General features: G+C 46.5%; 1 long non-coding RNA gene across 1 annotated transcript; it reads right to left on the bottom strand.

Moving 5' to 3' along the window:
• Window positions 1-61,811: 61,811 nt before the first annotated feature.
• On the bottom strand, window positions 61,812-282,829 carry LOC138286767 (uncharacterized). The gene is made up of 3 exons (XR_011202056.1): window positions 282,786-282,829; window positions 280,871-280,912; window positions 61,812-61,889 (listed from the first exon to the last, which is right to left on the bottom strand). It is a non-coding gene; the product is annotated as an uncharacterized lncRNA (long non-coding RNA).
• Window positions 282,830-288,358: the final 5,529 nt, after the last annotated feature.

Raw genomic sequence — 288,358 nt, 5'->3', positions numbered from 1 at the left:
TTTTAATTGCAGAGAAATGCTCACTTTCTAAAAGTTGCATTTCTAAAATAGTAATATTAAATCCAACCTCACCAGTCACCAGTATTTTTTACTACCATTCTGGCAAAACTGAATATGACCTGTTTACCCCTTTCTTATCAGTATCTACTACTCAAACAGTAGCCCTGATGTTAGCCTATGAGAGGAGCAGGCTTCACAGCAGTGGAAAACTAATTTAGGGATTTTCCACTACCAGGACATATAAAACACACAGATATATGTCCTGCCTTTTACCTAATCATCACCCTGTCCTGTGGGCTACCTAGGGCCTACCTTAGACTTGACCTATATGAACAAAAGGGGAGTTTAAGGCTTGGCAAGTACTTCTAAATGCCAAGACGAAGTGGCAGTAGAACTGCACACACAGGCCTTGAAGTGGCAGGCCTGAGACATGGTTGAGGGGCTAATAATGTGGGAGGCACAACCAGTGCTGCAGACCCAATAGTAGCATTCAATCTAATGGCCCTGGGCACATGTAGTGCACTTTTACTAGGGACTTACAAGTAGATCAAAAATGCCAATTGGGTGTGGACCAATGTTACCGTGTTTTAGGGAGAGAGCATGTGCACTTTGGCACTGATTAGCAGTGGTAAAGTGTGCAGAGTCCTAAAGCCAGCAAAAACAGTGTAAAAAAGTGGAGGGAGGCAGGTAAAAAGTTAGGGGTGACCACCCTAAGGCTGTCAGCTCTAACAGTCGGTAACAGCTGAAAAGAAAGACCTGTTATTTTAATTTGTCAAGGAAAATTTAACAACGTAAGCTTATTATATACAATCTGATGAAAGCGGAAAGAGCGAACTATGATTTATGCTGGCAAACGTGGCTCTTGCTGTTGACTGATGGGATATGATTCCATAAAATGAAGCTACTCCAGAAGTAGGCATTTTTGGGGCACATGTGTAAAAATGTACATTCATATCTTTGATTTAGCAAGTTACTCTTTGCATATGTTTGAGAGCACGTTCCCACCATGAGGGTCGCCATTCACGAATGTGATCTATTTGCAGGATGTGGGTTGGTTTGGCAGAGCAAATCATGTCATCCATAAGAAGTGCATTATTAACTATATTGCCAAAGCTAATTTAAGCAAAGGGTGCTTGAACCCGTGTTTCGAAGGGACCAGGGTTTGCTGACATCATCAAGGCACTAGAACACCTCTTATTGGGGACACACCCATTTCTGCTGATGGGCCATATAGAATTTACTACAAATTAGGGGGTTTGCTTTTGAAAAAAACATGACCAAGACGGGTTGGTCGATGAAGTGTGACATTTTTTTCCACCAAGCACACCTAAGGTGTACATGACACAGTCAGAAATAAAAATGGCTTACACTTTTGAAAGCTTTAGTATAACTCAGCCAACTGGAGTTTGTCCGCTCAGTTTCTCTTTGATATGCTGACCATTTATTATTTCCAGAGTTGTGATTTAGTGTTTTTTATATGTAGTTGAACTTATAGCCAGCAAAAATACAATGTGCAATTCTTTTGTCATAACATCTGCAATACATCCCCATGAATATACAAATAGAGGGCTGGAGGAACACTGGCTTCCCCGAACATTGATTGGTTGGGTTTCTTCCTCCATCCAACACTGTGTTCACACTCAACAGACTGACCTCTTTGAGCTTCATGCAAATAAATAAGTAGGTTGGCATCCCCCATTATGTTTCCCTGGATCTTGGTATATGCCTTGCCTTGGGTTCATATTAGATAAGTTAATGAAGTGTGACTGGCAATGATACCACATGTGGAGGGCAGTGCCTGTTTTGTTGAAGAATAAATGCTTGGGCACACATATTTGCTCAGAAGTCCACAACTGGAGTGCAAAGATCTGGCACAGAATACCAAGGCTTCATAGTCTTGATTCCACCTCATGCCTCTTTGCTCCACCACCAGACACTCATTTTCGGCTTCTGCAGGTTATTTTTCAGTCATGCTTTCTCCTTTATCATTTTTTTCTGTCTTTCTCTTACTCTTTTTCCCCCTTTTGTGTGTTACTCCCACTGGCTCTGGATCAAAGTCTGATGGTGTAAACATATCTACTGATCCCCTAAAATGAGTGCTGGTGGGACCCATCTGCAAAAACTGGTTAAAAGTCAGCACTTGTGCAGGGTGAGTTGCTCACAGAGAAAACCCCGCCCCCGGCCCAGGAGGAAGAAGGAGGAAGAGATTGGCAGACTAGCCTCTTGCTCTGACATGGACAAATATGGAAGTAGAGGCCCAACAGAGCAGTACACACACAACCACACAGACTGCTGATTCTCAGCATTTAGTGCCTCAGTGTATTATGCCTTGTGTGTGACTGTAAGGCCACACTGATGGTCTGAAATCACTGCCAAACGCACCAATATTTCCGAGGCCCATCTTTAGAAAGGCTCTTGCCCTCCAATTCTGATGGGAGGTGAACCTGATCTCGGTCCAGTGAGAGGTGAAGGTGGGGCATAGCTGAGGGAGGCTAGCCTGTGCAGACTGTGTCACTTCCTTCACTGACATCTCTTTCCTCCATTCCCCAACAGTCCCCAGTTGTCTCCTGCACCCAGGGCCAGTACTCTGTAATCTTCTACCTGTTCTATTTGCACATACATGCTAGGCCTCGCAGGGATCAGGAGGAGTCAGAAATATGAATCTCTCCATCCCAGGAGCCCTGGGAATGGCTTGCAGCACCTGACTTGGAGGCATGGCCCAGCAGATGCGCGCCTCCTGCTGCCACTTGGAAAAGAGTAAGAGGTGGTGCCAAGACTGGCCATCTACCTAGAGTGTACTTTAGAAGACTGATGAGTACAAAGCTACAAACTTCTAGATTGTGTGTGTGTGTGTGTGTGGGAGGAGGGGCATTGTTTTTTTATACATTTAAGGATAATTGATAAGTTTTGGTTATACCTGGCATAAATGTGGCCCATCTGTTACGTATTGGCCCTCATTACAAGTGACACAGTCAATTGCTATAAGCACACAAATCTCAAGTACACAAGTAAGGGTTTATGTTAACTACTGCTAATATTTATCAGGGGGAAATGGTTGGTATTGACAGGAACATATATATCTTTGTGCATTAATTCCCCAAAAACCTGTAATCTTGTAACTGGGTTATATTTATCACACCCGATAAATTACAGCTCGGTGCAGTCGGATGTCATTAGGTGCAGTAAGCATCACACTATTTACAGGGCCACTCATAAGCATGGCAATAGTGGGCATTGTTTTTGACATTTTCAATACCCCTGTCATAACACTAACCATCTTTGATGTACTGGGGGCTTTCTTCACAAAATGTGGATTATCTCTGACACAATATTAGTGAAATATTGTGGGCATTTCTGGTGGAAGCTGGGTAACCCTGGACTATTGGTGTTTGTCATTGACATGATTGAGGCCAATATCTCACCTTCAGGTGGCCCTGACATAATGCTGCTGATTCCTGATTAGCTGTACAATGGGACCCTGACAAAAGTCCTAACCAATACATAATTTAGGATGAATCTCTCTCATGTAATGGATATTCCTCGTATTTGGTGATGATAAATGAAGATGAACTTCATAACTTATCCAGGTGTAACATGAATCCATAAAATACTTCAAAATGACAAGAAGATATTTGCAGACCAACTATGTATTCACATAAAAAAATTAAATTCTGCTATTTCAAGGCAAATGGTATTATTTTCATGTAAATGACACGCTTTTGTTTCATGCCAAGCATGCATACTTTCAGAAACTTTCTGAGATTCGGGATTTTTCCCCAATATTACAAAGGAAAGGCTTGATAATTCATCCTGACTTCAGTTCACTGTTGATCTTGGTTCCTTGGAAATAGAGAGCATTTTCTCCTGTGGCAGGTATGTTTTTTGCTTGTGTATGCACATTCAATAGCTATATAAATAAACGTATTTTTTTATGCTGAAACAGTACTGCTTCCAGAGGTATGGTCACGTGGGAATTATATAATTTGTCTGCTTTCATGTGCTGTAAGGCCTTGGACAAATGAGCAGTAGAACTTTAGACTGTAAGATTTGTCTAGCGCTGTTGATATGTGAGGTGTATGTAATTGTTGATAGTTCAACCCTGCCCATTATAAGTAGATTTTCATTCATAAACATAGAAGCATGACTGTAAATCGACTTGGAAGGGGCAGGGTGGAAAATTGACTGCAAGTGGAATGCACTAGTCATTTGCATTTAGGAGAATTATACGCCATATGAAAATGCATTCCAGAATTTATTGATTTGATTATAATGGTTGTTTCTGTGTAAGTAGTTTTGGAGAAATTATACTGAACTATCAACTACCTTGAAATACCATAATTTAAAGACTTCTTGGTGAAAGTGAAGACAGCATTACTTCACAGAATAGGACTTTGTTCAGACACTGCAGACTTATTATGATATTTAATTATTGCCATTCTGGACACCTGAATTATTGTTGGCCGATCTATTTGGAGATTGTGTTACAATAAGCATCATTTCCCTCACCTACAGCCCCCTCTCGGGAGTTCTTATTGCTCTCTTCACTAGCGCTGTGCATTTTGGGATAAGTATTTAAGTATGATGTTTAAAGCTCTAGAGTTGCTACTGACCATGATATACTCTAAAGTTGAGATAGTGATGTGTTCTGTGAGTAATTCAGCAGGCTCCGTTACATTATGAATATGCTCTCCCTGTCCTCGTTATGTTAGCTTTGCTGCATAAAATACACAGGACGGATTCCTGTGGGAGATGCATGCCCTAATTTAGAGTTTGGCAGATGAGATATTCCATAAAAAATGTGGCAGATATCCTATCCACCAAACGTGTGATTCGCCGCACTATTTAGAATTGAGGGAAATGCTGTGTTTTCAACACAGAACCCAGGCAGGCTATGACAACAGAAGCCTTATTGGGCAGTTAGTCACAGTACCTCAGACTGCCTGTTCTACTTACGGTGGATGCTCCAATGTACTTTTTCTTCTTCAGCGCCGCCAGTGAAAGCCTAGTGGTTCTGAACAGAGGAGAAAAGAAATGAACACAGCACAGTGGAAGAAAACTTTCAGCTTTTCAGCATATATTTTCTTTCAATTCAAGAAGTTTGTTAGTGAATAAAAATAATGTTGCTTAGGAGCCACTTTCAACATATAGGTCACTCAGGAAACTCTCACAGTCTTCAACAGAACCTGTGTGACAGTTGTTCTGCTGAAGTTCTATAGATCTGTGCCTCTATGTCCGAGATCTCTAAATATGTTGGACTGAACAAAAATCATTGCCCTCTAAACCCGGAGGTAAACAACACCTATCTAAAGTGGTTTATTGACAGGGGGATACATTCCTGCAACAATAGAAGATGCTTATTTGCTTACTAGAAGATACAGCAAGTCATAGCAAGAACTTGGTGAAAAGAAACAAGTTTAAAATTGCATGACGAACCGATTTGGTTATTTACAAAAAAGAGACAAGACTTCGGGACTTATTTATTTATTGGAGGTAAGCTTAGTCTGTATCAACTGCAAAGGGGCGTCCTTACTGCCGGTGTAATGGTCCGCCCACCAAATTTAGATGCAGGTGGACCATAATGAGACTATTCCATCTCATTCGTGGACAAACATCTCTGATGTCGGCAAAGTAAGGGAGGTCGGATAAATGGCTATATGTCCACCCATCCAATTTAACTGGGTGGACATATAGGCATTTTTTACTGTGTGTCACCACCAGGAAAATCTTGCCACTAAGCAGTATTAATAAACTAAACGTGCACCCCTTGCCATGGAAGATGACTCCAGTGGCAAGGTGGGCAGTGTTTTTTGAATCGTAAAAAAGCATTCAAAATCATTTTTGAAAGTAAAAATATATATATGTTTGATGGACTGCTTCATCATGTTGATGGAGCAGTGTGCCAACCATAAAAAAATGCACTGACAGAAACTGCTGTGACGGTGGTTCCTGCTAATGCTTTAGAAATGATCACTGGCGTGGTGGTCATTTCTAAATATGGTGGAAGGGACTCCATCAGGGTGATGGAGTAATCTACTCCATCACCCTGCCGGATTTACCTCTACCTTTCAAATTATAAATCAGCCTAAAAGTTTCTGACCAATTTGTTAGAAAAATGCTTTTAATGCACCATTGAGCTATTTCGTTCAGTTATAAGATGCATTTATATGTGCAATGCCAAATGCACTGCAAAAGAGGTCTCTTGTCACTATTGACAAACAACAGATGCTTATTTTGCCACATTCGGTTTTCATAGTTTCAATTTCAGAAGGATTCAAGGCTACTGTATATTCGGGAGTTGAACTTGTGATTTGGGGTCAAACACAGATCCCTAAAGTGAAGCATTGAACCACCCCCTCCGACTTTGTCATCAGAATTCATTTTCAAAGTCTAATCTATACCATCTTTTAGAGAGTCTAGTTTCTGCTTTAGATCAGTTTGTTTAGTGCAATGTGCTAATGACATATTCCGCTACTAAAGTTATCTTACTTCACTGGGGTTGAGCTATTTTGCAATTCGTTTTCTGCTTTTTGCCTTAGTTCTTTTCAGCCATTTCTCCTCCCATCTCTTTCACCTCATTTTTTTCTTTTTGCTTGAGCTCTTTTACTCGATTTAATCTCTCTCTTTCACCCTGTTTTCTGCTCCGTGTTTTTCCTCTTTTCAAGTATTTTTCAGCTCATGTCTTTCACCCCTTTTTCAGCTTTTTGCTTTTTACACCCATTTTGCTCTTTCTCTAGTTTTCTGCCCATTTTCTACTTTTCTTAAGCTATTTTCTGCTCTCAACCATTTTTATTTTTACTTATCTTCCTTTTTGCGCTCTTGACCTTCCCCTGCCCTTGCACACCTTTTTCCTGCATACCCAGCTACTGACCTGATTCTTCTCTCCAGCGTCTTCAGCTGCACAGCTCTGGTGATTGCCCCCTTCCCCTCCCAGGACTTACTTGATGGTGACTACTGTGGGTCCACGCAGTAGATGCACTCCCTGCATGTCAAAGGCACATTAAAATCAACCGTGCCTGTGCCCGTCCAAGCCGGGGCCATAAATATGGTTCAACTGCCTCCCATCAATACACCACAGCACTCCTCCGATCACTCGACCCAGAATGCCTCTCCCCCGCTGCTACCATGCCACACCAGATACAACAGTGGGAGCTTTCATCTACATCCACTGCCATTTTACCTGCAGCAACCTTCCCACACCTCCCACCCATACACCAGCCACCACAATAACTCATCCACATAATATCTTACGCAATAGCAAACCAAGACCCCAAAACCAACTCACATGCATGCTACTCAAAACCTGCTTGCTAAGCCATTATGCTATTGAAATCTGGGACCTGCTGAGTAGCAAAGACCTGGACCTCCACTTGCTCAGAGAAACCTGGCTGAACCCAACATCAGCACCTGACATCGTCATGGCAATCCCAGCAGGATACAAGATTGCACAACAGGATGGCCATCAGAAGCTAGGAGGGGGCCTCACAATCATCTACAAAGATGCCATCCTCTTCTCAATGACCACAGAGAATGCCATTCCATTCATGGAACATTCGTATTTCAAGCTTCAAATCTCCAAAAACGTCACCCTAGACGGAACCCTTGTCTACCAACCACAGAGCCCATGAGCTACCTTCACCAACCTCATCACAGAGTTCATCCCCATCTTCACCATCAACTCCAAAGCACTCTTAGGAAGCCTAAACAACATTGGACAGAACCCACAGACATTTCTGGACGCTCGCTGGATCCCATCTTCACCACCTTTAACAACATCAAGTTCAAGTCAATCTCACTCCTCACATGGACCGACCACTCCTTAATCCACTCCTAGATCAATATGTCTCAGATGAAGTCACCCACCAATGTCATCTTTCCAAAGGGCAGCTGGAGCTAAATCGCAGACCTCAGCAAAAACAGAAGCTCTAACAAGCAAGCTAGTTGGTACACAAAAGACCTCTGTGACACCAAAATGCACTACAGACAGCTACAAAAGAGTGTAGAGACTTAGGGCCTCATTCTGAGGCTGGCGGGCGGCAGTAGCCGCCCGCCTGGCAGGAACCGCCATATGGCCGTCCGCCAGCCCAGCGGGAAACCCCCTTCCCACGAGGAAGCCGGCTCCGAATGGAGCCAGCGGAGTGGGAAGGTGCGACGGGTGCAGTTGCACCCGTCGCGAATTTCAGTGTCTGCTAAGCAGACACTGAAATTCTTTGTGGGGACCTCTTATGGGGGCCCCTGCAGTGCCTATGCCATTGGCATGGGCACTGCAGGGGCCCCCAGGGGCCCCACAACACCCCATACCGCCATCCTGTTCCTGGCGGGCGAACCACTAGGAACAGGATGGCGGTATGGGGTGTTGGAATCCCCATGGCGGCGCAGCAAGCTGCGCCGCCATGGAGGATTCATGAGGGCAGCGGAAAACCGGCGGGAGACCGCCGGTTTTCCTGTTCTGACCGCAGCCAAACCGCTGCGGTCAGAATGCCCTGCGGGGCACCGCCAGCCTGTTGGCGGTGCTCCCGCCGGCCCCCGGCGGTCGGAATGACCCCCTTAGTCACAGAAACATCAACAGAACCATCTTCAAAACTGCTCTCAGACAATACCACCAGCAACTAAGAGAAACCAAAATAAAGCCATAGCAAAACACATCGACGTCTAAAAGCAGGAATTAAATCCTCTTGATCATTAAAGATTTCATCACACCCACAGCCTCTGCCAACAGCATCATCTCCTTACAAGAGTTCTGTGATGACCCATCCAACTTCTTCAACAGCAAAATCACAAACATCTACAGCAACGTTGCATACCAACCTGATGCCAGTGAACTCATCACCAACCTGCCAAATCAAGACAACCACCTGACCAAATGGATAAGTCTCACCAACGAAGAAACTGCCTCAATCATGCAGACCATCCACTTTGAAGCCTCATCGGACCCTTGCCCCAAACACATCTTCACCCTTTGCACATCACCAATCAGCACAGTAATCACTCTTTTCCTGAACACCTCCACCAGCTCCACCATCTTTGTAGAAACCAGAAACCATTCAGCAGTCAATGCACTCCTCACGAAACCTTCAGCTGACCTAAGCCAACTGGCTAAATTCTAGCCTATCTCCCTGTTTTCCTACCTAGTGAATGTAATCCGAAGTCTCAAGAAACAGCTCAGTAGCAACCTCGAAATCCACCAACTACTGGACAACACACAATCATAATTCAGAAAGAACCACAGCACAGAAACCAGGCTCATCTCAGCAACCAATGGTATCAGGAACAACCCTGACAGGGGAGAAAAAAGTGCCCACATTCTGCTTGACCTCTCCAAAGGATTTGACACAACACACAAATCAAAAGACTCTATGGGGCATATTTACAAGGAACTGGCACATCGGCTTCGATGTTCCAGCTTCTTTGTGTCACTGTGAGCCCCCTAACAACACCATGGTAGAGCTGTATTTATAATACAGTACACGGTGGCACACATAGCGCTTTGCTGGACGAGCGCCAACAATTTTGACACTAGTCCAGCAAAGCCCAGGGAGGCCCCCTTGGCAGGCATTAAAAAATTATGCTAGAATGGTGCAATGAAATCTTGTAAATTTCACTGTGCCATTTGTTTGGGCCTCCCTATGGGAGAATCCCCCTTGCATACATTATACCTGGTGCAGGTATAATGTGGTGCAAGGGTTTACAAAGTGGTGCTTTGTAGATATGGCTCAGGGTGAGGGCCTGTTTAGCACTGCCGTAGCATAAAAAAACTGATGCTACGACAGCGCTAAGGGGAGCCAGGGGCTTGCAAATATGCCCCTAAGTGTGTAGTATTCAAGGACCACCACTCAACTAGATCTGCTTCATCCTCACAGGGAGAACCCAAAGAGTGAGACTGCCACCTTTTACATTCAAGGCCAAGAAACCAGTATGCAGCGTCTTCTAGGTTTCTTCCCTCAGCCCAACCCTGTTCAACATCTACACAGTTCCAATCTCTAACCTCCTCAAACCTCAAGGCATCACCATCATCTTCTATGGAGATGACACTTAACTCATCCTCTTCCTGATGGACAAGACACCCCTCACCAGAACCAACTTCACCAACTACATGACCCTTGGGGAAGAATAAATGCCAACCGACTGTTTGAAACTGAACTGTGACAAGAATGGGTACGGGTCTTTGGAAACAAGAACTCCCCTTGGCATAACACCTGGTGACAAACAGAACCCATACCAACACCCACCGACCACTCCAGAAATCGAGGGATCATCCTATCAAGAAAAGAAAAATGAGTATCCCCTGCCTTAAGCAGCGGTTTACCTTTGAAAAAACATCCTGCACATATCTAAAAAAGAAAGAATATTTTTTTCTTTTGTTAGACACTCACCCACTCTAGTAGTGACATGGTTCATCATGCCCTAAAAATAAGGATGTGCTTGACCATATTTACAGGAGCACTTTGAATATATTAACAGCCAAGGAACCTAAGTAGATAAAAGTACATCAAACAACCTCGTTTTCCCTTTATTAACAGTTGTTTGGGTATGATTAAAGAGAATTCTAAATTGTGGGTAAGGATATTATGGTCCTGTTACCCTAACAACTTATTGACGTATTTCATCCGTTCACCTATGGCCTCATGTCCCCAGGGCTTTCATCAGGGCATAACATGCACCCTGCCCCAGACTCGCATTAACCCCAAATAAAACATGCAGCACTTTATTGCATGTATTCCAGCTCTTTTTAGGAAAAGGGTATCTTTGGAAAAACAATAATCATGTATACCCATGATAATGATCAACATTTAAGTGTCACTCTGTGTCAGATACTTCAAGAAAACTGATGTACATGCAGTCATGTAAGCATACAATATTAACGCATATGTTGTTCCATTCATACTGCATCTGCTGTGCACTGTGCGTGTTCTTGTTCCATAGCTAAAATTTAAATCAACAAACCATTTTTATTGATAATAGTATTGCACTGCAAAGTCTGCATGATATCACTCATACTTTGGGACTTACCTTACTGAGGAATCCTAAATAGCCACATGGAAGGAGGGGGAGCATGCCCCTATAGTCACACACTAGACAGAGTTTTGCATCATCCAAGAAGGCAGTGGGCAAAAAAATGTACTGGAGACCCCATATATTTAAAAGTAAGAGTTAGAGGAAAACAAGGCAAACATTAGGACAGCAATTGCTTGGTTCAGGTATCAGAATGCCCCAAAACGCGGGGAGTTCTAGACTTACTTACAGTCAAGGGTGACATGTTGCTCTTTCACTTATTTGGAAGACCCGCTCTCCACCCTGTTCACCATATCAGTGGTGTGACCCGGTATTTCTGTCTCTCCGACTTCATTTGAATGGTCTGGCATACCCTGTGTGGTGACGTAAAAGCGTCCCTGATGTGGTATGAATTATGAAAAATATAGGGACCCAATCTATGACCGATTTGCGACTTGCAAATTGGTCGCAGTCGGGTTTGTGAATGCAAAACTGGTCCTATGTGATGTACAACAAGCAGTCGCAAACCCAAAATTGCTATGCAACTGGCTTGCAAATCCCCAAAAAATTGCGGTCAGAAAAAGGGACTCACATTTAACGAGTTGGTAAATGTGACTCGCAAAAATGCATGTACAAACGAGTCGTAGTTTGCGAGTAGTCGCAAAAAGGGACGTCTGCACATGCAGTTTAACACCATTCCTAAATAGGTGTTAACTGAAACCAACTTATAAAAACAGGGCCCAGAATGCATCAGTGACCACCCACAATGGCTGCCCTGTATCTGATGGCAAGGAGGAGATGGTTAATGGCTGACTAGCAAAGGAGGTGGAGATCGGCTTGCCCTGTGTCACAAGGCAGTGGAGGAGATATTTGAACAGTACAGGCTGGGTAGAGAAGTGATCCTTGAGCTTATTGCCACCCTAAAGTCACACTTCGAGAGCCCAACACTGCGCAGCAATGCTAACCCCACCCATGTCCAAGCCCTGTGCTCCCTCCAACTATTGGCCAGTGGTAGCTACCAGCATGTCATGGCATTGTCTGGAGGGGTATTGCAAAGTGTCCTGTCGCGATTATTCAACAACTTCCTAGAAGTCATGCTCCTGCACATATGCCACCACATTTACATGCCTAGGGACAACCAGGAAATGCAGCACACCAAAACACAGTTTTACCAGATTGCGGTATTCCCACAAGACATTGGCTGCATAGACGGTACCCATGTGTCCATATGTCCGTCATCCCATATTGACTACATATTTTGGAACCTTAATAGCACACATTCCATGAACATAGAAGTTGTTTGCAATGGTCAGAACATAATTACAGACCTTGTAGCAAAGTACCCAGAAGTACGCATGACTCATATATATTCAAGCATAGTGGCGAACACCAGCGTCTAGAAAGAGATGACTTTAGTGAAGGACTCCTATTAGATGATTGAATGCATGAACACAGAAATGTTTCCTTGTAAATACTTTGAACTACATGTTTTATTAACCTACATATATGTCTCTACAGGTAACAGTGCATATGCCCTGCATCCATGGATTGTGACACCCTACTTGACTCCCAATAATACCCAGGAAAGGGACTACTACATTGCAAATAGGTGCACCAGGACAATGATTGAACGTACGTTTTGCCTCCTGAAGTCACATTTCAGCTGTCTACACAAGAGTGGGGAAGCCCTGAAGGAGCTCCCTGAAACAGTGTGCAAGATAGAGTGCACCTGTGCAATATTGCACAACATAGACAGCAGGCATGACCTCCACGTAGAGGTGTCCAGATCTGAATCTGAGGACGATGACCTACCTCCACCTGCACAGCAGCTAGTTGAAGGGATCAGAGCAGAAGAGGAGAGAAGGCACAGGGACCATATAACAACACATTATTTTGGACGGTAAGAAATACACATGTACCCAATAACCTTCAATAATGACATAGGTTACTGTTGTTTCGAAATGCCAAAGGGTAACACTTTAATTTCTGTGTTGGCAACAAGAGGGCTGGACACCCAGTCCATCATAAGTGCAAAGTAAATAGTACCTGCACATGTTGAGCGATTACGTCACAGCATGGGGAACCATCCAGAATGTGGTTAGACAGGCACAATGTCAGTCCGCAGTAATTTTCTGCCACTTTCTCCAGCATGTGGGGTGCCAGATGTATTTTGGTGCAGTTAGGCAGCTGCTGCTCCATCTTGGGACACGTGGGTCAGCAGTAGACACACTGCTCAAGCTAGACACCAAGGCAAGGGTATGTCTGCTATGTTGTGTAGTGGCCTGGGCCAGCCTGCCAATTGCCATGGTGAGGGCATCCATCCTTGTAGCACGACTGTACTCACTGCGCCTTAACTGGTGTCTATCCTCTGCTATCTTCCTTAAGAGTTGGTCAAGGGAACCTTTGATGCCATCCAATTTTGTGCTGAGCATGCCTGGTTAGCAGACATGTGCTGTGATAGATTGTCAAAGCCCAAGGCGATATTTTACCCAATAATGTGCATCTGTTGATTTTGCAGGTGCTGAATCCTCAACATGGCCAGCTCAACATTTCCTGGATCGGACTGCTCCCTGATTCCTGCGTGTCCTTGTGCAGCCTGCAGTGTCTGCTGGCTCCTTCTGACCTTTTGTGTTAGGCCAGAACTTTGTATGCTCATAACAGGGAGGCCTTGAGGGGTGGATTGTTGTGGATCAGTTTTAACCCCATTTCCAGCTGCATGATATGGTGTGTCTGCTGCACCTGAATGACCCAGTGATGTACCGGGTGGACTAATGGAGACGTCACCCTGCCTTTCCACCAGATGAGAATAGGACTGGTTGTCTCCCTCTACACATACCTCTCCATATGGTTCACCAGGTGTATCTATTTGGGAAATGGGAAACAAATTCAAAAATATGTGTGAGACACTGCCTCATTTGTTTTGATGTGGGTACACAAACTACATTAGAGTGACATTTATTTTTCTGTGCAAGACTAAATGTACCATAATGCACCAGTTGTGCTGATTCCCTCCTTTACATGGACTTTACAGGTAGAAAATTGTGTGTGGGTGTGTTGCATGCTTGTTGTCAGCATGGGTGCTGATGCCAGGTGGTGATATCAGAGAATGTACACTTACCAGAAGTTGTTGGGAGTCAAGATGTGTCCAGGGACCCAAATCCAAAGACTGTTTCTGGCTCCATAGTTGTTGCAACCATCGCCTCAGCAGCTGTTGTGGTGGCCACATTGAAAGGTCCTCTTCCTGTCCCCTGCATGTCACGGAGCCCAGCTGCGACCCTTTCCAGAGCCCTGGAGAGCAGGTCATGCCATCTTTTCGATTTCTTCCACTGATTGGTTGCAATTTGCGATCGCCATTCACTTTTTGGGAGCAGTTACCTATTTGCAGATTGCGTTATCGGTAACTACAATGCGAGTCACAATTTGGGACCCGAGTTTTTCTGTACATCTGACATAGCGACTTGCAATTTGCAAGTCACACTTTGGTGTAAAGTGTGAGTTGCTATTTCAGAAAGTTGCACATCTGGCTCATAGTCCCTGATCATCCTATTAATCCTGGGTTACGAAAAATCTTCAAGCGGATTCCGCAGAGCACGAGATGAACCATCACGCATGCACTCATCACAAGCCAACTTGACAACAGGAATGCACTGTATAAGGAAGTTTCCAAACAACTCTTGAACATGCTTCAGACCATCCAAAACACAGCTGCAAGACTCACCTCTCTCACCACTTCACATCTCCCCTCACCTTCGGAAGCTCCACTGGCTTCCCATTCACAAACACACACAATTCAAATGCCTCACACCCATCTACAAAGCCCTACACAACATAGGTCCTGCATTCCTCAATAACTGCATACACTTTGAAAAACCATCAAGACACACTTCCAGAACAGGTGGTCTCTTCTGTTACGTAGCACCCAAAACATGGAACGACCTCCCACAATACATCAAAGCCTCTTCCTTGCTACTTGAGTTTCACAAGAAGCTGAAGACTTGACTCTTTGAATAATGCAACGTGGACACAGGGGCAGCTCCTTCATTATGGCGGAGGAGCATCGCCCCCCTGCCAGCAGCATCAGCTGCAAACCTTTTACCTTTAACTGTGTTTATTATGGTTTTTGGTAAAAGAGATGGGGCCACAGGCTGTGGTGAGAACTGAGGGGGAGTGCACAGCACTCCCCACCAGATTGCATGTATGTTTGACCAAGCACACATGCACAGTAGTAGTCTCAATGCATGGTGAAATGATAGGTTAAAGCCAGAACCATGTGACCATTATCACTTTCTGAAGAATCCTGCAAGACCTCATGTTCTTACCTGATATCCTCAGATACTGAAGACTCTCATTCATTTCAATACTAAGGCATGCTCTTTAGGGCCATATAGGTGAGTGTTTAGGGAACGGAGTCATCCACCATCCTGGCTGCTTTTGTGACAGTAGTATTCCAAGGAGATCAAACGTGCAGCTTCAAAAGCAGGTATCTGCCCATGCTCTTGCCAGCCACCAGATAAGTGACTGATGTTGCAGCAGGGATCCACGTGTCTGTGTGGAACACATTCCTTTTTGTAGTGCTTTTCAAAAGCAGACAATGCACTGCTTCACGCCCCCCAACAGGCCAGTTGTATGATCAAGAGAAGTGCACACTCTTCAATCACTTCCATCTAGGATTAGCTGTCATCAGCACTGAAAAGCAATAGAGCAAGTGACAAGACCCACACCGTGCATGTTTCTGCCTAATTGTTTTCATTTTAACTCGTATTTATAGATTTACTGTTTTTTTCAATTCCACCCACTATCACGTGACCAGGCTTTGATGCAAAATAAAAGAGATAAAGCAATGAACACAGCTGCACGTTCTTAAGTGACTTCTACTGTTCATAGGAGTTACTCTTATGGAGCCTTGAATTAAAAATGTGTGTAAATGTGCATGCATCTGCCGAGAGAGAGAGAATTATAAATCTATAGATGTCAGTGCCTCGTGGGTTGTCCTAGTTAATATGAAAACGTGAATTATTGGTTACGAACAGGTTATTTGTAAATCCAAAGATTGCTGATCAAACGTTCAGTCATCATCTTCTTGGGAAAGGGTGAAGGTGATAAATACATGGATACGACAAAATGAGAAGGCTTGGGGTGCTGTTTTCTCTAAACGCCCTTATCTTTAGATGTTACAGTGGTGGTCCCTATAGTTGCATGAGCAGTTTGATGAAATTGACAATTCTTTGAGTGTTATTGCTGTGTACCAACAAGCAGGGTTAATAGCCCTCATCATCACCCCTAATTAGGCCTGGAAATGCTCTGCTTCACTTCCTTGAGAGAGCAAAGTGTTTTAATGGTGCATTTGGGTCCCAGTAAAAGACAATTGCAGACTTGTTAGTTGTGAAAGACTCACATCCTTTGCAAATAGTAACCCAACTAATTATATGCCCCTGTAAATGAATGTCCCAAATCCTCCTTCTAATACCCGTTCCAGCCCCTCCTGGAAGCCACTATTTTACTGGGTCTGCCCCATGTTTTAGACCATCATGTGCCTCACTACATTCTGGTACCGTTACTTTAGGGAGACTGTAGCAGCTCCTAACCAAATCATATTCATGCTTCCACAACCACTCTCAACCAAACCATATTGGGAATTTCCTCAACCTTCCCCAACTAGGCTTTTTCTTGGATGTACATGCCCTCCCCAAAATATGGGGAATGTATTGTGTATGACTTCATTTGTTACTAGAAAGGCATTGATATGTGACTCTTCAAATAGCTCTTTGTGATAGCAATGTTCCAGGGGTATTGTTAATGAGGTTGTTGGAAAATGGGTTATTGGTAGGGCAGGTAGGTACCTACACCTAGCAACAAGCCACTAACCTCCACCTAGGTACAGTTAGGTCTCAGTAAATTAATCTCAGCTCAACCCTTGGTAGCTTGGCAACGAGCGTCAAGGCTTAACTTAGGAGACAAAGTGTAAAGCATTCAAATATCACAAAACAGTAATTAAATAAAACACAGGAAACAGTTTAAAAATCCAAAACCAATTTATAGAAATAGTTTATATTTTTATCTTTAAAATGACACAAAAACGATTAAAATCGGTTCAAGGGAACCGGAGATATGAATTTTTAAAGAATTATTACTTTTCTAGCGCTTAGAAACAAAAAGCGCCAATCGGGTCATCTGGTTGCACCAGGACCGGGGCAAAGTCAAAGTTTCAGGCCGACCGCGATGGAGCCCTGCTCGGCTACAAGTCGCGGGAGGCCTCGGTTAAAAAGTTACCTTCTGACTTAGTCTCTTTTTTTGAAGTTTTTCTTCACCGGGACGAACCTGCCAGTTGAATCCGACCTCCTGGAGCCCTTGTCCGGATACACGAAGTCGGTTTCCTCGGTGGTGATTTTTACCTTCGGACTTAGTCGTTTTTTCGAGATGAAAATCCTTCGACCGGGGTAAACCTGGATCTTGATCCGACGTCCGTGGAGCCCTTCTCGGATACGATGGCTGGGAGGTCCCGGTCAACTTTTTACCTTCGGACTTAGTCTCTTTTTCGGATGTTTTTCTTTACCGGGACGAACCACGAAGTCAGGCCGGGTCGCGGTTGAGGCAAGCCGGCTAGAATTTCCGCGGCGGGTCGGTCACTTTATGGAGCTTTTTTTCAAAAATTCTCAAATCCTTTCCAAACTTCTGGGGCTTCACCCAGATGTTCTTTTAAGGTTCTTTTGGGGTCCACAGCTCACCCCAAGGGTCCAGAAGTTCTGTGATGGTCCTTGGGGGGTGCGGACTTCAACTCCCAGAATGCACCTGGCGCAAACTCCTTTTTGGCCACTGGGCAGTGGTCAACTGGTCTCTTTTTCCAGGAGTTGGTGCAGGGGACTCTGGTTTAGCAATTTTTCACCTGTAGCAAACAGGGAGTCCCTCCTTGAACCAGTTGAAGCCAGGCAAAGTCCTTCTTGTGGTGAAGCCCAAGTGTGCAGCTGGTGCAGTCCTTCTGAGTGCAGGGTCCAGGTGCAGGCCAGGGGTCCAGCAGGGCAGTCCTTCTTCTCCTTAAGTTCTTTTCTTGTTGAAATCTGGTAGGGATCTGAGGTGTGGGTGCAGGTCTGCCAGTTTTATCCTTGCTCCTGGGTGAAAAGCAGGGGGGCCCTGGTTCTCCAATCAGGGACAGGGTCGTCCCCCTGTGATGACCACTTCCTGGGAAGTGTGGCAAAAATCCATCCCAGAAGGCAACAGTCTCTAAAAATCCAACATGGATGAATCTGATTTTTGGAGGTTACATCTGGCTGAGCCCACCCACTGGTGTGGCTAAAAATCATAAACACACCCCTCTCCTGCCCTCTCCTAATCTAATCAAGGGGGCACCTAATTGTCTGGGGTTGCAGGATGTGGGGGTGTTGCTGGGTGCTCCAAATGTCCTTCTCTGCCTTTGAAGACCAGTTTGGCCGCCCTCCCCCTTCCTGCCTCACCATCTGCTAAGGGGAGATTTCTCTCCCCCAAGCACATTCCTTTGTGTGAAGTCAGGCCACTTCACACCTCATCAAGGTAGCCTGGCAGAAGCTGCTGCAGGCTGGCCAATCAGAGCACAGAATCAAAAACAATGCAGAGCTGAAATTGGCAACTTTTTAGGTAAAGTCTAAACTTTTTACATGAACAAGTTATATTAAATCCAACAACTGGAAGTTGTGGGATTTATTACAACAATTAATTTGATACCAAATTCTTGGTATGCAACATTTAAGGAGACTTTAAAATTTAAAATAAAGTCTCCCCATTCTAGCCTATGAAGGCCATTTACTTCAATGAGGGAAAAACGAATTTGGCTGTTTTTACCTCACCAGGGCTTATAAATCGATTTTTATTAAGTCCCTGCTTATAGTTACATGGCACCCAGCCCTAGGGGCACATAGGGCACACCTTAGGGGTGACTTATATGTAAAAATAAGGTAGTTTAAGACTTTGGAAGTACTTTTAATTCCAAAGTCGAATTTGCATATAACTTTAATTTAAAAGCAGCCAGCAAGGCAGGCTTGCTTTTAAAATGACACTGGGCACCTCAGCAGTGCACCTAGGTGTGCACCACCTATGCTGTGGTCCCTAAACCTACATGCCCTACCATATACTAGGGACTTATACGCAGGTTAACTTAGCCAATTATAATTAGACTAATTTGCATATCCATTTTACACAGAGCACAGGCCCTGGGACTGGTTAGCAGTACCCAGGGCACCATCAGAGTCAGGAAAACACCAGCAAAAAGTGGAAAATGGGGTCAAAAAGTTATGGGGCCTCTGCAATCAGCCCTGTTTTCTCACAGAGGTCCTGGAAGTTGTCTCTTTATGACCAAGCTAAGACCTCTCCATGTAATCAGGGCAGTCCTTCCTTCAATGTAAACTCCACTCTAGTTGTGTAAATGATTGAGTCGTAAAAGTGACACCTCTATTTCGATCAGAATGTTAGAAAAAATATTCCTACACCTCATGTAGAAATGCAATTAGGCAGAAATGTCCCCTGCCAGATGTTGGCTTGTTCGACATAGTGAGAAAGAATTAGCTCAAACTTCTGCCATCTTTTATGGTGCTGCACCCAGGCTGTTCAAGTTGTTCTGATAAATAGGTAAATATGTTCTAAGCTCTCAGAACCATATAGAAGTACTATCCACTACCAGGAACGTAGCGCAGCCCTCTGCAGCCCCTGCAACATGGGGAAGAGGAGTAAACCTTCCAGTGGGCCCCCAACCCTTCAAGGTGGCCCCATTCATCCTAGTGTCAGTGAATATTTTTGAGCTATGGAAGACTCAAGGGGCCCTTCATCACATTCTGCCGAGGGTCCATCATTTTTCTTTCCACCACTTTCCACCACCACTTAGGCAGTAGAAGTAGCTGGCTATACAGCATCTGTCTTGTGAGATGCACATCAAAATATTAACACAAATATTGTCTGACTTAAATATCATGTCCTGAATATCGTTGACCAAAATGTCACTCTGTTGTGTGTGGATTTTGTGGAGCCCTTTTTCATATTTGACCAGTTCACACTTTAGCCTTCATAACGTTTTCCCCATAAGGTATTCAGACCAAATTTGTGTTCTTCTTTTCCCACATGTTGGAGGTTCTAAACATAGAGAACATTTGTGGATTGCTTTGGAGGGAACTGCGAAAATTGCCAAAATATAATATATTTTGTTTTTTTAACAAAACAGGAAAAAATAGCTGTGCCGGATAGTGTTTTCTTCTCAAATGACATCACCAAAAGGTTTACTATACTAAGACCATACTCTTCCTAACTTTCAGGTACAGGCAGAGTTGTTTTTCACCACATTGTTTTCAAATTTCTAAGTGGTAGTCAATTATTTCTATTTTTCCAGTTTCTACAAACTTGTAGTTTGTGAGGCAAAGGGGTATGAAACCCATGGGCGACCCTGGAAAGCTGTACATTGCTGAAAAGTAGATACAATTTGAAATTCAACATAGAATACAACATAGAATAGTGGTGTAGCTCGCCCATTGTAATTTCGAAGAAACAAATCAATTAAATAAAAAACTATTGAAAGTAAGTTGGGAAAAAAGAAATAGACAACAATGTTTTCATCTGTATGTTTTGCCCCAGTGGCAAAACTACAAACCCATTATATCATTATGTGCATCTGTCTCTTCATGTCACAGAGTATAGATTATTTGTTGGTTGCTCAAAAACAAGCAATACTGAGTCATCAGCTGAAGTGCAGTTTGTAAAGATTTTTCATTGTGCACTGACCATTCATCCTCTTAAAGTAAATTCTTACAAATGAAAAAATAGATACAGAAGAAAGCTATCCATGTTTTAAATGTGCCCAAATATTCGAGTTTATGAATAGTGGTTAATCACATGATGCTAAATTTGGAATTACCTATAATAGCATGTGTACTATCATAATATGTGATTCAGCTAGCGTTTTTCAAATTACGTTTTTTCTTGCACATTGACCAACATTTAGAAGCCAAAAGTGGAAGAAAATCTTCTACTTTTCTATGTCCTCATATATACATCGTCCATGACAGGAAATCTCCCAAAATGCAACATGCAACAATTAAGATTTCATATTTAACCATTTAGGGGATGTCAGCGGCTGCAGTCTTTGGGCCTGGCCAAGAACACCACCAGGGTAACCCTACAAAACTCTGATATTTCTAACATTTAAACACCCCAGGGAGTCCAGGGTGGTGTAATCTGCTTTGATCCCATTGATGTCTTACCCTAGAAAGCTCTGCAAACATTAAACTGTTGCAAACAGAGCAGTATTTTCCAACATTTTGGTAAAGGAAAGCTCCAGAATCTGTCAGGTTGGCAAAAAACCTACCATCCAGTGTCCCCATGCTTCTCAATAAAAGCAGTACACCACTTATAGGGCCTATCCCTCGGAACAGGAAAGGCCCAAAATTGCAATTTGAAAATATCACAATTCTTCTTTACAATTTCAATGTTTCTGGGGATGTGAGTAGCTGCAGTATTTAGGTCTAGGGTTGTCTGGCACCCTGGTGAACCCTACCAACTCCAGATAATTTTGAAAACTAGCCACCCAGGGAGTCCAGGGTGGTGTAGCTTGTATTGATCCCACTACTGTTTCTTTCTGTCTGGCCAATGTCAATCTCTGGCTAAAATCTGATGTTTCTTGAATTTCTGCCAGAGGACATTCTGAAAACTGAGAGAATTGACACAAGTCCTACTGCTACCTAGCATTCCTATCCTTCTTCCAATAAAAACTGTACCCCACATGGGTTGGTCCGTCTACTACTTTGGACAAGAACCAGTGAATACCTGGACCAGATGAAGTTAATGTAGTTTCAATATGATCTTCACATGGTTAGAGTTTAGGCCTATTCCTATAAAGTGCATTAGATCCACCCACACATGAGGGGACAGTATGAGGTCATCATTAGAAGTGTGGAAATGCATGGTATAAAGACTCTGGACACTGGCTGGTAGTAATTTTGATTTCTATGACAAATTAGGGGAAAATATTGTTTCGACCCAGGCTTTGAAGTTTGCAGGATATGCTGGGTAAGAAAATGTCCTGAGATCCACACAAGCCACACACCTCCTAAATGCCCAGGGTTGACAGGATTTCTAGGATGTCCCTTGAAATGTTGCTTAATTAGGTGTACCTGGTGCAGACTAGAACTGGTCTCCTTATTACAAAAATGCATTCCACAGTGCTAGCTAAAACTCTCATAGATTGTGCCTCTTCTGAGGAAGGCATATTAGTGAAAGACTGTCGATTGAATCTGCACTTCTGTCTTTTACTAGAGGAGGACCGGTCTCTCCTTGGAGAGTACAAAAGGAATCTTGCTGTGGATGAGCACATTTTGTTACTGCACCCACGGGCAGAGGAATACCTGCTGAGTTGATAGGACTCATGTCAGCTGCTGTCTGAAAACTTTCGGGGTGATCCGTCAGGGAAGGTAAAAAAAAGGAGTGTTTCACATGTTAATTCATTTAGGGATTTTGAACTGTGATAGCGCCCGAACCACTGGAAAGAATTCCACCAAATTTAGGAAAACGGTAGCTCTTGGTCCAGAAAGAGCCCTTTTTGTTATTTGGTGTAAAACTGCTCAGTAGCTTTTGAGATCTTAAAGGAAATCCATATCTGAATATATAGGAACGTGAAGGCTCTGCAAACCCTACTATCTCATGCTGAGATCTGATTGGCTGACAGCACTTCAACAAGGAAGTATTGGCAGCCATGTTGGGACTCGGCTTCAGCTAGGTCCCAGAAAAAAAAGTAACCAAATAAGAGAAGGGGCCAGGGTAGCGACATCTTGACCCCTCAGCTCTGGTGCTGGGATCCCAGAGAGACCCCCCAGGACATAATAAGCATTTTTTTTTAAAAGTCTGTGCAGATCTGCTGAACATTTTTTTTAAAAACTGTGCTGCCTCCCGTGATTGCTTTATAAACCATCCACGGATGAGATAGTTAAATTTTGCATGGGGGCCACCCGCCCCCCCTGCAGCCCCAGGGACCGCCACCTCCCAGAGGCTTTTATGAAAATGGATGCAAGAGGGCTACCTGTCCCCCCTGCAGCCCTGAGGACCACCATCTTCCTGAGGCTTTTATCTAAATAGATGCCGGGGGGCCTCCTCCGCAGCCACAGGGACCCTCACCTCGCCAGAGCGTTAAACATATATAAGGTGGGCCGCTCAGCCCCCCAGAGCCCTGGGGACCACCACCTCTCCAGGGCTTTAAACTAATACAATGTGGGGGGGCTACGTGGCTCCCACAGCCCGAGGGACCACCACTTCCAAGGGGCTACAACAAAAGAGTGATGGGGTCGGTTGTGGACCCACGAGCCTTAGGGACCACCACCTCCTTGTTGCAATGCTCATTGGCGGGGGCTGTGCGACCCCCCTCATGAAGCCAATAATGGTCCTGGGGACCGCCACCCCCCAGGGCCAGCTCATGCTACGTGCTAGGGTCCCCACCCACAGGACATAGCTGTTTGCTTTTGCTTGGTGGGAACTTTGACAGATCCCACCAAAGAAAAGCAAACAAAGTCTACTTTATAACAGTGGGAGATGTCAATTAGCCCCCGCTGTAAGAAATCAGAGCTTTCATCTGTTTCCCTGCAAGCAAATATGCAGGGAAACAGATGAAAACATTGCTCTCATAAGCAGGGAGCTGCTATTTAAAGTAGCTCCCTGCTTGTGGGAGTAATGCCGGCTCCATAGGACTTGGGAACCTTGAGGCTCCCCTCGCAGCCCTGTCACTCTCTTTCTCTCTCTATTCCATCCCGTAATGGGATAGAAGAGAGAGAGAGATTGTCATTGTAATGGTCTTTCCCCATGCAATGACTTCAGAGAGTCAAACTAGCAAGATGCTTGGTACAAATGTTATAGTTAAATTTGTATGCAGAGCAGAACAGAGTCACTTCTGGCCTAATGGTCAATGTCTTGGTCCGTCACTCAGTAGGCTGAATGTTCAAATCCTAGTATTGCTTGACAGTGTTTTTGTTTATTTACTAATGTTTTGACTGTTAAACCTTTGCAGTGATGAAACATTCAAGTTTCTTTCCAATCACATGCGTGAGTTGGCTGTAATAGGCATGTCTTCAAGCATCACAGTAAGGCATCACCTATGGCCTAAAGGTTAAGGTCAGAAACCCTTGCACTGAAAGTTGAGGGTTCTACTCAAGGTGTGTCTGTGGTCATTTTACTTCTTTAATTTCATACTGTAAGGTGATCTCACTCTTTTTAATTGACAAATATGTTTTTCTTTTCAATTAGGTCCAGAAATATCTCATTCTAAGTATATCATTTATTAAAACTAAAAAACTCTATCTCTCTCCCTCTCATTCTCTTTCTCTCTCTCTCAATTTCTCTTTTTCAATCTCTTTCTCCACTCACACACCCACTCAGACCGCTACGCACCACTCACAGACCCACTCAGGCACTCACCCACCCACTCACAGATCAACTCAGACCTTTGTGCACCCACTCAATCATGCACCCACTCACAGACCCACTCAGACACTCATGCACCCACGCACCCACTTACCGACCCACTGAAACTCCCACGCACCCACTCACAGACCCACACAGACACTGACGCACCCACTAGGACACTGATGCACCCAATCTCACACCCAAACAGACACTCTCACAGCCACTCTCACCCATATATATATATATCCCAGGGCTGGCTCCTGATAGGCCCCGAGTGTACGAGTTATAGTTACCACAGGGTATGAATTATAGTTACTTTGAGATAACTCTAACTTTGACTGGTGAATTTCTATGGTTTTGTATGTTTAAAATGGAAGGCTAACTATCACGTCCCAGTAGCCTTTTGTTTTTTAAGTGAATATATATATATTTTTAAGTGAATATATTTATATATATATAAATATTCACTTAAAAACTAAAGGTTACAAGGACGTAATTACTGATTCGGAATTCACTTGCAGAAGACCATAGAAATTCAGCAGTTATAGTTAGAGTTATTTGGCCTCGTGCAGCAGGCACTGACTTCAGGGCCTGAAGCCAAGCCCACTATAACCACCCAACCCGGCCGTGCACGGTAGAGGTTGGCCACAGGGCCTGACCTCTGCCCAGGTCCTGCGGCCAACCCCTATAACTATCCAACCGAGCCGCGCACAGCATTTGGCCGTGGGGGTTGGACACAGAGCCTGGCACCGCCAGCCCAACACAATTCTACCCCCCACGTTACGAGTCAGAAATAACCACAGCAGTTCTTTCATGGCGGAAAACCATTGGCGATGCGAACCGACTACTGTCAGAACACAACACCACATTGGACAGTTTGAATAACCCACACCTGACACACATACACACACCAGACACAACTACTCACTGCACTATATAACACACCCTCACACAATCCACAATCCTTTGCTACAAAATAAATTTTCACATACACCAAGAGCAGGAAAATACATTTATATAGCACCATTACATCATAGGCACATACACACATCTCACTCAGCACCCTCCACACAACTGCACTGCCAACACAAAATACACATGACAACCACACACAGACCCCACAAGTGTCCATCACTCACCAAACACCACCCACATCCCATCAATCACCCTACACTGCACCCTTACACACACAACACCCCCCACCCTCAACACAATCATTACCATGTCCCTACAAAAGCACCCATGCTTCACAGACGACAAGTTGAGGGTCATAGTGGATGAAATCGTCAGGGTAGAGCCACAACTGTTTAGAATACATGTCCAGCAAACCTCGATAGCCAGAAAACTGGAGTTGTGGCAGAGAATAGTTGACAGGGTCAACTCAGTAGGCAACCATCCACGCACAAGGGAGGACATCAGAAAGAGGTGGAACCTTAGGGGGAAGGTGCTTTCCATGGCATCCCCAGGACACGTCAAGCAGCAGTGTGTCCAGCACTACAGGGAACCCAGGCAAATCCACCAACCCAAGAAAATCAGGGACCTGGGGGCAGTGGCAGTGGGGACACGGTTCAGGGGACAGAGGAACAGGAAAACAGGGGAACTGGGAGGACTGCTGTGCAACAGGGGGAGGACAGACCCAGGGAACCCACTCTCCCCAGGCCCTCTCCAACATCATGGGAGCGTACCATCATTCCCAGGAGAAGATGGCAACGGTACTGGCCAACTTTCAGGAGACCCAGTGGCGGCAGGAGGAACACTATCTGGGGTCAGGGAGGAACTAAAGTCCATTAACACGACCCTGGTCACCATTGTAGGGGTGCTGCAGGACCTTGTCAACACCAGGAGGGACACTGTGGCACAACAAGGGGCCCCTGACACTAGCCAGGATGATGAACAGCCCTCCACCTCCACCGGCGCTAGTGGACAGGAGCACCGCTACAGGACCACAACAACACTACCCCACCCCCTGCAGATGGAGAGACACCCTCCAAACGGTCCCTGAGATCCAGGAACAAGACAGAGAACATTGCCAAGACCCCCGCCAGGAAATGAGACCCCCATGAATGTCACCCTTCTGTCCCACTTTGTCACCCTGTCCATCCTTCAACTGCCCTTGCTCCACTTCCTATGCCGCTTTGGACAATGCACCTGTGAAACAAATAGACTGGACTCTGCCATGGACATTCCTCTTCCATCACCCCTGCCCATTTTACAACCTCCTCCACTTATTTGCACAGAAATAAACACATATCAATCACAGAACATTCTGGATTCAGTCTGTGCTTTTACAAATGTGTAATTGCAATAACTATGGAATATAGCAATGTAAATTTAATTGTCCATATACCGATGAAACACAGCTGTAGGGCTGGAGGAAATATAGCAGAGGTCACAAAGTGGGACCCACATCTGTGAAATGGAAAGGCAAAGTGACAAGTCAGGGTCCATACACTGAGTGAAAATGACAGACTTATGATAGTTCAAACAATAGTATGAGATGTGTGAGGTAGTGACATCTTCTTACCTGTGTCTCACTGGAAGTATTGCTGGATAGCGTTGTTTCTGTTGTCGATATCCTCTTCTTCTGCCTCCTCTTCTTCACTGTCCACAGGCTCCACAGCTGCTACAAGACCTCCAGCTGGACCATCCTCCTGGAGAAAAGGCACCTGTCATCGCAAAGCCAAGTTGTGCAGCATACAGCAGGCCACGATGATTTGGCACACCTTCTTTGTTGAGTAGTAGAGAGAACCACCTGTCATGTGGAGGCACCGGAACCTGGCCTTCAGGAGGCCGAAGCTCCGTTCGATCACCCTCCTAGTTTGCCCATGTGCCTCATTGTAGTGTTCCTCTGCCCTTCTCCTGGGATTTCTCACTGGGGTCGGTAGCCATGACAGGTTGGGGTACCCAGAGTCACCTGCAAATTTCGAGGGACAAATGTTAGACACACACTAACCCGTAGGGACAACCCCATACCCAGACAACTATTCACACTGTATAGGGTCCTTGTTCTCACCTAGTAGCCACACACAGTGCCTCTGGAGTTGCCCCATCACATAAGGGATGCTGCTATTCCTCAGAATGTAAGCGTCATGCACTGAGCCAGGAAATTTGGCATTCACATGGGAGATGTACTGGTAGGCCAAACACACCATCTGCACATTCATCGAATGGTAGCTCTTCCGGTTTCTGTACACCTGTTCACTCCTGCGTGGGGGTACCAAGGCCACATGTGTCCCATCAATGACACCTATGATGTTGGGGATATGTCCCAGGGCATAGAAGTCACCTTTCACTGTAGGCAAATCCTCCACCTGAGGGAAAACGATGTAGCTGCGCATGTGTTTCAGCAGGGTAGACAACACTCTGGACAGCACGTTAGAGAACATTGGCTGGGACATCCCTGATGCAATGGTCACTGTTGTTTGAAAAGACCTACTTACCAGGAAATGGAGTTCTGACAGGACCAGGAAATGGAGTTCTGACAGGACCTGCACTAGAGTGGGTATCCCTGTGGGATGGCGGATAGCTGACTTCAGGTCTGGCTCCAACTGGGCACACAGTTCCCCCCCCCCCAGAACCAGTGGAGACTGTTATCCACTTGAGAGACTGTGGCTTTGCACTCCCCAGGATAAAGCAGTGGGCAAACTACCCACTGTAAAGACTTGAGAGACTGTGGCTTTGCACTCCCCAGGATGCAGCAGTGGGCAAACCATCCACTGGAAAGACTTGAGAGACTATGGCTTTGCACTCCCCAGGATAAAGCAGTGGGCAAACCACCCACTGGAGATACATCAGTGGGCATGGAGCCCCCTCGTGGAGCAGTGGCGTCGTGCGTTCATCAGGCTGAGGTGCCCCCCCCCCCCCTGAGGTGCCTGTATATTTTCTATGTTATGCCCCTCCAGTGTTCTCTCCGTTTGGAGTCAGGTATCAAGTGTGGGCCTCACCCATGCATTTTGGACCCAGTGGTCCATGGACAATGATTGGTGCACTATCTGAACTTGTGTAGTTGGTGTACATAATTGTATATACTGGATTTTGAGTTTTGACTGATGGATTGTTTATATTACAATTGTTCAAATCATTTCCTTTTGTCCTTGCGTTATTCAAGAGAGGGGTGGGGGGATGAATATGTAATGTTGCAGCATGTATTTGTGTGTATGTTGTTGTGGGTGAGGGTGGGGGTGGGGGTGTTGCGTGTTGCATGATTGTGTCACTCTCTTTTCCCTACCTCCTCCCCTGTGTTGTAGGTGAAGTACTCACTGTGGTCGTCACCGCCATTGTTGGAGCTCCTCATAGAGGAGCAGGAAGACCATCGGCGGAAGGATCTGCAGTTCTGGTTCCATGGCGTCCTGGTTCCTCGTGGGATGTGGAGAGGTGAGTGTTTTCCCTTCTGCGTACTGTTTCCGCCGTGTTTTTATTCGCGTTGATTCCGCCCCGGAAAAGGTGGCGGATAGCCGTGTTGTGATAGGGTTGGAGGTACATTGTCTTCCGCCTGTCTGTTGGCGGTGTCCGCCGCGCTGTTTGTTTGTACCCCCGTGGTGGTCAGAGTGTTAAAGTGGCTGTCTATGTTGGCGGTTTCCGCCATGGTCGTAATCCCATTTTTTTTTGCCGGCCTGTTTGCAGTATTACCGCCTCTTTAACACCGACCGCCAGGGTTGTAATGTGGGCCATAGTGAGTACATTTGTAAGAGTTGAGATACTTGTACTGTGCACCTTACATTCAATCAGTCAGCTCCCCCAACAAACACATAGGGATAGGACCACATTAAACCCCCACTGATGAGTAAACTCAGGAGGACTATTGTCTGCAATTCATGTGGATATACAACGCTTTGCAAACCCACAATCACCATACCTGTATGTCACCGGAAGTACTGATTGATGAGCTCATGATGAGTCATCTGCACCTTCGTCCTCTGCCTCCTCATCCCTTGCCATGTCAGCATTACCAGCCACTGGTCCAGCTGCCTCACCCTCATCAGCTAGCAAAGGGAACTGACGTCTCAGGGCTACACTGTGGAGCATGCAGCAAGCTACTATTATCTGGCATATCTTTTGGGGCGAGTAGAGGAGGTCACCTCCACGTAGTTCCAGGCACCTGAATCTGGCCTTCAGGAGGCCAAGTGTTCTTTCGATTACATGCCTCGTCCTCCCATGGGCCTCATTGAAACGGAGTTCTGCATCCGTGGCAGGGTACCTCACTATTGCCAACAACCAGGGAAGGTTAGGATAGCCAGAGTCACCTGTGTGAAAAAATGTAGGATCAGTGAAAATAGAGGTACAGTGACAGAGAAGAATGTGAAGACAGGTTCCATAACAGTGAAACACCTTCATATGCATACATACCAAGGAGCCATGCCCTCTCTGTGTGCAGCCGTGCTATAATGGTTGGGACATTGCTGTGCCTCAAAGTGTAGGAGTCATGCACAGATCCAGGAAACTTGGCTGTGACCCGTGAGATGTACTGGTCTGCCAGAATACCACCTGAACATTTATGGAGTGGTAGTTCTTCCTGTTCCTATATGCCTGTTCCTTGGCACTGGGAGGGACCAGGGCCATATGTGTGCCATCAATGGCCCCTATTGCATGAGGGATGTGTCCCATATCATAAAAATCTGCCTTCTCATAGGCCAAATGTGCACATTGGGGGAACCTGATTTAGCTGTCCAGGTGTTTCAACAATGCACGCAGTACATCCTTCAACACAAAACTGAACATGGGCTGTGACATCCCTGCTGTCAAGCCCACTGTATTCTGAAAGGAGCCTGTGGCAAGAAAGTGTAGCACTGACAGGACTTGTACTGTGGGAGGGATGCAATAGGAAATGTGTATGGCTGGTAAGAGATCAGGCTCCAACTGTGTACATAGATCCATGATGGTCTGACGATTCAGACAATAGGTCTGGATGATATGCCAGTCCTCCAGGATCTGCATGGTCAACTAATGAACGGAACACTGGTGGTTGTCTCAATCTCCTCATGGCAGGATATTTAGTTAGAGAGGAGAGAATGAATATTGACAAATGCACTTGACACATGTAAGCAGAACATGCAAAAACCACACATACCTAAGGCTGTAGGACATGCGTAGCACTACTGACACATACTATTATGGGCATGTGTTGTGATTCACTCACCTTTATCTGCTTCTTGTATTGTGTGTAATAAACTACCACCGGGTTGTTAGCTTGATCATGTTCAGTTGGGGTAGTTATTATAAAATCTAATTTTTACAGTTATTTGGCCAAAGGTTGTTGCCTTTGTAGATTGAAAAGTATGTACACCATGTTTTTACCAACGCTTGTTTACCCAGTGTTGCTTGATTTTATCAAGGCTTGTTTACTCAACCTGTACAAGGTTCTTTGGAGCATATACGGGGTTAATTAGAAACACCTGAGCCACTGCAAGTTGTTGGACAGCGGCCTTCTCTGATTGTTAGGCAGCAATAGTGTTTTCAAGAGCCGTGTGTTAATCATGACTCATCACTGATGACCCTGTCCCCCCTAATGGCCCTCATTTTGGCAGTGCCCTACCCTGAGGTGGATGGGCATTTGAGGGCAGCACAGCAGACACAAGGGGATGAGTACGGACTGCATCTTGGAACTTGGTTCTCGTTGTATGGAATTAGCTGCCTCACTGTAGCTTACGTGACAATTTAGTCAATGCAACATGTAAGTAGACTAGTGGAAATGTGTACTAACCACCCGGGATGAGTATAAGTTGTAGATGTGTTTTGATGGTTTACTGTTAGTGGATGTACATCTCCCATATCAAGACATCTCCATGTCTGAATTGTGGATTTGGTCTAAGGACATTGGCACATGTATGACTCCATCCTTCCTATACAATGGATGTGAGCTTGTGTATCACCCTAACCATTGAGTATGACCTGCTCTCTCTCCATCTGCATTTGTGGCTCTAAGGTGTCCGTCCACTCTCATCTGTATAGCATACCTGTACTTGCAACTCTGTGACTCTTGTTTCATCACAGGGACTATATATATCAAGTAATGATAATGGTATTGACTGAATGTGAGGCAGCCATTACATTTCCACCACAGATATGGCCTGTAGAGGACTGGGCTAATGTTTTGATAGTTGTATACCTATATATTGGTCATCTGCTAACTATAGGTATGTGAAGGTTGCTAAAGGAAGATACTTTTACATGTACATTTGATTAACTCTGAGTGCTAGACTTGTGGGGATGAAACCTTGATGCCAATGGGATAGTACTAGAGGTGGTAAGGTAAGTACCTAGGAAGACCTGGTCATTGTCAATAACTTATGGATATGCCATGTATGCCAATGCCCTAGCAATTCCAGTGCAACATACCTTAGTTTCTGCCTACATCATGTCTCAATCATTAGTTGGGGGCACATCTGATGGAGTGGGACAATATCTGCTACCCGTGGCCTGCCCCATGTAGTAGTGGGCTTTGTTGTCAGTGCAAAGGAAGTGGTGTTGGCCCATATTTGCATAATGCTTACATGTATTTAACGTCTGAGATGTGTGTTGTCTGGACTTAGGTACAGGTATTCACAAATCTGGAATGGTTTGTGCGAAGGTGGTGTTATCATGTTGTGAAGGCCTACTGGTGAAACTGCATGTGTGGTAGTATTGTATGTGGACCATGTTGTCATATGTGTGTTCCTATAGTTCATCAGTTGTGATACTGCACTCAGTGATTTAGTATGTATGTGTAGTATGTGCAATATGGGCCATTGTAGATGCACCTACATATGTGATTACTTGTGATATATGTGTTTGGTGTCTGCAGATCTTCCTCTGTGATTGGGTCAGACTAATCACATGGCTATACCCCAGACTTGTATTGTATGCATCAGATGTTGATAACCTAGCCAGGATATGTATTCTCACAGATGTGCATGTTTAAATGTGTGTATGTGAGGTATATGTTAACTCTCTCTCTCGCACTATCTCTCTCCCTCCTTCTCTCCCTTTATTTGTTTGCATCAGCATCAGTAGGCAAAAGGGGCGCAGGGGAGTGGGGATGCTGCAGGCCACGGAACCCAGGGCGCTATTACCAGCGACAACGAGGGACCCAGTGCCACGGAGGGCAAGGGGAGTGCCACAAGGGAGACCGGATCTTCCACGTCACCTTTGTAATCCTCCACCAGTGGACACTCCCCAGCGGTGGCGGACCCATCTGGGACCACTCCAGCACCATATGTGTCCGCCACCCCCCTTACTACCACCGCCCTCTCAGTAGCTCCCCACCCAGTTGTCCGCGTGCACTCACCAAAGAGGGTGGGTGTCTCCTTCACCGCAGGCACCTCTGCATCTGCCCCAGTCAGCCCTGATGCCCTCAGTGAGGAGACTATTGACCTCCTGAGGACCATTTCTGTGGGTCAGTCGACCATTGTGAATGCCATCCAGGGACTGGCAGCTCAAGTCCAGCAGAGCAATGCGTTCCTGAAGGGCATTCACAGTGTACTGGCTGACCTACAGAGATTCTTTCAGGCTCTGGCCACCTCACTGATGGCAACCTGTCACCCTTTATCTACTGTCCCCCCTCCACCTACCTCTTCCCAATCCAAAAACCTCTTCCTAAATCCAGCCAAAGCACACAGACATACAAGCATGCATCCACATCCAAGGGTAACACAAGCACCACAAGACCCACCACCGGCATGCACACAAACTACACCCACCTGCAGAAACACCAGTACACACTTTGTGCACAGACTCCTCTACTACCCCCACCTTGAGAGACACTACACCAAACACTCCTGCAGCCCACACACCAACATTCACTGATCCAGCCACAACTCCTATCTTACCCATAGTCAGCACAATATCAGACCCACAGACATCCACCCCAGACACCACAGCCACTGACACACCCACATGCAGCACATCTTCTATACATGCAGACACCACCCCAACAGACAGTCACCCATCCAGCATGGCATCTACCAGCACCTCCTTACCCCCTCCTCCCAAGACACATAAATGCCCGCACTCCCCTACCCAACAGACACCCAGCACCCACAAGCATTCCTCGCACGTACATGCACCCAAGACATCCACCAAGACACCTCCCACAACCACTCGTTCTACCTCTACCTTTTTGTCATAACAGCTCCCAGTTGTCTAAGTAGGTGTTCCTCTCAGAGTGTTCCCTGCTCCCTAATCCTCTCCCACCCACTGATACCCCCAAACAGTGTTTGTCCCTCCCCAAATCCAGCCCTTCCACTTCCAAGTCCTCCCCTCCTCCCTGCTAGTACCCATGCACGTCCCCCTGCCAAGAAGTCGACCACTTCCAAGCCCAAGCCCAAAGACAGCTTCCCAAGCCCAGAGACCCCTTCGAACCCAAAACCACCCTCTAACCCCTGAGATGCCTGCCTGCCCCCTTGATGCCCTTACCCTGTGGAGGTCATTTAGCAGTCAGGAGTCATGTAAGGGCGCACAGAAGGGCCATTTGTGCCTTGTGCACTTTGGACTGGCCAATGGCCTTCTCTTTGTACATAGTAATTTATTTATTGCCATATATTTATATTTATTATATCTGGGCCAACCAGTTGTTGGTTTGATGATAACATACTTGTCCTGCCTTTCTTTCCACATGGCTGTTTTGGTCTTGCCTGCTTTGGTTTATGTGTGAGTGACGTGTGTGTGTGTTGGTTGTGCTAGTTGTGTCTGGGCTGCATGTGTGGGTGATGCCCTGCCATGTGTCCTGCTGTGATGGCTGTGTGTTGTGTGAAGGATATGTTTGTGTTTGGAACATGCATGTATGTTGATAATGTTGTATTGTTCCTGTTGGCATGTGTAATGGTGGTATTGTGTGCCCTTGTTTGGTTGCTGCGTGTGCCTGTATGTGGTGATGGGTATGTCAGAGGCGTTGTTTGTTGTGTTAGCGTGGTATGACGTATGCCTCGTTGTATGGCTGTGTGATTGTGTATATTGTTGTCAGGTGTTGTTATGTGTTGTATGTATGTAGAGTCATGTTGAGTTGTGTAATGTGTTAGCTTGATGTAGCGTTTGTGCTGTTGCAGTTGTGATGTAGTTGTGGAAATCAGTGGTGTTGTGTATTGTTGTGTTGGACTGTGACAGTGCTGTGTGTGTGCTGGTTGGTGTGTGTATTGTCCATGTGTGTTGGCCGTGGTGTGTATAGTATGGGTTTGCATGTGTGTATGTGGGTGTGTGTGTATGGGTGTGTGTGTCATCGTTGTCTGCCGTCCTGGATGTGTATGTTGTGTGTGCGTGTGTACATTGGGTTTTCCCTACAGTGTCAGGTAGGTGTGTGTACTCACGGTTGTTGCTGTCGTTGCTGGTTCCGGAGTCGTTGTACGAGCAGGAGTAGTGGGATGATGTACAGTTCAGGTTCCATGGCGCCTCCAGACAGGAATGTGTTCCAGAAGGTGAGTATCTAGCGTTGGTTTCCACCAGGGTTTTTGTGGTGGTGCAACTGTGGCAGAAGCCTTGGCGGTGTGCAGCCTCGTTACATGTCTGGCAGAAACATGGTGTCAGCTGGCCGGAAGGTGGCTACCGCCGTCCATGGCGGCATGACCGCACTGCGGTACAGGTGGTGGTTTGGCTATCTTCGGTTGGGAAGACCGCCATGGTCATAATTTGGTGGTCTTCTCCGCTGGCCTGTCGACAATGAGGTGGCTGCCACCAACATGGCTGTCCTGGTACCGCCAAACTCGTAATGACCCTGTAAGACTGGAGCCCTCAAACTTCAGTGTGAGGGTCAGACACCTTAAACAGTACTCCATAAATAACTTCTTAGTGTACGGCATCCAGACATAACTTTCACATTCAAGCCAAAGATTCTGTTGGTGAAAAAGATTCACATGGGAAAAATACTGCGTCATCACTAGGCATGTTTAACAGTCAAAACACTAGAAAATAAACAGACACACTGACATGAGATTCAAGGATTTGAACCTTCAACCTACTGACAGTCCAGGAGCTTTACCATTAGGGCAGAAGCGACCTTGGTCTGCTGTCCATCACAATGTAACTATAACATTAGCACCAAACATCTTGCTAGTTTGAAGCTTTGTAGTCATTGTATGGCGTGAAATAATATTCTCTTGCTCTCTCTTCCATCCCATTTTGAGAGAGAAAACAAAAGATTGAGAGACAGGGACTGATTTAGAGACAAAGGTGGTCATTTTGAACTTGGCAGTGTGGCCCGCCATGCCACCATGAACACCATCGGTGGCCCTCACTCAGGGCGAGGCTGCCTCTGTCAGGCAGCCTGGCGGCGGTCGGAATCATTATCCAACAGGGCAGTGGTGCTGCCCCTCGGATAATGATTCCTCAGCCTCCAGCCTTTCCCTGGGGCCAGCCTTTCCCCGCTAGGGAAAGGCTGGTGGAAGGGGTGCACCAGGGCACTCCTCGGGGCCCCTGCACTGCCCATGCACTTGGCATGGGCAGTGCAGGGGCCCCTGTGCAGTGCCCCATCGCGCAGGTCACTGCCCAATCTGCAGCCGCACAGTGGCATTGGTGGCGGCTCCATGTGGAGCTGCCGTCAATGTCCCGGCCAGGCATTCCTGTGGGCCGGCAGGCGGAAACAATGTTTCCACCTTCCGGCCCACAGGAATGTAAATTATACAGCCGGCGGGGATCCGGGGATGCTGTCGGTCAGTGGTTTGACCGCCAGCATGAACACAGCGGTTTTGATCACCGTGTTCATAATGAGGGCCAAAGTTTGACAGAGAGAAACTGAGAGAGAGAGGGAGAGTGAGAGGGAAAGAGAGATAGAGAGTTGTTTTAGGCCTTGATGTATGATATACTTAGAATGAGATATTTCCAGACAAATTAAAAACAAAAATGCTTTTGTCAAGAAAATATAGTGAGATCACCTTTAAGTATGTACCTATTGGAAGATGAAAGGAAACTAGAGCAGGGAAATGACCAGAGACACACATACACTTGAACCCCCAACCTCCAGTGCACAGGTCTGAGACCTTAACCACAAGGCCAAAAGTGACTCCTTATAAAGTGGTGTCCAGACTTAGCTATAACATTGAAACCAACAATTTTGGGTGAAAAAGACTTCAATGTTACATCACGAGGAATGTTTAACGGTCAAAACACTGGAAAATAAAAAGACTGCCATGAGGTGCAATGATTTGAACCTTCAGCCTATGTAGTGCAGTCCAAGAGCTTTACCATTAGACCGGAAGGGACTATGATTTTCTGTACATTAAAACATAACTATAACATTCTTACCAAAAATCTTGTTAGTCTGACTGTTTCAAGTCATTGTATGGAGAGACATTGCAATAACGATCTCTCTCTCTCTTCTATCCCACTATGGGATGGAAAAGAGAAAGAGTGACAGGACTGCAGGGGGAGCCAGAAGTCCCCCAGGGTGTTAGCTGGCTCCCCATGTCATGTGGGAGCCGGCATTGGTCCAACAAGCAGAGCTTGCTGGAGCAATGTTTTCATCTGTTTCCATGCAGAACTATGCATGCAGGGAAACAAATGAATACTCCACTTGCTGCAAGCAGGAGCTGTTTGACAGCTCCCACTTGCAGAAAGTGGAGTTATGTTTGCTTTTGCTTGGTGGGAGCTGCGGGAGCTGTCTGGACCTATCTACATCAAACACATTCCTGAAAGGTGTGGAGTGGGTGAGTAAATCTGACCCCCCCTCCAAAGTCCAGCGGTTTTCTAAATGTGGTTATCTGAAGGCCTCAAAGAACAAACGTTTCCTCAATGCAGTTACGTTTGCAATATTAAAAAAAAAATATATATCTCTTTTATAATTTTTTTCTGTACATTATTTTTCAGTAATTACTACAGGTTTTTAAGGGTTATTTTTATTTCCAGGAAAAAATAATAATTCAGCATACATCTAATTATGTATATAAAATTGCAGTGATATACATACATTTTATTTATAGTTATACAATTTTTATAAAAATCTTGCCCAATATTTTTTTAACAAATAGATCATTCCTTACAATATTTGTATTTTTCAAACAGCAGTATATTTAAAAAAATACAGAACAATGGTTATATATTTTTATCAGTCTTTTGTAACATATGTGTTTACATAAAGCTTTTTATAATTGATTTAAACAGTGAACATTTAAGAACATTTTTATATGTTATTTGCTATTTTTTAAACATTAATAAAAGAAATACCTTTTTAATGTTGATTTCGATGGAATGGAAATGTTTTTATTTTATTTTCATCTTTCTGCTTTTTTCTAGTATGTTTGATTCTTAGTCATTTTGGGTTGCTCCTTCAGCTTGTGAATGCAATATACTGTTGCTGGTCTCCAGTTCAGGTAAAACTATTTTAAATGTATTATACACGGAGATAGTGGTGGGGTAGGCGTCGGTTAGCCTAGCTAGGCTCATAGATATAATTGGACGTTGTTTAATGCATTTTTGTGTAGCATGTGTTAGCTTACATTATTGTGGTACGGCTCATTGTGAAATGTAAGGTATCATAATATTTTGTATATTTTTTATGTATGTTCTATGGACCATAAATATAGGGAATTAGTGTAAGCCAGAGATGGAGATCATCTTGCTGTGCTGCCTTACGCCAATGTGAAAGGGTGGGAATGCACTGTATTTATGAAATAAGGTGCATTTTTGTCATTTCCCCCTGTGCTGGTGCACAATTAGCTACCTAGCGCTAATGAAGGCACCTTGGTGTAAGGGAGCCTGAGTTGCATGCAGGATTGTGTCTGTGCAGGAAGCAATACCTTCCTGCACAAAAACAACGTTTGATGTCTAATCCAGATGTTTACTTGTAATTCATATAAGGTCCTACACACAAAGTATGCTGACAACCATCTGCCACTGAGATACACCCCACTGCAGACCAATCAAGCGTTCAGTGAGAACTCCACTCCTGCACGTCCAGATTTGTACTTTGCCACTGCAGCATATAACTTCATATGTCACAACTTTGAAATGTCCAAATGAAGATGACGTGCTGAAGGATCCTAAAACAGAATAATAAGAAAAAAATAAGGATTTTATATGACAAAGTATACACATTACAAATGACAAATTATTAGGACAGATTTATCTAATACAATCAAAGATAAACAATGTAAATGAACACAGTAGTCAATGTGTCCAAACTTTAATCAAGACATATTTTTGCCCTGGAATTTCCTTAACTATCCATTTAACAAAAAATGCCCAGCACCTACTGATATGTTCATTATATTACAAGTTGTTTTACATTGAATGTATCACTATGTAAAGATATACTTACACTCATGTGAAGAAGTTCTCAACAACATCTTGACGTACTTTGATTCCTTTCTTTCTATCATCTTCATTCAGCATATCAACATCCTCATATAGACCATTATTGTCTCCATCCTCTGCAACGTATGTGATATTCCATTGCAGTGGTATGTTATGCAACATGCAGCATTCCATTGTGATTTTGCTCACTTTATCGGGTGAGAAGAGGAATGCTCCACCAGTCTTACCCAGACAGAGAAATCTGGCCTTTAGGTGCCAAAAACCTGCTCCACTGGCCTCTGTGTTTTTCCAGGGGCCTCATCAAAGTGGACTTCCACGGGTATTGTTGGATTCCGCAGCGGTGCTAACAACTATGGTTGGTTAGGATAAGCTGAGTCTCCTACGGGAAATAAAAAATACTTTGAGCAAATATATCTAATCCCATTGTAAATTCTTAAACTAGAAAGTATCAAAATAATGATAACAACAGATTATACTTATCAACAGGCCAGGCCTTCTCAGGTCCAGGATGTGACATTTGCAAGGGTATGATGCTGTTCTGTAATACAAAGGAATCGTGTTGATCTTGGGAAATCTGCACACACACTTGAGGTGTACAAATCAGGTAAGCAGACAACTTGTACACTGATTGGAAGTTCTTTCGATTGAGGTAGACCTGTTCTCTTTCATGTGGTAACACTAGGGCAATATGTGTGCCATCAGTTGTTCCAACAACATGACTTATGCCACCCAAACCATGAAAATCTCCCTTCACATTGGCAAAATCCTCATTTTGTGAAAACTGGATGAAGAGTCTCATCTTTAAAGAAAAAACTTCTTGTAGCACACCACTGAAAGTTTGGTTGTGACGTACTACCAGATACAGCCACGGTTTATTGGAAAGACCCTGTGACCACAGAATGGAGTACTGCCATGATTGTCACTATTGGTGTTATTGCTGTGGGATTCTAAATGTGAGGCAGAACATCTGGCTCCAGCTGATTACATAAACCAAAAATAGTTTGCCTATTCAATCTGAATATTTTGATAATATCCTGATCTCCTATGGTGGCAAGGTCTGGAAATGGTATAAACACTTGTGGCTATTGCTTTCTACCTCTTCCTAGGTTCAAATGTCTGTATTTAAGAAAAAAGAGAAATATCCCTTTAAATGTGCAAATATTATTTAGCTAATCGACACACTTCTCATGTCTTTGTAAAATTCCATATGTTTTTGTGACATATATGTACACAACAATTTTTGTGATGTTGTAAATTAGAATATTTTTTTTTTACATGTCTGATTATTTTTTAAAATGTGTAAATAATACATTTTAAAATGTATTATTTGCACATTTTTTAAACATTTTCATTCTAAAAATCCATCAACAGAAGTACAAAATAAATAACGCCACTATTGCATTTCAACACAGTAACACAATACATTATACTGTTGTAAAAAAAATTTCAAACTGTAATGATCACATTTTGTATATGTAAACAAACTAGCCATCATTTTGAGTGGTAGTGACTAAGTTTACACTTAGAAATACACTGGTTCACATTATAAAATGGTGGCCGCCTGAACTTGCCACCAAGACATTTTCAAAATGATAGCTGTCGGGGAAATAGACCGCGTAGTGGGTGTAAAACTCCAGACAGACACAGCCAAAGGCTAAAAGGTGTGACAGCAACGTTTGAAAGCCAATCGATGTGTCTGTCTTCATTGACGATCGCATATGTCCTGTACATGTACACGTACACGTTATTACGAAAGAAGCTAATTTGCTTCCTAACACTGCAGCAAACCACACCCCCTTCACTTTTGCTGCCTCTGGGAGGCACGATGCATGACAAAGCAGGGGACAGGGCACCTAACTTCCCAGCAGAGGAGTTGGAATTGCTGACCACAGAGGTCCAGTCACAGACAGCCAGCTGAATAGAACACCATAGGAACAGGTACATGTTTGAAAGGAAAATGTATTTCTAACTAATTTGTTCCTTTTTTTGAACAAAGGCTAAATTGTGTCTTATAGATCCTGAGGGAAGTGTTGTGGTTAGGGGGAAGTCAACTCAATAATGTGACTGTGAACAAAATTAAATTTAAATGAAAAGTTATCTTGATGATTAAGGTAACTTTTCATTTTCATTTACTGACATTTTAAAGTTTTCCATTTACAAACTGCACCCCACTTACCTCTAATGGTCTGTAGACATTGTGCCACAAGTATAAGTGAAAAATACAGCTGTATGTCAAAATAAGAGAAAAGTAAAGTGCTGAAAAAATACAAGTCATGAACTTGTCTGAATAAATATTTTTTGCAGTTTAAATTTATCCCATTTTCAAGATAATGAGTGTCTGTTTGTCTTATACATGTAAGGATGCAACATATGGGCAAAGCTATGTCCTGTGCAGGAAGTACATACGACACAAGCTCTCAGTCACCCATGCATATATATTTGATTACTACACACATTTCTTAATCACAAAAAACACACTCTCACTGATGCACACGGCAGCCCTTCCATACTACCCTTAGTCATAGTATATGGTTCTAAACACAGTATCTGGCTTTTTGGATATTAGGCATTAAGCCAATGCAGCTGGGAATGGTGAGCAAGTTGTTTAGCCTTCAGTACCTCAAAATAATTTGCAAAGACCAGGAGAAGTTCTCACAACAGGAAATGTTTCATAACCCTGGCCTAGATCATGTTAGTGGCCTGGATTTGTAAAGTCAGGACATGATAAGTGATGAGAGTAGTCAACAAATCACTACAAACTTGGAGCTTCAAGCAAGTAATACATTAAAAAAAATGTGCTGCACTAACTTTGTATAAATGCTTTTGAGAGAGTTATCAAAACTGTGTCATATCAATACAAACAAACAAAACCTCACCAAAAATGTTTACTCTTTCTTTTGTATCCATACAGGTCAACGCCTGACAGAAGAAGACTGTATGGAAGGCTACAGCCAAGTAGGTGCGGACCCTGGGGACCTACAAGTGGAGTAGCATTCGCTGTTGAACAAGGTTTGAAGATGCACAATTCTGCACTAGGAATTCATCAGAAGTCGAGCTCAGCCAGTCCTCCCAATGTGGGAAGTGCGTGTGCTGCATCCTGACACCTGTAATGGCCCTCACACTTGCTGTGGTCTATCCCAAGCTTGATGGGCAGTTGAAATCCAAACAGCAGCATCAAGGGGGTAAGATTTGTTTGTCCCTTTTGTTACATAACTATTCTTTTGGTTGCAACATAAAGATTGACACGTCCAACACACAAAAAGAGTTCTAGAAGGTGCAAATTTGACACAAAGTTTATGAGGATGTGTTTTGTTTTGTGTAGTGATTTGTGAAAAATGCTACCACTAACTTTCTGATCACTACTAAAGGACTGTTTTGAGCAGACACATGCCTGCCTAAAAGAAAAGATGTACATGATTTTTGTCTATGTTATGAGGGACAGTTGTACAAAACATGCCACAGTTCATGATTGTGTCAGGTCTGATGCTCCATCACAATTGTGAGCAGCGAAGCTCCTGCTGCGTCTCCCACCATAACACGGAGATCAGCAGTCGCCACGTGCAAGAGCCCCGCAGCAACGACAGAGCGGTGAGGAGAAGGTGGTGGGGACTTGGGAGGTGTCCTGCAATAGCCGCATTACTGGGCATGGGCGCTGCTGATGCTGAAGCCCGAGCCCGACGGCCCACGTGCCTCGGAGGCCCTGAGCTGACAGGGGCCTCAGGTGAGCCTGAGCCGCGGGGCCTGCAGGAGGAAAAGTGTCCCCTTAGGCGATTGTCGCTGGTCACTCTCTTCCCCACCCTCCAGGACCTGACTGTGACCAGGGAGAGCACTGTGAGCCCCCCGGGCCTGTGCATTTGTGGCTGTTGGATGGCGCGGCCTGGAGTGATTGTCGCTTCTGGTGTTGTGGTGCTTGTGGGAGGCGACCGGTGGTGCCCTCCGCTGCTGTGGGGCCCTGGCCTGGTTGCTATCGCAAGGGCATATAGTGGCATCAAGAGTGGTTGCTGTCGCCTCCTACCATGCTGCTGAACTGCTTAGGTGGCGGTGCGCATGCTGTGGCTTTGGCCAGCTCAAGAACCAGTTCCGATGCTGCATTTCTCATTTGGACATTCATGATTCAGGTCTGATCTGTCCCCATTATGCGCACCAAACACATTTTGCTTTTGAGATGAACCCCATTTGAGCGGGGGGTGTTTGTGCCTGACCAGCTGGCCAGCCGTGGTCTGTGGCTTGGCAGCCTGAGTGACAGTTATCTTCCCCGGCTTCCCCGTCCCTCTGCCATGGGAGTGAGTGACCTGCTGGAGCTTGGAGCCACTGTGGGCTGTCTGGTGAGACTGTGTTGAGGCCCCGTGAGGCTCTGGGCCGTGATGACCCTAAACAGCGTAAGCTCCCCTTCAAAAAGAGACAGTAGGTAGACGTGGCTACCGCCCCAGTGGGGGATGACGGAGCAGTGTTCTGGTGCAAGACCTGGCAATTGGAGCAGAGGATATTCTGCTGGAGCTGCGGGCTGGGTTCCTCACCATTGACACCAGGTTTGATCTACTCACCTCCTGATTAGATGATATGGGAAGCAGGTTGGATAAACAGCAGTCACGCCTGGAGGGTGTGGAAGGTCACATTTCTGCTCTTGAGGATGACACAGCAACGTTGAAAAAGTGCCTTGAGAAAGTGTAGGGGAGGTTGAAAACTTAAAAACAAGGATTTGGAGTCACAGGGTGCCGTAATAACTTGCTCATAGCTGGAATTGTGGAATCCACCAACACTGGCCAGCTGGACATCCATCTTTGTGGTGGAAAGGGCACACCGCACCTTAGGCCCTCAGCCCCCCCCACAGGGAGCCTCCCGCCTGATTGTCGCTCGCCTCCTGAATTATAGGGACCACAACACTGCCCTCCACTTGGCCAGAGAGAGGGTCCCGTTGCAATACCAGGGTGCAGTGGTCTCCCTCTTTCCTGACTTCACGGCCACAGTGCAGGAGACTAGGCAGAAATTTTCTGAGGTTAAGGTAGTGCTCCCCTCTGTTGGTGTACGATATGGCATGCTCTACACTGCTATGTTGAGTGTTGAAGTGAACGGTAAACAAAGATTTTCCGACAGCCCTATTGATGCCATGGCTTTTTGCAAGCAACACCCTGGGCTCGGTGGTTCCCCTCGTGGGTCTCCCCTGACTGCAACAACCCAGATGCTAGTCCTGCCTCAAGCATGGAACTGTTTCCCCCTTACTAGATTGTGCTGGTTGATCCAAGGTCTCTATCTTGTGTCCTTAACAGTAAATCTCCTGAGGTTACTTTTGACCAATGCCACATTTCCGCTCTGTAGCCTCACCACAGATTTCATAAATAGACTGTCCATTCCTATTCCACTTTGACATTCTTGCTACTGAACTTGGAGTTCTCTGTGTCTGTGTTGTCATGCTCCCATGGTTCTATACCACAATATCTGCTCTTTGTTGTAATGGTTTTTGGTTCGGGCTTTGTGGGTTTCACTTGGCATTTTTAGGCCGGGTGTTGGAGGGGCGTTTTACCTCTATGAGATGGGTGTTGTTATGCTTTTTTGTTATACAGTGCAGTGTAATGCTACTCCTAACCGCTTTGTGTATGACCACGCCTATCCAACACGTAAGGGCTGACACCTCAGTGGTGAGAAATTCATTAGACGTCCGACTCATGTCCTGGAACATCCGTGGCCTTAATAACCCCGGCTAGGGCAAATTGGTGCTGCAATACCTTTGCAGACATGCAGTGCAGATTGCTTTCTTACAGGAGACCCATCTCCCCAATGGCACTGTGCCCTCCTTCGCATCCACGTGGGGCCCACACCGCTATTTTGTTAGTTACAGCACTTACTCTCGGGGGTGTGTATCATGGTTCATAAAACTGTACTGCTGTCAACGTTGTCGGTTAGTGAGGGTAGATATGTGATGGTAGTGGGGCTATTAGATAACTGTAAGATTTTGCTTGTAAATGTCTATGCACCCAACACAGACGCTCCAGAATTATTTCAAGATCTCTACACACGCGTTGTTCGCTTTGACGTATAACATGTCCTGATGGGTGGGGATTTTAACATAGCAATGGACCCCACACTTGACACCACTTCCCACGCCCCAACCTCTAATCCCCAGTCACTTCGGGCACTTGGAGACCTTTACAGCACTCGAGCTTTTCACGATCCATGGCCATTGCGTGGCAGTGGCAACCTGGTTTATACCTTCCATTCAGCATCTTACGGCACCTTGTCCCGTATTGACTACTGGTTGCTCTCTCAATCTATTGCACACTGGGTCTGTTAAACATTTGCCCTGTACATTGTCCAATCACTCCCCGGTACTTATTACATTTACTGTCCCAAAGCCAGCGGTGCTAGGAAATTCTGTAGGTTTCTGGATATGGCACTACAGGACGCTCCATTTTGTGCAGCATTGAGGAAGGCAATCGTTGATTTTTTCAAGTTAAATGAGGGCTCTGTGGGCACTTGGGTGGTGCTATGGGACGACTTTAAGGCATATGCCAGAGGTGTTTGCATATCCACCCACCCGTGTCCAAAGAGATATACACTGAGAGCTGGCAGAGGTGGAGGCACTTCTCTCTGATATTGACCGTGAGACAGAGCCCACTGAGATTCCCCCTCAACTGCACAGTCATAAGCTTCTGCTCCATGAGTTTGATAAACTGGCAGACAGGGAGACGCAATACATGTACAGATACGCTACAGCCTATACATATAGTGAGTGGGACAGACCCAGGAGGTTGCTGGCCAGGCTAATCAGGTCATACTACCCAGCGTCCCATATATTAGAAATAAAAAGGCCCGATGGCAGTCCATACACCTAGGAACAGGCAGAACTCTACGTATTCTATTCCAATCTGCATACAGCGCAGCCCACACCGCCAGGTCCCACATTGCAGGAGTATCTTGATGAAATCACTATGATCTGGTTGACTACTGCTCAGCAACGATTCCTAAGTGAGCCCTTTTCTGTCGAGGAGGTGGTACATGCTATTGACCTCACTTGTGGGGATGCACTCTCCAGGGCTGGGTGGGTTTACTGGGGCATTTTATAAGAAATACAAAGATATACTTAGTCCACACCACATATCAGTCTATGCTGAGGCGATGGAATCCGGGGTTCACCCTGAAACCATGCAAGAGGCAATAATTACACTTTTACCCAAGCCCGGTAAGGACCCCTTACATTGCGGATCATACCGACCTCTTTCTCTATTAAACTTTGACAATAAAATTCTGGCCAAGATGGTCGCCACCCGCCTCTCCCTCTTACTGGATGAGATCACCTCCCCAGCTCTGTCTGGTTTTGTGCCACACCGCTTCACCTGCATCAATCTTTGCACTGTTTTTTTGGTCTAAATAGAAAATCACCAGAGGTTCCGGTGATGATTGCTCTGTTGGATGCCAAAAAGGCTTTCAATTCCCTTGAATGGCCCTTTTTACAATTGTACTTGGCAAGCTTGGGTTTCCCAGCGGGTATACCAAGTTGATTACCTTGCTATACTTTCAACCCACTGAGGCTATGTGGCTCAATGGTGTCCTTTCCCCCTTTTTCCCTATCACTCGTGGTACATGGCAGGGCTGCCCATTGTCCCAACTGCTTTTCATTCTGGCAATGGATCCCCTAGTGCAATAGTTGAGGTGAGGACACATACACAGAGGGCTGCAATTTACTATCGGGCCTCTTCTGGTGTCGCTGTAAACCAATGATGTATTACTCTTCATTTGCTATCCAGACATTAATCTTACTCCAATACTGGATGAAGTAAATCGTTTTGGCAAATAAACTGGAACATGTCTGAGCTTTTCCTGTTAACTGGCATCACTCGCTCACCTGTGGCAGTGTTTCCCCTGCGCTGGTGTTCTGACGCTGCGAAGTACTTAGGTATCCACATCCATAGAGATAAGGAGCAGGTGATATAATTAAACTATGGGCCTGCAATTGAGAGATTTACTGCCCAAGGGGACAGGTGGGTGAAGCTGCTGCTATCTATGGAGGGCTGAATAGCACTCATTAAAATAGTGGTTCTTCTGCAATTCTTCTATCTTTTCAAGAACATTCCGATCCTGCATAATGATTCATTCTTTGCGACACTCCGTGGCCTGGTTACTCAGTTGGTGTGGGCGAATAGACGCCCACAAATTCGTTAGTAAGTCCTCACTCTTCCTTATGAACGTGGAGGCCTCGGGGTTCCCCACTTTCAACTTTATTATTTGGTGGCACAATGCCAGTATCATTGTTTTCACCCTGATGCTCGCCTTTCATACTCCATCCCAGAGTGTGATCTGCTGTCCCCTGTTCCACTGAACACCCTGCTGCTCAATGGTGTTCCATTGCTTTGTAGAGATATCAAGACCCTTGCTACAACCAGGTGGACTTGGTGCAAACTTGCTTGCCTACTTCACTGTGATTCACTGTATTCCCCTGCACTGAAACTGATCAATAATCCTTTTATACCCATTACACAGGAGGCGCTGGTTCAGCGCACACTGCAAACCTTTCACCTTCATACCTTTGGAGACATCTTTCCGGACTAACACATATTTTCCTGCACTACAGATGCCTGCTTTACTGATGCAACACAATTGCATCATTTCATGCTATGCCGACTGCAGACTGTCTGTGCACACATTATCCCACATATGCGCTAGTTCCGGCTGAGTTTACTCCGCTCTCCTTGGTGGCTTCTGTGGACTCAGGAGCTAGATGGTTTCTACACTATATTCAATGTGTTTTAAGGCCTTTCCAGTTCCAGATGCTGGGTGAAGGGAATCCTAGGAGAGGGATCTGGGATGCCTCTTGTCCCCAAACGTCTGGGAGGCATGCTGTGCATAAAGTTGATTTGTTTTGCCCAACCAGCGCCACAAACGTATCTACTTTAAATTCTTTAGAAGAGCCTACATTACCCCCGGTGATAAGGACCGTATCGACCCAGCTTGATCATCAGCCTGCCCCAAATGCCGAGCACCAACTGCAGATTTCTTACACATGTCATGGACTTGCTGTCAGCGAGACCGGATCCTCGGGGTTTGTGCCTGTTCCCAATATGTCCACCTCCTGGCAGCTCCAAACTCTACTAGCCATTATAGCACAGAGTTAAAGAATCGCCAAGTGGGGGATGGGGAACAGTGGAGAAGGAGACCTGTGGAAGCAAGAATTAAGAACACAATATCAAGGTCATTCACATTAATCTTCATGAACTTTGATATAACTCTTTATGCTCTAATAACATGAGAGATCAAGAACTTTTCAATAACGTGACCTTTTTATAATCATATACTCTGAACATTGAACTTTCTCAAGTTAATCCTTAGAATAGTAATTTCATAACAACAAGAGTCAATGAGTACATTCGTTCCCAAAGAATTAACTGCTATAGGATTCATGAATTATACTGTAGAATAGGCAAACTGACTAAACTTGTTTTGTCTAGAAAGATCACACTCTGTTTGATCTAAGTTTCAAGATTCAATTGCCCAGAAATTATTGTGCACCTTATTGCCAGACTGCGCATCAAGACTCAAATACCTGGAAAGTTTGCGCGCTCTGCCGATCTGACCTGCAAGGGTTAATTGCCAAGAATGAATTGCACACACTGTTGCCGATTCAACCATCAAGATTCAAATGCCTTGAAATGATCACGCACTCTGCCGATCTGAACTGCAAGGGTTAATTGCCAAGAATGAATCGCGCACACTGTTGCCGATTCAACCATCAAGATTCAAATGCCTTGAAATGATCGCGTACTCTGCAAGGGTTAATTGCCAAGAATGAATCGCGCTCACTGTTGCCGATTCAAACATCAAGAGTTAAATCCCCCAAAATGATCGTGCACCATGCCGATCCGAACTGCAAGGTTTAAGTGCCAAGAATGAATCGCGCTCACTGTTGCCGATTCAACCATCAAGATTTAAATGCCCCAAAATTATTGCGCACCACGCTGATCCGAACTGCAAGGGTTAAGTGCCAAGAATAAATCGCACACACTGTAAATCACAAAGCCAAAACTCAAATGTTTCTAGAAAACGGAGTCGAGGAAATTTCCTCGAACTCCGCCTTACCGCCCTGCTTGAAGATCAGCAAAATAATGAGGATAGGGCCAGGAAATGTCCAAGTAGGCCTCTGGAACCGGAGCCCAGGAAAATGCTGCTGCTCTGCACCAGGACCTCTGAATAGTGAGCACGTGGAGCTGGGCTGGGTTCCTTAAAGAGACCCAAGCCCCGTCCACATGCCACACCCAGCCAGGTTGCAGGAAAGGCTTGAAAATGAACAGGCTTGAAAATGAACAGTACATTACACACAGCATTAATGACAGTTCAAAAGAAATACCTGCAATGCAAAAAGTTAATATGCAATATCAGCACACAGTGCATGAATTATTACAATGCATAAGGTTTGTCATTTTGCATTATGTTGCCCGTAGAGGGCGCACTGTCCTGGTGTTGACACTTGCTCCAATATTAGTCGCTTCTGGTGCGAGGTGCTTGATTGATTATCGGTCATTGTGGGATGGCCTCTCAGGCCTGATCCTCTTACCGCCCTGATCGGATATACTGGTGCACTGCCAAAGTCAATTAGGCGCCTCACTGCAATATCGCTTCTGTTGTCTAGGCGGGCGATAGCGCTCTGTTGGGGATCTAAGAATGCGCCTAGCGCTGCCTCCTGGTTGGCCAGTCTCACATACTGTGACACCAATAGCGAGCTGTAGCCTTGCTCCAGCTAGTTTTATATAGACCTAGGGATATCTGGCAACCACTGAGGGACAATTTAAATACAATTGCTGCTTCCTCGCTAGCCTCGCAGACTTTGACTGGTGCAAGCTCATGCTGATACCCACTTTATCCATCATATTATCTATGCCTTGTCGCTTTTGGGCGTTGTATGGCCCACTGCCCAACCAAAGCTTATAGTTATCAATACCATTGTATATACAGTATCTTGCAATGATGGACTGTTGATCACATACAATGTTGTTCTAGCAAATTGCACTGCACTGCAATGTATTTGTTCTATGTTAAGATTGAAAATGATAAATACAAATTTTAAAAAAACAATTTGATGAGGTTATATTGGCCCAATTAGAAGTGACACAGCATGCAAAGCTCATTTGATACAGTGTATGTTTTTAAATGCATATTCATGAGTTATCATAAACAAACAATAATAAGCATGTGATCCAAAATGACTAGGCCACATTTTTAACAAAGAACACATGAAAAATATGTTTTCACTTCAAATTCAAGTCAGTTCATGTTCACAGTTGCTGATTAGCATGAAGTCCTACTTTTTCACAAATGTGCATGTAAGTCAGTCTGCTTTTACAAATATGAATTTGGTAGGCAAGCATTATTAAATGAAACAGACAGGAATGTGCACACATTAGCGACAGAGTAACACAAACCCAAAAAACTATATTTTTATATCCAGATGATAAATCTACATTGATAAAAAAGAGTTACTGAAGAGGACGTTTGCAGACGGACATTGCACATGCTACAAAGGTTTATTGTGTTTTATTTATTTTTGTGACATTACTTCATTATCAGCATCTTACGGAGCAGGCGGAGGGGCCAATGGCCACAAAGGCGGGAAAGCAGCTGGTCACTGTCTGTCAGGTGGTGAGACCTCAGATACCGATGGACACACCTGCTGCAAGATGTTGGAAAAGAGAAAGTTAGTGGGGTAATTTAACTTATTATTTAACATAGTAGAGACAGGTGTTTTCTGGCTTTGACAATCATGAAAATTGGTCATATATGGATTATTTGAAATATAGTAAGGATGTATTTGTATTTTGAAAGCTTTCTCTATGGTCCTTATCCAATGCAAATAGTGTCAAGATGTTTCTCAATCCTGACCACACTATCATTTCTTTAATGCAAAACACTGCATCTTTTGACTTATACATCACTTACCTTTGAACCACATTTATGACTGGAAATTGAAACCAAACAAGTGAGATGTTTAATAAGCACTCTAAGGCCCTGATTTATACTTTTTTTTGCACCGCATTTGCGTCATTTTTTTACGCAAAATCAGCGTCAACTTACAAAATACAATTGTATTTTGTAAGTTTGGGCTGCTTTTGCATAAAAAATGATGCAAATGCGTCACAAAAAAGTATAAATCAAGGCCTAAGTTGCTTCAATGGCTTTGATTCAGTTGTATATCCAAGAAGATGATCCCAAATTGTCCTACACTGGAGTGAGTTTTACATAACAGGATGTTCAGCTCAAGGTTTTACTTGGAGGTTCTGTTTCTTGGGTCCTCCCAAAGGTGTTGCCTGTTCAACCATCATCAGTGTTTTCGTGCAACCTGCAGCAATAATGGTATCAATTCCCTAGTCGAACAGCAGCCATCTGATTGGAAACTAGACTAGATATTATGGATACCAATGAGGCAAGAGTAACATCCTTTATGTCCTTCAGCCCCTGCTCTAAGTTCTCTTCACTTTCATGCCTGCATCTCCAAATTTCCATAGACTGTTCTTTATTTCTGTGTTATCCGTGTTATCAATAGTGGAGTATTGTCTTTCCACTTTAAACGTTTCCTGATATAAAAGATGAAATTGAAGCCTTTCATGACCTGGAACTCTATGACCTTCTTCTCTTGTTAATCCAGCACATACTGGATCTCCCCTAACTCATCCCAACATATGGAGAAACAATGGTTTCTTCTTTCCTTGCCATAAGAAAGTTATCCTTTTCGCCCTGTTCACCCCCATTTTTTGACTGATATCGGTGGTTACAGACTCCGACTGTGCCCTGGGCTCTGCTAACCATGCCCAGGGCCAGTGCTCTCTTTAAACGATATATGCTAATTAGGTGTAGATATAATTGGCTTGTAATTTGGGTTATATAGCTGGATGTCGCTGGCCTGGGAATGTTTATGATTTATGACCTCATGATGTTTGCATTAATTCTGTAATATGTGTGCTTGAGTCTTGAATTTACTGGTTTACAGCTCTTTCATCACCCTCTTGGGCATCAGCTATGTAATATACCTCAGCCCCCACGCAGCCCTCCTAGCATAGGGCATCTATGGCTACCAATTAGGGGATCAGTCCCTGCCTCCATAATGCTTACAGGTTGTTTCCTGTTCTGTTTTGCCTTACTTTCCTACTTTAGTGTGTGACTATAAGGGGACACACCCCCTCCTTTTGACCTGGGGCCAGTAGTCCTTCAGGTTTATGGTAAGAAAACTATTTTTTTTCCCTTGGACACGTGTTACTCACATTTACATTGCATGACTTTTTGCTTGCTGTGTCACTTCTTCGTGTGCTGTGCAGTGTTGTGTGTCACGGATATGTATAAAGTATTTCCCTTTTTGTTTCCTTTAGGCCTCCATAGAGCATCTCCCCACAGGTAGGCCCCTTATCTTTAAAATATCTGCACTCCTCGTAGCGGAGTAGTCCATCATTTGTAATGCATGATAATGAGGGATCCTAGGCCCTGGAGAATGCCCCCAGACCTCCTTTGGCTGTTAGTAGCGGGCAAAAACATGTTGGCCAGTAATTTTGAGATAGGTGACCCAGTGAGTCTTTGTTCTCACATAGGTGTCCCATCCTCTGTTCTTAACCTCACCAGCAGTCACCAGGAATAAAGGTGTACTATTACACAGGTGACTGACTAGGGGTTTTTACATTTTCCATAGCATAGCTGGATCCCATATACTTCCAGACAAACTGAATTTCCGTACTCCCTCCTGTTCTTTTAACGGTGAGGTTGAGTCTGCCCAGGTGGCACTGTCCTACCTGGGTGGGGCTAGGTGGTCATATGATGAAGCAAGACACTATATAGTGTGTGAGACCACCTAGTCCATAAAGGAAACTTCCCTCACCACATAATCCTCCACAGCACCCGACACAGAACTCATAGTGTGAGTCTGAGGAGCCCTAGGCTAATCCCTTGCCAGCGGTTCCATCTTATAAGTGAAACCCATATTCTTTGTGTTTATGGTTCTAGTTTTAGGGAGACAGTATGGGGTGGTTCTCCTTCTCTCCCTGACTCTCTTTGTGTGCTTAGATATAATTGGCTCTGACAAACTACCTGTAAGCCCTTGGTATAGGGTAGAGCATGTGGGTTTAGGGACCCCAGTGGAGTTAGGGCACCCTTGGATGCACTGCTGTGGTGGTGCCATTTTAAAGGCTGTTCCCCTTGCTAGCTGCCTTTAAACATAGAATAGAGCCCAAATTTGACTTTGGAATCAAAAGTAATTCCAAAGTCTTATATGACCTCATTTCACATATACTTCACCCCTAAAGTCTGCCCTAGGTGCCCCAAATATAGGGTGCAGTGCTGTGTAAATATAAGTAGGAACATTATAAAAGTTGTTTTATAGGCCCTTTGAGGGACAAACTGCCAATTTAATGTATCCTCATTTTGGTGCATTAGCACCATAGCCCAATATGGAAAGGCTTTAATTTTATAATAAAGTATTACTTTTGATAGGAATGAGCTAAAAATGCCATTCGAGCTACCAAATAATACAATAAATCCAACCGCTTGCCAATGTTAGATTCATTGTAGGGAAATAGGTTTAGAACTCTTTCTAAGAGTTATCTAAAATCAGCCCTCTAGTAACCTTTCCTGATTGGTCAGCCTCTGGCAAACTGAGCCAAGCTTCCTTGATAAGGTGTGAAGTGGCCCGGGCGGAGACAAAGGAAGCATCTGGTGGGTGGAGATCTGAAACAGCAGATGGCAGTGCAGGATTGGGTCTGGGTGTCCAAACTGTCTTCAGAGGATGGAAAGACAGATGGGAACCCTAGTAATTAGATTAGGAGAGATGCTAGAGGGGAGTGTTAAGGAAAGTTAGCCACACCAGAGAGTGGGCTTAGCCAGACCTGCACCTCCAGTAGAGAATTTCCCCATTTAAAAAAACAGTGCTTTCTGGGATAGAAATATGCAACACTTCGCAGGAAGTGGTCATCACAGAAGGGGGCACCCTGCAATCCATTGGGCAGGGATGCCCTTCTGTTTGCCATATTATGCAGGCTTCCTGGAGGAACCTGCATAAATATGGAAGGGCTGACCAGCAGCTCAGATCCCTGCTGGAAGAAAATCAGAAGAAGGGCTGCCTTGCTGAACCCCTGTTCTGCACTGAAGAATTGCACCCACAAGGACTGCACCAGTTGTACACTGTGGACTTCACCACAAAGGGACTTTGCCTTGTTTTAAAAGATCCACGAGTGAACTCCCTGTAGGCAACAGGTAAAAGGAGCTACCAACAGTCTCCTATATCAAGTCCTAAAAGATGATCCCGGCTGACCAGTGTCCAGTGGACTTTTAAGGCTTTTACCAGTTGAATTGTAGGAATTGTTGTCCCAACCCCCAAGGAGCAACTCAGAGCTTCTGGAAAAGTTGGATCAAGTTTGTGGACACTGCAGACCCCAAAATGGACTTCTGAAAGAAGATTCATAAGTTTGGACAAGTTTGGAGCAATTTTGCAAAAAATAAACTCCATATGGTGACTGACTTGTTGACGAGAGTAAAGCCGGCGATGTTGAACCATGACCAGACCCGAATTTCAGGTTAGTCCCACTGAAGCTCCAGAGGTTTTTCTGGTCGAGGAGACTTCCAGGAGTTGACCGGGGCCTCACACTGAGCCAAGCCGCTGATGTCTCATTGAAAGCTGGCCTGAAGAAGAGTGAAAAAGAAAAAGCTCCAGAAAAAAGACTAAGGGGGTTATTACAACTTTGGAGGAGGTGTTGATCCGTCCCAAAAGTGAAGGTAAAGTGACGGATATACCACCAGCCGTATTACAAGTTCCATAGGATAAAATGGACTCGTAATACGGCTGGTGGTATATCTGTCACTTTACCTTCACTTTTGGGACTTTTGGGAAGTCCAAAGGCCCTAAGACCGTGGTTGTCACTTTTTGCTTTTAGGCAATAGAAAGCCCATTTTTACATTTAATTTTTACACATTCATATGTCAGATTCTCTACACTGGATTTTAATCATTAACAGGCCCATATTAGGTGCACAGTGGTGGGATCCAGTACTTGTGTTTAAGATCACCATACACTATTTAAGTGAAGGCAATTAAAACTTCTCTAAATTGTCCTAGTGCAAAATTGTTCTTTGATTTTCAATTTGGACTAATTTCAATTCATTTATTTCTTTGATTTTTCTAAATTACTGACTCAATTTTTGCAAAGTATTTTGTGTGACCCAAAACATAGGGATAGCATGGACCTTGATCTGGCTAGTTCCATTTAAGGAGTTTTATAAGGACAGGGGATTACCAACAGCTGCCACCCTTAGAAGGTCTGAACTGGTTAAGTCCCTCAGAGCCTGGGCAGAGGCCCAGCAAGTAGGCACAGAAGAAGCTCCAGGGATAGGAGGGGGGTTACCCTTCTGACTGCCAGCGGGAGGAAGACAACTTAGACCTCAGAGATGAGGAGAGAGAAAGGGGACCCATTAACACAGTGACAAGGGCCCTGCCTAGAGCTAGTGAGGGAGAGGATCCCCCACAGGAGGAGTAGATCTGTTGTTCAGGGAAAGAGAGCTTGAGGCCCAGTTAGCCTACATAGCTTGAGAGACAGCAAAATTGGCCCTGGAGAAAAAGAAGTTGGCAAGAGAAGGTGGCAGCAAATTAGAGGTTTAGTCCCAGACTACCTAAGGGGATTTTCTAAATACCAGAAGGGTGATGACACAGATAAGTGGCTGAAGGCCTTTGAGTAGTCTCTCAGGATGCAAAGGATTAGCCCTCAGTATTGGGGTTAACTTCTGTTGGAACTGATCCCATTATCTGTCAGGCTCAGTAGCCTATCCCTAGACCCTAAAGGAAAATAAGGCAGAATCCTAACCATACATTTAATAATGTCTTATCAGGAATTTTGGTCTCACCCCAGAGCAGTATAGGATGACATTCAGGGGTACCCAGCCTGTCAGTACCCTGTCCTGGGTTGACTTTGTTGACACCTCAGTTAAAGCACTAGATACAGGGTAACAAGGTAAGTACTTATGAGGGGCTATACAACAAAGGAGCACTTTTTTTGTAATTGTACCTCAGAAAAGTTATGCCAGTATCTAGTGGTCTCTAAGATGTCTAGTCCCAGGGACCCGGGGGAGACAGTTGATGAGTGGTTGAGAACCAGGGTTTCCAACAAACAGCGGGGTGATCAGAAGAAGGAAGGACAGTCCCCATCAGGAGAAAGCTGAAGGAAAAGATGATTAAAAAAAATCAAAGGAGGCCCCAGAAGACACACAAAAACCTGTAAACGGAGGGGGGCCCGAGCCATTCCACTTCCAATGGGAGGGGTATCAAGGCAAGCACTTTGACCCTTCAAAGGCAGGGAAGTGTTTTGACTGCTCTAAGAAGCCCCTCCACTGGTGGACAGTCCCAGGGGATTGCTAGTGTAGGAGTGGAGGTGGAAGTTGCCCCAGAGTTGAGGACAGGATATACAGAGGTAACTCTACTGTCTGTGGGTGGGATGGAAGTTACAGCCCTGTCAGTTTTACGTCCAAGAATGGAGAACTTCAGGCAGAGCCCTAAAATCAATGAGACTGGGTTTTAGACTCTGAGAGATACATGTGCCAGTCTGACTATGGTCATGGACAAACTGGTTTCTCCAGAGCAGATCCTACCTAGTGTTTTCCAGAAGGTGCCTTATGCAGACAGCACAGCAAAGCTCCATCCCATGGCAATGGTGATCTTAGAATGGTGAGGTGTGATAGGCCCTAAGTGGGTAGTTATGTCTCCTGCCTTCTTAGTAGAATGTCTACTAGGAAATGATCTTGAAGCATCTGAATGGTCAGAGGTGGAAAGAAAGGTCCATGCACATGCTGGACCTACCTGAGTGTGTATGTACTGTAACCAGACCACAGGCTGCACAGCAAGGAAGTGCTGGGCACTTCGACCCTGGAACAATGGGCCAAGCCTGCAGAAGCAAGAGAAAGGGCACAGGGTTATGAGCCAGACCAAAGAACTCCAGAAGTACAGGAGGAATACAACCCTGAGGGGGAGGATCTGCCTCTGAGGTAGGGACTCCACCCCTGCAAGATCTATCTGACTTGGCAGAGTTGCAAGGAGCCAGTGGTCCCAGCAGGGAAAAGTTATGTCAGGGACAAAGAGAGTGTTCCACTCTTGAGGGCCTGAGGCAGACTGCTTCCAGGTAAAAGCAGTGTGATGTCTGATAGTCCACAGGATCCACTGGGAGGAAGGAGTCCTCTATACTGAGACCAGGGACCCCAAATCAGGGGCGACCAGGAGACTGATGGTCCCCAAGAAGTATAGGGAATTCCTCCTAAATTGGAGCCATGACATCCCCTTGGCGGAACGTTTGGGGCAGACCAAGACCTGGAATAGGCAGGTCAACCAGTTCTATTGGCCCAACATGTCTGCCAAATTGAAGGAGTTCTGTAACTTCTGTGTCACCTGTCAGGCAGTGGCAAGACAGGGGGCAGGCCTAAGGCTCCCTTGCTACCACTGCCAGTGATTGGGACTCCCTTTGAGGGGGTAGGTATTGATATAATTGGTACCCTAGACCCACCTACTGCCTAGACAACAGATATATCTTGGTGGTAGTGGACCATGCCAATAGATATCCAGAGGCAGTACCCCTCAGGACAGTCACTCCTCTGACAGTGGCTAGGGTCATACTTGGTGTGTTCACTAGAGTGGGTTTCCCAAAGAAGGTGGTCTCAGAAAGGGACACACTGAAGGTGATCTGGGATAAATGTGGTGTTACTTATAAGTTCATCACCACATATCATTCCCAGAAGGTGGTCTCCGAAAGGGACACACTGAAGGTGATTTGGGATAAATGTGGTGTTACTTATAGGTTCATCACCACATATCATCCCCAGACCATGTCCCCAGGGGCATGAATATGGGTTTGTCTGACACACTCAGGAGGAGATGGGATGTCCTCCTGCAATGCCTGCTGTTTGCATACAGGGAGGAGCAACAAAAGGGGGCTAGCTTCAGCCCCTTTGAGTTGCTGTTAGGGCACCCCCTAAGAGGGCCATGGTATGTGGTGAGAGAGTCATGGGAGAACTCGCTCAAAGAGTCAAATTTGCTTGATTATGTACTCCATCTTTAGAAAGTGGGGTAACCCATGACCCTCAGACCTGGGTATATAATAAATTTAAAACACAAGTGGTCCCCATGGTGCCTCCAGATAGGAGGAATTTCAAATAGCACTGAGGGCCTGGGCAGAAGCCCAATTAGAGGAGGAGATTGAGGAAGAGGGTCCAGAGGATGGTGTCAAAATCAGGACAGTGCACGCTCTACGGGCTACTTAATGCAAAAAGCCAATCCTTCTGTAATGTAATAATTCATGCATTATGTGTTAATGCAGTATGTTAACCTTTTGCATTGCAGAGATTCATATTGAAACGTCATTAATGCTGTTTGCAATGTATTGCTCATTTTCAAGACTTTGCTGCAGGATTACAGGGTGTGGTCCCTATTCTAAGCCTTTCTAGAAATGTTTCCTGCAGACTGGCTGGGTGTGGCACATGGGTGGGGCCTGGCTCTATTTAAGGGAGCCAGCCCAGCTCCACGTGCTCACTATTCAGAGGTCCCGGTGCAGAGCAGCAGCATTTTCCTGAAGCCTACCTAGGATTTCCAGGCCCTGTCTTCATTTCCTTGGTGATCTTCAAGCAGGGCAGTAAGGCGGAGGTCGGGTTAGGCCCCCTACTCCGTTTTCAGAAATACTCGAGTTTTGGGCCTTTAGGTTAAATCGCGTGTGCGATGGTTTTCTTGGCATTTAACTCTTGCAGTTCGGATCGTCAGTGTGCGCGATTGTAGCTTGGTATTTAAACCTTGATGGTTGAATCCGCAACAGAGTGCACAATTCATTCTTGGCATTTAGGGGTTCATTCCGACCCTGGCGGTCCATGACCGCCAGGGCGGAGGGCAGCGGAAGCACCGCCAACAGGCTGGCGATGCTTCCTGGGCTATTCTGACCGCGGCGGTAAAGCCGTGGTCAGAAAAGGGGAACCGGCGGTTTCCCACCGGTTTTCCCCTGGCCCAGGGAATCCTCCATGGCGGCGCTGCTTGCAGCACCGCCACGGGGATTCCGACCCCCTTCCCGCCAGCCTGTTTCTGGCGGTTGTCACTGCCAGAACCAGGATGGCGGGAACGTGGTGTCGTGGGGCCCCTCACAGGGCCCCGCACAGATTTTCACTGTCTGCTTAGCAGACAGTGAAAATCGCGACGGGTGCCACTGCACCCGTCGCACCCCTGCAACTCCGCCGGCTCCATTCGGAGCCGGCTTCCTCGTTGCAGGGGCTTTCCCGCTGGGCCGGCGGGCGGCCTTTTGGCGGTCGCCCGCCGGCCCAGCGGGAAAGTTGGAATGGCCGCCGCGGTCTTTTGACCGCGGGGCGGTCATTCGGCGGTAACCGCATGGCGGGCGGCAACTGCCGCCCGCCGCTGTCAGAATGACTGCCTTAATTCTTACAGTTCGGATCGGCAGTGTGCGTGATCGTATCTTGGCATTTAAACCTTGATGGTTAAATCGGCAGCAGAGTGTACAATTCATTCTTGGCCTATAACTCTTACAGTTCGGGGGCGGCAGTGTGCGCGATCGTATCTTGGCATTTAAACCTTGATAGTTGAATCGGCAGCAGTGTGCACGATTCATTCTTGGCATTTAACTCTTGTAGTTCGGATCGGCAGTGTGCGCGATCATATCCTGGCATTTAAACCTTGATAGTTGAATCGACAGCAGTGTGCACGATTCATTCTTGGCATTTAACTAATGTAGTTCAGATCGGCAGTGTGTGCGATCATGTTTTGACATTTGAACCTTGATGGTCGAATCGGCATTAGTGTTCGCGATTCATTCTTGGCAATTAAAACTTGCAACTCAGATCGGCAGAGAGCACGATCGTATTTTGACATTTAAATCCTGATGGTTGAATCAATGGCAGAGTGCGTGAGTCATTCTTGGCATTAAACCCTTGTGTTTCAGATCGTCAGATTGCTCAATCATTTCTAGACATTGAAATCTTGGTACACAGTTTGATATTCAAAGTGTATAATAATTCCTAAGCAATTGAATCTTGAAAGTCTAGACAGAGTGTGTCCTTGCAGTATCATTCATGAGCTTATCTCAGTCTATTCCTGAAAACCAATGTGTTCATTCATGAGCTTATCACAGTTTATTCCTGAAAACCAATGTGTTCATTGATTACTGTTATAGTGTGTTCTTGCAGTATCATTCATGAGTCTAATGCAGTTTATTCCTGAAAACTAACGTGTTTATTGATTACTGTTATTAAGTAGTTTCTATTCAGAGAAATAACTTGAGTCAGTTCAAGGTTCAGAGCATAAGATTGTATTCTACAAAACTCTCATATGAAAGCTTGCATAATCCTTATTTATTTTCCAGGTACTCAGAGCTAATAAGGTCATGATTTAGGAAAGCTCTTGATCATTCATGTTATCAGTATATAGATATAATGAACAAAGCTTATGAAAGTCAATGTGAATAATCTGGCTATTGTGTTCTTAACTTTTACACAGGTCTCCTTCCCCGCTGTTCCCAACCTAAAACCCCATCCCACACTTGGCCATTCTTTAACTCTGTGCTATAATGGCTAGTGGAGTTTGGAGCTGCCAAGAGGAGCACATAATGGGAACAGGCGCAAACCCCGAGGATCCAGACTCCCTGACAGATGGCCCCTCTGAGGATTTTTTGCCATCAGTGGAGGATGTTACCACTGTAATTGTGCCCCCTGCCAAACCAGGGAGCAGTGTCTCTGACTGTGACCTGACTGCAGAGGAAAGGAGGGAGGAAAGAGAATTTCAGTTGCAATTGGGGAAGTTAAACATAGAAACAGAGCAATAGTTTTTTTAGGAAGCCTTCTTTCAATGATTACTGATACATTCAATGTATTTTATTATACTTTCAACGGATCAATTTAAAATAATGCAAAGTGGTTGCTCCTATAAGGTGACGGCACAGTGCAAAGTGACAAGGTGAGTAAAAGGTGCACTGGTGCTATATACATTTATATATACAGGTGACTATGAGGAATAGTATGATGTTTATAGAGATACTCGCACCTCAAGTATCACAATTCACAGTCAAATTAAAAAAAAACAGTCCACATTCAAGATTTCATGTTGAGGTTTCAACTCCAATTGTCAAGTTAATCGGAACAGAGTCATCATCAGGACAGCAGATTTAAAGGGTACATGAAACAACCTCCTAAAAGTCATTGCATACTCCTCATGGATAATTAAGGATTACTTGCAACTTCAATCAATACCTCCGTGCAGTCAGAGGAATACAAGACTGCTATTAAATATGCAGAGTGCTTGTCCGTTCTGGAGTCAAACCAGGTGTCCGCCAAAATTGGAATCAAACCAAGGCCCAGATTTATACTCTGTTTGCGCTGAATTAGAATCACTTTTTTCACGCTAATCCAGCACAAACCTAACTCCATATTTATATTTTGGCGCTAGTCTAGTCTAATATAGTATAATATTAGAGTTGAAGTCATTTTTTGGATGCCTGATCCAACCTTGCGTCAATGAGATGCAAGGAAGGTGTTCCCGTTCAAAAAATGTCTCTAAGGCCCTAGCGCCTTATTTATCCTCCCACGCAAAAATGGTGCACGGGAGGGAGGCAGGCCTAAATAATGGTGCTAAGCCTGCTTAGTGCAATTATTTAACGCCTGAGACAGGGAAGGCATTAGGGGACCTGTGGACCCATTTTCATGGTCTAACACCATGGAAAGAGCTCACAGGTGCACTCCCCAAACCCCAGGAACACCCCCACCACAGCAGAGGGACACAACAGGATGGGGGACCCCATCCCAGGTAAGGATAGGTATTAGAGGTAAGTATTTTTTTTTAAAAATTAAAGTGCCAATGGGGGTCCTGAAATGGCCCCCCCTACATGACACTGGGTGCAATGGCCATGCCCAGAGGACCCTTGTCCCCTGTGCTGGCCATTGGGGTGGTGGGCATGACTCCTGCCTTTTATAAGACAGGAGTCATGTGATATGGATAGTTTTGCGTCAAGAAATGACGCTAGGCTGGTTAGAGTCATCTTCTTTCACTCTAGCCAGCCTAACGTAATTTTTTTGGTGCAAAACACCACTCTCCCATACCGCCACCCCCACCCGGCTAACATCATTTTCCATGACGTTAACCCACCCTATGCACCGGCTTGCACGATTCCATAAATTTTGTCCCCCACCCCCAGTCCCAAAAATAAGAAGGTCTGAGGATAAGACCCTTACTTTTATTTTCTCCTCCTTGTCTTCTTTCCGGGGAAATCGCCGTCAGCGCCACACTGCTCGGGGAAACCAAAACCATACCTGAAAAATAAGAAAAAGCAAAGAACTAAGGAAGAGACTCCGAAAAGACAAAGAAAGACTCAAGAAGAGCAGAGACTAAAAACATAGAAAAAGTAAACATCAAAAATAAGAAGACATACTTAAATAAAACAAACACATTTTCTGTTTAAAAGCGTCATCCATCTTTATGGTAAAAAAGGAACCCACTACAGTGTACTATAGAGGTTTGAATGCAGGACCAAGACAGACGCTCACCCCATGCCTAGAGATGATAAGCTCATTGATAGTTTAGGGGCTGCCAAGTACCTTAGCACATTTGACCTGACCTCGGGGTACTAGCAGATCATCTTAAGTCCAGAAGCAAAGGAGAGTTCAGGATTTTCCACTCCAGAAGGCCATATTCAATTCAAGGTGATACATTTTGGGTTGAAGAATACCCCTGCCACCTTCCAAGGCTCGGTGAACAGAGTCCTGTCTGGGTTGCAATCCTTTAGTGCAGCTAATCTTGATAATATAGCTACATTCAGTTCCACCTGGCAGGATTACCTGGTCCACCTGAGGGAAGAGCTTCAGATCAGGCAACAAACAGGCCTCCTTATCAAGGCAAGCACATGCCAGATAGGGCAGAATTCAGTGGTGTACATGGGCCAACTTGTCGACGGATGCTATGTACAGCCTCTCCTGCCCAAAATCCAGACCATTATGGATTGGGAGCCTCTTAAAACCCAGAGTCAGGTCAGGGCCTTTCTTAGCCTTAAGGGTATTACAGAAGATTTGTCAAGAATTATGGGACCATTGTGGTTCCCCTAACAGAAGTCACTTCCATAATACAGCCCAAAAAGTCATTTGGATCCCAGAGTATCAGAAAGCCTTTGACACTCTGGAGAAGGCTATGTGTTAGGCACCTGTGCTAAAGGCCCCTGAATACAATTTATTGTGCAAACAGATGTTTCAGAATAAGGGATTTGGGCAGTATTGGAGCAAGTAAATGCTGAGGGCCAGGATCAGCCAGTTGCCTTCATTAACACCTAACTACTCCCTAGAGAACAGAGATGGAGTGCCATTGAGAGGGAAGCCTTTGCTGTGATCTGGTCCCTGAAGAAGTTGAGACCATACTTGTTTAGTACTCATTTTGTGTTCAAACTGACTACAGACCTCTCAGATGGTCCATGCAGATGAAGGGGAGAATCCAAAGCTATTGAGGTGGTCCAATTACCTATAGGGGTGGACTTTACAGTAGAATACAGACCTGGGAGTTCCCATGCCAAAGCAGATGGACTTTCCAGGTTTTTCCACTTAGCTAATGAGGACTACCAGGGTGTAGGTTAGTTACCCATCACCTTTCGCCTGGGGTGGCATGAGATAAAGCCATCCTTTTAGCCCTGATCACCCCCATTTGTTGACTGATACTGGTGGTTACTGACTCTGATTGTTCCCTGGGCTCAGCTAACCAGGTCCAGTGCCAGTGCTCTGTTTAAAAGGTACATGGCAATTAGGGGTAATTACAATTGACTCTGACAACCTACTTGTAAGTCCCAAGTTTATGGTAGAGAATGTAGGTTTAGAGGCCTAGTAGATTTAATTCAGTTAAGTGTGCACTGCCGTGTTGCCTGAAGCCAGCCTTGCCTTGCAGGCTACTTTAAAAATAAAACTATGTCCAAATTTGACTTTGTAATTAAAGTCTTTGAACTACATTATTTTACATATGTCACCCCTAAGGTCTTCCCGAGGTGTCCCAGGGGTGGGGCGAAATGTAATAATAAGCAGGTACATCATAAAAGATCTTTTACATGCCCTGATGAGGGGAAAAAAAAACACATTCATTTTTCCCCATTGTAGCACTGCAAGCTCTATCGGCTAAAGTGGGAGGGTGTTATTAAACTTTAATAAAGTCTAACTTTTGACAGGAGTGACCTAGAGTGGTCATTCAAAGTGTCACAATAACAGTTACAATAAATCCAACAACTTGTCAAGGTTAGAGTTATTATAACTATTGCAGGAAAGCAGTTTTAGAACTACTTTCCTTCATTTACCTATTGTCAGCCATGTAGCAGCCTGAACTGATTGGTCAGTCTTTGACTGGCTGAGCCAAGCTGCTTTGATGAGGTGTGAAGTAGTCTGGGCTAAGACAATGGGACCATCTGGTTGGAGGAGATCTGCTGCTGCAGATTTCAAGACAGGAAAGTAGCTGGGTAGCCAAACTGGTCTTCAAAAGGAGAAAGACAGATAGTGCAGGACCCTGTTCTATCCCCACTTCATCTACCCTCAGCTAGATGGGAGCCTCTCTAAACAGATTAGGATAGATTTTCTCTGTTTTGGATTTTTGTGAAACAGCACTTTCTGGGACAAAAATATGCCATACTTCTAAGGAAGTTGTCATCATAGAGCGGTGCGCCCTGTACCCCACTGATCACTGTTGCCCCACTGCTTGTCAGCACAGAAACCTGGATAAATATGGGAGAGCTGCCCAGCAACTCAGATCCCTGCCTGGAAATATGAAGAGAAGAAAGCGTGCTTTACTGAACCCCTGGTCTGCACCCCAAGAGGACGACACTTAGAAGGACTAAAACTGCTGCACACTTTGGGCTTCAGAAAAGAGGACTTTGTCTGGCTTCAAAAGGATTAAAGAATGGACTCCCTGAAAGCAACAGGTAGAAAAGAACTGCCAAGAGTCACCTCCATCAACTCCTCCAAGAACAAGCCCCGCTGATCAGCTCAACTTGTCTGTTAAGGTGCATTGGGGTATTGTAGTCTGAACTTTATAAGGAGAAAATCAGGGCTTCTGAACCCGTGGCTTGTGCTGTGGACCCTTCAAGGAACCAAAAGGACCTTCTGGGGGAAGCTCCAGAGAGTTTGGAACCATTTAGAGAAATCTTGGTAAAACACTCAATAACTTGACTGACCTGTCTTCAAAAGTGAAGCCGGCAAATTCGAACCCTGACCTGGCTTCAAATTCCCGTTGTCCCTGCTGAAGCTCCGGAGCTCTTCTCCATCAACAATGAGAATCCAAACCTCCAGGATTTCAACGAGGCCTAGTGCTGAAGCATGTTGCCATTGTCAAACAACTAGCTGGCCTGCTGAGGAGACTCATTCGACCTCAAGAGAAAAAGTGACTAAGTTGAAAGTTAAAATTTTGACCAAGGTTTACCACTCAATGTAGCTGACCTGTGCTCCATCGCAGTCGACCTTAAACTTTTACCATACCCTGGTCAGGTGCGACCAGATAACTGCGTTTGAAGCTTTTCACATATTTGTGCTAGGAAGCACATTTTTACATTTAATTTTTAAAAATTCATTTCTCGGGTTCCCTACATTGTATTTTTGTTGTTCTGATGTAATTTTAACCCCTTCACTGCCAGGCCTTTTTCCCCTCCTGTCCCATGCCTTTTTGTTGGCTATTTGGGGCAGTTTGCGCTTAGGCCTTCATAACGTTTTGTCCACGTAAGCTACCCACACCAAATTTGCGTCCTTTTTTCCCAACATCCTAGGAATTCTAGAGGTACCCAGAGTTTGTGGGTTCCCTTGAAGGAGACCAAGAAATTAGCCAAAATACAGCTAAAATTTTGTTTTAAGAAAATGGGAAAAAAGGGCTGCAGAAGAAAGCTTGTGTTTTTTTCCCTGAAAATGGCATCACCAAAGGGTTTGCAGTGCTAAAATCACCATCTTCCCAAATTTCAGAAACAGGTGGACTTGAATTAGAAAACCACATTCTTCAACACAATTTTGGCATTTTACTGGGACATACCCCGTTTTCACTTTTTTTGTGCTTTCAGCCTCCGTCCAGTTACTGCCAGAAATAGGTATGAAACCAATGTTGGATCCCAGACAGCTAAACACTTATGAAAAGTAGATACAATTCTGAATTCAGCAAGGGGTAATTTGTGTAGATCCTTCAAGGTTTTCCTACAGAAATGAACAGCTAAAACTAAAAAAAATTAAATTGAGGTGAAACAAAGAGCAATTTCTGTCCACATTTTCTTCTATAACTTTTCCTAGCTATGGCAGATTTTTAAAAGCAATATACCATTATGTGTGCTGGACTCTTCTGGTTGCGGGGATAGGGCTTGTAGGTTCATCAAGAACCCTAGGTACCCATATCCAATAAAAAAGCAGCACCTTGCAATGGGTTTTCATTGTATACCGGGAATACATTAATTCATTTGGTGAAATATAAAGAGTGAAAAATAGGCATAAAGGAAACCTTTTAATTTACAAAATGGGCACAAAATAAGGTATTGAGAAGCAGTGGTTACTTGCACATCTCTGAATTTCAGGGTCCCCATACAACCATGTGAATTACAGGGCATTTCTCAAATAGGCATCTTTTTTTTACACACTGTCTTCCATTTGGAAGGAAAAAATGTAGAGAAAGACAAGGGGCAATAACACTTGTTTTCCTATTCTGTGTTCCCTCAAGTCTCCCAATAAAAACGGTACCTCACTTTTGTGGGTAGGCCTAACACTCATGACAGGAAACGTAACATGGACACAGCACATTTTTACATTGAAATCTGTTACCCATAATCTTTTGCAAAACTCAACGTTTGGCAAAAGAAACACTTTTTCCTCACATTTTGGTGACAAAAAGGCAGCCTCACCATAAAGGCGCAACCCGGGCCATCCGGAACAGCCAGTTCCAGCATAACTGGAGAGTGATCTGACAGAGTGCAACCCAGATGCGCAACAGAGCGCACCCAAAGCGTCACATCCCTAGTGCCAATCCAGCGGTCTAATCCCGACCAACTACCATGCACATAGTTAACTCAAGCAAACAGTACCATGTTTGTCTCTCCATAAATCCACCAGGGCCCCATCTAGCATGACCCGGGACAGTGCACAGGCAGCCGCCACATGCTGCCGGTGGGCCAGGCTCTCGCGATCCGCCTCATAATCCAGCACCACGTTCAAATCGCCCCCCCACAGCAGGGACCCAGGGCCCAGTGAATCAATTAACCTCGCCACTTCAGTAAAAAATTCAGGATCATCAGAATTTGGGCCATAGAGCGATACCAGTCTGCAAGGCCTTTCCTCAAATGTTCCACGCAGCATGACATAGCGACCATTTGGATCTTCACCTTCTCAGAGCACCACTGTACCCCCTCCAGATCAAAATCACCACACCACACGCATACCGCGAGTACATCGCAGCATGCCATTCCGCAATCCAACCAGCCTTCAGCCGATGCTTCGTGGCATTCACCAGATGAGTTTCGTGCAGCATGCAAACATCCACCGCATGACGCTGAACATATGCAGATATTAACTGCATCTTACGCCCATCATTCAACCCGCGGACATTCCAAGTAAGGTAGCGCAACTGCATCACTCTATCTGGCACCATAGCAGCGTCCCATCAACTATGCAGCTCCCCCTTATATCACAGCAAGAGCATCCAAGGGCTGCAAAGAAGAGGACAGGAGCAAAGGAAAGAGAAAAGAGAGTGCAACCCAAACACAGAACCATGCCACCCCCAAACCGGGTCAATACTGAAAAACCCACCCATCCCCAAATCCAAGACACACAACTTGTTGAAGAACATTTGAGGTGGACTCATCTGACGGGGCATCAACGAGGCCAATCAAACATCAATCCCAAACAGGACAGAGGGCTGAGGGACCAACAGTAAAAGGAAACAGTGCAAGCAGCCCACCCCACAGACAAATCAGTCACTAAGGCTCAGACTGTGTTCCCGATCAGAGTCCCATAAGACCTGTCTGAAGGGGCCAGCTAGTCATTAGCACTCATAGAGCCTCCATCATCATCAGCGGAACACAGGTCGTCCAGCTACTTCCTGCTGGGGACAGATTTAGCATACTTCGCTGCCAATTTCGGGTCCGTAAAAAAGTGCAACTTGCCCTTATGTTGAACAAGCAGCTTAGCCGGGTAGATAAGGAGGTATTTTGAGTCTGTCTGACTTAAAACGTGTTTAAGTGCAGGAAGGCCCTACGGGCAGCCTGCAACCCAGGAGTGTAATCAGGGGAAAAATTCAGCTCTGCACTGGCCTGCGCTCCCTAGATAAGCGCAATATAGTGTCTCTGTCTCTGTAGTTAAGTAACTGTACAATAATAGGGCGCGCAGGAGCTGCAGGCGGTGGGCGCGGCCCCAGAGATCTGTGGCCCTCTCCACCGCCAACATCCAAGAGAGCTCTCCTGGAAACAGCTCAGATAACATAGTCTCAACAAAGTCCTCCATGCGCCCCATGTCTGTCGACTTCGGGAGACCTAGAATGCGGACATTGTTGCAGCGAGACTGAGCTTCCAATTCCTCATTTTTATTCCTGATGGTTTCCAACACACGCTCCATTTGCAGCAGCTTTTCCCCATCTCCACGATGTTCATCTTCCTGATCCGAGGCGCGAGATTCCAGCTGCTCAAAGCACGTATCATGACCATGCACCCTTTCCTTTAAACGATCCATCTGTTCAGTGAGATGGTCTAGCTTGGTATCAATGCTCGCCAGGCTATGCTTAAGATCGACAAACATAGCCTTCACAGATGCCGTGGGCGGCTCCTCAACATGCGGCAAGTTGTCAGCCATCCGGCTAGATGAGTCACTTTTCTTCCGCCCACTCTCAAAAGTCAACTTGGTCTGCTTCTGATCAGCCTTCCCCATGCCTCCCCCAGACAGCCAGGTCAGCGAGAACCGCCAACCACGTAACACACCTGCAACCGTCCAGCCTGGTGCAGGCCTCACCGAGGCAAGCCCCACTCAGAGACCACCACCCAGTCGGCACAGCACAAGCCAGGATGTGGCATGGGGGAAGCAAGCACCAAGGCCTAACCCTCCGCAGTTTTGCGTCAAAAAGTATAGCGCTGGCTTGCTGCATTCCAGAGTGCTACCCGGGCGCCCAATTTATGGAATGCCTCAAGCCAGCGGAAAGAGTGGACTACCTTAAAAAAAAGTGATGCTAGCCGGGTAGGGGTGGCGGTATGGGAGAAGGGGGTTTTGCACCAAAAAGTTACCTTAGACTGGTTTGAGGCAAAAAAATGCCTCTAACCAGCCTTGCATCATTTTCTAACGCAAAACCATCCATACCACATGACTTCTGTCTTAGAAAGAACAGGAGTTATGCCCACCACCCCAATAGCCAGCACAGGGGACAAGGGTCCCCTGGGCTTGGCCATTGCACCCTGTGCCATTCAGGGGGTCCCACGTTGGGCCCCCTATGGCACCTTAATTTTTTATTCAAAATACTTTCCTATACTGACCCTTCTGACCTGGGATGGGGTACCCCATCCTCCAGTGTCCCTCTGGTGTTGGTGGGGTTGTTGCTGGGGCTTCAGGAGGGTACCTGTGGTCCCATTCCATGGTGTTCAACCACATAAATGGGTCCACAGGTCCCTAACGCCTGGTCTGACCCAAGCGTTAAGTAATGGTGCAAAGCTTGCCCCTCCTCGCACCTGTGTGTCATTTTAACACAATGGATAAATATGGGGCTATGGGGTTAGCACCATTTTTTAGATGGGAATGCCTATCCTGCATCTCATTGACGCAAGGTAATTTCACGCATCTGAAAAATGGTGCAAACTCCAATATTTTGACGTTAGACAGGTCTCACTTCAAAATATAAATATGGAGTTAGTTTTTTGCAGAATTTGCATTAAAAAATGACACAAATTTGGCGCAACTGGAGTATAAATATGCCCCTAAATGCTTTACGCACCTGTCTCCTAAGTTAAGAGTTAAGACTGACTGTTCCTCAGCCAAGCTTCTAAGGGTTGAGCATGGATTCATTTATTGAGGCTTTGACTGGACCTTATTTGTGATTATGGTGTTATCACTAGCTTCAGGTTCCTACCTGCACTGCTCATAAACCACTTTATAAACACTCATGCAGTGCCCCTTTGAGGTGGTATCGGTAAGACTTGGTCCCTCTCCCTCAATAGCCATCAATATCTGATGTCCCTTGTTCCCCTGATGACTTTTCATGTGGCCGTAGTGTGTCTACCTCTGTTTGTTTCTTTACCCAGAGTACCCACCAGCTGTCCAACACTTCAAACGCTGTGCAGATTTTTTTCAGATATCAAGTCGTCTCCTCCTTCTCCATCCTGAAGAAGGAATTATTGTTCTACTTCTCAATAACTGTGTCACCCTATTCCTATTTTGGCTGTTAACTGCATCAACAGAGTTTACCGTCAACAGTTCACTTGCACGCAAGCCCTGCAGTCCACCCCATTGCTGCTCCATAGCTACTGCCACAGTCACTTCGATCAGGACTCACAAGTATAGGCTTTTCACCATTCTCTATAGAGCCAGTGGTTGCGGGTTGTACACACCAGAACTCATCTTCGGGGTCAGTCACCTGTTCTAATGCAAGAGAGAGAAAAACTCTCAAGGGGAAAAAGAAGAAACAGAAAGACGAAAAAACAGCGACCGAGAAAGCAGGAATAAAAAAAAGAACCCGAACCAGTGAGATAAGGGGCAGGGAATGTCTGATGGTGAAATAAAGTTAGATGAAGTGGAATAAAGACTACAAATCGTTGGTGTTTAGCACTGGACCTTCAATAGAGTCGGCTGCAGGCTTCTCAACAAAACCAAGGCCCCCCTTGGACTTTTAGAGGTTAAGCACTGATATCCAGGAGGTGACTGAGCACTACATTTGAGTTGGAATATGAATCGTTTACTCACTTCAGGAAAAACATTTTTCATATTTCTCTCCGGGTAAGGATTTCTCTTAAGAAAAGGGAGAATCTCCGCAAATCGGTAAAAGAGATAAAATCATCGCACTTCAAAAACATGCCCATCCCAATCTCATAGTCAAAAACCAAACGGGACATTAAAATGTATAATGTAGTGTAGGCCGGCATATTAACCATGACATCAAGGATCATTCCATCGCTCACGCAAATACATCTGGGTGGCATTTGCCCACCTCGGATATACCGATATCATGGGGTGACTTGGTAACCCAGTGCACAATTGGTGCATGCACCATCCGACAACTTGAGTCAGTTAATAATCTGGGTAAATTCTGAGTGCAAACACCCACGGGGCTCTCCATTAGCCCAAGTTATGATCCCAGTTTGGGTGGAAACAGGCATTTGCCGTGAATCAGGATGTGCTTGGAGGCCTGTCAAAAGATGTTGCGGGGCTCAGATGATAAACGTAGTGCTGGTAAAGGCAACTTGTCTTATAGATAATATTACAGGAAAACAGAATAAATTTACATAAATACATATTCAGCAGTGGCCTTGCAGAGCCTGTCACAAAGGCCCTGCAGCCACTGCGGTGTGAGTTCCAGGGCTTCCCCTCAGCACATCTCCTGGCCTGAGTGAGTCTGGAGGGGGGGCCTCCAGCTCTTTGCAAGAGGGGGGAGCTCCAGTTTCCTTATGCCACTGATAAGCCCCTGCTGCTCTCCCTTGAGACGACCTTTCCAGGAACAGAGGGAATGCGCCTCCCTAACTTTGGGATCTAACTGCACCTGGAACCCACAGCGCCGCCCTGGAGCAGGGCTGACGGGCCGCCATTTTGAAAGCCAATAAAGCGTTTGGTTATCCCATTTCAATCAATCAATCAGTACATTTGTAAGGCGTGCTACTCACCAACGAGGGTCTCAAGGCGCCGGGGGTGGGGTGGGGGTGGGGGGAGCTGCTACTGCTCGAAAGCCAGGTCTTGAGGTGTTGCCTGAAGATCAGCAGGTCCTAAGTCTGCCGTAAGTGGATGGGGAGGGTTTTCCAGGTCTTGGCGGCGAGGTAGGAGAATGATCTGCCGCTGGTTGTTGTCCTCTGGATGTGTGGAACAGTGGTGAGGGCAAGGTTGGTGGAGCGGAGCTGTCAGTTCGGGGTGTAGAAGGTGAGTCCTTCATTGAGGTATTCTGCTCCGGCGTTGTGGAGAGCTTCGGGGGCTTGGGTGAAGAGCTTGAAGGTGATCCTCTTGTTAACGGGGAGCCAGTGTAGCACGTAAAATGTAAACTTCACACTTGTATAGCGCACTACTCACCCATTAGGGTCTCAAGCCACTGTACGCATAGCGCTGTGGAACCCCTCCTGGCTTTTTCCCTGTGAGGCACCCACTCCTGGGCAACCCCCAGGGTGAAGCCAGGCATCCAAGTGCTGTCAGGGCCGTTGTGGAGATTAAGCAAGCTATTGCCCAGAGTGGGACCCATTAATTAGATTAGGCACTGAGGCAAGAATTATCAGGTCCAAGGGAATTGAGCCCAAGACCCGCCGAGATAGGAATTGAACCCTGGTCCTGGGCCAGATCTCTGCATCAGGGTCTGCTGCTCTAACCATTGTGTCACACTTCTCCACTTAGGTCTCTCAGGTGGGCTGTGATGGCTACGGCGGGGTATGTCAAGGATGAAGCGTGCGGAGGCGTTCTGTATGTGTTGCAGTCTTTTCTGGAGATTGGCTGTGGTTCCCGCGTAGAGCGTTGCTGTAGTCCAGTCTGCTGCTGACGAGGGTCTGGGTGACCGTCCTTCTGGTTTTGGTGGGGATCCACCTGTAGATCTTGCGGAGCATGTGGAGGGTGTTGAAGCAGGAGGGTGAGATGGCATTGACTTGCTTGGTCATGGCGAGCGATGAGCCCAGGATGAACCCCAGGTTGCGTGCGTGGTTGGTGGGCGTTGGTGTGGCTCCCAGTGAGGCCGGCCACCAGGAGTAATCCCAGGCGGAGGGGGTGGAGCTGAGGATGAGGACCTCAATCTTGTCCGAGTTCAGTTTCAGGCGACTGTTGTCCATCCAGTTGGCGATGGCCTTCATTCCTTCGTGGAGGTTGGTTATGGCGGTGGCGGGGTCCTTGGTGAGGGAGAGGATCAGCTGGGTGTCGTCGGCATATGAGACGATATTGATGTTGAGAGATCGGAGGATGTTGGTGAGCAGTGCCATGTAGACGTTGAAGAGGGTCGGGCTGAGGGAAGATCCTTGGGGGGGACGCCGCAGATGATCTTGGTGGCTTCAGATCGGAAAGGACGGAGGCGGGCTCGCTGGGTTTTGCTTTGCCGCGGATACTTGCGTCGTGGAGGCATGTGAGTAGGGTGTGGTGGCAGACGGTGTGAAAGGCGGCCAAGAGGTCCAGGGGGATGAGGGCTGTGGTTTAGCCTTTGTCCAGCAGAGTCCTGATGTCGTCTGTGGCAGCGATGAGGGCAGTCTCGGTGCTGTGGTTGCTGCGGAAACAGGATTGGGAGGGGTCCAGAGTGTTGTTTTTCTCAAGGAAGTGGGTCAGTTGTCCGTTGGCGATCTTCCCGATGACCTTCACCGGGAACGGGAGCAGGGAGATGGGCCAGTAGTTTTTGAGTTCCATTGGGTCTGTCTTGGGTTTCTTGAGTAAGGCGTTGATCTTGGCGTGCTTCCAGCTTTCTGGGAAGGTGGCAGTCTCGAAGGAGCTGTTGATGATTATCCGGAGTTGGGGGGCGATGATGGAGCTCGCTTTGTTGAAGATGTGGTGCGGGCAGGGGTCGGATGGTGAGCCGGAGTGAATGGTGTTCATGACTTTGGTGGTAACATCGTCGTTGATGTAGGTCCAGGAAAGCTGGAAGTTGGTGTGGCTGGGGGGTGGTGAGTCTGAGGTGTTGGCGACTGCCAGTGGGGTCTTGGTGTTGAAGCTGTCGTGGATGTCTGCGATCTTGCAGTGAAAGAAGGTGGCTAGGGAGTTAAATAGGTCTTGCGAAGGTGGGATGCCGGTGGGGCTGGAGCTGGGGTTGGAGAGTTCCTTCACAATGTTGAAGAGCTCTTTGCTGTTGTGCGTGTTGGTGTCAATGCGTTCCTTGAAGGAGGATCTCTTGGTGGCCTGGATGAGCTGGTGGTGTCTGCGGATGGTGTTCTTGAGGGCCGTGTGGGTGACCGCTGTCTGTTCGTGACGTCACTTCTTCTCGAGTTTTCGGCACGAAAGTTTGGAAGTCTGGAGGTCGACGGTGAACCAGGTGGCCTTTCTGACAGTGTGGTTGTTGGAGGGTTTCTTGATCGGGGTGAGAGCGTTGGCGCAGTCGTCGATCCATTGCCTGAACTTGCAGGCAGCTGTGTCGGTGTCGGAGGTGTCGGCTGGTGGGGCTCGGGCGAGGGCAGAGATAAGCTGGTCGTTGGTGACCTTGTTCCAGCTGCGGCGGGGTATCCATTGCGGGTGGTGGTGTGTGGTGGGTTGCACGAAGATGAAGTGGATGCAGCAGTGGTCGTTCCAGTGGAGTTTGGTGGTGTGGCTGAAGGTGATGTGGCTGCTGGAGGACAAGATGGGGTCCACAATTATTATCCTAGAGTTTAACAGACATTCTGAAAACTCTTTCAAATTACTAGTGGGTACAAATAGCAGGTTAAATTGCACTTAAAAATAAACTGCTCTGACAGCTACAAATACTCTTAGCAAGATCCACGGTAATAGATAAAGTCATGAACAGCTGGCTAACATCAGCACCGGTCCCGCCACGCATCAACAGGAAGGCAGCTAAATAAAACGTACCAGGTGACTAAGCTGCTATTTATAAAATGTGTTTGTGAAATTGTCACTATAAATTAGCACAGCCGAAAACATCAGCCGCCTAAATCAATTAAACGTGCCTTCTTCGTGCAATTCAACAGAGTTTATGAAAGACCTCGCAGCGATTGGACAAATGAGGCTCTGACTTTAGCATTATTAGGAACGTTTCTCATTCTCCCCTGGCCCGTGCTCTGTCACCGCAGGAGGAGGCGAGCAGCGAACCTCATCACGTGGAAGAGGTTTATTGCATTTGTTTTGTTGATGGAAAATTTCTTAGCCATGTCATGCTGAGCACAGGTCTCTTTAGAGTGCCAATTAAATTATCCCTACCATAGAAGGTTTTCCTAAAGGCACATTTCCTGATCACAGAAAGCACTACACATCCCTCTCCCTGCAGCACAACAAGCCTGTGTTATAAATATTCACTATTTATTTGATTAATATTTATTAGATGAGCCGAGGCGCTGCTCAGGGCAGAGGCTAGCATCGTTCTCACAATACAGTGTAGAGGCTATTGAACCCTGACCACTGCGTCACTAAAGTCCTTTAAAATTATGCGTAATTAAATGCAATGCAACCCCATCATTTCTCGCCATATTTTAGTGTGAAATGTGTTCCTATGTGTTTTGACAGAAGGTGCATTTCGCTAAAAAAAAAAAAAAGAAAAATTAGCTGATCACTTTCTGTTGTTCTCATGCGCTCGCTGTAAATTTTACTTTGAATGGCACAGGAGCAGTAGATATTTACGACCTACGGCATGGTGGGTGATTATGCGAAGTGGCGTAATTTCAGGAATTTCACGTAATATGTGTAACATGAAATTTCCGAAAATACATGGATTACACCAGCGTAATTTAAATTTGCCCAGGCCTGCTTCCCACACAGCCTGTTCCCTGCATTGGCAATCCTGGGTTGGCAACATGGACTTTTCCCAGTGGGCTGTAAGAAGGATGATAGTTGTGAGGCTGGGTTGACCACTAGGACGTAGCTTTACAAAACATTCAGCCAAGGTGTTTGAAAAATGTACCTATACTTTTTGCTACTTCATTATTTTTTCAAATAATGTAATTTTGGAGTTGACTAATCATACCCAAGCCCACTGGAGAGGCGGATTCGCTATGCTCACTTACACATTGCAATGTGAGTATCATTTGAAATGTTTTCCCATAGCTGGCTTTTTTCAAGCCCTATTGGCTAACACGCCTTTATTCTCCCAGACGCATAACTTAACTACTGACAGAACGTACTAGGTCTGGACTACAAATACTTTTAGCTGCCAGCTGACCAGAGCTGCTGTTCGCAATACACCTATAATGGAGTTTGGGTCAGCTTCCAGCCCCTGATTTGATTTGATAGCTTTATTGTCTATGCCAATTATGTTTTCTTGATTCAATGGATTCCTTTTCTGTGCTTGTGCTCAATGAGGAGCATTTCGGCCACGATGTGTTTTCATTGGTTGAATTGTATGCTTCCATTGCTGATGTCCTTGCATTCAGGAAACTATAGTTCTCTGTTAATTTAAGCACTCCAGGAGAGTAAGTAGGCTTTTTTTGCTCTCTCCTCATGTACCTTGTTTCCATTCTTTTTCTCCCACACCCTTACTCTCTGTGTTGCATCTCTCCAATACATCTCTCTTACTCCCACACCCCTCCCTCCGTGATGCCCTTTCCACTACCCCTTCCTTCTTAATTGTTCATTTTGACTCAAAATGTTATTTCACCCTTTACAAGATGTCTACCTCTCAGTGTGCTTAGAAATGGATTTGTGTTCTTTTAATCAACCCATTCAAATATGGCTCCTGCGGATGAGCATGCAGCGAAACGTATTGCATGTGCCAATGTTTTTTGGGGGATAAGGTAGCTGCTGCAAAATCATACACAATCCACCTGATCGGTTTTTCTAATGGACTTGTGAAATATCATCCATAGCAACAATACATTTGTAATGTATTAAGAAGCCCATTCAAAGATATCTTCTGTAGGTTCTGGACACATTTGCAGCAGCTACCTAACCGAAACAGGTATTTGCAAAGCCAATAGGTTTCACTGCAAAGACCAATTGGCTTGGCTAGTGCTTGTTCTTCTTGTAGCCTTTTTTTTCCGATCTTTAGGCAGGGATATTTCAAGACTACCAAAAAATGTTGCATGACTTTCAACATTTTAGGCGTGGAAATGTGTGATTTACTGTCTCCAGGGCGGCCCTTCTGTATTGTCTTCCAATGCATCATATATAATTAGGGGTGGACATAACTGGCATAATTCTCGCTAGTGTAGTTCCTGCAAAATTACTTGTAATTGCGTGAGAAGAGAAATTTACTATTTAATGCTATTTCATTTAGTGCAAAAGGTACCCCTATGTCCAAAATTGGCCAGATGATGCAATTTTTCAAACAGCTCTAAATTCTACAGGACTCACACAGTAGCCAGCAGCTTCTACCCTTTTCTAGTTTATTGTTTCTGTTCTCCTGTGAATTGTGCCTCAAATTACTCTTAATTACTCAGGTTGGAGTAATCATGTAATTTCAGGTAATTGTTGAAATTACTCTAATTACTCTGGTCTAATAAAAATTTCTCCCAGGCCCAATTAAAATCCTATCCATATTCATGTCGAGAAAAAATAGAGAACAAATCTACAAAAAATATGAAATGAGAAATCAGATGTTCTTCTATATGCTTTCATTTTAAGTGCTCCTTAACAATTTCATTCCCAATTCCTTTAGAGAAGCCTCACTGCACTCACTAGAATATTTTCACTATACATTGTCCTCTAATTTCCTTTCTTTTTTATTTAATTGGTTTTATCATTTTATGTTTTTGTTAGCAAAAGGCAAAAAGACTGAATACTAGCTTAAAAAGTAAAGTGAAAATGAACTCTGAAAACAAAAACATTCACCAACGTAAACACAAGGCAACATGCTAGCTTCATTTAAACACTTAAAAGTTATACTGCATTTAAGGTAATAATTGCCGAGTTCAAGCATCAAAACTCTTCTTAAAAATATCAGAGTAGCAAAAATAGTTTATCTTTAACATAAAATGAAGAGGTGTTACACGTGGTAATGCAATGCTCCACAGGGGTCTTGCACCAGGCAACCCACCACACAGGCATAAAGCCGTTTGGAGTTTAGAGGTTAACAGATGGTAACCATCACTGCCAAGTCCAAAAGTTATTGGAGGCTGCAGTGCACATTTGCAAAAAGAGTTGCAATGTGGCACACACACCTGTATGTGATGGGAAGTACTTGTACTAAATTAACATTGGGAATTATGTTGCTGTTTTCAGAGATCACTGATTGTTATTGTAGAATTAAGGGGCATATTTATACTTTGTCTGTGCCGCATTTCTTTGATGCGAATGCAGCGCAAACTTAACTCCATATTTATATTTTGATCTAGCGTCTAGCATCAAAATATTGGAGTAGGTGCCATTTTTTGGATGCACCAACCCACCTTGCATCAATGAGATGCAAGGCAGGCGTTCCCATCCAAAAAATGACTCTATCCCCTTAGCGCCATATTTATCCCCCCATGCTGAAATGGCGCACGGGTGGAAGGTAGACCCAAATAATGGCGCTAAGCTTGCTTAGCGCCATTATTTAACACCTGGGTCACCCCAGGCATTAGGGGACCTGTGGACCCATTTCCATGGACAAACACCATGGAATGGACCCACAGTTGCCCACCCTAAGCCCCAGGAACACCCCCACCGACACCAGAGGGACACCAGACGATGGGGACCCTATCCTAGGTAAGTAGGGTAAGTATAGGTAAGTATTATACAATTTCTTTTAAGTGCCATTGGGGGCCCTAACATGGGACCCTATGCATGGCACTAGGTGCAATGGCCATACACAGGGGACATAGGTCCCCTGTGCTGGCCATTGGGGTGGTGGGCATGACTCTTGTCTTTGCTAAGACAGGAGTCATGTTTTTGGATGATTGTGCACCTGAAAATGATGCAAGGCTGGTTAACAGCATTTTTTTTGCCTCTAACCAGCCTAGCGTCATTTTTTGACGCGAACCCCCTTCACCAGTACCACCACCCCCACCGGGCAAGCGTATTTTCTTTTTTTTTTACTCTAGCTCAAGCTTAACACTGGCTTGCGGCATTCCATAAATTTGGCACTCGGCTGGCACCTCGGAATAACCAACCAAGCAGTAAACTTTTTACCGGAAAACTGTGTTAGCGCAGTTTTGCTCCAAAAAGTATAAATATGAGCCTAAGTATATACATTTGCTTGTCTCCATTTAGATGTGACATGAAAAACTCTTTGGCCCATATTTATGAGTTTTGTGGTGCAGGCTAGCTCAGCACGGCTCCTTGCTGCACTGCTGTGCTTCACAGGGAAAGGGCAGGGATGCACGTGTAATTATCCAATATGGCACATTCCTGCCATTTCCCCCTGCGCTGATGCCCTTATGGCAGCTTAGCGCCAATGCTGGCACCCTTGCACCATGATGCAAGGGTGCCTGTGTTTCATGCAGGATTGCTTTTGTGCAGGAAGGGGCACCTTCCTGCAAAAAAACAATCCTGAGAGGCTTTTTCCCCTCTTTCTATGTGTGCTGCAGAGTGCATTTCAATGCACACATAAAAAGAGGGAAAAATTAACAGAAATAAAGATAGTTCTCCTCGTTACGCCTCTCCTTTGGGGAGGAGTATCTTTTTGGTGCTTTCTTGTGCTTACCTGGTTTGTTGAATCTGGAAATGCATCAAAAACCCTGGGAGTTGTATGGGAACACCCACACAACCTCCCATGGACTGCCTCCCTTGTGCAAAGTAAGGTAACACAGCAATTTGCAATGCCTTACTCTATATTTTTGAAGCCATTTAAAGTCACACAAAGTGGCTTTGCGTGGCTAAAAACAAATGACTTAGGGCCTGATTCTAACTTTGGAGGACGGTGTTAAACCGTCCCAAAAGTGGCGGATATACCACCTACCGTATTACGAGTCCATTATATCCTATGGAACTCGTAATACGGTAGGTGGTATATCCGCCACTTTTGGGACGGTTTAACACCGTCCTCCAAAGTTAGAATCAGGCCCTTAGTGGTTTGAGCCAATCATGTACCAGGTTGCTTTGTGCAAGCGTGGTGCAAACAGCACAGAAATATGCCCCTTGGCTTTTTGTTAGTGCTAACTTAGTGCAAATGCTTAATATCACATCACATACAAGTGTGTGTGCCACACTGCAAACCTGTGAATGAGGCATTATTGATACCTCATTCACCATACAAATCCATTCATACACCATCAAAATAGATCCACCACTTCGTGCAATACTGTGTTCCATCCACGGATCTGAGTACATATTAATTGTTGCCTAATGCCATTTAAAAATGGAAGTCACAGATTAACAAATTAAAACGGGCCTAGTCATAAACTTGCGTTGTACAATAGTTCTACACATTTGGTACAAAATGCTATACACAAACTTATGTGCTGAGGTTACACCTCAGCCTCTCATACCTTTTTTCTGTGAGAATATTTCCACCCCAAGTGCAGTCTCTGTACACCTAAGTATACATTTTAGCTGAAAATGTGGAAGCAACAGAGAGGAGTGGCTGGAAAATATTACAAATAAAGGGGAAGGGAAAGGGGCATTAAGTGATTGTTTGAGAGGGTTTAGGGATGTACATGCACACTCCCACAAATATGTAAACCCATTGCTAGTCACAAGCAGCTCCAGTTCAGAGCTGAAATAAGTCCAGCATCATACATGACCAACCACTGGTACCACAACATCCTCCCATAAAAATAATGGAGGTAGTGACTTACAATAAAACCCTTAGGAAATAATGTTAAATAAAATAAATGTGGTTAAAATAGTTAAAAATATAAATAAATAAAAGGTAGACTGGCATGCTCAGAGTGACCACAACCCTCTCTTGACTACCTTCAAGTGTCACAGACTTTGAATGGGCCAGATGTCTTATTTTTGGAAAGCACAGGGGAGAAGCCTCAAATGGGCAAAGGTGGTTCAGGCTGATTTAATTTGCTCCCTCTCATCCTCTTGTTACTCAGAGTGTTGTATTTGTTTGGACGAAGGGACCACTGCATCTAATATCATGAAGGTTTTCACCAATAGTGTGGAGAGCATTAAGAGTGATCTCACTATCCCCAATGTCACTCCTGTGATAGCGCCCTGTAGGTAGTTTGACAAGGCAGGTTCTCAGGCCCATGGAGCAATCATGACCTCTTTACATAGGCAATCAGAAGAAGTGAGGAGGGCCAAAGCCCACTATCGTGGGGCATGCCCCACAAATGTTGAAGAGGGGGTAATGGGTAAAGCTGTTGGTGGCTTGCACTCTAAATGACAGAGCAAAGTTTTGGAGGGTAGTAAATCACCCCCTTTTCTCCTCAGACCAAGTGAGTGTTGAGGCCCTGTTTACCCCCCCCCCCCCCCCCCACCCCCAGGTTAGATCACTTCAGGCCATTTATGATTTAGAATCTAGTGAAGTCCTGGTGCCTGATGAGTTGGAGGCAACTGGTCTTTGTTTCCAGTGGGTGAAAGTTAGGAAAACTATCATGCCCCTCCAACAAGACAAGGCCCAGATAGTATTCTGAGGGACTTGCTGAAGTCTGAGGTTGACTTCTGGGCCCCTATGTTGACTCAAACTTTTAATGCGGCCAATACTGATCTGCTCTCTCCTAGATGGAAGCAATTGATCATTGTTCTGATCTTGAAGAAGGGGAATAGGGCTGACCCCACCTGTTACTGTCCCATTTCCCTGGTGGCCATTGAGACTAAGATGCTGGGGAAGGTCTTGTGTGAACGCCTTACTACCTAGGCTGGAGAAAAGTACGTTTTGTCAGAACCACAATATGGGTTCAGTGCAGGGCGGGGCATTGTGGACCAGACACTGAACTTGTATAGGTCGATTCTGAAGTATACAAGGGCAACAGAGGGGCTGTTCACTTGGCCTTTATGGACCTAAGCTTGACCTTTGACAGAGTTAATAGATCTGAGCTCTGGGCCGTGCTCAGGACCATGAGGGTTGAGCTGGTCCTGATATAACTGCTTCTGTAAGATATGGAGTGAATGGGGAATGGACCTTTAATTTGAAGGGTGGGGATGTTAGGGGTGTATCCTTGCCCCCTTTCTCTTCACTCTTTATAGCAATGGTCTGGAACAGGCTTTATTGGACCAAGGGGTGGATGTACCAAGCATGGTCGGTTGTCGCCTGCCTGTTCTCTTATCCGCGGATGATGCTGTCATGCTCGGCTATGGATCTAGAGCACGTTCTATGCCTTTTCATACTTTTTGTGGATGGGTTGGATCTCACCACAAATTATGGCAAGTTCCATGTTATCTTGGTGGGCCCCAGAAACGCCAGTTCTAGAAGCATTTCAATAAAGGGTCACCCCATCTCTGGGGTCCATCAGTTTTCATATCTAGGGATCCTTTTGGAATCAATGGAGTCAGTGCCTTGTCTAGGCACATAGGCCACACACATGTGGTGACCATGCTTGACGTTTTCAGGGCTAAGGGCCAGATGTAGCAATTTCAGATTTTGCGAATTGGAAATTGCGAGTCGGTGCGACTCGCAATTTCCGATTCGCAAAATCGGATGCAGTACAGTGTCTCAGACACCGACTGCGAGTCGCTATGGGGTCGCAAAGACCCACCACATTAATATTAATGAGGTGGGTCGCATTTTGCGACCCCATAGCGAGTCCCTGCACTCACAGGGATGGTGGCCTGCTGAAGTCAGCAGACCTCCATGTCTGTGACTGCTTTTTAAATAAAGCAGTTTTTATTTTTTTATTTTGCAGCCCGTTTTCCTTAAAGAAAAACGAGTTGCAAAATAAAAAAAATAACAAAACCTTTTGGTTTTTCAGAGCAGGCAGTGGTCCATTGGACCACTGCCTGCTCTGAAAAACCCTTATTGGCAACATTCACAAAGGGGAAGGGGTCCCATGGGGACCCCTTCCCTTTTGCGAATGGGTTACCACCAGTGTGACACTGGTGGTAACTGCGAATTGCTTTGCGACGGCATTCGCGGTCACAAAGCAATTTAGCATAACGATGCGAGTCGCAAATAGGAAGGGGACACCCCTTCCTATTTGCGAGTCGCATTCACAATTTGCGAGTCGGTACCGACTCGCAAATTGTGAATGTGCATCGCAAAAGGCATTTTGCATGGCGCAAACTGCGATTTTCGCATTTTGCAACATGCAAAATGCTTTCTACATCTGGCCCTAAGTGTATTACGCAGCTTGCAACATATGCAACATCTGGGGTTTTGTGTCATTTATCCAACTGCAGTGGATTGAAAACTCTTTACTGAAAGAGCATACTTTCTGAGATGTCATGAGGAAGCTGGGCTGGGGTATATTTCTTACCTTATTGGGCTAGACTCCTTGGTCCTTAGGCTTCAATTTGATTAAAGGAGGACAGGAACCTTAACAGATTTATCATAAGTGAAGGTCTGGCTTTGGATTGTATGTTGTGCATTCCATGGCTCTCATATATCAGACGAACCTTAACCTCGCTGGGCCCCCCTGAGCTCTTTACTGAACTGGAGCATATTGCGAGGAGGGACATTTCTTGGAAAAGACAGGCTTTTCTCACCAGGGTGGCAGCCGACCAAGAGTCTGCAGCACTTCATAAGCGCTCTACACACCATTTTACTATGGTTAAATTTATGCCTGGGATGAAATCTTATGTGACGCTGGGGATGTCCAATATCTATCGCAGGCTGTTAACCTATTTTAGATTTAGTTTGTTTTACCAACTGCTATTGCCTGAAGGGGCTTGGCCTAAAGTATCAGAGGTACCAGCATGTTCTTGCGGTGATGTTTCCACTCCTGACACCTTTCACACTGTCATGACATCCCAAGATTTAACAGCCTCCGTCACAAGTATATCCAGGCCGCTTATTTTGCCTTTGAACTTTAGCCAAGTGAGACATGTTTTTTTGTTTTTGCAATTGTTAAATTCCCCCACTATTTGATTTTTTGTAACTTATTTCTTATCTGGGATCCTGCACGTGCATTGAATTTTTTATATTGTGCTTAAAGTTGGCACTGTTCTGCCTTTTTTACAGTGTTCAAGTTTTTTTGGTTCATGTGCTTTTGACTCGGCTTTTGCAATTATAGATCATGAGTGACAGTTGACATGGACAAAGGCCAAGTCCACACGTTAAGAAGGCATGCATGCATTGGTCGAGATCCACTAAACACTACACAGGTGACACCTTTCTGGGGCTGACGTAAACAATATCTTACCACAGTTCACAAAATACACATTTACCATCCTTTGACCAGCAGTGCAAGCAGGCTCTAAGGCAGTGATACTCAAAGTATGGCCCGGGTGCTGCATGCAGCCCTCCTGACATTTACATGCGACCCACAGGCCAACAGCAGCACTGTGCTGCTGTTTATGTGACTCAGCACTGGCACTAAAAATTGTTAAATAAACGGGCAAGTATTTACTTGGAGTCTAATTGAAGTTAAAGAAAATAAGTAACTAAGGTGGTCTGGAACTCTTAACTTTAGAAAAACCTTCATTATTAAAGACATCTTGCAGCAAAAATATAAAAGTGCGATCTGTGTGAAATTCAAACAGTGCATTTCATTAACCTGCAGAACTATTTCACCTTAGTAAACAACATTATATCAGTGCATTGAGAAGTATTTTTTAAAGTGATAGTTTTCAAAAATTAAATTAGAAACTTTCATCCCCTTCCATCCCACACACCCTGACAACAATGTGAACTGTGAACTAAAAGGCAAGTCAGTTGTTATGTGAACCCTTTGGGAGGGCTGGCTTTCTATAAAACATTAACAACATTATAGTTTATTAAATAAGAGACACAAAATGTTTTATACAGCATACATCATGAAGACATATTTTAAGGTTCTTATATGTGATGATGAAGAAAAAGGAAAAAAGGAGGTAAAGTGAAATAAAACATTTGCCTAGGATCACACAATATGGTTAAGTAGAGAAGCCGGGATTTATACCCAAGTTTCTGGTTTCACATTGGGCAATTCAGACCCTAGATCTATATGCTTCACTTCCCCTACATACAATTAACCACTACCCCACCCCGCCCTACCCCCTGCCCTACGACCGCCACCATGCTGGCAGCAATGCTTCCCCCGGACACATCAAAGACCAAACAGTGCGGCCCCTGGGAAAATCTTTGTGAGTACCTATGCTCTAAGGTGTCTAACCAAACACAATAACCTGATGAATTAATAATGTGTGGCACTACCTTGAGAAATAAGTCAAGGGAGATGTTTGCCAAACATCACATCACCTTGGGAATACAGAGATGCTAACTATGTGAAACGTCCATGTCAAAAGTCAAGCACAAATGTATGTGTACATACACATACGTACTGAATACGTTGCAGTGGAGATGTATGACATGACATTACCCCTGCATGTTAAGAGTACTGTACCCCTGCCCTGCAGTAAGAACTGCATAGTTGTGTGGGTCACCAATTCTGGTTCATGCCCAAAAGTGAACGGTGAATATGCATGTGTGCCATGACATAGGCCTGTTTGAAGGATTGCAGTCTGTTTGGACCATGATGGCCTCAAAAACACCTGCCCTCATAATAGATGTACGCTACTGCCTTTGGCAGGATTAAGACGGGGCTTAAAGTGGGGATGGCAGCATGTTGTGTAGTGAACAGTAGAAGTGTAAATTAGCATTCACTGCTGGTTCACTTCACAGAGCTCTATTGGAACACATACCTCTTCAATAACTCTGTTGCTGTGTGTTCCACTCATTCCTGCACAACAGCAGGTTGTTCAAGAAATGTGAGTATGAATGCATGTTATGCATATTATTCTATGCTTAACATGTGTATTGGTCACTGCATAGTTTTCATATGTTATTTGAATAGATGCTTATGGGTCTCTGTTTTATTTATCTATCACAGTAGGTAAATAATATTATAACTGTATTTTCTACAAATTATGCACTATTTAGGTCTTAAAGAAAATATGAAAGAATAAATATTAGTTATACAAATTCACAAATAGCTCAAAGTATAGCAACACTTCAAAGTCTGAATTTATAAAATACTACTTTAAATCTCAATATGGGGGTCATTTTGACCCTGGCGGTACATGACCGCCAGGGCTAAAATGACGGAAGCACCGTCAACAGGCTGGCGGTGCTTCCTGGGTCATTACGACTGCGGCGGAAGCGCCGTGGTCGCACCGCCGGGGCCAGCGGTTTTCCGCCACAATGGCCCCAGCGCGAGTCCCCGACCGCCAGCCTTTTCCTGGCAGTTTGAACCACCAGGAAAAGGCTGGCGGTACGGGGAGTCGCAGGGCCTCTGGCAGTGCAGGGGCCCCCTGACAGGGCCCCATGCAGCTTTTCAGTGAAAAGCGCGATGGGTGCAACTGCACCTGTCGCACGGCCGCAACACCGCCGGCTCCATTTGGAGCCGGCTCCCATGTTGCGGCCCAGCGCGGATGTCGAAATGGGCACCGCGGGAGTGCGGCAGCATTGGCGGCCGCACAGCGGTTACAACTTGGCGGGCGGCGCTTGCCGCCCGCCAATGTTGTAATGAGGCCCATAGTCTCTTCCTTATACATGTGTACCCTCTCTATGTACCTATGCATCTATACATTTATTATTTTACTCCTACTGAATAAGAAAACAATAATGTAAAAACACTTTGACTCTATCCAATGCACTACTCTATGTCTCGCCATATACCACTCTCAAAATATCCTCTGCCTCCACTCTCTGACTCATATCAAACCTCATTCTGCTACCATGGTCCTTGAAATAACCCTTTCTCGACTCTTCCCTCCTCAATTCCTCCTTGGATCGCCTCTAAACCTCATTTTAGTATGATGATCTCCCAAACAACCCTTTCCAAATTCGTCCCTCATGTATCCTTCCTTTGACTCATCCCAAACATCATTACATTAGTTTGAGCTCCCTAATCCTTTTCTAGAGATTTTTAACTTCTCTATCTCTCCTTTTACTTATCCCAAACCTCATTTCATTACTATAATCTCCCAAATACCACTTTCCAGACTCTTGCCTCTTCTGTCTCTCTATTATCATATTCAATCCAACTAACAGACACTGCTCAAATCAACTCATAATTCTCTATACCAAATCCACCACTAATCCTTTTTGGGTTCTGGAGTAGCATGCTACTCACTGAAAAATGCTTTGGCACCTCATCAAGAGTAGTAAGCTCTATATAAATGCAATTACAATGTGCCTGTGCAAGACATACACAACATACAGTATATTTTGAGCTGTTAAACAGTGTGCACATGGGTAAAGTCTGTCTGCTGGTACTATGTGTTATACTTGGCACACTCCATTACAGGTCAAAGGTGTAGCCAAGCTGAAAAGTGGTTTTGAATAATAGGATTCTCACGCAGTGCTGCATGTCACTTTGCTGCCCTGCATTGCGTGATACGGAAATGGAAGGAATGCACTGTGTCTAAAATATAATTGTGCATACCTTGTTTTTCCCCTGCGCTGGTGCCGTTATGGCTGCTTAACTCTAACTAAAAACACCCTTGAACCATGGTACAAAGTAAATTTTTTTGCATGCAGAAATGCTTTTGGTGCATGAAGGGAAACCTTTAAGAACATCTAAAATACTGATAGATATATTCCTTGAGCTACGTGTGCGGCTGAATGCAGCACATGTTGAAAGAGAAAGAAATAAGTATATTTAAATTTATTACTCATTGTTGCGCCTCTCCTGGAAAGGCTTACGTTACCTGCTCATTCCGAGGTCTTCCAGTTCTGGGAAATCTGGGATTCAGTCTAAAACATTGGAAACACACAAGCAACACCCATGGAATGCCTTCCCAGGGCAGAGTGAGACAGTACCATGATCTGTGCTGCATTGCTTCACTCCTGAATAATGTCGCCATCAGGGCCATGAAAAATGGCATGTGTGCCTTATTTAAACTCTCTTAGGACTTGTGTTGCTATTGCACCACCTTGCTGATGCAAGAGCAATGCTAAGCTGCTTATAAATATGCTCCTACATGTCATGGGCATGAAAGACTACAAACAACATTGGTTCAGTACCTGGACACTGCCATCTGTCACTGTGACCTGCCAAATAGGACCACCCCAGTCCAGAAACTATGGAAAGGGTCCTAAGATGTATGATCAAGCACAAACCATGCTTCTATTGTAGATCCAGCACATTATCCCTGCTGTGCGGCTCTGAAACCAGCACATCGCCTATGTAGATTGGGTCAGAGCCCCCGAATTGCGCCTGTTGTGCAGCTCCAAAACCTGCATCGTCCATGTTGCACAGGTCTGATCTGTGCATCACTGATATAGTGCGTAAATAACTGTACTGCAGAAGTGCCACTGAGCAGTGTATCCATCACGCAATGTCCATTTGCATAGCAAAGCAGCTGAAAAATATATGCAATTTTCGGAAATGTGCAGGACATACCCAGGAAATGAAGCAATGGGTGTGGCAGGCTCCATACTAGGAAGTGTGCAGGTTAGCTCCACTTTTACAGTCTGTTGTTTTGCGCTGAGCGTCTGAGGTGTTTTAGTCAGTGTCTGTTGTTTTAAGTGAATTTTGGTTTTATAGGTGTTGGATCTGTCCCTGTATTGTGTGATTTGTATACCTTTTGTGTCTTTTTTTATATTGTATTGTATAAATATTTGCCTTTTTATTGTTGGATGTACATATTTGTAGGGGTTTTATGATTATGGGTAGATATTGTTTTAAGGGGTGTTTCTCTGGGGTTTTGCATGTCAGGGAGGGATAGGGACATGTCTTGAAGTGGTAGGGGTAAACATTTTTCTAAGGGAGAGTTGGATGGCCTCCAATGGCTCATTGTCCATTACTACCCAGGACGCTGGCCTCTGGAGGTAGGGCCAGCCAGGGGTGCCCACTCAAGAACAGGAAGGACCGGAGCTAGCATCTCATCAAGTACTTTGGACTGGATCGGACCATCATCCAAATAAAACATCGTTGGGTGGACATAGTGGCATGAGAGACTAATCTTGTGGACTTGCTTGGACTGGAGATTGGAGACCCAGTAGGTTTGCACGTATGCACCATTTGCATGTAGTAATGTAGCTATACCAGTCTTGAAAAACGTAAATATTTAAGGGACATAATTTGAATTGTTGTAGTATCACTTTGCATCCTCCAACATGCACCACGTGCATTGCAGTGAAATAATTTAAAGAAATTAAGCTAAGGGAACTTTGTGTGCCCTAGAGTGACTACATTAAGCCAGTGTAAAGCAATAAAGAGACAATATCTGCATTGCAATACCCTCGCACAAGTGGCTGATCAATGGGTTGTGGGTGGCTGTATACAAAGAAAATACACAGAATTATGACCATTCCCTTATTTAACATACATGGAGGACCAGGGAGTGCTCCCAAAACAGCAGAGCTCCACAGTTGATGGCTAAGCAGACAATATATGTTTGATCTCCAATTATGTTAAATGTCCCATGCATGCTGCATTGTGCTGCACACATACGCAGGTTAATATGCCTCAGACAAATGTGAATGTGCAAGAATGTGAGTCTTACAGGACAAAACAAAACAAACCTGCTTACAAGGATTGCATCCTTGCATCAAGTTGTAAGGTAGCATGAATTGCTGCTAAGTAGCACCAGTCAGCACCAGTGCCATTAAAACTCTGATATGGCTTTTACTTTGTCACTGTGTCACATACGTGTATACCTATCCATTCCCATCACAGCACTACTTTGTAATATTAATATAGTTTATACATATGTGTGTCAAGATTGTTGGATATATCTGAAAAACTGGAACAACATAGAATTTAATATAGAGCTTTGACTGTGTGTAACTGCACTATTTACAACGCAATGTAAAAATATTTGTCTTTTAGGTGGACATCTCCCATGCAACCATGGTGAGGTGGACAGCTTCTGGAACCCCAATGCTATCAGTAAGAGCAAAAAGTACATGTATTCAGCTTTTTGACATCTGTGTGTGATCTATGTGATTTGTAACATTTTTATGTATTTTGGGAGGTATCAGTCACCTACAAACAATTCACCACCAGTGTGACACCAAAAGAGAACTTGCCACAGATTCATTTGGAATGAACAAAGAGGAATGCCATTGTGAATGCAAGGTCAGTGTAAGCAGGCCCACAGGATATAAGCATGTTTACGTCTGTGGTGCTGTTAACATGTCTATAGTCTTGAGGTTTTTGGCACAGGCACTATCATCTGGTGCATAACCCCTTCTGTGCCCAAGACGTAATGGTTACGTCCGGAGGCACAGTGCTCCTGTGCCCAGGACGTAACCATTACGTCCTGGGCACAGAGCCCAGAGGGAGTGCTAGCGCTCTCTCTGTGGGGTTCCCCCCCACCCCCCAAGGCAGGGATGGAAGGGGAAGCCCTTCCCCTTCCACCCCTGATCCCCCCTCACCCTCCTGTGACGTCAGCGCGCGATCGTGCACTGATTGTCACAGGGCCTCCTCTGAGCTTCCAGCGCGATCGGAAGACAAATGCAAAGCATTTGTCTTCCGATCACGTGGGGGAGGCCCAGAGAGGCTTCAAAGGGAAGGAAAGGAATTTCCTTCCCTTTGAAGTCTCTCTGAGCGTTTCAAAAGCCGGATTGCAAAGCAATCTGGCTTTTGAAACGCCCACTAGACACCAGGGATTTATTTGTAAAAATGAAACTGGCATGAGGGAGCGACCCCTTGGGCAAGGGTCGCTCCCAGGGGGGTCATTTTTTCTGAAGGCCTCAGGGGGGGCAGAAACCTCTAGGCACTAGGGATAATTTTTTTTGTTTTTGTTTGGTTTTTTATTTTAGAGGTGGGGAGCGACCCCTTAGGCAAGAGTCGCTCCCATAGGGGTCAAATTATATTTAGGCCATTTCTGCCCCCCGTGGGAGCAGATTAGCCTATTTTTATGAGGCCAATCTGCCCCCCAGGGGGACAGAAACCACTAGACACGAGGGATTTTTTTTTTCTCGTGAATTTCAGGTAAGGGGAGCGACCCCTTAGGCAAGGGTCGTTCCCCTGGGGGGTAAATTTATTTTAGGCCATTTCTGCCCCCAAGGGGGGCAGATCAGCCTATTTTAATTAGGCCGATCTGCCCCAAGGGGGGCAGAAACCATTAGGCACCAGGGATTTTTTGTTGTTGTTGTTGTTTTACAGATGGGGAGCGACCCCTTAGGCAAGGGTCGCTCCCCGTGGAGGGGCAAATTGTATTTAGGCCATTTCTGCCCGCTTTGGGGGCAGATCGGACGATTTTAGGTCACTCTGCCCCCAAGGGGGGGCAGAAACCACTAGGCACCAGGGATCTTTTTTTTTGCGCCGTCACGCAAGGGGAGCGACCCCGTAGGCAAGGGTTGCTCCCCGGGGTGGGTGGGGGTGCGAATTTATTTTAGGCCATTTCTGCTCCCCCGGGGGCAGATCGGCCTATTGTTATTAGGCCGAACTGCCCCTGGGGGGCAGGAACCTCTAGGCACCAGAGCAAAAAAATATTTTGTGTTTTTCTTTTTTTTTTTTTTTTTTTTTTTTTTTTAGAGATGGGGAGCGACCCATTAGGCAAGGGTCGCTCCCCTATGAGGCAAATTGTATTTAGACCATTTCTGCCCGCTTTGGGGGCAGATCGGCAGATTTTAGGTCAATCTGCCCCCAAGGGGGGTAGAAACAACTAGGCACCGGGGATTTTTTTTTTTGTGTCAATGTCATGCAAGGGGAGCGACCCCGTAGGCAAGGGTCGCTCCCCAGGGGGGCGGGGGGGGCAAATTTATTTTAGGCCATTTCTGCTCCCCCGGGGGCAGATCGGCCTATTGTTATTAGGCCGATCTGCCCCCAGGGGGGACAGAAACCACTAGGCGCCAGGGCTAATTTGTTTTTGTGTTTTTTTGTTTGTTTGTTTGTTTGTTTTTTTAGAGATGGGGAGCGACCAATTAGGCACGGGTCGCTCCCCTGGGGGAAAATTGTATTTAGACTATTTCTGCCCCCTTGGGGGCAAATCGAACGATTTTAGGTCAATCTTCCCCCAAGGGGGGCACAAACAACTAGGCACCGGGGATCTTATTTTTGCGCCAATGTCATGCAGGGGCGACCCCGTAGGCAAGGGTCGCTCCCCAGGGGGGATGAGGGGGCCACATTTATTTTAGGCCCTTTCTGCCCCCCCCTGGGGCCGGCTGAGCTAGAGGCCAAAATCCACAGGTAAGCACTTTGCAAAAAACACCTCTGTTTTCTGTGAAAAAATTTGATGTGTCCACGTTGTGTTTTGGGCCATTTCCTTTCGTGGGCGCTAGGCCTACCCACACAAGTGAGGTACCATTTTTATCGGGAGACTTGGGGCAACGCTGGGTGGAAGGACATTTGTGGATCCTCTCAGATTCCAGAACTTTCTGTCACCGTAATGAGAGAAAAAAGTGTTTTTGTGGCCAAATTCTGAGGTTTGCAAAGGATTCTGGGTAACAGAACCTGGTCAGAGCCCCACAAGTTACCCCATCTTGGATTCCCCTAGGTGCCTTGTTTTAAAAAATGCTCTGGTTTGCTAGGTTTCCCCCGGTGCCGGCTGAGCTAGAGGCCAAAATCCACAGGTAGGCACTGTTTTTGGTGAAAAAATGTGATGTGTCCACTTTGTGTTTTGGGCCATTTCCTTTCGTGGGCGCTAGGCCTACCCACACAAGTGAGGTACCATTTGTATCGGGAGACTTCGAGGAATGCTGGGTGGAAGGAAATTTGTGGCTCCTCTCAGATTCCAGAACTTTCTATCACCGAAATGTGAGGAAATTGTATTTGTTTAGCCAAAGTTTGAGGTTTGCAAAGGATTCTGGGTAACAGAACCTGGTCAGAGCCCCACAAGTCACCCCATCTTGGATTCCCCTAGGTCTCTAGTTTTAAAAAATGCACAGGTTTGGTGGGTTTCCCTAAGTGCCAGCTGAGCTACAGGCCAAAATCTACAGGTAGGCACTTAGCAAAAAACACCTCTGTTTTCTGTCAAAAAATGGGATGTGTCCACGTTGTGTTTTGGGGCATTTCCTGTCGCAGGCGCTAGGCCTACCCACACAAGTGAGGTATCATTTTTATCGGGAGACTTGGGGAACGCTGGGTGGAAGGAAATCTGTGGCTCCTCTCAGATTCCAGAACTTTCTGTCACCGAAATGTGAGGAAAATGTGTTTTTTTTGCCAAATTTTGAGGTTTGCAAAGGATTCTGGGTAACAGAACCTGGTCAGAGCCCCACAAGTCACCCCATCTTGGATTCCCCTAGGTCTCTAGTTTTCAAAAATGCAAAGGTGTGGTAGGTTTCCCTAGGTGCCGGCTGAGCTACAGGCCAAAATCTACAGGTAGGCCCTTTGCAAAAAACACCTCTGTTTTCTGTCAAAAAATGGGATGTGTCCACGTTGTGTTTTGGGGCATTTCCTGTCGCGGGCGCTAGGCCTACCCACACAAGTGAGGTATCATTTTTATCGGGAGACTTGGGGGAACATAGAATAGCAAAACAAGTGTTATTGACCCTTGTCTTTCTCTACATTTTGTCCTTCCAAATATAAGAGTGTGTAAAAAAGACGTCTATTTGAGAAATGCCCTGTAATTCACATGCTAGTATTGGCACCCCGGAATTCAGAGATGTGCAAATAACCACTGCTCCTCAACACATTATCTTGTGCCCATTTTGGAAATACAAAGGTTTGCTTGATAGCTATTTTTTACTCTTTATATTTCAGCAAATGAGTTGCTGTATACCCAGTATAGAATGAAAACCCACTGCAGGGTGAAGTTCATTTATTGGCTCTGGGTACCTAGAGTTCTTGATGAACCTACAAGCCCTATATATCCCTGCAACCAGAAGAGTCCAGCAGACATAACAATGTATTGCTTTCAAAAATCTGACATTGCAGGAAAAAGTTACAGAGTGAAACGTAGAGAAAAATTGCAGTTTTTTTCACCTCAATTTCAATATTTTCTTTTCAGTTGTTATTTTCTGTAGGAAACCCTTGTAGGATCTACACAAATTACCCCTTGCTGAATTCAGAATTTTGTCGACTTTTCAGAAATGTTTCAGCATTGGTTTCACGCCCATTTCTGTCACTGACTGGAAGGAGGCTGAAAGCACAAAAAATCGTAAAAATGGGGTATGTCCCAGTAAAATGACAAAATTGTGTTGAAAAATTGGGTTTTCTGATTCAAGTCTGCCTGTTCCTGAAAGCTGGGAAGCTGGTGATTTTAGCACCGCAAACCACTTGTTGATGCCATTTTCTGGGAAAAAACCACAAGCCATCTTCTGCAGCCCCTTTTTCCCATTTAAAAAAAAAAAAAAAACATTTCACTGTATTTTGGCTAATTTCTTGGCCTCCTTCTGGGGAACCCACAAGGTCTGGGTACCTCTAGAATCCCTAGGATGTCGGAAAAAAAGGACGCAAATTTGGCGTGGGTAGCTTATGTGAACAAAAAGTTATGAGGGCCTAAGCACGAACTGCCCCAAATAGCCAGAAAAAGGCTCGGCACAGGAGGGGGAAAAGGCCTGGCAGCGATGGGGTTAACCTGCAAGTAATCAACACAAACAAATTTGGTTGTACCACAAATAGCAAAAACATAATAAATCATGTTTCAACAGATGAAGTAGCAAATTCAATTGAACATTGGTAAGCTTGTCTGGGCAGGTTTATGTAGCATATATTTAAATTTGTGTACGACACAGGTGCTAATTATGTGTGTAGGAAGCTAGCCTGGTGTGTGATGAGAACCTATGGTGTTATCACCTTATACCAGGTCCATGTATACCCTATTAGTGAAGTGTAGGCAGTGTCTTGGAAGCCAGGGCTCTCTAAAGGTAGCTGTGGATGAGCAGCCAAGATTTATCTAGGAGACATGCACGGCTTATGGAATATCACACAGTACTTACACACATGACAGAACCACACAGTGTTACAAAAATAAAGGTACTTTATTAACACAATTACTAAAATACTGTACAGACAATACCCCAACTGGAGGTAAGTAAACACACTATTATATACACATTAGCAATCAGGAAATAGCATAGAAAGCAATAGGCATTGGTAAAAGCAATAGCAAATAGTGAGGGCCCCAGGGGAGGGCGAAACCACATACTAAAAAAGTGGAATACGAAAAGCAGTCCCCCACCCAAGAAAGTGGAATCAGTAGAGGGGAGCTGGAGGAACTAGGAACCCCAAGTGGTAAGTACCAGGGTGCCCCCCAGTAACCAGGAGAGAAGAGGTAAGCACCTGGTCTTTCCCAAAACCAACAGGAGGACTTTGGAAAAGGACTATGCAAGACCCAGACAAGACTGGGAGAAACCAAAGGTGGATCCTGACAGAAGAGGACCTGCAGAGGAAGGGGACCAAGCCCAGTTCAAGTTGCAGTGTCTGGTGGTGGCAGGAGCCACTACCCACCCTTCTGTGGATGCAGGACCAGGTCGGCAGTGGATGAAGAAAGTCAGCAGTGCAGAACATGAGCAGAAGAAGATTTCCAGAAGTAATGCAAGTGATATCCCACATCAGCAGTCGTGATTCAGTCAGTGGTGCTGGGAAACCATCAACAAGCCTTGACAAATAGAAGAGTTGGAGGAGAAGGTTTTTGTGAGGCTGAAGAGGACCAGCAAGGTCCAGGGGACTAGACCCAAGGAAGGGAGTGTGAGGTGACCCTCAGCAGCTAGGAGAGTCACAAGAAGAGGAAGCAGCCCCCACAGGCAACCCACGGGCAGCAGGCCCAGAAGTTGCAGTGAGGCCCACTTAGCACACCTGTAGAGGAGTCCCAGGAGAGACAAGGGCTTACTGTCTCACAAGTTGGGCAGCTAGTATAGAGGACCAAGGGAAACATTCCAGAGCACCACCTGTGATGCACGATCCATGCAGCTATGGAGTAGAGAAGAGACATGACGCAGATCGTCATTGCAGCTGGTGCCTGTGGATGCACGGGAGTGACTCCTTCACTCCAAGGGAGATGCCTTTTTACTTCTTGGGCAAGCTGGAGACTCGTTGCCCTCAGAGGATGCACAGCCAGGGAAATGTTGCAGTTGCTGGAAGGAGCCGGCGAAACAATGTTGCAAAGCAGAGTTGTCACTGGAGTTGCAGATTGTCGGTTCCTGGAGGGTCCAGTTGCAGTCCCAGTGGCCAGAAGATAAAGTAAACAATGCAGAGGAGTCCTGCTGGAATCTTGCATGTTGAATCTGAGGTCCCACCCAAGAGGGAGACTCTAAATAGCCCAGGAAGGGTGATTGGTCACCCAGCAAAGTGACCACCTATCAGGAGGGAGCTATGACATCACCTGCCTGACCTGGCCACTGGGATGCTCCCAGGGGCCTCTGGCCACTGGGATGCTCCCAGGGGCCTCTGGCCACTATTGGTTTCAAGATGGCAGAATCAAGTGGCCACCTGGAGAAGCTCTGGGCACCACTCCTGGGGTGGTGATGGACAAAGGATTGGTCACTCCCCTTTCCATTGTCCAGTTTCATGCCAGAACAGAGACCAGGGGTAGCTGGACTGATGCAAACCAGTTTATGCAAGGAGCATACCGGTGGCTTGGGGAGGCTACCCTTCCCAAGCCATGTTACACCTATTTACCTCTCTCTCACACAAAAAATCCTTTGTTCTACCTTCCTCTGCCTGAGCTGGTCAAGCAACAGGAGGACAGAAACCTATCTGAGGGGTGGCAGCAGCACAGGCTGCCTTGAAAACCCCAGAAGACTAGTAGGAACAATGCTGGGGGTCCTCTAAGGAGCCCCCAGACTGCATGAAATCTTACAACCAATACTGGCAACAGTTTTAGGTTATGATTCTGACATGTTTGATACCAAACATGCCCAGGTTTGGACTTACCAATATGTAGCAGGACGCAGGTGGTGACCTGTGTCCGGTACACCCGTAAAATGGCTTCCTGTACTTAAAAAGTCCAGTATAAAGGAGCTGGAGTTCGTAGGGGCACCTCTGCTCATGCAGGGGTGCCAGCACACACAGGTACCTGCACTCTGCCCTCTGGGCTAGGATGGCCAACCATAAGGGTGACTTACAGAGACCTGGTGCAGTGAACTGTAGTGAAAGGGTGCATGCACCATTTCAAGCAGGCTATAATGGCAGGCCTGCAGACACATTTAGCATGGGCTCCCCTGGGTGGCACAATACATGTTGCAGCCTATAGGGAACCAATTATGGGGTGTGTTAAGTCCTAAGCAACCAAATTTAGAGGGAGAGAGCACAGTCACTGGGGTCCTTGTTAGCAGGATCCCAGTGAACACAGTCAAAACACTCTGACAGCAGGCAAACAGTGGGGGTAACCATGCCAAAAAGAGAGTACTTTTCTACAATGTGCAGTAATGATACATAGACACTGTTACCAAGAGTGAACAGGAAAGTATCACAATATCAGAGTAATATCAAATTTGTGTTTATATGCCACATATATTTCTTCATCATGCAGCATACTATACTCATACATGGTGCATTTATTTTACCTCTACTGCAACATAATTCCAGTGTGACTAACCATAGGTGTGGTTACAAATACGTGGTGTGGAACACTGGAAATGTTTGTAGACTCATACCCGGCCCTGTAGTTGTGTCAAATCAAAAGCATAATTGTAAAATCATATAGGACAGTGCCAGCTGGGTAGGCCTTACAAGCTAACCATTTCGACTATGATAGATGCTGTGAATGTTGTGATGGGGCTAAGTTATTCTAAATCAAGGATTTTACCTGTGACAGAAAATAATACATGGCAACATGTGTTTCTGTAACGGTGTTAGTACACTATCCTACAGACTTAAAAAAAAAAAAAAAAATCTCAAATAAACCCAAGGTATACAAAACAAAATAAAACAAACCTGCTTACAAGGCATGCCTCCAAATTGCAAGGAAGCATGATTTTGCCGCTAGTCAGCACCAGTGCCATTAAAACTCTGATATGGCTTGTACAATGGTACATACTGTGAATACCTGACATTTCCCATCACAGCACTCCTTCATTCTGCTTAGGGCATCCATGTGTCATGGTACATGGGGGTCTGACATGATGCTAACCAGCAATACTAAAAAATCACATGCCTGAGGCATGCTACAGACATGTGATGATAGTGATGGTTGACACCTCGAAACTTCAACATCCAGCCAGCTAAGCCCTGCAAGCTGACTAGCTGCATTCCATATTAATAGAAGCTACACATATGTGTGTCAAGAGTGTTGGGTATATCTGAAGTACTGGAATGACATAGTATTTAATATAGAATTATGACCGTTTATAACTGCACTGAAACTGCACTATTTACGATGCAATGTCAAAAGCCTCAGGGTTACTTGGGTCTCCCTCATAGTAAGTCATATTATCACTATGTAAATGTTGTGACAAAGGAACATTTACACAGGCTGTAAAATTGTAGGCCTGCTACACTAGGTAACCATGGCGTTGTCCAAATCATTACCAGAATGACTGACTGATGCACATTGTGAGTGTGGATGTACACCTGGCAGGGTTTTGGACATGTTGTTTTGCAGGTCTTAACTGTATGTCAGCCTTCAGATCTCTGTGTAATGTGCATTTCTTAAGCACATTGTGCTATTGCAATTGCTGTAAAACCTATGGCGTGTCAGTAGACCTCAATACAGTGACTCAGTTTAATTGACATTGGGTAGTCAGCTGGACAAACACACCATTCGAATTTGGTCTGGACAGACACATATGATCGTATTACAATGTCAGCCTATTTTCACACACATCATGTACATTTACAGATTGGGCTAAAAAACTTTAAGATTACCTCCCTAGATAACATGAGAGCTAATCAAGCAAAAATATTTGAATTGCGTAAGGGTCATTACTGGCCGCATTACGCACATTTCCAAGACCTTCAGGAAGATGGGTAAGCTTTCCAAGAGGGCCATGGTGGGGGGACCTGGAAGTACCACAGCTAAGCCAGAAAAAGCAACATCTTGTGTTTCCCACCCTACCACAAGTTTGCAACAACAGCAGCAGCCAGCCCAATACCTGGCCACACCAGGGACATCTGCTGCCTTCCAACTACCAACCACATGGGCGAGGATACCAAGAAGACCCAGGGGATCTGTCTTAAAATATTTCATCCTCAATGAAGTACACAAAATACATATGAGGATGGATGAATTATAACAGGAGAAGGCCACCCTGTGAGAATATATGATAAACATTCAAGATGCAATGATGTAGGTTTCAGAACTTGTCTGATCTGTCCCTTCCCTTTTTTTTTTTTTTTTTTTTTTTGGACTGTGTATGTGTGAGTGTGTTTACCATAGGCCACCATTTGAGTCATGTTTGGGTCATTTGAGTCAAGTATGGACCCTTTACCATTCTTTAGGTACTGGAAGTGGGCCACTTTTGGTGATTTTACACACATCAGAACACGCCTCCCACTGTGGAATTCTATGTGAAAGTGATAGGGCAGGTATAGTAACAATAGTTTTGTCACAAAATATTACAGATTGTTAGCTGTGCCTGAACACACACTGGTGCCTGCCACTACTGCATACACCCTTGCACCAATGTGTCAGTGGGTCATAGTTGTTGGCTAGTGAACAATTATGAATGTATCCACACTAGGTCCAGGCAGTAACATTTGCTCTGCTTGTGTAGTTTGTGGAATTTGGCCACTCCATGCTATATGGAGTAATGCTGAGTTCCCAAAGTTCCACCATCCGAAGTATAGTGGATTTCTTTCTTCCATTATCACTGGTGCAAGCTCTACGATAGTCTCAGGCTGCTTGTGAGCACATGCAAGAATTTGTGTCTGCTCACGTGGATTCCTCCCTTGATGGCGCCATTATAATGCCGCTCATGAGCAACTGCGATTGTGCCTAGAGCAGGTTATCTACTCAAGAACCAGCTAAATTGACTCAAAAAAACATTTATGTGTGATTTTTCTACTCCAGTGGACTCTTAAAGTTGCTTTTTAGTGTGAAAAGCTGTTTTTTTTACAGGAAGGAAGTGCCATAGAGACTCCAACTTCCTGTTACTGTCCAGCGGGCTACACCCAGTGCTTTGTTCATCTCCTGGTCACTTTTCACTTGGATATCAAGGTGGAAGGATCATTTCATTGTCTGCTGAATATATACCTTTGGATTTAAGGACGTTGTTTTTGTGCTATCACGCAAGTAAGTTAAAAAACTATTGTATAAGGCTTTTTGTCTGTTTGATAAGGCATGCACCAGTATTTCTTTGTACTTTTATTTGATTTTCAATTTTAAAATGTATTTTGGTCGGTGGCTTGGAGTTTAAGTATAGGCCTTTTTATTTTTTTGCATTTCATTGTTCACCTTTTGTAAAGGAAAAATGTTGTACAGTTCAGTACCTTTTCTCCATGTTCGTTACATTTGTTACATTTGCAATATTCATTTATTTTACTATGTGGCCCAGTGGGTCAATGGACCATCCAGCCATTAAGCTCAGCACAAGTCACCAGTGCACGACAGAAATGTTTCTGTGGTATATGTTTTTTAAAACATCATTCAGGGCAGGGATGGCATTGGATCAAATAAAAAATGTTGGCCACGGTTTGTTTTTTTTCTGCAAAAAGTGCATCTGTGGGGTAATATTTGATGCCATAGGAGGATGTGTATTGTTGTAATTTTTTATAGCTCAGTTTCTTTTCATGTTTGACATTGCTAAATTAATGGTAGTGTTTTCTTCAGTGTTACCATGGGGGTCATTATGAGCTTGGCGGGCGGCGCCGTGCGGCCGCCAATGCGGGCGCACTTCCGCGGACCCTATTACGACATCCCCGCTGGGCCGGCGGGCGCAAACCAAGTTTACGCCCGCCGGCCCAGCGGGGATGAGGCCACAACATAGGAGCCGGCTCCTAATGGAGCCGGCGGTGTTGCGGCCGTGCGACGGGTGCAGTTGCACTCGTCGCGCTTTTCACTGTCTGCTATGCAGACAGTGAAAAGCTGTGCGGGGCCCTGTTAGGGGGCCCCTGCACTGCCCATGCCAGTGGCATGGGCAGTGCAGGGGCCCCCAGAGGCCCCAGGACACCCCTTGCCGCCAGCCTCTTCCTGGCGGTGCAAACCGCCAGAAACAGGCTGGCGGTAGGGGGGTCATAATCCCCAGGGCAGCGCTGCTTGCAGCGCTGCCCTGGCGGATTATCACCGCCGGGGCTAAAACCGCGCAGTCGTAATGAGGGTCTCCGTACCGCCAGCCTGTTGGCGGTACGGACGCAACATTACCCCTTGCGGTCGTAATGACCCCCCATGTCTCCTTTTTCTGGCCAGTGTGTGTGAGTGTGTTTTTCCAGAGGCCTCCATTTGACTGTCTTCTTTGGCTTGTGTGGCCAGGGGCCATTTTCTGTAGTATGTGTCTATAATCCTGAATGTTTTCTTTGTTCTCCATGCCTCCTTGCTCATTGTTGTTGTTTGACCATGTGGCTGGTGACCATTTTGTGCAGCCAGCCAGTGTGCTTTGCCATAGGCCTGCATGTGTTCTCTGTTCTCCATGTCTCCTTGCTTGCTGTTGTTATTTGACCATGTGGCTTGAAGCCATTTTGTGCATCCAGCCAGTGTGCTTTTGCCATAGGCTTGCATGTGTTCTTTGTTCTCTATGCCTACTTGCTTGCTGTTGTTGTTTGACCATGTGGCTGGTGGACATTTTGTGTACTCAGCCAGTGTGCTTTTGCCATAGGCCTGCATGTGTTCTTTGTTCTCCATGCCTCCTTCCTCATATCTGCTGTTTGACCATGTGGTTGTCAGTCATTTTGTGCAGCCAGCCAGTGTGCTTTTGCCATAGGCTTACATGTGATATCAGCTTAATAATATGCTTGTGAATCATTGTAGGATATATATATTATGAATATGATTGTGATGAACAGTGCTTTATGAGATATATAAATGCATTTTTTTGCATTTTTCATCTACACCTCCTTGCCTCCCATAGGTTTCTCATACTTCACAGTACAAACACCAGCAATTCATTTTAATTTTTTATTTTTATTTTTAATTATATTTCGCTGTTTTTTATTTTTGTTTTTTATTTTGTTGTGTTTTATTTCATTTTACTATTCAAAATTTGTTCTTATTTTTGTATTTTTCCTCAAATCGATCGATCTACTCCTCGACGGCCATAGGCACACCGCTACATAACGGCATTAATCTTTCTATTTCTATCCATTTCCCCTGGATTCCCTACCTGCCACAGATTAGATGCATTGCACACACACCAGCATCACTAATGCTTTAATGATTCTTCTGTTTCTCCCGGGCCACCTTGTTTGCCATAGGAGGACACTAGCCTTCATTTTTAAAGGATTACTCAATTTACCAAATCACCTGCCTGACAGCCACAGGGGTCTCCCTTAGAATAGATGTACATAAAGTAAAAAGCTATATTTGTATTTTGTGTTATCCTGTTTGGAAATCAGATTTTATGTTAAGGCTGTGTGGTTTGACTTGAAGATGGTTGGATATTTTTTTATTATCTAGTACCTAAGTTACCAACCACACTAAATTACATTGACTTTGTCAGTACTAATTCAAATTGCAACAACGCCACGTTTCACTAAATGTTTTTCCTGCTTGATGGCTTTTAGGTACACAAGAGAAGAAAAGACGCTGTCCACAGCACTGCCAAAGAGAAGGCCTGTACAAAAACATGCTACATCAGTCCTCCAATCTTTTCCGCTTGTGCATCTTAGAATCACTGCCAACTGCCAGCTTAAAGATGGCTTTCTGCCACTGGCACTCTGACCACAATTTTTTTCAGGAGACGTGTACCTGCCACACCGGCCTCTGAGGAGGAACCTGTGAGCAGCACTCCTGCATCAATGGCACCACTCCACCGTAACCACAAGCCCATGTCTATCAGCAAGGCATCCGTTGCAATCATAGAGACACTGATGAGCAGTGACATTGTATTGGATTTTATTTTTTCATAAAGTAGCATCCAATCGTTTCAGGGAACAGAACAAAGTTGACAGTAGCTGCAGCCACTGCTCCAGATTTATAAACTGATGCATTGGACCCATTGTGTCAGTTTGTAAAGCCTTGCTTAATATTATACCTGCATCAGGTATAATGTATGCAAAGAAGGCGTTCCTGGGTAAAAAAACACATAGAACTGACACAGTGAAATTTACAAATTTTCACTGCATTGATCTGCAACTTCACTGCATCAATTTTTTAATGCCTACTCAGTGCAGGTGTTAAACTGACACAGGACTTTTTTATATGGGAGCATTCCTCGCATTCCTGGAATAGTATCATTTTTTGACACAAGCCCAGCAAAGCGTCAGTTTAGCACCACAGCTGTGTAGGAATGGAGTTCTGTATAGTAAATACAGCTCATCTATGGCATCATTAGGGAATTCTTTGGCAGCACAAAAAATCTGACGCATTGGGGTTGATGCACCAGATTCTTGTAAATGAGGCCTGGATCTCTTTTGCTGGGGTAAGCTAACAACTATTTAAAGGTCTTGACCCTGAATATAGCTTTAAGAGCATTAGGCAGCATGCAACAGTAGCCATGTTCGCAATGGAGAAATCCCATACAGCTGCAAACATCTTAGATGAATTTACCAGCAAGGGGTGTGAATGGCTGAGACCCAGAGGTCTCAGAATTGGATTTGCTGTCAAGGACAATGGGAGTAATATAGTCAAGACCATGGCAGTTGGTGGCTATTTCATGGTCCTGTGTTTTGGGCATTGCATCGACCTGGTTATGCAGGAATTTCTCAAAAAAGAAAACATAGGGCCTGATTTAGTCCTTGATGGTAATACTGCCCTCCCACTATGGCGGGGGTCCTGAGTACTCTGTCAACTTGACGGTGTTCCGATCGCCGTATTTGGATCTATGGCTGTTCAACCACTGTCCACTTTGATAGAGTGTACTCCATTGCACTAGCTATATCACCCAGTCAACGCTGTAGACTGGATGGATGGATATTAGCAGATATTACCTGATATATATTGGACAATTGTGAACACCTGCAAAACATACTATAAACCAAATCACAGTTTAATTCTGGCCATGACCCTTTGCTATTCCACTGCTGACCACCAATCTGAAGACGACCTTGCCACTGAACAAGCAGGTTATTTTTTTCATTTTTTTCTCTTATTTTCAGTTTTTAATTTTTTCATTATTTTTCTAATCACTTTAGAGGCACTATATATATATATATTTTCTATCACTATGGCAGGGATCAGGAACTCACTTTTTACAGAGGGAGAATTTACACTCATGATGGATGAAGTTCTTAGAGTAGAGACACAATTGTTTGGAGCACATGTATAAAATGCTACCATACCTCAGAAAAAGCATATGTAGGACAGAATAGTCAATAGAGTGAATGCTGTAGCTAACACTCTGAACACATAGGAGCAAATTAGAAAGTATTGGAATGACCTGCGGGGTCCATTTCCTGGCCTCCAAGCTTCAGGACTGTTGGTGGTTCTCCCAGCCTCCTATTACAACTCTTTGCCTGAGAGAAGAAGGCCTTGCAGATCCTACATCCTGAAGGCTTGACCGGAATCCCTTGTGGAGTGGATACTGGTAAGTTACACCTATGTATGTCTCGCTAATCACAAATTAAGTCCTTGCCCTTAACTTAGCTGATCAGAATGTTTCCAGACACCTCTCAAAACATATATATTTAAACTTCAGTTTCAAAAATATCTTGTGTTATCCAAGTAAATAGCATCATGATTGTGTCTTCCTATTTAACAACGAACAATATGTATTGTCAGATTGTGTGTTGATCTCCATGGATCACCCCTTGCCTTTCTTAGCCTCTTGCTTTATCTCAGTGTAGTTTGTTGTACTTCACAACACATGCACATTAAGGTATAGTGCTTGTAAGTGATATCTTAAGCTATTCACATTACACACATATGTATATACATATCATAAATGTGTATTCATTTTCACTGTAATAATTTATATAGGTATGTGTTACTCACCTTTTCACAGGTATTGTCAATAGTACCTACAAATGATTACAACTACCATGATGCCCTGATTTTGTTTCTGCAAACCAATGGTTCACTGTGATTTAGCTCAACCTCACTTTCTTTCCTTCCACATATGCACAAAAGTCAAATCTTTATGTAGTTGTTATTCACCATTTCATTGTATGTATTGAAATTTAATCTGCTGTGTTGATCCAGTATGTTGTCACCTTCTTGTCACTACATCGAATTGATCTACTTGCTTGCATAAATTATAGTTTGTGGATTCAAAGGTTTCCAATCATGTTCTGGGGCATTTGATTATAAGTAGCATTGATACATAATTGACATTGCAGTGTTCATATGATGACCATTAACGTTAAATCCAATAAATTGTACCATAGTTTGTTTTTGAGGCTGCTAGGCCTCGAATGGCGCAATTCTCAAACCTTCTCTCTACTGTGTTGAGTTGCATGCCTGGTACATGTAATGTACACTTTCTAATTTACATTTTACATTTCAGGACATCTCCCCATCATTGTTACTGAAGTTTGCATCTGTGTAAATTAACTCACATAAGTAAAATGTTACAAATCACACAAAGGCTTTCCACTAATCAAAAAACATATTTGTTTATAGGTTCCTTCATTTGAAGCTGAAGACACATTTGAAGTACAATACAGACCTTTAATGTCATTTTGTATGTAATTCACATCAGGTCCAACAACAAGGGCCAGTGGACCATCGTCTGCAACAGAAGACACCTACACTTAAGGCCAGTATCAAGCCTTCAGTGAGGACACCACTCCTGTAAGTACAAATGATGAGGAGCTGTCTGGTCCATCTGGTCTGTCTGGGCAGACAGCCCCAGTGGGTCACACTCAACCCACAACTACACCTCCCACCCCAGCTGCAACAACTCAGTCTATGGTTACCGCCACTTCCTGTGTCTAGAGGAACACAACTTTCATCTTGTGTCCCCCATTCCTGGCTACTGTTGATCAACAACCACCTCCAGTTGTGCCAGGACTCAGTGGGATGGGCCATACCTCCTCAAGGAAACAGGATAGTGGGGGTAGAGGTCATGGGAGTGACTCCGTGGGCCAGCAAAGTGAGGCCACTGGCATCATTGTGACCCAGACCACAAGTGACCATGTAACATTACAACAGTCGCAAGACGTGATGGGCCTGGTCCTAACAGAGATCCAGGACATTAAGCAGGTGCAGAGGTAGCACATTGTTGAGCTGCAGAATAACTACTCCAATTTGTGCTACTTGACTTTGGTTGATGTTTGATATTAATCATCATATGTGAAGGGATATTCCTGTACCATCAATCCATGTCTGTGGTTCTACAACATCAGGACAAAATGCACCTTCCTCAGCTCAGACATGGAGGCCCTGCCACAACTGGAAACTGCTCCACCCACCCCAACCCCTGCACCTGTGCCTCCCTCCCGGAAGGGATGTTCATCAGGACCCGTAGGAGAGGATGGAAAGACATCTTTCCCCACCTCCAAAAGACGCCAAACCTAATTTCCTTCAGTGTGTGTCTACCATTCACTTTGTGGACTATTTAATTGACACGTTTACCTTTTTTGGGGAAAGTTGTACTCTGTAAATTCACAAAGTATTGGTGTCATACATTTCTAGAAAACAAGTCTTTGACAAAATAAAAGAAAGAGAATATTTCATAAAACCAAATTAAATCGGCAAATTGTTATTGATTCATGACCTCAGCTGAAGCCATACACCCTGCCCTCATAATAGGAATCCTACACCAATAACACCAATAGTCTACATCATAGCAGTAACAAAATTAAATTGCGGCCACATGACCATTTCTGTTCACTGTGGTAGTATCTGGTGGAATGTCAGGCCACCATTCAGTGATGTGCCACAAAAAGTTCTTTCAGCTCTGAGGAGACACATTAACAGCTTCATACACTGAACACTGAATACAAATTGAAGATTTAGCCATTGTGAAGGGATATCCGTATGCTGTAGCTTGACACATACATGTGGTTAGAGCAAGTTAGCAAGTTAAGCAGCACATATTGCCTTAGTGGCAACATCTAATGGAAAACAGGTCTGACACAATCTCAAAAACTTTCATTCAATCACAGTGCAAGTTGTCTCTGTACAAGATCTCTCCATCCAAAGTGAGTGTCTGTCCCAGGATCAACCCATGTTCCCTTGGTACTTTCCAACAACAACATACCACTGTAAATGTCACAACTTTGAAATGTCTAAATGAAGATGACATGGTAAAAGATCTTAAAACAGACTAACAAGGGAAAAGTAATGGTTTCACATCTGAAATTTGACTCAAATGATAAGTTAGGATGACACATATACTTAGCAGAAGCAAAGATAATCTATGTTGATAAGCAAAGTAGTCAATGTAGAGAAACTTTGATCTACAAACATCTTTGTCTTGGACTTTCCTGAACTGACCATTCATACTAAATTACCACCTGATTTGTTCAGTATATTACAAGTTGTTCTGACATTGGATGTTACAGTATGTAAAAGGAAACTTACACTTAGGTGAAACAATGGATAGTAACATCTTGACGTACGTTAATTCTTTACTCTTCACCACTGTCATCTTCGTTGGCCATTTCAACATCCTCATCTGGCAAGTCTTCACATTCTCCTTCCTCTGCAATGATTGGGATATTCCATCTCAGGGCATTGTTGTGCAGCATGCAGCAGGCAACCATGATTTGCCACCCCTTATCGGGTAAGTAGAGAAGGGCTCCACTGGTCTTATCCAGACACCAAAATCTGGCCTTTAGGAGCCCAAAAACCCTCTCTACTGGCCTCTATGTTATTCCATAGGCCTCATTGAAGTGGATTTACCCTGGCATTGTTGAATTCCTCAGCTGTGCCAACAACCATGGTCAGTTGGGAAATGCTGAGTCTCCTATATGGAAGCAATAAATTGATGGATTAAAATCATGATAAGCCATTGAACATTCATAAACTAGGATTAAAGCAAATAATTCCTAAATCATATTGTATTTACCAACAAGCCAGGCCCTCTCAGGTTTAAGTTGTGACATTTGCATGGGTATGGTGCTGTTCCGTAGTAGAAAGGAACCATGTGTTGACCCTGGATAACTGGCACACACACTAAAGATATACAGACCCGGTGAGCAGACAAATTGCACCTTGATGGAATTGAAGTTCTTCCAATTGCAGTAGACCTGTTTACTGGTGTGTGGTGGCACCAAGGAAATATGTGTGCCATCAATTGCTCCAACTACATGTGGTAGGATACCCAAAGCATAAAAATCTCCTTTCACATTGGCCAAATCCTGATGTTTTGGAAACTGTATCATTGAAGCAAGGACTTCTTATAGCACACAACTGAAAGTTGACAGTGACAAGCATTCAGATACTGCCACGGTTTAGTGAAAAGTTCCAGTGGTCACAAAATGCCATGATTTTCACTATTAGTGTTATTGCTGTTATATTCCTATTATGAGGCAGGAGATCAGGCTCCAGCTGGACATAAACCCAGTATAGTTTGCCTATTTAATCTGAATCAAAGACTTGAGGCTGTCTTCTCCTACCCATCCCTGGGTTTATATGTCTGCATGTAAGGAAAACAAGCTATCCCTTTAAATGGCCACACAATACTTTTATAATCAAGACATATCTCATGTCTTGGCAAGATTAGTAATCTTATTGTGTCATATGAACACATAATTGTTTCAAAAGTTTTAACTTCAAGTCTTAAATATTTACATTTCAGATTTTATTTTTAATAATGTACAAATAATAGATTTGAAATGTATTATTTGCACCTTATTTTGTTATTGTATTTTTTTACAATTACTGTCAACTGAAGAATAACATACATTGCAGCACTATTGATTTACTAAGTAATGATTTTTACTAAGTAATTGATTATTAAGTAATGATTTACTTCCTATTGTGTCATATTGGAAGAAACAGTGTTGTACATATCTGACATTGGTATATACAGTAGACTAGCCACCATTTTGGGGGCTGGTGAAACACAAACAATTTAAAAATACACAGCTTCATGTCCTAAAATGGCGGGTGCCTGATCTAGCCTTTAGGATATTGGCTATCCAATGGCCATCGGTGGAAGTTCACCACGTAGTAGACAGGCACTGCCATCGGCTAACGTGTGATGGACACACATGATAGCCAGTGGCTGTGTCTCTGTCTGTCACAGAGCATGTACGCCATGTATTTGTACGCAGTGTCTGGAAAAAAGCTCACTTGACTGTCAGCACTGCAGCCAATAACACCTCTTAGACTTTTGCTGCTGTTACCAACCTCTAGGAGCTAGAACTTGTTCCTCCTTTGTACACAGGCTAACATGTCCCTTTTTGTCCATGAGTGAAGAGTTGTGATTGGAGTGAAGTGAACTGAATGATTTAGCTTGGTATAAAATGTTGTTTGACAATGTTCGACTTATCTGTATACTTAAATTAAAATTCACCTAAAAGAATAATAATAACATTTTCAGGTTCTGTTACTCATAATTCCAGATTCCATTAGACAAACTGCAGGCCCCTTACTTCCAGTGATCAGTGGACACTACCACAAGTATAAGTTTCAGAAATACAGCCCATGTCAAAATGATTGAAATGTAAAGTGCAAAAAGAATCTTTAAAGTTATGGGGGTGGCTGACGCTGTTTTGGTAAGTGAAATTACAGCCCATATTTTGAAATAAGAGTATCTGTATGTTTTAAACATGTCATGGTGCCACATATGGGGAAAGATATTTCCTGTGCCACAAGTCTAAATGACATATGCTCTCAATCATCCGTACAAGTATGTCCCTTTGCTGCACACATTTGTTCATACATTACCCCAAACCGTACTCTCACTGACACATGGTTCCCTTCCTTACTGTCCCTAGGCACTGTGGGGCATATTTATACTCCGTTTGCGCCGAATTTGCGTCGTTTTTTTCGACGCAAATTCGACGCAAAACTAACTCCATATTTATACTTTGGCGTTAGACGCGTCTAGCGCCAAAGTTCATGGAGTTAGCGTCATTTTTTTGCGTGAACACCTTCCTTGCGTTAATGAGATGCAAGGTAGGCGTTCCCATCTTAAAAAATGACTCCCAGGCATGTGCGTGGTATTTATACTCCCGGGCAAAAATCACGCCCGGGAGTGGGCGGGGCAAAAAAACCCGCATTTGCGCCTCTTTTTAACGCCTGGGTCAGGGCAGGCGTTAAGGGACCTGTGGGCTCAGAATGAGCCCAGAGGTGCCCTCCCCTGCCTCCAGGGACACCCCCTGCCACCCTTGCCCACCCCAGGAGGACACCCAAGGATGGAGGGACCCATCCCAGGGAAGAAAAGGTAAGTTGTGGTAAGTATTTTTCTTTTTTTTTGTGGCATAGGGGGGCCTGATTTGTGCCCCCCTACATGCCACTATGCCCAATGACCATGCCCAGGGGACACAAGTCCAATGGGCATGGCCATTGGGCAAGGGGGCATGACTCCTGTCTTTGCTAAGACAGGATTCATGTTAATGGCGTCTGGGCGCCCAAAAAAAATGGCGCAAATCAGGTTAAGACGATTTTTTTGACTCAGCCTGACTTGCCCCATTTTGGGACGCCCAAACGCCATTTTTCCCTACGCCGGCGCTGCCTGGTGTACGTCGTTTTTTTTCACGCACACCTGGCAGCGCCGGTCGGCTAACGCCATTCAATAAATACGGCGCCCGCATGGCGCTTCAGAATGGCGTTAGCCGGCGCTAATTTTTTTGGCGCAAAACTGCGTTAGCGCAGTTTTGCGTCAAAAAGTATAAATATGGCCTTGTATGTGGTGCATACCATAGTATTTTACTCTTGGAAGGTTAGGCATGAAGCCAATGCAGCTGTGAATGTGGTTATGTGCCAATGCTGAATCTGCTACCAAACGAAATCAGTCAGCACTTTTTCAGGATTTTTCCTATTTTTCCTTTCCTTTATTGTGAGGCAGAAAAAACACAAACACATTTTGGTCAGTTCCTTCCTCGGTATCTTACAGTGCTTATTGGCAGCCATAATCATTATAAATGAATGCATTAGAAAACAGAATTTTGGTGAGGCTACCATCTTTAAGTGAATACATTATTTTCCATTCTAAAAGAGACACTTAAGTTACTTATCACTTATATTCAAATACAATCTAATCAGCAAAATGGTCATCATTTCCTAAAATATATACTTATCATGCTCAGAAAAATTATTACTATGAAAGAAATACATACATTCTAATCATTGTCAGAAAAAATCAAATCAGACTTTTAGTGTGACCTCCATCTTTAAGTGGCCAAAGCATTAGTTATTCTGAAGGTGGTATATTATCCAAGCTTCATATTGTAATTGAAATCAGAATCAAAATTATACATGTTATTGTGATAAATATTAAATGTACATATTCAATATATTTACATATATATTTCTCATTTTGTCATCAACTTGCTCTCATCTTCAGTTAACTAAAGGGGTATACTGTGTGAATTATGGCGTTTCAAATTGAGGCCCTGGGTAGACATGACCCTCTAATCAGAAGAAAAGTCTTAATGGTTCACCTATACTTCAAATATATCACCACCTAAAGCCCTGCATGGGTTAGTTATACAATATTAGTCATCCAATTATCCCAGATGCACCGCTAGTTCCTCATCCTTATTAAGACCCTTAGGCACTTTTGTTTGGAAATCAATTATGTAGGGTGACTTTAATCTTCTCAATTTCAAAATCCTATAACCACCTCTTTCACTTTGTAGTACATGATCTATACAAAAAAACCATAGCTGTTATGCTACAGCTCATAATGTCTTGCAACAGAATATGACTCGTCAAGATTAGTAATGGCCCGCATATGTTTATGAACTCATTTTTTTGTTGGTTGTACTGTACTTCCTATATCTCAGTCTACATGAGCAGACCAAACAATATACAGCAATGGTCATAGTAAATGTCATAAATTGCCTAATTTACCTACACCCTGGTAATTGGTATGGAAAAACTTTCTAACTATTTTTGCATGCTTTGCATCAGATGGAATCCTGCCACTTCCTTGAATGTTGTAGTTCTTTGCTTCTGGGAGAGGTGACTTTCAACAACTTTCTGTTTAATAGACCTTGCTTTTCTAAAAGTGAGTAGGGGATTTGCTGGTAAATCCAAACCAATTGTATTATCTACTTTCAGAATGTGTCAGTTATTTTTAAGGATTTTTCTGAATCTGCGCATCACTTGAGAAACCTGTTACATATCTAAATTCTACCTCCTGTTCTTTTTTCCTTTCCTTGTCGCTAAGAATATCCTCTCTAGTTACCTTATCCACTTTCCCCACTGCTCTCCTTAATACTGTCTTAGGATATCCTCTCTCACTTCCAATCTATTGATAGATTCCTTAACTGCTACCTGAGAAACCTGGCACCAGCAGCTGGAGTGCTCTGCTTTTCAGACCATTTTGCTGTGGGATTTAATATAGCGGCAACACCCGGTATTGGTGAAATCATTGTAAAATCACATGTTCCCTGAGGAGGCAAGGGGATACTATGCCCCTGCATTCTGTACTGTACAATGGAAGACTGATAACTGAAGAATCTGAACTTCTAATGTACAGAGCGCCACCTTGCTACTGGCAGGATATTCTCACCAAGAAATCGGGTGAGTATGTGTCCTTTGAGTCTTTCACAATGCTGATGCAGCCCTTTTAATTAAACAAGGGTCCGGAGACACAGTGTGATGCTTTATTGGATTCAACTACTGAGACTAAGCAGTGTGTGTGAAATTAGATGGTAACTGTGAAAATATTATTTATTTAAAGTATACAAGCACATCTTGTGGATAACCAACACTGTGAAATTATCCCAATATCGAAATAAGAACTGAAATCAAAATAGTACTTAACAAAAATATATCGCATTTAAAATGATCCATCAGAGGTTTATTGGCAAACAGAGAAAAAGAGCCATGTTGGTTATTGTTAGACCTGAAAGCCTTAGGGTGGTCACCCCCTAACTTTTTGCCTACCTCCCTCCACTTTTTGGATACTGTTTTTGCTGGTTTTTAGACTCTGCGCACTTTACCACCGCTAACCAGTGCTAAAGTGCATATGCTCTCTCCCTTTAAACATGGTAACATTGGATCATACCTAATTGGACTATTTAATTTACTTATAAGTCCCTAGTACTGTGCACTGTATGTGCCTAGGGCCTGTAGATTAAATGCTACTAGTGGGCTTGCAGCACTGGTTGTGCCACCAACTTAAGTAGCCCCTTAACCTTGTCTCAGACCTGACATTGCAAGGCATGTGTGTGCAGTTTCACTGCCACTTCGACTTGGCATTTAAAAGTACTTGCCAACCCCAAAACATCCCTTTTTCTACTTATAAGTCACCCCTAAGGTGTGCCCTAGGTAACCCCTAGGGCAGGGTGCTGTGTGGGTAAAAGGCAGGGCATGTACCTGTGTAGTTTACATGTCCTGGTAGTGTAAAACTCCTAAATTCGTTTTTACACTACTGTGAGGCCTGCTCCCTTCATAGGCTAACATTGGGGCTGCCCTCAAACATTGTTGGAGTGGTAGCTGCTGATCTGAAAGGAGTAGGAAGGTCATATTCAGTATGGCCAGAATGGTAATACAAAATCTTGCTTACTGGTGAAGTGGAATTTAATATTACTATTTTAGAAATGCCACTTTTAGAAAGTGAGAATTTCTCTGCACTTAAATCTTTCTGTGCCTTACAATCCACATCTGGCTGGGGTTAGTTGACAGTTCCTTGTGCATTCACTCAGACACACCCCAAACACAGGATACTCAGCCTCACTTGCATACATCTGCATTTTGAATGGGTCTTCCTGGGCTCGGAGGGTGGAGGGCCTGCTCTCACACAATGGACTGCCACACACCCTACTGGGACCCTGGCAGACAGGATTGAATTGAAAGGGGACCCGGTGCACCTCTAAGCCACTCTTTGAAGTCTCCCCCACTTCAAAGGCACATTTGGGTATAAAAACAGGGCCTCTGCCCTACCACCTCAGACACTTCCTGGAGAAGAAACTGTAACCAGAACCTGCATCCTGCCAAGAAGAACTGCCTGGCTGCCCAGAGGACTCACCTGACTGCTTTCTGTGAAGGACTGCTGCCTTGCTGTTGCCCTGCTGCTTTGCTGCTCCCTGGCTGTGGTGAAGAAGTGCTCTCCAAGGGCTTGGATAGAGCTTGCCTCCTGTTCCCTGAAGTCTCAGGACCAAAAAGACTTCTCTCTTGCAACTGGACTCCTTGTGCAGCGAAAATTAGATGCACAGCTTGCTAAAAATGACGCACAGCCTGTCCTGCGGTGAAAAATTCGCTGCGCGCTGAACCGGGATGACATCGCTCGACTTCGCAAGGAAAAGATCGATGCGGCGCCTGCAGCGCAACCGGAACATCGACGCACGGCCCACCAGATTGACGCACAGCGGACCTGGGACGACGCAGAGCTGGTCACAAGCCCAGGATTCCCCGCAACACAAAGAGAATCCGCCAGAAATCGATGCACAGCCATCCCTGCGTGGAAACTAAACGACAGAACGACCATGTGCGGCCCGAGAAATCTACGCACACCCCTTTGTTGTTGCGCCGCGGCCTCGAGCACGAGCCGCTGCGCAACCTGGGGAGACCGCGGCAGCCCGCGGGCGTGCCGCAGGGGAAGCCGCAGCTCGGGTCAAGGGTCGAGGCACCCGCCACGGCCCTTTTCTCCGGCCGCGAGCTGCTTTTCGATCGCGGCAGGGCCGGAGACCCAGAATCGGGTCGCGGTTCTCGCCGCGCTCATCGCACAGGATAATGAACACTTTAGGATGCCCGGGGCCTCCCTCAATAAATCCACTTACCTGTCACACGCATGAGATCTGCCTGCCTACACATGACTAGCTTATAAAGCATGCCTTTCTCCTTCCCAGCATGCTGTGCACTTCCTCTCTTCCCTGCATGCATTGTTTCTCTTTACTCAGGAGCATGTTCTCTATTTTCAGTTATGGCCTTTTCCCAAACCAAGATGGTGGTATTACTACTTCCTGTTTCGCACTTCCTGTCTAGGGGTATGTAAGGGGAATCTATCTTTCTTCTCATTGCGTTGCAACACTCCTACGGTGGAAGTCACGCTCCGGCTGGTTTCCTTTTGTGACGCCAGTCGTTCTTGATCTGTCTTCAGTCTCCAGAATTCCAGGATCTTAAATTCTAATTTCTTGTGTCCTCCATCTGTTTCAGGGAGTTCCTGTCGGAGGTTTATTACCCTTTTGGGGTTTTTCCTCTGGGACTCCTTCTGGAGGGCACGGACTGTAGTGGCTTACTATTGTCAAACAGCACCGTGGCTACCGGAAGGGGTCGCCCCTACCTCGGCCAGAGCAGGACTTGCAGGAACCGGGGCCGCTCACCACCTCTCTCCAACATTGACGGTAAGCTCAGGGTGAATCGTGACAGATTGCAACGCCCAAAACTCCAGTCGCCGTCCGGAACCATGGAGAATCCTGTGATGAGTACAGAACCAACAAGCTAAACCCTGCTCCTGACTATACAACAACAGGCTCATGAACTCCAGCAGCTACGTACCGAAAACACAGCCTTCCAACAAGCCTTCGCCTCTAGAACCACCGATGTTCCTACAGTCTCCGCAACTACGCCTCGCTTATCCGGGGATCCTAAGAAATTACGAGAGTTCCTGGATGCCTTGACGGTCTGCTTCGCATTCCGTCCTTCACAGTTCATGCAAGACAAGACCAAGGTTGGGTATTTGATCAGCGCCCTATCTGGACCAGCCTTGGCATGGGCAACCCCTTTGGTGACAAGCAACGACCCTAGCCTGTCTAATTATTCCAGCTTTGTCACTGCCTTTAAGCAGATGTTTGAGCGTCCTGGACTGGAGTCTTCAGCAGAGGAAGCTCTCTGCGATATTCAACAAGGAAATCGGGACGTCTTACAATACATCACTCGTTTCAGACAGTTGGCAGCTGAGACTTCCTGGGTGGAGCGTACTTTGGTGACCCTGTTTCGCAGGGGTCTCAGAGAGGACATTAAGGACGAACTAGTGCACTCTGCCAGAGTAGAGAATCTTAAGGGTTTAATGGATCAGACCTTGGCAATAGAATATCGGTTAAATGAGCGAAGGATGGAGAAAAAGAAGAGTCGTATACCATCACACTTAATGACGTCCCACACCCTTCCTCATCGTTCCGAGGAGACTCGTTCTGAAGGGTGCTACCGATGAAGAGCCTATGCAAATCGATATGGCACGAGGGCCATTATCATCTAGTGAGCAGGAAAACAGAAGAAGGAAAGGACTTTGCCTTTATTGTGGTGCTGCTGGTCATCTAATCCGCACATGTCCCGTCCGTCCAGCCAAGCCCTTGGGAAACGCTAATTTCCGTCCTCAGTGAGAAGGGTGAGGACGGGATATTTCAAAATACCTTCCATTTGTTCCTCAAGGGAGGAAGGAACTGCTCTTTTCCTCTTACCTGTTATCCTCCACTTAACAGATGGGCGTGAAGAAAGGGCACTGGCCTTGCTGGACTGTGGAGCCAGTGGTATCTACCTAGACGAAACCTGGGCCAGGGAAAGACAGATTTTGCAAATACCTAAGGAAGTACCAGAACAAGTTCACACGGTGGATGGTTCACTCTTGGCCTCGGGACCTGAACAGTATACTACTCCTACCCTATGTCTACAATTCGGGAAACATCAAGAAAACATTTCTTTTGATTTGATCTCCTCGCCACATTATGGTATGATCCTGGGGATTCCATGGCTAACTCGGCATAACCCTTACATTAATTGGGAAACAAGAACCATTTCTCTATCCTCTCACTTCTGCCAACACCACTGTTACTTAGCAGGAAACTATTGGTCCTCAAAGAGTCTCTTACTGGCACCCCCTAAGGTGGGATGTTCTATTAACGTTCTACAAGGAGTACCCAGACATTATCTAGAATATGCCGATGTATTCCATAAACCGGAAAGACCTGAACTGCCACCCCATAGAGAATACGATTGCGCCACTCCTTTGGAACCAGATGCCGTGGTTCCTTTTGGGTGAATGTACTCTCTAACAGAACCTGAGAAGAAGATCCTCAAGGAATACCTAGAGGAGAACATACAGAGTGGTTTGATTGCCCCTTCCTCCTCACCTGCAGGGGCTCCTCTCTTCTTTGTACCAAAGAAGACAAAAGACTTGCGTCCCTGTATAGACTTTAGAGGATTAAATAAGATTACTACTAAGGATCGATACCCTGTACCTCTTATTAAGGACATCTTAGAAGCCGTCAGAGGGGCAAAGAGATTCACCAAGTTAGATCTTAGAGTAGCATACCATCTTTTAAGGATAAAGGAAGGTGATGAATGGAGGACCGCCTTCAGAACACCTTTCAGTCATTATGAATACCGAGTAATGCCTTTTGGACTAACCAATGCCCCCTCCATCTTTCAAAGATTCATGGACGCTATTTTTTCTGATCTTCTACATCAAACGGTGGTTGTTTATCTGGACGACATTTTAATATTCTCTGTCCACCCAGAACAACACACTAAATATGTACTCCAAGTCTTAGATAGACTCAGACAACATCATCTATTCTGCAAGCCAGAAAAATGCGAATTTGACCAAACTGAGGTGAAATACCTGGGATATTGCATTAACCAAGTAGGTGTTGCCATGGATTCAGATAAGATTCAAGCTATTCTGGATTGGCCGTCCCCCTCTTCCATCAAAGAAACTCAGTGTTTTTTGGAACTGGCCAATTTCTATCGACAATTTATAGCGGACTTTGCCCAGAGAACCAGTTATATTACACAAACCCTTAAGAAAGACAATCTAAGGAAAGGTTTTTGTTGGACACAAGACGCTGAGTTGGCTTTTCAAGAATTAAAAAAGGCCTTCATTGAAGCTCCCATTCTACGGCACCCAGACACCACCAAACAGTTCATCGTTGTTGCAGATGCCTCAGAAAGAGCCATAGGGGCTGCCTGGCTACAGAAACAAGATGATGATGGGTTAGAGCATCCTGTATTCTAGCTTTCAAACATATTATCCGATTCCGAACGGAACTATTCGGTGTTAGAACGAGAATTACTCGCCTTGAAGACAGCGAGCACAGAATGGAGACACTTCCTGATTGGCTCGAAAGAACCCTTTGAGGCACGGACAGATCACCGAAATTTACAATGCTTGAGAAACTTTCAGTGCCAAAATAGCCGGCAAGCTCGATGGGCTTTCTTTTTTAGTCAATATGATTTTTACATTACATACATCCCTGGTTCTCAGAATATCTTGGCCGATGCCTTGTCCCGGCGTTACCCTGAGTGTAGCGATTCTCCTGTACAAAACCTATTTGAAAACAATAAGATCATTGGTTTAGTACAGATATTCCTAGACAAGGTCAAATCCGAATATTCCAACCTGGAAACTACAGAGATGAACAATCTACACCCGCAGCTTCATATAGATCAAGAATACTGTTACCACAACAAAGCCCTGTTCCTATCTACTAAGATAGTCCAGACAGAAGCCCTACATATGTGCCACGACTCCCCCATCGCAGGTCATCGCGGAATGAAAGCTACCCAAGAGCTCCTGCTTCGCTCTTTCTGGTGGTCCACTATCAAGGCTGATACTGAGGACTATGTGTCGTCCTGTCCCATATGTGCACAAGCCAAGACACCTCGTACTAAACCAGTAGGATTACTTTGTCCATTATCTGTTCCCCCAGGTCCATGGCACACTATCTCCACTGATTTCATGTGCTCTTTGCCCTCTTCGGTTGGAAATCGAGTGATAATGGTAACCATTGATTCCTTCACAAAGATGGCACATTTCACGGCATTAAGAAAACTACCTACGGCTAAGGAACTAAGCCAAATCTTTATTCAGGAGATCTTTCGGCTTCATGGGCTACCACAGGTCATTATCTCAGATCGGGGTCCTCAATACATCTCCCAGTTTTGGAAACAATTCTGTAAGACCCTAGGAATAGAGGTGGCCTTATCTTCAGGGTTCCATCCTCAAACTAATGGACAGACAGAACGGCTGAATCAAGGCCTCGAACAATATTTACGCAGCTTCTGCAATGCTACGCAGAGTAATTGGTCTACGTATTTACCACTTGCAGAATTCTCCTACAACAACTCAGTACACAGTGCCTCGAAAGTCTCCCCTTTCTATGGTTCTTATGGTTTCCATCCAAGGGCCTTTCCTACTCCTCTGAAAGATACTTCCAATCTTCCTGCCATTTACTTATATGTCCGGCAACTACGGGGTATCCAACGTATCATCCATTCAAATCTTGTAGCCACGAAGACACGCATGAAAAGAATGGCTGATAAGAAGCGTTGTGAGGCCCCACGTTATCAGGTCCACGATAAAGTCTGGCTTTCCTCTAAATTCTTGCCTCTCTGACTTACCCAGAATAAATGTAAACCTCATTATTATGGTCCATTCCTGATTCTCCAGAAGATCAACCCTGTGTCTGTGCGCCTTCGCCTGCCTCAGACTTGAAAAATACATCCTGTGTTCCATGTCTCACAACTCAAACCGTACATTCCTGACCCTTTTCACAGACAATTCACCTATCCTCCTCCTCTGTTGATTGATAATATGCCCGAATACGAGGTCCAGGAGATCTGTGACTCTCAGGTTTTCCATGATCGTCTCCAATACCTTATTCATTGGAAGGGCTACCCTATGAGTGAGTGCTCCTGGGAAGATGCACTTTCGGTTCATGCCCCTCTTTTGGTCTGTTGTTTCTTCCGTCTTTTTCCTCAAAAGCCTGGGGCCTCACGGGGGACCTACTGTTGTGCCGCGGCCTCGAGCACGGGCCGCTGCGGCGCAACCTGGGGAGACCGCGGCGGCCCGCGGGCGGGCCGCGGGGGAAGCCGTGGCTCGGGTCAAGGGTTGCGGCACCCGCGGCGGCCCTTTTCTCCGGCCGCGAGCTGCTTTTCAAGCGCGGCAGGGCCAAAGACCCAGAATCGGGTCGCAGTCCTCGCCGCGCTCAGCGCACAGGATAATAAACACTTTAGGATGCCCGGGGCCTCCCTCCATAAATCCACTTACCTGTCACACGCACGAGATCTGCCTGCCTACACATGACTAACTTATAAAGCATGCCTTTCTCCTTCCCAGCATGCTGTGCACTTCCTCTCTTCCCTGCATGCATTGTTTCTCTTTACTCAGGAGCATGTTTTCTATTTTCAGTTATAGCCTTTTCCCAAACCAAGATGGTGGTATTACTACTTCCTGTTTCGCACTTCCTGTTCAGGGGTATATAAGGGGAATCTATCTTTCTTCTCATTGCGTTGCAACACTCCTACGGTGGTAGTCACGCTCCGGCTGGTTTCCTTTTGTGATGCCAGTCGTTCTTGATCTGTCTTCAGTCTCCAGAATTCCAGGATCTTAAATTCTAATTCCTTGTGTCCTCCATCTGTTTCAGGGAGTTCCTGTTGGAGGTTTTTTACCCTTTTGGGGTTTTTCCTCTGGGACTCCTTCTGGAGGGCACGGACTGTAGTGGCTTACTATTGTCAAACAGCACCGTGGTTACCGGAAGGGGTCGCCCCTACCTCGGCCAGAGCAGGACTTGCAGGAACCGGGGCCGCTCACCACCTCTCTCCAACATCGATGGTAAGCTCAGGGTGAATCGTGACATTTGTTTCCACGCTTCTCCTCCTCTGCACCCCTTTGTGGAGATTTTCCACGTGAACCAGGTACTTTGTGCTTGAAAGAGACTTTGGTGGTCATTACAAACCTGACGGTCGGAGTTAAAGTGGCGGTAAGACCGCCAACAGGCCGGAGGTAAAACAATTGGAATTTCAACCGTGGCGGAAACCGGCAACATAGACAGCCACTTTAGAACTCCGACCGCCACGGTGGTAGAAACAAATAGCTTGCCGGTCAGCGCCAACAGAGAGGCGGAGGACAATGTACCGCCCACAGAATTACAACCTACCAATCCGCCACCTTTTCTGGGGCAGATTCACCGCAAACAAAAACACGGCGGAAACAGGACTTCGAAGGGAAAACGCTCACCTCTGCAAACCCCACGAGGAACCAGGACGCCATGGAACCAGAGCTCCACATTTTTCCAGCCTTTATCTTCTTGCTCCTCTACCAGGAGCACGAACACCGGCGGCGAAGACCACAGTGAGTACTGCACCTACGACACAGGGGAGGGGGGACGGAAAAAACAGTGACACACACACGCAACACCCCCACCTCCACCCTCAGCCATGACAACACACACACTAATACAGCATGATACATTACAGTTACACCCCCAACCCCCCCAGAAGAATGCAAAGACAAAAGGAAATGAGGTGAATGATTGTAATATATTAAAATTCAGTATTAAAAAAATATACATACACTATTTACAAATATATACACCAATAATATTAGTCCAAGGTATTCCACCATTAAAGTCCGTGTACCACTGGGCCCAAAATGCATGGGCGAGGCCCACACAAGATACCCGAACAAGATGGAGAGAACACTGCAGGGGCATCAGATAGAAATAAAACAGGCACCTCAGGGGGAAGGGAAAGGGTGGGCACCTCTGCCGGTTGAGTGCACAACGCCAAATCCATGAGGAGGCCCCATGCCTACTGTTCAATCCTGGGGAGTGCAAAACCACAGTCTCTGAAGTCTCTACAGTGGGTGGTTTGCCCACTGCTTCATCCTGGGGGGTGCATAGCCACAGTCTCTCAAGTGGATAACAGTCTCCACTGGTTCTGGAGGGGGCCTTGTGCCCAGAGTGCTTCATCCTGCCAAGGACAGAGGTAGTGGATGTCTTTCTCCATTGGTTCTGGAGGGGGCCTTGTGCCCAGAGTGCTTCATCCTGCCAAGGACTGAGGTAGTGGATGTCTTCCTCCACTGGTTCTGGGGGGGCTTTGTGCCCAGAGTGTTTCATCCTGCCAAGGACTGAGGTAGTGGATGTCTTTCTCCACTGGTTCTGGAGGGGGCATGGTGCCCAGAGTGCTTCATCCTGCTCGTGGCGTCCTCAGCAGTGTCAGAGCTTTTGGCGCTCATGGGCCTGCGGTGCTTGTGGCAGTGGTGTCTTTGGCAGCGGTGCTTGTGGCGGCGGTGTCCTTTGCAGCCTTGCTTGTGGCGAGGGTGTCTTTGATAGCAGTTCAGCTGCTGGCGGTCCTGTCTTGGGAAGCGGTTCAGCTGCTGGCGGTCCTGTCTTGGGCAGCAGTTCAGCTGCTGCCGGTCCTGTCTTGGGCAGTGGGGCTGCTGCTGCCGGTCCTGTCTTGGGCAGCGGGGCTGCTGCTGGCCGGCTCCTTGGCAGCGGGGCTGCTGCTTTCGGTCCTATCTTGGGCAGCGGGGCTGCTGTTGGCGGGCCTGTCTTGGCCAGCGGGGCTGCTGCTGGCGGTCGGCTCCTTGGCAGTGGGACTGCTGGCGGTCGGCTCCTTGGTAGCGGGGCTGATGGCAGTTCTGTCTGGGGCAGCGGGGCTGCTGCTAGCGGTCCTGTCTTGGCCAGCGGGGCTGCTGCTGGTGGTCGGCTCCTTGGCAGCAGAGCTGCTGGCGGTCCGCTCCTTGGCAGCGGGGCTGCTGCTGGCGGTCCTGACTTTGGCAGTGGGGCTGCTGCTGGCGGTCCTGTCTTGGCCAGCAGGGCTGCTGCTGGCGGTCGGCTCCTTGGCAGCAGGGCTGATGGCGGTCCTGTCTGGGGCAGTGGGGCTGCTGGTGGTCGGCTCCTTGGCAGCGGGGCTGCTGGCGGTCCTGTCTGGGGCAGCAGGGTTGCTGGCGGTCGGCTCCTTGGCAGCGGGTCTGATGGCGGTCCTGTCTGGGGCAGTGGGGCTGCTGGTGGTCGGCTCCTTGGCAGCTGATGGCGGTCCTGTCTGGGGCAGTGGGGCTGATGGCGGTCGGCTCCTTGGCAGCGGGGCTGCTGCTGGCGGTCCTTTCTTGGGCAGCGGGGCTGCTGCTGGCAATCCTGTCTTGGCCAGCGGGGCTGCTGGTGGCGGTCGGCTCCTTGGCAGTGGGGCGGATAGCGGTCCTGTCTGGGGCAGCAGGGCTGCTGGCGGTCCTGTCTGGGGTAGCGGGGCTGCTGGTGGTCAGCTCCTTGGCAGCGGGGCTGATGGCGGTCCTGTCTGGGGCAGTGTGGTTGATGGCGGTCGGCTCCTTGGCAGCGGGGCTGATGGCGGTCCTGTCTGGGGCAGTGGGGCTGTTGGCGGTCTTCTCCGCTGTGCTGATCTTCCCAGACTTGCCGCTTTTCTTGTGCCCCTTCCCCACCTTGGAAGGTGTCGCAGCTGACTCCACACTCCGACCTGTACCCCTGGGAGCGGCTTTGGTGGCTGGAGTCTTCCCCCTCTCCCGCCAGGCACAGGCCAACTTTTGATGCTTAACAGGTGGGGGAATGTCCGTGCTGTGGCTCCTTGCCACACTGGCTGCCCCGCTGCCTGGTGCACTCCATAATCCGGGGACTACTGGCACCACTGGTCCCGCCGATGTTGTGGCTGAGGTGCTAGGTTGGGACCTGGAGAGTCGGGCCCTAGGAGACTGACAGGTTGGGGTAGGTGAGGGAAAGAGGTCAAGGCTGGCCAGGAAAAGTTTCTTAGGAACACTGGGACGGGTAGCTGGAGGGGGTTTGGGAGTGGAGGAAGAGGTAGTGGTCGTAGGAGGTGTACGTTTGGTGACTTTGGGTGAAGGTTCATGGGCTTGAGGCTGTCGTGAGGTGGATGACTGTTGGGTGGGTGTGTGGCTGAATTTGTGTACCTTGGGAGGTGGGCTCACAGACACACTGGGAGAGGACACAGGGGATGTGTGAATGGTAGTGGGGGTGGTGACTGCACGTGAGCGGGGTGTGGTGGTGGGTGTGCTGGTGATGGACGTGGTGGCTGAAGATGTAGTGCATGCAGGTGTGAGTGGAGACAAGACTGGGAGGGATGAGGGAGACGAGGAGGAGGGGGACACAGTGGAAGCAGTGGATGTTGGTATGTCTGCATGTGTGTGATGCTTGCGTGAGTGCCTGTGGTATATGTGGTGCTTATGTTTGCCAGAGCTTCCTTTGTGTGTTGCGGTGTGTGCATGCGGGTCTGATGGTATGCTTGGGATAGGCTGAGGTACAGGGGTGTGGGTCTGGGTGGAGGAAGTTGGAGGGGGAGGCTAGAGACCGGGACAATGGCTGCCATCAGTGCTGAGGCCAGAGTCTGAAAAGCTCTCTGAAGGGCTGCCTGACCAGAATGAGTGCCCTCCAGGAATGCATTGGTTTGTTGCAACTGCCTCTTTACACCCTGGATGGCATTCAGAATGGTAGACTGCCCAACAGTGAGGGTTCTGAGGAGGTCAATGGCCTCCTCACTGAGGGCAGCAGGGGTGACAGGGGCAGGGCCTGAGGTGCCTGGGGCGAAGGTAATGCCCACCATCCAGGGTGAGCGGGCACGGGGCAAAGGCTGAGGGGCTGCTGGGAGGGCGGTGCTGGAGGGGGTGGTGGCGGCTGTACCTGTAGATGCGGGGGGCACAGATGGGCCCACCACCGCAAGGGAGCTCCCATCAGAGGACGAGTCTGTATCACCGGTGTCAGCTCCTGTCCCCACCGTGGAGCTCCCCTCGCCCTCCGTCTCACTGGTGAAATCGGAGTCCGGAGTCTCGCCCTCCAGGGCCATGTGGGATGCAGCTCCCTCCTGCTCCGGTACCACTGCTCCTCCGCCTGATGATGCTAATGCACACAAGTACAGGGAGACCACAAAAAGGGGGGATACAGAAGAAAGACATGTTGAGTGCATGCATTACCGCTACTGTTGGCGGACACGACAGACACATAAGCCCCCTGCACTACACCGCGCACTTGGGGTCCACTATTCAATCCCTGGGACATGGCCTACAAGGCTATGGCCGATATCTGCACACATGGATGTCACAGGAGCCTGACTAGGTGTAGTTGGCACTGTACCCAGGTGGGGTGGGGTGCCACAGGGTCTGCCTGAAAAAGGAGACTTAACTAGCACACTTGCCCTGTCCTAGGGGAACCCACAGCCCACGTCCCCCATGCAGACACCTCCACTACGCGCTGAATCAGCAGAATGAGAGCAAACTCACCCCCTTTTTGCTGCTGTGATGCCCTCAAGTGCCCATCCAACTCCGGATACGCCACCACCAGGATCCTGAACATCAGGGGGGGTCATGGTGCGACGGGCACTCCTCCCACGTTGGGAGGCCATCCCCAGCTGGGCCTCTGCTGTCTTCTTGCTCCAGTGGCGAATGTCCTCCCATCTTTTACAGCAGTGGGTGATCCGTCTGTGGTAGACCCCCAGGGTCTGGACATCCTTGACAATGGCACACCAAACATCCTTCTTCTGGTGGGCGCTGACCTACAGGAATTGTACAGGGGAAAAAAAAAGTTATTACCAACTGCACCGTCACAGTCATTGGCCCGCATCCCTACCCTTGCCATGTGGCACATGCACTCACCGTCGTTTCATGCACGCCTCATTCTCCCCCCCCCCTATCTTTCACCCACCCCACTCCACACAGGCATTGCCCATACAGCATGCTCCCAGTGTACTTACCTGTTTGTCTGGAGGACAGTAGAGTAGCGTGTACTGGGGAGGACCCCATCCACGAGTTTCTCCAACTCCTCTGTGCTGAAGGAAGAGGCCCTTTCCCCAGACGCACAAGCCATTGTCTCTTCCAGACTGAGGTCACAGCAGCACTTGCAGTGTAGGTCTTCTCTTGTCGAAGATCAGGTATCGAGTGATTGAACTGATAGAAAATGGCGGTCACGTCCGCGGCGGTGCGTACCGTCATCACTGGCGTACATCGTCATTGGCTCCTGGGACCCATAGGGTCCAATGTCAACCAATGCAGAATTGCTCCGCAGTCTTCGACCGCCTACCACGACGGTGTACAACGCCAGCGCAGTTACCTCATATCCCATTGTCCCACTTTACAGGTCAGGCAGCCGCCATTTCAGGGGCCCACATGGCTTTATAGTTAACTGCGTCACACATACCTAGGCTTTGGCTCAACAGTCATACAGGCAAATTTTGGGTTATGAATAGTTTTCTGAGTAAGCTGTGTTTACGTACCTCTGAGTTGGTTGGCTCTGTGCTCGCTGTTGTCCTCCATAGGCACCACCAGCTGGGACATGTGAGGAGATGGCGGCATACTCCGGTGTACAGACCGCTGGTGGACCTGTCGACAATGGAGGAAAGACATGTAATCATCATCTACAGGCTTGATAGTACCACAATCCTGGAACTGTGTGCCCAGTTGCAGCCAGACCTGATGTCAGCTATCCGCCATCCCACAGGGATTCCCCCCCTCAAGTGCATGTGCTGTCAGTACTCCATTTCCTTGCAAGTGGGTCATTTCAAACAACAGTGGCCATAGCATCAGGGATGTCCCATCCTATGTTTTCCAACGTGTTGTCCAGAGTGTTGTCTGCCCTGCTGAAACACATGTGGAGCTACATCGTTTTCCCTCAGGTGGAGGATTTGCCAACAGTGAAAGGTGACTTCTATGCCCTGGGACATATCCCCAACATCATAGGTGCCATTGATGGGACACATGTGGCCTTGGTCCCCCCTGCAGGAGTGAACAGGTGTGCAGAAACCGGAAGAGTTACCATTCGATGAATGTGCAGATGGTGTGTTTGGAAAACCAGTACATCTCCCATGTTAATGTCAAATTCCCTGGCTCAGTGCATGATGCTTACATCCTGCGGAATAGCAGCATCCCTTATGTGATGGGGCAACTACAGAGGCACCGTGTGTGGCTACTAGGTGAGCACCTGGAAACAAATCAGTGGGAATAGTTGTCTGGGTCTGGGGATATCCCTAAGAGTTTGTGTGTGTCTGACAGTTGTCCCTCACCATTTGCAGGTGACTCTGGTTATCCCAACCTGTCATAGCTACTGACCCCAGTGAGAAATCCCAGGACAAGGGCAGAGGAACGCTACAATGAGGACCATGGGTGAACTAGGAGGATTATAGAGCGGACCTTCGGCCTCCTGAAGGCCATGTTCCGGTGCCTCCATATGACAGGTGGTTCCCTATTCTACTCACCAAAGAAGGTGTGCCAGATCATCGTGGCCTGCTGTATGCTTCACAACTTGGCTTTGCGATGACAGGTGCCCTTTCTGCAGGAGGATGGTCCAGATGGAGGTGTTGTGGCCGCTGTGGAGCTTGTGGACAGTGAAGACGAGAAAGCAGAAGAAGAGGACATCAACAACAGGAAATCTGTGATCCTGCAATACTTCCAGTGAGACACAGGTAAGAAGACAAACCTGCCTACTACATGTACTTTAACACTACTACCTCTCGACTGTCTGTCCTTTTCACCCAGTGTATGGTCACTGAGTTTTCACTTTCTCTTACGATTTCACAGATGTAGGTCCCACTGTGTGACATCTGCTTTGTTTCCTCATGGACTAGAGTTGTGTGACATAGGTATGTTGACATTACCATTGAAAGAGCATTTTGTCACTGTAATTGCTAATACACTAATTCGAAATCACAGACAGACTCCAGATTGTTTTGTGCTTTAAGGGTGTTTATTTAAGTGCTCATTATTGGAGGGGGTTGTTAAATGGTGAGGGGTGATGGTGGAGGAATGTCCATGGCAGAGTCCAAGCTATGAGTCTCACAGGTGCATTGTCCAAAAGGGCATTGGAAGTGGAGCTGGGGCAGTTTGAGGATGGACAGGGTGACAAGGTGGGACAAAAGGATGACAATCAAGGTGGTCTCATTTCTTGGCGGGGGTCTTGGCATCGTTCTCTGTCTTTGTCCTGGATCTCAGGGACCGTTTGCGGGTGGTTCTCCATCTGCAGGGGGTGGGGTGCTGGTGTGGTGGTCCTGTGGTGGTGCCTCCTGTCCACTAGCGCTGGCGGAGGTGGTGGGCAGTTCATCTTCCAGGCTAGTGTCAGGGGCCCCTTGTTGTGCCACAGTGTCCCTCCTGGTGTTGAGGACTTCCTTCAGCACCCCTACGACAGTGCCCAGGGTGGAATTGATGGATCTGAGTTCCTCCCTGAAGCCCAAATACTGTTCCTCCTGCAGCCGCTGGGTCTCCTGAAACTTGGCCACAACCGTTGCCATCGTCTCCTGGGAATGATGGTAGGCTCCCATGACGTTGGAGAGGGCCTCGTGGAGAGTGGGTTCCCTGGGCCTGTCCTCCCCCTGTTGCACAGCAGCCCTCCCAGTTCATCTGTTTCCCTGGGCCTCTGTCCCCTGAACCGTGTGCCCACTGCCACTGCCCCCAGGTCCCTGTTGTTTTTGGGGTGGTGGGTTAGCCTGGGTTCCCTGTAGTGGTGGACACACTGCGGATTGACGTGTCCTGGGGACAGAGGTATGGACCCGCTGGGTGGGTGCTGTGCTGGTGTTTCCAGAGGGGGGAAGCTCTGTAGTGGTCTGTTACTGTGTGAGGGGAACAGACTGTCCCGAGATCCCAGATGGGCCGGGCTGGTCGTCTAGATCAGAGGTCTTCAATCTGGGGGTCGGGACCCCCAGGGGGGCGGCGGAGACCTGGAAAGGGGGTCGCACATTCCCCCAGCTGATCCTTAAAATACCTCAGCTGAACTTTGAGTCTCCTGTGCTGTGAAAGCCGCACAGACAGCTAAGGAGATTTTCAGCCCAGGGCTTCTGCTTCCTGAATGAAAAGCAAATGTGCTCTACGAGCTGATCTGCAAATGTAAAGGGTGCATGGGAGCAGCTTTAAATGATCAAAGCTTTGTGAGGACAAACATTTTTTTTTTTTTTGAGGGGTAGTGCGAAGAGTTAACAACTGAGCTGTGAAGTGCATGCTTTTAATTGTAATTGTATTTCAACAGTGCTCACTTCACCTGGAGGTGTTGAAGGGACAGCTATTAAAAAAAGAGGTATTGCATATGCTCTGATATTACTTAAATCCACATTTTGGAAGCACCGTTTTATAATAAACATTTTTGTAGTGGCCTATATTATACTGTGTGCAATGCAAGTATAAAATAATGCCTTTTTATATATTCACAGTGCTTTCTGTCACAGGTTGTGACCTCATGGCACTAAAAATACACATGTCACTATTCTCAACTGTACTAACAAAGATTTAGTTCTGTTGCTCTCCGGTTAAACACAGACCTCTGCAGTGCATTAACTAATAGAGGTTTCATAATGCACTACAGTGCATTTCCCAATGAGTAACAACTTTATTTTATTTATTTTTCATTTCAGCTGGCTATTATTTTATATGTAGCTACCTGGGGGTGAAAGACTTTAAAAAATGTAGAGAATATTTTGGGTTTATTTATGAGAGGCTTGCGCTGCTGGAGCATCACAAGCCTCTCAATCGTACCTATGAGCTGACTCAAACCCACCCTGAGCGGATTGAATGGCCTTGTTGATATGGAGTAAGGCAAGGCAGTGCAAGTCGCTGCATTGCCTTACTTTGCGTCAAGGAGGTGTTCCACGGGCGTAGTGGTGGGTGTTCCTATGCAACACAGATGGATTTTGACACTGCCCCAGATTTACAAAATCACGTGAACTTGGGCAGTGCCAAAACCTTACGCCCCCCCCAGAGCAGGCATAATGAGGAGAAATGTTTTAATTTCTCCTTGTTTTTTACTCTTTCCATGTGTGCTGCTATCTGCCACACATGTAGAAAGAGGTACAATGCCTTTCTGGATTGTGTTTGTGCAGGAAGGTGCCCCTTCCTGCACAAATACAATCCTGCCTATGTTGGCACTAGGCAGCAATTGTGCGCCAGTGCAGGGGGAAAGGACAGAAATGTACTGTATTTCATAAATACGGTCCATTCCTGCCCTTTTGTATTGAGAGTGTGGAAGTGTAGCAAGAAGACTTGCAGCTCTGCCCCATGTCAATTCCTAATAAACATGGGGCATGTGCAGTGGGTCATGATGACCATGGCAGAAATCCGCTGCTGCAGTGGTGTGTTGGCGGTCTTCTGCACGGCGGTAAGCGGCTTTTACCGCCAATGTTGTAATGACCCCCTTTGTTTGCTTTTAAAAGACTTAAGGCACTCTATATTACTTTACATTTACTCATTTCATCTTTGATCGTTTTGACCTGCAAATATCCAGATAAATATTATATATTTTTCTAAACACTGTGTGGTATATTTTTGTGGTGCTATATTGTGTTATTGTATGATTTATTGCACAAATACTTCACACATTGCCTTCTAAGTTAAGCTTGACTGCTCAGTGCCAAGCTACCAGAGGGTGGGCACAGGATAATTTGGATTGTGTGTGACTTACCCTGACTAGACTGAGGGTCCTTGCTTGGACAGGGGGTAACCTGACTGCCAACCAAAGACCCCATTTCTAACAATTATGCAATTAATTATGTCACAGTGCAGCAAGAAGCCCCAGGTGGGTCACATTGACAACTATGAATCCCACAATACCTCTGCGCAAATAAAAGTCCTGTTCGAGGAAACAACGTGAGAACACAGATCAAATCACTAAGTGAAGACAGAGAGTCGAAACGCGTCTGGTTTGATGCTGTTTAATAAGTTAACAAAACAGCAAGAAGAAGCCTCCAGGAGTGCAGGAATTTTGTTTGGTGGACAATCAACAAGGAATTGCGGTCTTATCCCTACGCTGGCACCAGCAGCTAGAGTGCTCCACTTTTCAGACCATTTTGTTGTGGGATTTAATATGGCGGCAGCACCCGGTATTGGTGAAATCATTGTAACATCACAAGTTCCATAAGAAGGCAAGGGGATACTATGCCCCTGCATTTGTACTGTACAATGGAAGACTGATGACTGAAGAGTCTGAACTTCTAATGTACCGAGTGCCACCTTGCTACTGGCAGGACATTCTCACCAAGTAATCGGGTGAGCATGTGTCCTTTGAATGTTTCACAATGTGGCCCTTTTAATTAAACAAGGGTCCGGAGATGCAGTGTGATGCTTCAATGGATTCAAGCGGACTGAAACTAAGCAGTATGTGTGGAATTACATGGCTGCTGTGAAAATGTTATTGATTTAAAGTATACAAGCACAGCTTGTGGATAACCAACACTGTGAAAGTATCATAATATTGAAATAAGAACTGAAAAGAAAATCGTACTTAACAAAACGATATACCACATTCAAAATGATCCATCGGAGATTTATTGGCAAACAGAGAAACAGAGCCGTGTTTGTTTTGCAATTAATTATGTCACAGTGCAGCAAGGAGCTCCAGGTGGGTCACATTGAGAACTACGAATCCACCAATACCTCTAGGGCAAACAAAAGTCAAGTTCGAGGAAACAATGTGAGAACACAAACGCGTCTGGTTTGATGCTGTTTAATAAGTTAATAAACGTGCAAGGAGAAGCCTCCAGGAGTGCAGCGTTTTTCTGTGGTGGACAATTAATGAGGGATTGCAGTGCATCCCTACGCTGGCACCAGCAGCTAGAGTGCTCTGCTTTTGGAGCCGTTTTGTTATGGGATATATACATATATATATTTATATATACTTATATATATGATGTAAACCATGAAAACACATCTCAGAGCCTTGGAGGCAGTGCGGTCCAACTACGGCTCCTCTATCTGGAGATGGAACCAGCCTCAAATGAACTCATTCCATGTTCACATAGTCGCCTATACTTTACAATGGCTGCCTGTTTTGGTGGTTGATGTCTCACAGAGGACACCTTTTGTACAACACCTTTCGCACAACCTGCCTGTAACTATAAGGAGTGTATGCCAATGTCAGAGTCTGCTTCAATTCCATGCAGTTTTGATTCATGTGTTTGTTCAAATGTAATTGACCTATCAATCTTTCATCACAACCTTATAGTGAAATTAATTGTTGGGCCTTTCCAACTCTCCCTGCAAAAGAACATGTAAATTCTAATTTGTTTTGACCATTATTGCAGCCCAAAAATGTTTAAAACGCAATGTTCGCCCATAGTTTACCAAAATGTTCTTGATGAAATTCCCCAAACTCTCTAGAAAGTTATTTCAAATTGGTGGTGAGTTAAATTAAAATTTCACTTATGAAGCTGGGCAGAGTTAGGAAACTTCACACTTTATGAAGCAGATAACTTTCTTAATTCTGCAAGAGGTAAGGCCTGTACTTTTGGGCCTTCCAAGTTGTCGTAGGACTCTCACCACTTCTGGTTTTGGGCTGCAGCACCACCGCGTGTGGGGGACTGAGTCAAACCCACACCAGTTGGCAGTTGCCGGTCTCACCCTTTTGGCTAGCTACATAATCTCACCCAAACCTAGAAAGAAAAGATGATTTGTGGCAGACTAACACATGACACTCTGACTTCTCAGGGAAGTTGTAGAACAGATCTTAACCCTTTCTATCATCCGTACATGGTCTCATACATGCAAGACAGACAAGGAAATGCAGGTCTGGTTTCAGGTCTGGTTTCAATATATTTTATTGAAGCGACTGCATGTTAAGTAATATAGTATGAGCTGGGACTACTACTTGAAACAAATCAAAAGTCCCAGCATCCTGTCACACTAGTGAATCTAAATCCCTACCCATAATTCTTGCTTCTAAAGAAGAGCATAGCAGGGTTATCCCTTGTCTGCCCGTACTAGTCTCTGAAAGGAAGTCACAGCCGCATACCTGAATAATAAGCAGGGGTTGTTTGCCTGTGGTCTGCTGGCAGCCCTCCTACGTGACTGGAGCAATGACATGATACAGCATAAGATGGTGACTGGAATGACCCCTCTACCCTTATTTCTGCCATGATGGTGTTTTTTATAAGAAAACATGTTCTTTTCTAAGAACAGGCTTGGTGTGGTATTATGTCTTCTCTGTATAAGGTGGACTACGTACTCTTGGACAGACCATACTTTGTAGATTATCATATACAGCCTTGAGCAGTGCACAAGATGAGAACATTGTACAGAAGGAACTAATTACCACCCTGCATTAAAAGAAACTTATAAAAATGCTTAAATATCACAGCTAAAATGAAGCCATGCTAAAATGTATAATAAGGAATACATGAAAATGAAATGATTTCCTGATGCAGAATGTCCCAGGTAGGACATCCTTCTGGAAAAAAAAATTTAAGTGGGGAGGCTCGACTTCTACTGCCTCAGTTAAGAGGTAAGGGGTGTAGGATGGAGCCCTCTGAGCTGAGGTAAGATTATTTTTTTTTTTAAAAGAACTTAATAATATCTGCATTCCACAAAGCTTGAAGAGTTTACAAAACACACAGTTGCGAGTCAGCCTAATTTTCAACTTTACACCCCTTTAAGAGTTCTTTATTATGTATGTTAAAAAATATCCACGTATTCTTTTACATAGAATGACATAGTGTGCACCCTTATTATCGAAAGCAGACTATCAATGGCCTGGATTCTTGAGGACAGATTGTTGAATTTAACATTCTGATAGGTAGGTGTAGATTTTCTATACCTTACTCAACATATATGTACCCACACTATATACATCTTCAAGGTAGGTATATGTGGAGAAGGAATAATAAATCTATACTTCTGTACATACAATTACTTTTCAATACTCTGCCCTTGATATTCTTGTACAATGATATTCTTGGAGTCGATATTTAGTTATACAAACAGGTGTATTTGGGAAAGAACTCACCTAAAGAGCACAGCTTTAATGCTTGGTCACAGCAGAGGGCCATGTCCCACTAAAAATACATTTCAGGCTATGGGCCTGTTTCACATGACAATACCTTAACATTGTTCACACTACCTCAGTACGAACATTGGGGACTATTTGTTTAATTACACACAATGCAATGCAGCTCGGCAGCTTTCTGGCCTGCCCTGCATAAAAGAGTGACTGCAGGTAAGGGGCCCGTTTACATTTGAAATTGTTTCTCTGGTTTGTGCCTACACTAATGTTACATTTGCTTCCATACACCACTACTGAGGCCATTGCACCATGTCACCAGAGTGCCAGCATTCCCTCTAACCATCAATTGACATCACAGGAGTGTCTAAGTAATATAAACCGTTTTGATTTTTACATATTAAAACACAGTAAAACACACCAAGCTGACTTACTGTACTGCCTTGCATGTACTTAATCAAAATAAGTGGCCTAGGGGTCATATTAGTAACACATCCATGTAACATCGACACAATAAACAGCGTTGCTACACTGTAAGAATGGGTAAGGAGGACATGCATATACAATACTTACATTTCTTTGTCAATTCCATTAGTTTCCTAGCATACACATTAGTCTCTAGAGTCCAAAAAAGTAGACACTGACAGCTATCTCGGAAGGGGATAGCCACAATCACAACTGAAATATGTAACATCTCGAGCTCACTCCATTTCCTATGCACCCACGTTACTCATCTGCATATTTCTGCTATTATCTGCACTCAGCCACACTCAGTTGTACTTGTACATGACTCCTCAGGCAATCATAATTCAGACAGATCAAACATTGACTCTCAGAAGACACAAACACCACCAACATTTATTACCGTATGCTATTGTCCAGCATGCCTACCTGTTTGTGATAGTAACGGGTCATCCTGAATCTTACTAGATATTAGTGACAATATTCAGCAGCACGTACCTACCCTGATTCACCACAAAGTTAGGCCCAAATCCCTCACCTTCCAACCATACCAGAAAGCTGACCATCATCCAGGACATCTATCTCACTCTGACACTTAACAAATCCCTGTTTATCCTTCCCCTTCATTCACATATGGTGCCTATTAAGACTCCTCTTCTGGCTCCCTCCTGCCACCTGTGACACCTTCCCCAGGCCCTAATCACATGTGGATTGTAGTACACCTATGCCCTTTACCCCAGTATCTATGTACAGCTGTTATACAAGTGTTAAACTATTATACACAGCAGTGCCTTACTATTACTCAGCCTGCAATGCAGTACACCCATCACCTCTCTCATCCTTGAGATACAGGGTCTCCCCATTTAGAAACACAGCCTGTTAAATCTATTCCATCATACTACACTACCTGGGACCCAACTACCTCACGCAGCATCTATGTTTCCAAAAGAACAATCATGGACCTCTGCTGTGCATTGCTTGCTTTGATTCGCACCCCAATGTTCATATGTGCAAACCAGGGGGTAGGTGGTCTCTTACATGGCAGCCAATATCTGGAAACCCTCACCCAGCACATCAGGACGGCTGTGTGCAAATGTTTTACTTTTAATGACTGTACGCCTGGCTCTTCAGGTTACCCTTCTTGGAGAGCCAGCACAATCTTAGCACCTGGATACCCTCTTGGATGAGACGTTAGCTCTCTGGCAAAGCACATTACTTTACAGTACATTACATTCCACTTTTGCCTGCGCAGCCCCAAGACAAGCAGTCTTGCTTCATGGTGCAAGGGATCTTGCAATAGCCCTGACATTTGCACAGTTTCCAAAATCCAGTGATGCTCCAGTCGCTTTTCTTGCTTTTTATTGTGGGACATGTAGTCCAAGTCCATTATGTTGTAGATTACTACAAGTTCCACAATTTATTACAACCTGGACTGGTCCAACATATCACACATAGATCAGTGAAACTTGGCAGGGCTGGAAATATATGCGACTGGGCAATTAATTCACGGCTATGTGACTCATGAGTTAATATGTGAGACAATCCTGCCCTTTCATATTCACACAGCACAGGTCAGCCCAGCAAAGAGTCTTGCTGCACTGCACTGCATTACAGTTTCAAACATATGGGCCCTCATTTTGACCTCGGTGGTCTTTTTTAAAGACCGCTGAGGTACCACCGTGCTGAAGACCACCCGCGCAGGCGGTTTTCCGCGCAGCGTATTATGACTGTTGGCAGCCCTCCATCCTTTTTCGGATGGAGAGCCACCCGTAGCCATACTGGCGGTCGGCGGGGAAGTGGAGGCTGCTCCATCTCCACTGCCCCGTCATCAGAACACCATCCACCGAATCACGTCCCATGATTCGGTGTGGCGGTGTTCTGGTGACGTGGAGCTGGCGGCAGAGCAGCCCCCATGGATCCCGTCCCCTCCCGGAGGATCAACGGACAAAGTAAGTTGATCGTCCGTTAGGGGAGGGTGGTGGGGGGGTGTTGTGTGTTGTTTGTGTGCATGGGAGTGTGCGTGTGAGTATATATAGAGGGTGTGTTGTGTGTATGGGAAATGTGTGTGTATATGTCAGTGTGCATATGTGCGGGATGTGTTGTTGTAGTGTATGTGTGCGTGTAGGGGTGTGTGTATGTGCATGTTGGGCTGGGGGGTAACCGCCATGGTCATGATTCCATTTTTTTTTCGCCGGCCTGTCGCCGGCCTGTTGGCGGTTTTATTTCCACTTCTCCCCCGTCCGCCACGGTCATAATGAGGGCCATGGTCCTTTGTTTTCGCTTCCCCCAAAGTTGATCCTGATCTTTAAACACAACACTGTCCTCTACAGCAACTGCAGCCACCAACTCATTTGGGATTAGAGACATCTCTTGCTCCTCCAATGGGTCCAACTCTTCCTGGAATTCAGATCCTCCTTCAATCCTCTTGGCTGCCCTAAAGTCATTGGTCAGTTTCTCTTTGGTTCTATGCTTATAGTCATTCCACCTCTTCTTCAACTCCAGCAATGTCCTTTTTGTTAGCCCTACACTGTTGACTTTATCCAGTATGGATTTCCAAATGGCTTCCTTCTTCCCGAATGGTAATTTGGAGGTGACAAAGAGAAGGTGTTCATTTTTGTCATCTCAGCTATTAATGTATGGTTCTCCTCCTCACTGAAATTGGTCTTCCTCTTCTTCCTCCCCTGGCCTACTGTCCGTTCATCTTGGCTGGGTTGGGGTGGTTGTCCTCCTGACTGAAGGATGGCGCTCCCTTGATTCTTTAAAGTTATTTTTAGTCTGCTGCTCTGTCTGCTGTTCTACAGTTTGATATGTGTTGATTCTTCTTCTTTACTCTTTCCACCACACAATGCACTCCTATGGTGTGCAATGCTGATTTGTGGCATTTATAAGTGCTTTATGACACACAAATCAGCCTAGCGTAATATAGAGGCCAGTTGCCTTACGCCATGTACATTTTTGCGTCAACATTTTTGATGCACCTTCGAAGCTTCATGGTGTGCCATTGCATAAATCCGGTGCATCCATGTCATAAGTAAATGGTGCGAAACAGAGCAAGTTTTTTTTACACAAAGCAGCGTTGCATCAGTTCTCATAAATATGGCCCTGGGTTATTAGTTGTGCAGGATGTGAGCCCTGTCCAAGTAAAAGTGCCACAATTTCGCCTTACTGGGAGACATGCACCCCATTTTAGCACTTGATTCTCTCAGTGTAACAAAGCAGAGCAGTCAAAGGCCTACACAGGGGAGGTGGTGTGGACTAGTAATCGCCATTTGCGGGCATGCTCCAATAACACTAAAAAAACAATGGTCCAGCCAGTGCTTTTTCTGTGAAAAAGGAAAAGTATACTTACTACACACACACTACCTAATACTATGCATTACTTTACAAATATATACATCAAGCAGATTGAAATACCTTTGATAATATTCTGTAAACACATTTGACCCCTACTGGATCATGACCTCCAAAATCATACCAGATAGAACATCACAATATAAGGTGTATCACTTTAAATAATGTAGACCTAGTGCCTTCTTTAAAGAGGTTGCCACAATAAAACGAACAATAACCACATGTCAAAAATGTCACAATCAATAACCATGTTTAAATGAACTCACCATAGTCACGTAAGCTTTGCAATGATCATCAAAAATTACTGTCAACAATATAATGTAAATAAGGCATTAACCTTTTAAGTGCGGGCGTCGGCCACAGGCCGACGCCCACACTCCCTCCCTGGTGCGGGTCAGGACCAGTGGGCGACACCAGGGAGGGGGTTAAAAATCCTCCGGTGCGTTGCACGGGAGGATTTCTTATTTATTTTTTTTCGTAGGAGACGCGGAACAACTTCTGCGTCTCCATCCCGCCCCCCTCCCACCCCTTTGTGACGTCAGCGCACCGCGAATCAGGTAAGCGTTCTCTTCTTCTCCGGTGGGGAAAAAAAGGCCAAAACGGCCTCCCCAGATGCCAGGGAGGCATCGATGGAAAGGGGGCTTTCCCCTTTCCATCGATGCCTCCCTGGCACCGTTTCTGAAACGCCCCTAGGCACCAGGGATTTTCTTTGGGGGGTCAGCCCCCTTGTAAAAGGGCCGCTCCCCCCCCATGGGCATTATTTATTAATCTCAACTGTTTTGGGGGGCAAACGCGCCCCCCACATTTAAAATAAAAATAAAAATGAAAAACAAAATGGCGGGGTCCGCCCTCAGAACGTGGGCCGACCCCTGGGGGTAAAAAAAAAATCTAGTTTTCCCTGGGGGGGGCCGATGGCCCCCCCAGGGGCAAAATTGTGAGAAAAAAAAATTGTTGGTGGTCAGCCCTTAGGGTGACCATCTATGAGGCCATTTTTTTTTTTTATACATGAGTGCTTTGCCAAGGGCAAGCACACATGTATGAAAAAAAAAGTTATGTAAAATGAGTGTTTTGTTTTCTCTCTCTCTCTCTCTCTCTATATATATATATATGTATATATAGATATATATTTTTTTTTCTTTTTTTTTTCAGGTCGAACATTGCAGTGCCCATGCGCTGCTTTTCTGACTTGGTGTGTATCTGGGCTTCTAACAACACCCATCACTACCACTCGTTCGTGGGCTTGCCCTTCAAAAATCTTTTGATTACATTGGTAAATGGTTTACCTTTGTCCCTCCTTGGGGAGGTTTTGTTACCGCCTTGGCCATCGCCCCTGGTACATGGCTAATTGCACTTTTGCAGTTACGTTTAACTGCGAGCAAACTTCTTTTCCTTTTGTGTATCTCTTCACCTGATGCTCATGGTGGCCGTGGCACTGTGAATCGGCTCTCTTATGTGAAAGTGTTTAATTTTCAATTTATGTGGCAAGAAAAGTTGGGTTAGGAGTTTATAACGCTAATAGCTCTAACTCGAGCAGATGCGAGACCCATTGCATTGTAAATGCTTGTTTTTCTTTTGTGTGTTGTTTTCTGGGAGCCACAATTGCCCCCCCAGGGAAACCACACATATACATAAAAGTTATATATATATAATGGCGAACAATTTCACCGCACTCCACGAGGACCGTGATCAAGACTCCTTGGTGAGTCGAAACGCGTTGGTGGTTATTGACTGCAATAAAATACACGTTTATTTGTACCTCGTGGAGTGCAGTGACATTTTTCGGCATTACATAATTTCGAGATTGGTCTTCTCTGTCACTGGGCACCAGCAGTGGAGTGCGCCGCCCAGCAACCCTTCAACCACTTTGTTTCTAAACATATATATATTATTATATATATATGCAACACAAATTGGTTCAAAGATTGTTGCGCAGCGCACTCCACTGCCGGTGCTCAGTGATGGAGGAGAGCAACCTCGAAAATATTTTGTGAACAAGAATCTCACCGCACTCCACGAGGTTCAAATTGACATGTTTTATTGGAAGTATAAAAAATGAAAGAAAAGAGGGACTCATTTACTGTGATCAAGACTCCTTGAGAGTCGAAACGCGTACATGGCTGTTGCTTGCAAAAAAGATGCCAATTTGAACCTCGTGGAGTGCGGTGAGATTCTTGTTCACAAAATATACATATATGCATGCATGCATGTCTTTTCTGTAGTGGCAGTTGCCATAAAGTAGCGCAGATGGTTTATTGTCCTGCTGCAAAGGAGATACATTTATATGTATTTAGATGAGTGGATTAGTAAAGGCAAGCGTTACCTGCTCTTTAAAACAAATGTTATGCCAGGGGGACTATGGAGATATGAGTGGCACTTTTGCTGGGTAGTACTGAGGGAATTAGAAGAGGAGGTAATGGGAGGCAGAGCACCAAAAATGACTGTTGCACTGGGTGTGTGGTAAGGTGAAGTAATACATTATTTTCTTGTTTTTTTCAGTGTTTTCAGAGAATCTGCAGAATTGCAGAAGAAGCGAAGGTAAGGTGACGACATTTCCTATTGTACACAACAAACATACCCACAAGCAATTTTGTGACTATCTGCCTTTTACGTAGGCTAGTAATTTAGAGGGACAGTTTAGCCAGTAGCAGAGATGGCGTCTCGTTGGATGACTGCTGATCAAGCCCTAACTCGGGTTGTGGAGGACAGTTCTGATGTAGGCTCAGAGACTGAGACAGCAGACACTGAGACAGCATCTGAGGGAGAGGACAATGGGGCAGATTCTGGGAGTGATTTTTCAATCGGCGGAGTCCCATCTGACGACACCTCTTCCAGTGAGTCTGAAGGAGACAGTGACGACATCCGTGCTGTCCCTTCACAAGCACATTCTGGGTAGCGGGACCACATTGGGTTAGCCGAACCCAGAGAGCACGTGCTTGCGGCCGCAAGCACAGAGAGAGTGCTCTCTTGGCAGCCCCCCTGTTTAGTTCAGCCCCAAATTCCACCTTTTACTGGTGACGCTGGATGTAAAGTCGATACAGCTAACTTTTTGCCAGTCGACTACATCTATCTATTTTTGGATGTTGACTTCCTTCAGAAAATTGTGCAGCAAACAAATTTGCGTGCAGACCAATTTCTGAGGGAGCACGGAGGCACTCTAGGGCCCTGTTCTAGGGCACGCCAGTGGACTCCCACTTCGCTGGCGGAGTTGAAGATATTTTTGGGCCTTACACTCAAAATGGGGTTAGGTCAGAAACCCACCTTGCAGTCCTACTGGACGACTCACACGGTTTGGGTAACTCCCATCTTTCGCACCATACATGAGCAGAGATCGTTTTTTGCTACTGCAACGCATGCTGCATTCCAATGACAATTCTGCTGCATTGCCCCGGGACCATCCAGATCATGACAGGTTGTTCAAAATTCGGCCTGTCATGGAACATTTGTCTGCCAGGTTTCCAGAGATCTATACTCCTGGAAAGAATATAGCAGTCGATGAGTCCTTGATCCTGTACAAAGGACGGCTGCTTTTCAGACAGTACATTGCGAACAAAAGAGCTCGCTATGGCATAAAGCTGTACATGCTGTGTGAGAGCTCTTCTGGCTATGTGTACAGCTTGAGAGTGTATACAGGGAAGGATTCTACCCTAAACCCTGTAGGTTGCCCTCCCGCATTAAGGGTCACAGGTAAGATTGTATGAGAACTTGTCCAGCCACTTCTTCACAAAGGTTATAACCTTTATGTGGACAATTTCTATACAGGAGTAGAGCTGTTCAGTGAGCTCTACAAAGCTGGCACTGTGGCCTGCGGTACAGTTCATTGTAACCGCAAAGGATTCCCGCAGGAGCTTGTTTGCAAGAAGCTCCAGAAATCCCAGAGTACTGCATTGCGTTCTAACGAACTGCTCGCAGTCATGTTCCTAGATAGGTGTGATGTATACGTGCTCACTACAATTCATGATGAGAGCACTTCTCCCATGACGGTTTGGGGTCAGATGGCCAAAGTCCACAAGCCCATCTGTATACTTGATTACAATAAGTACATGGGCGGAGTGGACAAGAACGACCAGGTTCTTCAACCATACAATACGTGTCGTAAAACTCGCACTTGTTACAAGAAACTGTTTACCCACCTGATTCAGATGGCAACATATCATGCGTATGTTGTTTACCGTCAGACAACCACAGGAAGACTCATGACTTTCCTTGACTTCCAGTTGTCTGTAATTGAAAGCCTCACTACTGTTACAGAAGAAGCAGCAGCCTCCACCTCATATGTTCTGGAGGATGTGGCAAGGCTGCAGGAGCGACGCATTGCTGATCGCATTCCTAAAACACCCAAAAAGGATCGTCCATGTTGTCGCTGTAAAGTGTGCTTGAAGCATGGAAAGCGGCAGGAGAGTCGGTATTACTGTTCCCAGTGTCCATCACAACCAGGCCTCTGTATTCCTACTTTCTTTACGTTGTATCATACTAAAGCAAAGTTCTGGGAAATCGACTGAGGTTGAGCTGCCGTTGGGTAATCCTTTCAGTGGCAGTGCATGGATACCGAACGTCCATGGGCCACTGCTTCGTTAGGCAAGGAGCCACAGAATTTTACTTCATCATGGACCTCCTTTTGGACTGCTTGAGAGCTAAATCCACCGTCAGAACGTGGTCGTTGTTCTGTTCAATTAACAAGCATTATATTCCCCCTACTGCATATACTAGTGGACAGAACATATGCCACATTGCCACGGAGTACCCTTTCTTCACCAGCATGTCTACCTTACTTTCAACGGTAGATATGCTCTCTCAGTTCGAGGAATCACTTTGTACGGAATACTTGGAAACCCCCAACTTGCATCCACAAACTAGTATAGGTTCACTTGGCAATTATACAGGATTAGCCAGGACTCTAATCAGAACAGAGACATGAATGGGTAAGGAAAGCTTATGGTAGGAGTGCCTTCACAGGGTTATTGCACAGGTAGAAGGCACATAGTAAAGGTAAACCAGATGTACATCACCTACACCTATGGATTCAAACCCATTGGTGCCATCCCAGCACTGAAGGAGAATGACTTGTATAGGTCAGTGTTTGACCTGCTTTTCATGTTCATCCTCCATCAGAACTTAGTAGATGTTCAGTTTGCTTTATAAGTGCATTATAGTCACATCACTGCACATAATGTTGGCCGGGACATATGCTACGTTCTCATGGACTCCCCTATGTACCAAACACTACCCTTTTTCATAGCCTATGACCTTCTCTTTAGGGAACATCATGAGAAATCCCCAGCATGTCTCCCTTAGTTTCAAAGGTAGTTATGCTCTCCCAGTTCGAGGAATCGCTTTGTTCGGCATACTCGGAAACCCCCAACTTGCATCCACAAACTGGAAGGAGTTGGATTTTGCATAGAGAGTGCGTTAAAGGTGCATGAAAAACATGTCTTCCTGAGCCTCAGGTGGCTGTCACAGGAGTCATTAGTAAAGGTTTGTTACGCATGCATTTGGTAATGTTAAGGAAGAAGGAGGCAGTTAGCCTATGACCTTCTCTTTAGGTAACATCATGAGAAATCCCCAGCATGTCTCCCTTAGTTTCAAAGGTAGATATGCTCACTCAGTTCGAGGAATCGCTTTGTACGGCATACTCTGACACCCCCAACTTGCATCCACAAACTGGAAGGAGTAGGATTTAGCACAGAGAGTGCGTTAAAGGCGCATGAAAAACATGTCTTCCTGAGCCTCAGGTGGCTGTCACAGGAGTCATTAGTAAAGGTTTGTTACGCATGCATTTGGTAATGTTAAGGAAGAAGGAGGCAGTTACTTGACAGGTGGTAAAATGTAGTCAAACTTATTCCGTTCTGTGGCGTGTGAATGTGATGGGCTCTTGTCTGGCAGCGGTAAGTTAATGTGAGTGCAGTGATTGGTTGGATTGGGCCGTGGCTAGTGATATGAAAGGGTTGTTTGTTGTGCGTGAATGGCATGTGAATGGACCATAAAGAGGTTGGTGCCTGGAAGCGGCTTTATGGCCCACCTTCAGAAGGCTTGGTTTCAATATTCAGATACTTTGATAAGTAATCATGCTTTGAAACCATAATTTCTGGAGGTGCTAAAACCAACCAGTGTGAGTGGTGGGTTAACTTTAACAAACTAGTACCAGGGGAGTCCAAGGGTGCAGGACTTGCGTGGCTCTCACCAGTTTTCCTTCACCCAGAATCCCCTTGAAATCACAAAATGTGCTTAAAAAACACATTTTCCTTGCATTCCAATGAGCAGAAGTCCAGGGATCTGCAGGGAGCCATTAAAATTACCTACCACAAAACAGCCTTGTTTTTTAAGACAGTCACCTAACTAAGTAATTGGTATTGGGCTCGGCAGCCATGTGGGGAAACCTACCAAACGCAGACATTTCTGAAAACTAGACACCCAAGGCAGCCCACGTAAATGTGGTGTGTTTGGATTTAAAAAAGTTTTCTTACCCAGAATACCCTGCAAATGTGAAATGTTGATTAAAACCACTATTTTTCCTTTCTTTTTTATCACAGAAACTACAGGAATGTGCAGGGATCCTCAAATTTCCTACCACCCAGTGTTTCCCCACTTGTCCTGATAAAAACACAACCCCGCTTGTGTGCCTGCGCCTAGTGCCTGCTTCAGGAATGAATCACTCCAGGGTTCACAGTAGCCCTCATGCAAGGACTACCATTGACCCTTGTGTGATCCATTCCTGTCGTGGGTGCTAGGCCTACCCACACAAGTGAGGTATCATTTTTATCGAGAGACTTGGGGGAACGCTGGGTGGAAGGAAATTTGTGGCTCCTCTCAGATTCCAGAACTTTCTGTCACCGAAATGTGAGGAAAACTTGTTTTTTTAGCCACATTTTTAGGTTTGCAAAGGATTCTGGGTAACAGAACCTGGTCAGAGCCCCACAAGTCACCCCATCTTGGATTCCCCTAGGTCTCTAGTTTTCAAAAATGCACAGGTTTGGTAGGTTTACCTAGGTGCCGGCTGAGCTAGAGGCCAAAATCTACAGGTAGGCACTTTGCAAAAAACAGCTCTGTTTTCTGTAAAAAAATGGGATGTGTCCACGTTGTGTTTTGGGGCATTTCCTGTCGCGGGCGCTAGGCCTACCCACACAAGTGAGGTATCATTTTTATCGGGAGACTTGGGGGGAACGCTGGGTGGAAGGAAATTTGTGGCTCCTCTCAGATTCCAGAACTTTCTGTCACCAAAATGTGAAGAAAATGTGTTTTTTTCGTCACATTTTGAGGTTTGCAAAGGATTCTGGGTAACAGAACCTGGTCAGATCCCCACAAGTCACCCCATCTTGGATTCCCCTAGGTCTCTAGTTTTCAGAAATGCACAGGTTTGGTAGGTTTCCCTAGGTGCCGGCTAAGCTAGAGGCCAAAATCTACAGACAGGCACTTTGCAAAAAACAGCTCTGTTTTCTGTCAAAAAATGTGATGTGGCCGCGTTGTGTTTTGGGGCATTTCCTGTCGCTGGCGCTAGGCCTACCCACACAAGTGAGGTATCATTTTTATTGGGAGACTTGGGGGAATGTTGGGTGGAAGGAAATTCGTGGCTCCTCTCAGATTCCAGAACTTTCTGTCATCGAAATGTGAGGAAAACGTGTTTTTTTAACCACTTTATGAGGTTTGCAAAGGATTCTTGGTAACGGAACCTGGTCAGAGCCCCACAAGTCACCCCGTCTTGGATTCCCCTAGGTCTCTAGTTTTAAAAAATGCACAGGTTTGGTAGGTTTCCCTAGGTGCCGGCTGAGCTAGAGGCCAAAATCTACAGGTAGGCACTTTGCAAAAAACTGCTCTGTTTTCTGTAAAAAAATGGGATGTGCCCACGTTGTGTTTTGGGGCATTTCCTGTTGCGGGCGCTAGGCCTACCCACACAAGTGAGGTATCATTTTTATCGGGAGACTTGGGGGAACTCTGGGTGGAAATACATTTGTGGCTCCTCTCAGATTCCAGAACTTTCTGTCACCGAAATGTGAGGAAAAAGTGTTTTTTTAACCACATTTTGAGGTTTGCAAAGGATTCTGGGTAACAGAACCTGGTCAGAGCCCCACAAGTCACCCCATCTTGGATTCCCCTAGGTCTCTAGTTTTAAAAAATGCACAGGTTTGGTAGGTTTCTCTAGGTGCCGGCTGAGCTAGAGGCCAAAATCTACAGGTAGGCACTTTGCAAAAAACAGCTCTGTTTTCTGTAAAAAATTGGGATGTGTCCACGTTGTGTTTTGGGGCATATCCTGTCGTGGGCACTAGGCCTACCCACACAAGTGAGGTATCATTTTTATCGGGAGACTTGGGGGAACACTGGGTGGAAGGAAATTTGTGGCTCCTCTCAGATTCCAGAACTTTCTGTCACCGAAATGTGAGGAAAAGGTGTTTTTTTAGCCACATTTTGAGGTTTGCAAAGGATTCTGGGTAACAGAACCTGGTTAGAGCCCCACTAGTCACCCCATCTTGGATTCCCCTAGGTCTCTAGTTTTAAAAAATGCACAGGTTTGGTAGGTTTCCCTAGGTGCCGGCTGAGCTAGAGGCCAAAATCTACAGGCAGACACTTTGCAAAAAACAGCTCTGTTTTCTGTCAAAAAATTTGATGTGTCCACGTTATGTTTTGAGGCATTTCCTGTCGCGGGTGCTAGGCCTACCCACACAAGTGAGGTATAATTTTTATCGTGAGACTTGGGGGAACGCTGGGTGGAAGGAAATTTGTGGCTCCTCTCAGATTCCAGAACTTTCTGTCACCGAAATGCGACGGAAGCTTGTTCTTTTTAGCCACATTTTGAGGTTTGCAAAGGATTCTGGGTAACAGAACCTGGTCAGAGCCCCACAAGTCACCCCATCTTGGATTCCCCTACATCTCTAGTTTAAAAAAATGCACTGGTTTAGTAGGTTTCCCTAGGTGCCGGCTGAGCTAGAGGCCAAAATCTACAGACATGCACTTTGCAAAAAACAGCTTTTTTCTGTAAAAAAATATGATGTGTCCACATTGTGTTTTGGGGCATTTCCTGTCGCTGGCGCTAAGCCTACCCACACAAGTGAGGTATCATTTTTATCGGAAGACTTGGGGGAATGCTGGGTGGAAAGAAATTTGTGGCTCCTCTCAGATTCCAGAACTTTCTGTCACCAAAATGCAAGGAAAAGGTGTTTTTTTAGCCACATTTTGAGGTTTGCAAAGGATTCTGGGTAACAGAAGCTGGTCAGAGCCCCACAAGTCACCCCATCTTGGATTCCCCTATGTCTCTGGTTTTCAACAATGCACAGGTTTGGTAGGTTTCCCTAGGTGCTCGCTGAGCTAGAGGCCAAAATCTACAGGTAGGCACTTTGCAAAAAACAGCTCTGTTTTCTGTCAAAAAATGGGATGTGTCCACGTTGTGTTTTGGGGCATTTCATGTCGCGGGCGCTAGGCCTACCCACCCAAGTGAGGTATCATTTTTATTGGGAGACTTGGGGGAATGCTGGGTGGAAAGAAATTTGTGGCTCCTCTCAGATTCCAGAACTTTCTGTCCACAAAATGCGAGGAAAACGTGTTTTTTTAGCCACATTTTGAGGTTTGCAAAGGATTGTGGGTAACAGAAGCTGGTCAGAGCCCCACAAGTCACCCCATCTTGGATTCCCCTATGTCTCTAGTTTTCAACAATGCACAGGTTTGGTAGGTTTCCCTAGGTGCCTGCTGAGCTAGAGGCCAAAATCTATAGGTAGGCACTTTGCAAAAAACAGCTCTGTTTTCTGTAAAAAAAAAATGGGATGTGTCAACGTTGTGTTTTGGGTCATTTCCTGTCGCGGGCGCTAGGCCTACCCACACAAGTGAGGTATCATTTTTATTGGGAGACTTGGGGGAACGCTGGGTGGAAGGAAATTTGTGGCTCCTCTCAGATTCCAGAACTTTCTGTCACCGAAATGTGAGGAAAATGTGTTTTTTTAGCCACATTTTGAGGTTTGCAAAGGATTCTGGGTAACAGAACCTGGTCAGAGCCCCACTAGTCACCCCATCTTGGATTCCCCTATGTCTCTAGTTTTAAAAAATGCAAAGGTTTGGTAGGTTTCCCTAGGTGCCGGCTGAGCTAGAGGCAAAAATCTACAGGCAGGAACTTTGCAAAAAACAGCTCTGTTTTCTGTCAAAAAATGTGATGTGTCCACGTTGTGTTTTGGGTCATTTCCTGTTGCGGGCGCTAGGCCTACCCACACAAGTGAGGTATCATTTTTATCGGGAGACTTGGGGGAACACTGGGTGGAAGGAAATTTGTGGCTCCTCTCAGATTCCAGAACTTTCTGTCACCGAAATGTGAGGAAAACGTGTTTTTTTATCCACATTTTGAGGTTTACAAAGGATTCTGGGTAACAGAAGCTGGTCAGAGCCCCACAAGTCACCCCGTCCTGGATTCTCCTAGGTCTCAAGTTTTAAAAAATGCACAGGTTTCGTAGGTTTCCCTAGGTGCCGGCTGAGCTAGAGGCCAAAATCTACAGACATGCACTTTGCAAAAAACAGCTCTGTTTTCTGTCAAAAAATGTGATGTGTCCACGTTGTGTTTTGGGGCATTTCCTGTCGCGGGTGCTAGGCCTACCCACACAAGTGAGGTATCATTTTTATCGGGAGACTTGGAGGAACGCTGGGTGGAAGGAAATTTGTGGCTCCTCTCAGATTCCAGAACTTTCTGTCACCCAAATGTGAGGAAAACGTGTTTTTTTAACCACTTTATGAGGTTTGCAAAGGATTCTTGGTAACGGAACCTGGTCAGAGCCCCACAAGTCACCCCGTCTTGGATTCCCCTAGGTCTCTAGTTTTAAAAAATGCACAGGTTTGGTAGGTTTCCCTAGGTGCCGGCTGAGCTAGAGGCCAAAATCTACAGGTAGGCACTTTGCAAAAAACTGCTCTGTTTTCTGTAAAAAAATGGGATGTGCCCACGTTGTGTTTTGGGGCATTTCCTGTTGCGGGCGCTAGGCCTACCCACACAAGTGAGGTATCATTTTTATCGGGAGACTTGGGGGAACTCTGGGTGGAAATACATTTGTGGCTCCTCTCAGATTCCAGAACTTTCTGTCACCGAAATGTGAGGAAAAAGTGTTTTTTTAACCACATTTTGAGGTTTGCAAAGGATTCTGGGTAACAGAACCTGGTCAGAGCCCCACAAGTCACCCCATCTTGGATTCCCCTAGGTCTCTAGTTTTAAAAAATGCACAGGTTTGGTAGGTTTCTCTAGGTGCCGGCTGAGCTAGAGGCCAAAATCTACAGGCAGGCACTTTGCAAAAAACAGCTCTGTTTTCTGTAAAAAAATGGGATGTGTCCACGTTGTGTTTTGGGGCATTTCCTGTCGCGGGCGCTAGGCCTACCCACACAAGTGAGGTATCATTTTTATCGGGAGACTTGGGGGGAACGCTGGGTGGAAGGAAATTTGTGGCTCCTCTCAGATTCCAGAACTTTCTGTCACCAAAATGTGAAGAAAATGTGTTTTTTTCGTCACATTTTGAGGTTTGCAAAGGATTCTGGGTAACAGAACCTGGTCAGATCCCCACAAGTCACCCCATCTTGGATTCCCCTAGGTCTCTAGTTTTCAGAAATGCACAGGTTTGGTAGATTTCCCTAGGTGCCGGCTAAGCTAGAGGCCAAAATCTACAGACAGGCACTTTGCAAAAAACAGCTCTGTTTTCTGTCAAAAAATGTGATGTGGCCGCGTTGTGTTTTGGGGCATTTCCTGTCGCTGGCGCTAGGCCTACCCACACAAGTGAGGTATCATTTTTATTGGGAGACTTGGGGGAATGTTGGGTGGAAGGAAATTCGTGGCTCCTCTCAGATTCCAGAACTTTCTGTCACCGAAATGTGAGGAAAACGTGTTTTTTTAACCACTTTATGAGGTTTGCAAAGGATTCTTGGTAACGGAACCTGGTCAGAGCCCCACAAGTCACCCCGTCTTGGATTCCCCTAGGTCTCTAGTTTTAAAAAATGCACAGGTTTGGTAGGTTTCCCTAGGTGCCGGCTGAGCTAGAGGCCAAAATCTACAGGTAGGCACTTTGCAAAAAACTGCTCTGTTTTCTGTAAAAAAATGGGATGTGCCCACGTTGTGTTTTGGGGCATTTCCTGTTGCAGGCGCTAGGCCTACCCACACAAGTGAGGTATCATTTTTATCGGGAGACTTGGGGGAACTCTGGGTGGAAATACATTTGTGGCTCCTCTCAGATTCCAGAACTTTCTGTCACCGAAATGTGAGGAAAAAGTGTTTTTTTAACCACATTTTGAGGTTTGCAAAGGATTCTGGGTAACAGAACCTGGTCAGAGCCCCACAAGTCACCCCATCTTGGATTCCCCTAGGTCTCTAGTTTTAAAAAATGCACAGGTTTGGTAGGTTTCTCTAGGTGCCGGCTGAGCTAGAGGCCAAAATCTACAGGTAGGCACTTTGCAAAAAACAGCTCTGTTTTCTGTAAAAAATTGGGATGTGTCCACGTTGTGTTTTGGGGCATATCCTGTCGTGGGCACTAGGCCTACCCACACAAGTGAGGTATCATTTTTATCGGGAGACTTGGGGGAACACTGGGTGGAAGGAAATTTGTGGCTCCTCTCAGATTCCAGAACTTTCTGTAACCGAAATGTGAGGAAAAGGTGTTTTTTTAGCCACATTTTGAGGTTTGCAAAGGATTCTGGGTAACAGAGCCTGGTTAGAGCCCCACTAGTCACCCCATCTTGGATTCCCCTAGGTCTCTAGTTTTAAAAAATGCACAGGTTTGGTAGGTTTCCCTAGGTGCCGGCTGAGCTAGAGGCCAAAATCTACAGGCAGACACTTTGCAAAAAACAGCTCTGTTTTCTGTCAAAAAATTTGATGTGTCCACGTTATGTTTTGAGGCATTTCCTGTCGCGGGTGCTAGGCCTACCCACACAAGTGAGGTATAATTTTTATCGTGAGACTTGGGGGAACGCTGGGTGGAAGGAAATTTGTGGCTCCTCTCAGATTCCAGAACTTTCTGTCACCGAAATGCGACGGAAGCTTGTTCTTTTTAGCCACATTTTGAGGTTTGCAAAGGATTCTGGGTAACAGAACCTGGTCAGAGCCCCACAAGTCACCCCATCTTGGATTCCCCTACGTCTCTAGTTTAAAGCCATGCACTGGTTTAGTAGGTTTCCCTAGGTGCCGGCTGAGCTAGAGGCCAAAATCTACAGACATGCACTTTGCAAAAAACAGCTTTTTTCTGTAAAAAAATATGATGTGTCCACATTGTGTTTTGGGGCATTTCCTGTCGCTGGCGCTAAGCCTACCCACACAAGTGAGGTATCATTTTTATCGGAAGACTTGGGGGAATGCTGGGTGGAAAGAAATTTGTGGCTCCTCTCAGATTCCAGAACTTTCTGTCACCAAAATGCAAGGAAAAGGTGTTTTTTTAGCCACATTTTGAGGTTTGCAAAGGATTCTGGGTAACAGAAGCTGGTCAGAGCCCCACAAGTCACCCCATCTTGGATTCCCCTATGTCTCTGGTTTTCAACAATGCACAGGTTTGGTAGGTTTCCCTAGGTGCTCGCTGAGCTAGAGGCCAAAATCTACAGGTAGGCACTTTGCAAAAAACAGCTCTGTTTTCTGTCAAAAAATGGGATGTGTCCACGTTGTGTTTTGGGGCATTTCATGTTGCGGGCGCTAGGCCTACCCACACAAGTGAGGTATCATTTTTATCGGGAGACTTGGGGGAACTCTGGGTGGAAATACATTTGTGGCTCCTCTCAGATTCCAGAACTTTCTGTCACCGAAATGTGAGGAAAAAGTGTTTTTTTAACCACATTTTGAGGTTTGCAAAGGATTCTGGGTAACAGAACCTGGTCAGAGCCCCAGAAGTCACCCCATCTTGGATTCCCCTAGGTCTCTAGTTTTAAAAAATGCACAGGTTTGGTAGGTTTCTCTAGGTGCCGGCTGAGCTAGAGGCCAAAATCTACAGGTAGGCACTTTGCAAAAAACAGCTCTGTTTTCTGTAAAAAAATGGGATGTGTCCACGTTGTGTTTTGGGGCATTTCCTGTCGCGGGCGCTAGGCCTACCCACACAAGTGAGGTATCATTTTTATCGGGAGACTTGGGGGGAACGCTGGGTGGAAGGAAATTTGTGGCTCCTCTCAGATTCCAGAACTTTCTGTCACCAAAATGTGAAGAAAATGTGTTTTTTTCGTCACATTTTGAGGTTTGCAAAGGATTCTGGGTAACAGAACCTGGTCAGATCCCCACAAGTCACCCCATCTTGGATTCCCCTAGGTCTCTAGTTTTCAGAAATGCACAGGTTTGGTAGGTTTCCCTAGGTGCCGGCTAAGCTAGAGGCCAAAATCTACAGACAGGCACTTTGCAAAAAACAGCTCTGTTTTCTGTCAAAAAATGTGATGTGGCCGCGTTGTGTTTTGGGGCATTTCCTGTCGCTGGCGCTAGGCCTACCCACACAAGTGAGGTATCATTTTTATTGGGAGACTTGGGGGAATGTTGGGTGGAAGGAAATTCGTGGCTCCTCTCAGATTCCAGAACTTTCTGTCACCGAAATGTGAGGAAAACGTGTTTTTTTAACCACTTTATGAGGTTTGCAAAGGATTCTTGGTAACGGAACCTGGTCAGAGCCCCACAAGTCACCCCGTCTTGGATTCCCCTAGGTCTCTAGTTTTAAAAAATGCACAGGTTTGGTAGGTTTCCCTAGGTGCCGGCTGAGCTAGAGGCCAAAATCTACAGGTAGGCACTTTGCAAAAAACTGCTCTGTTTTCTGTAAAAAAATGGGATGTGCCCACGTTGTGTTTTGGGGCATTTCCTGTTGCAGGCGCTAGGCCTACCCACACAAGTGAGGTATCATTTTTATCGGGAGACTTGGGGGAACTCTGGGTGGAAATACATTTGTGGCTCCTCTCAGATTCCAGAACTTTCTGTCACCGAAATGTGAGGAAAAAGTGTTTTTTTAACCACATTTTGAGGTTTGCAAAGGATTCTGGGTAACAGAACCTGGTCAGAGCCCCACAAGTCACCCCATCTTGGATTCCCCTAGGTCTCTAGTTTTAAAAAATGCACAGGTTTGGTAGGTTTCTCTAGGTGCCGGCTGAGCTAGAGGCCAAAATCTACAGGTAGGCACTTTGCAAAAAACAGCTCTGTTTTCTGTAAAAAATTGGGATGTGTCCACGTTGTGTTTTGGGGCATATCCTGTCGTGGGCACTAGGCCTACCCACACAAGTGAGGTATCATTTTTATCGGGAGACTTGGGGGAACACTGGGTGGAAGGAAATTTGTGGCTCCTCTCAGATTCCAGAACTTTCTGTCACCGAAATGTGAGGAAAAGGTGTTTTTTTAGCCACATTTTGAGGTTTGCAAAGGATTGTGGGTAACAGAGCCTGGTTAGAGCCCCACTAGTCACCCCATCTTGGATTCCCCTAGGTCTCTAGTTTTAAAAAATGCACAGGTTTGGTAGGTTTCCCTAGGTGCCGGCTGAGCTAGAGGCCAAAATCTACAGGCAGACACTTTGCAAAAAACAGCTCTGTTTTCTGTCAAAAAATTTGATGTGTCCACGTTATGTTTTGAGGCATTTCCTGTCGCGGGTGCTAGGCCTACCCACACAAGTGACGTATAATTTTTATCGTGAGACTTGGGGGAACGCTGGGTGGAAGGAAATTTGTGGCTCCTCTCAGATTGCAGAACTTTCTGTCACCGAAATGCGACGGAAGCTTGTTCTTTTTAGCCACATTTTGAGGTTTGCAAAGGATTCTGGGTAACAGAACCTGGTCAGAGCCCCACAAGTCACCCCATCTTGGATTCCCCTACGTCTCTAGTTTAAAAAAATGCACTGGTTTAGTAGGTTTCCCTAGGTGCCGGCTGAGCTAGAGGCCAAAATCTACAGACATGCACTTTGCAAAAAACAGCTTTTTTCTGTAAAAAAATATGATGTGTCCACATTGTGTTTTGGGGCATTTCCTGTCGCTGGCGCTAAGCCTACCCACACAAGTGAGGTATCATTTTTATCGGAAGACTTGGGGGAATGCTGGGTGGAAAGAAATTTGTGGCTCCTCTCAGATTCCAGAACTTTCTGTCACCAAAATGCAAGGAAAAGGTGTTTTTTTAGCCACATTTTGAGGTTTGCAAAGGATTCTGGGTAACAGAAGCTGGTCAGAGCCCCACAAGTCACCCCATCTTGGATTCCCCTATGTCTCTGGTTTTCAACAATGCACAGGTTTGGTAGGTTTCCCTAGGTGCTCGCTGAGCTAGAGGCCAAAATCTACAGGTAGGCACTTTGCAAAAAACAGCTCTGTTTTCTGTCAAAAAATGGGATGTGTCCACGTTGTGTTTTGGGGCATTTCATGTCGCGGGCGCTAGGCCTACCCACCCAAGTGAGGTATCATTTTTATTGGGAGACTTGGGGGAATGCTGGGTGGAAAGAAATTTGTGGCTCCTCTCAGATTCCAGAACTTTCTGTCCACAAAATGCGAGGAAAACGTGTTTTTTTAGCCACATTTTGAGGTTTGCAAAGGATTGTGGGTAACAGAAGCTGGTCAGAGCCCCACAAGTCACCCCATCTTGGATTCCCCTATGTCTCTAGTTTTCAACAATGCACAGGTTTGGTAGGTTTCCCTAGGTGCCTGCTGAGCTAGAGGCCAAAATCTATAGGTAGGCACTTTGCAAAAAACAGCTCTGTTTTCTGTAAAAAAAAAATGGGATGTGTCAACGTTGTGTTTTGGGTCATTTCCTGTCGCGGGCGCTAGGCCTACCCACACAAGTGAGGTATCATTTTTATTGGGAGACTTGGGGGAACGCTGGGTGGAAGGAAATTTGTGGCTCCTCTCAGATTCCAGAACTTTCTGTCACCGAAATGTGAGGAAAATGTGTTTTTTTAGCCACATTTTGAGGTTTGCAAAGGATTCTGGGTAACAGAACCTGGTCAGAGCCCCACTAGTCACCCCATCTTGGATTCCCCTATGTCTCTAGTTTTAAAAAATGCACAGGTTTGGTAGGTTTCCCTAGGTGCCGGCTGAGCTAGAGGCCAAAATCTACAGGCAGGCACTTTGCAAAAAACAGCTCTGTTTTCTGTCCAAAAATGTGATGTGTCCACGTTGTGTTTTGGGTCATTTCCTGTTGCGGGCGCTAGGCCTACCCACACAAGTGAGGTATCATTTTTATCGGGAGACTTGGGGGAACACTGGGTGGAAGGAAATTTGTGGCTCCTCTCAGATTCCAGAACTTTCTGTCACCGAAATGTGAGGAAAACGTGTTTTTTTATCCACATTTTGAGGTTTACAAAGGATTCTGGGTAACAGAAGCTGGTCAGAGCCCCACAAGTCACCCCGTCCTGGATTCTCCTAGGTCTCAAGTTTTAAAAAATGCACAGGTTTCGTAGGTTTCCCTAGGTGCCGGCTGAGCTAGAGGCCAAAATCTACAGACATGCACTTTGCAAAAAACAGCTGTTTTCTGTCAAAAAATGTGATGTGTCCACGTTGTGTTTTGGGGCATTTCCTGTCGCGGGTGCTAGGCCTACCCACACAAGTGAGGTATCATTTTTATCGGGAGACTTGGAGGAACGCTGGGTGGAAGGAAATTTGTGGCTCCTCTCAGATTCCAGAACTTTCTGTCACCCAAATGTGAGGAAAACGTGTTTTTTTAACCACTTTATGAGGTTTGCAAAGGATTCTTGGTAACGGAACCTGGTCAGAGCCCCACAAGTCACCCCGTCTTGGATTCCCCTAGGTCTCTAGTTTTAAAAAATGCACAGGTTTGGTAGGTTTCCCTAGGTGCCGGCTGAGCTAGAGGCCAAAATCTACAGGTAGGCACTTTGCAAAAAACTGCTCTGTTTTCTGTAAAAAAATGGGATGTGCCCACGTTGTGTTTTGGGGCATTTCCTGTTGCGGGCGCTAGGCCTACCCACACAAGTGAGGTATCATTTTTATCGGGAGACTTGGGGGAACTCTGGGTGGAAATACATTTGTGGCTCCTCTCAGATTCCAGAACTTTCTGTCACCGAAATGTGAGGAAAAAGTGTTTTTTTAACCACATTTTGAGGTTTGCAAAGGATTCTGGGTAACAGAACCTGGTCAGAGCCCCACAAGTCACCCCATCTTGGATTCCCCTAGGTCTCTAGTTTTAAAAAATGCACAGGTTTGGTAGGTTTCTCTAGGTGCCGGCTGAGCTAGAGGCCAAAATCTACAGGTAGGCACTTTGCAAAAAACAGCTCTGTTTTCTGTAAAAAATTGGGATGTGTCCACGTTGTGTTTTGGGGCATATCCTGTCGTGGGCACTAGGCCTACCCACACAAGTGAGGTATCATTTTTATCGGGAGACTTGGGGGAACACTGGGTGGAAGGAAATTTGTGGCTCCTCTCAGATTCCAGAACTTTCTGTCACCGAAATGTGAGGAAAAGGTGTTTTTTTAGCCACATTTTGAGGTTTGCAAAGGATTCTGGGTAACAGAACCTGGTTAGAGCCCCACTAGTCACCCCATCTTGGATTCCCCTAGGTCTCTAGTTTTAAAAAATGCACAGGTTTGGTAGGTTTCCCTAGGTGCCGGCTGAGCTAGAGGCCAAAATCTACAGGCAGACACTTTGCAAAAAACAGCTCTGTTTTCTGTCAAAAAATTTGATGTGTCCACGTTATGTTTTGAGGCATTTCCTGTCGCGGGTGCTAGGCCTACCCACACAAGTGAGGTATAATTTTTATCGTGAGACTTGGGGGAACGCTGGGTGGAAGGAAATTTGTGGCTCCTCTCAGATTCCAGAACTTTCTGTCACCGAAATGCGACGGAAGCTTGTTCTTTTTAGCCACATTTTGAGGTTTGCAAAGGATTCTGGGTAACAGAACCTGGTCAGAGCCCCACAAGTCACCCCATCTTGGATTCCCCTACGTCTCTAGTTTAAAAAAATGCACTGGTTTAGTAGGTTTCCCTAGGTGCCGGCTGAGCTAGAGGCCAAAATCTACAGACATGCACTTTGCAAAAAACAGCTTTTTTCTGTAAAAAAATATGATGTGTCCACATTGTGTTTTGGGGCATTTCCTGTCGCTGGCGCTAAGCCTACCCACACAAGTGAGGTATCATTTTTATCGGAAGACTTGGGGGAATGCTGGGTGGAAAGAAATTTGTGGCTCCTCTCAGATTCCAGAACTTTCTGTCACCAAAATGCAAGGAAAAGGTGTTTTTTTAGCCACATTTTGAGGTTTGCAAAGGATTCTGGGTAACAGAAGCTGGTCAGAGCCCCACAAGTCACCCCATCTTGGATTCCCCTATGTCTCTGGTTTTCAACAATGCACAGGTTTGGTAGGTTTCCCTAGGTGCTCGCTGAGCTAGAGGCCAAAATCTACAGGTAGGCACTTTGCAAAAAACAGCTCTGTTTTCTGTCAAAAAATGGGACGTGTCCACGTTGTGTTTTGGGGCATTTCATGTCGCGGGCGCTAGGCCTACCCACCCAAGTGAGGTATCATTTTTATTGGGAGACTTGGGGGAATGCTGGGTGGAAAGAAATTTGTGGCTCCTCTCAGATTCCAGAACTTTCTGTCCACAAAATGCGAGGAAAACGTGTTTTTTTAGCCACATTTTGAGGTTTGCAAAGGATTGTGGGTAACAGAAGCTGGTCAGAGCCCCACAAGTCACCCCATCTTGGATTCCCCTATGTCTCTAGTTTTCAACAATGCACAGGTTTGGTAGGTTTCCCTAGGTGCCTGCTGAGCTAGAGGCCAAAATCTATAGGTAGGCACTTTGCAAAAAACAGCTCTGTTTTCTGTAAAAAAAAAATGGGATGTGTCAACGTTGTGTTTTGGGTCATTTCCTGTCGCGGGCGCTAGGCCTACCCACACAAGTGAGGTATCATTTTTATTGGGAGACTTGGGGGAACGCTGGGTGGAAGGAAATTTGTGGCTCCTCTCAGATTCCAGAACTTTCTGTCACCGAAATGTGAGGAAAATGTGTTTTTTTAGCCACATTTTGAGGTTTGCAAAGGATTCTGGGTAACAGAACCTGGTCAGAGCCCCACTAGTCACCCCATCTTGGATTCCCCTATGTCTCTAGTTTTAAAAAATGCACAGGTTTGGTAGGTTTCCCTAGGTGCCGGCTGAGCTAGAGGCCAAAATCTACAGGCAGGCACTTTGCAAAAAACAGCTCTGTTTTCTGTCAAAAAATGTGATGTGTCCACGTTGTGTTTTGGGGCATTTCCTGTCGCGGGTGCTAGGCCTACCCACACAAGTGAGGTATCATTTTTATCGGGAGACTTGGAGGAACGCTGGGTGGAAGGAAATTTGTGGCTCCTCTCAGATTCCAGAACTTTCTGTCACCCAAATGTGAGGAAAACGTGTTTTTTTAACCACTTTATGAGGTTTGCAAAGGATTCTTGGTAACGGAACCTGGTCAGAGCCCCACAAGTCACCCCGTCTTGGATTCCCCTAGGTCTCTAGTTTTAAAAAATGCACAGGTTTGGTAGGTTTCCCTAGGTGCCGGCTGAGCTAGAGGCCAAAATCTACAGGTAGGCACTTTGCAAAAAACTGCTCTGTTTTCTGTAAAAAAATGGGATGTGCCCACGTTGTGTTTTGGGGCATTTCCTGTTGCGGGCGCTAGGCCTACCCACACAAGTGAGGTATAATTTTTATCGGGAGACTTGGGGGAACTCTGGGTGGAAATACATTTGTGGCTCCTCTCAGATTCCAGAACTTTCTGTCACCGAAATGTGAGGAAAAAGTGTTTTTTTAACCACATTTTGAGGTTTGCAAAGGATTCTGGGTAACAGAACCTGGTCAGAGCCCCACAAGTCACCCCATCTTGGATTCCCCTAGGTCTCTAGTTTTAAAAAATGCACAGGTTTGGTAGGTTTCTCTAGGTGCCGGCTGAGCTAGAGGCCAAAACCTACAGGTAGGCACTTTGCAAAAAACAGCTCTGTTTTCTGTAAAAAATTGGGATGTGTCCACGTTGTGTTTTGGGGCATATCCTGTCGTGGGCACTAGGCCTACCCACACAAGTGAGGTATCATTTTTATCGGGAGACTTGGGGGAACACTGGGTGGAAGGAAATTTGTGGCTCCTCTCAGATTCCAGAACTTTCTGTCACCGAAATGTGAGGAAAAGGTGTTTTTTTAGCCACATTTTGAGGTTTGCAAAGGATTCTGGGTAACAGAACCTGGTTAGAGCCCCACTAGTCACCCCATCTTGGATTCCCCTAGGTCTCTAGTTTTAAAAAATGCACAGGTTTGGTAGGTTTCCCTAGGTGCCGGCTGAGCTAGAGGCCAAAATCTACAGGCAGACACTTTGCAAAAAACAGCTCTGTTTTCTGTCAAAAAATTTGATGTGTCCACGTTATGTTTTGAGGCATTTCCTGTCGCGGGTGCTAGGCCTACCCACACAAGTGAGGTATAATTTTTATCGTGAGACTTGGGGGAACGCTGGGTGGAAGGAAATTTGTGGCTCCTCTCAGATTCCAGAACTTTCTGTCACCGAAATGCGACGGAAGCTTGTTCTTTTTAGCCACATTTTGAGGTTTGCAAAGGATTCTGGGTAACAGAACCTGGTCAGAGCCCCACAAGTCACCCCATCTTGGATTCCCCTACGTCTCTAGTTTAAAGCCATGCACTGGTTTAGTAGGTTTCCCTAGGTGCCGGCTGAGCTAGAGGCCAAAATCTACAGACATGCACTTTGCAAAAAACAGCTTTTTTCTGTAAAAAAATATGATGTGTCCACATTGTGTTTTGGGGCATTTCCTGTCGCTGGCGCTAAGCCTACCCACACAAGTGAGGTATAATTTTTATCGGAAGACTTGGGGGAATGCTGGGTGGAAAGAAATTTGTGGCTCCTCTCAGATTCCAGAACTTTCTGTCACCAAAATGCAAGGAAAAGGTGTTTTTTTAGCCACATTTTGAGGTTTGCAAAGGATTCTGGGTAACAGAAGCTGGTCAGAGCCCCCCAAGTCACCCCATCTTGGATTCCCCTATGTCTCTGGTTTTCAACAATGCACAGGTTTGGTAGGTTTCCCTAGGTGCTCGCTGAGCTAGAGGCCAAAATCTACAGGTAGGCACTTTGCAAAAAACAGCTCTGTTTTCTGTCAAAAAATGGGATGTGTCCACGTTGTGTTTTGGGGCATTTCATGTCGCGGGCGCTAGGCCTACCCACCCAAGTGAGGTATCATTTTTATTGGGAGACTTGGGGGAATGCTGGGTGGAAAGAAATTTGTGGCTCCTCTCAGATTCCAGAACTTTCTGTCCACAAAATGCGAGGAAAACGTGTTTTTTTAGCCACATTTTGAGGTTTGCAAAGGATTGTGGGTAACAGAAGCTGGTCAGAGCCCCACAAGTCACCCCATCTTGGATTCCCCTATGTCTCTAGTTTTCAACAATGCACAGGTTTGGTAGGTTTCCCTAGGTGCCTGCTGAGCTAGAGGCCAAAATCTATAGGTAGGCACTTTGCAAAAAACAGCTCTGTTTTCTGTAAAAAAAAAATGGGATGTGTCAACGTTGTGTTTTGGGTCATTTCCTGTCGCGGGCGCTAGGCCTACCCACACAAGTGAGGTATCATTTTTATTGGGAGACTTGGGGGAACGCTGGGTGGAAGGAAATTTGTGGCTCCTCTCAGATTCCAGAACTTTCTGTCACCGAAATGTGAGGAAAATGTGTTTTTTTAGCCACATTTTGAGGTTTGCAAAGGATTCTGGGTAACAGAACCTGGTCAGAGCCCCACTAGTCACCCCATCTTGGATTCCCCTATGTCTCTAGTTTTAAAAAATGCACAGGTTTGGTAGGTTTCCCTAGGTGCCGGCTGAGCTAGAGGCCAAAATCTACAGGCAGGCACTTTGCAAAAAACAGCTCTGTTTTCTGTCAAAAAATGTGATGTGTCCACGTTGTGTTTTGGGTCATTTCCTGTTGCGGGCGCTAGGCCTACCCACACAAGTGAGGTATCATTTTTATCGGGAGACTTGGGGGAACACTGGGTGGAAGGAAATTTGTGGCTCCTCTCAGATTCCAGAACTTTCTGTCACCGAAATGTGAGGAAAACGTGTTTTTTTATCCACATTTTGAGGTTTACAAAGGATTCTGGGTAACAGAAGCTGGTCAGAGCCCCACAAGTCACCCCGTCCTGGATTCTCCTAGGTCTCAAGTTTTAAAAAATGCACAGGTTTCGTAGGTTTCCCTAGGTGCCGGCTGAGCTAGAGGCCAAAATCTACAGACATGCACTTTGCAAAAAACAGCTCTGTTTTCTGTCAAAAAATGTGATGTGTCCACGTTGTGTTTTGGGGCATTTCCTGTCGCGGGTGCTAGGCCTACCCACACAAGTGAGGTATCATTTTTATCGGGAGACTTGGAGGAACGCTGGGTGGAAGGAAATTTGTGGCTCCTCTCAGATTCCAGAACTTTCTGTCACCCAAATGTGAGGAAAACTTGTTTTTTTAGCCACATTTTGAGGTTTGCAAAGGATTCTGGGTAACAGAACCTGGTCAGAGCCCCACAAGTCACCCCATATTGGATTCCCCTAGGTCTATAGTTTTCACAAATGCACAGGTTTGGTAGGTTTCCCTGGGTGCCGGCTGAGCTGGAGGCCAAAATCTACAGGTAGACACTTTGCAAAAAACAGCTCTGTTTTCTGTCAAAAAATTGGATGTGTCCACGTTGTGTTTTGGGGCATTTCCTCTCGCGGGCTCTATGCCTACCCACACAAGTGAGGTATAATTTTTATCGGGGAATGCTGGGTGGAAGGAAATTTGTGGCTCCTCTCAGATTCCAGAACTTTCTGTCACCGAAATGTGAGGAAAATGTGTTTTTTTAGCCACTTTTTGAGGTTTGCAAAGGATTCTGGGTAACAGAACCTGGTCAGAGCCCCACAAGTCATCCCATCTTGGATTCCCCTAGGTCTCTAGTTTAAAAAAATGCACAGGTTTGGTAGGTTTCCCTAGGTGCCCGCTAAGCTAGAGGCCAAAATCTACAGGTAGGCACTTTGCAAAAAACAGCTCTGTTTTCTGTCAAAAAATGGGATGTGTCCAGGTTGTGTTTTTCATGTCGCGGGCGCTAGGCCTACCCACCCAAGTGAGGTATCATTTTTATCGGGAGACTTGGGGGAACGCTTGGTGGAAGGAAATTTGTGGCTCCTCTCAGATTCCAGAACTTTCTGTCACCGAAATGCGAGGAAAACGTGTTTTTTTAGCCACATTTTGAGGTTTGCAAAGGATTCTGGGTAACAGAACCTGGTCAGAGCCCCACAAGTCACCCCCTCTTAGATTCCCCTATGTCTCTAGTTTTCAAAAATGCACAGGTTTGGTAGGTTTCCCTAGGTGCCGGCTGAGCTAGAGGCCAAAATCTATAGGTAGGCACTTTGCAAAAAACAGCTCTGTTTTCTGTAAAAAAAAAATGGGATATGTCCACGTTGTGTTTTGGGTCATTTCCTGTCGCGGGCGCTAGGCCTACCCACACAAGTGAGGTATCATTTTTATTGGGAGACTTGGGGGAACGCTGGGTGGAAGGAAATGTGTGGCTCCTCTCAGATTCCAGAACTTTCTGTCACCGAAATGTGAGGAAAATGTGTTTTTTTAGCCACATTTTGAGGTTTGCAAAGGATTCTGGGTAACAGAACCTGGTCAGAGCCCCACTAGTCACCCCATCTTGGATTCCCCTAGGTCTCTAGTTTAAAAAAATGAACAGGTTTGGTAGGTTTCCCTAGGTGCCGGCTGAGCTAGAGGCCAAAATCTACAGGCAGGCACTTTGCAAAAAACAGCTCTGTTTTCTGTCAAAAAATGTGATGTGTCCACGTTGTGTTTTGGGTCATTTCCTGTTGCGGGCGCTAGGCCTACCCACACAAGTGAGGTTTCATTTTTATTGGGAGACTTGGGGGAACGCTGGGTGGAAGGAAATTTGTGGCTCCTCTCAGATTCCAGAACTTTCTGTCACCGAAATGTGAGGAAAACTTGTTTTTTTAGCCACATTTTGAGGTTTGCAAAGGATTCTGGGTAACAGAAGCTGGTTAGAGCCCCACAAGTCACCCCATCCTGGATTCTCCTAGGTCTCTAGTTTTAAAAAATGCACAGGTTTTGTAGGTTTCCCTAGGTGCCGGCTGAGCTAGAGGCCAAAATCTACAGACATGCACTTTGCAAAAAACAGCTCTGTTTTCTGTCAAAAAATGGGATGTGTCCACGTTGTGTTTTGGGGCATTTCCTGTTGCGGGCGCTAGGCCTACCCACACAAGTGAGGTATCATTTTTATCGGGAGACTACGGGGAATGCTGGGTGGAAGGAAATTTGTGGCTCCTCTCAGATTCCAGAACTTTCTGTCACCGAAATGTGAGGAAAATGTGTTTTTTTAGCCACTTTTTGAGGTTTGCAAAGGATTCTGGGTAACAGAACCTGGTCAGAGCCCCACAAGTCATCCCATCTTGGATTCCCCTAGGTCTCTAGTTTTCAAAAATGCACAGGTTTGGTAGGTTTCCCTAGGTGCCGGCTGAGCTAGAGGCCAAATCTACATTCAGGCACTTTGCAAAAAACAGCTCTGTTTTCTGTCAAAAAATGTGATGTGTCCACGTTGCGTTTTGGGGCATCTCCTGTCGCGGGCGCTAGGCCTACCCACACAAGTGAAGTATCATTTTTATCGGGAGATTTGGGGGAACATGGAATCGCAAAACAAGTGTTATTGCCCCTTATCTTTCTCTGCATTTTTTCCTTCCAAATATAAGAGAGTGTGTAAAAAAGACGTCTATTTGAGAAATGCCCTGCAATTCACATGCTAGTATGGGCGCCCCGGAATTCAGAGATGTGCAAATAACCACTGCTCCTCAAAACCTTATCTTGAGCCCATTTTGGAAATGCAAAGGTTTTCTTGATACCTATTTTTCACTCTTCATATTTCAGCAAATGAATTGCTGAATACCCAGTATAGAATGAAAACCAACTTCAGGGTGCAGCTCATTTATTGGGTCTGGGTACTTAGGGTTCTTGGTGAACCTACAAGCCCTATATATCCCCGCAACCAGAAGAGTCAAGCAGACATAACGGTATATTGCTTTAAAAAATCTGACATCGCAGGAAAAAGTTACAGAGTAAAACACAAAGCAAAATGGCTGTTGTTTTCAGCTCAATTTCAATATTTTTTTATTTCAGCTGTTATTTTCTGTAGGAAAACCTTGTAGGTTCTACACAAATGACCCCTTGCTGAATTCAGAATTTTGTCTACTTTTCAGAAATGTTTAGCTGTCCGGGATCCAGCTTTGGTTTCACACCCATTCCTGTCACGAACTGGAAGGAGGCTGAAAGCACCAAAAATAGTAACAATGGGGTATGTCCCAGTAAAATGCCAAATTTGTGTTGAAAAATGAGGTTTTCTAATTCAAGTCTGCCCGTTCCTGAAAGGTGGGAAGATGGTGATTTTAGCACCAGAAACCCTTTGTTGATGCCATTTTCAGGGAAAAAACCACAAGCCTTCTTCGGCAGCCCTTTTTTCCCATTTTGTTGGAAAAAACGAAATGTTCACTGTATTTTGGCTAATTTCTTGGTCTCCTCCAGGGGAAACCACAAACTCTGGGTAGCATTAGAACCCCTAGGATGTTGGTAAAAAAGACGCAAATTTGGCGTGGATAGCTTTTGTGGACAAAAAGTTATGAGGGCCTAAGCGTGAACTACCCCAAATAGCCAAAAGGGCTCAGCATTGGGGAGTGGAAACGGCCCAGCAGCAAAGGGGTTAAGAAGCCAATATTACATTTGTTTATATCTTTCTACAAAAAATAAAGGGCACATAGAATGCAGCAATAGAACCTACCACTGTAGATCGCTGCACTCCCAGGGGTGTAGAACAAACATTCAGACTTTAGGATTGTTTTAAAATATTGGTGAAAATCCTGGGAGTCATGGATTCCAAGTTTCCAGTAATTTAATGCCAGTTTACACGTTTTCTTCTGGGGGACTGCTGCAATTCCTGCAGGACCCTACAATACTCTTTCACTTCATTGGTGGTGCCCCCATCTTCCTAGGGCCACCATAAGAACACTTTTGGAAGCAGAACATGCCCTACAGAACATTATGGAGCACTCCCTCAATGGTGAATATTTGATGAGTGGCTCTCCTGCTGCTTACAGGAGAGCTGAGCTTCTGAATTAAGGGGCCTAGCACCATGTATTTTCTTTTTGTTTAAAGGGGGTGCCTGGCCCCACCAGGGACACCCCCAAGCCTTCCTTCTCATTTCAGCAGTGTGTGTGTGTCTACTCCCATGCTGTCCCGTCAGCTCCCCACCAGGGCAACACTGAGCTGTGCTGGCTTACGTTCTGGTCTTCTTTCTTTCTAATGCCTGTATATACCCAGGATCCTTACTTTGGGGGCTGGGAATGGGGTATGGGGCCCGATTCAGGAATACCCTGGACTGGGGGATGGGGTCCCCAGGCCTAGTAGCCTAGGGAGGGGATCCCCACTCATGCCCCTCTCCCCAAGAAAACATAATGAATGCTGCCATGGGCCACCCCGGGGGTACATTTAAAAAGTGCAGTGGAGCTCCACAAGCTTAGTTTTCGAGCAGGGGATCAAAGGTCAAAATCTTTGCAGGTTCATATCTTTGGCTCTGTTGGGCCTATTTGGAAGATCCCTTGCTTGTTTTACCCAAGTTGGGGTGAATGTTTGATTGGTTCTGCATTTCGTCCATCAACTGTTCTTTTTGCATTTGTCGCCCCAAGTGGGAAGGGTATGCCCAGATGTGTGTCCCGTGCTCACTATGCCACCAGATTCAAGCTAGCCTGGCTGAAGAGGAGTGATACCCTGAAACCGATCCCAGGATGCTTGTTTCTGGTCCAGGGAGGACCTGGTCTGGCAGTTCGGGCTGGACTGTTCCCATGGGGAACAGGGTACAAACTGATTTGCATATGGCTGGGTCCAAACTGTATGGCATGGTGAGCAAAAAAACTGATGGATTAAACCCAGATCGGTGACTGGGGGTAAATGTTTGATTGGTTCTGCATTCTGTCCATCAACTGTTCTTTTTGCATGTGTCACCCCAAGTGGGAAGGGTTTGCCCAGACGTGGGTCCCGTGCTCACTATGCCACCAGATTCAAGCTAGCCTGGCTGAAGAGGGGTGATACCCCGAAACCGGTCCCAGGATGCTTGTCTTTGGTCCAGGGAGGACCTGGTCTGGCAGTTCGGGCTGGACTGGTCCCATGGGGAAAAGGGTCAAGACTGATTTGCATATGGCTGGGTCCAAACTGGAATGGTATGGTGAGCAAAAAAACTGATGGATTAAACCCAGATCTGTGACTGGGGGTGAATGTTTGATTGATTCTGCATTCCGTCCATCAACTGTTCTTTTTTCATGTTTTACTCTTAGTGGCAAGCTATAGCAATCAGGAGCAAGCCTACTGGCCTCAAAATGTTTGCACTCTGCAAGGAAATGGTTTCATTGGCTCTCTTTGATAGTCTTCTGCTCTGCTATGCACTCCACCAACTCCATGGTCTCTTTGCCATCTTGTGGGGCATCTGGGGGACAGTGGAATCCAAGTTGCCCCCTAACTGGTCCTCAGGGGGAGACTCACTAGTCCAAGGGGCAGCTGTAGACTGAGTCCTCAATCCATCAGGGCACAAGGGGACTTGTCCTTCCAGCTTTCCATGGTGATGCTGCTGTCAGCATTCAGGTCCAGAGTCTTGCTGTGTTTCATGTATTGGGGTGCCACTTTTATGTCCAGTCCAGCTTGTGGGTAGGGGATTCCCCCTTTGTCTAACCTTCCCAATTTCCGTGGTTTGGCTCCTGTCTGACTAGTGACACAAAAGTCTCTTTGTGTATGCTGATGAAAGATCCTTTGAAGTGTACTAAAGGCAGGGCCCAACTCCTTCTCAGTGAACATGTCTGGAGGACCTACTCTCCTCTACATCTGGGCCATTTTGTGCGCTGTCTGACTCCAATAAGCATTTTCCAGTTGGAGACCCATCACACTCCCAGGCAGATGGAAACTCCCTGAAACTATAGGCAAAAAAATGGCAACTTTCCAAAGTAGCATTTCTAAAGTAATTATTTAAAATTCAACTTCACTATTGAAGAGGACTTTAAATTACAATTGGAAAGAGCAGAAGAATGATTTTTTAGCTAATAACAATCAGAATTACACATTTAATAAATGTACAGTGCAGCACAATGATTCCTTATGGCAGCAGCCAGCTTTGCTGCAGTGAAAATCGTTTTGGGGATATTTTACTGTAAGGACATGTTCAACATTCATTTCTACGGGCACTGCTTTACATATCTGCACCCTGCCTTTATGGGCAATAAGGTATACATATGGGTGACTCATTCATATTTAAAAGGAAGGTTTAGGCCTACTAAAAGGGGTATTTTGATATGTCAGATTTGCAGTTTAAAACTGCCAAAGGTAGGCTACCTGGGTGCAGCTGCAAGGCTGCACAAGACTGTAGTCTCTCACATGCAGCCTGTACTGTGCACACACATGTGTACACACGTGTTCACATGTAACAAGCCCAGCCCTCCATACCTTAGTTGCGTTGCAGTGGGCTTATCTTAAAAGTTGGATGCTGGTGTCAATGAGTGTAGTCCAATTTACAATGATATCAGAGGGAGTGAGAATCAGGTAGTCAGACTCACCCACCATAAAGATCTAAAACTGGGTGATCAAAAAGCCAAAAAACCAGGCATACTAAATGGGCAGAACGCATTTTCAAAAAGGGCTAAGGACTTGTATTGGTGAGACTGACAGTGTTAATTAATACCGTGGCCCTCATTTATGTAGATGTAGCATGGGGTAGTGCAGCAGGTCATCTTGCTGAGCTGCCCTATGCCAAAGTGAAAATGCAAATATGTATTGTATTTATGCAATACCGTTCATTTCTGTCCTTCCCCCTGCACTGGAGCTTTTTCGGCAGCCTTGTGCCTGTGCAAGCACAAATAATGTTAGATTTAGTTGAAAGTTGATTGATGCTGGTACTTTTTTATCTACATGTCCTGTGCCAAGGAGAATATGTTTTTTATCTTTTGCTGAATTACAAAATATGTTTAATTTATTGTTAGTCATTTCCAAATATGAAATCATCTTTACTTCTTCCCTTCAAACCTTTCCCGATTTATTAATAGTGTCTGATATATCAGATATGTAATTATCTATTATTATATTCAATGCGTTTTTTCACATTATCGGCAAAGCTTACAAATACAAAAAAGCTGAGCATTACACTCTCCCAATTTAAATAGATTGGCCAATGTTGATATTAATTGTTGGACCTGGCCCTTTTACAGGGTCATTCCCCAGACTTTTTGCTTTTGCCTCCTTATTTTTCTGACCTTTGTTGGCTGACGTTTTGACTCTGAGCACTTTTTCACTGCTAACCAGTGCTAAAGTGCATGTGCTCTCTCTTACAAATTTGGTATGATTGGATTCTACCTGATTGGCATATTTAATTTACCTATACGTCCCTTGTAAAGTGGTATCCCTATACCCAGGGCCTGTAAATTAAATGCTACTGGTGGGCCTGCAGCGCTGCTTGCGCCACCCACTGAAGTAGCCTGTCAAACCTATCTAAGGCCTGCTAGCGCAGAGCCTGTGTGCAGTTTCCTGCCACAGGGACCTGGCATCTAAATTTACTTGCCAGGCCCAGAACTCCCCTTTTACTACATGTAGGTAACTCCTAAGGTACGCCCTAGCTAGCCCTCTGGGCAGGGTGCCATGTATGTAGAAGGCAGGAAATGTGCCATGTTGCGTGGCCTGTCCTGGTAGTGACAAACAGCCTAACTGGTGTTTCACTGCTGTGAGTGCTGCCCTCTCATAGGATTGCATTGGAGATGCCCTGCCTTATGTGTAAGGGATATTGTCTGATTTATTAGGGGTAGCATAGGCATGTTTGGTATGGTTGTGACAGTGGTAAGAAATGCTGCTTACTGGTGTAGGTGTATTTTTTATTACTATCACAGAAATGCCACTTCTAGAAAGTGCACATTTATCTGTGCTTATGACTTTGGTGTTTTGCAGCTTGTCTCCAATCAACGTCTGGGCCGACTGACAGTTGGGGCTTTGTGCATACTTCTCAGACAGCCTGAACACAGGGAGGGTGGAAGTGACACAGAGGTGCATCTACATATTGTAAAGCCTTCCTGGGCTGAGAATAGGGAGAGGCAGGGCACACCTGCAATTGTAAAGACCGTGCCCTGGCCTCACACAATAGAGTCGTTAACCCCCCACTGATGTTTGGACCCTGTGCTGAAAGGAGAGAGGGGGCACTCCCAGAACCAGGCTGGCTGGAACCTCCTCTCCCTACCATTGTGAAACACTGTAAGAACTGACAATAAGTACAGGGGAATTTTCCCCACAATTTGAACATTCTTGGTACTGGAAACTGGACACAGAACGCTGATGAATGGACTCACCAGGAAACCACCTTGGACTGCTGCTGTAGTGCTGACCTGTGACCTGCCTGGTCACTAGGAGGAACTGCCACCATCTGCATCCCTTGTGCTGGCTTGTAGTTGGACCCTCCAGCCCTGTGCTTCCTTTGACTCTTGATTGCTCCCAGGGGCAGGGTGCTGTGCCCCTGATCCCTGCACTGATCTCTCCAGCGTTTGCTTAAGCGCTTTGGGAAAAGCGCTCTTCGCTTAAAATTGCTGGAAACGATCACCGCCGCAGCCCAGGCTGCAAGTTGCCTTTAGCGCTGTAAAAAGCGCTGTGCTCTGCTCCCCAAGATCACCGCAGCAACCCGGGCTTTTGCTTGTCCTTCAGCACCGGGTCCGCGCTGTTTCTAGTGCCCCCGGGGCACATTAACAAAAGATTCGTAGCAAGCGCCTCTCGGCGCCCCCGAGGCACCTCCCGCTTCCGGGAGCGCCCCCGGGGCACCAGCCACCTTCCATTTCCCAGGAAGCCTCCCGGCGGCTCAGGAGAGGCTTCCCTCACTCGCGCACCACATCGGGTGCGGGCGAGTGTTTCCTCGGGCCCCCGGAGGTGTCCGAGAGTCATTCCTCCCATAAGGCAGGACTCGGGGAAGGCGCAGGGAGTGCCCTCTTCCCCGGTCACTGCGCCAGGAGCAGGACGCTCCTTTCCTTTTACGGGGGCATTTCTTTTACGGCCAGTATTAAGAAGGGAGACCTCGACGGAGGTCCCTTCCCACTTTGGCCCCCACATTATTTAGTGGGCCGCACCCGGCTCCCACCCCAACGGACAGGGGGTGCAGAGGCCGAGGCAGGCCCCCACCCTGAACAGAGGCCCTCGGAGGAGCCCGTTCATGAGGAGAAGGTGCCAGCCGCCCCCCTTCCCTCCAAAACCCCCGTTTTTGCGCGCCGGAGCACCGGGGGCCCTCTACACCCACCTCTAGGCACTGGAAGTGCCCAAATCAACTGGAGACAGGTACTTTGTAGGAAATCCAGGCTTTAGGAGCCCAATACAGATTTATAATGTTTTAGGTTTCCTCCCTGTTTACTGGTAATACATATGTGTACTAATGTTCCTTTCATGGGCATCTCTAGTTAATATGTATTTATATGACTTGTGGTATATTGTCTAATGTTCCTTTTATGGGTGTTTAGGAATTGTTCATGACAAGTGCATATATCTTTTACTATAATTCCTGACTACTGCTTATGTTGCAGAATCCTGAGTACTTACGTGTTCTAATATGAAAAATGCATATTCCTGCAGAGTATTAGTAACTTGTGTAACAGTCTGACAACTGCTAAGGTAGCAGGGTATTACTTACGTGTAATGTTGGTCTAATTATGTTTTGTGCAATACAGATTATTTTTACATAGTTCAGTGTTGTGTTTACTTTGTGGTGTACATTTTGCGTCACATGTGTTGTGTGTTGTGCAAACGCTTTACACATTGCCTCCAGGTTAAGCCTGACTGCTCGTGCCAAGCTACCAAGGGGGTGAGCGGGGGTTATCTTGGACATGTAACTCTCAAGCCCTGACTAGAGTGGGTAGGTACTGCCTGGCTGAGGTGCATACCCTAGCCAACCAGAAACCCCATTTCTAACATTGGTTGTCAGCGGTGAGGATAGGACTTGCGCTTGCACAGTACCTTGTGACTCATTTTTGCACCGCAAATTGCACTTAGACCATTACATGTTTAATTCTCTTTTCTTAAATTATTCCCCTGTTCTCTCAAGTTAGTCATTTTTATTTTTACTCCTGTGTTGTATACTCGCACTTTGGACTCTTGTTGTTTATGCTAGTGTTGTGCTCTTTACAAAATGGAGTCTACCTTTGACATGGATGAGTTGTTGGGGTACACTCTAGAAGAGTTAAAGGTATTCTGCAGAGAGAGAGGGCTGCCTGAAGAAGGGGACCTCACAAAAGCCTTATATTATTTTGAGCAGGCACGTGAGATAGCAACCGAAATAGAGGCCCAAGAGAGGGATGGTTCTGAGGGAGACCCTAGAGAGACCCACAAGAGTAGTGAGGACTCTGAAGAAGAGGGTCCCCAGTCCACACCCCAGGGAGATAGTGACCCCGAGGAGTTAGACAATGAGGGAGAAGATGACTGGCCAGGGACGCCAGTAAAGAGAGAGGACCCCATAGATAGGGTGTCCCTTACTGGGTCCTTGCATAGCAGCAGCGCCACCTCCCATTCCCTGTCACCTGAGGAGCTCAGAGATAGGCGGGAAGAGAGGGACCTGAGGCTGCAGCTAGCCAGGCTGGCTGTAGTAGAGAGACAGGCTGAGGTTGAAAAAGCCTTAGTCCAGGAGAGGATGGCAGAGGCTGAAAGGGCCTTTGCCAGGGAAAGGCTCGCTCTAGAGCGCAGTCTTACAAATCTGGACTCACCATATAATGCAGGTGGAGTCCAGTGGTGGCAGCATTTGTAGTGTTAGGCACAATCCTTACCTACCCACAGATTTGGTACCTGGGTTCAAGGAGGGAGATGACATACGCCAGTGGCTTAAGGGGTATGAAGAAGCTCTAGTTGCGCGCAGGATTCCTGAGAAAGATTGTGGAACTGACCTAGAGAGTTATATTCCTGAGGTGGAAAGGGATGTCTTACTGGCCCCAGAAGAGAGTGACAGGCAGGGGTAACCCCACATCAGAAAGGCCCTGATAGAAGTGTATGGTCCCACCCCTGAAGACTACAGGCTGAGGTTCAGAGGCAACAGGAAGCGGTCTCACCAGTCTTGGGAGGATTTTATGGGGACTTGTTGCAAAGCACTAACAGGATGGGTGGAGGGTAGCAGAGCAACCACTTATGAAGGACTGTTTAGTCTCATTCTAAGAGAACAAATGTTCTGTTGCTATTTGTCAGAGCTACGCCAACAGCTGTCTTACTGTAAGTTCTCTGACCCCAAGGAGCTTGCAAAGGAGGCTGACCTCTGGCTTAGTGCCAGGGGAGCTGGTCAGACACCAAGGGCTGTCTTAGGTTCACCCCTGGAAGGGGTGGGGGAGGTTCTGGGTAATCCAGGTAAAGTTTTCAGCGGGGAGGAAGTAGGATTGTTAAGGACTTATCCTCTTACGTATGCCTTAGAGGGCTCCTTATCGGTACACCGAGGCGAGAATTTAACCAACCCCGACACCGTTCTGAGCGGGGAGGGTGCAGGATCCACAGGGACCTGTCCTCCTCCGCAGGTCTTGGAAGGTACCCGAGAGGGGCCCCAAGGCGGGAGGGTAGTTGTTACCGAAGGCCAATCCTGTAAAAAGGATGTCGTAAAGTCTGAAGGAGAAGGGGGGACACCTGGGAACAGGGTTGCTCCAACTCTGGAGATCAGCAGCACCACCCCGCAAAGGGGCGTGCAGGTGCTTCCTTTTGAGGGTTTGAGGGAGGACACTCCCCTGACCCCCTATCCAGCAAAAGGGTATCGTCCCTAGGTTGGAAGACCAGATCATGGGCAACCCCCTAGATCTGAAAATAGAGACTGCTGTAACCAGCATCTCTACTGATGCATTCTCTAGGGATTCAGTTCCTTCAAGAGGGGATTCACTGGAGGACACTCCCCTGACTCCTGTCCAGCAAAAGGGTAACGTCCCTAGGTTGGAAGATGCATGCCCTAGGGATTCAGTTCCTGTAAGGGAGAGTTTGAGTGAGGGCACTCCGCTGTCTCCTGTCCAGCAAAAGGGCATCGTCCCTAGGCTGGAAGACCAGATCATGGGCAACCCCCTAAATCTGAAAATAGAGACTGCTGTAACCAGCCTCTCTACTGATGCTTTCTCTATGGATTCAGTTCCGTCAAGAGGGGATTCACGGGAAGACACTTCCCTGACTCCTGTCCAGCAAAAGGGTAACGTCCCTAGGTTGGAAGATGCATTCCCTTAGGGATTCAGTTCCTGTAAGGGAGAGTTTGAGGGAGGATGCACCCCTAACTCAAGGCCAGCCCAAGGGTACCGTCCCTAGGTTGGAGAACCAGCCCAAGGGTACCGTCCCTAGGTTGGAAAACCAGGTCCAGGGTAGCTCCCTTGACCTGGAGGTGGAGAAGGCTGTCCCCAGTCTCTCTACCATTACTTCTGGGGGTATCACTCCTGATGCGAGGGTGCCGAACTCTAGAAGGAGGGGCAGGAGGAGGTAAGGCTCTTTCCTGACCCCAGCTCAGCCAGAGGGGAAGGACCCTGGGTTGGGAGACCAGTTACAGAGGGGATCCTCTGAACTGGTGGGTGAACAGACCAGGACGACTATAACAAGCGCCCTGGCAGTTCTGGATTCTGAGGGTACAACTCCTCCTCGCAGGGGGTGCAACCCTAGAAGGAGGGGCAGGAGGAGACATTCTCCCCTGGGCCCTATTCAGGCTATGGGAACAGTCCCTAGGCTAGAAGACCAGTGGCAGGGGCTAACTCCTGAACTGGTGGGAAGGAGAGTGGAAACAGGATGCTATGCACCTGGGGCTCCTGACCCCCACTGTGTGAGGTTTCAGAGGCCAGTGGCCCCGGGCTTGCCTGGGACCTGGCTCTGGCCACAGACAACTAGGACGCCTCCCTGGGTTATCTTAGATTGTCTTGGGAGCATAGACAGAGGAATTCAACTGGGTTCAGATTGGCGTAGAACTGGATCATGTCCCTGCAGTTGCGGGCCAGGGTCCTGGTTCTATCACCCTAATCAGGGAGGTCCATCAAGGTATTGATTGTTCTCCCCTGGCTTTGGGCTGGTAGGGGGTCATGTTGGACCTGGCCCTTTTACAGGGTCATTCCCCAGACTTTTTGCTTTTGCCTCCTTATTTTTCTGACCTTTGTTGGCTGATGTTTTGACTCTGAGCACTTTTTCACTGCTAACCAGTGCTAAAGTGCATGTGCTCTCTCTTACAAATTTGGTATGATTGGATTCTACCTGATTGGCATATTGAATTTACCTATAAGTCCTTTGTAAAGCGGTATCCCTATACCCAGGGCCTGTAAATTAAATGCTACCAGTGGGCCTGCAGCGCTGCTTGCGCCACCCACTGAAGTAGCCTGTCAAACCTATCTAAGGCCTGCTAGCGCAGAGCCTGTGTGCGCAGTTTCCTGCCACAGGGACCGGGCATCTAAATTTACTTGCTAGGCCCAGAACTCCCCTTTTACTACATGTAAGTCACCCCTAAGGTACGCCCTAGATAGCCCTCTGGGCAGGGTGCCATGTATGTAGAAGGCAGGACATGTGCCATGTTGCGTGGCCTGTCCTGGTAGTGACAAACAGCCTAACTGGTGTTTCACTGCTGTGAGTGCTGCCCTCTCATAGGATTGCATTGGAGATTCCCTGCCTTATGTGTAAGGGATATTGTCTGATTTATGAGGGGTAGCGTAGGCATGTTTGGTATGGTTGTGACAGTGGTAAGAAATGCTGCTTACTGGTGTAGGTGTATTTTTTATTACTATCACAGAAATGCTACTTCTAGAAAGTGCGCATTTATCTGTGCTTATGACTTTGGTTTTTTGCAGCTTGTCTCCAATCAACATCTGGGCAGACTGACAGTTGGGGCTTTGTGCATACTTCTCAGACAGCCTGAACACAGGGAGGGTGGAGGTGACACAGAGGTGCATATACGTATTATAAAGCCTTCCTGGGCTGAGAATAGGGAGAGGCGGGGCACACCTGCAATTGTAAAGACCGTGCCCTGGCCTCACACAATAGGGTCGTTAACCCGCCACTGATGTTTGGAGCCTGTGCTGAAAGGAGAGAGGGGGCACTCCCAGAACCAGTTGTAACTGGCTGGAACCTCCTCTCCCTACCATTGTGAAACACTGTAAGAACTGACAATAAGTACAGGGGAATTTTCCCCACAATTTGAACATTCTTGGAACTGGAAACTCGACACAGAACGCTGATGAATGGACTCACCAGGAAACCACCTTGGACTGCTGCTGTAGTGTTGACCTGTGACCTGCCTGGTCACTAGGAGGAACTGCCACCATCTGCGTCCCTTGTGCTGGCCTGTAGTTGGGCCCTCCCGCCCTGTGCTTCCTTTGACTCTTGATTGCTCCCAGGGGCAGGATGCGGTGCCCCTGATCCCTGCACTGATCTCTCCAGCGTTTGCTTAAGCGCTTTGGGAAAAGTGCTCTTCTCTTAAAAGTGCTGGAAACTATCACCGCCGCAGCCCAGGCTGCAAGTTGCCTTTAGCGCTGTAAGAAGCGCTGTGCTCTGCTCCCCAAGATCACTGCCGCAACCCAGGCTTTTGATTGTCCTTCAGCGCCGGGTCCGCGCTGTTTCTAGTGCCCCCGGGGCACATTAACAAAAGTTTTGGAGCAAGCGTGCTCCTCTCGGCACCCGCGAGGCACCTCTCGCTTCCGGGAGCGCCCCCGGGGCACCAGCCACCTTCCATTTACCAGGAAGCCTCCCGGCGGCTCGGGAGAGGCTTCCCTCACTCGCGCACCACATCGGGTGCAGGCAAGTGTTTCCTCGGGCCCCCGGAGGGGTCCGAGAGTCATTTCTCCCATAAGGCAGGACTCGAGGAAGGTGCAAGGGTCACTGCGCCAGGAGCAGGACGCTCCTTTCCTTTTACGGGGGCATTTCTTTTTCAGCCAGTATTAAGAAGGGAGACCTCGACGGAGGTCCCTTCCCACTTTGGCCCCCGTGTTATTTAGTGGGCCGCACCCAGCCCCCACCCCCACGGACAGAAGGTGCAGAGGCTGAGGCAGGCCCCCACCCCGAACGGAGGCCCCCGGAAGAGCCCGTTCATAAGGAGAGGGTGCCAGCCGCCCCCCTTCCCTCCAAAACCTCGCACAGCCCCTGTTTTTGCACTCTGGAGCGCCGGGGGCCCTCTACACCCACCTCTAGGCACTGGAAGTGCCCAAATCAACTGGAAACAGGTACTTTGTAGGAAATCCAGGGTTTAGGAGCCTAATACAGATTTATAATGTTTTAGGTTTCCTCCCTGTTTACTGGTAATACATATGTGTACTTATGTTCCTTTTATGGGCATGTCTACTTAATATGTATTTATGTGAATTGTGGTATATTCTCTAATGTTCCTTTTATGGGTGTTTAGGAATTTTTCATGACAAGTGCATATACCTTTTACTATAATTCCTGACTACTGCTTATGTTGCAGAATCCTGAGTACTTACGTGTTCTAATGTGACAACTGCATATTCCTGCAGAGTATTAATAACTTGTGTAACAGTCTAACAACTGCTAAGGTAGCAGGGTATTACTTATGTGTAATGTTGGTCTAATTATGTTTTGTGCAATACAGATTATTTTTACATAGTTTAGTGTTGTGTTTACTTTGTGGTGTACATTTTGCGTCACGTATGTTGTGTGTTGTGCAAACGCTTTACACATTGTCTCCAGGTAAAGCCTGACTGCTCGTGCCAAGCTACCAAGGGGGTGAGCAGGGGTTATCTTGGACGTGTAACTCCCAAGCCCTGACTAGAGTGGGTAGGTTCTGCCTGGCTGAGGTGCATACCCTAGCCAACCAGAAACCCCATTTCTAACATTAATAAATTATCGTTGGTATTGCCCATATAATAATGTTATAATAATGTGTTGACAAATTTTGTTTTGGTCACCTAGACCCATCAAACTAATTTATTTTGTTATATAAATGTTTTTTGGCCTCAGCTAATTTATTTATTGCCGAGCATTTAGATATTTTGAATTGCTAGTATTTTACTTCAGAAACTGGCTCACAAAACTATTCAATACATAGGGGGGGAACCGCCATATGGCCGCTCCGCGGTCGAAAGACCGCGGAGGCCATTCAGGCTTTCCCGCTGGGCTGGCGGGCGACCGCCAGGAGGCCGTCCGCCAGCCCAGCGGGAAACCCCAACCCACGAGGAAGCCGGCTCCGAATGGAGCCGGCGGAGTGGGTATGTGCGACGGGTGCAGTTTGCACCCGTCGCGTATTTCAGTGTCTGCATTGCAGACACTGAAATACACCGTGGGGCCCTCTTACGGGGGCCCCTGCAGTGCCCATGCCACTGGCATGGGCACTGCAGGGGCCCCAAGGGGCCCCGCGGCACCCCCTACCGCCATCCTGTTCCTGGCGGGAGACCCGCCAGGAACAGGATGGCGGTGGGGCTCCGCCGCCATGGAGGATTCCCCCGAGCAGCGGAAAGTCGGCGGGAGACCGCCGACTTTCTGCTTCTGACCGCGGCTGAACCGCCGCGGTCAGAATGCTCGTGGGAGCACCGCCAGCCTGTTGGCGGTGCTCCCGTGGTCGGTGGCCCTGGCGGCCACCGGCCGCCAGGGTCAGAATGACCCCCATAATGTCACATTCTAATAGACTTCGTGGAAGCCTATTTTATTGTGTGGGGTTCATCTTGTCTTTAATTCAATATGTCTGTAATTCAATATCATATTCAATGATGACAAAGGCCGGCAAAATGTTTGCAAAATGTGTGTAGAAGTTGGATGACTTCAGATAAACAAAAGTACCCGACTGAATAGCTTGTAACGCAAGGGTTGCCCAAAACCACCTTGTGTGACAGTTATTGCTTCAACCACACAGCAACAGCCAGCCATTTCGATGGCCACGTGTAGCTAAAGCAAGGGCCTCCATTTCAATGTGCAGGGCAGGTAATGAGTAAAACCGTGTATTGACACATTTGATGTCCCAGCCATCAGCCTTCACTTCCTCTATCTTGTATCACACCTGTATCACAAAATGTTATTCCACTGTGATTGGTTGTATGCTTAAGCCGTGTTTAATTATTGCTTCCTGTTATCAGCAACATACCATGAATCTGTTCATAGTGTTGGAGAATAATTATTTTCTATATCATGATTGGTTATGTATCTACAAGCCTTTGTGGTTTTTGTGTGTAAAAGAACTGTTGAAAGTTCAGCAAATCGGACATGCTGCTTATTTTCTCATGCCCCTGTGATTCATATATAAACGTTGACTACGACACTTTACAATTGTCTGTGTTTCTTTAGTTTAGCTTCTACATTTGGTGAACGAATGCGGTCCCGGGCTCAGTGACCAGTCTGAACACTAAACAAGGTCTTTGGGTTTCTGACCTCTTTTTTCTGTGGATCGGTTCATGGACAACACCCTTGAGTTCCTCGATGACAGCTCTGCCCTTCCTACCAGTGCAGCGTGAGATCTGCCTTTTGTACCTCTGCACTTCTCTGCAGTGAACAACTTCCATTGTAAGTGTTCTCACAGCATCAGCACTACTAGTTCCCTGCTCATACAATTTTGTTTATTGTCTTATATTTCAACATTGCATGTTTCATATGCAGCAGTATCTCAGGATAGCCAGTTCTTGTTTTATTATTTACTGTTATTATATTGACAATTATGATGTTTAATGTAAAGTAGTGCACAGCAAATGGTGCTTCATTACAGTTATTTCCTCTTGTCTTGTTAAATATTTCCTTGCTGTGGTGTCTTCTTTTTTTCTTTGGTTTCATCTGCCACCTCCCTGACACACCAACCTCCATGCACCATGTGATCCATTCAAAATGGGAGGGCGTCTGATGGTCGAGTGTTCTTCTCTGGGTGCACAAACCATATAACACACCTCACACCAAGACGGTGCATTACGGTCAAAGGACCTTAACTTGGATGCCTGAATGGTTACTGTGTCGACTGGACCAAATGTGATCCCTCGTCCTCAGAGGAGAGTGCTTTTAATTTTGCGCTGGTCTATCCCAGGAAATTGACAAGGGTTTTCAATTTTGCTTTTGGACTATCCCAGGCGATTGACTATGAGTGAGGGCTGGTTGGCTATCCCAAGCAAATATTGTTGGTATTGAATTATTTTGTTAGTTTTGGTAAACCAGAAGTTTAATAAGTTATACTGACCAACAAAGGAAGGTGGCTGTCCTTTTGGAATTGTGGGGAGCAGTAGGTGCTCTGCTGATTTAATTTGTCTACTCTGTCAACTTTGTGATTCACTAGTACCGAGGAGATCCCTGGTGGATGAGTGTCTTTCAGTTGGTTCTGGATGCCTGGACCCCAGAAGGGTCTCTGGTTGGAAGCAGGGGAAGACCACCCAGGTTACAAGATGAGGGTGACAAGTTGAGGTTAGGGTGTCATAGAATGTTAATTACTTGATTATGTCTTTGCCACATTTTATATATCACTTATGTTTTAGCATTTTTAGTACTACCACATGGTATATATGGTTTATTTATTTTCCTGTACTTGTGTATTTTCCTGTCATAATGCAGTGACTATCCTTCTTCCCCTCTCATTGTTCCCTGGGATAGGGCTTTGGGCATTTTTGGTGTGGGTGGGACACACCTATGTTATTAGGGTCTGTTTCCCCGCTTTCTGTGAATGAATGCATACCTGACTGAAGGAGGGCCCACTAATGTTTGCAAGTGTTTCTGCATGGCCTGTATTCCAGAGGATTCCCACATGAATTCAGCCACACCTGCCCTTGCCTCAGTTTGAGTCCCTGGCAGAAAGCAAGGGAGTTCAAGCACTAAACTAATTCTGACTTTTCTGTCTCCTTTATTTTAATGGCAAGGTTGCTTGGCCAATTACCATCACCCACATCACCTACAGCACCCTTTTGTCTCTAGACACCTCCATACTTGTGCCAAGTGTGGACCCTTATGGTGAACTAGTACCAAAGACTTTGTCCCCAGAATTTTGGTTTGATAGAGCTCTCGTCTTGCTTCCTACTCCTACACAGGGCTAAATGCATATGATATGAATATGAATGTGGTTTTCTCATGTCTTCCATGGCATGATCTCCGGGAACTAGTCACAGAGATATCCTACCACATCCATTGTCCAGTAGGAGTGAAATTGTCTTTGAATCTGTAGGGACAGCTATGGTTTCTTCGACAATGGAGGGGGCATCGCCCTTCCAGGGTCTCAATAACAATGAAGTGCCATCTCTTCTACAGGAGACCATAGATTTTGCTCAAGGGCTTTGGGTGCATTGTGCAACGCTGCTCACAAGATGGCAGGAGAATTTACTACAAATAGGAACATGGAAGTGGACCAGAATAGTAAGAAAGTAGAAAATATATGGCCTTAAAACAACCAAATTAAAATATAGGAGGGTATAAGAGTAAAGGGTAGACGCTGGGGCAGATATAGGGGCAGGGATAGATCTGTAGACAGAAGGACAGCACCCCAACTCCCACCAGGGACCATTTCTTCAATGGGAATGAGCCTGGCTATGGGCATGACATCTACCCACTGCCACATCGTCCAGGGACCGGCTGTAGGAGGTCACCACAACAGTGTGTCCAAATAGCCTTGTACACCTCTCATGCCCCAGATAATTGATTAGACAGAAAGAGTGACGAACCGAGTTTACAACAGTTGCAGAAATTGTTTCCAGACTTAGATAGAAAGAATTTGAGGACAATGACGGAGGAACACGACTGGTCATTTGATGAAGCTATTAAGGCTCTGGAGTTCAAATTAGTGTGTTAGAAATGGGGCTTCTTGTTGGCTAGGATAGGCACCTAATCCAGGCAGAATCCACCACTCTAGTCAGAGTAAGCTAGTTATACATCTAAGATAACCTGTGTTCACCCTCTGGAAGCTTGGTGCAGAGCAGATAGGCTTACTATAAGAGGTAACGTGTAAAGTATTTGGGCAACACAGACAGAAAAACAATGAAAACACAATAAAAAGACTCCACACAGGTTTAAGAAAAATAGGGATTATGTATATGTGTATAACAAGATCAAAACAAAAAAAATCCAAGTAGCAAAACACCAGATGCTACCTTTTAATGAAGAAAGGAGAAAGTAGTGCTTCAAACAGCATTACGGACTCAGGGGCATATTTATATTTGTTTTGCACCAAATTTCCGTCATGTTTGTAACACAAATTCAGTGCAAAACTCACTCCATATTTATACCTAGGGGCTAGACCCGTCTAGCACCAACTTTATGGAGTTAAAGTCATTTTTTGGACGTGGAAACCTAATTTGCGTCTATGAGATGCAAAGTAGGTGTTCCTGTACAAAAAATGACTCTATGGCCTTAGTGCCATATTTATCCCCCCCCCCATGCTAAAATCACACACGGGGGAGAAGGGGCCAAATAATGGTGCAAAGTTTGCTTTGCACCATTATTTAACACCTGGGTCAGGACAGGCATTAGGGGACCTGTGGGTCTATTTCCATGGTGAAACATCATGGAATAAACCCACAGGTGCCCTCCCCAGGCCCCAGGGACACCCCCCAACCACACCAGAGGGATAGCGGAGGATGGGAGACCCCATCCCAGGTAAGTATAGGTAAGTACAGATAAGTATTTTTTAAAGTGCCATTAAGGGCCCTAACTTGGGGCCCCCTGCATGGCACAGGGTGCAATGGCCATGCTCAGGGGACCCTGGTCCCCTGTGCTGGCCTTTGGGGTGGTGGGCATGACTCCTGTCTTTTCTAAGAAGGGAGTCATGTGGTATGGATGGTTTTGCATCAGAAAATGACGCTAGGCTGGTTAGAGTCATTTTTTTATCTCTAACCTGCCTAACGTCATTTTTTGGTGCAAAATGCCCTTCTTCCATACCGCCAGCCCCACCCGGCTAACATAATTTTTTTACGCTAGCATACCCTTTGCACCAGCTTGCACAAGTCCATAAATATGATGCTCGATTGGTGCTCAGAAATGGTGCAAGCCAGTGTTGAACGTTTTGATGCAAAACTGCATGGGTGCAGTTTTGCACCAAAAAGTATAAATCAGGGCCTCAGTTCTTGTTATCTTTGCAGCTGTAGGAAATGCACAATCACTACGAGGTTGGTTCCGAAAGTCAACTTGCTACATTCGTAGTGCTAACTCTTTATTGTATTTTTTGTGCCGGAATCGGGTCTTTTGGATCAAGCAAATCGACAATGCACTGTTAATAATGTGGGGCAGCCCGTAGAAAGCACCCTGTGGGTCCCCTACTGTCCCTAGTACCTTAATTAATGTTGTTCCTGGGGCTGCTCATGACGGCTGGATACAGTGTTGCACTTAGGCCTCTAGGGCTGGGTGTTGGTGTAGGTGCCTTAGGCATCACTCGACCAACACATTTGACAGAAGGGTCGCATGGAGGAATTCCCTCTGTGCGGTGTGGCTGCTCGGCTGACGCGCCCCCACTGAGGGGGCTTCTCACAGTGGGAAAGTTGTAGACGGGTGACAAGCAGACTGCTTGTCACGTCAACCCATGCGGCATTGGTTATTAAATGGTATGAGGGGGCTGATCCTTACATCTATGGAGGGAAGGCAGTCCAGAGCAGGACAGATTGCCAAGCAGAGTCTCCGCTTTAAACCAAAAATGGTGCGCTGAGCCTAGCGCTTTAGTTTCCCACACAAGAAAGTTTCTCTCCCAGAGTGGAGAGCTAGATGTTGCAGGAAAACTTCTGTAGGAATGGAGTCAGTGTAGCAAATTTTTGATATCCCTGAGACTTCAGGGAGAACAGGGGGTGAGCCAGCACGCCCTTTGAGTCACTCTGGTTTTAGCCCCTGATTCCTTTTTAGCAATGCAGAGGTCAGCAGGCAGCAGGACAGTTCAGTAAAGAACAGCAGCAGTTCCCTAGAACAGTCAGACACAGCAGAGTGTCAATCCTTCAGCAGAGCAGCCTTTACTACAGCAGCGTTTCTTTTAGGTCCAGTAGTGTGCTGATTTCAGGGGTCAGAGCCCCAGTGCTTCTACCCTAAAGTGCCTTTGATGTGATTGATGACTTCAAAGGATCTCTCCGAAGAACACAGGTCTGCCTTTCAGCCCAACCCTAGCTCCAGACTATCAGAAGGGGTAATCAGCCCTTTGTGTGGGGCTCAGGCCACTACCCATTGAAGTGCAAGTGTGAGCCCTTCCCGTCCTCCCTGCCCAGGAAGAACCATCAGTAGGCACAAGAATGCAGATGCAGCTGTGTGTCCTGTGTTGTGGGTGTCTGGTGGGAATGAAAAAATGTAGCTGACACCCAGCCTAGATTAAAAGTGTATTGGAGACAGGCTGACAGACACATAGGGCAGTGAGGGCAGAGAAAGCCCACTTTCTAAAAGTGGCATTTCTAAAATAGTAATTATATATCTGACTTTACCAGTAAAGAAGATTTATCATTAAAATTTCAATGTAATGGAACATGATGCAGCTGCTCCTTTCAGATCAGGAATTACAGCTTAAAAGTATATTAAGGAATTCCCAATGATGGCCTATGAGAGGAGCAGGCCTCACAGTAATGAAAAATGACTTTGGGAGTTTTTCATTACCAGGGCATGTAATATTTAAAAGTACATGTCCTGCCTTTTACGTACATAGCGCCTTGCCCTATAGGCTATGTAGGGCCTTTCTTAGGGGTGACTTAATAAAAGGGGAGTTTAAGGCTTGACAAGTAGTTTTAAATAGTAAATCAAAGTGACAGTAAACTGTGCACACAACCAGTGCAGTGGCAGGTCCGAGGCAGGTTTGAAAGGCTACTTCTTAATTTATAGGCCCAGTGTATATGGTATACCACATTACAAGGGACTTACAAGTAAATTTAATATGCCAAACAGGTGTAAGTCAATGTTACCATTTTTAAAGGAGAGAGCACGTGCACTTTAGTACTGTTTAGCAGTGGTAAAGTGGTCAGAGTCCTAAAAGCCAACAAAAAGAAAGTCAGAAAAAGAGGAGGACATAGGCAAAACGTTTGTAGTAACCCTGTTAAAAGGGCCAGATCCAACACAGTGGCACTAGTTATGAAGTTTCAACAGGTGCAAAATACACCGAGCAGCTTTCTGCTCTGCCTGCGATAAACATGTAGGAGGTGGCTACCATTTCCATTGACTATCTCACTGCCTATGTTGAGGGAGTTTCACAATTTGGCTCAGTGGGCCTGTGATTTACTGTGGAGGGACAGAAACTATTAGACCAAATGTCCGCAGACCATACTAAAATGCAGTCTGGGCAGATTAGTGACTGTGCACTGATGGTGGGAATATATCCACCTCATGTTTCAGCTGTCTTTTTATATGATGATAGTTTGCTCTAAAGACATGCCACAATTGTAATTTATTTTTAGTGTCCCCTGAACAGCACCAATCACAAATTTCTCCATTTATTTACAAAATGAGATAGTCACAGTTCACACCACTTAAAACAAACTGTGAAATTAACAAAATTAAAAATGGCAAATGCTTTCATATCAAGTTATGTCAGCAGAGACGAATTTCCCTATTTAAAGCTCACCACAGACTCTGGGCTTTGCTCCAAACACTCAGCCACAGATTGTTGCAATATCCCTGGATGGGACAGATACATGTGTACCGTACACAGTAGGCAGGATAGCCTAGTGGTTTAGAGTTTGTTCTTGGTAATGAACAATGAACAATGAATATATGAAATGAATGTTGGTGCATAATAAATATTTGGATTGTTTTGATTTTAAGGATTGTATGATTTTTCATACACCCTGGATTCAGTAATGTAGGAATATATATATATACAAATTGAAGATTGAAATAATTGGTTGGTGCAAAAGTGCTTTTCCTTCCATTTTTTTCCTAGGTTTCAGAACATGGACATGGAGATGTGTTTTTTCCTCCATATGTTTGTCTGTGTTATGTTTTATGTTGTTTTTATTGTTTTATTGTTTGTGGGAGTACATCTTAATATGTCCTGATATGCCATCTACGGTAACATGGATTGCCTCCATGTGTCAGCAGATTGCAACGGTATACTGTCCATACTGCCCTTGAGTTTTTAAAATTTGTATATTTACTTTTTTGTTCTCTTTCTCTTATTCCCATTAGCTATTTTCTAGTTCCCTAGAAAATAAAATATCATAACTGTGAAAGAGAGTGAAAATATTTGCATGTGTAATTCAGGCAGGATAGCGTGGGTAGAGATTGTTTGTTCAAGTAGGGGGGCAGCCTTGTGTAATATGGATGTTGGGAAAGGAACACACAGGCTGAGTAAGATATAAAGAAAGAGATAAGGTGGAAAATAAACAGGAAGTAGAAGAAAAGGTTTTGTGATTGGGAAAAAGAAGATGTAGCTGGGTGCAATGATTATTCAGTGCTGAATTGCTATTCACATTGATGGCGATTTGTTTTTTCAATTCTATTTCCAAGTATAATTAGAGAAGTTTATGTTGTAAATCTTGCATGAAGAAGTTATCAGAAACAAAATAAATGTTTATATCTACCGGCACAATTTAAATGTTATGTCTAAAAATACCTTATTGTTCCAAAGGTATGCAGGTAACTAGAGGACAAAACATGCTCCCATCACACACCTAGACCGTTTTTTCTCATTTTTTAAATGACGTAGATGCATACTCCCCCCAGCACTACTTCAGCCTCACCAAGTCAAGTTACAGGTTCCCAATATAGTACAGATATGGTTTGAAATGATAACAATTGTGCCCTTAAGAAATGATACATGAATAGACACTTATTATTAACGTCCTGGCCACATGTGGTTGGAAGGAATTGTCCCATTAGGAATGATGTTGAATATGACATGTTTTATGATTCCGCTGCTTTTACTATGAGTTACACCACACCTATAGTAAAATAGCCTTTGAAATTAGGTGTGTGAAAGAAGAGGGGGGTCTATAACTTTTTTCCTGCAGACTCTCACAAATGAAGAGACTTATTAACACCATTGGATCAGGATTTCTATGTGTTTCCAACTTTCTGCAACAATTACAATGAACTATATTCATACTCTGCACAACAACAGTAAGGTATGACTGTGGACACATTTTTGAGTTCTGACAGTTGACTGATGTTCCAGAGTGATCAAAGCTTGTTGCAAGGAGCTTGTGAACATGGAAAACTGCATTGTGCCTACCATCCTCCAGCAGCAGGTACAATAGAGCCCAGGAATGGTGTGCTAAAAATGGAACTGGAAGGATTTGTGCATCCTCTGAGCTGCCCTGGTGCACTACCACTTGTTTTATTTGCCAGGAGAAGGGCCCCTGACAGAGTGAATAAACTGAGCCCATCTGAAATGGTGTTTAGTTGGCTTATGCACATGTCCATTGTTATGCTGTCAGTATCAGATGATTTGCTTTTACAGTCACGCTGACTTACCTTTATTATCAGGTGCTACAGGCCCTTCCTGACTCAACAACATCAGCTGGACATGATCTCCAACCAGGAGACTGGGTCTGGGTCAAGGCCCACACCAGACCACAGTGATGCCTTGTGCCCCAGTGGAAGAACCTGACAACTGCTACAGCCATCAGATGCAACAGGTCTATCACCTGGAAGCACAAAAGTCTCACCAAGAAGGAGTCCCCACCACTGGAGCAACAACAAGGACCAGGGGCACCAACTTCATTGACTGCAGTTCTGCCTGAAAGACCTCGCTAACATCCTTTTAAAGTACCTGGGCGTTAAGTGAGGGAACCTCTGACACAGAGGGAATGCATCATCTTATAGGGTTTCTTTTGAAATTCATTTAGACAACAATGCCCAACACCTCTCAAACAATGTGGAGAAATGGCCATAGGTACCAATGGTTTTCTCTGTGCTACTGTACTGCTCATGGTGTGGGAACATTGAATGACATTAGGACATTTGAACTTTGAAACCTAGATCTTCTTTCCCCTGATTGACAATACAACTAGACATCAATGAGAATAGCAAACATGTTCTGTGGAAAAGAACTATGTTGAATTGAAGTGAGGTATGTTATCAAGTTACATGCATTATGTCTTTTATATTTGCGCCAACTGCTCTAACAGTGTCTAGTAAATAATGAGTTATAGAGTAATTAGTTCATGGTATGAGAAATAACTCTGAAACTTTCTCAGATCATCTGCAAATAATTTGTCCTAAACCATGCATGATTTATCCCTCAAAGAAAAATAGCTACTTTATTTCCTTATTTTCCACAGCTATTGAAAATTACTAACGCTCTCTTGTTCGCTGGAATGACTAGGAAAGGTGCCAATGTATCCCTTAATAAACTTTATATATCCTCAAACATTTACAGACATTTTTTGGAAAATGTATGAAATAGGGTTATTGATTAACTGATTGGACTGCTGGTGGGCGGTGATTTAATTTTTTGCAGGCATTGCAGCATTTCCTCACTGCCACTCATGACTGTGGGCAGACTTGAAATCTAGCAGGGGAAAACTCAGGAGGCAATTCCCTTGCGGCACAGGACATCCAGATACGGAAAAAATGTGCCACAAAAATTAAACTTTACCTTGTTGAAGCCCAATATAACCACCCTTATATCCAAATTAGTCCCAAGGATGCATTTTGCTCTAAGAAAATAGCTCTAATTGTTGCAGGATATGAACAGTAGTAACCAGTAACCGCTCCCTTGCTGTTAGTTTGTTGTTCCTGTGCTCCTTCAGTAAGCTTTTTATCCCAAATTACTCTTAATTACTCAAGCTGTCGTAATTGCATAATTTTGGTAATTTTGTATCACAATAGTAATGTGTATTTACTGAAATTAATCTGATTACTCCATCGTAATTAAAATTTCACCAAAGCATAGTTCCTTTGTGAGTGTGCTGGAGACAGCCCTTTGAAATGTAAGTGGGACAGGGAACAGCTCTGTCCTGCTCCTCCTAGCAGGATGGCCTATCCTGACAACAGTCCTCCTTGCAGAAGAGTAGCACAGCAGTTCTTCAGAGTCCTTCACAGAGCCAAAGGTGTACTTAAGAGTGACAATGATAATTCGGTAATCCAGAAAGTGTGTGTAGTAAAGGAAAGGGGAACAATTGAACCGAGAGGCAAATTTGGTCATAATTTGAAGGCACTACAAGTAGGAAATCAAATATGAATTAAAGGGGATCGATGGTCCTGATGAAGGCCGAGTGACCCGTAGAGGCGACGAAAACGGCCAAAACATGTTGAACTTTAAACAACTATTTGGGGTGTTTGGGGTGATGATGTCCCCGTTTCACCACATATTATTGATTTTCTTTTAATCCTATCCGGTGAACCTTGGAATAAGGATTGAGCATGGTATCACTCTAGATAGTTTTAACCATGTGAATGAGGTGCTTAGTAGTGTGTCTTTGATCCCCATCTGTCAGCCTATGTTATTTGTTTCCCCTCCCTTTTGCTCCATTCCTTACGTTGGCTAGCGTGGGAATGTGTCAGTATCGCCATATGATGAATCATGCCACTATTGGTGGGTGAGGGCAGTTTTTCCAAAACTAATATGCTGTATCTCTAGCCGGTGGAACCATGGTTGGGGTCTCTACGACCCTTTGGGAGATGCTACATCATTAAGGCATTGTCCAAGATCTAGGTGAGTGGTGATTTTATGCAGTTTCTTTATTAGAAAAATGTATAACGAGGCAAGTGCAATGTCCTACAGCTTGGGCTGTGATCTTCAGGTATTTCTCATTCTGCCATCAGTGGCTCGGGCAAGGGCATTAATTGGACGGCTTTAAGTGCTACTTCCTGTCTGTGGTCACGCATTCTTGTAGGAAACTTTGACACTCTCACTGATAGATTTACAATTCCATCCGGATTTTTCCTGGCTTGCCAAATCATGAGTTGAAAATCAAGATGTCATTTCCTACAGTTTCTTTTGAAAAAAGTTTCTTATGAGCAGAGGTATTCTTTCTTCAAACGTAAACATAATTTGCTTGCTTTTAGCAACAGAGTGAAGGGGTAAATCCCGCAATATACTAATCACTAGTTCATAAGAATCAGCAACAGAACCGTGATCCAGGCAATGTTATTACTTCTATTAATGTGCTACTGAGCTTCATTGTCATGTGGAGCACTTGACGCAACTAATCATCAGCAATAGAGCAAAGTCCCACAATATGAAATATACAATAGAGGGGGTGGCATTGGAAAATCCTACCCATTACTTCTAAGTCACACCTAGGGGCAAGGCATTTAAAAGGTGTGTGCATTTGAAGGACAAAACTCTGCACACTTAAAGTAACTTCTGGATTAAAACACAAAAGCCTTCATTACGAGTGGCACTTAGGGCCAGATGTAGCAATCTTCCAAATTGCGACTTACAATTTGCGAGTCCCAGCGATTCGCAAATTGCAACTCGCAATTTGGAATGCAGAAAGGTGTCTCGGACACCTTCTGCGAGTCGCTATGGGGTCGCAAAGACCCCCCTCATTAATATTAATGAGGTGGGTCGCAATTTACGACCCCATAGCGACTCAGGGCACTCACGGGGATGGTGGCCTGCTGGGAACAGCAGCCCACCATGTCCGTGACTGCTTTTAAATAAAGCAGTTTTTTTTTTTCAAAGTGCAACCCGTTTTCCTTAAAGGAAAACGAGCTGCACTTTGAAAAAAAAAAAACCTTTCCTTTCGGTATTTTTCAGGGCAGGGAGTGGTCCATTGGACCACTCCCTGCCCTGAAAAATTATTTTTTGTGCCAGACACAAAGGGGCCTGGGTTACCATCCACTTCAAGTGGATGGTAACTGCGCTTTCATTTGCGACCGCAATCGCGGTCGCAAATGAAAATGCATACCATTGCGACTCGCAAATAGGAAGGGAACACCCCTTCCTATTTGCGACTCGGAAATGCATTTTGCGAGTCGGTTCCGACTCGCAAAATGCATTTCTACATATCACAGTGGCTTTAGCGACTCGCAAACGGCGATTTTCGCCGTTTGCGACTCGCTAAAGCTTTGCTACATCTGGCCCTTAATTCGGATGGTGCCCATAACCCCTGTCAACAGCCCCACTGGACATATGAGATCTGCAGCCTTAGCACAAATCTGTCTACATTCGCTTATAGATTTCAGCAAGTAAAATCAGCCAAAGTCTGTGGCTGAAAATCCAGCCCTAATTTAGTCAAAGGCAGAGGTTTCAATTCCACCAGTGGAATCTGAAGCGTTTTGGCAACTTCGTGTTACTCTTGTAATGTGGAATTACCGATGAATTGAAATTCCGCCACTCCGCTGGTGGAATGATAATATGCAGTGGTTTCTAAAGTTTGGAAACCACTGCATACCTTTCGGCTCCCCTGCATACTCTAAAGTGATTAAATTGTAATCACTACAGGGTATGTAAGGTCACTGATTGGTATTTAGCTGTGCTATTTTCATAGTGGAAAATTCACCCTAGTATCCATTCTTGGAAGCAAAGGTGCATTTTGCTCTATGAAACTAGCGACAAATGCCCACTTTGCCAGGTACCAGAATTTGGTGGAATTTTATGCAATTCCGCAGGATTCCACAGAATTAAACTTCACCAGTTCCATAGAATTAAACCCCACCAATTCTGCCCACGCTTGGCCTAAATGAGGAAATACCGGGGAAATCCACCAATATCAATAAATCTATGGGTGGGGAAGTAATGTGTGTCGAACACTTCAGAAAATATCCTGTCATTTGTAAAGCTTTATCCTACAAAAATAGTTCCAAAGTGTGAAAAAACCTACACATTGACTTTCTGAGAACTTATCCTCAACAAAAATCACTGAAACTTACTCTGAAGTTTTTTTTACTTTGTTGCTAAAAATGTGACAGTAAATCTGAAATCCACAGCTGGAATCTGTGAGGAGCGCAACTGCAAAGATTGTAATAAAGGCACTCCTCTGTGTGTTTTAGAGTCAGGTTTCCAAGGACTGCAATTTCCGATCAGCTTCTGATAGAGGGATGCTAAAGTGTCCTTGCAGGACGACTCTGCCCAGACTCAATGCTGCCTGCTGAGGAGCTGCCCAAAAAGATGGAAAGCTGCACAAGAAGTTGCACATCACCACTGCATTGTTAAGTACCATAGCAAGAAGCACTGCAAGAATCTATAGTAAGCCCTGTGCCCTAGGCCACTGAAACACCTATCTTGGCTGCTTCCAACCGGGCCTTGTGAGTATCTTACACCGCCTTTCTTGCATAGGAGAGTGTGGTGCGATTGCCATATCTAACTGATTATAATTGTTAACCAAGAAAGGAACTTTGCAAGTCGTGACGCTTCCTGCCATTCAGCAGACCCCACCCAACCCAACTCTCTGAACAGCAAGGCACTTGATTGTCGGCAACTGCAGACAAGGGTTTGTCCGTGGCCGAAAGAACTAGGTGCTGCAGTCTAAAAGTTGTTGATGTAACCACTGCCCCTTTTCACAGCAGCCAGTGTATTCTGGAGTGTAGGCTCCAGTGGACAACTTTAGTCCCCCTGAGAACTCAGTACACATCTGCTGGTGGTACGACCCCACCTTACTCAGTGGATCTCTGGGTGTGATTCTCTCTTGTTTGGGTAGAAGTTTACTTTGGTTGTTTCATTGAAGGCAGGTAGACCTGTGACTTGACACGACCAATCGTGACTGCTCTGTGAGATCACAAGAGCAATAGGGGGGAAGAGGCGGGCTGAATAAATGTAGGAGATGGGATTGGCAGATGCTGAAGAGCAGTGTGCTCCAATGACTGTTCCAATGCTCTACATCATAAGGTAAATGGTCCCACTGATGTCTGTACCAGCGTAAAGACTTTCAGTTATACCTTCCAACCTGTGTGTTGACTCCCATAGTCATAAAAGAAGCTTATGGACTGCCTATAGGTCAAAGGAAGTGCAGAAGCGGATTCACTTTATCCACTGTGAGCCACCCCATGTCTAGATTACATGGTACTAATATGTCCCCCGAATATTCTTCTCTTTTGAATTGTGCAGCTTATTTTGCCAAGTGTGTATAGAGTAAAGCTCTTTTTCCTATTCAGTCTCTGAATCTCTAATGCCATACCACTACCCTGAGTAACCCTTGGATAAATCGTCCTGCTACGCTGAACGTAAAGTGCTAAAGGGTGCACTTGTTACTCAGTTTCAGACCAGCCACAGGGCAGCAGAGATCTAGTGGCCGCTGACTGCCCTGTGCTCCAAAAGCGGATCTAACGGATTATTTTTGTTTCATCGCTCTCATTCTATCCTTGCTGCTCAACTGTTGCAGTCAGCAGTTGTTTCCAACTTCATAACCACCACGAAAAGGTGTTTACACATCATTTTGCAGACTGGCAAAGTCCAAATCATCAATCAATCAGTGATTTACAAAGCGTGGCTAATCACCCGTAGGGTCTCAAGGCGCTCTTTGTGGGCGTGCTGCTCAATCGAAGAGCCACGTCTTGAGGTCCTTCCTGAACTGCTTCAGTGATGCGACCTGCCTGAGCTTGAGAGGTAGCGCGTTCCATGTCCGGGTTGCGAGGTTTGGGAAGGATCTTCCTCCTGCTATGTTTTTCCGGATCTTGAAAACGGCTGCATCATGGTGCTCATGTCCTCTCATCTTTATTACTTGTCTTCTTTTCTCCTGGGCCTCCAGGCACACTTCCTTTCCATTCTTGTAATCTAGAACACTATTAATTTTCCTTTTAAACTGCATTTCTCCTCCAAATCCACCTTTATCATTTCCACGCAATACCTAGCTTAGAGGATGTGCACAGATGCAAAGTTTTTCCCAAACTTTGTGGCCAACTTTGCAAACTTTGGAAGATTGCAGAGATAACGACACCTCATTTTACCCTTGTTGCATACTAACTCCCCACCAATCATTTTAGAAACAAATACATGTACCCGCAAGTAAATGTACCCACTACCACATAAAGCCACAGTCTGCCTCGCCACAGCCCTGTGCGCACACCTTTTTAATTTACCACTTTATGGCTTCACTCCGCTTCTACAAGAATTCACACTCTTTAGCGCAGGACTTCTGGTGGGAGGCGATTTTTTATTTTATTTTTTGCAGGCACAGCAGCATTTGCTCACTGCCACTCATCAATGAAGGCAGGCCTGAAATTTGGCAAGGGAAAACTCATGTGTCAATTCCCTTGTTGAGCAGGACATCCCGATACGGATAATTCTTTGCCTCGTTGAACTCCAGTAAAACCAAAATCTTCACCATCACCTTTGCCAAGAGCTGTCATAAACACCTTACAGGGTGAAAGGGTAATGGGTCACCCCCAGATTTGGTAGGGGTGTAGAAGCAATGGTTTGTCCATAAGGAAAAATATTTTCGCCGTGGAGGATATTTTTTTAAACATGTATACTTGCACGGGGAATGCTATTCCCCTTCTGCAGAGTTCTCAACAATGGAGAAATCCGCACAGCGATAATAGGATTTCACTGGTAATGTCATCTGGCCATCGATGACCTACAGATGGAAACCTGCTCCTGGCACAGCTTTCCAGGTGCACTGTTTAGCAACTTTTGTTTATTCCGGAAAGAAGAGAATGTTTGTGCCTGTTTTCCTTATGAATCGCCTTAGAGTCCAACTGTCCAAACCGATGAAGGGCAGTTATAGGACACTTTTAGAACTTCATAAAACTGTTAATCAGGGCGTTCTTTGTGTAAAATAGTCTTTAGGCCATCTTGTGCCAGGACAAAACTTCAGTAAATTAGTCCAAAGTCTGTAGTTAACTCCTTTCCTTGTCTAGCATGTTTTGAAGTCTTCAAAACAATCTAAATAATTCAGACATTAAGCAAGGCCTTTTTATCGTAGCTATACACTTAAACGTCAGTATAGTGTGACACGACCCCCTAAAGTAATTTACAAGCACATGAAAAAATGACGAGGTAGGTGATTTACTCTGCCTCCCAGCCTCCCTCCCGCACTCTAAAATGCTGAGCAAGCCCCTGGAATCCTTCCTGCTGGCAAGTGTGAGCAGCCGACCTGACTCTGGAACAGCTGCAGGGCCTCTGGAAAAAATGGGACTTTGTTAGTGGCTAATCAGTATCCGCAAGTCTCCTTGTCCACCTTAGGTTGGCACTTCATCAATAGATGTTATGTGCCAGAGTGAGCTGTTCATTGAACTCACAGGAGGACTGCTATCTAGGAAATAGTGTTTTTTTTTTCTGGAAAAATACACAAGGTGTATAAGTGCAATATAGGAGTGTAGTGTAGTGAAGGGGACACTAGCAAGGCAGCAGGAGCGGAATGTTGAGACACCTGTGTCTTGCTTGCACCTTATCCACTATAGTTATGCTTTGCGGTGGGAAACTTGTAGTCCTATTTATTTCGATATCAAGTCAACAAAGTCAGGACTACAAGTACCAAAATGAAAAAGAAAAAAGTGCAATTTTAAGAGTTTCTTGTGCACCGAATCGTGGGAACTGCCTTGCACACTGGCTGTGAGCGGGTGCCTGTGAAAAGCCAGGATTTGTTTAACTGGAGAGAAGAGCCACAGCACAGAATGTGCGATAAACAACATAGCTTTAGAAACATATATCTTCAAGATGCTAACAATAATGAGGCCGCATGCAGTGAAGCTGCTGAACACCAGCCGGCGACCACCATTAATACTTCAACGTAGATTGCCGGATCAAGGTTAATGGACCATTCACTTATGAGGCTGGTGATGCCAAAACTTGGCCTTCAATGGCCCTGTCAGTGGGACATCTCCTGAGTATCCCCATGGAGTACATTTGCATGCAAAGTAGGAGACAGGGTGAACAACAGATATGAGAGGGGAGCTATCAGAACATTTGCCAGTCCAAGGATGTGGGGAGGGCAAGGATCAGCGAGAGACCCCGAGTGACAAGGGACGAGTACCGATGAAGTGATGAAGTCTCCGTAACAGAGAGTATATACAGCTTTTAAAGGTCGCTCAGGGGAGAAAGTGGAAAGTAGACATGAAACTTCCAAAGTTGGAGTTGATGTCTGCTATTTTTTTGTGAAAATACTTAGCAAGACTGTCAGAGATATTTTGGGAAGGGTTCATTCCTTGTGGACAGGCAGTGGGCTGCAGCATAGACTTTACAGTGTTGAAAACGTCTTTAAATGAGTTTGAATTGTCTGTTTTGTCTGTATAGAAGCAGCCCTGCAATGCATTTATGAGCTCGTGGCAGAATGTGCTGTGCCGATATTATATTTTTTCAGTCATCAAAGTTGTAATTTTTCCCCGAAGACAATCTAGCTTTTTACATTTTTTTCTTTATCTTTTTATTCAGGTGGAGGGGCAAAGTGTAGTCTAGAATGACTGGCATTTACAAGAGCTATTAAGTCCAACGCTCAGGTGATACAAGATGTAAATTTTCACACCTCCATACTGATAGAGTCTTATGGTAGACTTTTTCTTTTTGCATAAAGCAGCATGGAAAAGTTCACCTTTGACCATGATCAAGAGGGCACCTGAGAGGTGCTGAGCAGAGGAAGAAGATAATACATGTAATTGAAAGGAACCACCACGTAGTTCATCCATATTAATGGGATAGAGCTTCATCTAGAAGAGAAGTAACATTAGCTCAAATTAGATCCAGGGTGTACCCAGCATTGCAGTAAGGGGCAGATACTCATTGAGTGAGACTGAGATTAGCCAGAGAGTCTTGTAGGGCTATAAAATTAGTGTTGCGTAAGGGTCAGCGTGAAGATTGAGGTTGCCCAGAATAGAAAAGTTGCTAAGTTTTAAAATATAGGGGGCTCATGCCTCGGCCAGTAATGTTGAGGATCTAGAGGGGTCACTGGGAGGTTACTAGATGAGGTATCCTGAGAAGGAGTCAGGTTGATTTTGAGAGAATTCAGAAGTCCTTCAGGTTTGAAAATTTCCATCAAGTTATTGCGGGCCAAATTTGCAAAGCTCTTTTCTGTGCGCAAATGGCCCAATTTGCAGAATCCGACCATCTTTGTCACAGAAAAAAATTTTTTGCTATGTTCAAACGTGATTTGGTGATTCAGTAATCTATATATTGACTAGCAGATTGTGTCCAAATACCCTGCAACCTGAAGAGGATCCAAGCCCTGCGTGCCAGAATTCGACGCAAAGCCCTTGTTGAGTGGAAAGGCATCGATGTATCGTTTGTGTGCACGTAGAGAAACGGACGCACACCTCCCCGTTTTCCACGCATCTCCTCCTCTGTGGTCCCGTGCAGATAATTTAGATGCAAACCAGGTACTTTGTGTTTGCAAGAGACAATTGTTGCTTTTCAGAACTAAAGACTCTTCTTATCATTCCAAAAGTGATATTTCCACTTGTGATTATCAAATCTTGATTGTTTTTTACCTTAACTTACTCAGATAAATATCTTATATTTTTCTAAACCTGTGTGGTGTTTGTTTTGTGGTGTTCTCACTGTGTTATTGCATGATTTATTGCACAAATAGTTTACACATTGCCTTCTAAGTTAAGCCTGACCTCTCAGAGCCAAGCTACCAGAGGGTGGGCACAGGATAATTTGCATTGTGTGTGACTTGTATGTGGGCAGGGTGGAGGCTCTGCGTGACACAGGAGCCAGCATGACTACTGTCAAGGGTCAGCTGGTGTTAGCAGAGCAGGTCATCTCCGATACATTCCACTAGTCATAGTCGCTTACAATCATGAGAGTCACCTATCGGTGGCTCTCGTTCCCTTTGAGTGGGGGGGTCTCTGGTACTCTAAAAGTAGCTGTGAGTCCTGCCATGCCTTGAGCATACTACCTGGAAAGAGGTGGAGGTCAGGTCTCACCTAGAGATGTTAGGTTTGCCTGCATGGGTCTGCATGACCACACAGTCAATGGCTGCCCGGGAAGGGAGTCAAGGGCATCTGGAGCCTGGAACAATGGCCCAGACAGCTGCAAAGAAGAAGGGCAAGGGGCGTGAGAAGCCGGTCCCAGATGTTCCTACGGTGGTTGACGGGGTCGCTGAGGAGGAGGCCCCTGAGCCAACTGGGGAGGACATTGCCACCCTGGGTAACCTGCCTGAGCTTGCTGGCTGGCAAGTTGAGGGTGGACCAATCAAGGAGGAGTTCTGAAAAGCGCACAAAGAGGGCCTTACTCTTGAGGGTGTGAGGCGACAGGCCACAGCCAAGGCAGCAGGTGAGGCTTCTGGTGAACACCATATCTATTTACATTGAGCCCAACCTACCAGAAGCTGGGGTAGCACATGTGCTGGTGGTCCCCCAGTGCTACTGGGCCTTCCTACTGGGGTTGGCTCATGACATCCCCCTGGCGGGACATTTGGGGCAAGACAAGACCTTTGCCATGCTTGTCACCCAATTTTATTGTCCCTGAATGTGGGTAGCCTTAGATGCTTTCTGTATGTCCTGCCCAACCTGCCAGGCAGGTGGGAAGACAGGGAAAAGGATAAAAGCCCCCTTGATCCCATTCCCCGTCATTAGTACCCCCTTTGAAAAGGTGGACATCAATGTCATTGGTCTCTTGGGCTCTAGGCAACAGATTCATCCTGGTTTTGGTGGACCATGCCACCTGCTATCCAGAGGCGATTGCTCTTAGGACAGTGACTGCACCGGTGGTGACCAGAGCTCTGATGGGGATATTTACCCATGTGGGATTCCCAAAGAGGTTGTGTCTGACAGAGACACAAACTTCATGTCCGCGTATATGAAGTCCATGTGGGATGCGAGTGGGTGACCTACCGGTTCACCACACCTTAACATCCTCAATCCAATGGGCTTGTAGAAAAGTTCAACAAGACCCTTAAAGGCATGATCACAGGCCTATCGGAGGCCATGAGGCATAAGTGGTACGTTCTCTTGCTATGCCTTCTCTTTGCTTATAGAGAGGTGCCCCAGAAAGTGGTGGGGTTTAGCCCCTTTGAACTTCTCTATGGGTATCCTATCAGGGGACCCCTAAGCATAGTAAAAGAGGGATGGGAGAAAGCTCCCAGAAACACCCCTCCAGGATGTGGTCAGTTACATGCTGGCCCTCCGCAACCAGATGCAGCTCTTCTGGAAGCAAGCCATGGGTAACCTTGAGGCTTGTCAAGAGGTGATGAAGCAATGATATGACCAGAAGGCCACCCTGGTGGAATTCTCACCTGGAGACAAATTATGGGTAATGGAGCCAGTAGATCCTAGAGCTCTCCAGGATCGGAGGACTGGCCGATTTGAAATCAAAGAGCGGAAGGGGAAGGCCACTTACTTAATGGACCTCAAGTCCCCTAGGAACTAGCTAAGGGTGCTTCATCAAAACATTCTGAGGCCTCATTTTTAGAGGTCTGAAGTCAGCATGCTTCTGGTGACAGATGAGGGCATGGAAGAGGAGAGTGAGCCTCTCCCTGACCTTCTCTCTGCCAAAGAAGGTGATGGGTCAGTGGAGGCTGTCAATCTCTATGACTCCCTGACTCTAGATTAGAGAGGAGACTGCTACGAGCTGTTGGCGTAGTTCTCTTCCCTGTTTTCCCTTACTCCTGGACTCACCCACTTGTGTGTCCATGATATTGAAACAGGAGACAGTCCCCTGTAAAGAATAAAATGTACAGAGTGTCAGATAAGGTGAGGACTAGCATCAAGGAGAAAGTTGCCAAGATGCTGCCTCTTAGGGTGATAGAGAAGTCCAGCAGTCCCTTGTTCCGCTCAGTGGTGTTGGTTCCCAAGGCTGCCAAGCCAGAGCATACGTTTGTGCGTTGACTAACTGAGTCTCAACTCTGTCACAAAGGCAGATGCTCACCCTATCCCCCAAGCTGATGAGCTCACGGACAGGCTAGGCGCTGGCAAGTTACTTAGTACCTTTGACCTCATGTTAGGGAACTGGCAGATCGCCTTGACTGAAGGAGCAAAAGAGAGATCCGTTTTTTCTACTTTGGACTTTGAACTGAAAAACACCCCTCATACCTTCCAATGGTTGGTTAATGGGGTCCTAGCTGGCAAGGATACTTTCTGTGCAGCCTATCTAGATGACATCGCCGTATATAGTTCCAGCTGGGAGGAACACCTGCTCCATCTCAAGGATGTGCTTTAGGCCCTGCAACAGGCAGGCCAGACCATCAAGACCAGTAAGTGACAGATTGGCCAGGATTCCGTGGTGTACTTGGGACACCTAGTAGGTGATGGCAAGGTGCAGTCCCTCCAGGCCAAGATTGAAACAAACAAGGCCTGGCAACCACTTAAAACCCAGATAGAGTTAAGAGCCTTCTTAGGTCTCACTGGATACTACCGAAGATTTGTTAACGGTTATGGCTCCATAGTGGCCCCCTTAACAGAACTCGCATCTAAGAAGCAACCTAGCTTGGTGAATTAGACAGAGGCTTGTCAGAAAGCCTTTGACTCCATGAAGGAAGCCATGTGCACTGCACCTGTGCTCAACACCCATGACTACTCCAGAGAATTAATTGTGCAGACAGATGCTTCAGAGCATGGCATGGGGCTGTCCTAGCACAGCTGAATGAGAGGGCCTAGACCAACCAGTAGACTTTATCAGCAGAAGTCTATTACCATGGGAACAGTGGTGGAGTGCTATTGAAAGAGAAGCATTTGTAGTGGTCTGGGCACTGAAGAAGCTGAGACCATACCTGTTTGGGACTCACCTCCGGGTTCAGACAGACCACAGGCCCCACAAATGGTTCATGCTAATCAGGGGTGAAAATCTTAAACTCTTGAGCTGGTCCATTTCCCTGTAGGGGATGGACTTTACGGTGGAGCATCACCCGGGATTGACCACACCAATGCTGATGGTCTCTCCAGATACTTCTGCCTTAGCGATGAGAGCTCCCAAGAGGCTTGGTAGCTCTCGCCACTTTCAGCTAGGGTGGACACATGTTAGACCTGACAGCCTTAGGGTGGTCACCCCCAACTTCTTTCCTGCCTCCCTCCACTTTTTTGACATAGTTTTTGTTGGTTTTAGGACTCTATGCACTTTACCACTGCTAACCAGTGCTAAAGAGTGTATGCTCTCTCCCTTAAAACATGGCTCATACTCAATTGGCATATTTAATTTATTTGTAAGTTCCTAATAAAGTGCACTGCACGTGCCCAGGGTGTGTAAATTCAAGTGCTACCTGCAGCACTGATTGTGCCTCCATGTCTCAGGCCTGCCATTGCAAGGCCGGTGTGCAGTTTCTCTGCCACTTCAACCTGGCATTTGTGAGTACTTGCCAAGCCCTAAACTCCCCTTTTCCTACATATAAGTCACCCCTAAGGTAGGCCCCTAGGTAACCCAGAAGGCATGGTGCTGTGAGGGTAAAAGGCAGGACATATTTATATGTGTTTTTATGTCCTGGTAGTGGAAAACTCTGACATTAAGGCTACCTTCATAAACTGTTTGAGTGGTAGATTCTGATTAGAAAGTGGCAAACAGGTCATATTTAGGATTGCCAGAATGGTAATACAAAATCCTGCTGACTGGTGAGGTTGGATTTTATATTACTATTTTAGAAATGCTACTTTTAGAAAGTGAGCATTTCTCTGCACTTAAATCCTTCTGTACCTTTCAGCCTGTCTCCAGTCCATGTCTGTGCTGGACTGGTTGACAGCTCCCTTGTGCATTTCATTCAGACAACCACAAACACAGGATGCGCAGTCACACCTGCACACATCTACATACTGAATGGGTCTTCCTGGGTTGGGAGGGCAGAGGGCCTGGCACTTACATTTCAAAGGACAGTGGCCTGACCTCACACAGTGGACTGCCAAACCCCCCACTGGGACCCTGGCAGACAGGGTTGTAGTGAAAGGGGACCTGTGCACTTCAAAATCACTCTTTGAAGTCTCCCCCACTTCAAAGGCACTTTTGGGTATATAAAATGGGTCCCTGACCCTACCAACTGAGACACTTCTTGGGACAGACACCCTGCAACTTGCCAAGAGAAGCTGCCTGGCTGCCCAAAGGACTCATCTGGACTGTTTTGCTGTAAAGGACTGCTGCTTTGCTGTTGCCCTGCTGCCTTGCTGGCCTCTGGCTCTGCTGAGAAGTGCTCTCCAATGGCTTGGATTGAGCTTGCCTCCCGTTTCCTGAAGTCTCAGGGCCAAAAAGACTTAAGGGGTCATAACAACCCTGGCGGTCCAAGACCGCCAGGGCTGTTTTGACGGAAGCACTGCCAACAGGCTGGCGGTGCTTCCTGAGTCATTACGACTGCGGTGGAAGCGCCGCGGTCGCACCGCCGGGGCCGGCGGTTTCCCGCCACAATGGCCCTGGTGGTTTTAAGATTGCAGCGCTGCCCAGGGGATTATGAGTCCCCCTACCGCCAGCCTGTTCCTGGTGGTTTGAACCGCCAGGAAAAGGCTGCGGTACGGGGAGTTGTGGGGCCCCTGGGGGCCCCTGACAGGGCCCCGTGCAGCTTTTCACTGTCTGCTATGCAACTGCACCCGTCGCACGGCCGCAACATCGCCGGCTCCATTTGGAGCTGGCTCCTGTGTTGCTGTCGAGATCCCCGCTGGGCTGGCGGGCGGAAACCAGGTTTCCGCCCGCCAGCCCAGCGGGGATCTTAAAATGACCGCGGCGGGAGTGCGCCCGCATTGGCGGCCGCCCGGCGATCAGATCTTGGCAGGAGGCTTCAGCCGCCCACCAAGGTCGTAATGAGGGCCTTAATCTCTGCAAAGAAACTCCTTGAGCGGTGAAAATCGATGCACAGCCTGACGGAATTGATGCACAGCCCGGCTCCCTGAGTGGAGATAGACGCAGTGCCAGCGTTGCTTTTGGAACTTTGACCCACATCCCACCAGATCGATGCATCGCCGAGCCAGAACAATGGAGCCTGACTTCATGTGAAATGAATCATTGCAGGGCCATCCGTGCAGCATAAATTCCACCACATCACCCACTGAATCGATGCAACAGCTGTGACTTAGCCCTGCACACCCAGGATTTCCACGCATCGTCCCTGGGCGTCAAAAGACCCCGCATTGCAAAGAGGATTCAAGCCTGCGTGCCAGAAATTGATGCAAATTCTTTGCCGTGTGGAAAAGAATCGACACATTGTCTGTGTCGCCTGAAAAACCGAAACACACCTACCTTTTTCCACACATATCCTCCTTGTGCGTGTAATTTTAACACAAACCAGGTGCTTTGTGCTTGCAAGAGACAATTGTTGCTTTTAAGAACTAAAGACTCTTCTTATCATTACAAAAGTGATAGTTCCACTTGTGATTATCAAATCTTGATTGTTTTTTACCTTAACTTTATCAGATAAATATCTTATATTTTTCTAAACTTGTATGGTGTCTTTTTGTGGTGTTCTCACTGTGTTATTGCATGATTTATTGCACAAATACTTTACACATTGCCCTCTAAGTTAAACCTGGCTGCTCAGTGCCAAGCTACTAGAGAGTGGGCACAGGATAATTTGGATGGTGTGTGAGTTACCCTGACTAGGATTGTGATCCCTATTTGGACAAGGTGTATACATCTGCCAACTACAGACTCCATTTCTAACAATACTTACTGCAATTTGTCTTTATCTACTTCCTAAGGTACACAAAGATTCCAAAGGGTCATAGGGGATACCTATTGTGTCTTCAAATGAAGGTCTGTTAGAGACTTCTGGCTCTTATTTGAATTATTTCATGTTTTCTATTGTATTAAGTCTATCAACATATTGTTGGGAAAGTACTAGTTTCCCCCCCCCCAAAAAAAAAGATTACAGACCTAAGCAACTATTTATTCAATAATCGCCCTAGGTATTGGTTTCCTATAAATAAGCATATGGCACCTGGATGGACTCTGGGCTTGTAGCTATTTCTTTCAGAGCAGACCACTTTCTATTGTATGGCTATACTGTGACGCTAATGGATATGATGGATTATGGTTTATGGAGCAACATTTTCATACTGAAGATTAATACTTATGATAGATATCAGTAGCAATGATGGACACCTGTTTCGCCTCTAGGGACACAAAATTTTTCACTGGTTGATTGGTGGAGCAGGGAGTATTCACATCAGATTATCATGCGTTTTCTATTACTTAGATGGCGTACTCATTATTTGTGGTTACAACACCATGAAAAGGATGGCAGAGAACAGGTGCAGGAAGCCACGGGGGCTCTGCACTGCCCATGCACTTGGTATGGGCAGTGCAGGGTCCCCCCTGCCCAGCTGCCTCTCAATGATCACTGTCTGCTTAGCTACAGCATTGCAGCCGACTTGATTACGAGCCAGAGACAATGCTATAGCCTTTTTCCCGCTAGGCCAGAGGAATTTTCACCCCCGACCTAGCAGGGAAACTACTAATAACTCTGGCAGGGAGGTCGCCAGGAAGGCGGTGGACACCCTGTATGGAGTTTGGCAGACGTACTTTCCCATCCGCCAAACTCGAAATGAAGTCTTTAGTCTTTTTTCTCTTTTGTAACATGTTTGTATCTTTATGACTGTGGTGGATTGGGCACTGGTTTGAGAAATGCCATCTAGCCAGAATACGTGATCAACTAAGCAGGATTAATTTTTCCACCTTGAAATGGCAGTGTCTTTCCTCTGCTCAAGATTGCATGATTGAAGGGATTGGGCTATGATGCATTAATTACTGTAAACACGTTCACCCATAAACTACACCCAGAGTCCTCAATTTTAGGTAGAAAAGTAATATGGTAGTTATCCGCAAGTATGTAAATTATAAAACAAAGTAACACACTCATGGAATGATGTCATCAGTGATTTCATCAGTCATGTCATCTTTGCTGTCACTTGAAATGTCATCAGTGATGTCATAAATGATATCACAGATCATGTCATGAGTTATGTCATATGAGAGTTCATAAGCAGTGCATGGCTGGGGTAAAAGGTATAGTTAATGTTGGTAATCATAACTGGTGAATTGCTGTGTTTTTTAGTTAAAAATGTTAATGTTGTCATTGACAAATTAACCTAACTATAAGCTTACTTTAACCTTTGGGTTTTCAGTGAACCTCCTCATTTTTTTAGAATAAAAACAGATATTTTTTATCACACCTAACTATAACATTATTTTAACCTCTGGTTTAAATACATATATAGAAAGGTTAAAGCAACAACATAGTTAAGTGAACATTTCTGTGACAATGTAATGTTTTAAAATTTAAAAAAAACATTGAATTTCACTAGTAATAGTTATCTCAAGCAACTATACCTCATGCCTTAAAGTAAATATTACTCTGCCCAAGAGACCAAAGATGGGCTGGCAGAGCAACTACAGTCCCATTTCCAAGGGTCCACTTGGGGGACATGACTCACAACAGGCAGTTTCCAGGTGCTATGTGCATGGTGGTTGAAGCCTGTTCTGTCTCCAAGGCTCTGATCAGGAGGCCAGTTAACTTGCCCTTGGAGTCAATCTGTTAGTTCTGGGTTAAAGATACAGGTCTAGTCTTCTCACTCAGGCAGCATCGCAACAGGGCAGCAGAGAAGCAGGGTAGCAGAGTAGCAGTCCATCTTGCAGCAGAGCAGCACAACAGTCCCTTTGAGTATTCCACAGGTTCAGAGATGTAGTGAAAAGTTGGATCTGAGGGTTCAATATTCATACTAGATTTATGTTAAAGTGGTGCACCAAAAATAGCAGCAATGCGCTGCATCACTTTAGAAACGCAGAGGTGCGCTGTGTTGCAAATGGCCCTTCTGCAGGGTTATCCCCAGACTTTTTGCCTTCCTCTTTTTCTGACCTCATTTTTGCTGGCTTTTAGACTTTGCGCACTTTACCACTGCTAACCAGTGCTAAAGTGCATATGCTCTCTCCCTTTAAACATGGTAACATTGGATCATACCTGATTGGACTATTTAATTTACCTGTAAGTCCCTAGTAATGTGCACTCTAGGTGCCTAGGGCCTGTAGATTAAATGCTACTAGTGGGCCTGCAGCACTGGTTGTGCCACCCACTTAAGTAGCCCCTTTACCTTATCTCAAGCCTGCCATTGCAAGGCCTGTGTGTGCAGTTTCACTGTCACCTCGACTTGGCATTTAAAAGTACTTGCCAAGCCTAAACCTCCCCTTTCTCCACACATAAGTCACCTTTAATGTGTGCCCTAGGTAGCCCCTAGAGCAGGGTGCTGTCTGGGTGAAAGGTAGGACATGTACCTGTGTAGTTTACATGTCCTGGTAGTGTAAAACTCCTAAATTCGTTTTTACACTACTGTGAGGCCTGCTCCCTTCATAGGCTAACATTGGGGCTGCCCTCATACAGTATTGAAGTTGTAGCTGCTGATCTGAAAGGCAGGTCATATTTAGTATGGCCAGAATGGTAATACCAAATCCTGCTGACTGGTGAAGTTGGATTTAATATTGCTAATCTAGAAATGCCACTTTTAGAAAGTGAGCATTTCTATGCACTTAAATCTTTCTGTGCCTTACAATCCACGTCTGGCTGGGCTTAGTTGACAGCTCCTTGGGCATTCACTCAGACACACCCCAAAACACAGGCTACTCAGCCTCACTTGCATACATCTGCATTTTGAATGGGTCTTCCTGGGCTGGGAGGGTGGAGGGTCTGCTCTCACACAAATGACTGCCACACCCCCTACTGGGACCCTGGCAGACAGGATTGAACTGAAAGGGGACCTGGTGCACTTCTTAGCCACTCTTTGAAGTCACCCCCACTTCAAAGACACATTTGGGTATAAAACAGGGCCTCTGCCCTACCTCATCAGACACTTGCTGGAGAAGAAACCTGAACCAGAAACTACATCCTGCCAAGAAGAACTGCCTGGCTGCTCAAAGGACTCACCTGTCTGCTTTCACCAAAGGACTGCTGCCTTGCTGTTGGCCTGCTGCCTTGCTGAACTCTTGTCTGGCTGTAAAAGTGCTCTCCAAGGGCTTGGATAGAGCTTGCCTCCTGTTCCCTGAAGTCTCAGGACCAAAAGGACTTCTCTTTTTCATTTGGACTCTTTGTGCGCCGAAAATTTCGACGCACAGCTTGTTCCGCGGTGAGAAAAATGGCGCACACCGACGCTGATCGACGCAACGCCTTCGGGGCGACCGGAACTTCGACGCACGGCCTCGCAAGGACAACGCCACGCGACTTCCAGAGTGGAAATCGACACGACGCCTGCCGTGAGAGCGAAACTTCGACGCACAGCCCCGCGGAACGACACGCAGCCGCAAAACAAGCATGAGAATCCACGCACAGACCCGGGACATCTGGTAATCCCCGCGACCCACAGAAAGAGACTGTCCGCGTGCCGGAAAATGACGCACGACTTCCCCGCGTGAAAAATAACGAAGCAAGTCTGTGTGTGCTGGGGAGAAATCGACGCACACACCATTTTTCCACATATCTCTTCTTCTGCGGCCCTTTGCGGAGATTTTCCACTCTAAACCAGGTACTTTGTGCTTGAAAGAGACTTTGGGGGTGATTCTGATTCTGGCGGGCGGCCTCCGCCGCCCGCCAGAATTCCGCCCCCATTATACCGCTCCGCGGTCAGAAGACCACGGAGGGTATTATGAGTTTTTCCCTGGGCTGGCGGGCGGTCTCCAAAAGACCGCCCGCTAGCCCAGGGAAAAACTCCCTTCCCACGAGGATGCCGGCTCGTAATCGAGCCGGCGGAGTGGGAAGGTGCGACGGGTGCAGTGGCACCCGTCGCGTATTTCAGTGTCTGCAAGGCAGACACTGAAATACTTTGCGGGGCCCTCTTACGGGGGCCCCTGCCGTGACCCCCTTTGTTTGCTTTTTAAAGACTTAAGACACTTTGGCCCTCATTCTGACCCTGGCGGTCGGTGATAAAGCGGCGGCCAAGCCGCCAACAGGCCGGCGGTCTAAAATATGCAATTCTGACCCTGGCGGGAACCGCCAACACAGCCCGCCAACTTAACACTCCGCCCGCCACGGCGGTACAAACAAACAGCGCGGCGGTTCCCGCCAACAGCCAGGCGGCAGACAATGTACCGCCCACCCTATTACGACCCACCAATCCGCCACCTTTTCCGGGGCGGGAGCACCGCCGATAAGAACACGGCGGAAACAGACTACGAACGGGAAAACGCTCACCTCTACGCACTCCACGCGAGATTCCGGCAGTATGGAACCAGAGTTGCAGGTCATCCCCGCACTCCTATACCTGCTCATATACCAGGAGCACGCCCGGCGGCGCGGAAGACATCGGTGAGTACTGCACCTACGACACAGGGGAGGGAAAAGATTACCGGCACACACCCACCCACCCACACCCACTACAACACACACATCAATGCATTCCCACAGATCACTGTCACAACCCACAAACCACCCCCCTCCGAAATAATGCAAAGACCAAAAGAAGAGATCATAAACGGGCAGATATATTGAAATATGGACACCAGTAATCCCAATAAATAAATAAACTATGTACAAAATATATACAGCTACTAAATGTAGTCCAACCACTGTCCGTGGATCACAGGGGTCCTGTGCAAAGGGGCAAGGCCCAGTCCCACGACAAGAACTCCACGGAGAGAACACTGCAGGGGCATCAGAAAGAAAATAGGACAGGCACCTCAGGGGGAAGGGAAGGGGGGGCACCTCAGCCACTTGAGTACACGACGCCAGATCCACGAGGGGACTCCATGACCACTGGGCCATCCTGGGGAGTGCTAAGCCACAGTCCATACAGTCCATACAGTGGGTGGCCTGCCCACTGGCCCATCCTGGGGAGAGCAAAGCCACAGTCCATACAGTCCATACAGTGGGTGGCCTGCCCACTGGGCCATCCTGGGGAGAGCAAAGCCACAGTCCATACAGTCCATACAGTGGGTGGCCTGCCCACTGGGCCATCCTGGGGAGAGCAAAGCCACAGTCCAAACAGTCCATACAGTGGGTGGCCTGCCCACTGGGCCATCCTGGGGAGAGCAAAGCCACAGTCCATACAGTCCATACAGTGGGTGGCCTGCCCACTGGGCCATCCTGGGGAGAGCAAAGCCACAGTCCATACAGTCCATACAGTGGGTGGCCTGCCCACTGGGCCATCCTGGGGAGAGCAAAGCCACAGTCCAAACAGTCCATACAGTGGGTGGCCTGCCCACTGGGCCATCCTGGGGAGAGCAAAGCCACAGTCCATACAGTCCATACAGTGGGTGGCCTGCCCACTGGGCCATCCTGGGGAGAGCAAAGCCACAGTCCATACAGTCCATACAGTGGGTGGCCTGCCCACTGGGCCATCCTGGGGAGAGCAAAGCCACAGTCCAAACAGTCCATACAGTGGGTGGCCTGCCCACTGGGCCATCCTGGGGAGAGCAAACCCACAGTCCAAACAGTCCAAACAGTGGGTGGCCTGCCCACTGGGCCATCCTGGGGAGAGCAAAGCCACAGTCCATACAGTCCATAACAGACCCCACTGCCACTGGAGGAGGCAAGTTGGCCAGAGGACATCCTGCAGCCCTGCCCGAGATAGATCCTGCCCTGCCACGTCTGCCAAAGGGCCAGCGGTTCTTGCCTTGAAGGGCCTAGTTCAGCGCTCCTTGCCTTGAAGGGCCCAGTTCAGCGGTTCTTGAGACGGCGGGGCCCAGCGGAGCGGTTCTTGAGACGGCGGGCCCAGTTCAGCGGTTCTTGAGACGGCGGGGCCCAGCGGAGCGGTTCTTGAGACGGCGGGGCCCAGTTCAGCGGTTCTTGAGACGGCGGGGCCCAGTTCAGCGCTCCTTGCCTTGAAGGGCCCAGTTCAGCGGTTCTTGAGACGGCGGGGCCCAGCGGAGCGGTTCTTGAGACGGCGGGGCCCAGCGGAGCGGTTCTTGAGACGGCGGGGCCCAGTTCAGCGGTTCTTGAGACGGCGGGGCCCAGTTCAGCGGTTCTTGAGACGGCGGGGCCCAGTTCAGCGGTTCTTGAGACGACGGGGCCCAGCGGAGCGGTTCTTGAGACGGCGGGGCCCAGTTCAGCGGTTCTGGAGACGGCGGGGCCCAGTTCAGCGCTCCTTGCCTTGAAGGGCCCAGTTCAGCGGTTCTTGAGACGGCGGGGCCCAGCAGAGCGGTTCTTGAGACGGCGGGGCCCAGTTCAGCGGTTCTGGAGACGGCGGCCGGTCTATGGCCAACTGCTCATTGCCTGGTGGTGCCCTCCTGGGCAGCGGGGATGGTGCTCCTTCAATGCCCACCTGGGCTGTGGGTGGTGGGGCCCTCCTGGCCAGCTGGGCTGGGTCCTCCCTGGGCAGCGGCTATGGGGGTGGTGGGCTCTCCCGGGGCAGCTGTGCCGGTTCCTCCCGGGGCAGCGGCTATGGGGGTTGTGGGCTCCTCCTGGGCAGCAGGCCTGCTGCCTGACCTCTCCGACTTGCTGCCCTTGCCCTCCTTAGTCGTGGGCCTGTGGCCCTTTCCTCCCTTTGGAGCTGTGGCTGGTGACTGTCTCTGGGTGGTGTCCGGGGGGGATGTAGAAGGCGGGCTCCTGCGGCGCCCCTTCCGCCTTCTGCTCCTCTTCCCAGGGGGTGGGCTGGCTGTCCCCTTGCTGCTGGGCGAAGATCCAGACATGCGGGCTGGCGGGCTCCAATACCCCTGCACCCTTGTCAAGGGGGCTGCAGGGCTGGTGGTGGCTGAGGTGCTCTTCTTACCCCGACGAGAAGGAGGGGGGGGCTCAGGGTCAGGAAAGAAGTTAGTAGTGGCGAGGAAGAGCTTCTTGGGACAATGGAGAGTGGTAGGTACAGTGGGAATGGGAGTGGAGGGAGAGGATGTGGTTGTAGGTGAGTCACGTTTGCTGTCTTTGGGTGCAGGTGCAGGAGGGATAGGCTGTCGTGAGGTGCATGGCTGTTGGGTGGGTGGGTGGCTGCGTTTGTGTGGTGTGGAAGAGGGGGTGACAGACACAGTGGGAGAGGACACAGGGGACGTGTAAATGGCAGTGGGGGTGGTGACTGCACGTGTGCGGACTGGAGTGGAGGGTGTGCTGGTGATGGAAACACTGGCTGATGGTGAGGTGAATGGAGGTGTGAGTGTAGACGTCACAGGGAGGGAGGAGGGAGACGAGGAGGTGGGGGTCACAGAGGTGGTAGTGACTGTTGGCATGTCTGCATCGGAATGTTGCGTGTGTGAATGTCTGCGTGATCTGTGGTGCTTATGTTTGGATGAGCTTCTCTTGGGTGTTGAGGTGTGTGCAGGCTGGTCTGATGGTGTGGGTGGGACAGGCAGAGGAGCAGGAGACTGGGAGGAGGGAGTTAGTAGAGGCAGGCAGGAGACAGGGACAATGGCTGCCGTCAGTGCTGAGGCCAGAGCCTGGAACGATCGCTGATGGGCAGCCTGACCCGAATGAATGCCCTCCAGGTACGCATTGCTGCAATGAACCTCCCTCTCCACCCCCTGGATGGCATTCAAAAGGGTAGTCTGCCCAACAATGAGCGTTCGGAGGAGGTCAATGACCTCCTCACTGAGGGCAGCGGGGGTAACAGGGGCAGGGGCTGAGGTGCCTGGGGCGAAGGAGATGCCCGGCTTCCTGGCAGAGCGGGCACGGGGCGAACGCTGAGGGGCTGCTGGGAGGGCGGAGATGGTGCGCTGGGTGGCGGCTGTACCTGTAATGGCGGGGGGCACGGATGGTGCCACCCCCGCAAGGGAGCCCCCTTCCGAGGACGTGTCCGTATCGCTGCAGGGTCCAGTCGTCCCCGTCGTGGAGCTCCCCTCGCCCTCCGTCTCACTGGTCCAGTCTGAGATGCAGCTCCCTCCTGCCCCGATGCCACTTCTCCTCCGCCTGATGATGCTGATGCACACAAGCACAGAAAGACAAACAAAAAGGGGGGGGGAGAGAGAAATAAAGGGATATTGATTACATGGATCTCCGGTACAGTTAGCGGACATGACAGACACAGATGCCCCCTGCACTAAGTTGCGCACTTGGGGTCCGCTACGCATTCCGTGGAACATGCCCTACACGCCTAGAGTTGACAACTGCACCCATGGATGACACGGCCCAAGGATGGCTGTACTGACAAACTACTGAGGGTGGTGGCTGGGGACACAGGGGCTTACGGGGGTGCCCAGCCTACAGATATCGCCCTGGCCTAGGGGGACCCACAGCCCTCCTCCCCCACCCAGACACCTCCACTGCGCGACAACAGAGTAGATAATGCTTGGACTCACCCCCTTGTGTCTGCTGTGCTGCCCTCACGCGCCCATCCAAATCAGGGTAGGCCACCGCCAGGATCCGGAACATCAGGGGGCTCAGTTGACGGCAGGCACCCCGCCTACGTTGGGAGGCCATCCCCAGCAGAGACTCGGCGGTCTTCTTGGTCCCGCGGCGGATGTCCTCCCACCTCTTGCGGCAGTGGGTGCCCCGTCGATGGTGGACCCCCAGGGTCCGGACTTCCTTGGCGATGGCACGCCAAATCCCGATCTTCTCATGGGCGCGGACCTATGTGACACGTACAGGGAGGGAGAAATACCACGTTCAAGTTTGTCAGCATTTTCCTTGCCAGTGGCCCAACGCCCCCCATCCCCGCCAGGCCCCCCGCCATGCCCCCCGCCATGCCCAACATGCCCCCCATACCCGCCAGGCCCCCCGCCATGCCCCCGCCAGGCCCAACATGCCCCCCATCCCCGCCATGCCCCCAGCCAGGCCCAACATGCCCCCCATCCCCGCCAGGCCCCCCGCCATGCCCCCGCCATGCCCAACATGCCCCCCATCCCCGCCAGGCCCCCCGCCATGCCCCCCGCCAGACCCAACATGCCCCCCATCCCCGCCAGGCCCCCCGCCATGCCCCCCGCCAGGCCCAACATGCCCCCCATCCCCGCCATGCCCCCCGCCAGGCCCAACATGCCCCCCATCCCCGCCAGGCCCCCCGCCAGGCCCCCAAGCCAGCCAGTGGCCCCAAATCCAGATTGAATAAAACTCACTTGTTGGTCTGGAGGACCGTAGAGTAGCGCATACTGGGGGAGGACCCCATCCACAAGTTTCTCCAACTCCTCTCCAGTGAAGGCAGGGGCCCTTTCCCCAGGCGTAGCAGCCATTGTCCCTTCCAGACCGAGGTCACAGCAACACTTGCAGTATAGGTCCTCTCCTGTGAAAGTTCAAGTCGCAAGTGGATAAGTAGATAGAAAATGGCAGTCACGTCCGCGGCGGTGCGTACCGCGGCGGTGCGTCCCGCCACCGCCGGCACCCTTCGCCATTGGCTCCTGAAACCCATAGGCTTCAATGTTAACCAATGCGGCTTCGCACCGCGGTCTTCGCCCGCCGCGGTGTGCCACGCCAGCGCATTGACCTCACATCCCATTGTCACACTTCACAGGTCAGGCAGCCGCCATTTCCAGGGCCCACATGGCTCAATTTCAACTGCGTCACACAGGCCTAGGCCTTGCATAGCAACTCAGACACGCCATTCACTGCATAGAGAATCGTTTACTGTGCTAGCTGTGAGTACGTACCTGTGGGTTGCTTGACTGTGTGCTCCATGTTGTCCTTCCTAGGCACCGTCCGCTGGGTTGGGCGAGGAGACGGATGAATCCTCCCGTGTACCGACCGCTGGTGGACCTGTCGACAATGGAAGAACGCCACATTATCCTGACCTACCGTCTTAACCGTGCCACTATCCATGAACTGTGTGCCCAGCTGGAGCCCGACCTGATGTCCCCCATCCGCCAACCCACAGGGATTCCCCCTCTGGTGCAGGTCATGTCAGTACTCCATTTTTTGGCAAGTGGGTCATTTCAGACAACAGTGGGAATTGCTTCTGGGATGTCTCAGCCCATGTTTTCGAAGGTGTTATCCAGAGTGTTGTCTGCCCTGATGAAATCCGTGAGGAGCTACATCATTTTCCCTGAGGTGGGCGAATTGGCTACAGTGAAGGGTGATTTCTACGCCCTTGGACATATTCCCAACGTAATTGGTGCCATTGATGGGACCCATGTGGCTTTGGTTCCCCCAAGAGACAGGGAGCAGGTGTACAGGAACAGAAAAAATTACCATTCAATGAACATCCAGGTGGTGTGTTTGGCTGACCAGTACATCTCGCATGTAAATGCCAAATTCCCAGGGTCAGTGCATGACGCCTACATCCTCAGGAATAGCAGCATCCCTTACGTGATGGAACAGCTACAGAGACACCGTGTATGGCTAGTGGGGGACTCTGGGTACCCCAACCTGTCGTGGCTACTGACCCCAGTAAGGAATCCCCGGACCAGGGCAGAGGAACGGTACAATGAGGCCCATGGGCGTACTAGGAGGGTGATTGAACGCACCTTTGGCCTCCTAAAGGCCAGGTTTAGGTGCCTGCATATGACAGGTGGATCCCTAATGTACTCACCAAAGAAGGTGTGTCACATCATCGTGGCCTGCTGCATGCTTCACAACCTGGCTTTGCGCCGCCAGGTGCCTTTCCTGCAGGAGGATGGTCGAGACGGTGGTGATGTGGCAGCGGTGGAACCTGTGGAGGGTGACGAGGAGGAAGACGACGGGGCTGAAACAGACAACAGGGACAGAATCATTGAACAGTACTTCCAATAGGACACAGGTAACATTTCAAAGATAATTTAGTAAATGTTAACTACTCTCCTGCATCTCTGCTGCCTGTCTATTTGCCCCAGTGTATGATGACTGAGTTTTGGCTTTTCCCTCCCTATTTCAGATCTGGGGTCCCCACTACGAGTCCTGTGCTTCGTTTCCCCATGGACTACAGCTTTGTGGCAGCTGTTTGTTGACTTCACCATGTACAAGGACATATTTGCACTGTCATGTCAATTACAATATATTGAAATCACAGCCAGACTCCAGATATTTTGGTGCAAAATAGGTGTTTATTTAAGTGCTCAAAATGGGATGGGTGGTTTCAAGTGGGTGGGGGCTATGGTGAAGGAATGTCCATGGCAGAGTCCAGAGTAACAGTCACACAGGTGCATTGTCCAGAGGCCTGTGGAGAGATGGAGCATGGGCAGTTCAAGGATGGACAGGGTGACAATGTGGGACAGTGGGATGACATCAGGTGGTATCCATTGCTGGCGGGGGTCTTGACATCCTACTCTGTCTTCTTGCGAGATCTCAGGGCCCTCTTGCGGGGTGGTTCTTCTCCTGCAGGAGGTGGGGGTCTGGTGGGCTGCTGCTGTGCGGGGGCCTCCTGTCCACTAGCGCCGGCGGAGGTGGTTGGCTGTTCTTGGTCCAGGCTAGTGGCAGGGGCCCTTGGGTGTTGTTGAGTGTCCGCCCTGGTGTTGACGAGGTCCTGCAGCAGCCCTACCATGGTAACCAGGGTGGTGTTGGTGGCTCTGATGTCCTCCCTGTACCCCCGATAGTGTTCCTCCTGCAGTACCTGGATCTCCTGGAACCGGGCCAGTACCGTCGCCATCGTCTCCTGGGAGCGGTTGTATGCTCCCATGATGGTGGTGAGGACCTCGTGGAGAGTGGGTTCCCTGGGCCTCTCCTCCCCCCCCTGTCGCACAGCTGCCCTCCGAGTTGCCCTGTTTCCCTGGGCCTCTGCCCCCTGGCCGGTGTGCCCACTACCACTGCCCCCAGGTCCCTGTTGTTGTTGGGGTGGTGGGTTATCCTGGGTGCCCTGTAGTGGTAGACACACCGCAGATTGACGCGCCCTGGAGACAGAGGCATGGGCCCGCTGGGTGGGAGCTGTGCTGGTGTTCCCAGAGGGGTTTGGGTCTGTAGTGGCCTGGGCCTGTGTGAGGGGAACCGACTGTCCAGAGGTCCCCGATGGTCCGGGCTGGTCATCGGTGTCCAGGTCGACAGAGCTGCTGTCATCGCTGACGGCCTCTTGGGTGGGGGGTGTGGAGAATTCTGGCCCCTCCGCCGCGGTGTGTTGACGGTCGGGTCCTGCAGGGGTATAGAGGTATGGTTATAGTTTCAATGTGTGGCATATGGGTGTATCTATGGGTTCTCGTGTCCCCAAGTGCTGGCATTCGTGTGTGGGGGCTTTGGTGAGGGTGGCTTGTGGGGGGGATGTGTATATGCATTGGGCATGCTTTGGTGATGGGTGTCCATGCTTAGTGGACGCATGCAGGCCTAGGTTTTGGGATGTGTGGGTTGTGATGGTGAGACATTGGCGGGGAATAGGTGTGCTGGGGGTGGGGGTGAGGATGGTGGTGGGGGTGAGGATGGTGGTGGGGGTGAGGGTGGGGGTGAGGATGGGGGTGGGGGTGAGGGTGGGGTTCGAGGATGGGGGTGAGGGTTGGGGTATGATTTGGCATGCAGGTGGGGGGGAAGCAGTATTGAAGCTTCAACTTACCAGTATCCATTCCTCCGCCGACTCCTGCGAGGCCGTCAGGATGCAGGATGTTCAAGACTTCCTCCTCCCATGATGTGAATTGTGGGGGTTGAGGTGGGGGTCCTCCGCCAGTCTTCTGCACGGCGATGTTGTGCCTGGATACCATGGAACGCACCTTCCCCCGTAGGTCGTTCCATCGCTTCCTGATGTCTTCCCGATTTCTGGGGTGCTGTCCCACTGCGTTGACCCTGTCGACAATCCTCTGCCATAGCTCCGTCCTCCGGGCAATGCTGGTGTATTGTATCTGTGTGCCGAACAGCTGGGGCTCTACCCGAACGATTTCCTCCACCATGACCCTGAGTTCTTCGTCTGTGAAGCGGGGTTGTCTTTGGGGTGCCATGGGGTGGTGTGTATGATGTGTGGGGTGGAGTATGTGTATTTAAGTGAGTTGAGTGTGGTGGTGTGTGTTGTTTTGTGTGTGGATAGTGTGTGGGTGATGGTGTTGAGTGGCTGTGGCTGTTAGTTTGTGGATGCTGGTGTCTCGCTCTGGCCTTCTTTCAGAATTTTTTTGCGTAGGGGTTTGTGGGTGATGTGGGTGGGTGTTTTATATTGTATTGTGTGTGTGGGAGTGGTGTGTGTATGTGTATCAGGTGTGTGGGATTCAAATCGTCCAATGTGGCTGAGTTTTGTTCGTTTGTGTGTATTCTGACCGCGGCGGTGTGTCCCGCCAATGGAATACCGCGTTTGAATGACCGCCGCGTGGATTCGTGGGTCGTAATGGCATGGGCGTATTTCTGTTGGCGTGGCGGTGGAGGTTTGGTCACCTCCACCTTTCCGCCGACCGCTGGTCTGGCGGTCGGTTGTGGCTGTCGGATTTTCGGAGGTTTGCCTTCTGCGGGTCAGAATGACCGTGGCGGGTTTCTGCGGCCGCGGCGGTGTTATGGCGGTCTTCTGACCGGCGGTAAGTGCATTTTACCGCCGGGGTCAGAATGACCACCTTTATATCACTTTCCAGTGATATCTCTACAATTTCACATTGCATCTTTATTCGTTTTGACCTACAATTATCCTGATAAATATTATATATTTTTCTAAACACTGTGTGGTGTATTTTTGTGGTGCTATATTGTGGTATTGTATGATTTATTGCACAAATACTTTACACATTGCCTTCTAAGTTAAGCCTGACTGCTCGTGCCAAGCTACCAGAGGGTGGGCACAGGCTAATTTTGGATTGTGTGTGACTTACACTGACTAGATTGAGGGTTCTTGCTTGGACAGAGGGTAACCTGACTGCCAACCTTGGTGATCAGCGGTGAGGATAGGACTTGTATTTGTGCAGTGACATACAGTAGCTAAGTATTTCACTACCTACCCACAATTGAAGGTCAACTTGATTTTTATCTCTTTTTTGCAAATTCGTTTTTCCTGACAATTTTCAAAAACTAAATCCTCACTCAACATGTCTCTGACGGGGTCTCAAGTAGGAGACTTTGACCTAGTCCTGTTGGATACATATACGGTCAAACAGCTAAGAGGGTTCTGCAGGGCAATGAGGGTACCCACCCAAGGGGCGTCCAAAAAGGAGGACTTTCAAGTGGCACCGAGGGCCTGGGCAGAAGCCCATTTAGAGGAGGATGATGAGGAAGAGGAGCCAGAAAATGGCCCCTCAGAGGATTTGTTGCTATCAGTGGATGATGTTACCACTGCAATTGTGCCCCCTTCCAGACCAGGGAGCAGTGTCTCTGTGCAAAGCCTGACCGCAGAGGAAAGGAGAGAGGAAAGGGAGTTCCAATTGCAAATGGCAAAACTGAAAATTGAGGCTCAACAGGAGGAAAGAAGGGCAGAGAGAGAAGCCAAGCAAGCTGAGGCTGAAAGAGCAGCCAAACAGATTGAAGCTGAAAGAGCTGAAGCTGCAGCTGAGAGAGCCTTGGCTGAAGGGAAACTTTTGTTGGCTCATGAACTGAGTCTCAAGGAGCTGGAGATCAAGGCGAGACAGTCTGAATCCAGCAATAATGGTGGCAGCATACTGACAGGACCTGCTGGAGAAAAGAAAGCTCGTATACCCAAAAATGTGGTGCCCAGTTTTGTGGTGGGAGATGGCATAGATAAATGGTTAGCTGCTTATGAAGTTGCACTAAGGGCTCATGAGGTTCCTGAAGGGCAATGGGGGGTAGCTATGTGGGGTTATGTGCCGCCATTGGGGAGGGACACACTTCTCACATTGGATCAACCTGATCAAAACACATACCCACTTCAGAAAGCCACTTTACTTGCCAAGTTTGGGCTGACCCCTGAGGAATACCGTCAGAGGTTCAGGGACAGCACCAAACAAACCACACAAACATGGGTAGGCTTCTTTGACTTTTCCAGTAAGGCACTGAATGGATGGGTGCGGGGCAACAAAGTAGATAATTATAAAGGGTTATATGACTTGATTCTGAGAGAGCATATGCTCAATACTACTTTTACAGAGTTGCGCCAGCACTTGGTAGATAGTAAGCTGACTGATCCCAGGAAGCTTGCTGAGGAGGCGGACCTCTGGGTTAGCACCAGAGTGTCCAAAAAGGTATCTGGAAGTGACCACGAGAAGGGTGTTTCCGGTTCCCCCCGACAGAGTGAGGGGGAGGTTAGAGATGACCCAGACGAGTCCCAGAGTAAGGGGGGAGGAAAGGGTTCCCGTGCCCCATCTGAGAAACAGGGTGGTGGTTCTGGTGGGCAGTGGCCCAAAGCATCCCATTCCCAACCCCGCTGCTTTGAGTGTTCCCAGCTAGGACACAGGAAGGGGGACTCTGTCTGTCCAAAGAACTCACCCAGTATTGGGAACTCTACAGGGGTCGCCCATGTGGCCTTAGGGGAATGTAGTCCCCAGGGGCAGGTCGTAGATCATGCCTTTATCTCCTTTAGTTGGGAGGTGGACTCAGAGGGTAAACTGGTGATCCCTGAGGGTGGGAGTGAATGGGGTCCCAGTCACCGCTCTGAGAGACACAGGGGCTAGTCTTACCATGATTGTGGAGAGAATATTGTCACCAGAGCAGTACACCGGACAGGTGTGTAGAGTGACTCCAGCCATTGGGGAAGATTTCTTCCACCCCATGGCCCGGGTGTCCCTAGAGTGGGGTGGGGAGGTGACCCAGAGGCGGGTCATAGTTAGTCCCCAGCTGCCCATTGACTGCATTCTGGGGAATGAGTTTCCCTTAGTGTCAGGAGAGCTGAGAGGGTTGACCCCTAAGGGTGCCCTGACAGTTCATATGTCTGGCAGTACCACTCCGCAGAGGAGGGTATGTAAGCCCAGATGGGGAGGCACGGTGAGGAAGGACTCACCCCTGTCCTCTGTTCAGCCTCAGGGTACGGACCCTGGGCTGAGGCACCAGTATCAGGGACCCACCCCTGACCTGGTGAGAATGGAGAAGGGGTGCAAGACTCCTGGGGCTACTGCCCCCCATTCTGGGATGCTTCAGGAACCCCTTGGGAGCTCCCTACCAGCCCCCCAGTTGGGGGAGAAGCTCATCCAATGGCCCCCCTCAGGGTCTCCCCTTAGCAGTGGATGGTCGGGGGCCTGGCCCATACCACTGACAGCTGTCAGTGGCATCTATTGGTTTATGTCCTTGTGGGCAGAGTTTTCCCTGGGTTGGGGACAGAAGTCAGACCCAAGGAATGGAATGGGCCACCTCACTTTGTTGGCCATGGTGGTACTGTCTGCATACTGGGATGCATCTGTAAGCAAATTAAAGTTAGGAGCTTTACAGATGGGGTCCTCAGGTGATGAGAAGGGTTCCCCATGGGCCAGATCAGTGGCCCCAGAGAGTATAGACAAAAAAGCCTCACTGAGTTCAGAAAGGCGTAGAACTGGTAAGTGCCCCTGCAGTAGTGGGCCATTGTCCATGTTCTATCGCCTCAAGCAGGGAAGTCCATCAGAGTGTTGATCAGTCTACCCTGGCTTTAGGCTGGAAGGGGGATATGTTGGAAATGGCCCTTCTGCAGGGTTATCCCCAGACTTTTTGCCTTCCTCCTTCTCTTTTTCTGACCTCATTTCTGCTGGCTTTTAGACTCTGCGCACGTTACCACTGCTAACCAGTGCTAAAGTGCATATGCTCTCTCCCTTTAAACATGGTAACCTTGGATCATACCTGATTGGACTATTTAATTTACCTATAAGTCCCTAGTAATGTGCACTCTAGGTGCCTAGGGCCTGTAGATTAAATGCTACTAGTGGGCCTGCAGCATTGGTTGTGCCACCCACTTAAGTAGCCCCTTTACCTTATCTCAGGCCTGCCATTGCAAGGCCTGTGTGTGCAGTTTCACTGTCACCTCGACTTGGCATTTACAAGTACTTGCCAAGCCTAAACCTCCCCTTTCTCCACACATAAGTCACCTCTAATGTGTGCCCTAGCTAGCCCCTAGAGCAGGGTGCTGTGTGGGTGAAAGGTAGGACATGTACCTGTGTAGTTTACATGTCCTGGTAGTGTAGAAATCCTAAATTCGTTTTTACACTACTGTGAGGCCTGCTCCCTTCATAGGCTAACATTGGGGCTGCCCTTATACAGTATTGAAGTGGTAGCTGCTGATCTGAAAGGAGTAGGAAGGTCATATTTAGTATGGCCAGAATGGTAATACCAAATCCTGCTGACTGGTGAAGTTGGATTTAATATTGCTATTCTAGAAATACCACTTTTAGAAAGTGAGCATTTCTTTGCACTTAAATCTTTCTGTGCCTTACAATCCACGTCTGGCTGGGCTTAGTTGACAGCTCCTTGTGCATTCACTCAGACACACCCCAAACACAGGGTACTCAGCCTCACTTGCATACATCTGCATTTTGAATGGGTCTTCCTGGGCTGGGAGGGTGGAGGGTCTGCTCTCAGACAAAGGACTGCCACACCCCCTACTGGGACCCTGGCAGACAGGATTGAACTGAAAGGGGACCTGGTGCACTTCTTAGCCACTATTTGAAGTCTCCCCCACTTCAAAGGCACATTTGGGTATAAAACAGGGCCTCTGCCCTACCTCATCAGACACTTGCTGGAGAAGAAACCTGAACCAGAAACTACATCCTGCCAAGAAGAACTGCCTGGCTGCTCAAAGGACTCCCCTGTCTGCTTTCTCCAAAGGACTGCTGCCTTGCTGTTGGCCTGCTGCCTTGCTGAACTCTTGTCTGGCTGTAAAAGTGCTCTCCAAGGGCTTGGATAGAGCTTGCCTCCTGTTCCCTGAAGTCTCAGGACCAAAAAGACTTCTCTTTTTCATTTGGACTCTTCGTGCGCCGAAAATTTCGATGCACAGCTTGTTCCACGGCGAGAAAAACGCTGCACACCGACGCTGATCGACGCGACGCCTTCGGGGCGACAGGAACTTCGACGCACGGCCTCGCAAGGACAACGCCGCCCGACTTCCAGAGGAGGAATCGACGCGACGCCTGCCGTGAGAGAGTGAAACTTTGACACACAGCCCCGCAGAACGACACGCAGCCGGAAAACAAGCAGGAGAATCCACGCACAGACCCCGGGACATCTGGTAATCCCCGCGACCCACAGAAAGATACTGTCCGCGCGCCGGAAAACGACACACGTCTTCCCCGCGTGAAAAATAACGACGCAAGTCCATGTGTGCTGGGGAGAAATCGACGCACACACCACTTTTCCACGTACCTCTTCTTCTGTGGCCCTTTGCGGAGATTTTCCACTCCAAACCAGGTACTTTGTGCTTGAAAGAGACTTTGGGGGTTATTCTAACTTTGGAGGAGGTGTTAATCCGTCCCAAAAGTGACGGAAAAGTGACGGGTTTACCACCAGCCGTATTACGAGTCTATTATATCCTATGGAACTCGTAATACGGCTGGTGGTATATCCGTCACTTTACCGTCACTTTTGGGACGGATTAACACTCCTCCAAAGTTAGAATAACCCCCTTTATTTGCTTTTTAAAGACTTAATACACTTTATATCACTTTCCAGTGATATCTCTACAATTTCACATTGCATCTTTATTCATTTTGACCTACAATTATCCTGATAAATATTATATATTTTTCTAAACACTGTGTGGTGTATTTTTGTGGTGCTATATTGTGGTATTGTATGATTTATTGCACAAATACTTTACACATTGCCTTCTAAGTTAAGCCTGACTGCTCGTACCAAGCTACCAGTGGGTGGGCACAGGCTAATTTTGGATTGTGTGTGACTCACCCTGACTAGATTGAGGGTTCTTGCTTGGACAGAGGGTAACCTGACTACCAACCAAAAACCCCATTTCTAACACGCCGTATTAAGAGGAATACGGTGCACCCCTGCTTTTCCCCCTGTGCTGGCACTGAATTAAGCTTCCTAGCCCCAACGCAGACACCCTTGCACCATGGTGAAAGGGTGTCTGCGTTGAGGGGATAGATTGTTTATGTGCATGAAGGTGTCCCTTCCTGAACATAAACAATCTATCTTTGCGATTTGGCACTTCTATGTGTGCACATAGAAGTACCGAAGCGTCATTAGAAAAAGCAACATACAAAGGAGAATAAAAGCATTCCTCCTCGTTTTGCCATGCTAACGCCACCCCTGGGGTGGTATTAGTTTTTGGTGCTGCCTCAGGTTTACAGCAACTCATAAATCTGAGTCAGCATCAAAAGCAATGGATGTTGCAGTGGAACGCCCACCGCAACACCCATTGCATGCCTCTCTGATGCAGAAAACTACATTGGAGGGTCCCATATTTACAAGGAGGTGTAACGCCACAAAAAGTGGCACTATACCTACTTGTAAATATGAAGTAGTGCTTAGTGACGCTTCGGTGGCACTAGGGGCTTTTAAATATGCCCCTTTGTCTCTAGAGTTAAGCTTGTCTGCTCTGTGCCAAGCTACCAGGAGAGTTAGCACAGGTTCACTTTTAGTGTGTATCTGACTTACCCTGACTAGGAATGTGGTTCTTGCTAGGACAGGGTGCATACCTCTGCCAACCAGAATCCCGATTTCTAACACTGGCGATCAGTGGTGAGGATAGTACTTGTGTTGGTGCAGAGCCTTTCAGTAATTTAGCGTACACTGTTATTCCACACAGAAGACCATTACAAGTTTTAAATTTTCTTTTTTTCTCAATTGGTCATGTTTCTCAGTTTGACTCCTACTTCACCTTCATACATGTGGGTTTTTTGGTGCCACTCCTGCGAAACCTTGCCAGGACATAAATGAATCCCATCTGCCTGTCATATTACAAGGTAAGGGAGCTGAAGAGCTTCTTCAGGAAGAGAGGGCTGACCATAGAGAAAGGGTCCACTAGGCAGGACCTGCAGCATGCCCTATATGAAATGGGATTCAAGTGCTGGTATGGAGCACCCATAAAGGATTGGAGAGTGATGGCTCTGAGGAGGATGATCCATTTGCAGTTTGAGGACTAAAGAATACAGAGCCCTGGTTATGCCTGGACTCTCCACTAGAGGCCCCAGAGGACAGTGACCCTAGGAAGGAGGAAGAGGAGAATAAACATGACTTGGCAAAGGCTCTAAAGGAGAGAAATGAACCCACAGAGTGGGGGCCCCTTAGTGGATCCAATACAGGAAGCAGTGTCTCCTTCCAACCCATATCTGCTGAGGATTTAAAAAGAAAGACAATCTGAGAGGGACTTGAGGCAGCATCTGGCCCAACTGGCTGTAGAGGAGAAATTAGCTTAGCCAGGGAAACATTTGCTATGGAGGTAGCTGAGGTCGAGAAAGCGTTGGAAGAAAGGAAGATCTTGCTGGCTCATAAGCTTAGTTTCAAGGAGCTGAACTTGAAGGCCAAATGGCTGGTAGATTCTAGGCAGAAATGATGGCAGCAGAAATGATGGCAGCAAAACTACATTGTCCAGTGGTGGGGGCAGGATCCACACATCTCTACCTGACTTCAAGCAGGGGAATGACATAGACATGTGGTTTGAAGCATATGATGTTACTCTAGAGGTGAACAGGATCCCGTAGCAAGATTGGGGAGCTGGCATGTGGAGGCATATGCCTAGTGATGGTAGGGAAGCCCTACTGGCCGTAGAAAAGGGGGCAGGCTGAAGTATCCCACCATGAACGAGACCCTTGATAGGAGATATAGATTCACCCCAGAAGAGTGCAGGTTTAGATTCAGTGGCAGTCAGAAACTGTCTCACCAGTCCTGGGAGGATTATATAGGGTACTTCTTCAAGGCATTAGATGGTTGGGCGAAGGGTAGAGAGGTAAACACTTTTGAGGGGCTGTACAATTTAATTGCTAAAGAGCGCATGTTCTGTCACTGTTTTCCTGAGATATGCCAACACCAGATTGATTACAAGTTCACTGACCCCAGGGAGCTGGTAAAGGAGATAGACCTCTGGGTGTGTGCCACAGTTTCTGAGAAGGCATTGGGGAGTGTTCCTAGTGAGAATGGTTCAGGCTCCCTTCAACCAGACAGGTCCCAGTATGTTAAGGTGAGAAAAGTGTCCCATGTCCCTTCTATGAGAATAGAACGGGTGAGCAGAGGCCCATGGTGCCCTGTTTTCACTCACCAGAGCAAGGATTGCTCCCAGAGGGAGCACAAGCAGGGGAATCTCGTCTGTACCAAGAGACAATCCACGTGTGGGACCTACACAATGTCAGGAGAGCTGGGTGGGGTGGCTGGCACTTTTTCTGGGGTTACCACTCCACAGTGGAGGGTCAGGGGTCCAGATGGAGGGGCAGAAGGAGAAAGCGGTCACAGTAGGAAGACCTGTGGGTCAGGAGTTGCCAGCTCTTACAACAGAGCACCCAAAGACCGACCCTGGTGAGGCCACTTCTGACCATAGGGAGCTCTGTAAACTGTCACTAGGCAGAGGGCTGAGAACCTGTGTCAGGCAGACTCTTGCATGAAACATACAGAGTGTGTCTCCCTTGAAAGGGGGTAGTGGTACTCCCCAGGAAGTCCAGGCACCTGTTCAGCCTAAGGGTACAGACCCTTGAACTGGTGGGAAGTAGAGTAGAAAAAGGGTGCAAGTTACCTGTCCCACACTCTGAGAAACTTCAGAGGTCAGAGACCCCTGGATTGTCTGGGGCCTGACGCTATTGACACGTACAACTATCAGTGGACCCTGTTGTCCTTGTAAACAGATTTTCGCTGGGTTAGGGACAGAAGTCAGGCCCAAGGCGTGGAATGGGCCACATCACTTTGTTGGCCATGGTGGTACTGTCTGCCAACTAGGATACATCTGAGAGCAAGTTAAAGTTAGGTGCTGCACAGATGGGACCCACGTGTGAGTAGAAGTGCTCCTCATGAGTCAGTGGCCTAGGATCAGAAAGGCATAGAACTGGCAAGTGCCCCTGAAGTACTGGTTCATAGTCCATGTTCTGTCACCCTAAGCAGGGAAGTCCATCAAGGTATTGATCAGTCTACCCTGGTTTTAGGGTAAAGGGGGTATTTTGGAAATGGTCCTTTCTGCACAGTCACCCCAACTGGTTTGCCTTCCTTCTCCTCTTTTTTTATGACCTTGGTGTTGTTAGCTTTAGAACTCCAGGCATTGTACCACTGCTAACCATGCTAAGGTGCATGTGATCTATGCCTAAAACATGGTAACATTGGCTTATCCGCAATGGGCATACTTAATTTACTTATAAGTCCCTAGTAAGGTGAAATACCGGTGCCCAGGGCCTGTAAATTAAATGTTACTAGTGGGCCTGCAGCACTGATTGTGCCACCCCCTTCAGCCCTTCAAACATGCCTGAGGCCTGCCAGTGCAGTTTTAAACTACCATATCAGCCTGGAAAGTTATCCCTCTTCCAGGCCCAAACCCTCCTTTTAATACATATTAATCACCCCTAAGGCAGGCCCTGGATAGTCCAAGGGAAGGTACTTAAAAGTAGGGCATGTACTTTTAAGTTTTACATGTCATAGTAGTGAGAAACTCTTAAATGTGTTTTTCACTACTGCAGGCCTATCTCTCACACAGGATAACATTGGGATTACGTTATTACATGTTATAAGTGTAATTTCAAATTGGGAAGAGATGAGGCTCCCAGTTTTGGTGTCTCTGGTATCACAATCTAAAATCACAACTGATGGTGAACTCAGATTTTAAATTGTAAATCTGAAAATGCCACTTTTAGAAAGTTGTCATTCCCTAACTTTAACTGTTTGGTGCCTTCACATAATTTAGCCAGGGGAACCTGTTTGCATGATTAGGGGTTGCTGATCCCTGTTAACTTTATTTTACCCACCTGTCTGCTGGCAACTCGTTCCAGCACTGACTAGCACTCAGCACCACCCCCAGATATGCTCACACTGAGGAAGGCTTTTTCAACAAGATAACAGCATGTCCACGCAGCTCATGAGTAGCTGCACTCTTAGCCTATTTTTATTTCCTTGTAACAGCACTCTTGTGTAGATTTTAAGGAGGTACTTGGCTCCTTGGTGGCGTGGGGCTGTCATATTCAAAGGGTAGCTCCCCTTTTTTATTTCATTTTATGTGCTCAATTTCTCACTGTTAATTTTGCTGTTTGATTTGATTTACAAGTATTTTCATGCAACAGGGGAGCCTTTATACATTTGTAGGAGTTGCTGGACACCCCCTTAACTTACTTTTACCCAACTGATTACTGGTGACTCATTCCAGCCCTGGCTAGCACTCAGCAGCAAACCCGGATATGCTCCTTCAACATGGCAGGCTATTTCAACAAGCTAACAGTACACCCGTGCAGCTTGTGAATAGCTTCACTCATAACCCATTTATATTTCATTGTAACAGCACACTCACGCAGATTTTAGGAAAGGGTCTGGCTCCTTGGTAGTGAGGGTGCTATATTCAAAGGGTTGCTTATCTCATATTTTTCATTTTATGGGTTCGCTTTCTCACTGCTACTTTTGCTGTTTGATTTGATTTACCAGTGTTTTCATGCAACAGGGGAACCTTTATGCACGATTAGGGGTTGCTGGACCCCCGTTTACTTTTTTTTACCCTCCTGGTTAATAGTGGCTCATTCCAACACTGACTAGCACTCAGCACCGCCCCCGGATATGCCCCCTCTATGGCGGGCTATTTCAACAAGTTAACAGCATGCAGGTTGTGAGTAGCCTCACTCTTAGCCCATTTTTATTTCCTTGTAACAGCATGCTCTTGCAGATTTTAAGGGGGTGCCTGGCTCCTTGGTGGCACGGGTGCCATATTCAAAGGGTGGTTCCCTTTAATATTTCATTTTATGGGTTCACTTTCTTACTGTTACTTTTGCTGTTTTATTTGGTATACCAGTATTTTCATGCAACAGGGGAGCCTGGGTGCACTATTAGGGATTGCTTGACCCCTGTTAACTTTATTTTACCCACCAGATTACTGGCAGCTCACACCAGCACTGACTAGCACTCAGCATCGCCCATGGATATGCCCCCACTTGGCGGGCTATTTCAACTAGCTAACAAAGCGTCCATGCAACTTATGAGTAGCCTCACTCTTAGCCCATTTTTATTTCCTTAGAACAACATGCTCATGCAGATATGAAGGAAGTGTCTGGCTGCTTGGTAGTAAGGGTGCAATATTCAAAGGGTTGCTTATCTCATGTATTTCATTTTATGGTTTCACTTTCTCCCTGTTACTTTTGCTGTTTGATTTGATTTACCAGTATTTTCATGCAACAGGGGAACCTTTATGCACAATTAGGAGTTGCTGGTCCTGGTTAACTTTAATTTACCTACCCACCTGTTTACTGGCAGATTGTTCCAGCACTGAGTACCGCTCAACACAGTCCCCGGATATGCTCCCTCAACCCCCATGGCTGGTTATTTCAACAAGCTAAAAGTGCGTCCATGCAACTCATGGGTAACCACACTCTCAGCCCAGCATGCTCATGCAGATTTTAAGGAAAGGCCTGGCTCCTTGATGCTGAGGGCACCATATTCAAAGGGTTGCTTCCCTTTCATATTTCATTTTATGGGTTCACTTTCTCACTGTTACTTTTACTGTTTGATTTGATTTACCAGTATTTTCATGTAACGGGGAGCCAGCATGCATGATAAGGGGTTGCTGGACTTCCGTTAGATTTGTTTTACCCACTTGAGTACCGGTGGCTCGTTCAAGAGCTGACTAGCACTCAGCTCCTCCCATGGAGACGCTCCCCATGCCAGGCTATTTCAACAAGCTAAGAGCGTGCAGCTCATGTGTAGCCTCACTCTGAGCCCATTTTTTGTTTCCTTGTAACAGCACACTTGTGTAGACTTTCAGGGGGTGCCTGGCTCCATGGTGGTGCAGGTGCCATATTCAAAGGGTTGCTTCCTTTTTATATTTCATTTTATGGGTTCACTTTCTCACTGTTACTTTTGCTGTTTGATTTGGTTTACCAATATTCTCATACAATAGGGCAGCGTTCTGCAAAGTAGGTCCTGGAGAGCCAGGTCCATGCCAGGTTTTTAGCATATCCACATTTAGAAAAAAGATGTTTCAGAAATCTAAATTTTTCTAACTGTGGATCTGCTAAAAATCTGGCATGGACCCGGCTCTCCAGGACCGACTTTGCAGAACTCTGCAATAGGGGATACTCTATGCATTATTAGGGGTTGCTGGACCCCTGTTAAATTTATTTTACCCACCCGATTACTGGCAGCTTGTTCCAGCACTGACATGCACTTAGCACCACACCATCCCCGGATGTGCCCCCCGCCCATGGCAGGCTATTTCAAAAAGCTAACAGCACATCCATGTAGCTTATGAGTAGCCTCACTCATAACCCATTTTTATTTCCTTGTAACAGCATGGAGGTGCCTGGCTCCTGGGTGGTGCAAGGCTGTCATATTCAAAGGGCTAATATTTCATTTTAAGGGTTCACTTTCTCACTGTTACTTTTGCTGTTTGATTTGATTTACCAGAATTTGAATGCAACATAGAAGCCTGTGTGCATTATTAGGGGTTGCTGGACCCTTTGTAACTTAATTTTACCCAACTGATTACTGGTGGCGCGTTCCAGCCCTGACTAGCACTCAGGACCACCCCTAGATAACCCCCCCCATGGCAGCCTATTGTAACAAGCTATAAGTGTGCAGCTAGTGAGTAGCCTCACTCTTAGCCCATGTTTATTTCTTGTAACAGCATGCTTGTGCAGATTTTACAGAGGTGCTTGGTTCCTTGGTGTTGTGGGTGCCATATTCAAAGGGTTGCTTCCCTTTTATATTTCACTTTCTCACTGTTACTTTTGCTGTTTGATTTGATTTACCAGTATACACATGCAACAGAGGAGCCTACATGCATGATTAGGGGTTGCTGGACCCCTGTTATCTTTATTTTACCCACCTGTTTACTGATGGCTTGTTCCAGCGCATTCCAGCACTCAGCACCTCCCTGGGATACGTTCCCATCCTCTAGCGGATTTCAACAATCAAATAGCATATCTGTGCAGTTTATGAGTAGCTTTACTGTTAACCCATTTTTATGTTCTTGTAACAGCACACTCATACAGATTTTAAGGAGGTGCCTGGCTCCTTGGTGGTGCGAGCGCCATATTCAAAGGGTTGCTTGTCGTTTATAGTTCTTTTTTATGGTTCACTTTCTCACTGTTAATTTTGCTATTTGATTTGATTTGCCACTATTTTCATGCAACAAGAGAGTCTGTATGCATGATAAGGGGTTTCTGGACCCCCGTTATCTTTATTTTACCCACCTGTTTACTGGTGGCTCGCTCCAGTGCTTTTCAGCACTCAACACCGCCCCCAGTTATGCCCTCCCTCCTCTAGTGGGCTACTTCAACAAAGCTAACAGCATGTCTGTGTAGCTCGTGTGTAGCCTCACTCTTATCCCATTTTTATTTTCTTGTAACAGCACACTCATGCAGATTTGAAGGAGGTACCTGCCTCATTGGTTGTACAGACACCATATTCAAAGGGTTGCCTATCTTTTATATTTCTTTTTATGGGTTCACTTTCTTACTGTTACTTTTGGTCTTTGATTTATCAGTATTTTCATACAACCGGGGAGTCTGTATGCATGATTAAGGGTTGCCGGACCCCCGTTACCTTTATTTTACCCACCTGTTTACTGGCAGCTCATTCCAGCACTGACTAGCCCTCATCACCACTACTGAATAGACCCCCCCATGTGGGAACAGCGCATTCACAGAGCTCATGAGTAGCCCCACTCTTAGCCAGTTTTTAGTTCCTTGTAACAGCACAATAGTGCAGGTTTTAAGGAGGTGCCTGGCTCCTTCATCGTGCAGGTACCATATTCAAGGGGTTGCTACCCTTTTATATTTAATTTTATGTGTTCACTTTCCCACTCTTACCTTTTCTGTTTGCTTGATTTACCGGTATTTCAATGCAACAGGGGAACCTGTATGCATGCTAAGGGGTTGCTTGTCCCACATTAACTTTATTTTACCCACCTGTTTACTGGCGGCTCAATCCAGCGCTGACTAGCGCTCAGCACCGCCCTCAGTTACGCTGCCCCATGGTGGGCTATTTCAACAAGCTAACAGCGCATCCATGCAGCTCATGAGTAGCCTTACTCTTGGCCCATTTTTAATTCCTTGTAATAGAACAGTTGTGCATATTTTAAGGAGGTGCTTGGCTCTTCGGTGGTGCGGGTGCATATTCAAAGGGTTAATTCACTTCTAAGTTTCATTTTATTGGTTCACTTTCTCACTGTTACTTTTGCTCTTTGATTTGATTTACCAGTATTTTCATGCAACAGGGGAGCCTGTATGCATGATTAGGGGTTTCTGGATCCCTATTAACTTTCTTTTACCCACCTATTTACTGATGGCTCATTCCAGTGCTGACTAGTACTCAACACCGCCCCCGAACATGCCCTCCCTCTATGCCAGGCTATTTTAACAAGCTAACAGCACCTCCACATAGCATGCTTAAAGCAAGCGAGTCTGAGCCCATCCATGCCTTGATTGTGCCCAGCGCCAGAACCTTTGCCAGTTTTGACCCATATCCCACGCATAGACTCTGTTCCACCAGGATGGAACTTCCAGCTTTCAATATTTTAGGTAAGAACATACACTGTACACCTTTTGACTTAACTACCTGCTCTATTCCCTCCATTTTCTCATGTCAGGACTGTGATTTTCACACAGACAAGGGGGTTGTGGACAAGACTGGTATACCATCAATGAGTTTCTTGCACTGTCCTACCCAGACCATCACAGTTAAAAAAATATACTGTGCCCTAGTCAATTCTAGATCCCTTGTCAAACACAAAAACAAAGTTGCTAACTTCATGGAAACATATGCCTTAGATATTAAGGAGAATATTTATACTTGTTTTGCACCAAAATTTGCGTCATTTTTTTAAACGTAAATTCAGTGCAAAACGAACTTCATATTTATACTTTGGCGCTAGACCTGTCTAGCGTCAAATCTATGGAGTTAAAGTAATTTTTGGGACGTGGAAACCTACTTTGCGTCAATGAGATGCAAAGTAGGCGTTCCCGTCCAAAAAATGACTCTATCGCCCTAGCGCCATATTCATCCCCGTGCTAAAATCACGCACAGGGGAGGAGCAGTCAAATAATGGTGCAAAGCTTGCTTTGCACAATTACTTAACACCTGGGTCAGGGCAGGCGTTAGGGGACCTGTGGGCCTATTTCCATGGTGGAAACCATCGAATGAGCCCACAGGTGCCCTCCCGGGCCCCTGGGACACTCCCCCCCACACCAGAGGGACAGTGGAGGATGGAGAACCCCATCCCATCCTCATTCATGAGGTCATTGTCTTGATGGATTTTTACAAATAACCTTTCTTTGACAGATACCAGCACTCTTCTACTTACTCCAATCACTATTCACTGAGGTTTGATTTAACCCTATCTCAACTTCCCTAACTACGTAAGGTCCCACCGAAGGAACATAATTCTCATCCTTGGCACAAGATTCAGTCAGGCCAATTCAATCAGGTACTGTCTCGATCTTTGCCCTTGATAATAGATGAGATCAATGCATCTGTAGAGAACTATTTACCCTGGCTGACTTAAGCAGCGAACTCTCTGGCCCCTACAAAGGCATTCTTCATTAAGAGACATAGGGGGTCATTACAACCCTGGTGGACGGTGTTAAAGCGGCGGTAAGACCGCAAACAGGCCGGTGAAAAAAAAAAGGGAATTATGACCGTGGCGGAAACCGCCGACAAAGACAGCCACTTTAACACTCCGACCACCACGGCGGTACAGACAAGCAGCGCGGCGGTCACCGCCAACAGACAGGCGGGAGACAAAGTACCGCCCACAGTATCACAACCTACCAATCCGCCACCTTTTCCGGGGCGGATTCACCGCAGATAAAAACACGGCGGAAACAGCCATTTCAAAGGGAAAACGCTCACCTCAAACACTCCACGAGGAAGGAGGGCACCATGGAGCCGGAACTCCAAATACTTCCTGCACTAGTCTTCCTGCTCCTGTACGATGATCATCAACGCCGGCGCAGAAGACAACGGTGAGTACTGCACCTATGACATAGGGGAGGGGGGAGGCAAAAGTCAGGGACACACACATGCAACACCCCCACCCCCACCCCGACCCTCACCCACTACAACACACACACCAATGCATATCCAAACATCACAGTAACAACCCCCAACCCCCCCGGAATAATGCAAAGACAAAAGGAAATGAGTGCAACCATTGTAATGTATAAAAATACAGTAAGCTAATATATACAGATATATATACACATTCAACAAAATATACATCACGATTAGTAGTGCAGGTATGCACCATTCAATGTCCGTGGACCACTGGGCCCAAAATGCATGGGCGAGGCCCACATCAGATACCTGAGAAAAACTGAGAGAACACTGCTGGGGCATCAGATCGAAATACAACAGGCACCTCAGGGGGAAGGGAAGGGGGGGCACCTCAGCCGGATGACAGCACCACGCCAGATCCATGAGGGGGCTCCATGCCCATTGATGTATCCTGGGGAGTGCAAAGCCACAGTCTCTCAAGTCTCACAAGTAGGTGGGTTGCCCACTGTACCATCCTGGGGAGTGCAAAGCCACTGTCTCACAAGTCTCTACAGTGGGTAGGTTGCCCACTGTACCATCCTGGGGAGTGCAAAGCCACCGTCTCACAAGTCTCTATAGTGGGTGGTTTGCCCACTGCTTTATCCTGGGGAGTGCAAAGCCACAGTCTCACAAGTCTTTTCAGTGGGTGGTTTGCCCACTGCTTTATCCTGGGGAGTGCACAGCCACAGTCTCACAAGTCTCCATAGTGGGTGGTTTGCCCACTGCTTTATCCTGGGGAGTGGAAAGCCACAGTCTCACAAGACTCCAAAGTGGGTGGTTTGCCCACTGCTTTATCCTGGGGAGTGAAAAGCCACAGTCTCACAAGTCTTTGCAGTGGGTGGTTTGCCCACTGCTTTATCATGGGGAGTGCAAAGCCACAGTCTCACAAGTCTTCAGTGGGTGGTTTGCCCACTGCTTTATCCTGGGGAGTGCAAAGCCACAGTCTCACAAGTCTCCATAGTTGGTGGTTTGCCCACTGCTTTATCCTGGGGAGTGCAAAGCCACAGTCTCACAAGTCTCTACAGTGGGTGGGTTGCCCACTGTACCATCCTGGGGAGTGCAAAGCCACAGTCTCACAAGTCTCTATAGTGGGTGGTTTGCCCACTGCTTTATCCAGGGGAGTGCAAAGCCACAGTCTCACAAGTCTTTTCAGTGGGTGGTTTGCCCACTGCTTTATCCTGGGGAGTGCACAGCCACAGTCTCACAAGTCTCCATAGTGGGTGGTTTGCCCACTGCTTTATCCTGGGGAGTGCAAAGCCACAGTCTCACAAGTCTTTTCAGTGGGTGGTTTGCCCACTGCTTTATCCTGGGGAGTGCAAAGCCACAGTCTCACATGTCTTTTCAGTAGGTGGTTTGCCCACTGCTTTATCCTGGGGAGTGCAAAACCACAGTCTCACAAGTCTTTTCAGTGGGTGGTTTGCCCACTGCTTTATCCTGGGGAGTGCAAAGCCAGAGTCTCACAAGTCTTTTCAGTGGGTGGTTTGCCCACTGCTTTATCCTGGGGAGTGCACAGCCACAGTCTCTCAAGTGGATGACAGTCTACACTGGTTCTGGAATGGGACAGGTGCCCAGAGTGCTTCATCCTGTTAAGGACTGAGGTAGTGGATGCTGTTCTCCACTGGTTCTGGAGGGGGACTGGTGCCCAGAGTGCTTCATCCTGTTAAGGACTGAGGTAGTGGATGCTGTTCTCCACTGGTTCTGGAGGGGGACTGGTGCCCAGAGTGCTTCATCCTGTTAAGGACTGAGGTAGTGGATGCTGTTCTCCACTGGTTCTGGAGGGGGACTGGTGCCCAGAGTGCATCACTCTCCCCGTGACGGTCCCAGTTCCGTCACTGCCCCTGCCGCACATGGGCTACTGGTGCTTGAGTTGGCGGTGCTTGCCCTGTTCAGCGGTGCTTGCCATGGCGGTCTTTGCCCTGTTCAGCGGTGCTTGCCCTGTTCAGCGGTGCTTGCCATGGCGGTCTTTGCCCTGTTCAGTGGTGCTTGCCCTGTTCAGCGGTGCTTGACTTTGCAGTTTCTGACCTGTTCAGCGATGCTTGCCATGGCGGTCTTTGCCCTGTTCAGCGGTGCTTGCCCTGTTCAGCGGTGCTTGACTTTGCTGTCTCTGACCTGTGCAGCGGTGTTTGCCGTGGCGGCCCCTCATTGCCCAGCGGGGCTGTGGCTGCCGGGGCCCTCCTGGGCACTGACTCTGGCGGTGGTCTCCTGACCAGTGACGATGAGACTGCCCTCCTGGGCACTGACTCTGGCGGTGGTCTCCGGACCAGTTACGATGGGACTGCCCTCCTGGGCACTGACTCTGGCGGTGGAGTCTTCCCCCTATCCCGTCGGACACTGTCCAACTTCTGGTGCTTCACAGAGGGGGGACTGGCTGTGCTTTGGCTCCGTGTCACACTGGCTGCCCTGGTGCCCGGTTCACTCCACATACCTCTAACAGGCACCACTGGTACCGGATATTTTTTGGCTGAGGTGCTAGTACGGGACCTATGAATTGGAGGGGGGTTGGTGGGAAAGAGGTCAACGTTGCTCAGGAAAAGTTTCTGACGAACACTGGGACGGGTAGCTGGAGGGGGTCTGGGAGTGGAGGAAGAGGAGGTGGTTGTAGCAGGTGTAACTTTTGATGATTTGGGTGCAGGTGCATGTTCTTGAGGCTGTTGTGAGGTGGATGGATGTTGCGTGTGTGTGTGCCCACGTTTGTATACTTTGGGAGGGGGCGTCACAGACACACAGGGAGAGGACATAGGGGACGTGTAAATGGTAGTGGGGGTAGTGAGTGCAGGTGAGCGGGGTGTGGTGGTGGGTGTGCTGGTGCGAGTCCTAGAGGCTGTAGTGGTAGTGCATGCAGGTGAGAGTGTAGACGACACTGGGAGGGAGGAGGGAGACGAGGAGGAGGGGGACACAGTGGAGGCAGTGGATGTTGCTGTGTCTGTATGTGGGTAATGCTTGTGTGAGTGCCTGTGGGATGTGTGGTGCCTATGTTTGCCTGAGCTTCCCTTGTGTGTTGACGTGTGTGCAGGCTGGTCTGATGGTGTGCTTGGGATTGGGAGTAAGTTGGAGGGGGGAGGCTAGAGACAGGGACAGTGGCTGCCATCAGTGCTGAGGCCAGAGATTGCAGGGTTCGATGATGGGCAGGCTGACCAGAATGAATGCCCTCCAGGAATGCATTAGTGTGTTGCAACTCCCTTTCTACACCCTGGATGGCATTCACAATAGTAGACTGCCCAACAGTGAGTGACCTGAGGAAGTCAATGGCATCCTCACTGAGGGCAGCAGAGGTGACAGGGGAAGGTGCTGAGGTGCCTGGGGCGAAGGTGATGACCACCCTCCTGGGTGAGCGGGCACGGGGCGAAGGCTGAGGGGCTGCTGGGAGGGAGGTGCTGGTAGGGGGGGTGGCGGCTGTACCTGTAGAAGTGGGGGGCACAGATGTTGCCGTCACCACAAGGGAGCTCCCATCGGAGGACGAGTCCGTGTCGCTGGTTGCTGATCCAATGACCGCCGTGAAGCTCCCCTCACACTCCGTCCCACTGGTGTATTCGGAGCCCGTGGTGTGGCCCTCCATGGCCATGTGGGATGCAGCCCCCTCGTGCTCCGGTGCCACTGTACCTCCGCCTGATGATGCTGATGCACAAAAGAACAGGGAGAGCACAAAAAGGGGGGGGGGGGGGGCGACAGAAGAAAGACTGGTTGAGTGCATGGCTTACCGCTACTGTTGGCGGACAATACAGACACAGCAGCCCCCCACTACACCGCGCTGTTGGGCTCTACAGATGCAGTTCCTGGGATATGGCCTACATGGCTATGGTGGACATCTGCACACATAGATGACACAGGGGCATGTATACCTGTACTTGGCACTCTACAGAGGTGGGGTGGAGTGGCACATGGCCTGCATTACGGAGGGGCCTAGCCTACGGAACTCGCCCTGGCCTAGGGAAACCCACAGCCCTCCTCCCCCACCCAGACCCCTCCACTGCGCGCAAAGTCAGCTGAATGAGAGTGTACTCACCCCCTTGTGTCTGCTGTGATGCCCTCAAGCGCCCATCCAACTCAGGGTAGGCCAACATCAGGGGGGACATGGTGCGACAGGCACCCCTCCCACGTTGGGAGGCTATCCCCAGCTGAGCCTCCGCCGTCTCCTTGCTCCAGCAGCGAATGTCCTCCCATCTTTTACGGCAGTGGGTGCTCCGTCTCTGGTGGACCCCCAGGGTCCGGACGTCCTTGGCGATGGCACGCCAAATATCCTTCTTCTGGTGGGCGCTGACCTACATGACATGTACAGGGGAAGAAGAGAAGTCATTACCAACTGCACCGTCGAAGTGAGTGGCCCACTTCCCTGCTCTTGCCATGTGGCACATGCATTCACAGTCCTTCATGCTCACAGAACTGTGCCCCCTTCCTTCTTACGACCAGCCCTCTCCACCCAGGCATAGCCCATACAACTTGCACCCTATGTACTCACCTGTTGGTCTGGAGGACCGTAGAGTAGCGTGTACTGGGGAGGACCCTGTCCAAGAGCTTCTCCAACTCCTGTGCAGTGAAGGCAGGGGCCCTTTCCCCAGACGCACGTGCCATTGTCTCTCCCAGACCGAGGTCACAGCAGCACTTGCAGTATAGGTCCTCTCCTGTCGAAGATCAGGTATAGAGTGATTCAACAGATAGAAAATGGTGGTCACGTTCGCGGTGGTGACATCCGCTGTGGTGCGTATCATCACCACCGGCGCACTTCATCATTGGCTCCTGGGACCCATAGGGTCCAATGTTAACCAATGCAGCATTGCGCAGCGGTCTTCAACCGCCTACCGCGACGGTGTACAACGCCAGCGCAGTTACCTCACATCCCATTGTCCCAGTTTAGAGGTCAGGCAGCCGCCATTTCAGGGGCCCACATGGCTTCATTTCCAACTGCGTCACACATACCTAGGCCTGGACTCAACACTCTTACAGACAACTTTTTGGATTATGTTTCGTGTTCTGTGTAGCTGTGGGTACATACCTCTGAGTTGCTTGACTCTGTGGTCGCTTTTGTCGTTCCTAGGCACCGTCAGCTGGGACATGTGAGGAGATGGCGGAATCCTCCGGTGTACCGACCGCTGGTGGACCTGTTGACAATGGAGGTGCGACATTTAATCATCACCTACAGGTTTGACCGTGCCGCAATCCAGGAACTGTGTACCCAGTTATAGCCAGACCTGATATCAGCAATCCGCCATCCCACAGGAATCCCCCCTCAAGTGCAAGTGCTATCAGTGCTCCATTTTCTTGCAAGTGGGTCATTTCAAACAACAGTGGCCATGGCATCAGGGATGTCATACAGCAATATTTCCAGTGACACAGAGGTGAGCACACTTTCTTGACTACTACAAGTACTTTCACACTTCTACCTCTATCCTGTATGTCAATATTAACCAGTATTTGGTAACTGAGTTGTACATTTCCATTACGGTTTCACAGGTGTGGTTACCAACGTGTGTCATCTGCTTGCATCCTTCATGGACTTGTGATGTGTGGCATGGGTATGTTGACATTACTATTGAGAACGGTTTTTGTCACTGTCATAGCTAATACACATTTTCAAAATCACAGACTGACTCCAGATTGTTTTGTGGTTCAAGGGTGTTTATTGAAGTGCTAATTATTGGAGGGGGTGGTAAAATGGTGAGGGGTGATGGTGGAGGAATGTCCATGGCAGAGTCCAGTTTATTAGTCTCACAGGTGCACTGCCCATATGGGCATAGGAAGTGGAGCTGGGGCAGTTCCAATATGGACAGGGTTACAAAGTGGGACAGTGTGACAATCAGGGTGGTCTCATTTCTTGGCGGGGGTCTTGCCATCGTTCTCTGTCCTGTTCCTGGATCTCAGGGACCGCTTGCGGGGTGGTTCTCTGTCTGCAGGGGGTGGGGTGCTGGTGTGGTGATCCTGTGGCGGGGCGTCCTGTCCACTAGCACCAGCGGAGGTGGTGGGCAGTTCATCGTCCATGCCAGTGTCAGGGACCCCTTGGAGTGCCACGGTGTCCCTCATGGTGTTCTGTATGTCCTTCAGCACGCCTACGATGGTGCCCAGGGCGGAGCTGATGGTTCTGAGTTCCTCCCTGAAGCCCAAATACTGTTCCTCCTGCAGGCGCTGGGTCTCCTGAAACTTGGCCAGGACCGTAGGCATCATTTCCTGGGAGTGGTGGTATGCTCCCATGATGGAGGAGAGGACCTCGTGGAGAGTGGGTTCCCTTGGCCTGTCCGCCCCCTGTCACACGGCAGCCCTCCCAGTTCCCCTGTGTTCCTGTGCCTCCGTCCCCTGGACCGTGTGCCCACTACCACTGTCCCCAGGTCCCTGTTGTTGTTGGGGTGGTGGGTTATCCTGGGTTCCCTGTCGTGGTAGACACACAGCTGATTGACGTGTCCTGGGTACGGAGGTATGGGCCCGCTGGGTGGGTGCTGTGCTGGTGTTTCCAGAGGGTGGAAGGTCTGTGTTGGGCTGTGCCTGTGCGAGGGGAACCGACTGTCCCGAGGCCCACGATGGTCCGGGCTGGTCATCTGGATCCAGTTGGCCAGAGCTGCTGTCATCACTGTGGGCCTCTTCTGTGGGTGGGTAGAGATGTCTGGACCCTCCTGTCTGGTGACGTTAGGTAGTGGGTGTAAAAGTATGATTATGATTATTGCATGTGTGTGTGTCATGGTGTGCAATGGGTGGGTGAGCGTGTACCCCAGTGCTAGCATTCCTGTGTGGGGGCTTGTGTGATGATGGTTGGGGGGGTGTTATGGGTATGTGCAGTGGACATGCTTTAGTGAGGGGTGTCCATGCTTTGTTGTGTCATGCAGGGCTTGGTGTTGGGATGGGTGGTTTGTGTTATTTGTACATTAGTGAGGAGTTGGAGTGATAGGGGAGGGGGTGAGGGTGGGGGTGTGTGATAGCATGCAGGTAGGGTGGGGGATATGATAGTTAAGATTTGACTTATCAGTGTCCATTCCTCCACCGACTCCTCCGAGGCCCTCAGGATGCAAAATGGTCAAGACCTGCTCCTCCCATGTTGTTAGTTGTGGGGGAGGAGGTGGAGGTCCGCCGCCAGTCCGCTGTACCGCGATGTTGTGCCTGGAGACCACGGAACGCACCTTCCCCCGTAGGTCGTTCCACCTCTTCCTGATGTCGTCCCGATTTCTTGGGTGCTGTCCCACTGCGTTGACCCTGTCGACTATTCTTCGCCATAGCTCCATCTTCCTAGCTATGGAGGTGTGCTGCACCTGTGATCCAAATAGCTGTGGCTCTACCAGTACGATTTCCTCCACCATGACCCTGAGCTCCTCCTCGGAGAACCTGGGGTGTCTTTGCCGTGCCATGGGGTGTTGTAGGTGATGTATAGGGTGGTGTATGTGGTGATGAGTGTGGTGATGTGTAGTGGTGTGTGGTGTTTTGTGCGTGGATGTTGTGTGGGTGATGGTGTTGTGTGCCTCTGTGTGGTGGGGTTGTCTATTCGGTGCTCCCTCTCTGGCCTTCGTCAATAATATTTGGTTGTAGGGGTTTGTGGGTGATGTGGGTGTGTGTTTTATATTGTGTTGGGTGTGTGAGAGTGGTGTTTGTATGTGTATCAGGTGTGTGTAATTCGAATTGTCCAATGTGGCGGTGTTTTGGAGATGTGTGTGTATTTTGAGCGCGCAGTGTGTACCGCCAAAGGAATACCGCGGTTGAAAGACCGCTGCGTGGATTCGTGGGTCGTGATAGCATGGGCGTGTTTCTGTTGGCGTGACGGTGGAGGTTTTGTTTTCACCAGTTTATCACTGACCTTTGGTGTGGCGGACTTGTGTGGGTGTCTGAATTTCGGTGGATTCCGAGATGTGGGTCATAATAGCTGTGGTGGATTTCCGCAGCCGCGGCGGTGTATTGGCGGTCTTCTGCACGCCGGTAAGCGGCTTTTACCACCAATGTTGTAATGACCCCCATAATCCTATTGCCCCTTGGTTTACCGGGGACCTTAGAATTTAAAAATCAAAAATGCAGAAGGCAGGAACGTAAATGGAGGAAGGATTATCTGGTGTGAAAAAAGGATAAATATAAACAAGATCTGGCAGACTGCAAAGCATTGATAGTAAGTGAACAATCCAGACATTTTGCACAAAAAAATGATGCTGCAAAGAAATCTGTAAAAGAACTCTTTCAAACTGTAAAAAACTGACCTCTATAACAGCAGAAAATTCCAGTCACAGTAGTCAATCATTTTGCACCTGTCTTGCAGGCTTCTTTCAAAATAAGGTAAAAGAAGTCTGACAGGTTCTCCACCATTGAGGTTTCATCCTTGGAGGTATCACCTTCTTCTTCTTCTCTCACAAAGTCTGAGATTTTTCTCAAATTTGCCACCCAACCTCAGAGCAGGTCATATTTATTATTAAATCTACTAAGTCTGGTTCCCCATGTGACTCCAGCCCCCCTGTGGTGGTGAAACAGGCACCTGAACTCATCGCTTTAAATCTCACGTCCATTACCACCATATATTTGCTACTGGATATTTTCCCATTCAGTGGAAGGTAGCCTCAGTTTCGCCCCTCATAAAAAAAAACACTCTCTCAGCCCCTATGACCAGAACAGTTATTGGTCCATTTCTCTCCTGCCTCTCTCAGCAAATTATGAAATTTCAGCTGGCCACCTTTATACAGGACAACAATCTCCTGGACCATAAGCAGTGTGGGTTCAGAAGTGGGCACAGCACCGAGACAGCCTTGATCAAGGCAACAGAGGAGATCACAGATACTTTGGACCAGGGAGGTAAAGCTGCCCTCATCCTTTTCGACCTATCAGCAGCTTTTGACATGGTCAGTCATGAGCTGCTGATAGGATGACTATATAACATCGGAATAAGAGGAGTGGCCCTTGCCCCCCTAAAATCTTTTCTGTCAGATCAGAAACAATCCATATCTTTAGATGAATACACCTCTGATTCTTCCTCTCTTCCTTGTGGAGTGCTGCAAAGCTCTTTTGTGAGCCCAACACTGTTCAACGTTTATGTGTCTAATCTGACCAAGTTGATGAGACAGTTTGATTCTCACTTACATCGTACGTCGATGACAAACAAATTGTTGTGTCTTTGAGTAAAATGAGCTTGACACAGGCTGGAGATTCCATGACTGCATGCAGGCAGTGAATGGCTGGATTGCCAATAACTGCTTGAAGCTAAATTCAAGTAAGACAGGAGTCATCTTATTTGTGAATCTAGGGTTTTTTGGTCCCAGTTATAGTGGCTGCAAGAGTTAGGAATCCTCACCACTCCGGTCAGGAAAGCCTATAACCTCGGAGTGATCATTGATGATAAACTTACTTACATTGATCATGTGAACGTGGTCACTTTGTCTGCCCTTTACACCCTTAGAACAAACAAGATCTGTCCTATCCTCCCTCCCAATCTGCAGAAAACAGTGGTTACCGCCATGATTCTTTCCAAACTAGACTATTGTAATGGTCCATATATTAATATTTAACAACATCTGAACAAACTACAGGTTCTGTAGAATGCAGCAGCACCTCTCTTACTAGGTATCCCTAAATTCAAAACTGCCCCCATGGCACTAAAACGGATCAGCTGAGATTTACTAATATTGTTTATTTTGTAATCATTATGCTCAGCAAAGGTAACCAAAATCAAACATTTTATTTACATTCAGACACATTGCTAGCTAATGGCAGACAACGTCCGTCATTGTTCCAATTCTATAGACATGCGGTATTTTCTAACAAAGAAAACTGGTGTTTTCTTAAACTCTAGATTCCGAACTCCATAGGCCCTGGTATGGTCTTTTCCGGTCCACCACAGACAGAGCCCAGTGCCTGGTTTATGCGCCTACAGTGCCTAAAGTGAATTCATTTAACTCGAAGTTTCTTTGAGTAGGTGCTTTATTTTTAGGCAGCACAGGTTAGAAACAAAAAAAGGCAAATCTTGCTCCCTGTTTCCGAGCTGTACTATCTGAAACTAAACCTAACTAAAGTAACTCAAAAACGTCGAATAAATGTAATCAACTTTATGTCCTGCAGGCGCATGTGCCAGAAAATGCCATCATGATACTGTCCCTAATTGAAACATTGTTCTCTCCTTTCTATTACAGACAAGCAAACGGTAGCCTGCTTTACTTACTATTTTCATTTTCCCCAAAAGTATAATTTTCAAGATAAATGCACTAAATAAATATATAATGAAAATACATAATGAGGTCATCTGCTGCCATTAACAAATCACTTAGCGTTTGCCTTCAATAGCTCTAATTAATTTTACTAGTAATACAAAGGTTTTATGTGCTCTATTTTAGAAGTCTAAATTCATTTTCTCTTTGCTTGCAATACTATGACTTTCTTAATGTTGCGTGTACATGAATTGCACACATTGTATAAATTAGGGGAGATGTGTTTTTAAAATGTGTGACACAAGCATACATTGTAGGTTCTTGCTTAGTGTTAGCAAATACTGTCTAGAGCACCATTTATGAACATCATTATTGGTATATCAACGATATAGATAGCTATGTTTAAGGCTTTAGTTTATTGAGGTAGATGTGTATTAGTGAGTACATTACACATTCTGTTTAATCAATTTAATTCATTCTCTAGAAGTCAGTTTACATGCATTTATTTATTTATAACACTTGTAAAGCGCAAACTGTCACCAATCTGGTATCCTGGTGCTGAAAGCTAATGTATAAGCACAAAACTGCTGATGTAGAAACAAAGAAGGCACATTAACGAAGGGCAGAATTACTTAGGGAAAAGCCAGGTCTTTAGGGTTGTCCTAATTTGCAGCACTTCTGTTGATGACCTAAAAGTAGGTGGTAATTTGTTCCAGAAATGGGACGCCTTAACTACAAAAGCCTGACCACCCTGTCTTATCTGACGAAATGTATTTAGGCAAACAAGATTTGCATAACTCGAGCTGAGATCAATCAGTATATTTATAAATCAATCAGTATATTTATAAAGCTCACTACATACCCGTTAGGGTTTCAAGGTGCTGGGGGGGAGGGGGTTAGCTGCTATTGGTCAAAGAGCCAGGTCTTGAGGAGTCTTCTGAAGGAGAGTAGGTCCTGGGTCTGACGTCTGACGTAGGTTGGTAGGGAGAGTGTTTCATGTCTTGGCGGCAAGGTGAGAGAAAGATCTGCCGCCGGATGTCTTTCGACAGATGCGGGGGACGACGGCGAGGGCGAGGTTTGCGGAGCGGAGCTGTCAGGTGGGGGTGTAGAAGCTGAGTCTCTTGTTGAGGTAGGCAGGTCCGGTGTTGTGGAGTGCTTTGTGTGCATGGGTAAGGAGCTTGAGTGTGATCCTCTTGTCAACTGGGAGCCAGTGAAGGTCTCTCAAGTGGGGTGTGATGTGGCTGGGGCGGGGTATATTGAGGATCAGTCTGGCGGAGACGTTTTGGATGTGTTGGAGGCGTCGCAGGTGTTTGGCCGGGATGCCTGTGTAGAGTGCGTTGCCATAGTCTAGCCTGCTACTGACGAGGGCCTGTGTCACTGTTTTTCTTGTTTCTGTCGGGATCCACTTGTAGATCATGCAGAGCATGCATAGGGTGTTGTAGCAGGAGGAGGAGACTGCGTTGACCTGTTTTGACATGGAGAGGGAGGAGTCGAGGATGAAGCCCAGAATGCGTGCGTGGTCGGTCGGTGTTGGTGGGGTTCCTAGAGATGGTGGCCACCAAGAGTCGTCCCAGGCGGAGAGGTTGGGTCCGAGGATGAGGACCTCCATTTTGTCCAAGTATAGTTTCAGGCGGCTGTTCCTCATCCATTCGGCGACGGCCTTCATTCCCTCGTGGAGGTTGGTTTTGGCGGTGCGTGGGTCCTTGGTGAGGGAGAGGATGAGCTAGGTGTCGTCAGCGTAGGAGATGATGTTGAGGTCGTGTTGGCTGGCTACTTGTGCAAGGGGGGCCATGTAGATGTTGAATAATGTTGGGCTGCGTGAGGAGCCCTAGGGTACGCCGCAGATGATGTTGGTGGCTTTGAAACGGAAGGGGGGGAGGTGGACTCTCTGGGTTCTGCCGGAGAGGAAGGAGGTGGTCCATTCGAGGGCTTTCTCTTCTATTCCGATTTCGAGGAGGCGTCTTCTTAGAGTGCGATGGCATACCGTGTCGAAGGCGGCTGATAGGTCCAGGAGGATGAGGGCTGATGTTTTGCCGTTGTCCATTTGGCATCTGATGTCGTCTGTGGCGGCGAGGAGAGCGGTCTCGGTGCTGTGGTTTTGTCTGAAGCCAGACTGGGAGGGGTCCAGGATGTCGTTGTCTTCGAGGTGGCGAGTCAATTGTGTGTTGACGATTTTCTCGATGACCTTCGCCGGGAACGGGAGTAGGGAGATGGGTCGGAAGTTCTTGAGGTCCTGGGGGTCTGCTTTGGGCTTCTTAAGGATGGCGTTGATTTCGGCGTGTTTCCAGCTTTCCGGGAATGTTGCTGTTTCGAAGGAGATGTTGATGACCTTCTGTAGTTGGGGAGCAATGGCTGCATCGGCTTTGCTGTACACGTGGTGAGGGCATGGGTCTGATGGTGATCCGGAGTGGATGGAGTTCATGAACTTGCGTGTCTCGGTGTTGCTGACGTTGGCCCAGGAGGTCAGGCGGCTGGTGTGAGTGGTGTTTGCAGGGGTGGTGTCTGGCGTGGTGGGGGCGGCTGTGGTGTTGAAGCTGTTGTGGATGTTGGTGATCTTTCGGTGGAAGAAGGTGGCCAGTGAGTCGCAGAGCTCTTGAGAGGGAGGAATGTCGTTGACGTTGGCGCTGGGGTTGGAGAGTTCTTTCACGATGCTGAAGAGCTCTTTGCTGTCGTGTGCATTGTTATCTAGGCGGTCTTTGAAGGAGGATCTCTTGGCTAGTCTGATTAGTTGGTGGTGTCTGCAGGTGGCGTCCTTGTGGGCCGCGAGGCTGTCCGGTGTGTGTTCGGTGAGCCATTTATACTTGAATTTCCGGCAGTTGCGCTTGGAGGTCTGGAGCTCCTCGGTGAACCAGATGGCTTTCTTGGTGGCTTGGTTGTTGGTGGTCTTCTTGAGTCGTGCTAGGGAGTTGGCGCAGTCGTTGATCCACTGTCTGAGGTTGTGGGCAGCGGTGTCTGGGTTGGTGGGGTCGGTAGGCGGGTTCTGGGCGAGGGTTCTTTGGGATACCACCCAAAATCATATATGGTGTGACCTAGTTCCCGACCCATCCACAATCCTGGTAGGCATAATGATGACCAGCTATTTTTGCTCACGGAAGCCTCTACTGCTGTGGTCTTTGGAGTTACATCACCTTCTAATGCTATTCTATTCATGGCTATGCATAGGCTATGCATTCTGCAGCACACATAGAAGTAACAAATCACCATTAATGATTGTTTATGTGCAGGAAGGGACACCTTCCTGTACTTAAACAATAATTCCCTGCAACCCAGACACCCTTGCACTATGGTGCAAGGGTATCTACGTTGGCGCTAGGTGGCTGATTTAGCACTAGGGGAAACACAGGGGTGCACCATATTTTTTGTAAAAATAGTGCATTCCTGCATTTCTGAAAAGATGTAGCGCTGCCAATTTTGCCATAGCACTGCACTGTGCCACTTTCTTCTAAATATGCCCCCAAGTCCTCTGTTGTATGCAGTTCCTGTTTCTAACACTTTTCCACAGACATTACCCACTTCCTGTGAGCAGGTGTAAAATGTCCACAGGAAAGTGTTTGCCTTTTAAAGGGTACAGATCTACACCTGGCAAAATATGTAATGGTGTGAGGTTTGGTACAAAGTGATTCCTTTTTGGGTGATCGTTTCCATTTTTTGGGCCTCACCTGCTTGTTATTTTGGATTCTAACACTGGGGTACTGCAATCCAATTCCCAGGGTGTGCACTCTGAGCCCTAAAACAAAGGTAAAGATGGCTTAAAACCCCAATTGGCATTTTTCATTTTAGTATAAGGCCATTGGATGCGGTGTACAAAAAACAGGAATAACTCATCTGAGCTCAGAAAGATATTCCGTGTGGGGGCTGCTGCCCCTACTTTTGGCACAACAGTGTCAAATCTTGCATGACTCTCTGTCTCAGGCATATGTAAAACTTTTACGGCTTTCAAAGGGATCAAACAGGCCCAAATAAAAAAATTTGTATATCCCTTGTCTAGCTACTGAAGGACCCTGGTTTGTCTTACTAGACTTCTATCTCATTTTATTTTGTGGGACTGGACTTTGCTGTTAACCTCTGTGTGACACCCTGAGAATCTCTCAGTGCCTTCCCTCAAGTACTGAGGTGGCCTTGTGGTTGTTTGAACACCAGAATAAAGTTTGAAAATGTTTGAAAATGTTTCCTCCAGAGCTTCAGTGGGACCTGCCAGAGAAAGTATCTGATCGGTAGTTCCACAGTGATGGATTGAATTCCCTCTTCATCCCAAGCAGGGATCTCCACACCTTTGAAAAAAATGATTAAGTCCCATTCTGAACTCAAAAGCTTGAGAGCGCCGGGAAGGACCAACCTGCTTCAGGTATTTGGCCTTCTGTTCTCTGACAGTGGCTAAAGTTTCAGAAGTATCCAACGAAGAAAGGATTTTTCTTCTGGTCAGCAGAAATTGCAAATTAGTCCTTGTCTTTCATGTCTAATGTCTCACCTTGGACGCTTTGATTTTGGAACTTTTTTTACTTTAATTCTATAAATATTCATATTGCTAGTTCACCCTAATGCTTTTTTATTGTTTTTGTTGTACTAACTTCTGAGATTTTCCTCATTAATTTTAAATTGGTTGTGGAATTTCATTGTATTTTGTGTGACCTTTTTTTGTGTTTATGTAATATGTTAATACTTAATACATTGCCTTTTAATTAATCCGGACTTTAGTTTTATTTTATGTAGTTTGTGTGACATCTAGCAGGGGGTGGCCTTATCCTTTAAGATGGACACTTGTCTACCTCAAATAATATTCACTGTTCTACAAGGTGATATTTGCCTACTCCCCAAGGTCCACATGATTCCTGATGTGGAGTCTAACTAAGCCTATCTGGAGAGTCAGGGACAGTCCAATAACTGTCTCCTGTGTCAGCATAGGGTCTCCAGCGACTAGATGAATGTACCATAGATGTTCTATAATACAAGAAGGACAGTCACACACTCTCCATCAACCTTCCAAAATGTCAGAGTTTGACAATCAACTTTAGCAGCTACAGAAAGACATACCCACAAACAGATAAACAAATGCACACATATGGTCACGTGTGTACACACATGAACACACACACACACACACAGAATCACATATACTCAGCACCTTCTACACATAAAATCAACTTGAACACTGAAACTAATTTTGGAATGAAAATTGGCTACAATTGACACAACTTGAAAACTAATACAGAAAGATAAATGTTTATCAAAAGGCCCCTTGAATCACGACCACCTACTGACCCTATGATGAATATCATAGCCATCTCAAAGTCATTATTAAATTACAAGGATAACCCAATGCGTCAAATATGAACCGTTGCCAATCTCAATATAATCAGAAGCGGTGGTTAAATGTGGAACAATTTAAACAGCTAATCATCATTGGCAGACAAAAAGCAGGTGTTAACCTGATTGTATGAATGTTGATGGTGCTTCAACCTAGTATACACATTTCAACAATCATCATCAGGAAATAAGTTATTCAAAGCACATCTTGTTCGTGAAATCAGAGATGTCACTCAATCACCAAAATATAGGGAGCTGCAATACATACAGTACCCAAGGGACACAATGTGCATGTGTGTGTGTGATTTCTGCAACACCAGGCTTCTTTTCTATTGCGGAAGAAGCCACAAATGCTTTTCTACTCTTTCTGTAATACAGATAGCGAGGGTGCACATATAGTGCTGCCACTAGCTCAAGGGAGCATTCCATCATTTGCCTGGGGCTGTAGCCACATGCTAAACAGGGACACACTTTGCCTCTGCACCTCTAAATTATAGATGTTAATCCAACCACTGCTAAGCACAGCCTTTGGGCCTGCATGACAGCCAGGCCCTGAGGCCAACCCCTTATAAGCACCCAACCTAGCACCATGCACAGCCTTCACCCATGCGCAGAAGAGTTTGACCGCAAGACCTGGCTTGCAGCCAGACCCTGGGGCCAACCCTCCTAACCACCTAAACCCATGTGGTGCAAGCAATAAGCTACATTTTTTAAAAACCCTTTGTGGGCTACCTGGGACCACAGGAGACCCTTCAAAGGCTCCCCTGCGTCCCCTGGTTGTTTTTTAGTTCATTTTTTAAGAAGCCATTTACGAGCTACCGGAGACCTCAGTAGATCCTCAAGGCCTCCTCCGCAGTCCCTGGAAATATTTTCTATTTATTCTTTATAATTTGCTCTTATGGGCTATCAGGGACCGCGGGGAAAGCCTCAAGGCCACTCTGCAGGCCCATTGCTCCAGCAATCAGGCAGCTGCTTTTAACAGCAGTTGTTGCTTACTGGAGCAAACCTTTCATCTCTGTCCCCTGCACAAATATCTGTGTGCAGGGAACAGAGGTGAAAGGTCCAGTTTTTGATAGCGGGACCTGCTTGACATGTCCCACTGTCAAAAACCCAAATGTTTGGTGTGCCTTGCTATGTCCCGGTGGAGGGCACCCCAAGACATAGCAGGAACCTGCTCTGGGGGGTGGTGGTCCCTAGGTCCATCAGTGTTGCAGCTCCCCTCAAACGTGTTAGAAGCCCGAGGGAGATGGTGATCCATGAGGCTTGGGGGTCACTTTCTTTTTTTAAAATATTTGCCCTGGGGAGGTGGTGTTCCCTGGGGAAGCCAGAGGGGTGCACTCCCCCCACATAAGTATGAACCACCCGAGGGAGGTGGTGGTGGTCCCAGGGGCGAGGGATGCTTTAGCCCCCCCGCACACTATTTATAGCCTCAGAGAGGTGGTGTTCCCCGTGGCAGTGGAGAAGCTTGCACCCTCCCCCACATATTGTTTATAAGCCCCGGGGCTGTGTCAGTCCCCGGGCAGTGGGAGGGAGCCAGGCGGCGCCCCTGCATTATTTAGCATATGTCCCCTGGACTTGGCCCACCTGGGGGCTTTTTAATAATTAAGTGCAGGAGCCGGGCCTTTTTATTTTTTACAGCAGATCCATCGCAACTCCCGCTGTAAAAAAAAAATGCCTTTGAGACCCCTCCACCAGAGCAATGGGGTCAGGGTGTTTGTGCCGTGGCCCCTTTACTTTTTAACTTTTTTCCGGGATTCAGCTGAAGCCGAGTCCCAAGATGGCTGAAAACACTTCAACAGCTTTGTTGTTAAAGTGTTGTCAGCCAATGAGATCTCAGCACAAGTTCGAAAATCCTTTGTCTCCCTACATGTACAAATTAGTTTTCTCCTTAATTTCTCAAAAACTACTGAATGAATTTACACCGAAACAAAAAATTGGCTACTTTCTGGACCCGGGCACACCTTTCTGCCAAATTTGGTGTAATTCCATATTGTTGTTTTGGCATTATCACTGTTCAAAATCCCGATGGAAAATGAACTGGGAAAACGTGTTTTGGACCCTCCCCTTCTTCTTTTTGCCCCCCTCACCCCAAATCTTTCCAGACAGCAGCTATCATGACTGGCAATTTTTTGGGAAAGTTTTGTGAAGATTTGTCAAGCGGCGCCAAAGATATAGCAAAAAAACGCTTTTTATATAGAAACTAGGTCCTAACTATATCTACCTAGTGGTGACCGCAAGAAGGGCTTTTGCTCCAGTTGGTATTGGTGTAATTGCTTTTTGTAATTAGAAAATATTATCAGTTTGAAAGGCTTCTTTTTGAGTCCATTTCTGTTTATATACCCATAACAGAGTCATAGGCCCTCATTACAACCCTGGCGGTCGATGTTAAAGCAGAGGTAATACCGCCAACAGGCAGGCAGAAAACAAAATTGAATCATGACCATGGCGGAAACCGCCAACATAGACAGCCACTTTAACACTCCGACCACCACGGCGGTAGAAACAAACACCGCAGCGGTAACCGCCAACAGACAGGTGGAAGACAAGGTTCCGCCCACTGTATTACAACATGCCTATCTGCCACCTTTTCCAGGGCGGTACCAACCCTATCAAAAGCACGGCGGAAACAGGACTTGGAGGGGAAACCACTCACCTCTCGACAGGAACCAGGACGCCATGGAGCCCGAACTACAGGTCCTGCCCATGATGGTCTACCTCCTCTTGTATTAGGAGCAGGAAAGATGCCGGCGACGACCACTGTGAGTACTGCACCTACCACACAGGGGAGGTGGGGAGGGAATAGAGAGTGACACACACATGCAACACCCCCACCATCACCCACAACACCATACACACAAATACAAGCAGCAAAATTACATATACACACACCGTGACCCCCTGGAAGAATGCAAGGACAAAAGGAAATGATTGTTACGAGTGTAATCAGTGAAATATCAGATTGGACAAATTAAAAAATTAGTATATACAATTATGTACACCAGTTGCACAAGTCTGGATATAAATTAAATCATTGTCCGTGGATCAGTGTCCCAAAATGCATGGGTGAAGCCCACACAAGATACCTGACTCGAAACGAAGAGAACACTGCAGGGGCATCAGATCGAAAATTAACAGGCACCTCAGGGGGAGGTGGAGAGAGGGCACCTCATCCGGATGAATGGACGACGCCACTGCTCCACGAGGGGGCTGCATGCCCACTGCTGTATCCTGGGGAGTGCCAAGCTACAGTCTCTCAAGTCTTTCCAGTGGGTGGTTTGCCCACTGCTGTATCCTGGGGAGTGCAAAGCCACAGTCTCTCAAGTCTTTCCAGTGGGTGGTTTGCTCACTGCTGTATCCTTGGCAGTGCAAAGCCACAGTCTCTCAAGTGGATAACAGTCTCCACTGGTTCTGGAGGGGGCTTTGTGCCCAGAGTGCTTCATCCTGCCAAGGACTGAGGTAGTGGATGTCATTCTCCACTGGTTCTGGAAGGGGCTTTGTGCCCAGAGTGCTTCCTCCTGCCAAGGACTGAGGTAGTGGATGTCATTCTCCACTGGTTCTGGAAGGGGCTTTGTGCCCAGAGTGCTTCATCCTGCCAAGGACTGAGGTAGTGGATGTCATTCTCCACTGGTTCTGGAGGGGGCTTTGTGCCCAGAGTGCTTCATCATGCCAAGGACTGAGCTTTGTGCCCAGAGTGCTTCATCCTGCCAAGGACTGAGGTAGTGGATGTCAATCTCCACTGGTTCTGGAGGGGGCTTTGTGCCCAGAGTGCTTCACATGCATTCACATGCATGCCATTCCTTCACCTTGTTGTGTGTGCCACGAGATTGTCTGGGAACAGGTAGCATGATACTCCATGGAGGCACAGACGCACTCCACCCTGCTGCGACTTCGCCTGCCACCTGCAGGTACAAACAGTGCTGGGAGTCATGCCTTATGTACGCTGGTCAGGGTCCAGGACGTCTCCTGCAGCGACGTACGGCTGCCCACTGGGGATGATTGCCATGCCAGCTGTGGTGGCACTGTCTTAGCACGTCGCGGGGCTGGTGACGGGGCTTGCAGCGGTGTCTGTGGCGGAGGTGTGGGTAGTGGTGCATGTGTCTGCACCTGTTGAGGGCACAGCAGGACGTCTCCTGCAGCCTCGGACGGCTGCCCACTGGGGATGATGCTGGGGACTGTTGCTGAGGCAGCAGACGTGCAGGTGGTGGTGCAGGTGGCGGTGCATGTGGCGGTGTCCACCGCCGTACAGGTTGATGTTGTGGTTGATAGAAGGGGTGACTCTGGTCCCTCATCCGGAGCCACCGTGCCCTGTCCTGACCTCCTCTTCGTCTTGTGTCCCTTCCCCACCTTTGATGTCACTGCTGGTGCCTTGCCACTGTCCCCTTTTGGCTTGGAGGAGCCCTTGCTTGCTGGTAGGTGCAGCTTCTCCCTCCGGCATGTGGGCACCTTCTTCACCTTGGCAGGTGACGGAATGGCCTGCTCCTTGGCCTCGCTAGGTGGCACACTGGCAGCCCTGATGGTTGGTGCCTGCGATGAGACTGGAGATGCTTGGACCAGTGCTTGAGGATTTGGTGGCTGAGGTGCTGGGCTGGGACCTGGACAGCCTGGCCCTAGGGGAAGGACAGGGGGGGGTGTAGGGAAGAGGTCAAAGTTTGCGAGGAAGAGTTTCTTAGACATACTGGGATGGGAAGATGGAGGGGGTTTGGGAGTGAAGGAAGAGGTAGTGGTTGTTGGAGGTGTACGTTTGCTGAATTTGGGTGAAGGTGCAAGGGCCGGAGGCTGTTGTGAGGTGGACGGCTGTTTGGTGGGTGTGTGTCTGCATTTGTGTAGTTTGGGAGGAGGGCTCACAGACACACTGGGAGAGGACACAGGGGATGTTTGAATGGTAGTGGGGTGGTGATTGCACGTGAGCGGTGTGTGGTGATGGGCGTGCTGGTGATGGATGTAGTGGCTGAGGATGTAGTGCATGCAGGTGTGAGTGGAGACGAGACAGGGAGGGAGGAGGAGGACGTGGAGGAGGGGGACACAGTGGAGGCAGTGGATGTTGGTGTGTCTGCATGGGGATGATGCTTGTGTGAGTGCCAGTGGGATGTGTGGTGCTTATGTTTGCCATGTCCACTCTTGTGTGTTGATGAGTGTGCATGCTGGTCTGATGGTGTGCTTGGGATGGGCTGAGGTACAGGGGATTGGGTCGGGGTGGAGGAAGTTGGAGGGGGGAGGCTGGACACAGGGACAATGGCTGCTATCAGTGCTGAGGCCAGAGCCTGAAATGCTCTCTATTGGGCCACCTGGCCAGAATGAAGCCCTCCAGGTATGCATTTGTTTGCTGCAAATGCCTCTCAACACCCTGGATGGCATTCAAAATGGTAGATTGCCCAACAGTGAGGCATCTGAGGAGGTCAATAGCCTCCTCACTGAGGGCAGCAGGGCTGACTGGGGCAGGGCCTGAGGTGCCTGGGGCAAAGGAGATGCCCACCCTCCTGGGTCAGAGGGCACGGGAAACACGCTGAGAGGCTGCTGGGAGGGTGGTGCTGGTAGGGGTGGTGGTGGCTGTACCTGTTGATGCGGTGGGCACAGAGGTGCCCACCACCGCAAGGGAGCTCCCATCAGAGGAGGAGTCACTGCTGCTGGTGTCTGCTCCTGTCCCCGTCGTGGAGCTCCCCTCGCCCTCCGTCCCACTGGTGCCTTCAGACTCTGTTACTTCACCCTTCAGGGCCATGTGGGATGCAGCTCCCTCCTGCTCCGGTGCCACTGCTCTTCCGCTAGATGATGCTAATGCATGCAAGAACAGGGTGACAAAACAAAAAGGGGGGGAAAGACAGAAGAGACACGTGGTCAATGCATGCAACCCCACTACCGTACAACACACAGGGAGCAGCCCTATGCACTAAGCCATGCATGAACAGTGCAGGAGAAAAGCACATGCCCAAGGGGGAATCTGTCTAGACCCATTTCATGCACAACTGGAACCCATGGGAGCCTGACTAGGTGTAGAGGGCAAATACCACCTTTGGGGTTGGAGAGGGAATGAGCCTGCAAATCAATGGATTTACCTTTGCGCGTCTGCCCTGGCCTAGGGGAACCCACAACCCACCTTCCCCACCCAGACACCTCGTCAAGCGCGCAGAGTCAGCTGAATGAGAGTGTACTCACCCCCTTGTGGCTGCTGTGATGCCCTCAAGCGCCCATCCAACTCTGGATATGCCACTGCCAGAATCCGGTACATCAGGGGGGTCATGGTGCAACGGGCACCCCTTCCACGTTGGGAGGCCGTCCCCAGCTGGGCCTCTGCCGTCTTCTTGCTCCAGCGGCGCAGGTCCTCCCATCTTTTCCGGCAGTGGGTGCTCCGTCTATGGAAGACCATCAGGGTCCGCACCTCCTTGGTGATGGCACACCAAATACCCTTCTTCTGGTGGGCGCTGACCTACAGGAAAAGTGAAGTTATAATGGATGTTACTCTCTCGTACAGTTCTTCTCACACTTTGGCCACAAACCTCCCACCCTGGCCCAGACATACATACACACACCATCCTCACATGCTGGAATGTTCCCCCCCTCCCTCTTCCATCCACGACACTCCATACAATCATGTGCCATCCACCATACTCACAGTGTACTCACCTGTTTGTCTGGAGGACTGTATAGTTGCGTGTACTGGGGGAGGACCCCATCCACCAGTTTCTCCAGCTCCTCCGAAGTGAAGGCAGGCAACCTTTCCCCAGACACTGTAGCCATTGTCACTTCCAGACACAGGTCACAGCAGCACTTGCAGTGTAGGTCCTCTCCTGTTGAAGGTCAGGTATCAAGTGAGGGAACTGATAGGAAATGGTGGTCACTTCTGCAGCGGTGCGTACCATCACCTCCAGTTTACATCGTCATTGGCTCCTGGAACCCATAGGGCCCAATGATAACCAATGCTGAATTGTGCCGCAGTCTTCGACCGCCTACCGCAATGGTGTACAATGACAGCGCAGTTACCTAATTTCCCCTTCTCCCACCTTACAGGTCAGGCAGCCGCCATTTCAGGGGGCCACATGGCAGGCCAAATAACTGCATCATACCTATTTAGCCCAGGAATATGGACAGACAAAGGTACATAAAGAAAATTTAACGTTTTTGCTAAACAGCCTTGTGATACCTAAGTGTTGCATGACCCTCTGCTCACCGTTCTCCTCCATAGGGCACGTCCGCTGGGGCAGGTGATGAGATGGCGGCATCTTCCGGTGTACAGACCCCTTGTGGACCTGTCCACAATGGAAGACAGACACATAATTATCACTTACAGACTTGATCGTGCAACAATCCAGGAACTGTGTGCCAAGTTGGAGCCTGACCTGCTTTCAGCCATTCACCATCCCACAGGAATCCCCCCCCTCTAGTGCAGGTCCTGTCTATACTCCATTTCCTGGCCAGTGGGCCTTTTCAAACAACAGTAGCCATGGCATCAGGCATATCTCGGCCAATGTTCTCTATTGTGTTGTCCAGAGTGCTGCTGCCCTGCTGAAACACATGCGCAGCTACATCGTTTTCCCTCAAGTGGAGGATTTGCCCACATCATTGGTGCCATTGATGGTACACATGTGGCATTTGCCCCCCACCCCCCCTCAGGAATGAACAGGTGTACAGAAACCGGAAAAGGCTACAATTCTATGAATGTGCAGATGGTGTGTTTGGCAGACCAGTACATGTCCCATGTGAATGCCAAGTATCCTGGCTCAGTGCATGATGCTTACATTTTGAGGAATAGCAACATCCCGTATGTGACGGGGCAACTCCAGAGGCACCGTGTGTGGCTAATAGGTGAGCCTAAAGTCCCCACACAGTTTCATTTGCTCTCTGGGTATGGTAGATTCACTATTGTTTGGAGTATGTCTAACAGTTGTCCCTCAATATTTGCAAGTGACTCTGGTTACCCCAACCTGTCATGGCTACTGACCCCAGTGAGGAATCCCAGGACAAGGGCAGAGGAACGCTACAATGAGGCACATGGGCGAACTAGGCGGATAATAGAACGCACCTTTGGCCTCCTGAAGGCCAGATTCCGATGCCTCCATCTGACAGGTGGATCCCTATACTACTCACCGAAGAAGGTGTGCCAGATCATCGTGGCCTGCTGTATGTTGCACAACCTTGCTTTGCGACGGCAGGTGACTTTTCTGCAGGAGGATGGGCCTGATGGTGGTCTTGTGGCAGCTGTGGAGCCTGTGGACAGTGAAGAAGAGGCGGCAGAAGAAGATGTAGACAACCGAAACAACATCAGCATGCAATACTTCCAGTGAGACACAGGTAAGAAGATGGAACTTCTTCCCACATCTAATACCATTGTAGGACCTAGCATAAGTCTGCCTTTTTACCTCTGTGTATGGACCCTGACTTGTCCCTTTGGCTTTCCATTTCACAGATCTGTGTCCCAATTTGTGCCTTCTGCTATGTTTACTCCTGTCCTACAATTGGGTAACATTGGTATGTGGACAAGTACATTGACATTGCTATATTCCAGACACACATTTGTGAAAGCACAGACTGACTCCAGATTCTTTGGTGATTCAAGGGTGTTTATTTTTGTACTCATAAGTGGAGGGGGTTGTGAAATGGGCTGGGGTGATGGTGGAGGAGTGTCCATGGCAGAGTCCAGTCTCTTGGTCTCACAGGTGCATTGTCCAACGGGGCATAGGAAGTGGAGCAATGGCAGTTTAAGGTGGACAGGGTGACAAAGTGGGACAGAAGGGTGACATTCAGGAGGGTCTTATTTCTTAGCGGGGGTCTTGGCAATGTTCTCTGTCTTGTTCCTGGATCTCAGGGACCGTTTGCGGGGTGGTTCTCCTTCTGCAGGGGGTGGGGTGCTTGTGGCCTGTTGGTCCTGTGGCGGTGCCTCATGTCCACTAGCGCCGGCAGAGGTGGAGGGCTGTTCAACGTCCAGGCTAGTGTCAGGGGCCCATTGGTGTGCCACTGTGTCCCTCATGGTGTTGACAAGGTCTGCCAGCTCCCCGGCAATGGTGACTAGGGTGGTGTTAATGGACTTCAAGTCTTCCCTGATCCCAAGGTAGTGTTCCTCTTGCAGCCGCTGGGTCTCCTAAAACTTGGTCAGTACCGTTCTCCTGGGAATGGTGGTAAGGTCCCATGATGTTGGAGAGTGCCTCATGGAGTGTCGGTTCCCTGGGCCGGTCCTCCCCCTGTCGCACAGCAGTCCTCCCAGCTTACCTGTTATCCTGTGCCTCTGTCCCCTGAACCATGTACCCACTGCCACTGAGCCCAGGTCTCTGACTTTCTTGGGTTGGTGGGTTTGCCTGAGTTTCCTGTAGTGGTGGACACACTTCTGATTGACATGTCCTGGGGACAGAGGGATGGGCCCACTGGGTGGGTGCTGTGGCGATGTTTCCGGAGGGGGGAGGTTCTGTGGTGGTTTCGGACTGTGTCAAGGGAACCGACTGTCCCGAGGTCCCTGATGGGCCGGGCTGGTCATCTTGATCCAGGAGTGCAGAGCTGCTGTCATCACTGTGGGCCTCTTCTGTGGGGGCTGGATATGTCTGGCACCTCCTGTCCAGTGACGGCATCATTGTGTTTGCCCTTTTGTGATAGTTGGTTTGGGGTCTGTGTGGGTATCTGTACTGGACATGCTCTTGTGACGGTGATCCATGCATAGGTGTTCTATGCAGGGCCTTGGTATTGAGATGTGTGGGTTGTGATAGTGGGACATATGTGAGATGATGGAGTGATGGGAGTGAGGGTAAAAGTGGGGGTATGTGATGGCATGAAGGTGGGATGTGTGAGATATGGTAGTAAAGATTTGACTTGCCAGAGTCCAGTCCTCCTGCTACTCCTGCGAGGCCCTCAGGGTGCAGTATTGCCAAGACTTGCTCCTCCCATGTTGTTAGTTGTGGGGGAGGAGGTGGGGGTCCACCGCCAGTCCTCTGTACAGCAATCTGGTGTCTTGAAACCACAGAATCCACCTTCCCTCCATAGGTCGTTCCACCTCTTCCTGATGTCATCCCGTGTTCTTGGATGCTGTCCCAATCCGTTGACCCTGTCGACGATTCTCCGCCATAGCTCCATCTTCCTCTCAATGGAGGTATGCTGCACCTGTGATCCAAAAAGCTCTGGCTCTACCAGGATGATTTCCTCCACCATGACCAGGAGCTCCTCCTCTGAAAACCTGAGGTGTCTTTGAGGTGATATGATGTGGTGTGGGTGATGTCTGAGGTGCTGTCTGTTGTGATGTGTGGGGGGATGTTTTGGTTTGTGTTGTTTGAGGTGTGTGGATGTTGTATAAGTGATGGTGTTGTGTGTCTGTGGATGCTGGTGTTGTGTTTGCTAATCTCTCTCTCTGGCCTTCTTCCAATTTTTACGTTGTAAGGGGCTGTGGGTAATGTAGGTGTGTGTTTTATAGTGGTGTGAGTGTGTAGGTGTGGTGTGTGTATGTGTATCAGGTGTGTGTATTTCGAATTGTCCAATGTAGTTGTGTTTTGTAAGTGTGTGTGTATTTTGAGCGCGGCGGTGTGTACCGCCAATGGATTACCGCGTTTGAATGACCGTCGCATTGATTCGTGGGTCGTGATACTGTGGGCGTATTCCTGTTGGCGTGACGGTGTGGGTTTTGCTATCACCAGTTTAACACTAACCTTTGGTGTGGCGGAGTTGTGTGGGCGTCTGTATTGGGGCAGATTCCGAGATGTGGGTCGTAATACCTGTAGCGGAATTCTGCCGCCACAACGGTATGTTGGCGGTCTTCTGCACGGCGGAAAGTGGGATTTACCGCCAGGGTTGTAATGAAGGCCATAATGTCTAAAACCCCAACAAATACTGGGTAAATGATTGGGTTTTCTATTTGCCATTCCACAGGAGTCCATGTAGTGGTGAAAATGAAGTCTCTGATTTTCTTATTCCATTCTTTCTGAAAATACTCGTTTATGTTCCCTCAAGTCACTTGGGGGAATAGGTAAGGATTTTTATAGGGGGCGCTGAATGAGTGGCTATGTACCACAATGTCCCCATTTGGTCTTTTGGAAGCAAGCAATGGCATTTCCTATAATAACAGTGGCCACATGTGAAGACTGAAAGGTGGATTTTCTCTATACTTAGACTTGTTTGAGGTCATTCCTGTGGACCGGGCTTGGCACCACCCACATTCTAAAGGTTTCAGGCCACTGGCACCACCTGATACACAAACCCCAATGGAGAGCTTGTTAGGGAGCAGGTCAGTCGCAGTCTGCCTTTATTATCAATATCCTAATAAAAGGTTTGACAATGATTGAATCTTTGTCAGTAAAGGGCCTTTGTTACAGGATTGGGATAGTTTCCTTTGCGGCCCTGCAGATCGCTTAGACTCAAGTGGGAGGTCATTCCTATCTTCCTGAGATCATTTACTTCCAGACAATATTATACACATTTTGTATACACAGAGCCTTTTAAATATTGGCAGGAAAAAAGCAGGTGTTCACAGGGAACCTGTCTAGAACAGAATGGATTTGAAATGCATTGCTTAAGGGGGTCGAAATAAAAAAAAACATCGTGCTAAGGCACAGCCAGGCTCAGATCACAGCTTCAAGCTGATTGCAGGCCAAAGCCACATTGTTTTCTGACCGCTCCCTGTAGCCCACGGCTTGCCACCCTTCAGTGTTCTCTTTTCTTTCCCTCCCGGCTCAATTGTCTTTTTTCATCTGCCCAACACTTTGGTAGACATGCTATTTTCTTGACTCAGACAGCTTATTGATTGTTACTTTTCTGTGCGATAGCATATTAGTACCAGGAGGCGGCCAGCACCACTTCTCTCAAATTGAAGAGCGCTGGAGCTTGCACAACGATGAACTGCTCGAAGAATGGGGCGAACACAGACTCAATCTATTAAAAAAGAGCTGTCCAGGTGATCTAATTGCATTAGCTTTGAGACAGGTTCTTTGAGACCCGCAGTGATTCTCGGTCTGTGACTTTAATGCATGGTGTCACTTATTTTAAGAATGCCTGTGCATGTGTTAGTGCCACAAAACGATAGGTCGTCATTCTGCGGCTGTGCCGGAAGGTTTTGAAACAGGCAACCTCTTCATGATAGGGGAAGGCCTTTTTCCAGTTTTGCGGGATACCTTTTCCAAGTAAATATGAACCTAACTAGTTTAGATATTGCGTCTTCTGAAAATCTGCCATGGATGCGACCCTCCGGGCCTCACATCTAAATTCAAATCACTTAGCAATTATGCAAATGTGTTCGTGATTTACACCTGGAAAACTGGAATTGTGTGAATGAAATGTGCAAAAATTCTTTGCACACCTTTGCATATGTGCACCTGGAAATATGCATATGATAATGCGCAGAAGATTCATTTGCAGAAAAAAACTTAATGAATGAGCGCATTGTCTGCATCAACTACAGCAGGATCTCGCACATCAGATTCACTTGCATCAACGACTTTATTAATGTGAGAAACCATTTATATTCTCATGGAGAAATGTGCAAAACGAGGACTACTGAATACTTGCGCTCTATCAAGCACTGTCAGGGACCCGGCGATGTAATTACCTTAATGGTAAATACTTTACATGAATTACACTGCCTGACCCCTGACACTCCGTGAAAGCGAGGACCTCAGGCTGAGAACCTGTGAGGGGCACCTGTCTCCTAGGGCACCCGTAGGATTCTGGAGACAGTTTCCCTGCCAGGCAGTTGCTTTCAAAAGCCCTGTCGAGGGTCATGTCGATATATTCATCTTGTTGAAATTAAGATTAATGTAGCAACGTAAACTGCCCTCTAACAGTTCTCCTAACAGCTACTGTGCTGTACTTGAGTTTATGTTTTTTCACCCTCAGAGCAGCCCTAATTCTGCTCCATTTATGAAAATATAAACGAATTGTGTCCACCCTGATAATGCATATAAACAATAAAATCAAAAACTCAAGCTGGTGTGGGAGCAATATTCAAGTGTCTTTTTCTTCTTAAACCCTTTTAAGTGTTGACAGGGCAGTAGCTTGGTCAGTATGATGGGGGGGAAGGGGGTTTAGTTTTCTCAACAAATACGGTGGGACATCTTGTTAAAACACATTATATGCAGTGCCTAATTTGAGCCAGTGGTTTCCGGTGCTGGGCACCAGCATTTACTTTTGAGGGCCGGCACTTATTTTTCTGCCTCAAGCATTTACTCTGAGCAAAAGACACAGATAGGAAAATGGGAAAGAAAGAGGAAGAGAAAAACGAAAAAGCATAACAATGGGAGAAAGCAGAAAGCTGCAGGAGTGAGCTGAATGGGCAAGGAGTGGTTGTAAATAGATTAAAGAGGCCCGAGATGGCATAGTGTTTCAGTGGATAGCTTTCGCCGACATACTTTTATTTACAAATTAAGCCCTGATTATATGAGAAGTAGGACATGAGAGGGCTTAAGTGGCAGTGGAAAGAGAGAGGAGTGAGGATTATTTCAAGTACTTACATCACAATATTTTTCAACCTAATCAGCATGTTTTTGAGATCTTCAAAAGAGGAGAGAATGAGTGTGTTTTTGTCAGACTGGGCATATAAAAATCTCAGATGAAATCAAATAGATACTTCACATTATCTGACTGAAAGCACCAGTACCTAACTATTTACTACAGAATACATATTATAGGGAGTATAACACCCAAACACACACCCTGAACTACGCCCCTGAGTGTTGACTTAATGGAATACACTTCAAACATACTGCAAATATATTAGGGAGTCAGGGTAATTTGAACCGTTCATCTGGTTATTGAAAGGGACATTAAAGAACCACCACTATGTGAATATATGTCACTTGATGCCAAATGTGAATTGACTCTTGTATCTTTTACAAGAAAGACCAGTCTCACTCTTGGCCAGGGTATGGAGTGTCTTTCAGTGAGGCTTTTGCAGTGTTTTATGATGTACATTCATGCACCCACATTTGGGCATGGCTCACTCCCAATTAAAGGGAAACCCCACTATTTCATAGGTACCAACTCTTCAAAAGCTGTCCAGTTTTTCAAGCTACAGGTCAATTGCTGATTGCCAGTGGTGAAGGGGTGGTCAGGACCTTGCCTTCCACTAAAGCTCTGTGAATGAGAGGACTTTTTAACAGAACATCAGTAAGGTTGCTTCATCCACAAGATCTCAATTCTGCATCCCTTTAACTGGCAAGGCATCAGGAGGAGCTCTTATCCCCTTGATGCCTGAGTGAAAGAAGCCTGGTGAAACACACAGACAGCTGCATCACCCAGCAGGCACTATCTCCACCTGAACTGAAATGGCCATCTGTATGGTTGAGCACTGATGATGGAAAGTTCTTATCCAGAAAAGCTGCTAAATTGTAGCTCAGGGGGGTGATTTGTTTCAATGAAGAATGGCCTCTTGTTACATCATTCCGGGATGCAAACATTCCAATTTCTACTTTTGCAACATTTTCTGTCACTTCTTTTCTGGTTCTCCAAATGTTGCAGGAAGGCTCAATACACTCCGGTTCAGGACCATAATAAAATGTTTAACTACAGCTGCCTCTGAACTTCCAAACCAGCCTAGCTTCTGGAGCTTGATGGCTGCATGAGTGCAGTGCTCACAACTCACCAGCACTATGTTTATTCAAGAAAAGGAAAAGTTGGCAGTGGCCTCAAAACATTGGTGCCACCTCCCAAAAGGCTTTACATCACTGGAGGATGCACAGCACATAAAACCCTGAGCGGAGCTACTTTTTCATTGAATCCACTACACTTTTGTGAAGTTTCAAAATGGCGGAAATGGTTTTAAAGGTAAAAAGAACATGTATCCTCATAGCTCAGAGTTCTTCCTAGGCAATCAAGATACCTTGTTGTTGCATCTAGGACTTTTTTAGGAGTGCAAGCTCAAGATGGAAAAGTATTGTAAGGAATGTGGCCATACTGTGTAAGCAAACGCTAGTAGTGTTAAGTAATATTTCAGAGATAAACATTGAAGGAACACAATCTGTATTTTGGATATGAAGTTATGTGGGAATCATGAAGGATCCTTATTACATTAAAGATTGTTTATATTTTTCCGATATATATTGTCAAACAAATGTCCCTTCTCCACACACACTCCCTCCCCCATGCACCCAGCTGCAAAGTACAAAACGGGGTGAGTCCCGGAAGCCAGGTGCCTGGATGAAAGCGAGAGCAATCCATGCACGTTTCTAAAACAACGCTCTCGCAGTTTGGAGATCACTTGAACCAACTATGAGAAATCACCTTCTTAAGTATGCATAACATTCTTCAAAGAAATTAACTGCAAACTCCTTCCAGTACAAATTACCAGAGCCATTCACGGCCAAAACCTGTCTCACGTCTAACGCTCTCTAAACTATTTTATGATTTAGTTCTGTTCAGATTAAATGTTTGTACCATGATCCTCGATTTATCCACTCTTGGGACTTGGTGACCTTGATGAGCGCTAGATTAAGGGTTACTTAATAGACTCATAACAGGGTGTACATTCTATTTTACTGTAACTATACGTATATATATATCATACACAGTTGGCAATGGAAACTGTCCATTTATGATTATTATGTCCACTGAAAAGGTGATTTTTTTTTGTTTGCGAGTAACCTGGCCTGTTTAAAGAGTCGAAATGTATCTTCAATCAAATAAGAAAGTGTTCCCATGTTAAGATTTGTGCACCCCCGTCCGAGAGGTGGAGGAGAAAAAAGGGGGGCTAAAATATGAGTTTTTTCCATTTTGTTTCCTGTATGAAAGTTTGAACTTGTCTACAGTAAAAGTTGTTGAGTATAATTAAACAATTAACAATTAATTAAACAAAACTGCTTTTCTTTGCCTACCTGTTAATCCATTCAGTAGTATTAGCATTACAAAAACGTGTTGTTGGACTTGAATAGTTAAACTGTAGAGGTATCTTGATGAATGGCTCGTAAACCATTTGCAAACCTGGCTTCATGGCCCATCTACAGACTCAAATTCATTAAAAAAACAAAGCCCTTTGAACGAAGAGCTTCTGTCAAAAAACCCAGGAAAACAAAACCCACGAATAACAGTTTTGAAGCCCCCTCCCGCCTCCCCCCACACACACATTATTTCATATAGAGCGTGTACCTACTTACTCTAGAGCCCTGTGATCACCCTCCCACTGCATAAGGCATTTGGTCATTCCCAGCCATGGTAGGCCGAACGGACATGTGCAATGGTGAAGGGTTGCGTTAATTGAAGTTGCGTAGTGTGTAGCTGTATTTTTACTGTCTTTTGTTTTCTGCAGTGTCCTATGCATGCATGTATGTTCATAGCACTATCCATCATGAGTTGCACAATTCTGTCTAGGTTCAAAGAGGTTGTGAATTATATTTTGGATCTTATAAGCTAATATGGTAAAAGGACCATTCAAAAATATGAATGTCATGAATATGCCAAAAAAAGACAAGTTAGGTAGCTTTGCAAAGAAAAAAGAAAACAAATACCACAGTGGATTAGTTTCCCCAGCATAGACACAACGCTTAAGTAAATGGCTCATTTTTTAGTGCTGGTAGTTTTAATAAATACTATTTCAGAATCCAAGTGATCAAATCTATGTTACAAATCTATGTTATTATAAATTATATTATTATGGCTTACTTTAATTCAAGGACAATATTGATGGAAATGATGTATTGAAACTAAAAGTCATGGGTCTAAAATATCTAATGTCTTCAAGATCTGAGCTGAACAAAGTTGAGAAGGCTCATGCTGCAATGGTTCATGGCTGCCAACTGCCAGCATCTATGAAATGTAATTATCAATAGTTTAAAATGTATGTGAGGGGCAAACTGAACAATGGGGAGCCTGTGGCCTCTTGGCAGTCATTCTCACCATGCCCAGTTCTGAGTCCCCTGCCGTCTGCACACACACATCTTCACTGGTTTAGCCCAAAATCAGTCCAATGGTGGTAAATGTGGCAGAAATGGGGATAGTGGCTGGAAAATGGGGAATATTTTTGAGTAAATGTGGAGGGGGGTTGGGGAGAAGTAAGGAGGAGTTGTGGGAGGGTTAGGGAGAGGTTTAGGGTGAGAAATGCACTAATCCACAAAAGAGCAAGACATTTCTATTTACAAATCGTGCTATTGAAGTTACTACAGCCAAAAAAGACCCAGAAAAGTTGTAAATTTACTCCAACTCAGAGATGAAGTAAGTCCGGAACATTACATGGCGAGCCACAGGACTGCACCACCCTTCAATAGAATATCTAATGAGGTATAGGCCTAAAATAAAATTTCATAGAAACTAATGTTACATTATATAAATAATAACACAAATTATGTGTAAATAAACGTTTAACATTACTTTATTGTAGAATGTTATGTTAATAACCTTTTTTTAGAGTTTAATATGAATGTACCTATTTTTTAAGAAGATAATTATTTCTAAAATAATTCAATACATGTTTAATAATTTTAGTACATAATAAATATATGTAAATTGTATATTTAGACTGGATTGTTTATATGTAAATCTTATGAAAATAATTTTTATTTAATGTAATATATAAAAACTAGTAAATATGTAATTAAAAATTAAGCTAATGCTGGTGCATATTTTTATTTTGTCTGCATTTGAAATATGCATTTTAAATTAATTTACAGTATTTTTAAACATTAAAATATTTTTATTGATTTCTTTTTGTTTAGTTTAGTACATTTTAAAACCTTTTCCTATACTTTACCATAAGGAGTCCTCCTATGTGTGAAAAGTTATGCATAGCAACTTTACACTCAAAAAGTAGGTTCCTCTCCTTGAATTCGGGGAGTAGTGGCACACAAGCCTACACATTTGATTAACTTTGCACCTGTGAATGGTCAAAAGCTCATAGTAGTAAAGTTGCTCAAAAGTGTAAGAGCAAACCTACACAGGTAGATTTGTTCTCATGTGAATTTACCTTTGTGACAATTTATTAGAAATGGGGTCTCTAGTTGGCAGAGGTATTCACCCTTGTCCAAGTTGGGGCCACAATCCTAGTCAGGGTAAGTCACACACAATCCAAATTATCCTGTGCCCATCTTCTGTTAGCTTGACACTGAGCAGTCAGGCTTAACTTAGAAGGCAATGTGTAAAGTATTTGTACAATAAATCATGCAATAACACAGTGAAAACACCACAAAAATACACCACACAAGTTTAGAAAAATATAAGGTATTTATCAAAGTAACTTAAGGTGAAAACAATCAAGATTTGATAAGCAAAAGTTTATGCAATGATAAGAAAAGTCTTAAGTCTTTAAAAAGCAACAAATGTCTCTTGTGTGCACAAAGTACCTGGAATACGTCAAAATTACACGCACGAAGACCGCAGAGGAGGAGATGCATGGAAAAATGATGGTGTGCGTCGGATTTCTGGAAGCACACAGAGGATGCGTCGATTTTTCCCACTCTGCAAGGGCTTTGCATCAATTTACGGCATGCAGTCTTGGATCCTCACTGCGATGCGGGGTCTTTTGATGCCCAAGGATGATGCGTGGAAATTCTGGGCGTGCAGGACAACGTCACAGATGCTGCATTGATCTGGTGGGCATTGCGTCAGAGTTTCTGTCACACAGCAGGCACTGCGTTGATTCCTCACGCATGAAGTTGGGCTGTGTGATTCTGGTTCAGCGGTGCGTCGATCCGGTGGGCTGTGTGTTGAAGTTCCGGTTGCAATGCTCGCGCTGTGTGGATCTCCATTCAGGGAGCCGGGCTGCATCATTCCGGGTCGATGATGTGGTGATTTTTTTACCGCTAGGCAGGCTGTGCGTCGATTCTGGCAGGCTGTGCATCAATTTTCACAGCACAAGGAGTTCCATTGAGGAGATGAAGTATTTTTGGCCATGAGACTTCAGGAACAGGAGGCAAGCTCAATCCAAGCCCTTGGAGAGCACTTCTCAGCAGAGCCAGGTGCCAGCAAGGCAGCAGGGCAACAGCAAGGCAGCAGTCCTTCACAGCAAAGCAGTCCAGGTGAGTCCTTTGGGCAGCCAGGCAGCTGCTCCTGGCAGGTTGCAGGATCTGGTTGAGAGTATCTGTCCCAGGAAGTGTCTGAGTTGGAAGGGTCCAGGACCCAGTATATTTACCCAAAGGTGACTTTGAAGTGGGGGAGTGTTCAAAGAGTGGTTGTGAAGTGCACAAGGTCCCTTTTCAGTACAGGTCTGTCTGCTAGGGTCCCACTAGGGGGTGTGGCAGTCCTTTGTGAGGGCAGGCCGCTTGCCTTTGAAATGTAAGTGTCAAGCCCCTCAACCCTTTCAGCCCAGGAAGACCCATTCAGTATGCAGAGGTGTGCAAGTGTGACTGAGCATCCTGTGTTTGTGGCTGTCTGGGGGAAATGCACAAGGGAGCTGTCAATCAGCCCAGCCCAAACATGGATTGGAGACAAGCTGTAAGGCACAGATGGATTTTAAGTGCAGAGAAGTGGCATTTCTAAAATAGTAATATAAAATCCAACCTCACCAGTCAGCATGATTTTGTATTACTATTCTGGCCCAACTAAATATGACCTGTCTACCCCTTTGTGATCAGAATATACCACTCAAACAGTATATTAGGGTAGCCCTAATATTAACCTATGAAAGGAGCAGGCCTCACAGCAGTGGAAAACGAATTTAGGAGTTTTCCACTGCCAGGACATATAAAACACACAGGTATATGTCCTGCCTTTTACCTACACAGCACTCTGCCCTATGGGTTACCTAGGGCCTACCTTAGGGGTGACCTATATGTAGAAAAGGGGGAGTTTAAGGCTTGGCAAGGATTTTTAAATGCCAAGTCAAAGTGGCAGCACAACCAGTGCTGCAGGCCCAATAGTAGCATTCAATCTAAAGGCCCTAGGCACATGTAATGCACTTTTCTAGGGACTTACAAGTAGATCAAATATGCCAATTGGGTATGAACCAATGTTACCATGTTTTAAGGGAGAGAACTTGTGCACTTTAGGACTGGTTAGCAGTGCTAAAGTGTGCAGAGTCCTAAAAACAGCAGAAACAGTTTAAAAAAAGTGGAGGGAGGTAGGCAAAAAAGTTGAGGGTGTCCACCCTAAGGCTGTCAGGTCTAACACAATCCCATTGTGTTTCTTCACAGTGGTAGTGTATACTTTGCTCAGGCTTGTTTTTAACAATGTTTTGAAACCATGTCCCATTTGAAATGTCCTGATGAAAGTGTTAGATTATGTTGCCTATATAACCTCAGAAACCAGTACAACTATTTTGAAATAGGTCCTCCAGTTTGACAGGTCTGTCTGTATGACAATGATAGTAGGCATATCATGCAATGAATGGCATGCTATACATATTCTTGTGTCACCCCCGTCCTTTGTATTATTAGGTGTTAATGGTAATAGGCTTGTTGAGATAGGAGACCCCTATATTGATAGAATAACAATACAGCATTGGGCCAACGCAAAATATTTTCAATAAAAAAGATGTAGGAATTTTCCACCTTGATTGACTCTCTCTGGTTTCCCACACTTCTTGGTGAATCTGCCCCTACCATAAGATTCATGGGCAAAGCCACTTGAGGTTAAAATATATAAACCCATACCAGGAGATCTGAGGGGCTGATTACTTCTAACCATATTATCCTTTAGAGATTTTCTCATCTCTTCAAAGGTCGTGGTTGTTATTTTCACTGATTGTTGAAAAGGGATACCTACTGATGTCATATCACAATCCAATAAAGAGATGGACATAATACACTTTTGGTTATGTCACCAAATTTTGTTTTCTTACAGTAGAAACAAAATAGTTGCCTCATACTGTTTAGCATTGTGCTTCTTTATTTGGAGTATGTGAGAGTAGACTAAGTAGGTAATTCTTCCCTGTTTGTGTGATGAGTTTCCCAGAAATGCACCTTGAAGCCTGAACTTTTATGAGCTTTCCAGGCATACTTCTGGGAATGTTTAGGAATCCCATAAAAATAGACAGATTTGATAAGGTAAAAGTCTAAATTGCCACCAGTGCGTTTTTGTTTTTCTTGTAAATAGGGCCCGAAGATCAAAATCAAAAGTAATGGAGATGCTCGTCTTTGAAGATGTGCTCATTTTCTTCATTACTCATGTGCAGCTCTTGATGTAAATGACACTGTAAGAGAACAAAACTATGTAATATAGTAAATAGAAGAGCAGCATTTTGTGATTTTAAGCTCAAACGGTGGAGGGATAATACTTGTCTCTGTGTCTAAAATTATGGATTTCCATCATTGAATCTAGGAAAACATACGTTTTATCTTCTAGCTGGAGGATCATATTATTCTTGTTTAACGCAAGTTGATGACATTTGAAGAAATAATGGACGCAGGTTTAAGATGAATATTTTAAAAGGAATTGCTCTAGTTTAGATCAATTTGCAGCTTTAAGAATATCTTCTTTTTTGGGAGCAGACTGATTATCTACCTAGAGTGAGGAAATAAACTGAAGCATGCGGTTTTTGATAGAAACTGAATACATGTACCAATGGCATCCTGGAAGCTGCTTTTTTGGATTCGTCTTCTCTTCAACAATAAACAACATGCAATTTTAAATGAGAGGGAATACATGGATATTCCACTGGGTTACCTGAGGCCTTCCTTTTTTCTAAAATGTGAAAACACACACCGAATTGTGTAAAATAACTATGTGTTACGATCAGGGCATTGATATCAGAAACCTCTTCCAATGAGTCTAGACAAAGTAATGTAGTTAATTAGGCAGTGAGAAGCTTTCCTCGGAGAATATTGTTATGGCCACAGTTTAATAACAACTGGAGAATCAGTTTTACAATTTTATATGCCAATGTGGAGTAGTTAGCAGAGGGAGGTCTAGAAAGTCAAATATCATTTAATAAGTGGCAAACTAAAGGATGTTCCCCAGTAGGTTTGTCATTGCCTACAAGCTAGTTTCCGTAACATCCTGGGCAGTTCCCTGCAGGCAATAGCTACTCTGCACACAATGAGGAGCACCAAGCTAAGGATGCAACAATGAAATGTAAAAACATTGGAAGATAGAGGACACCGAATGCAGGAAATGAAGCATATTCAGTATAAGGTTTGTCCTATAACTGATGCCTCTAGTCAGTCAGTCAGTCAATTCAGATAACAAAGGCCCTGATTTAGAAGTTGGTGGAGGAGTTACTCCATCCCAATGGTGACCGATATCCCGTCCGCCGAAATCTAAATCCCATTAAATATAATGAGATTTAGATTTTGGCTGACTGGATATTTGTCACCGTTGTGATGGAGTAACCCCTCCAACAACTTATAAATCAGGTCCTTTATTCAGCTTAACATAGCAGCCATGAAAGTACATTAATTATTTCCAACAATAATGGATAAAATAGATACAATACAACCAATCCATCTGGCATAGAGTAAAAATCCAATAAAAAATAAAATTGTGTCTCAAAAATAAGCATTAAAAACATCCAATTACATGTATACAGGATGATCGTTATCATACTAAAAAAACATACGGCCTAATTACGAGTTCGGAGGACGGTTGAGGCCGTCCACCGAACTTCCAACGGGGAGGCGGCCACCATGGTGGCTACCTCCCCGCCAGGGCCATTAAGAGTTTCCGGCTAGGTCAGTGGGGGGAAACCTGAGTTTCCGCCCGCTGGTCTAGCGGGAAACAGCTTACAGCATTGTCTCCGGCTTGTAATCAAGCTGGCGGAAATGCTGTAGGATGCAGGGTGCACCAGCACTCTCGCAATGTTCACTGTCTGCAAAGCAAACAGTGAACATTGCGAGGGTGATGGCCGAGGTCCCCTGCACCTGTTCACGGTGGTGCTGCTGCAAGGTAGTCACAATGACAGAGTTTGTTCTCATTGTTGCCTAATTAAACGTGTTGTCAACCTTTTTTCCATATATAAGGAGGACCTGGTCAGAGAAGGTTGTGTTTCAGTGCTCCTGTACCCCAGTTGTTTGTCATGTTCATCATCACACAGATACATTCTTGTCCCTGATTTTTGTTTCTTTTTTGTTCCTAGCTGCATAGCTATTTCTCTCACCTGGAAAATGCTTTGGTGGGCCTTTTCTCAAACTTGTCTTAGGGTAGTTTTGGTGCCCCACCTTTCAACTCCTTCATCATTCATCATCTGCAATCACGAATTTTCCAATATTGTCAAGAGGAGTCTTCGACAGCTCCTGCCTCTGCTTTACACCATACTGGACTAATTCCACCAGCCAGAGCCAGACCCTCAATCATAGATATGTTGAGGAGACAATGTAGTGCAACTGGAGAACAGAACGGTGCTGTCCTGGATGCCATCAAGGCTCATAGTGGGCTGGAGACCCCTCCATCCCCCAGCCCATTGCAGCAGGGCCTAGCAGCATCGCCTAACAGTGCTGACCTTGACAGGTCTGACCTGCCTGAATCAGTAGCTGCACCAATATCTTGCACATCTGGTTTATACTAGTGTGTTGAGTGACAATTTTCAAGAAATTCTACTATAAGTCTGTATCCAATAATGTGAGGTAAGTAGGTTGCTCACTGTATTATGGTGAGCCTGGTAGTCGTACTTCAGCAGTCAAAATATGCTTTTCACTTGAAACAACAGAATGAGCCAGATGGTCATGTATAGGCAGTCAACATTGATTGTTAATGTACGACTAACTGGCTCACCCTAATACTCTAAGAGGATTATATTTGTATTCTACTAACCACTTGGTGTAAGGAGAACAACATTATACATTTGAATTAAGAGCACTTAGGAGAGGTAACCAAAATAAAAGAAAATAAGGGGCCATATTTTTGGCCAAGTGACACAGCGCAGCACAGCAAGTCACCTTGCTTCGCTGCACTGCATCACAGGGAAAGGGCAGGAATGAGTTGTATTTATCCCAATACAGTACATTCCTGTCCTTTCCCCAGAGCTGGCGCACAATGGACTGCCTAGCACCAATGTAGGCACACTTCTACCATGGTGAATGGGCGCATCTATTTCATTTAGGATTCTTTTTGTGCAGGAAGGGGCACTTCCCTGCACAAAAACAATCCCCAGAGGCATTTTCCACTTTCTGTTTGTGTGACAGAAAACAGCACACATAAAAAGAGGAATAAACAAGGAGAAATAAAGATATTTCTACTCATTATGAATCACCTGGGGAGGCATAGGTTTTTGGCATATTCCCAGGTCTACCAATTCCCGTAAATGTGGGAATGTGACAAATTCCATGAATGTTGCATGGGGACAGCTATGCAACACACAGAGAAATGCCTCCCTGTTGCAGAGTAATGCAACACAGTGATTTGTGCTGCTTTGCATTACTCAAGATTTATGAAGCCACTCGGGCCATGTTAAGTTGCATCGCTCTTGCACCACATGTTCTAAGAGTAAAGCAAAGGGGCTCGTAAATACGCGTCAAAGTTCTAATCATGAATCTATGAAGGACTTTGTGAATTTTTGACAATTCCTTGAAAATTATTTGAATTAAGTATAACAGTGAGCAACCTACTTACCTCACCTTATTGTATATAGATATATGACAATTGACACTCAACAAACTAATCTTTCATATAATTATGAAGTGGAGTTGGACCAACTCCTAAGGAGTGTCATAGTTTTTCATCCAAGAAATGTTCAAAACAAAAGAGGCATTGTCATTTGCTAAAATATTATCTGATAAGCTGGATAAGGTAGTGAATAATTTGATTCATCCTGATCAGAATTTTTTTTCTAGAGGAAGATATTTGCATGAGTTGACTTTTGATTTGATTTGGGAGATAGACTTGGTTACTTCTCTGGAGACCCCTCTGGCATTTATCATCATGGATGCATTGAAAGCTTTTTATCAGGTAAATTGGAGTTATTTAAAATCAATTTTAAGGCGGGCTAATTTGGGGGGTCAAGTTTTGTAGGGTTATTGATCAGATTTATAAAGCTCCTTCTGCTAAGGTTCTAGTGAATGGGAACCTTACAGGGTCTATTGCAATTACTAAAGGCACTAGACAGGGTTGCCCATTGGCTCCTGTGTTGTTTAACCTGTACATTGAGCCATTAGCCAGGAAGATTAGGCAGAATGTGCAATTTCTCCTTTTAGTTGTAAAGGTTGGGAAAAAAAGGTATCTTTTATAAGCGGATGATCTCCTTGTGTATACCAATAACTTATCGACAGCCCTTCCCACAGTCATAGAATTGGCTGAGCAATTTGGAAGCATATCAGGATATCGGGTCAATGTGGAAAAAACAGAAACTATGTCTTGGAACATGAAGGAAGGCTCGGCATTGTGTAAGAAGGAAGTAAGGTATTTAGGTATACTGGTGGCTCATGATCTCAAGCACTTAGTAGAAAGGAATCAACGAAAACTGTTAGCGGAGTGTAAAGGTATACTGCAAAGATGGGCACATCTCCCACTGACTATACTTGGGAGAGTCACCTTGGTTAAAATGTCCATCTTGCCTAAGTGGAATTTTTTATTTTCAGCTATTCCTCTTATGATGCCTAAAGGATACTTAGACAAAATGCAGCAGGCTATAAATAATTTTATTTGGAGGTCAAAGGGGCCTAGAATATCTTGGAAAAAACTACGCAGAAGAAGGGAAAAGGAAGGTCTGGCACTCCCAGATTTGACATATTATGCTTGGGCTTTTTTACTCATTAATTCAAGGATGTTATTCTTATGTCCAAACACCACAGCAATTGGTCTTATGTATTAGGCAATGGTTTCAACTGTTAAAGGGGCCTTAAGATATTTTTTATTTCCATTTGGAGAGCGCAAGTTTTTCAAACAAGTTACGCTGAAAATATAGCAAGGGCTTGCGAAGTGTTGGTACCAGTTGAGACAAGCAGCTAAAACTACCTATTATAGTTGTAATGCGCCCATTTGGGATTCACCGGGCACTCCAGACTGCTTTTAAAAATGTTTTTGCATTACCACTTAAAAAGGCGGGGTGGAAATTTGAGGGGATCTTTTTCATGAAGGAATCTTGCTTTCATGGGAAGAGTTGTCGGAGAAAACGGAAGGATCCCTGTCTAGATTGAAGTTCCTGCAGACAAAGGAATGGGCATAGACGGTTAAGGGGTGTCTGGGCGCAGATAACGCTTTGGAAGATTCTCTCCCATTGTTCTCCTCTACTTCAAGAAAGCTTGCGGTTTGGTATTGGGAAATTGCGGAGGATTAGACTGGGATTTTAAATTGCCTATAGATGTCTGGGGCAATTTTATGCCTACGGAAAAAGTCTGCAAGTGGTGGAAGAAGTCTTTGTTGATTCTGTTCGATGTAGTCAAACCAGCTTCATTAAGGAGAAACCACCTCTATACTATACATAGAGCCTATATTTCACCGGATAAGTTGTCCAAAATTAAAAAAGGAGAGGTGGTTAAATGTTTAAAGTGTGGTTTTGAAGGAGCAACAGATGTCCATATGTTTTGGGAATGCCCTGGCATTTATTTATTTTGGGAGGAAGTATGCAATACTGTTTTGGTTATATTGGGTTGGGAAGTTACAGCATCTCTTCCTTTGACAATATTTGGGCAGCCACAGGAGGTGGAAGTAGTGAGTAGAATCGGAAGCAATGGAAGGCTTACATTTTTGTTTTATGTAATCTTGCTGGGCAGAAGGGAAGTTTGTAAAAAATGGATGGCTGGTTCCCCTCCAACACACTTGGAGTGGCTTAATGCAGTTTTCCAAACTTCGGATCTGGACTTGAACTTACGAAGAACTAGGAGGACAAGGGCAGACTTTTGGGCCCCTTTTTCAAATTGGAGAGAATCTATTTGAATTTTTCTCTGTGCAGTATGTACTTGATGATGAGCTTTTATTTTTTGAGATGTCCAATGATTATACGCCTTTCTCCAGGATCTCCTGTCCGATAGAGGCTCTGTTCCTCTCTGGTGGAAGACTGTATGGGAGTTAAATGGTGTCCCCTGGCTTGGATCTTTCTCTTACTGAGAGGGTCAGGACGGTGTATTGGAAAAGAGTTGGTTCAGAGACGGGGTGAATGAGGACAAAACAAAAAAAAATAGAGGCATTATCAAGCAGGAAGGAGAGGGTTGGGTTACTGACTTGCATAAACATCTGGTTTATAATTTGGAAGTTGTCAGGTAGGGGCCCGGGGGAAAAGTGTATTCCAGATTCTCTCCCCACTTCATACATTACAATACCCTCTCCTAGGACCATCATGGACCCTGCAACCATGAAGAGATGGCTCAGGACTCCAGTGCTGGATTGCAGGTTGGTGGGTCAGCAATCGTTAAGTGTATGACTGATGTCTGTGGAAGCAGGACTGACCCACTAATTCAGCAAGTTGAGTCGATAGAGAACTCAGCTCATACTTTATCACATGCAGTGACTATTGCTGTGAGATCAGAGTCTTTGGGGTCTGATTATTCTGCTAGTCAAGGGATCAACCAAGTAGTGCTCTGGTACCCAGGCTCTGTATCAGATTGTAATTTGGAAAGGGGTAGCCCTGATAATTCCAGGCCAGGTGTTGGGGAGTGTTGGGCATTAGCAGCACCAAAGGGTAGACCACAAGGACCATAACCAGGGACATTTATTCTGGGTGACTCACTGGAGGGTTGTACCAACCCCAGTGGTATGAGTGTTTTTTGTGAGTGGTCAGAAATGCCAGGCTCCCTATGCTGCTGTTAACATAAAGGAGACTTGTAAAACCAGGTACCATCAGAACATACACTCCGATACTGATGCTGTTGAGCAATTTTTCTTATCTGACTGTTAAGGGGATGATTAGTAGGATAGTGAGGGGTCTGATATGTAGAGGTGGAGCAGTCTTGATTCAGATCTCAGTGAACTATGTGATAGTGCATCTCCGGTTGATCACTGAGCAAGGAACTCTGCCTCCATGATCTGTAGGGCAGCCACAAGTACTGAGGGCAATACCAGCAGCTCTTGTTAAAAAAAAGATCTGAAATGAGATGCTGAGCATCTCAACATTTAGGGGTCTATTTATGAGCCAGTGTGCGTAGCTCTTGCCCATGCACCACAGTGCAAGAGCAATGCAAACCTTACATGTGATTTATGAAGCCACGCAAGCCACTTTGCATGGCCCTGAGTTGCTCCATAAATCTGGAGTAAGGCAACGCAGTGCAAATGACTGCGTTGCCTTACTCCGCCTTGGGAAGGCGTTCCCACATAACTCCCATGGTTTTTGACGTTGTCCCAGATTAATCAGAACTGGTACTCCTGTAAGTCCTGAAAATGCACCAAAAAGATATGCATTCTCAGGTGAGGAGTATTGAGGAGAAATATCTTTATTTCTCCTTGTTACTTCCTCTTTCTATGTGTGCTGCATTCTACATCAAACATAGGAAGATGAATATAGGTCTCAGGATTGTTTCTTGTGCAGGAAGGTTTCCCTTCCTGCACAAGAAACAATCCTGCAGGCAACACAGGCACCCTTGCACCATGGTGCAATGGTGCCTGCATTGGGGCTAGGCAGCCAAAATGGTGTCAGGGTAGGGGAAAAGGCAGGAATGTGCTGCTTTGCATTAAAAATTGTGCATTCCTGCCCTTTCCCTGTCACACAGTGCAGTGCAGCAAGGTGACCTTCTCGTAAATAGGCCCCTTAGCCTCTAATTCACCTGATCCTGCTGCCATGGGTGCCCGGAACTCTGTTGAGGAATCAGATCACCCTACTCTGAAAGCTATCTATCATTATTGTCCATCGAGACGAGATGCCACTGACAACAAGAGATCATGTGCAGCTGCATGTAAAATGCAGGGCGCCATTCAAAAAATATCCTAAACTTGCTCTGAGATAGCAGCTAGAATACTAGTGTTAGAGGACTGGACTTCTACCCTTGAATCTGAGCTAGCAGCAGTACGCGAGCAATCCAAGCCTTACGAGTCCCCAACTTTTGATGTTCATTAGAAGTTGGAGGACTTTGAGAATCAGCAGAGATGCAATAATCTAAAGGTGCCTGGGATTAAGAACAAGGTTGAGGGGGATGATGCAAGACATTTTATCATCAAACTTGTCCAAGTAGCCTTCCCTGATATTCCCAGGTGAGACTGGGAACAGGAGATGCAACAAGCACATAGATTCCCTCTTTATCAAAAGCAGAACTTGACTAACTCTGGGACCTCTCCCTCCAGCACTATGCCTAGGGCTATTCTTGTACTCTTTGGCAATTTTTACCCTGACAGGCAGTTTTCAGAAAAGCATGCCTGGATGTGAAGCATAGTGCTGGTGGACACTATTTTGTACAGACTGATTTTTGTCACACAACAGCTGAGAGGTGATAGAGACTCTGGCAATTGATTAAGCCTTTTCAGGGTGAAGGAGCTCAGGTACTTCCTTCAAATCCTGAGAGTTTAGCCCCTTCGCTGCCAGGCCTTTTCCCCCTCCTGTGCCGAGCCTTTTTTGGGCTATTTGGGGCAGTTCGCACTTAGGCCCTCATAACGTTTTGTTCACATAATGCTACCCACGCCAAATTTGTGTCCTTTTTTTCCCAACATCCTAGGGATTCTAGAGGTACCCAGACTTTGTGGGTTCCCATGAAGGAGACCAAGAAATTAGCCAAAATACAGTGAAAAGTTTGTTTTTTTCAAAAAAATGGGAAAAAGGGCTGCAGAAGGCAGCTCGTGGTTTTTCTCCGTGAATTGGCATCAACAAAGGGTTTGCGGTGGCAAGATCACCATCTTCCCAGCTTTCAGGAACAGGCAGACTTGAATTTGAAAACCCAATTTTTCAATACAATTTTGACATTTTACTGGGACATACCTCATTTTTAAAAAATTTTGTGCTTTCAGCCTCCTTCCAGTTAGTGACCACAATAGGTGAGAAACCAATGCTGGACCCCAAAAAGCTAAACATTTCTGGAACTTAGTCAAAATTCTGAATTCAGCAAGGGGTCATTTGTGTACATCCTGCAAGTGTTTCTCACAGAAAATAACAACTGAAATAAATAAATATTGAACTTGAGGTGAAAAAAACAGCCATTTTTCTCCACGTTTTACTCTCTAACTTTTTCCTGCAATGTCAGATTTTTGAAAGCAATATACCGTCATCAGCTGGACTCTTCTGGTTGCGGGGATATATAGGGCTTGTAGGTTCATCAAGAACTCTAGGTACCCAGAGCCAATAAATGAGCTGCACCTTGCAATGGGTTTTTATTCTATACCGGGTATACAGCAATTCATTTGCTGAAATATAAAAAGTGAAAAATTGTTTTCAAGAAAACCTTTGTATTTCCGAAATGGCCACAAGATAAGGTGTTGAGAAGCAGTGGTTATTTGCACATCTGTGAATTCCGGGGTGCCCATACTAGCATGTGAATTACAGGGCATTTCTCAAATAGACGTCTTTTTTACACACTGCCTTACATTTGGAAGGAAAAAATGTAGAGAAAGACAAGGGGCAATAACACTTGTTTTGCTATTCTGTGTTCCCCCAAGTCTCCCTATAAAAATGGTACCTCACTGGTGTGGGTAGGCCTAGCGCCCACGAAAGGAAATGGCCCAAAACACAACGTGGACACATCACATTTTTTCACAGAAAACAGAGGTGTTTTTACAAAGTGCCTACCTGTGGATTTTGGCCTCTAGGTCAGCCGGCACCTGGGGAAACCTAGCAAACCAGCGCATTTTTGAAAACCAGACACCTAGGGGGATCCAAGATGGGGTGACTTGTGGGGCTCTGACCAGGTTCTGTTACCCAGAATCCTTTGCAAACCTCAAAATTTGGCCAAAAAAACATTTTGGATTTTGGCCTCTAGCTCAGCTGGCCCCAGGGGGGGGCAGAAATGGCCTAAAATAAATCCCCCCCCCCCAAAACCACTGGGGAGCGACCCTTGCCTACGGGGTCGCTACCCCTACGTGACATTGACGCCAAAAAAAGATCCCCGGTGCCTAGTTGTTTCTGCCCCCCTTGGCGGCAGATTGACCTAAAATCTGCCGATTTGCCCCCAAGGGGGGGGAGAAATGGTCTAAATACAATTTGCCCCCCAGGGGAGAGACCCTTGCCTAATGGGTCGCTCCCCATCTCAAAAAAAAAACAACAACAAAAAAAAATACATTCTTTTTGCCCTGGCGCCTAAAGGTTTCTGCCCCCCCTGGGGGCAGATCGGCCTAATAAAAATAGGCGTATCTGCCCCCGGGGGGGCAGAAATGGCCTAAAATAAATTTGCCCCCCTCCAAAGCCCCTGGGTCGCTACCCTTGCGTGACATTGGTGCAAAAAAAAAGATCCCTGGTGCCTAGTTGTTTCTGCCCCCCTTGGCGGCAGATTGACCCAAAATCCACCGATCTGCCCCCAAGGGGGTCAGAAATGGTCTAAATACAATTTCTCCCCCCCCCAGGGGAGCGACCCTTGCCTAATGGGTCGCTCCCCATCTCTAAAAAAAAAAAAAAAGAAAAAAATGTTGGCCTGGCGCCTAGAGGTTTCTGCCCCCCCGGGGGCAGATCGGCCTAATAATAATAGGCCGATCTGCCCCCGGGGGTGCTGAAATGGCCTAAAATAAATTTGCCCCCCGCCACCCCACCACACCGGGGAGCGACCCTTGCCTATGGGGTCGCTCCCCTTGCCTATGGGGTCGCTCCCCTTGCGTGACGTTGGTGCAAAAAAAAAGATCCCCGGTGTCTAGAGGTTTCTGCCCCCCTTGGGGGCAGATTGACCTAAAATTGGCCGATCTGCCCCCAAAGGGGGCAGAAATGGCCTAAATACAATTTTCCCCTCCAGGGGAGCGACCCTTGCCTAAGGGGTCGCTCCCCTTGCGTGAAATTCGTGGAAAAAAACCAAACTCCCTGGTGTCTAGTGGTTTCTGTCCCCCTTGGGGGCAGATTGGCCTCATAAAATTAGGCCAATCTGCCCCCAAGGGGGGCAGAAATGGCCTAAATATATTCTGCCCCTAGGGGAGCGACCCTTGCCTAAGGGGTCGCTCCCCACCTCAAAAATACAAAACAAAACAAAAACAAACAAAAAACTAAAAAATGATCCCTGGTGCCTAGAGGTTTCTAATTACAGGCCGATTTGCCCCCAGCGGGGGCAGAAAAGGACTTTTAAAAAAAATGCCCCCCTGGGAGCGACCCTTGCCCAAGGGGTCACTCCCCTATGCGTGAAATTCGTGAAAAAAAAACCTCCCTGGTGTCTAGTGGTTTCTGTCCCCAGTGGGCCTCATAAAAATAGGCCAATCTGCCCCCAGGGGGCTCTGTGGTTACGTCCTGGGCACACGAGCACTATGCCTCAGGACGTAACCATTACGTCCTGGGCACAGAAGGGGTTAAAGAGCACCTAAAATTAGAAAACTTGTATGTTTCATTCAGTGATCAAGGCTAATGAGTATTCAGACAACTTATCTTGAGGTCCTTATTTTGGATTTGTGATGATTATGTTTATGGCCTAAATATAATTTGCCCCCTAGGGGAGCGACCCTTGCCTAAGGGGTCGCTCCCCACCTCAAAAATATCAAACAAAACAAAAACAAAAAAAAAATCTCCCTGGTGCCTAGAGGTTTCTGCCCCCCCCTGGGGGCAGATCAGCCTAATTATAGGCTGAAAAGGCCTTTAAAAAAAATGCCCCCCCTGGGAGCGACCCTTGCCCAAGGGGTCGCTCCCTCATGCCAATTTCATTAAAAAAAAAAAAAATCCCTGGTGTCTAGTGGACGTTTTGGCAGCCGGATTGCTTGCAATCCGGCTGCCAAAACGCTGAGAGAGACTTCAAAGCCTTTGAAGCCTCTCGGCCTCCTCCACGTGACCGGAAGAGAAATGCTTTTGAGGAGGCCTTGTGACAATCAGCGCGCGATTGCGCGCTGACGTCACGGGGGGTGGGGGGATTGGGGGTGGAAGGGGAAGGGCTTTCCCTTCCATCCTTGCCTTGGGAGGGTGGGGGGGAACCCCACAGAGGGAGGGCTAGCGCTCCCTCTGGGCTCTGTGCCCAGGACGTAATGGTTACGTCCTGGGCACACGAGCACTGTGCCTCAGGACGTAACCATTACGTCCTGGGCACAGAAGGGGTTAAAGAGCACCTAAAATTAGAAAACTTGTATGTTTCATTCAGTGATCAAGGCTAATGAGTATTCAGACAACTTATCTTGAGGTCCTTATTTTGGATTTGTGATGATTATGTTGTGCATTTTATGGTGTTGTGGATTGTGCAGTGATTTAACGCAAGGCATGATCAGATGTACAAAGTGGGGTATCTAAGTGACAATGTCTTAGTGTTTTTCATGGATAAGGGAATTGTGAAGTTATACATAGTGGGTATTTAGCAGGGATGTATTTAAAGGGCAACTCTGGTTCACTCTCAATATTTGCCTTTTTGACTGCTGCTCTTATGTGGGAGAGGGTTGTACACTTTCATCATTCGGATCATGCTGGATGGTCTGACCACGCCAACTGTGGTTGGGCGCTGGGAGGGGTTAAGAGGGATTGGGAGCTGTTTCTTGGGGGGATCAGGGAAGTGCTGGAGGGTGGAGCTTGGGGTGAAAATATGATACAAAGAAGGGAATAGAAATTATTATCCATGTAGGGTTATCTGGTGATCCATAGTATGACAGGAGGTTTGAAAGGTTTAGATCGACGATCTCCTTTTCCTTGCTTTCATCAAGACGCTGGGATGTTTATGGAAATCAGGACTTTTGACTATGGTTAATTTACATATTGTATCTGTTAACATTCAGGAACTGAATGACAGGTCCAAACACTCTCATGCTGCTGAAGGGCTGAGGTCCCTAAAGGCAGATATTGTTTACCCTTGGGAAACTCATATCTCCATAAACAAGAAACATTTGCTAGAGACATTGCGGTATCAGTTTCTGTTGAGTACTATACAAGGTACGACAGTGAGAGGGGTCACATACTTGCTACGGCTGACAGTCCCACCACAAATATGGTCGCTGGCCACTGAGCATTAGCCAAACTTCACGTTTCAGGGTGGAAGTTTAGAATTTGCTCAGTATATGGCTCAATCATATACAAAGCATCTGTAACTGAATATCTGGTAACAGAATTGGCATCTTGGGTGACCCCGATTATTTTGTGTGGTGAGCTCATCTGTTACATGGGGGTAACCTCGACTTCTATGGAGAAATACTGGGTCAAAAACAAAGGTGTACCGTGCGGTTAAACATCTTTTAGAGATTGTAATTGTAATTGTATTTATATAGCACTTATTACCCCTGACAAGGCGTCGAAGCGCTTTGAGATGCATAGGATAAGCGGTACATGGGCAGAATGAAATCGCTCTGATACCAGTTTCGCCTATTTTTCTTTTCCACATCAAAAGGATTTTCGTTTGGACTACTTGTTGGTATCTGCATGTGTACTGGAGAAACTCAGGCTTATTAAACTCCCCTGGGTTTTCTCAAACCATCATCCTCTGGTCCCTGAAATATGCCTCACCGATATTACTTGTCCCCACAGTCAATGGACCTTCAACAGGGCGCTGCTCCTAAATCCTGAATATGTCAGCCACATGAAGGCATGATTGAAAGATTTTCTCAGTATAAATAGTGGGAGGGCTCCAACCAGGGTGGTATGAGACTCAATGAAAGCAGAGATCAGAGATGAGACTCTTATCCTTAGCCTACATAGTTAGAAAGATAAAGTCAAAAGAATTAAAGTCCAGGCTGGAATCACTCCATGTGAGGCAATATCTAGAGGGCCAAGTGGATCAGTAATGTCTACTAAAAATTACAGCTGTAAAGGCTGATATTAACGGCATGCATGCCAAGACAGCCGCTAAGAAATATCAAGTATATAAATGGGAGAGCTATGAGTGCAGTGATAGGGTATGGAACCACCTGGCTCTTAGAATCAGGGATAGAGAGGTTGTGAACAAGGTAAATGCAGTCCTTGAGAAAACTGTGAAAGTAGTTAATTCTCCTAGCAATTTTGCTAGAGCTTTTAGGGAATACTATACATTTTTGTATCAGGAAAGTCAGCCCCCCACTCTTGAGCAAATTAAGCAATAATGGGGAAAGTAGATGGGGTTGCATTATGGGAGGCAAATAGGGTTGGCCTAGACATCCAGATCACTACAGGGGAAGGCAAAGATGCATTGAACTCACTTGCATCTAGTAAAGCTTCAAGGCCAGTCAGGATCCCTCTGGAATTCTGTTATGCTTTTTTCTCTGTGCTATCTTCTGACATGTTAGCTACTTTCCTGGAGGCTGCCCTCTAGTTCTGGTGTGACGGGCTGGCCGGAACCCACCCGCACACCCTGCCGACTTGTGCTGCCGCTGCCTGTGGTGTGCCGGAACACCACTGAATCACCACCAATGGGAGAGGCGCGACCGGGAAGATGCGGGAAGGTGGGGAAATAAGAAGGTCGGCGTCAGGACCACAAAAAAAGAGGGAGTCGGGAGAGAAGGCGGACCAAGGAGAAGAGGAGCGGGACGGAGGAACGAGAGACCAAGAGGACACCGTGGCGAGAACCCCAGATCAGAGGATTTCTCCGCGACCGGAGAATTGAAGATGACGAGGACAACGAAGGAGACTGGAACAACTTAGCGACCTGGGAGGCAGAGCGCAACAGCCCGCCACGCTTCTGGAAAAGCGTGGCAGACCCAGGTGTGTGAAAGCGCCGTAGTTCGGGGAAGGGAGGATGGGTGGAGCAGACACAAAGAAACAAGGGAGGACGGGTGGAGCAGACACAAAGAAACAATGGAGGCCGGGTGGAGCAGACACAAAGAAACAAGGGAGGGGGTGAAGAAGAAAAGGGAAGGGAGAGCAAAACTTTGGAGTAAAATATAAAGCACGGGTGAGGTGAGGGGAATCTCAGAACATCATAAAGGAAATAAGACGGGCACCAGGTCATACCATTACATAAAAGGAAAAAAACTGTTAAACAACAGTCAACAGGACCCCAGAAGAAAGAGTGCAGAAAGAGAAAAGAAAACATGAAAAGACTAAGAAAAAACCCTTGACAGGAAGGGAAAGAAAAGAGGAGGCTAATACAGAGAAGGAAAGCACAGAAAACGAAAAGAGAGAGAAAAGAAAGAAGAGACAGAAGAAGAGGGACAGCAAGGAACAGTTAGGAAAAGAGGAAAAACCAAATCACTTACTGCTATTTTCCTTCTTTTCTCCACATGCGCTTCCCGGGAGACCTATGAAACGGAGAGAAGCAAGGAAGAGGTTAAGAACCAGGAACCGAAGTAGCCCCACAGAGCAAGACGGAGGGACAAAGAGAGAAAACCAGCAAGCACCAATCCACATTACTAAACAATACACATCACTAACTTATTGGACTACCGACTCCTGCGTCGTTCTTTGTACTTCATTGTGCCACAAGTGGTGTCAGAAGTGGGATCAAGAGAAACACGCCGCAATGGAGGAGAAACCATCCATGGCGGACATGATCGCCCAATTGGCGGAGGGGCAGCGCCACTTACAGATCGTGTGGGAACAGCAGATGAGAGAGGCCAAGGAAGACCGTGAAGCCTTGCAGACCGCTCTTAAAAGTCAGGCGACGATAATAGCGAATTATCAGCTGGTGCACGAAACTGCCCTGGGGAAACTTACAGATACTATTGCTCATACCAAGGTTCATCCAAATGTAGCCAGTAGTGTGCTGCAGAGGTACCAAGAACAGGAAGATCCGGACTCCTTCTTTACGAATTTCGAAAGAGTTGCCAGCACTGCGAATTGGCCAGAAGAAAAATGGGGCCAACATATAGCGCCCTTACTCACCGGACATTTACAGGCCACCTACCAATCCATTAATCCCGGTGGCACTCTTCCCTATAAAAACATAAAGAAAACTATTTTGGAACGTGTAGGGCTGGACAGTGTAAGCTATTGCACAAGGTTCCGCCAAACCAAGTTGGCAGCAGCAAGAGAACCCTCGCACCCTATACTACAGGGTTCAGCATGCAGCAGGGCGATTGTTACATCCGACCGAGAAAACCCGGGAGGAAATGTTCGACACTATAGCATTGGAACAATATTTGGACGCACTACCTTGTAACACTCGCAACTGAGTCAGACAACACCCGGGTTTGACTAATGAGACCGCAGTAGACCTCGCCTGTGTGTATCATAGGGCCCCAGACTTTCGGGCTACTTCTAGCAGACATCCTCTCCCTTCCCCTGTCCGCCCGACCATCGCGAAAAGTACCACCCAGCGACCAGTGATGTTATATGGGCCTGAACGTTCCCTACCTGCAACCCCATCAAATTCCAACGATCCGACCACAGGTCCCCAGTGCTATCACTGCTACGAATGGGGCCATATCGCTAGACATTGCCCCCATAAAAAGGAGTCTGAGGAACCCATGGAGATTGGGTTAACAAGGGGTCGAGTATTCTGGTCCGGAAGGGAAAAACCCACTTATACCCTGACTATCCTCATCAATGATATTGAAAGAATAGCGCTGATAGACTCTGGGTGTAGTCAGAGCGTAATCAGACAACAGTTAGTATTACCAGGTCAAGAGGAACCCCAAGCCCAAGTATTAATTGCCTGCTTCTGGAGAAGCGTGGCAGACCCAGGTGTGTGAAAGCGCCGTAGTTTGGGGAAGGGAGGACGGGTGGAGCAGACACAAAGAAACAAGGGAGGACGGGTGGAGCAGACACAAAGAAACAAGGGAGGATGGGTGGAGCAGACACAAAGAAACAAGGGAGGGGGTGGAGAAGGGAAGGGAGAGCAAAACTATGGAGTAAAATATAAAGCACGGGTGAGGTGAGGGGAATCTCAGAACATCATGTAGGAAATAAGATGGGCACCAGGCCATACCATTACATAAAGGGAAAAAACCCGTTAAACAACAGTCGACAGGACCCCAGAAGAAAGAGTGCAGAAAGAGAAAAGAAAACAGGAAAAGACTTAGAAAAAACCCTTGGCAGGAAGGGAAAGAAAAGAGGAGGCTAATACAGAGAAGGAAAGCACAGAAAACGGAAAGAGAGAGAAAAGAAAGAAGAGACAGAAGAAGAGGGACAGCAAGGAACAGTTAGGAAAAGAGGAAAAACCAAATCACTTACCGCTATTTTCCTTCTTTTCTCCACATGCGCTTCCCAGGAGACCTATGAAACGGAGAGAAGCAAGGAAGAGGTTAAGAACCATGAACCGAAGTAGCCCCACAGAGAAAGATGGAGAGACAAAGAGAGAAAATCAGCAAGCACCAATCCACAATACTAAACAATAAACATCACTAACTTATTGGACTACCGACTCCCGCGTCGTTCTTTGTACTTCATTGTGCCACACCTGGCAACTGCAAACATGGTGGTTTTCTTTGAAAAAGGAAACCCGCGATTGGACCAAGGGTCATATAGATCAATTAAATTGATAAATAGTGATGCAAAGATTAACTGGTGTTGGTGTCTCTGCTGAGCGGGGTCATTGACAAACTGGCCTCTCCATGGAAACATGGTTTTATACTTGGCCTTAGCATGAAGGACAGACCTTGTAAGAACGGCCATCACGTTGTTCGACGAAATTGAAACTCAAGTGGCCCGTATGACAATGAATCTGGTTGATGCTGAGAAGGTCTTCATTGTGACACTTGACAATATCTTTGGGAGACGCTAGAGAAGTGTGCGATTGGGTTGTTTTTTAAACAGCTATGCATAGTATGTATTGCGACCTGGTAGCAAAATCACAGATAATGGGTGTTGAGTCAGATATTATAATGATCACTCGAGAGACTCAGCAGGGATGTCCCTACTTTGCTTTATTATTTGTGCTTTATATTGACCTCTTTCTACATAACCTTCTGATTACCTCCGTAATTACACCTATGGCTGCTAATGGTTTCACTACTAAGCTGCTAGCATATGTGGACAAAATTGCTATATGGTTCCCGCCGACCTTATTAAGATGTTACAGTCCTACAGGCGGTGTACTGCTGGCGGTTTGCTGACAAAGGGAGACCATTGCTGGACCCAATGGGCATCGGATAATGGCAGTGGCCATGGAATACAGGTAAGTCTCACACACATACTGTACCTTGCCCATACGTGTACACCGGCATCATGCACCACGCAACACCCCATATACGCATCCCATCACAACACAACAAGCACATGCCACAAACACACATTGACGCACATCCATGACACAACATTCACACACTATTGACATTGCTCCCACATACAACACAATCACAGAAACCAGCACAACCCCACAGTCATGAGCACAAACACACTCACACAAACGAACAACTACACACATCGCGGCAACGACTACCACACAACAACGCTCTCATGAATGTTGCAAGCAGCAACACAACACACAACACAACATACAAAACATCAAACTCATATGCAAGTGGTACACATACTGACAAAACTACATCACCCACTCCAGCTCCCTTCACCTCAACCAGTCAATTGTATAGCAGACCCTCATACATGTACTGACTCACATACACAACTGGAAGCACAACATGACAGGTACAGGTCCCCATGCAATGTGTACACATGGACACAGTTCATAAGTGTGATTGCACTGTTATTGTGGGGCAAGCATTTATTTGGCAATGAATACTGGCACCAAAATGACAGTTGTGTATGTGTGCGATATACCAGTGAGTGTCTATCCATGCCTGTCCCGATCATGTCCCTGACATTTGCATGTCACAGTGATTTTTTTTTAAATTACAGTGACATGTATATGACTGGAGTGCTCCCAAGCTCATATGCCATGCCCACACAATGGACACAGGCAATGCAGGTTGCCTACCTTCAAGTCAGGTGACAAGGAGGTTGTGTTTGCCTGTGGTCCAGGGCAGCAGCAACTGAATGTTTTGTCTAGTTGTGTCCAGTTAAAAACTGAAGTCGATTATGGAAAAAGGCATCTCTTTGCCTTATTTCCTCCTCAATATGGAGGTTGGATCGCCACCGATGGCTTGGCGGTAAGACACATACAAATCTGCACTGTGGTAAGGGTGACTGGAGTACTGTGTTGGAGTGTGACCTTTAAAATTAATATTTTTTTTAAATTACAGTGACATGTATATGACTGGAGTGCTCCCAAGCTCATATGCCATGCCCACACAATGGACACAGGCAATGCAGGTTGCCTACCTTCAAGTCAGGTGACAAGGAGGTTGTGTTTGCCTGTGGTCCAGGGCAGCAGCAACTGAATGTTTTGTCTAGTTGTGTCCAGTTAAAAACTGAAGTCGATTATGGAAAAAGGCATCTCTTTGCCTCATTTCCTCCTCAATATGGAGGTTGGATCGCCACCGATGGCTTGGCGGTAAGACACATACAAATCTGCACTGTGGTAAGGGTGACTGGAGTACTGTGTTGGAGTGTGACCTTTAAAATTAATATTAACATGAAAAGCTTGCAATATAATGTGTAATGAAGCTGCATAGAAAAATAGTGTACACGTTTGAAATGTGCCCATGCGGAGTAGCCACCAATGTATACAATGATTAATGAAACTGACTAATGATGAATTAACAATGTAGTAATGTATGACTTTGTATTAGCATTAAGGGTTGTATTAGGGTATAGCTAAATTACTCATTAGGCCTTAGTTAGCGATGGTCTGGGCCTAGCTGCCTGGTCTCATATTAACTGAGTTTTCTAACGTGCAATGTGCTGCTTTCCTGAAGGACGTGAAGCTGTACTTTTCCAGAAGCTAGAGATGTGTGTGTAGCCGTAGTAAATTCTTTCTCATGGGACCCGGCTTGCTCAAGGAGACATTCTTGCCAAATGCAACAGTGTAATTCAGAGCGGGTGCAAGGCCGCCAGGACTAGGAGAAGACAATGGAACTACTGAAAGTGTAACTTTTCTTACCTGACATTCCACCCGTTGAAGACGTCAATCACAGGAGCCAATAGACTGCATGAGAACTGTGTTTTTTGGAAAATTCTAGTAAGGTGCGTGGAGAATTATTGGACAGAGATAATAATATACTAATGATACTCTGCTAAAGTTGATTCATATTAACGTCGTGCTTTATTCTAATGTTCATGATCTATGCTTTGATAAAGTTTTGCTCTGATTGCCAAGTTATAGTGGTTTTGATGTGCTTGTTGTTGTTGAAACTAATAAATATGATTCTAGATTGTAACTTATAGGGAATAAATATCCTAACAATTACTAGATTTGTGTGGATATTCATGGCTGAAAGGTCATGGTGCATCCATTGTATTGATCTATATTAAATGTTATCGATTAGCTTGATTGATTAGCTATTGTCCATATTGATAGGGTTATTGACATATTGATTGTGATGCCAAAAGATATCTTGTTCTGGGAAGTCTCCTAACGTGGTCAAAAGGTTCATTGGCCTAGACATGTCGCCTTGTAAGTTTACTTATCAAGGTTCTGACGCGTTATCAGTTTTGGTAGCAGAGGTAATGGTTTGGCCACTTGGGGCCCCAGGACGAGGGACCACTGTTTGATAAGATCATCGGTTCAAAAGGTCCGAAGGTCTGGTAGAAATTGATAAGCGTGGTTTGGAAGTAAGCAAGGTATATCAGAAAATTGGGTTTTGGGAAGATTAGTCTTTTTCGATGATGCAAATTGGAGAGACGATGTGCTCCTAAGTCCCAAATGACTTTCCCGGAATCTCGGAGCCTGCCGAAGTGAGTTGGGTATGTTCTCGGCATCCTAGTGATAGTGTGAATGACATAGGGTTTTAAGCTTGCACAGCTTATGCATACCGCAGGTGAGTTGTGAAGTTTGTGAGGATTTAGGCCAAATGATGTTGTTTTTGTAGGGGTGTGCGTACTCCGCAGTATGAGAGTAGGGAAGTCGGGGATCTTCATGTGTGTGCACTTTGTGCTCAAAAATTGTCCACGTGGTTGTTGGTGATGTACGGACCCTGCGTCGTCTAAGACTCCGGAGTAAAGTGATAAGTATATGAGACACTTGGTTTATGTTGTAATGTGTGAGGTTTAATAGGTCAATCGGGCGTAGTTGATTAGTCGAGTTTGAATCAAAGTGAGTGAATGAAAACTTCGATGGAGATTTGGTGAGTTCTAAAGTGCACTAGAACAACCCATTGAGAAGTCGAGAGTAAAATTTGCGGGTCACATTTTGCTTGCGAGTGCGGGATCTGAGAAGGAGAGAGTAGCGGCCGAGGCTAAGCAAAATCTCTGTAAAGTTCTGAAGCGATTGTGTTACCCTTTCCTGTAGTAAACCGACAAATTTGAGGTTTTTGTTAGTGCTTGCAATATATTGCATTAGTTTTTGTGTGAATCGAGAGTGAGAGAGACAAGCCGCAAGACTTTGTCAGATGCAGTGTGTGTGAGTGTGACATCATTGGAGCCGCGCTGGGATAGGTCGGTTAGTGAGAAGGGTCGCGCACGGATTGGCAGCCGTCCGTGAGAGACAATTGGTTGAGAAGGTGAGCGAAGAGAGTTCTGTGAATTAAAGTCACTTCCTGATTTGATTGTTAACAAAATAAAAGACACAAAAATGAAGTTTTTCAAGGCTTTAAAGAGCGCTTTGATGGGAGATATGTACATTACCGCGAGTATAGGGGAACCTACACCACCAGAGGATACACCGGCTTATGCCGTAATGGAGGAGAGGGGAGTCGCGCCATGTCTTTGGCTAAAGCAATGGTGCAAAGTGACAGAGAAAGAAGGGTGTTTGGCGTTTCCGGAGCAAGAAACATTCAATATAAGGAGTTTGGAAAATTTGCGGAGGGCGTTAAATGAGCTAAAGCCACCTCCGAGGCCAGCACAGTATGAGGCGCTAGCAATTTGGGAACTGATGGCAATACGACAACAGCAACAGAAATTTGAGAGGAGAATGAGGAAAGCAGAAAAGACACTAGCAGAGGCTAGGTGGGATAGCGCACAGAGGGTTTGGAGGAGAGAAACAATAGACGGAGTTAGGATGTTTCCAGCAATAACTCAAGAATGCGAAACCCAAGGAGGGAAAGCCACTTGTAAGACTGACTAGGGTTCTAGCAAAGAAAAGAAGACTAAGAAGTCCTGGGCAGAGGCAGATGACTCAGATGATGATGAGTTTCTAAATTAGTTGCTAAATGATCGACCACCGCCATATGCCCTAGATGACAATAGACCAAGTACTAGTGCAGGTCCTATAAATTTGATGCAGAACCAGGGAACAACAAATACGGTACAGGTTAATACTGTTGCAACACCAGTTCTGGTGCAGAATAGTGTCAGTGTGTCTGCTGCTCCAGAGATGCAACCTCAGTTACAGCCACCACAGGTCAGATCCGGCATATACGAGACCAAAGCTGATACAGACTGAGCCAACTCCACTTTTACTGCCTCAGGCACAGCAACAGATAATTCCGAATTACTCTTCGGTCACAGCACCGCAGTCAGCCATGGCATCAGGAATGAGTCAGAATATGGGAGTTAATGCTCCACAGGTTTTGGGAAGCAGACAGATGCCAGCCGCCATATGCTTACCTATTACAGTTGGTCCACCAGTACCATTGTATGCACAAGCGAAGCCTAGTGTGTGTGATCAAGAAATAATGACCCAAGAGGTGACAAGAGGAGGGTTCGTAGGGAGCTCTCAAGTGATGACCCCAGTGTAACCGACATTTGAAAGATCTAGATCTCTGTTAGACTTCAGTCCGATTGGGGTTCCTCCAGATACCATGAGACAA

This window comes from Pleurodeles waltl, chromosome 3_2 (genome assembly GCF_031143425.1).
Source record: "Pleurodeles waltl isolate 20211129_DDA chromosome 3_2, aPleWal1.hap1.20221129, whole genome shotgun sequence".
Lineage (NCBI taxonomy): Eukaryota > Metazoa > Chordata > Amphibia > Caudata > Salamandridae > Pleurodeles > Pleurodeles waltl.
The sequence above is the reverse complement of the archived record's forward strand: the minus strand, read 5'-3'. Positions and strand labels throughout refer to the sequence as shown.